Source organism: Bufo bufo, chromosome 2 (assembly GCF_905171765.1).
Source record: "Bufo bufo chromosome 2, aBufBuf1.1, whole genome shotgun sequence".
NCBI lineage: Eukaryota > Metazoa > Chordata > Amphibia > Anura > Bufonidae > Bufo > Bufo bufo.
Window position 1 is genome coordinate 738,822,558 of NC_053390.1, and position 288,358 is coordinate 739,110,915.

The following is a 288,358-nucleotide window of genomic DNA, read 5'->3' on the forward strand; positions in this document are numbered from 1 at the left end:
CATTATATATATATATTGGCACTATGGGGAAGAGCATTATATATTGGAACAAGTGGGGGGCACTGGGAGCATTATGGTTATATTATTACTACTAAAGTACTGTAGGGGCGTTATTATTATTTTACACAATGTGGAGGGCATTGCTACTAATGGGGGCTATCTTGGGGAGTATTATGACTATTGAGGGCACCATTACTAATGAGGGCAGTCTGGGTGTATAGTTTAGTGTTTGTGGACATGGGGAGCACAACAGGCACAGTATTGGGGGTAGCTTCAAGAGGTTCTCCGGGTTTTTTCATATTGATGACCTATCCTTAGGATAGGTAATCAATATTAGATTGGCGGCACTCCTGACGAGGAGACGGCGTGCGCTGTGCGCATGTGCCATATCCCTTCTCTTTTCCTGCTCTGCTGCTGTATGTCTATGGGACAACAACAGTGAACAGCACGCGCCTTCTCCTCAAACAGCTGATCGGCGGGGGTTTCGGACATCGGAATGTGTTTTTAGCACATTATTACAAGATGTGGGCCCCCTCTTGATTTTGCCCAGGGCCACATTTTGTCTAAAACCGGCCCTGTGTACATGGAAAGCCCCAGGCTGCACACACCTATGGATCAGTAGCCAGGTAATCTAGGCACTTCATGCTCTGCTATACTGTGCCTTTATGGGCTGAGTTCTCATCAGTGTTCAGCCTTTCCATTCTTCCACTCCGTTATAGGAGCAGAAGGACAGAAGGGACTGATTCGGCACATAACTGAGACGAGCTGAGCCTACGTGCCGCATAGACTATAATGGGGTGCGTTAGGTTTCCGCTCAGAGGAAGATTTTTGAAGCAGAGACAAAAGTCGTGCATGTAGGCCCTTTCTATCCTTTTGAAATGATAGGGAACCTGAAGCTTATTTGCTCCCACCACATGCAGAGAAGCCGATAGCCAGATTGTAGGTATTTACCTTCTCTGATATGTATGGCCGCTGAACTTTCTACTGCATTCAGTAAACTTTTTTTCCCTCAAGGGCTAGCACATATGCTGATGCTTTGGCTGCTTATGATGCAGAGGACAACAGATATCCCTGTGTAATTGTGCTCTTCACTGCCCATAGATGTTTTCAAATCCACACCTCGCACTAGACTGAAGCAACTTCTTCCTAGAGAGTAAGAAGTGGAACCAGCAACAGTATCTGGGGACTTTCCACTCCATATACAGCCTAAGGGCTCATGCACATGAACGTATTTTCTTTCCGTGTCCGTTCCGGACTGTATGCAGAACCATTCATTTTAGTGGGTCCTCAAAAAAAAAAAGAAAGTTACTCTGTGTGCATTCTGTTTCCGTATGTCCGTATTAGGACTGTTCTATTAGGGGCCGGCTGTTCCATTCCGCAAAATACGGAATGCACACGGACGTCATCCGTGTTTTTTGCAGACCGCAAAATACATACGGTGGTGTGCAAAACCATTTATGTCAATGGGTCCACAAAAAAAAAAGGAAATTAATATGTGTGCATTCCGTTTCCATATGTCCGTTCCGCTAAATAGTGGAACATGTCCTAGTATTGTCTGCATTACGGACAAGGATAGGACTGTTCTATTAGGGGCCAGCAGTTCCATTCCACAAAATACGGAATGCACACGGACGTCATCTGTATTTTTTGCGGATCGCAAAATGCATATGGCATATGATTGTGTGCATGAGCTCTAAGGGACATACACAGTGCATAAAATGCAGCCTTCCAGGACACTGCACATGTACATATCAGACTTCTCCTGCCTGATAGTGGTTTGGGATGCCCTAGGTGGTGGTAGTTTTCCAGGTCTAACTTAGGGTTCCTTGAAACTTTTGATAATGATGCTCTGTGATAATGCACAAAATGATGAGGCAGGTTTTATGCAAGAAGTCCACTGTACTTTACTGAGTCCATTCAATAGGTTGTTTACACAAGCTCTGTGTGGAGAGCTATCCTCAATCAGTCCTGAGGTCCTATGAAGAGCACGCTAGTGTTGACCTAACAGCAGCCTGTGTCACAGTGGCAGAGAGCATAATAAAGAAAAGTAATACATCATAAGTATGAAATAAAGTCATAAAATGTTATAAATAATGTAAAAAATGTTGCACTCCCCCAATAAAAAATGGTCATTATCTAATGTAAAATACATTTTGTTTTGCACACATTAAATAAAAATACACATATTAGGTATCCACACGACCGTAATAACCCGAAAAAAATTATTATTGGTCTATTTCACATGAAACATGAGGGGCGTAAAAAAATTAACAACGCCAAAAATCTAATTTTTCTTTATTTCCACAGCAAAAAATGATATAAATTACACTGTAATCTCTAGGTACTCCCCAACAACGCCATAAAAAATAACATTACTCCCTTCCACCTAACTTACAGGCTACTGCCTGTTGTCAGGCAAGATCCGTCTCTGATAACAGAGACTCAGAAGATAGCTGAGAGGAAGTGGGGGCGTGTCAGAGATAGCTGAGCTCCTGAGCATGATAAAACAACTGCTTCTAAACATCACACAAGCCTCCTGCCTTGCGTAATGTATCCCTTCTTATTAACTTTCTGAGCTGCCTAGAAGAAAACAAACATAGTGGTAAGTAAGGAAAGTGAAGTCGCTGCATACAGTACTGGCAGATTTAACAGAAGGTAGACACCCACTGCTTCTGAGTGAAATGCATCTAGCTGTGCATCTGAAACAGGGAATAATAAGGCTGAAAGAGACCTTAGGGAAACCCAAACATACTGTTCCCTCACAGTTATGATTGCAGAAAGAAGCACAGCCATTATGCAACCTTTTTTTTGAAAAATCAGGTACAGTTTAAGGTCGGGTTCACACACAACTTAAAAATGATGCTGTTGAACCAGACTGAAAATCTGTATCAGTAATGAATTCTGCTTGCAGTGCATACAGATTTTGGTGCAGATGTAACAGCAGCTTTCACAAATGCCATTGCAATGGATCACCTCTGTAGCTTAAATATAGCAATAAATTATGGTGTGTGAACCCAGCCTTAGAATATGTGTATTTTATTTTAATTAAATATAGATTTAACTTTTTTTTTTGTGCTAAATTACTTGTTACACTAACAGTATGAGCCCATTATTAAATGCAACCATTTGTTTTCATACTGCTGCAAAGTAATCTTTACCATGCACATAATGTCCCCACATTATCATAACAGTCACTTCATGTTGCAGTGCCAATGTAACTGAATACCGCAGGAGGAACAACAAAGTTCTTCAGGCTCACACAAAGAGAGACAGCGTCACATTCTTAGGTCAATAATTTGTCATGCCTCTCCTTGTGAGATAAGAAAGTTCATCAACGGAAAAAATCCCCCGTGATATTTGATTTACCTCCTCTTGCATCGTCTAGATTGATATGTTTCACTAACAATTACACAGAGAAAAGACAGTTATAGGGTTTCAAAACACATGTATGTGTAATGTGTATGCTGACAACATAATCCGCTATCAATCTATAGCCAAAAAGTGTTGGGAACGTGCCCACCTATAACGTGTCACCTATAAAAAAAAATTCTGACAGTTAAAACCAGATAGCAACACATATACTTTTTCTAATCTGTTTTATTTTCTGATTGTAGATTTTTTTTTTATTGTAATTGCTGAACATGATTATGGGGGCGGCCATCTTGCCTGAGCTGTTCTTAACAGTATTTAGAGATATGCTTTACAGCAGCCACCATGGGCCATAGACACAATGGACAGGAGGGGACCTCATTGACTTCTCTAGAAGAGTTTTATAAGCATGCTGTTTGACTTGTGGAGAGGTCAGGAGGGAGCAGATAAGCTGTGATATCACCTGTTGTGATGGTTGATCATATGTTATCCAAATATAGGTGATATATGTTCATTTTATCCAGCCTGTGATGGTAAGGTCACTGCAAAAAAAGTGATCCGTACAGACCAAGAAGTGACATATTTTATTAGGCATAGCGTCCAGTGCAATAATTGTAGGATTTTAGGATTTTTAAATATACACAGTGATGTGTAAATTTAAAAATGTCATCATCAAAATTTCTTTAAAAATATGTTTAACATAAAATCTTGATTTAAACAATAGGGCATGTTCTGATGGCATGTTCCCTTTAAAGTGTACCTGTCTTTTCAGACCACTTTTCAGAATAAGCTGCCCTATGTGTATAGACGAGTGATAGCACTACAAGGTATCTGACCATTTTATGACTTGTACAGTATATGTTATTTTTTTGCAGTTTTCTCCTCTACATGCTCCATCTATGATTCTCAGTTGCCTTTGATCTGGTGGGTGGAGACTAGCTGTAATGAAGTCTACCCATAGACTACACATAGAGATAGCAGATTCTGCTACATCTTACTCAGAATTGCTCAGAAGCACCATATAGGACATTATAGAAAAGTACTGAGCAGTAATGATGTGACTACAACACTTGGGTGAAATATAACACCTATTATTGCTGTTGAATCATGCCTGTTCTCTCTATCTCACTCTAGTGCTCATTATTGATTCCCTTGCCCCCTCCATAGACTTCTATGGGATTATGCAATCTGATCCTTCAGTGAGCTAACAGTCTGTCTTGGTCTAACAACACAGATTTATCTCAGAATTCAGGGTGAATGTTAGTTTGGAAAATGGGGGAAACACTTGATAACTCAAAACTAAGACAGTATTCTCAGATAAGTTATTATTTATTTTATTTGCATGTACTATTAATTCATGGGTCTGATTACTTATGTCAATGTAATGTTTCAGTTTTTCCTTTTCAATAAATTAACAAAGATTTCTAACATTCTGTTTTAATTTTGTCATTATAGGGTATTGAGTGCAGAATGATGGAGAAGTCTGAAGACTTTAGTTTGACATGACAGATCCCTCATATAAAGAAGTCAAACTAATTTAATCAGTTTCTATGGGGAGGTAAGTTCTAGACTTGACCATGGCAAATCAATGGATGTCGTATATCTTGACTTCTCCAAAGCATTTGATACAGTACTACATAAAAGGTTAGTATATAAAAGGAGAATGCTTGGACTAGAGCAAAATGTCTGTATATGGGTAAGTAACTGGCTCAGTGATAGAAAACAGAGGGTGGTTATTAATGATACACACTCAGATTGGGTCACCGTCACTAGTGGAGTACCTCGGGGGTTAGTTGGGCCCTATTCTCTTCAATATATTTATTAATGATCTTGTAGAAGGCTTGCACAGTAAAATATAAATTTTTGCAGATGACACTAAACCGTGTCCGCATCCGCATTTCCGGTCCGCGGCCACGAAATTCCTGTCCGCGGCTCCGCAAAAAAATACAGCATGTCCTATTCTTGTCTGCAGCTGTGGACAAGAAAGGGAATCCTCTATTAAGTGCCGGCGATGTACGGCGTCAGTGTTTTGCGGTCCGCAATATGCGGACCGCAAAACACTACGGACGTCTGAATGGACCCTAAGTTTGCTGATCACTAAAAATCCCAGGTCCTTTTGCGTGCCAGTGTTACCCAGTGTTTTACCATTTAGTATGTACGGGTGACTTGTATTATTCCTTCCCATGTGCATAACCTTACATTTGTCAGTGTTAAACCTCATCTGCCACTTATCTGCCCAAGCCTCCAATCTATCCAGATCCCTCTGTAGCAGTATACGGTCCTCTTCCGTATTAATTACTTTGCACAGTTTAGTGTCATCTGCAAAAATTTATATTTTACTGTGCAAGCCTTCTACAAGAACATTAATAAATATATTAAAGAAAATAGGGCCCAATACTGACCCCTGAGGTACTCCACTAGTGACAGTGACCCCTCCAATACTGACTCCTGAGGTACTCCATGTCACGGATGAGAGTGGGGGAAACCCTCATCTGTGCGATGTAAAAGGGAAAGGGAATATCAACAGCATATGGATATGGCAGGCGAGTGAAACCACTTCCACACCTACCTGCCACAGACACACTGACTGGAACCCGTGCTCAATAGCTGTTGTCCACACCAAACACAAAAGGACACTGCACACAACATAACTCACACAGGAAACCAGATCCATAACTGCAATAAGGTGAGACTCCACACAAACATAAGCATAATATCAATACATTAGTTTTATGACCACAAGGGTGGCCCTCACTGGACAGATGGTATAAGACCAGGAGGATGACTCCAGCATAAGGCATGGCTGGAGTACCCCTCAGCTACAGGGATGCAGCAGAGGCTAAATAGCCCAAGTAGCCACACCCACACACACAAACTAGGAAAGGAATTAACCCTTCCAACACCAAAGAAGGTAAGTGTCACTTAAAGGGGAAATGCACACATAACTAAAATCCCGTGCACACCAAACATACAAAGGGCACACCTACAAAGAGAGGTCGCCAGGTGCAACCGCATGCACTTGACAGCAAGCTGCCTAGCAACCAGCTCAGGCTGCTATACTGCTAAATAACATCATGTTGCCAGCGGCAACCACACGTGAAGCATAATACTAACAGGCCTCAGTGGTGATTGACAACAAGACCAGACCGCGGGCCACTGCATGCGGCTCAAGGAGTCACGACCATGACCATGGTCGTGACACTCACACCTCTCAAAGCCCCCCATCAAAAAAAAAAGGGAAAACTAGTGAGGGACCTAAAAACAGGGATAGGAGAAGGGGAAAAGAATCAGAATGCGTATCAGTGCCAGCGAGTCTCCCCAGGACTGCTGCCAGCCCCTGGAGCAACACACAGGAACCAGAGACCAGCAAACAAACAGCCCGGAGAGACCGCACTGAACACTCGTCCACTCTCAGCTACGGTTCCCACCAAGTCGCTGCCAGCATGCATCCTCCACCAGCAAACACCTAAGCCAGTCTAACAAGGACTGCAGCTAGCCACACCGACACAAGTACAAGAACCACTGAGACGTGGACGAGGAGAGACCCAACCACAAATGCTAGTTCACACACACTGCAACCACTGCTACAGAGAACTGCATTGTATCAGGGTTCCCCTTTCACCCTCCCTCCGGAGGATAAGCATGCGTGCCAGAAAACGGCAGGCGCCACATGCTGCGCCCTCTTCCGAAGGCTGTGACACTCCCACCCCTCAAAGCCCCCCCAACCACAAAAAGGGGAAAGTTGGTGGGGCACAACAAACAATGGGATGGGGGAAGGGGAGTGACAAAGTAAGGGGGCACCAATACAGACAACGGTGAGAATCGAATAGCGGGGAAAAGCCACTCACCGCGCCGTTAACGGTGAAACCCCCATAACGCTCTCCCTCCGGAGAACGCGCATGCACCCCATCAACAGATGGCGATACATGCTGCACCCTCTTTCGAAGGTATCCACACAAGGAGCCTTTGTGGTCATACTGTCACGGATGAGAGTGGGGGAAACCCTCATCCGTGCGATGTAAAAGGGAAAAGGAACATCAACAGCATATGGATATGGCAGGCGAGTGAAACCACTTCCACACCTACCTGCCACAGACACACTGACTGGAACCCGTGCTCAATAGCTGTTGTCCACACCAAACAGAAAAGGAATGATTCAGCAGATATTTCCCGAGCGATATTGTGGGATGCCCATAAATCTGTTATAAGGGGTCACCTAATTGCCTTGGGAGCCCAAGTGAAAAAACAAAAACTTAAGAGAATACAGGAACTCACCGTGGCTATCTCCAGATTGGAGTCGCAACATAGGCGTACACTAAAAGAAGACACTTTGACACACCTGGACACCCTAAGAACAGAATTAAAAAATATTTTAAATGCTAAGACTGCAAAGCTGTTCCTATCCACTCAATATAAATACTATGTGCATGGTAATAAGGCCACAAAAGTCCTTATGTCTGAAATTAAAAAACGTAAAATGAAGTCATACATTTCCCATATAAAATCCCAGAACTTGCAGGAAGTCTATAAAACGGAATTGATTGCGGAAAAGTTCTGCAAATACTATAGTGAGTTATATAACTTACAAGCTAATCCAACCACGTCCCAAACTAGTGAGAAAAAAATACTCATTCAAAATTGGTTGGATACTCTTAAACTCCCTACTTTAACTAAAGAACAAACTGTTAAATTATCCTTCCCCTTCACGTTAGCTGAATTGAACATAGCCCTTAAGAATTCTCCATTGAACAAGAGTCCTGGGCCAGATGGCCTATCGGTTTTTTACTACTCCTCTTTTAAGGAAGTCCTATTGCCGTGGCTATTGGCTGTTTGCAATGAAGCAGGGGAGGGGAAACCATTCACCAGAGATATGTTGTCTGCGCAAATTTCCATCATATCTAAACCTAACAAGGACCACTCTCTTTGCTCCAATTACAGGCCTATCTCGCTCCTTAATAATGATCTGAAATTGTATGCAAAAATGCTGGCCAACAGATTAAAACTCTATTTACCGAACCTTATTTCGGCTGAGCAAGTAGGTTTTATACCTGGGAGGGAGGGGAAAAACAACATAGTCAGGGTCATAAATCTTATACAACTAGCTACCAAATCCAATTCGCCATTAGTTATTTTAAGTATGGACGCTGAGAAAGCGTTTGATAGAGTGGATTGGCTTTTTATGACCCAAGCGTTATTAAAATACGGTATCCCAGACACATTCATACGGGGAGTTATGGCAATGTACTATAATCCCACAGCGCGCATCCTGGTGAATGGTACCCTATCTCCTGTATTCGCGATCTCCAACGGCACACGCCAAGGATGCCCCCTTTCTCCCTTACTGTTTGTATTGGTCATAGAAACGCTTCTTCAATCATTTAGACAAAATGCTGAGATAGAAGGAATGAAAGTGGGGTCGGTTATCCACCATTCAGCTGCCTTTGCAGATGATGTACTTTTACTCATCACCAACCCAATCCGAGCCTTTCCAGCAATTATGTCTACTCTTCAAACCTACCACTTGTTATCCAATTTTTCTGTGAACTTATCTAAATCCACAGTCCTTAATGTGACCCTGAGGTCGAATACTATGGCCTCTTTACAAAAAACCACCCCATTTCAGTGGACTAAGGAATCCATAGTATTTCTAGGAATAACCTTGACCCCGGACTTCTCAAAGCTGTTTAAAGACAACTTCCAGCCACTGCCAAAGCGTTTGGAAGATCTGTTGGGTTCTTGGGACATCCCATTTATTTCATGGTTCGGACGAAGAACATTGATTAAAACAATACTGCTGCCCACTGTTCTTTATTATCTACAGGCATTGCCAATCCCAATCCCAAAAGCTTACTTTATAAAACTGCAGGGAATTTTGTCTAAATTCCTCTGGGGTGGGAAGAGATCTAGGTTACCTCTTACTCTTATGGTGCAACACCCTAGGAATGGGGGACTAAGTATTCCTGATCTGTACACATACCATAAAGCGGTAATCGCATTAAGATGCCTAGAATGGTTAAGACCCTACTCTGAACGGTTAGACCTACTTACATAAGATAATATGTTAAACCTCCCACTCCACTCCATCATTTTCTTGGACCAATCCCTAAAACACGCTAAGGTTCAGACATGCAACATCATGACTAAATATGCTTTGGAAATGTGGAAGAATTCCAAATGGAAAGAGCATCTACTAACTAATTATGTCGCCCTAATGCAGGTTTGAGATGTACTTTGCCACTCCTCACCCCAGTTCTGGGAAACCATATCAGACAGAGCCAAAGCAATTACCACTCCAGTTTTAGCGTTATGCCCAGATAATGATGTTCCAACCTTCGAGGTTCTGGGAAAACACCCTACGGTAGCTTGCCTTTCAAACTTCCAAAAAGCACATTTTATTCATTCTATGAAGTCCCACCTTAAATGTCTTAGTGCATCTTTAGAAAAATCCGCATTTGAAAAAATGGCTTTGCAAGTAAAGGAACCAAAGGGTAAGATATCTAAATTATATAGTCTGCTATTAGCCCTATCGCGCCCAGACAAGTTTCCGTTTATTTCAAAATGGGAGAGCGAGTTGAGTATTCAGTTTTCAGCGAAGGAAATACTTAGTGTTTTGAAGGCTCCCCATGGAGTGTCCAGGTGTGTCAAATTACAAGAGAATAGCTATAAAATACTTACTCAATGGTACTATACACCACAGAGAATTAACCGCATGTTCCCTGAATGTAGCTCAAACTGTTGGAGATGTGAACAAGAAGTAGGCACTCACAGCCATATATGGTGGAGTTACACTAAGATTACTCCCTACTGGCGGATGATATGTAAGGTCTTATCTGAGATTTGTAAGATGACATTTCCAACCTCTCCGAAGGTGTGTCTCTTTGGGGTGTTCGGGGAGCTCAAGTGCCCTAGTGATACGCAAAAGTTGAGTAAAATTTTACTGGCGGCTTCCAGAATACTCATTGCAGTTTACTGGAAAAAGAAGGAGATACCCCCAATAAAACAATGGATCATTAAATGCGATCAATTATACCGCCTTGAACAGATAGCCCACTGGGAAGCCCGAACGCCACACAGATTTGAGGCGATCTGGCAACCTTGGAAGAATTATAGAGGTTTTTCAAACTGAAGGCACTGCTTTAAGGTTATAGTGAATACCAAAGATAGCAATATATTAATTCTCAGGAACAAGCCCTACCACTTGACAACATAATGGAAGAGTCCCCCCCCCCCCCCCATCCCTATTCCCTTTCTTCCCTCGGACCTTCCTAGTCCCTCCTCCCTTTCCCTGTTTTGTTTATTATTCTGAAATCTGTAATCTGATTTTTCTCATTTGACTGTATTATATCAGATGCATTCTTATATTGGCGCCCTTGTAGGGCAAGTAAAAATTGTATGTCCTTACTGTTGTAAAATCAATAAAAACAATTTTAAAACAAACAGAAAAGGACACAGCACACAAGATAACTCACATAGGAAACCAGATCCATAACTGCAATAAGGTGAGACTCCACACAAACATAAGCATAACATCAATACATTAGTTTTATGACCAATGTGTGAGAGAGAATCTAAATCGCACATCCTCATTACTATGCTTTTGATATAACAACTGTTTTAAATTTCAGCAAGATAAAAAATGGCTATACAGCACTATTATCATTAATTTGCTATGCACTATTAGGAGGCATTTAGTATACAGTTTGATCAAAGAGCATAGGCCCACTTACCACGACAAGGTCGCCTCCTTTCAAGTGGGGACCTACTCTAACTATGGCGCGGCGTAGTGCGGCGACCATCGCGCCCCCACACCGCTCCAGCAGGCAATGGGACCCAGTAGCCACACATGCGGTGCTGGGCAGTGGCCGTCGCTGCTTTTGTGCCGTGCTGGTGGAGTAATGGGACCCAGGGCCTAGGTGGCTTTTCTGCACAGCGGGTGCTGTGTGGCTACTGGGTCCCATTGCCTGCTGGAGCGGTGTGGGGGCGCGATGGTCGCCGCACTGCGCCGCGCCATAGTTAGAGTAGGTCCCCACTTGAAAGGAGGCGACCTTGTCGTGGTAAGTGGGCCTATGCTCTTTGATCAAACTGTATACTAAATGCCTCCTAATAGTGCATAGCAAATTAATGATAATAGTGCTGTATAGCCATTTTTTATCTTGCTGAAATTTAAAACAGTTGTTATATCAAAAGCATAGTAATGAGGATGTGCGATTTAGATTCTCTCTCACACATTGGATTAGTTTTATGACCACTGGTATAAGACCAGGAGGATGACTCCAGCATAAGGCATGGCTGAAGTACCCTTCAGCTACAGGGATGCAGCAGAGGCTAAATAGCCCAAGTAGCCACACCCACACCCACAAACTAGGAAAGGAATTAACCCTTCCAACACCAAAGAAGGTAAGTGTCACTTAAAGGGGAAATGCACACATAACTAAAATCCCGTGCACACCTACAAAGAGAGGTCGCCAGGTGCAACCGCATGCACTTGACAGCAAGCTGCCTAGCAACCAGCTCAGGCTGCTATACTGCCAAATAACATCATGTTGCCAGCGGCAACCACACGTGAAGCATAATACTAACAGGCCTCACCTGTGATTGACAACAAGACCAGACCGCGGGCCACTCCACTAGTGACAGTGACCCAATCTGAGTGTGCACCATTAATAACCACCCTCTGTTTTCTATCACTGAGCCAGTTACTTACCCACATACAGACGTTTTCTCCCAGTCCGAGCATTCTCATTTTATATACTAACCTTTCATGCGGTACAGTGTCAAATGCTTTGGAGAAGTCCAGATATACGACATCCATTGATTCGCCGCTGTCAAGTCTAGAACTTACCTCCTCGTAGAAACTGATTAAATTAGTTTGACATGACTGATCCCTCATAAAGCCATGCTGATATGGCGTTATTTGCTTATTTTCATTGAGGTACTCCAAGATAGCATTTCTTAGAAAGCCTTCAAACAGTTTACCCACGACAGATGTTAAACTTACCGGCCTATAGTTTCCGGGCTCTGTTTTTGGACCCTTTTTGAATATTGGCACCACTTTTGCTATGCGCCAATCCTGTGGAACACTCCCTGTCAGTATAGAGTCCTTAAATACGGGGGTGTATGCCATCTGGTCCTGGTGATTTGTCTATTTTAATCTTTTCAAGACGCCGCTGTACTTTTTTCTGGGTCAGACAGGGCACTTTTAATGGGGAATTAATTTTTTTCATTTTGCATTTCATCTGACAATTTATTTTCCTCAGTGAATACAGTGGAGAAAAAAAATATTTAATAGCCTTGGTTTCTCCTCATTGCTGTCTGCAACTTCCCCCTCATTACTCTGTAAAGGGCTGACACCTTCAGATTTATACTTTTTACCATTTATATAATTGAAGAACATTTTAGGGTTAGTTTTGGCAATTAGTTAGTTTTGGCAATTAATATCTCGGTCTCTATTTTGGCTGCTTTTATTAGTTTTTTACATATGTTTTTCAGTGCTTCCGTGCTACCCTCCTGTTTTTCTGATTTAAATGCTTTCTTTTTGTCATTTATTGCTTTCTTTACAATTCTATTTGTCCACATTGGTTTTTTTCTTGTTCCTTAACCTTTTATTCCCATAAGGTATGTACCTCTCACAATTAGATTTTAGGATGATTTTAAAAATATCCCATTCTGTGCCTGTATTTTTATTTTTGAGGACTTTGTCCAGGTTAGTTAGGCCTATGGCCTCTCTTAGTTGGCTAAATTTAGCTTTTTTGAAGTTTGGTATTTTTGTTCCTCCCTGAAGAAACACTCTTTTGAATGACAATTGGAAGTTTATAACTTTATGGTCACTATTTCCCAAGTGTCCCCCAACATGCACGTCTGTTGTTCTGTCAGGTCTATTGGTTAATACTAAGTCCACTATGGCTGTCCCTCTAGTCGGGTCCTGAACCAGTTGGGAAATGTAATTGTCTTTTGAGTACCCAAAGTACAGTACCCAGAAAGATTATCAAAATTAGGATTTTTCAGTTTTGAAAAAAGACGACTAAGGGGAGATCTAATTACTATGTATAAATATATTAGGGGTCAGTACAGAGATCTATCCCATCATCTATTTATCCCCAGGACTGACTGTGACGAGGGGACATCCTCTGTGTCTGGAAGAAAGAAGGTTTCTACACAAACATAGAACAGGATTCTTTACAGTTGGAGCAGTGAGACTATGGAACTCTCTGCCTGAGGAGGTGGTAATGGGAATTCACTGAAATAATTCAAGAGGGGTCTGGATGTATTTCTGGAGTTTAATAATATTACAGGTTATAGTTACTAGAGATGGGTCGTTGATCCAGGGAGTTATTCTGATTGCCTGAATGGAGTTGGGAAGAATTTTTTTTCCCCTAATATGAGGAAAATTGTCTTCTACCTCACAGGTATTTTTTGCCTTGCTCTGGATCAACTTGCAGGATAACAGGCTGAACTGGATGGATGGATAGGCTCAGGTGAGGGGTCTGACACCCCACAGCCCTGTCAATCAGATGTTGTGGAGTAGCTACCGTAGCTGATCTATGGGGATGTAGGGTGTTGGACCCCCAACAATTATATATGATTGGTCTATTTTGAGTGGCCATCAGTATAAAAGTACTGGAAAACCCCGGTAGTTGCCAAAGTTGCCTGTTAATTTGGTTCTATGAAATATTAATATTTGTACAGATTTCTACATTTTCTAGATTTCACATGCTGCATTTTAATGATAAACCACATGTCATACTGTAAGGTTCAGTAGGTGGCAGACCGCTGCTTCATGGTCCAACTTTTTCTGTATGACAGCCTGTCTCACATAAATAGGTTCATCACATGATGTCTAGAGCTGACACTGACCAGTTCTCCACTCAGAGTTTCAGTGACCACATTGCATGAGAAATTTGAAGTATGGTTTTGTACACTTCATGTGATTGAAAGACACATTTCCTATTTACAGTAACAAACTTTTAGTAAGTTGTAATGTTATATCAGAGTATATAAATATTCCAAAAGATAAGGGGATTAAAGCTGTTGGGAATTTCATACACAAGAAAAGTAACTTGCCTGATGACTGAAATTTCATTTATATTGTGATAGGTATGTAAGCTTGCAGGCAATGGTAATTGGAGAGCAACAGGGTACAAGCCGGTCACACAGTCACCCGGATCAAGCTAGCTCTCCTCGACTGCGTTCTACTATATAAGAAGGGTAGAAATGCTACCAGGGCTGTGGAGACAGCAAGTCAAGCTGACTCCAACTCTGACTCCTGCATTTTATCACACTTTGACTGCCACTTTAATTCCGACTCCAAAAAAACTTATAACAAATAACAAACTGTACATTGGTCTTCTTCTCACCATCGTGTAAGTAATCAGCTTATTGATTGAAATACAGTTTCTGAAATTCCTGACATTATCTAAATTCCTGTAGGTTAATATGCAATGTGCAGTGAGCCTATGAGAAGCCAAAGTCACAGGATGGGAGTGGTAGCGGCTTCTGTTATAACAAAGTCTATCAGAGTAGCTGTCCTCTGAGAGTTGCTCCCTAGGACCAGTGCATCAGAAGGAGGGGGGCACCCTTTCTTCTCTCAGGGCACACCCTGATTATGGGGCTCCTGCCCAATGCTAGCTGTGGTGCCCGTTATGTTATTTGTTTGAATGGATGCAAGGCAGGGCATGTAGAGTGCAATGGCCGGTGTATAGGTCAAGAGTCAGTAACCAGGCTGAGTGCAAAATAGTGGTTGTAGTGCATCCAAAAACAATCTTAAAACAGTGAAATGCTTTCCTCAGTTAGCAATAAATGGAGGCAGGCAAAGTGGCAAATAATAGCACTCTTGGTATGCATCTTGCTAAAGTCTGTCTCACTAGAATCACTGGCTAGCGACTGTAATCTGGCAGCGATGGCTGTATTGCCCACTGTGGGATACATGTTTTATAAGCATGTCTGGCCAGGACATGGTTAACTGTGATGGTGTCTTAACTGTAACCCCTCACAAACAGCAAAGACTGGTTAGCTGTAGTCACAGGTTACCTTGCTATGCTTGGCCATGCAGATCCTAAGTTATTTTTTCCTTCTTTCTCTCTATCTTGCAGAAGCAGTAACTTTAACAGAGATTGCTTAGTCTCTGAATCCTCAGACCTAAGGAGAAGGAGCACATGGACTTCCTTCCTCCCTCCTCACACACTCACTCTAGTCTCCTCTCTAGTCAGGAAATAGGACCAGCCCACACCTGCCCCTCCTGAGATGGGTGGAGCAGGTTCATTAATCCTTTCCCTGTCAGCCATACCAGACCATGCTGAGGGTACATTACATAACATTAAATAACATTTGCAGATACCCCCTGTACTGGGGTACTGAACATACATTTAGTAACTGGAAAACAGGAGGAGAGGGGTCAGGAGGGGTGGGGATCAGCCTGTCAGTGCTCAGACCATACATAGCACACTGCATCAAATTGGTCTGCATGTGTCATGAACGTACAGAGACATACGGACGTTCTCACGACAGGTGGCAGGAGATCTGTGAGACTGGCAACACGTGGTTTGATCTGACATGTTTTCCTTTTGGATCAAATGACGTCTGTGTTGTTTCTGGTGCTTGCCACACCTTCTTTCCCCAGGTGTGGCTATTGTGGTCATTTAGCCTTCTCTATTTATTGTTGTTTCTCCCACTATGCTATGCGGTTTATAGCTTCTGTTGGACTTGTGGTTAGCTTGTGTTTGGTTCTTGGCTGAGTTCCTGGTGCTACCAAAGCTTCATTGAAGATAAGTGTTTCCTTTCCCTTCTGTATTTTGTTTATTATATGTGTGTGTTGCCTTTCCCTGTTGTTTGTGATTAGGCCTGAGGGAGACTCCTGTTCGTCCTTCCCTTTGGAGGAACAGGTAGACTCAGTCCTGATATTAGTTCCAGGATCCTATAGGGTGAGATAGGATTCTAGGTATCTGGTGTATGAACTTCAGATAGTGGACAGATGGCTCTCTTTGGTTCACCACGCCTGGTGCTCAGGTTCAAAAGAAACACCCCTAATTCTGAGTAATACATTTTGAAATGATGGAATCGGCACTCAAAACAGTTGGAAATCACTTGGAAATAGAATGACTAAAATTTATTACACTACATAAACATGTATACATATAGGTAAATCAGATATGTTAAAAATACATAAAAAGCAACAATAAAAAACAATGTGCAGAAGACGTATGGATATCGCTATATTCACATAGATGTAAATGTATCACATTTGGGATTCGCTGTATCAAACAAACTGCATCCGTATCCTCCCTGTGGGGATGACTCTTTGGATCACAGTTGTTGTGGTAGAGCGATTTCTCCCAAATAGCTTGTACAATTGCACTCAAATTGTAGCCATCATAGACTATGCCGTCAGTACAGCATGGGAATGTATGTGGGCCTCTTCATACTGGTAGTCTGTCAGGACTGGAGTTAGGGTTTTCTCTAGGAGGTGTCCATCTTTCTTCCCTAGTTTCCAGGCCTTATTCTGGTATCCCCTTTCCCTCCTATGCTCAGTGTGGTGTTTTCCTTCGACACACGAGCATGACAGCATGGCTGTCATCCCAGATGGAAGCCTCTTCTAAAGATGATGCTCAAGAAACCACTCAGACATTTTGTTGAAGACAAGCAGACTAAGGACATGGATTACTGGAACCACTTCTTGTGGTCTGATTAGACCAAGATAAACTTATTTGGTTCAGATGGTGCCAAGCGTGTGTGGTGGCAACCAAGTGAGGAGTACAAAGCTAACTATTTCTTGCCTACAGTCAAGCATGGTGGTGGGAGTGTCATGGTTTGGAGCTGCATGAGTGCTGCCGGCTGTGGGGAGCTACAGTTCATTGAGGGAACCATGAATGCCAACAAGTACTGTGACATACTGAAGCAGAGCATGATCCCCTCCCTTCAGAAACTGGGCCACAGGGAAGTATTCCAACATGATAACGACTCCAAACACACCTTCAAGATGACCACTGCCTTGTTAATTATACTGATGTAAAGGTGCTGGACTGGCCAAGCATGTCTCCAGACCTAAGCCCTATTGAGCATCTATGGGGCATCCTCAAAGGAGTTGTCTGGCCTTTGAGTGAACAGCCCCTGCACCCCTCCCCTGTCTCCTTAAACATAAAAAAGTCACTCATCTCTCCACAGTCCCACTGCTTCTCTGTTCTCTGACACTTCTGGTCACTGCTGTGGCCACACACAGGCCTCTGTGGTCACAGCAGCTTGAATGCTACATCTGACCGCTGAGGCCTGTGATTAAGAGATTAAGCCACTTACTGGTCCTATGGGGACCAGAAGTGTCTGGGAACAGAGATATGATGAGATGGCGGACAGGTGAGTAGGTTTTTTATGTTCATGGAACAGAGAAGTACCCCAGGGGTTGTTGGCTCCAAGACCGGACAACCCCTATTTAAGAGGGTTTCCATAGGGTGTATAATGATGGCAATATTATAGTAAATCAGAAGCTAGTGCATCCATGTTAGCTGTTACTTTTGAAGTGGATTATCAGAAAAAAATAAGCTATAATTTTTTCAATATTCAGTTAATGAAATAGTTTACAATTAGTTGCTGATAAAATAATTAAAAAGTGAAACCCAATATGACTGCACTACCACGTTTGCAAAAAAGCCCTAAATACAGAGAAATAAAAAAGAAAAGACATAGGTTGGCTACTGTTTTAAAGCCATCCATACATCATGAGTAGTTGTCACCAACCAATATTTCGGCTGACAGCGATGTCTTCCAACTTTCTCCTGACTCCCCAAACACATACACATTTGGTCCAGCTGAGCATGTATCTATTCAATGGGGAGAGAGGAGAAAGCAGCTGCAGACACCTCTGGCACCAAATTATTTCCTGGGAGAATAAAAGAATCTGCTGAAAATATTCACCTTCTCTCTCCTGACATAATCTGTCGGGGGAAAGTCAGGAGCTTGTTCTTGGTGGGTTTGACAGACAATACACTAATATTTATGGGAGCCTTTTCTTCTGATTTACTAATTTTAGGCGCAACGCTTTAATTGATATTGTTCACTAAAGCTTAAAATGCTTCAGAGCACTACCAAATGTGTTGTTTTTCCTTTAATAATCTCATCCTTTGTGGAAATCATCTGCAGTCCTTGCTCTGCATTAGTCATTTTCGCTTCCTATAATGTCACTGGCGTTAGACCAAACTTTCGACCTCAGTCTTCATTATAATCTTCTTTCTCAATAACATGTATTTTGCAATGAAGCTGAGATGGCAAATTTAGTATTTTCCACAAAGCGATTATTATTTTGTAACAATTCTAGCTTATGTGGCCGATGTAGTGTCCTTGAAGAAATGGGACCTATTCCAGGTTGGCCTTGTCCCCATTTTAATTGGTGGTGAAAACTTGGACAAAGATATGATCGCCAAATATACTGTAGAACAAGCAAACAAGAAAGTGGAAAACATACTCAAATGGCATGGAAGTGCCAGGGCCTCTTGTGTAAGGTAGTTTGGAGAAAAGTAGTTTCTAATTCCCTGGTAGGGGTCTAATCTTTGATGTGCCACCCCATTTCTTTGAAAACACCAAACTCATCAGGCATGTTCTCAATATGTTTTTTAATCTTCCTAACTTAATATATACTTTCTCAATCTCTTATAGAAACTGTCTTCCTTCATCTCCACTCGATGATCCATTACTGTTTAGTTTTTTTGGGCCCAAAAGCAGATAAGTATGAACAAGGCCTTAATAGTCATACGTATACTGTTGCAGGTTAGACCCCATGATATATTTACTATTACAGTTCTTTTGGAATGGTGAAAGAGGCACATAAATACTCTGCCCAACATAAAACTTTCTACTGTACGTAAATATACATGCAAACAAAAATTTGATATAGGAAGGTCACCAGTGTGTAAGCTTAAATGGGTTGTCTGAATGTTTAATATGGATGAACTATCCTCAGGATAGGTCATCAATATCTGCTCGGTAGGGGTCCAACTCCTGCCACTGGAGATGATAAGAAGAGACCCCGGTGCTCCAGTGAGCGCTGAGGTCAAAATCCACCTCCTATCCACAGTAGACCACCACCATGGTTTCTGCCCCAGTAGTTAGCCTGAATGCCGCTGACCCATTTACTGCTTAGCTCCAATTCAATGGAGCTAAGCCCGAGCGTACAGTCAACTTGACTGCAAAAAAAATGCTGTGTGAACAGGCCCTTTCTTCTGGACATTCACCTGTTGTTTTAGGGCCAGTTTGCACAACAGATTTTGAAAAACATGCTTAAAAAAAATCTGCAAGGAATCCACATATTTTTCGCGTGTTTTTTTATGCATTTTTTTATGCGTCTTTTTTAAACCAATGGGTGTTTACTTCACTACAAAGCTGAATTTCTGCTTAAGGTTTTTGATGCGGATCTGCGCCAAAAAAAAAGAACACATGGACTTGGCTGTTTTTTATGCTTCCAATTCATTTCAATGGGAGATTCAGAGCTGATTCTGCCACAAGATAGAGCATGCTGCTTCTTTTTTCCATGCTTGGGAGGCTGTTTTGAGGCATTTTTTGGAGCTGATTTTGAGGCAGAAATACTCCAAAATCAGCGCCAAAAAACTCTGTGTGAACTGGCCCCATTCAGACGACTGTATGGCCACCGTGCCCGTGTTGCCGACCCAGTGGGAACCCAATACATGGGCACCGGCCGTGTGAACTCGATGCTGTGTTGTGGACCCAATGACTTGAATGGATCCGTGATCTGCAACATACAGCAAAAGACAGGACATGTCCTATCTTTCTCGGGGCAGAGGCATGGAATTGGAAGCCCACGGAAGTGCTTCCGAGTGTTTCCATGGGCTTCCGATCCATGCCTCTGCACCGCAAAAGATAGGACATGTCCTATCTTTTGCTGTATGTTGCAGATCGCGGACCCATTCAAGTCAAAGGGTCTGCATCGCATCATCGAGTTCACATGACCGGTGCCTGTGTATTGTGGACCTGCTGTTTGCGGTCTGCAACACAGGCACGGCAGCTAGAGATGAGCGAATCGAAGCTGACGAAGTGGAATTCGATCCGAATTTCAGGAAAAATTTGATTCGCAACGAATGCGAATTTTCTTACACTTCGTGTTAACGGATCACTATTTTTCCTAAAATGGCGGCTAAAATAGCAGCTACACGTGTGAGGACATGGGGCAAGGAACTCTGGTAATGCGGGATGACCCAGAATGCCATGCATGCAGCCAATTAGCAGTCAGCCAGCCCTGTGATGTCACAGCCCTAGAAAACGGCGGTCATCTTGGATTCAGACATTTTCCAGCGTTCGGAGTGTAGGGACAGCAATAGGAAAAACCTCATTGTGACAAAAAAAACGGAATAAATGATTTATAAGTGCAGGGAAAGAATAGGGAGAAATCATTTCACAGCATCTTAGTGCAGGGAGAGATGTCAGAAAGCACTAGGGACAGTGCTAGAAAAGCGATTTACAAGTGCAGGGAAAGATTATTTGGGGATCCAAATAGCCATTATACAGCCCTGTCATTCCAGCAATTTGTTCTTGGGGTGCAAGTGCTATGTTGAAAAGCCTCTAGTGGCTAATATCTTTTCAAACAAGAAAAATATATACGCAGTACACTTCTGCAGTTACAGTTGCAAGAAAAAGTATGTGAACCCTTTGTAATTATATGGATTTCTGCACAAATTGGTCATAAAGTGTGATCTGATCTTCATCTAAGTCACAACAATAGACAATCACAGTCTGCTTAAACTAATAACACACAAAGAATTAAATGTTACCATGTTTTTATTGAACACACCACGTAAACATTCACAGTGCAGGTGGAAAAAGTATGTGAACCCCAAGACTAATGACATCTCAAAGAGCTAATTGGAGTGAGGTGTCAGCCAACTGGAGTCCAATCAATGAGATGAGATTGGAGGTGTTGGTTACAGCTGCCCTGCCCTATAAAACACACACACCAGTTCTGGGTTTGCTTTTCACAAGAAGCATTGCCTGATGTGAATGATGCCTTGCACAAAATTTCAGAAGACCTACGATTAAGAATTGTTGACTTGCATAAAGCTGGAAAGGGTTATAAAAGTATCTCCAAAAGCCTTGCTGTTCATCAGTCCTTGGTAAGACAAATTGTCTATAAATGGAGAAATTTCAGCACTGCCGCTACTCTCCCTAGGAGTGGCCGTCCTGTAAAGATGACTGCAAGAGCACAGCGCAGACTGCTCAATGAGGTGAAGAAGAATCCTAGAGTGTCAGCTGAAGACTTACAAAAGTATCTGTCATATGCTAACATCCCTGTTACCGAATCTACGATACGTAAAACACTAATCAAGAATGGATTTCATGGGAGGATACCACAGAGGAAGCCACTGCTGTCCAAAAAGAACATTGCTGCACGTTTACAGTTTGCATAAGAGCACCTGGATGTTCCACAGCAGTACTGGCAAAATATTCTGTGGACAGATGAAACCAAAGTTGAGTTGTTTGGAAGAAACACACAACACTATGTGTGGAGAAAAAGAGGCACAGCACACCAACATCAAAACCTCATCCCAACTGTGAAGTATAGTGCTGGGGGCATTATGGTTTGGGGCTGCTTTGCTGCGTCAGGGCCTGGACGGATTGCTATCATCAAAGGAAAAATGAATTCCCAAGTTTATCAAGACATTTTGCAGGAGAACTTAAGGCCATCTGTCCACCAGCTGAAGCTCAACAGAAGATGGGTGTTGTAACAGGACAACGACCCAAAGCATAGAAGTAAATCAACAACAGAATGGCTTAAACAGAAGAAAATACACCTTCTGGAGCGGCCGAGTCAGAGTCCTGACCTAAACCCGATTGAGATGCTGTGGCATGACCTCAAGAAAGCTATTCACACCAGACATCCCAAGAATATTGCTGAACTGAAAGAGTTCTGTAAAGAGGAATGGTCAAGAATTACTCCTGACCGTTGTGCACGTCTGATCTGCAACTACAGGAAACGTTTGGTTGTAGTTATTGCTGCCAAAGGAGGTTCAACCAGTTATTAAATCCAAGGGTTCACATACTTTTCCACCTGCACTGTGAATGTTTACATGGTGTGTTCAATAAAAACATGGTAACATTTAATTCTTTGTGTGTTATTAGTTTAAGCAGACTGTGATCTATTGTTGTGACCTAGATGAAGATCAGATCACATTTTATGACCAATTTGTGCAGAAATCCATATTATTCCAAAGGGTTCACATACTTTTTCTTGCAACTGTATATGTGGTGAAAGCGTTTAGTGGCGTATTTCAGTACAAAAATAAAAATATATACGCAGTTCACTTCTGCAGCTATATGTAGTGAAAGCGTTTAGTGGCATATTTCATTACAAAAAGAAAAATCTATACGCAGTTTACTACTGCAGTTATATGTGGAGAAAGCTTTAGTGACGTATTTCAGTACAAAAAGAAAAATATATACGCAGTTCACTGTTACAGTTTTTTGTGGTAAAAGCGTTTAGTGGCCTATTTCAGTACAAAAATAAAAATATATTCTCAGTTCACTTCTGCAGTTATATGTGTTGAAAGCGTTTAGTGGCCTATTTCAGTACACAAAGAAAAATATATGCGCACTTCACTGTTGCAGTTATTTGTGGCGAAAGTGTTTAGTGGCCTATTTCAGTACAGAAAGAAAAATATATATGCACTTCACTGTTGCAGTTATTTGTGACGAAAGTGTTTAGTGGCCTATTTCAGTACAGAAAGAAAAATATATACGCACTTCACTGTTGCAGTTAAATGTGGTGAAAGTGTTTAGTGACCTATTTCAATACAAAAAGAAAAATATACGTATTTCACTGTTGCAGTTATTTGTTGTGAAAGTGTTTAGTGGCCTATTTCAGTACAGAAAGAAAAATATATACGCACCTCACTGTTGCAGTTATTTGTGGTGAAAGCGTTTAGTGGCCTATTTCAGTACAGAAAGGAAAATATATACGCACTTCACTGTTACAGTTATTTGTGGTGAAAGCATTTAGTGGCTTATTTCAGTACAGAAAGAAAAATATATATGCAATTCACTGTTGCAGTTATTTGTGGTGAAAGCGTTTAGTGGCTTATTTCAGTACAGAAAGAAAAATATATACGCACTTCACTGTTGTAGTTATTTGTGGTGAAAGCATTTAGTGGCATATTTCAGTACAGAAAGAAAAATATATATGCAATTCACTGTTGCAGTTATTTGTGGTGAAAGCGTTTAGTGGCCTATTTCAGTACAGAGAAAAATATATACGCACTTCACTGTTGCAGTTATTTGTGGTGAAAGCGTTTAGTGGCCTATTTCAGTACAAAAATAATATATTCTCAGTTGACTTCTGCAGTTAAATGTGGTGAAAGTGTTTAGTGGCCTATTTCAATACAAAAAGAAAAATATGTACGCATTTCACTGTTGCAGTTATTTGTGGTGAAAGCGTTTAGTGGCCTATTTCAGTACAGAAAGAAAAATATATACGCACTTCACTGTTGCAGTTATTTGTGGTGAAAGCGTTTAGTGGCCTATTTCAGTACAGAAAGAAAAATATATACGCACTTCACTGTTGCAGTTATTTGTGGTGAAAGTGTTGAGTGGCCTATTTCAGTACAGAAAGAAAAATATATACGCACTTCACTGTTGCAGTTATTTGTGGTGAAAGCGTTTAGTTGCCTATTTCAGTACAGAAATAAAAATATATTTGTCGCTTTAGGGGTGTTTTAATTTGCTTTTAATTTATTTAGTTCAGCTAAAAGTATGTCAGACAGAGAAGTGCCAGGCCATGCACAGAGGATTTGCAGAGGCCTAAATGTGCGAGCATAGGGGTGCAAACGGTCAGAGACCATTGAGGAGGACATCAGTGACGTGCAGACACTACTCAATGATGATGAAGCCGATCGCAATTGGGAGCCGGGTACAGAAGGAGCTTTATCATCATCAGGAGAAGTGGGTGGCAGCTTGCCCGTGAGGCAGTGGCTGAACCAGCAAGGTGGTAGCATGGCTGGGAGTCAGCAGGGTGTCAGCAGTGGGAGGTCGGGAGCCAAATGTGCCCGGGGTAGACCACCTGCTTCGCAGCAGCCTACCTGCCCGGGAAGTAGTGGTGCAGGGGTTCACGGAGGCAGCGACGGTAGCAGTCAGATAGTGCGGACTGTTGGGGGAAAATCACCTACTCGGCGGTGTGGCAGTTTTTTGTTAAGCCGCTGGAGGAGGTTAACATGGCCATATGTAGAATATATGGGCAGAAGGTGAAGCGTGGCCAGGGTGCCAATGTTGGCACCAGGGCTCTGCGTCAACATGTGCAGTGTAAAGTGGCCCGGGAGAACCGTGGCTCCGATGTAGTGGTCCAGTCTGCTGCAGCAACCCCTGCCTCACCCAGTGGCATGCACCCGGTTTCAGCCAGTCAAGGCTCCACCACCTCAGCCGACGGCAGCAGTCTGTCATTTCCATCTTCTGCTGGTCCAGATGCTCCTGCTCATCCTCCTCCTACTCCTCAGTCATTCAGTCAGCAATTGATCACCGAAGCAATTGCCAAGAGACAGCAGTATGCGTGCACTCATCCAATGGCGCAGAAGCTGAATGTGCTCCTGTCCAAGTTGCTGGTGCTGCAGTCCCTCCCTTTCCAAGTGGTGGACTCTGCACCTTGCACCTTTCAGAGAACTGATGGCTTGTGCTAAGCCGATGTGGAGAGTCCCAAGCCGTCATTTCTTTGTGAAAAAGGCAGTACCAGCCCTGCACAAATATGTAGAACAGAAGGTGGGCCAGTCCTTGAGCCTGTCGGTGTCTGCCAAAGTGCACGGCAGCGCCGATGTGTGGAGCTGTAACTACGGTCAGGGACAGTAGATGTCCTTTACGGCCCACTGGGTGAATGTGGTTCCTGCACAGCCACACCAGCAACTTGACCAGGTGATGCCGCTTCTGCCTCCACGTTGTCACGCCGTTGGTCCTGCGACAATGTCCGCCTCTGCCTCCTCATCCTCCACCATGTCCTCAGCCTCCACTCCAGGGACAAGTCACAGTGCCCCTCCAGCATACCACATGTGCAGGGCACAGCGGTGTCACGCTGTTCTGCACCTCGTTTCCCTGGGCGAACGGAGTCACACAATCGAATCCTGGCTTTCTCAAAATGGGAACCATGGTGACCGACAATGTGAAGAACATTGTGTCGGCGCTGCATCAAGGAGGGCTGAGCCATGCGCCCTGCATGGCACATGCGTTCAATCTGGTTGTCAAGCTGTTCCTGAAGTCTTCGACCCATCTGCAAGACATCCTAAAAATGGCCAGGAAACTTTGCATGCACTTCAGGCACTCGTACACCGCAAAGCACACCCTCCTTGAGCTACCGCAGCAAAACGACATCCCCCAACATAGGCTGATATGCACCGTTTCCACCCGTTGGAATTCCACCCTCCATATGTTGGACCGCCTATACGAACAGAGAAAGGCCATCAACGATTTCCTGATGATCCAAGCGGATAGGAGTACTCCCCTGTGTAACTTCGATGTCAACCAGTGGCAGCTCATGCGTGACAACCGGCCGTTTTCTCAGACCCTTTGAGGACGCCACGTTATTTGTCAGTTGCCAGGACTACAGGATGAACAACATCATTCCACTGCTTCATGTCATGGAACAGATGGTGGTAACAATGGCTGGTCAGGGGACAGGAGACGTGGTGCCTAGATCTCACGGCCACATAAACCCTGTAGGGGCTGAATTGGAAGAGGAGGAGGAGGGGGAGGAGGACATTGGAGCACAGGCAATGTGTAGCGAAATGGGTGGTTTTTGTACTCAGTTGACACGAGAGGAGGAGCAGGAGCAGCCAGAGGAGCTACAGGGTGATGAGGAAGACGAGACAAAGGACCCAGACACACCGTGGCAGTATGCAGTGGAGATGGAGACAGGGAGTCCCTCCGAGTCACTTGCACAAGCAAAGTAGTGACAGCAAGCTCACTTGCTTGCGTAGTGACAGCCGAATTGTCACCATTCGGCAAAGGGATGACTTCTGGCTCTGCACCTTGTTGGACCCTCGCTACCGGTCCAAAATGGGGGCCTTTTTTACACCCACTGAGAGGGAGGACAAACTGAACTACTACAGAGACATCCTATGTAGTCAGTTGGTCGTTGGCTATCTGCGCCATCGTCCATTCTTTCGCAGGTTTGACCAGGGGGGCCCTCTGCGCTCATGTTCCACTGCCATGGCTGCTGGGAGGGGTGGGGTGGCAGGAACAGTACCAGCTCCATCAGCAGCAGCCTGAGTTTACAGTCGCTGATGAGTAGCTTTCTTCACCAGCATAGTGAAGAAACTACCTACCAGCAGCAGCAGGTAGACCTGGAGTAGGACCTGAAGCAGCAGGTGGTGGCATACTTGAACAGCACCCTGCCAACCCACATTGAAGATCCGCTGGACGACTGGGCAGCTGGGCAGCCAAACTGGATTTGTGGCCGCAACTAGCAGAGTTTGCCCTGGAAAAGTTGTCCTGCCCGGCCAGTAGTGTGGCATCAGAGCGGGTGTTTAGTGCGGCGGGGGCCATAGTTACCCCAAGGAGAACTCGCCTGTCCACCCAAAATGTGTAGAGACTGACCTTTGTCAAGATGAATCAGGCGTGGATCAACCAGGATTTACACCCACCAATGCCAGATGTATCTGATTAGATCATCCATGCCGCCTTACCCAAACCTTGAAAAAAGAGACCGGTTTCTTCTGGCTACCTGCCTAAGATACTACTCTGATGCTGCCACCCACCTGATGCCACACATCTGATGCCAAGTGCTCCTTCTTTCACCCACCTTCGTTAGCCGGTACTGGTATTGCCACTCACCGCCCTACTCTGTCACCGGGTCACTTTGTGGTCTCCTTATGAAGCTGCTGCCATCTCCACACTATGTCACCTTCACACTCTGTGGTCTCCTGATGCTGCTGCTGCCATCTCCATACTATGTCACCTTGCCACTCTGTGGTATCCTGATGCTGCTGCCATCTCCACACTATGTCACCTTGCCACTCTGTGGTATCCTGATGCAGCTGCTGCCATATCCACACTATGTCACCTTGCCACTCTGTGGTATCCTGATGCTGCTGCCATCTCCACACTATGTCACCTTGCCACTCTGTGGTATCCTCCTGATGCTGCTGCTGTCACCACCTCCAGACTCGGTCATTGTGCCACTCTGTGGCCACCTCCTGATGCTGCTGCTGCCGCCACCTCCACACTCTGTCATTGGGCCACTCTGTGGTCTCCTCATGCTGCTGCCACCTCCAGACTTGGTCATTGTGCCACTCGTCATTTTGCCACTCGGTGGCCTTCTCCTGATGCTGCCAACTCCAGACTGTGTCATTGTGCCACTCGGTGGCCTCCTCATACTGCTGCCAACTCCATACTTGGTCATTGTGCCACTTGGTGGCCTCCTTATACTGTTGCCACCTCCAGACTCTGTCATTGTGCCACTCTGTGGTCTCCTCATACTGCTGCCACCTCCAGACTCTCATTGTGCCACTCTGTGGTCTCCTCATACTGCTGCCAACTCCAGACTCTGTCATTGTGCCACTCGGTGGCCTCCTCATACTGCTGCCGCCACCTCCAAACTCTGTCATTGTGCTACTCAGTGGCCTCCTGATGCTGCCATCTCCAGACACTCATTGTGCCATTCGGTGGCCTCCTCATACTGCTGCGAACTGCAGACGTGGTCATTGTGCCACTCAGTGGCCTCCTCATACTGCTGCCAACTCCAGACTGTGTCATTGTGCCACTCGGTGGCCTTCTCCTGATGCTGCTGCTGTTGTTGTTGCCGCCACCTCCAGACTCTGTCATTGTGCCACTCAGTGGCCTCCTCACACTGCTGCCAACTCCAGACTCTGTCATTGTGCCACTCGGTGGCCTTCTCCTGATGCTGCCAACTCCAGATTCTGTCATTGTTACACTCGGTGGCCTTGTCCTGCTGCAGCTGCCGCCACCTCCAGACTGTCATTGTGCCATTTGGTGGCCTTCTCCCGATGCTGCTGCTGCCGCCACCTCCAAACTCTGTCATTGTCCCAGGGGCGTAACGATTGCGGTAGCAGAGAGTGCGGCTGCGACCGGGCCCGGCAGGGGGAGGGGGCCCACTGCACTCACGTGTAATGGGATAATGGGAGTACTCTGACAGGGCCCGGCATGAAGTACAGTGAGAATGCCAGGCCCCGTCAGAGCCCTCTTTAAACATGAGGGGGCACAGAAGCAAGGAGGGGAGGGTCGCACTCACCCGGCCCGGAAGTTCTTGTCACTGCCGGGCCGTTTGTTTTCAGAGTGAAGCAGGGAGACCTCTCCGCATCCTGCTTCACTGTTCTTCAGAGATCAGGCACTCCCCCTGCAGGCTGCACATCGCGCTGCTAGCTGTGGGAGGAGCGCTGAAAGCCCGGGAATCGGCTTCCAGCTCAGCCAGCAGCGCGATGTGAGTGTGGGAGGGCGTCATCAGGGAAGAGGGTAAGTATGTGTTTTTTTGTTTTGTTTTTTCCATAAAGCTGCAAAAAGGGTACAACAACTAGAGTGAGGGCATAAAAGAGCATAACCACTGTGAGAGGGCACATATCTGGCTATAACTACTGTGCGGGGGCACATATCTGGCTATAACTACTGTGAGGGGGCACATATTTGGGCATAACTACTGTGAGGGGGACATAGCTGGTCATAACTACTGTGAGGAAGGCACATATCTGGGCATAATGACTGTGAGGCAACACATATCTGGCTATAACTATGTGAGGGGGCACATATCTGGGCATAACTACAGTAAGGGGACACAAAAGTAGGCATAACTACTGTGACAGTAACAAAGGTGGGCTTAACTGCTGTGAGGGGCCACAAGGTGGGCATTAGTACTGTGAGGGGCCACAATGTGGGCATTAGTACTTAGTGATGAGTGGGAGGTGCCATATTCGATTTTGCTTGAATATTCGTCTCATATTCGTCGAAATCGAATATTCGTCATTATTCTAGTTATTGCGATTAATATGCGATTTAAATAATCGCGTATTGCGATTTTAACTTAAGTCTACTTTCCTATTGGTTTGATATCTAGAATTAGCGAAGATGACGAATATGACGAATGTATTCGTCATATTCCTCAAAACGAAGATAACGAAGTATTCTCCATCTTCGTTTTAGCTCCATATTCGTCAACTTCGCTAATTCTAGCAATCAAATAGGAAAGTTGACTAGAGACAGCTAAGTTTTGAATTCGCTATGCGATTATATTACTTAACTTTTTTTTAAAATAAATAAAATAATTATAATACTTGATAATTATTATAATTATTCTATTTATTAAAAAAAAGCAAAGTAATATAATCGCATAGCGAATTAAACACAGCTGTCTCTATAGTCAACTTTCCTATTTGATTGCTAGAATTAGCGAAGTTGAAGAATATGGAGCTAAAACGAAGATGGAGAATACTTTGTTATCTTCGTTTTCAGGAATATGACGAATATATTCGTCATATTCGTCATCTTCGCTAATTATACCAAGCCAACCATAATAAACCAGGTCTAAGTTGAAATCGCAATGCGATTACTTCAAGTTATATTAATCGCATTGCGATCTTAACTTAATTCTCACATCCGACAGTACATTCTAGTATGGAGGCGTTCCCATGGTGATGGGGACGCTCCATGAGCACGGAAGTCGGCAGAAGCGGCAACGGGCACTGACTGGAGCAGCCAGGAAGCCAGGAATCCTCAGGACAGGTAAAAACTACTTTTGGGAAGTGGAAAAGAAAAAAATATAACAATAAAAAAGAAAAAAAAAGAATATTCTAAATAGCGAATTTATAGTGCTATATTCTAAATATTTGCGAATTAGCAAAATTCGCTATTCGAATATTCGCGCTCAACACTATTAGTACTGTGTAGCAGCATTTAGGGGAAATGTCCTATATTAACCTGCTATACATTGGCATGGCTCAGTCTTACAGGCCAGAACAGCTCCCCTGCCAGTGATTTCACAGGGGCAGTCACCATCCCTTCCTTATGTGAGTATTCTTTTTTTCTCTATGACCACAGGGGCCTTGTTCTGGATCCAGTGGACATCACGCCAACGCCAGCGGCAATCTGGATGAGGTAGGACCAGATTTTATTAGGACTGGTTAAGTGTAGCCATGCATTGGGCTTAGGGCTCTTTAACACGAGCGGATCCTGTGCGAGTAATCCACTGCGTGAAAGAGAGCTAAGCCCCTTTCCGGACAGCAGAGACACGGAGCATTAACATGACTGATAATGCTCTTTGCCTCCCTGTGATCTTTTTACTACAAAATCACGGTGAAAACTTTATCTCACTGTGATTTTGTAGTAAAAAGATCACAGAGAGGCACGGAGCATTATCAATCATGTTAATGCTCTGTGTCTCTGCTGTCCATAATGGGGCTTGGCTCTCATTCAAGCAGCGGATTACCCGCACGTCATCCGCTCGTGTGAAAGAGCCCTTAGTGTAAAGAAAATCTGCCGCCTCTTTGTAAAAATGGGGGTGGGGGCCCATAACACTCTAGTAACGCCACTGCATTGTGCCACTCGTGGCCTCCTCATACTGCTGCCACCTCAAGACTCTGTCATTGTGCCACTCGGTGGCCTCCTCATACTGCTTCCACCTCCAGACCCTGTCATTGGGCCACTCTGTGGTCTCCTCATGCTGCTTCCACCCACCCCACTTCATGACTGGTCCACTATTGTCACGACTGTGACTGATCCAGACAGGTCTGGGAGGAGAAGGTCGCAGCGACTTGCTACTCGCAATAGCTTGTGAGTTTGCTCCGTGGTTCAGGGTATGTCATCTGGGTTTTGCCTTGTGAACCTTTTTGTCCTGACTGGGAGTTTGTAGGCATCCTTCTCAGGTGAGTCCTGTCTGCCACTCCCAGCTACTATATTAGTTTCACTTTCACTTGCAGTCATTGCCAGATATAGTCCTTACTTCCAGTTCTATTCTGACCTTTGAAGGAGATCGTTTGATGGTGTTGCTGTGGAGCTCTTGTCCGGCGTGGACTGTCGTGATTGGGATCGCCTTCTCTGCTCGTGACTGGATAAGTCTATCTCTGATATAGTTTGTTTGTTGCTGTCTTCCCCTGCTGTTCTCCTAGACATGAGTGATGGTGACTAGTGCTCCCATCGGCCTTTCCCCACTCTAGGCTTTTTAGGGTGACTGAGGGTTTAGGCATCCTGCTCGCTGCACGGGTTCACACCCCGTCTAGGGTATCAGGGCAGACAGGTGCCAGCTTAGGGTTAGTCAGGGGTGGCCATACTATTCCCATCCGTAGATAAGGGTCCCCCTTCCCCTCCGTCTGGTGCGACACGACTGCTGCTGGGGTAGCGGTCGTGACAACTATTTTGTCTTTTGGCCTGGCTGACATCATCATTTATTTGACCTTTCTTCTGATCTGTCAGAAGGAAGGAAAAATGAGACGCACAACGGATCCTGTCTGTGTAGCAGCTGTAAGGCCTGTATGGTCCCATCAGAAATGGCTTATGATTTGGTAGCCAAAAGCAGGAGTGGGTACAAAACACAGAAGACATGTAAATATTCCATCCACGTGTCATTTCTGTTTTAGATCCACTCCTGTTTTTTTTTGGCATTAGCAATACTGATGGATTACTGACCAAATGCTGACCGAGTGAAGGCGTATGCTCCACAGACAGGATCCGTTTTTTGTGGGTTATTGTTCTGACGGATCAGAGGAAGGGAAAATGAATCTGTGACGTCAACACAAACTTACTGCTGACACCCTCTCCACTCTGTCAGGGGGGCTCTACTTGTATAAGCGTTTAATAGAACAGGTTCTGCAGACATCTAGGTGGAATCAGCTGACAACCGCGTAAAAGGAGTGCGCTTCTTCTTGGTGCTAACATCGACCTATAAGGCTGAGTTCATACTTGAGTTATTTGGTCAGTTTTGGCCCCGTAACTGCCCAAATAAGTGAAGTGTGCAGTGATTCTAAGAGCGACGCCTGTCATCTGCATGTCATACGGACTCATAGTATTATTTCACTACCACAGCAGACTCCCTATGCGTGTTATTGCAAGGCACAGTGTTCTACACCACTATACAGGCTCTCTGCTGCCAGGAAATAGCCGTTTTTTTAATGTAATTTGCTGCCAATAAATTCGGATCGAACCGAATTTTTCTAAAAGAATTCAGGAAACGGCGAATCAAATTTTTAAAAAATTCGCTCATCTCTAACGGCAGCCAAATGGTCGTCTGAATGGGACCTTAGACTGATGATCTGCTGAAACTGCAGATACCAGTGCTTTGCATCTGCAGCAAGGCACTAGAAGCTGAAACAGCACCTATATAGAAGGTAGCGGTGGCGGTACCTGCGGTATAGCTAGCACTGCTTTGGACATGGAGGGAAAGTGGAAGGGCCCACATTCCGACATCAGAAAGCTGTAATAACTATCTCTCCTGTTTTAGAGGAGAGAAAATTATTGTGACCAGTAGGTGGCAGTGTTGTGCTCAGTATGATTAGTCTATGCTCCTGGGAAATGAAGGAAGGAGGAGAGAGAAAGGAAGTCCTCAGCATTCCTCCACCCTTCTCTCAACCAGGAAAAGTGGCTGCTATAATTAGGAGAATTTGCAGGCCAGTGGCTGGATATCTGCTTAGTTAGTGACTGCAGCAGAGAGGGAGCTTCTGAAGGTGTTGCCTGTCTATGTTCTGTACAGGCAGGAGTTTCAGTAGAATGACTTTTGCTATGGGACCTGATGATTTCTGTGTATGCCCCTGCCATGGTCAGTTGTCACAGTAGCATCTGAGAACTTCATATGGCTATGGCTTTTGAAATGTGGAGATGAAAAAAAAGAAAGCAAAAGAAATGTTGGAGCCTTAAAGGTGTTTTTCTGAGATTTTTTTTTTTTTTTACTGATGACCTATCCTTAGGATAGGTCATCAGTATCTGATGGTGGGGGTCCAACAACCGGGACCCCCACCGATTAACTGTTCGAGAAGGCTGTGGCTCCTGTGAGCGCCGCGGCCTTCTCTCTGCTTTCCCTAGGACAGTGATGACACGTTCATAGGTCACATGGCCTAGGAGCAACTCAGCCCCATAGAAGTGAATAAAGCTTAGCTGCGATACCAAGCACATTCGCTATACTACGATATATGTGATGCTGTTCGTGGTTAGCTGTGAGAAGGCTGTGGGGCTCACAGGAGCGGCACTGCCTTCTCAAACAGCCGATCTGCAGGGGTTCTAGGTGTCAGACCCCCACCGGTCAGATACTGATGACCTATCCAGAGGGAAACCATTTTAAATACCAAACAGGGCTGTGTTCTTAAAGGGAGTCTGTCACCTCCATATGGCCATACACAGTGCTTACATGGCTCTGTAGCACACCTATGCAGGATTGTAATGGTACCTTTGTTCTTTTCTTTAGACTTGCACTAGCAGGAAAAACGAAGTTTAATTCATATGCAAATGAGCACTCGCAAGTGCCCAGGGGCGGCGTTCAGTGTGTAGGTGCCCAGGGGCGGCGTTCAGTGTGTGAGTGCCCAGGCTGCTCTGCCTTCTTTTCACTTTACTCCTCCCCAGTCTCTGCCTTTGCCCGCCCTCCAAGTCTCTTGCCTCATTGATAGGTCCGGACTTGGAGGGCGGGCAAAGGCAGAGACTGGGGAGGAGTAAAGTGAAAAGAAGGCAGAGCAGCCTGGGCACCTACACACTGAACGCCGCCCCTGGGCACTTGCGAATGCTCATTTGCATATGAATTAAACTTCGTTTTTCCTGCTGGTGCAAGTCTAAAGAAAAGAACAAAGGTACCATTACAATCCTGTATAGGTGTGCTACAGAGCCATGTAAGCACTGTGTATGGCCATATGGAGGTGACAGACTCCCTTTAAAGAGGACCTGTCACCACTCCTGATATACCTGTTGTAGTCACTACCTGCTTTTCCCATGTAATAACAATTCTGGAGCATGTATTCTTTTGCCTCCATGTTGTTACCAGTTAGGGGGTTACCCTGCAAAGTCTGACTTATCCAATCAGTGCTACCAGTGTCAGACTGTACTGGGACACCCCCCAACTGGTAACACCCTTCAGGACCAGGGGTGTAGCTATAGGAGAAGCAGGAGAAGCGGCTGCTTTGGGGCCCTGACCCAGAAGGGGTCCATCCAGGAGGAGGAGGACTAAAAGATTTTGTCAGGGCCCCCTCAACAGTATTACACAATGAAATTATATACGGTGACAGTGTAGACGGATGGAACAGCTGCCGGGCCTGGTCTGAGAGAGTGATCTTTACTAGCCAGAGGAATGGGGGCAACATGAAAGGAAGGGGTTGCGAACAAATTACTGGGGGAGGGGCGCCCCATTCAAAAATTTGCTGTGGGGCCCAGTCATTTCTAGCTACGCCACTGTTCAGGGCCTTCATTGCAAACTGCTAGTAATTCATTCATAACTTCTAGAAGCACATTTGCTCAGGTTCTATTTCATTTCTGATTTGTGATGACATTACAGAACAGAACATTGTAACCCTTTATAGGTAGTCTGTCATCTTCTCCAAGGACATTCTTTGTGGGGTAAAATTCCTCAAGGTTTTTACAGCATCTACTGTGCACTAAAAATGACATGACAACATTAGTCTTTCAACCCCTCCGATGCAGCACTCAATAGCGACCACAGTATCAGTGGGGTTAGACAGAGGGAGCAGGAAGGAGAGATTGGTGGCGAGCCCCAGAAGCTTTGAAATGGGAACAGTGGGGATGTGTGAGGTGAGTATTTCTTCTTTCATTTTTGTCACCCATTCTTAAACGTTTGTAAGAAATGTTTTACCACTAGACAACCCCTGTAAATAAGGCTTCATTCACATGTCCGTATTTTCGGGTCGATCTGCATTTTTTGTGGATCGCACACCCACCCATTCATTACGATGAGTCATCCATGTGCTGTCCGCTTCTGGGCCGCAAATGATAGAACCTGTCCTATTCTGTTATTGTTTTTTCACATTTTGTCTCACGATTTGCGGGATGCACACGGACCACATCCGTATTTTGAGAATCTGCAATTTGCAGACTGCAAAATAGATATGGTCGTGTGCAGGAGGCCTAATACAGAGCATTAAAAATTAATATATTGCACACAATGGGGGAGATATATCAAGACTGGCGCATCCATATGCCAATCTTGATCTCTTTGCACTGGCGCAAGATGCACCTCATTTTTTAAGAGGCGGATGCCTTCTTCATAAATCAGGCTTATCTCTGCCCTGCCATGTGCCAGAAACTGAAGTCTATGACAGCTACTGCCTGGCGTAGACTTCAGCTATAACTTCCGCCACTTTCTGGTGAAAGTTATAGTAAATGACGTAGATGGCACAAAATCAATGCCCCCTCCTTTTAAGCTACTCCGTTTTTTTCCTTGGCACTTCGGAAAAGTGCAAAGAAGCTCAAAAAGTCGCAAATTATGGTGGACACATGGCTTGCACCATAATCTGCAACTTTTTCACCCCACAATAGTGGTGTAAAGAGATTAATAAATGTCCCTCATAATGTCAGAAAGCATTAGTATTTGCAGCGCTTAGTCCACACAGCGTTGAGATAAATATCAAATATGTTTCCTAGATTAGGCCATACAGCACATGGAACAACAGAACAAATTGGATTATTAATGTGCGCTGCCAAGATAAATAGCAGATTCTCTGCACAGATATGTTCCTGTAGTTCAATAGACTCAGTAATCAGTAATACAATTAATGCTTTGCCATGCATAATGAAACAGTGCCCAGGTACCTATTTCATGCTCAGATAAGTAGTGCTATACAACCTGGAGATAAATTGTACAAGTATTGCCCACCAGTGTCCGTACAGTGTTAGGCCTCCTTCACACGTCCGTGATGACATATTATCAATGGATACATGTGAAAGAGGCCTTATTGTTCAAAAAGCCATGGTTTCAGTAATGTATGTGGTTTGAGGGACAAACAGAAACATTTCTTATGATTACTAAAGTAAAGTTATATCGTCTGTGCTCAATATGTATGGAGACCCACCTAGCCTTTCTGCTGCCTGAGCTCTAAATTGAAATGGCTCCCCAGCTTTACTGTTAAAGATATATGTGGATAGACATATGTAACACCCCAGAGTGGTGTTACCACTCCTACACCCTGCTACTATCTCTAATGGGCTAACCTTTATGTCATCTTATGTATTTTGGTCCAGGTCCTCTCCATAATGTGCATCTGTAATATTGTTATGTAACTGTTTATGACATGTAATGTGCCTGGTTCACCAGCAGGTGGCAGCAAACATGGCAGAGCTGTACTTAGGTAGAATGGAGCTATCCATTCCATTCTAACCCCCCACTAGAGTGACGTGGGCTAGCCCTACTTCCTGCAGGAAGGGTGGGGACCAGTTAGAGTCAGTTTAGTTTACCCCCAGCAAGGGGAAGGGTGTACAGGGGCATGTCTCTGCTGAAATTGCCCATGCCAGCCAGAGCACTTTAAGCTCTGCTGGCCATGGAGGTGGAAGCCTAAAGCCTCAGGAGCCAGGAAAAAAGTTCCTTGGCTGAACAAAAGTCTGACTACAGAGTGAAGTGCATCATTAAGTAGAAGCCAAATTATTCAGTCAGCTTGTCATTACAGCAGAGAGAAAGAGATAAAGCAGAGTTGAGTTTGCCTGCCAGTTTATGCTAAAGCCTGCTGGAACCAAGACAAAGCCTGAAAACTGTTGGACAAGTAAAGCTGCCATTGAACTTCATCTCAAGGTCTGGACTCAAGTTATTCTTTCAAATCCCTCAATTATTCCGCCTATTTATTGCTTCGGAGCCAAAGCCTGGGGCCCAGCTGTATCCAGGTAGGAGCACCGTGACACACTTAAAGAGACATTTAGGCCGCACTACACCACTCAGCATTTCTACTACACCTGGGATGCGATAGAGGGTCCTGGGGGGCGGCACCAGTTGCACATACAGCGCTACAAAACATACAGGAAAATACAGCTCTACATACCTCTTACATCCAGTGATGTCTCCTCTGATGGAGACGTTTTCTTTCCTCTTCTTCTCCATTCAGAGATCAGACCTAATATTTTACTTATTTCAGCCGCATCCCGTCTTTGCACAGTTTGCCACAGAGACATCTTTGTTTCCTCTTTTTTCCATCATCCTCCCTTCCTAGTGCCCCAACAGTGTTATCCTGCTGCTATCCCCAATGCTGTGCCCGCTGTGCTCACCAATGGCCCCAAATACTATTCTGAAGAATTAACAGTACCAAACAGGTTGTCCCCCCATACTAATAGTGTTCCCAAACTGCCATCCATAGTAATAGTACCCCCTACAGTACTCCCAATAGCAGTGCCCTCCAAATTGTGCCCAATAATAATGCCCCCTGGTAGAACTAAGGCCCCTCCTATAGTGCCTCCAGCAGTAATAAAGCCCCTCTATAAGGCACCCCTATAGTGTCTCCAGCAGGAAGAAGGCACTTCTATATGACACCCCTTCAGAGCACACAGTAGGAATAAGGCCATTCTAAAAGGCACCCCCACAGTATTTATAATGCCTCCTTTAGTAGCCCCAGTATTTATAAAGCCCCACTGCAATGCCCCCTGTAGTTATAATGCCCCTGTAGTGTCACCTGTATTATAATGCCCCCTGTAGTGCCAGTACATATAATACCCCCCCCCTGAAGTTCCTGTAAATACAATGCCCCCTGTAGTGCTCTGGCCTGTATTATAATGCTCCCCTGTAGTGGACACTGTATGTTCCCACCATCTGTAATGGTAGTATATATAATGCTCTCCCCACCTGTAGCCCCCCTGTAGTATAATGCCCCCCTGTAGTGGTAATATATATAATGCCCCCCCCCCATAGTCCCCATGTAGTATAATGCCCCCCCTCCCTGTATATATACTGTATATATAATGCTCTCCCTCTGTAGTCCCCTGTAGTATAAGTTCGCATTGAGTGCACATAAATCTGCAATTTGGCATATCTGGGGACATTATATGTGTGTAGCCGTAGTTAGGGGGCATGGTCTGGGATGCAATACAATTGTGGTGTGAAATTCTGTCTCAGAATTGAAGTGTCTAACCCTGCACCACATTTATCATCCAGCCTGTGCTAATTTTTTGGCAAATTTTTCTTTTTTTTTGGTTAAAAAAGAAGAAAAAAGTAGTTAGGGCTTTATATGAATATATATAGAGTTCTATATTTCTATATATATATATATATATATATATATATATATATAGATCTAAGGCCTCTTTCACACTTGCGTTGTCCGGATCCGGCGTGTACTCCACTTGCCGGAATTACACGCCGGATCCGGAAAAACGCAAGTGTACTGAAAGCATTTGAAGACGGAACCGTCTTCCAAATGCGTTCAGTGTTACTATGGCACCCAGGACGCTATTAAAGTCCTGGTTGCCATAGTAGGAGCGGGGAGCAGGGGAGCGGTATACTTACAGTCCGTGCGGCTCCCGGGGCGCTCCAGAATGACGTCAGAGCGCCCCGTGCGCATGGATGACGTGATCCATGTGATCACATGATCCATGCGCTTGGGGCGCCCTGACGTCACTCTGGAGCGCCCGGGGAGCCGCACGGACGGTAAGTATGCTGCTCCCCCGCTCCCCGCTACACTTTACCAGGGCTGCCAGGACTTTAGCGTCCCGGCAGCCATGGTAACCACTCTGAAAAAGCTAAATGTCGGCTCCGGCAATGCGCCGAAACGACGTTTAGCTTAAGGCCGGATCCGGATCAATGCCTTTCAATGGGCATTAATTCCGGATCCGGCCTTGCGGCAAGTGTTCCGGATTTTTGGCCGGAGCAAAAAGCGCAGCATGCTGCGGTATTTTCTCCGGCCAAAAAACGTTCCGTTCCGGAACTGAAGACATCCTGATGCATCCTGAACGGATTTCTCTCCATTCAGAATGCATTAGGATAATCCTGATCAGGATTCTTCCGGCATAGAGCCCCGACGACGGAACTCTATGCCGGAAGACAAGAACGCAAGTGTGAAAGAGCCCTTAGTTAAATTTGTAGCCAGTGTTCACTGTAGTGAATTTTTATACTACAGTGTGCTCCGTAGCATCTGCATATTTTTTTGTTTTTTTAATTTATTTTTGACATTTTTTTGGTGTGAAAAAAGAACTGCAGTTGATGGTAGAAACAAAGAAAACGGAGCTCATAATACCAAAAAGATATATAATTTATTGAAGCATGATTAAAAAATGACATGAGTGAAACACATGAATAAATGATGCCATAGACATGATTAGGAGCGGAGGACAGAAAAAGAGACACCACCCTGGGAGCAAAAGCACACGGATCAAAAGAACATGGTACAATAAAGGTATATGGCACATGGGAAACAATGTGGAGTCAATGCTCAAATCCATGTACATAGTGCCGCTGAAATAAAGTACCAGGTGAGACACCTGTCAAACGCATAGACACCTCTGTATATAGTCATTGGTGTGCAGACAAACAGTGCGCTGTAAAATTATGCTGCAGACCAATGAGATGTAGAAAATAGATGACAATGATAATGAGAACCAGCGGGAGACAGCAGGAGACAGGGACTCACCAAAAGAAGAACCGTGTGCCAGAACGACCAGGGTGGCGCTACCCCAACGCGCGTTTCGGCGTACCTTCGTCAGGGGGACGGCGTACCTTCGTCATTTTTGGCCTGTATAAGTAAAAGCGTTTTAAAGTTATTACCACATAAATTGACACATGTCAGATTTGCAAAAAATGGCCTGGGCAGAAAGTTGAAAACTGGCCCGTGGTTGAAAGGGTTAACTCACATTTCAGCTTACTATACGCCATATACTGTGTGATGGAGAATTTTATCAGCATTTGGGTCTTTCTTTCTCTTTGTCTAAACCCCTTTGAGTCTGGGAACAGTATTCTAAGATCCTGACAAACTGGTCTGGGCACATTTAGAGAACATGAGAATAATGTTGTTTTACTTCTGGTTTGGTGTGTTGGATTATTTGTTACTTGCTTAAAGGGGTTATCCGAGTTATGGGAAAAAAAAATTAAAACCTCATAAAATTCATCAGGACATACATATACATTGGTTAAGCTTGATTTCTTAAGAGAGAAACCCATATGTCCACCTTCTCATGGTTCTGTTATTGCTGTGTTTACATGCTGAGGAGGCGTATAACAACAATGCCTGAGTTCTCCCTCATGAATATTTGTGGGCGTGAACAATCTGACCTTCCCCTCACCCTGCTCTGCACATCCTAAGTTTGCATTTTTAAAAACAGTCACATGATCATCTCCTAGCTCACACAGGCAGATCTTCCTGTCACATTGCAGATACAGCTACGGCTCAGATACAGCTACGGCTCAGATACAGCTACGGCTAGGATGCAGCTACGGCTAGGATGCAGCTACGGCTCTATCTATAAGATGGACATATAGCTGTATCTAAGCTATTGCTGTATCTAAGCTATCACTGATTCTAAGCCACCGCTGTATCTAAGCTACAGCTGTATCTAAGCTACAGCTGTATCTAAGCTACAGCTGTATCTAAGCTATCGCTGTATCTAAGCTACAGCTGTATCTAAGCTACAGCTGTATCTAAGCTACCGCTGTATCTAAGCTATCGCTGTTTCTAAGCTACCCCTGTATCTAAGCTATCGCTGTATCTAAGCCACAGCTGTATCTAAGCTATCGCTGATTCTAAGCTACAGCTGTATCAAAGTTACCGCTGTATCAAAGCTACAGCTGTATCTAAGCTACAGCTGTATCTAAGCTACCGCTGTATCTAAGCTACAGCTGTATCTAAGCTACAGCTGTATCTAAGCTATCGCTGTATCTAAGCCATCGCTGTATCTAAGCTACCGCTGTATCTAAGCTATCGCTGTAGCTAAGCTACAGCTGTATCTAAGCTATCAATGTATCTAAGCTATCGCTGTATCTAAGCTGTCGCTGTATCTAAGCTATCGCTGTAGATAAGCTACAGCTGTATCTAAGCTATCAATGTATCTAAGCTATCGCTGTATCTAAGCTGTCGCTGTATCTAAGCTACCGCTGAGTCTAAGCTATCGCTGTATCTCAGCTACCGCTGTATCTAAGCTATAGCTGTATCTAAGCTACCTCTGTATCTAAGCTATCGCTGTATCTAAGCTACAGCTGTATCTAAGCTATTACTGTATCTAAGCTACAGCTGTATCTAAGCTACAGCTGTATCTAAGCTATTGCTGTATCTAAGCTATCGCTGATTCTAAGCCCGAGCCGGGCCACTCCCTCAAGCAGGGAGACGGCTGTAAACGAAACGTCATCAGCAGAGCAGCGCCGAGGCAGTGTGAGGAGAGCTGGAGGGGGGAGGGCACCAGAGGCTCTGACGTTTCGTTTACAGAGCCTGGACACTCCCTCAAGCAGGGAGACGGCTGTAAACGAAACGTCATCAGCAGAGCAGAGCCGAGGCAGTGTGAGGAGAGCTGGAGGGGGGAGGGCACCAGAGGCTCTGACGTTTCGTTTACAGAGCCTGGACACTCCCTCAAGCAGGGAGAAGCTTGTAAACGAGACGTCAGTGCCTGAGCAGGGTTGATGACGTCGGGGGTCACATGACCCAAATGTGAACTGGCTAAACAGAGCAAAATAGCTAATGTAAGTGATTTACAAAATAGTTTCATATAATACTATAAGAGTTATTAGCATAAATGTATTTAACTCGGATAACCCCTTTAAGCAAAATGGTAACGCAGTATTGGTGCTATGTTTAGAAATGATGGGAAAATGAAGTTTCACTGTGCATGCCTTCAGCTTTGGAAATAATGGAAATCTCTCAAAGTGGAAGAGTTACCCATAGGAACCAGTTTGATGCTTATATTTCCTAATTCCGGCTGTAATCTGGTTACTAGAGACTAAACATGTTTTTATGGTTGAATTTGTTATTAATTAATCCAGTTTTCTGACAAAACATGATATCTGTTTGGTAAAATTGTTTTGGAAGAACTGCTTCATGTTGGTTTTGTGGTGGCTTTTGACAGGTCAGGTTGATCCAATTGCTCTTCCCCTGGGTAATATTATTTAAGCAGTGCTCACTATCTTTACATAGTCTATAGCACATGTAAGATAAAATATACTGAATATGCATTAAAGGGTCACTGAGTTTTCAGAAAACTTTTGATATATTATAGAGAAAAAGAAAGTTTTAACCAGTGGGAGTCCGAGTTCTGTCGCCCCACCGATCAATTGAATGAGAAAAGAGAAGCACTCACATATCACACTCTCGTTCCTTACTGCAGGGGACAGAATTAAGATGAGCCTATATACTTTCTATAGAATCTGTTTCGCTTGCTCTATTTTACTTCTCTCTCCTTTTTCTAGTGATCGGTGATGGTCTCAGCACTCGGAGCCCCACTGATCAAAACCTTTGAAATGTCTCTATGACATATCAAACTCACAGAGCCCTATCTGCTTCTATCATGGTCAGCTCGAGAAATGGTGATGCCACTGATAATATAAGCACCAGATCAAAAAGTACAAGACATGCCAAGCTTGCCCATCTGGCAGTTTTCTTCACAGTGTCGGTAGACAGAAGTATTGCCTTTTGCAAGATCTGCACAATGAAAATAAGTCATGGGCATTCAAACACAAACGTAGGCACCATTGCTTTATTGCAGCACATGAGGCGACATCACCAAATCCTATGGGAAAATAGAACTGGCCGCCAGCTATCAGAGCAAGAGTGTCCTTCTTTTTCCTGTCTGCGTCCACATGCAGTAGAGTATCCTTGTCATTGTCGTCACCAGGTACTGCTTCTCCCTGTCAGAGTTCTCCTTCCACTCTGTGTCGACAGCCCTCAATAACAGAATGTGTGTCCAGGAAACAGTTCTACATGCCCAGCAATGTGATGGTGTGCAGGCTTAACTATCACCTGGCCAATTTGCTGGTGGTGCAGTCACTGCTATACCACTTAGTGGATTCTGCTGCTTTTACAGAACTGATGACATGTACTTAGCCTTGCTGGAAGATACCTGCAGTGTTCCCACAACAAGTGTTAATTTTACTGTATTTCATGTATTACACGCCCCATAGGTTGTGTATGGAGTGGGAGATTCCTTAGTGGCCTGGTAGGGCTATCTAGGAGGATGTTACTTTAGTTTAGAGTAAGCTGCGGACAAGTACACAGCAAGAGAGCAGTGCTGCACAGGGAGGCTTCCCCCATGGGATACAAAAGCAAAAGTGACAATTGATGTGCCAGCCATTGAAAGAAAGAGATCTTACAAAATATATAGTGGCTATCAAAGAGGATTGCAGAACAGTTTTGTCAGAGAAAGGTTATGCACTTATATTGAGGCTACAGGCTTCTCTGCATGTAGTGGGAGTAATACGCTTCAGGCTTCCCATTATATCAAAAGAACAGATAGGATCCGCTGTTCAGAGACTGCATTCTATTGAGGATATCGGGGTATATAAAAATATCTAGAGATAGAGGCAGTGCACCTCTCAGGCCGGGAAAGGAAAGATTGCAGAAGGGAGAGAAACCAGCCTTCCATACATAGCATTGGGAATTAAATATGCCAACTGCGAACATTGCATTTGTTGTGTACAGTGCTCGTGTAATTCATCTGTTAACAAAGGGAACCATTATAATGAATTAAAGATAATATCTCACAGCTGCAGCATTTTTGTAACAAAAATAAATTACAAAAGTAACTATTTTTATGCTAAATTATATTAAAACAACATTTACCCCTTTAAGAGCCAGGGCAGGAAGTTAAATAAATTATATCCAGAAAATCATCCACCAGTTTTTTGTAAAAAAAAACTAAACAAAAAATAAATAAAAAATGCTGACAAAGGAGCTAGGCAGAACAGCTGACAAGCTTGGGTATGGGGTGCTATATACTTGCTGATCAGCTAGTGATAATATATACTGAGCATAGGCCATCACTTAAAAAAGGCTGGACAACTCCTTTCGGCTACTTTCACACTCGCGTAATGCTTTTCAGGCAGGCTATTCCCTGCCGGATCTGTGCTACCATTTGCACACATGTGCTGCCGGAAGTCCGCCTGGCCCCATTCACAATTCAGGGGACCAGCCAGAGCTCCAGCCTCAGCACGGCAAACATGCTAAGAGGCGACCAGACAAAAAACGCTGCATGCTGGGGTTTTTGGTCTGGCCGTCTCTCAGCATATTAGCCATGCTGCGGGACCGCAATATATAGGCTCTGGCCGTTTTTGCACCGCATCAAGGATGTGAACTTGAATGGGTCTGCGATCCGGACGATCCGGTGTGGGTTTCTCTCCGTGCCTCCACACCACAAAAAATAGAACATGTTTTTACAAAATTAAAGCATTGTGTCAGAGTTTGGGCCCACTGGAAGATTCTCTGGTTCTCTGGTAGGTCAGTCCGACCCTGATTGCCCTGTGTAAGCAGCATGTTGTGTTCTCATTTTATTAACCAGTGTAAGTCCACCTACACCCGTTTTGGACTACGCACAGATTTTCGTGAGGAATAATACACTTTGCTTTTTTTCCATGCAGATTTTCAAATCAGCAGCATGTCAATTCTCTGTACGTATTTTTGTGCTGATTTCACCGTTTTCAATGCAAGGGTAACATATGTGGCAAGACCACATCAAATTCCACTTCAAAATTCCATACCGTTTTTTACATGGTTTATGATCCTATCCATTTAAAATGGGAAGATTGGATGTGGAATCTGCACCAAGAATGAACTTCACACTTCTTTTTTATCACTGTGATATCTGTGGTGTTACATAGGACTGCAGATAACATCTACTACATTATCTGTACTCAGAGAGTTATCACTGTGTTATCTCTGGTGTTACATAGGACTGCAGGTGACATCTACTACATTATCTGTACTTAGAGAATTATCACTGTGTTATCTGTGGTGTTACATAGGACTGCAGGTGACATTCACTACATTATCTATACTGAGATGGTGGTGTTACATAGGACTGCAGGTGAAATCTACTACATTATCTGTACTCAGAAAGTTATCACTGTGTTACCTCTGGTGTTATTCAGGACTGCAGGTGACATCTACTACATTAACTCTATGCAGAAAGTTATCACTGTGTTATTCGTGGTATTACATAGGGCTGCAGGTAACATCTAATGCATTATCTGTACTCAGAGAGTTAACACTGTGCTATCTGTGGTGTTACATAGGACTGCAGGTTACAGTTACTACATTATCTACACTGAGAGGTCACTCTGTTATCTGTACTCATATAGTTGTTACTGTGTTATCTCTGGTGTTACATAGGACTGCAAGTAACATCTACTACATTATCTGTACTCAGAGTTATCACTGTGTTATATGTGGTGTTACATAGGATTGATCATAGCACAATTAATATCAACTACATTATCTGTATTGATAGAGATATCACTGTGCTATCTGTGTGCAGTACCACAGACCCGGGGTTATCTGCAAATGTATTGTATATAGTTGTGTATCATAATGTTATGTTCTTTCTTTCTGTATTGGCTGTGCATCCCAGCAGAGAAGATATGGATGGCAAACGTTGGCACGAACAGGGCCACCCACCCTGTTCCTCTCCTCTTGGTGGGAGTGGGCTGGTCCAGTTTCCTGCCAGGAGGGGGAGTTCCTGAGTAGCCTTGGAAGGGAGAGGAAGCACCCTGCTGAGCTCCTGCTCCTTGGAGCGACTCTCCAGAGAGACCAACTAATCCTACCTTAAAAACCTATCAAGAATTATAGCCAGACCGCACTGATTAATAATCAATAATCCTTATTAAATCACATGTAAAAGGTGTTTAAAAACAATACAGGGAAAAGGCGTCATCACTAGTATTGAGGCACAGAGGGCATTGCATAACAACTGTAGTACAAATTACCATAGCAAATATAAAGTACATGTGCAATTAAAGAAAAACATTTAATGGCAAGGAAACAGTATAAATAACACATTATCCATTGTGTTCTACGCAAACCAGGATGGCACCAGCCCTGACTCGCGTTACGGCGTTGCCTTTGTCGCGGATGACATGAGATTTACATGTGATTTAATAAAGGACTATTGATTATTAATCAGTGCAGTCTGGCTATAATTCTTAATAGGTTTTTGTAGTGTTTGTGTAGCCATAGGCATTAGGATGGTTGTTATATATGATTTATACCTGTGACAGATATTAGACAGGTTACATGGTTTCTAATGGGGATACTGTATATATGAGCTGGTGGCTTTTTTCGTAATCATACTGTAAGAAAACATTTGAGAGACAAGACAGCAGAGTGAACAGCAAAACCATATGTTACAGACACTGCTGCAGTGAGGGATTACAGCTCAGACACCCATCATCAAGTTCAAATCTGAACCTTACAGTAGACACCTATACCCACTAGTGCTACGTTGCCTCCATATCTCCTCAGTTGGTGCCAGAAATTGCACTTTAAATCTGCTGCTATCGAATGTACCAGAAGTTATTTTTTGCACTTCGTAAAAACTACATTTCCACTGCACGGATCCCCAGGGAGCAACGGCCTAAGGGAGTAAACCTTGACACAACAACTCACCCGGGCCACTACCACTCCCATCCTCTGCACCAGCCCTTCTGGTAAATTTCCACTGCACGGATCCCCAGGGAGCAACGGCCTAAGGGAGTACACCATGACACAACATCTCACCCGGGCCACTACCCCTTTCATCCTCTGCATCGACCCCTCTGTTGCTTGTTGCATGTGGTCTTACATAGGACTGCAGGTAACATCAACTACATTATATGCACAGAGAATGATCACTGTATTATGTGTGTCATTACAAAGGACTGCACATAACATCAGCTACATTATCTGAGCTCAGAGAGTTATTATTGTGTTATCTGTGGTGTTACATATAATTTCACTATTATATGTGGTGTTACATAGGACTGCAGGTACAGATAATGCAGATAATGTAATATCATTTATGTACTTGCTGTCCTATGTAAAGACACAGATAGTGATCATTCCCTGTACAGAATATGTAGCTGATGTTGCCTGCAGTGCTATTTAACACCAGAAGTAACACAGGTTCCAGGGATAGCAGGGGCAAGGTGCCACTGCATGAGGGCCAAAGGCAAGAGGAGGCCCACAGCAGCAGTGTGATTACTCAGAGCAGTCTACTCTTTGAGCCATAATAAACTATTCCAGATAATGGGGCAAGCAGGGCACAACAGGGACAGCTGTAGGCACAGATTAGTACTTGGCTGTAGTCTATTTACTTAAGTTAATTTCCATCAATTTATGGGGTTATGTCAGATTTTGGTATTAAAAAAATCTCAAGGCTAACGTGATATTTAAAAAAAACACTTTTTTTATATTTCTGTAGATGGGTATAAATAAAAAAATGTCCAAAAATAATTTTCCAAAAAGAAAAAAACTTTAAAAAAAATATTATCTCAGTATCAGGAAGAGGATGGTAGGGTGAAAAATATATAGAATTAAAGAAAACATAAAATAAAGTGATCCCAACGCGTTTCACCTCCACCTTGAGGTTCATCAGGTGTAATATAGAATAACTCAGCCAAGGATGACCTAAAGAACAGATATAAATAAGATCACGAATAACCATATATTCAAGAAAGATGAACACAGATGTCAGTAAGTCCAACACAGGTTACTTACTGGCTGAGGAACCCACACGGCGTGTCCGAAGATGTAGAGCTGATGCGGCTAATGGTTGAGCTTCAGTGCTCCAGCTTTAAAGGGCTGGCTCCACATGGAGCTTCCGCAAGGTCATCCTTGGCTGAGTTATTCTATATTGGGATGTATACCTTCCCCCACTACCTGTTCGGGAGGTAAGTATTATCCATATATATCTTGTTGCTCATAAAGTTTTTTTTCACCTCTACATGTCTTTTTCTACTTTTTTCATAACCCCCTGATGAACCTCAAGGTGGAGGTGAAACGCGTTGGTATCACTTTGTTTACATTTTGTTTAATTCTATATATTTTCTTAAATCTAATAAGAGACTATAATTATCTCATTGTACATGGATGTTCTATGACTACTGGATATATTATGGTAGGGTCCGGATAGGGAATTTCCAGGTTCTAGGAACGAGGACAGGGAACCTCCATCATCAGGGGGTGACCCTGGGCTGAGAAATATTTAGGGTAAAACAGGGAAAGTTCACCCTACCATCCTCTTCCTGATACTGAGATCCTATTTTTTAATAGTTTTTTCTTTTTGGAAAATTATTTTTGGACATTTTCGTATTTATACCCATCTATGGAAATATAATAAAGGTATTTTTTTTAAATTGGCACGTTAGCCTTGAGATATTTAACTTAATTTTTCACGTGATTGATAATTTAATTGTTGGAACATCTAATTTTTGTTCGTTACTTTGGTATTAAAAAGTTGCAAGACCTCAATATTTTGTCATACAAGTGTTTATTCGTGGTGACTCGCGTTAAAAAACTGCTATTTCCTGGCTGCAGAGAGCCTTTATAGTGGTGTAGAACACTGTGCCTTGCAGTAACACACATAGGAGTCTGCTGTGGTAGTGAAACAATACTGTGAGTCAGTATGACATGTAGATGACAGGTGTCGCTCTTCGAATCACTGCACACTTCACTTATTTGGGCAGTTACAGGGCCAAAACTGACCAAATAACTCAAGTGTCAATGTTAGTGCCAGGTATAAAGATCCGTGCAGAGGCCCAAGATTCTACTATAGCGTGAATGAGCGAGCGCACTCCTTTTACACAAATTCACTGATTCCACATAGATTTCTACAGAACCTGTTCTATTAAACGCTTATACAAGTAGAGCCCCCCGATAGAGTGGAGAGGGTGTCAGCAGTAAGTTTGTGTTGACGTCACTGATTATTTTGCCCTTCCTCTGATCCGTCAGAACAATAACCCCAAAAAAATGGATCCTGTCTGTGGAGCATCCGCCTTTACTCGGTCAGCATTTGGTCAGTAATCCATCAGTATTGCTAAAGCCCAAAAAACAGGAGTGGATCCAAAACAGAGATGACACGTGAATGGAATATTTGCATGTCTGCTGTGTTTTGTACCAACTCCTGCTTTTGGCTACCAAATCATAAGCCAATTCTGATGCAAAATAGGGACTATGTCATGCAGGCCTTACAGCTGTTACATAGACCGGATCCATTTTGCGTCTAATTTTTCCTTCCTTCTGACAGATCAGAAGAAGGGTTAAATAAATGATGATGCCAGCCAGGCCAAAAGGCAAAATAGTGGCCCAGTCATGAAGTGGGGAGGGTGGGAACAGCATGATAAGTCCACAAAGTGACCCTATGACACAGTGGTGAGGTGGAAGCAGCATCAGGAGGCCACAGAGTGGCACAATGACAGTGTGGAGGTGGCGGCAGCAGCATCAGGAGGAGGCCACAGGGTGGCACAATGACAGTGTGGAGGTGGCAGCAGCATCAGGAGGAGGCCACAGAGTGGCACAATGACAGTGTGGAGGTGGCAACAGCAGCATCAGGAGGCCACAGAGTGGCACAATGACAGAGTGTGGAGGTGGCAGCAGCAGCATCAGGAGGAGGCCACAGAGTGGCACAATGACAGTGTGGAGGTGGCAGCAGCAGCATCAGGAGGCCGCAGAGTGGCACAATGACAGAGTGTGGAGGTGGTGGCAGCAGCAGCATCAGAAGGAGGCCACAGGGTGGCACAATGACAGTGTGGAGGTGGCAGCAGCAGCAGGAGGAGGCTACAAGGTGGCACAATGACAGTGTGGAGGTGGCAGCAGCAGCATCAGGAGACCTGAGTGGTGAGGTGGCAGCAGCATCAGTAGACCACAGAGTGACCCGTTGACAGAGTGGGGAGGTGGGTGGCAATACCAACACCAGCTGAAGATGGTGGGTGAAAGAAGGAGCACTTGACATCAGATGTGTCGCATCAGGCGGGTGGCAGCATCAGAATTGTAGCTGAGGCAGGTAGCCAGAAGAAACAGTTGGTGTGGATGATCTAGTCTGATGCATCAGACATTGGTGGGTGGAAATCCTGGCTGATCCATGCCTGATTCATCTTGACAAATGTCAGTATCTCCACATTTTGGGTGGACAGGCAAGTTTTTCTTGGGGTACCTATGGTACCCGCCGCACTAAACACCCACTCTGATGCCACACTACTGGCCGGGCAGGACAGCTTTTCCAGGGCAAACTCTGCCAGTTGCGGCCACAAATCCAGTTTGGCTGCCCAGTAGTCCAGAGGATCTTCAGGTCCTGATCTAGGTCTAGCTGCTGCTGCTGCTGGTGAGTAGTTTCTTCACTAGGCGGGTGAAGAAAGCTACTTATTAGCGACTCTATACTCAAGTTGCTGCTGATGGAGCTGGTACTGCACCTACCCCTCCACCCTGCAACATCAGCCATGGCAGAGGAACGTGAGCGCAGAGGGCCTCCCCGGTCAGACCTGCGAGAGGATGGACGATGGCGCAGATAGGCAGCGGCCAACTGACTTCATAGGATGTCTCTATAGTAGTTCAGTTAATCCTCCCTCTCAGCGGGCGTAAAAAAGGCCCCCATTTTGGACCGGTAGCGAGGGTCCAATCAGGTGGAGAGCCAGAAGTCATCCCTCTGCCGAATGCTGACAATTCGGCTGTCACTACGCAAGCAAGTGAGCATGCATCAGGCCATTTGTGCAAGTGACTCGGAGGGACTCCCTGCCTCAATCTCCACTGCATACTGCCACGGTGTGTCTGGGTCCTCTGCCTTATCTTCCTCATGGCCTTGTAGCTCCTCTGGCTGCTCCTGCTCCTCATCTCCTGTCACCTGTGTATAAAAACCACCTATTTCGCTACACATTGCTTGTGCTCCAATGTCCTCCTCCTCCAGTTCAGCCCCCACAGGGCTCATGTGGCCGTGAGATCTAGGCGCCACGTCTCCTGTCCTCTGACCAGCCAGATTTACCAGCATCTGCTCCAGGACATGAAGCAGTGGAATGACGTTGTTCATCCCGTAGTCCTGGCGACTGACAAATAATGTGGCCTCCTCAAAGGGCCTGAGCAAACAGCAGGTGTCACGCATGAGCTGCCACTGGCTGACATCAAAGTTACACAGGGGAGTACTCCTGTCCGCTTGGATCATCAAGAAATCGTTTATGGCCTTTCTTTGTTCGTAAAGTCGGTCCAACACATGGAGGGTGGAATTCCAACGGGTCGAAACGTCGCATATCAGCCTATGTTGGGGGATGCCGTTCTGCCGCTGCAGCTCAAGGAGGGTGTGCTTTGCGGTGTGCGAGTGGCTGAAGTGCAAAGTTTCCTGGCCATTTTTAGGATGTCTTTCAGATGGGTGGAAGACTTCAGGAACCGCTTGACAACCAGATTGAACACGTGTGCCATGCAGGGTGCATGGCTCAGCCCTCCTGGAGGCAGCGCCGACACCATGTTCTTCCCGTTGTCTGTCACCATGGTTCTGATTTCAACTGTCTTTGGGTCAGGAGCCTGACTGCTCGCAACACCAGCTCTCATGCCACACTCCAAATCACTACTTGCCTGCCTACCGGAGGAAGCGGCGGATGTCTCCTCCACATCTTGGCTGGCCAGTAGCTGCTGACTGTCCTCTAGTAGCTCATCCTCGCTGTATAGTGGAGCTGAGCCCACAGCATATAATACTTGTCTGGCTGAGGGAACAGAAAAGGACAGAGGCAGGTTGAGGACAGGTGAGGGCACAGGGCCTGCTCCCGGGCCATGCCAACTAAGGGTTGTGTCTGACGAACTCACCGACTCTTGGCTGGGGGTGTCTGATTTCTGATTACCGAGTCAACCATTCAAGAACCGCTGGGTTGCTGGTCAAGACACGACCGCTAGATGACCCAGGGAGCTCAGGCCTCTCGCTGCAACTCCTGCTGCCACGCCCCCTTACTCTGTCGCGACCTGTTCCTGAGCCAGAAAAATTTAGGCCTCTGCCACTCCCCTGTGCAGTACCTGGCACTTCTCTGTCTGACATACTGTTAGATCAAATAAATAAATAAAAAGGAAATTAAAACACCCCAAAAAAGTCTGTAATTTTCTCACTTCATCACACAACGGCTAATAAGCCCTTTTTTTCCCACTAATACACGCCAAAGAAGGCTTTGTAACATATAACTGCACCGCTGAATGGCAAATAGGCCCTTATTTTTTTCCACTTATACACGCCACAAAAGGCTTTAGAACATATAACCTCACCGCTGAACGGCAAATAGGCCCTTGCATTTTTCCACTTATACACACCACAAAAGGCTTTAAAACATATAACTGCACCGCAGAACGTGAAATAATATATATTTTTTTGCCACTATTACACGCCAAAGAGGGCTTTAGAACATATAACTGCACCGCTGAACGGCAAATAGGCCCTTACTTTTTTCCACTTATACACGCCACAAAAGGCCTTAGAACATGTAACTGCACCGCAGAACTGCAAATAATATATATTTTTTGCCACTAATACATACCAAAAAGGGCTTTATAACATATAACTGCACCGCTGAACGACAAATATATATTTTTTTGCCACTAATACATGCAAAAAAGGGCTGTAATTTTCTCACTTTACCACACAACGGCAAATCCTTTTTTTTTTTGCGCCACTAAGGGCCCTTGCACACGACCGTATGCCCTCCGAGACATACGGTCCGTGAGCTGGCCTTATGTCCCGGAGCGGCAAAAATGAAAGCTGAGCTCTGATTGGTTGCTATGGACAACTAAGACAGTTTTACTCTTAGGCTACTTTCACACTCGCGTTTGGTGCGGATCGTCATGGATATGCACAGACGGATCCGTTCAGATAATATAAACGTCTGCATTCATTCAGAACGGATCAGTTTGTATTATCTTTAACATAGCCAAGACTGATCCGTCTTGAACACCATTGAAAGTCAATGGAGGACGGATCCATTTTCTATTGAGCCAGATTGTGTCATAGAAAACGGATCCGTCCCCATTGACTTACATTGTGTGTCAGAAAGGATCCGTTTGGCTCAGTTTCATCAGACGCAAGACGCTGCAAGCAGCGTTTTGGTGTCCGCCTACAAAGCGGAATGGAGATGGAACGGATGCAAACTGATGAATTCTAAGAATGCATTAGGGCAAAACTGATCCGTTTTAGACCACTTGTGAGAGCCCTGAACGGATCTCACAAATGGAAACCAAAACACCAGTGTGAAAGTAGCCTTAGGCAGTTTTAATAAATGAGGCCCACTAAGTGCTGGAGTTTTTCTTGTCTTTACAGGGGTACATCTATCAAAAAGTTTTTATTACATATTACCAGTTAGTTTTTTTTTTTTTTTTTTAAATGAGTGAATGGTTTTCTGGATTTTTTTTTTGAAGTTACTCTACGTATTTTACTTCCTGTCTTTTCTTCTTAACTTCCTTCTGTTTTGCTTGGCTTTCTCAGTCAGACCATTCACTCTGACCAGAGAGGGAAGAGGGTGTGTTAGGCTCCATTCACACGTCCGCAAAATGGGTCCGCATCCTTTCTGCAATTTTGCGGAATGGGTGCGGACCCATTCATTCTGTATGGGGACGGAATGGATGCGGACAGCACACAGTGTGCTGTCTGCAGCCGCAATTGCGGAGCGCGGCCCCGATTTTGGGTCCGCAGCTCTGCAAAAAGATAGAGCATGTCCTATTCTTGTCTGCAGTTTGCGGACAAGAATAGGCATTTCTATGGGGGTGACGGGCTGGTGTGTTGCGGACCCGCAATTTGCGGGTCCGCAACACACCACGGACGTGTGAATGTAGCCTTACTCAGTTAGAGGACTGCATATTACATTAAAGGGGTTGTGGTGTGTCAGGATATTAATGACCAATCCTCAAGATAGGTCCTCAGGTCAGCGGGGTTTAAACTTCTGAGGATTCCCCTTCAGATAACATCTTCCGCTCACAGCGAAGTGCTGCCTGTTATAGTACGACAATATTTTATATTTAATTTTCAATGGCCTAATCCTGCCAAAATGAAAAAACGCTAAAAATGTAAAAAAAAGTCCTATGAATTTGGTATTTAAAGGGGTTTTCCAAGTGTTTTTTACTGATGACCTATCTTCTGGATAGGTCATCAGTATCTGATCGGTGGGGGTCTGACACCCAGGATCCCCTGAGATCAACTGTTTGAGAAGGCATCGGTGCTTGCAGTAGCACTGCGGCCTTCTCTCTACTTATCAAGCACAGCGCTGTACATTGTGTAGTGGTTGTGCTTGGCATGGCAGCTCAGCACCATTCACTTCAATGGCTGAGCTGATCCTAGGTCATGTGACTGATGAACGTGAAGTCACATGGCCTAGGAGAAGTTGGAGAAGGCTGCGGCGCCTTGGCGGGGTGTCGGACCCCTACTGATCAGATACTGACGATCTATCCATAGCATAGGGCATCAGTAAAAAAAAAAAAAACACTTGGAAAACCCCTTTAAAAATGTATCCCTTTCTGATGGATGTGCCCTTTTAAGTTAATATTTTATATTATTTGCATTCTTTTACTCTGTCTTTATTATGTCTATATTGGCCCCGTTTATCATTCTGTGAATTAAAACACAGACAGTGGAGTGATCTAAGGTCAGGGTTAGGCCTGTAATCAGAAATTCTGATTATTATTTTTTTTGCCTTCTTATCTGTTCCCTTACTGTTAACTGACTGTTTACTATAAACCGAGTCTGTGTGTTTTAGCCAAGCAGGCGATGAGATTTGTCACTCGCTTAACCGTTCATATGTATCTTGTGCCCCTATTGTGTTGGGGGAAGTAAAAACAGCATTTCACTCGGTAGATCTGGGCACGGTTAAAAGTAGGCTTGGCAGTGGTAGAACAGGTTTGGCCTCCTGTTTTCTCTACCTTCTTTTCATTTTTGAATGCAATCTATAAATCGCTGCATCTGTGACGGAGAGGGCACAGAGCGGAGTGGGTGACAGGGCGTTACACCCCATGGTATTGTCAGTGGTTGCCCTCCCCCCCCCCCCCATCCATCCACATGGCTGGAGCTTCTGTTGTGTAAGCATGATACTGCTCCACAGATTGGGATCAGATAAATGCTAAGAAAGGAGAAATGAAACAGGTGCCTTAAAAAAAAAAACATAGCAAAGCTGAACAAAACTGTCTTTCGTGTGAAACGTAGACCGTGCCTCCTCACAGATAGGGAAAGGTGGAACTCCCTCACCATTCGTGGAACCTACATGAACACATTGAAAGCAGTTCTTCCTTTGTAGTAAAGGTATCTGTAGAGGAATGCTGTACTGGCCCATGGCCAGTAAGGGCTCACTGAACAGGATAAAATTTCAGTTTGGATGTGCGGGAAGTTGCTTGTGTTAGTTGGGAGTAAGATTCTGGTTTGGTGAGTTTAAGGGCAGGGAGTATACCAGCAAGAGACAGGCTTTTCACAGAGTGAAACTGATAAGACTGCTCCAGCCAAGCTCCAGCGCTTGACTCCGAATACAACTTTATCCGCTTTTCCTTAAGTAAAGCAGAGTGGGCATTCGGCATGCCTCAGGAGGGATCACATACCTCTAATGATTTCCGTCTAGTCAGGCTTTTTTTGTATTAAAATGTCCTTCTGAGACCCTTTTTAAATTATTGGAATGTGCAGCATTTGGGCAGCGAGGATTTGAGATTAGTGGCAACCTGCTAATTGAGATTTTTTTTTTTTTTTGCTGTGCATTTTTTTTTCTCCAGCTCTCAGAAGGGAAAAGAAAAAAAGTAAGAGAAGGTGAAGACTGAGCGTTCAGGCTAGAGGGTTTGGTTGCTATCAACAACAGGAGGTGCTCAGAGATCCTGCTCAGGAAAGCAGGAGATGCAGTAGTTTTTTGAGTCACACAGAGACGTCTCCAGAGCGCAGGTTTACAGCACAGGACAGGGGAGCCACTTGGCCTCTGCAGAAGCCCATAAAACCAGGTGAGTGTTAAACATCAGCAAAACGTGTTTATTACAGATCATCAGGGAACATGCAGGCAGCGCTTGACCCGCCACGCTATGCTCAGGGAGTTAACTATTACTTTTTAGCTATTGATTTGTGAATGGTGAAAAAAAATACAGGATGTTTTGCAAGAGTTTTATATCATCCATTGGAAATATTTTATTGCTTTTATAACCCCTTCCTCATACCATGCACCAGTATATAGCACGGGACACTGGTGCCATATGTTTACACAGTACTATGCTGACAGCTAGCAACACGTCATCTTCACATTCGGATCCTTGATGTTATAGTATGAGTGCACTTAATAATTTTGGACAGAAATCTCTGGACACTAAGAGGAAAGTTTATAAAGACTTGGGCTTTGTGCGCCAGTCTTTGATATCCCCTGCGCTGCTAATATATAATGAGGTGCACCCCTCGCCATGTATTAGGTGCATCCTCCGGCAGTCTGTGCACCAGATTTGTCTTCATTTGCTTCAGAAAACGGGTGAAAATGGAGATGAATTTGTGGCAGCTGCTGGTAAAATCTCCTAGCTGCCCTCGCCATACCTAAGCGCTGAGGTGGCACGCATTTTTCCGTCATGACTGACAATTTTCAGGTTGAAGGCTTTGTTAAATTTGCGGGCACCATTTTTACAGCACCCAAAAGCTGTCAGATAACCTGTCCCAGGTCAGTCTAGGAATACACAACAAACAGCTTGTACAGGCTCAGACTAGCCCACAGGGGTACAGGTGAATCCCCCTGGTGTGACCCTGAGCAAGGTGGGCCCTTAGTCTCCCACCGCCTGCACAAGTGGTACATCACGCAGTATAATAGGCAGCATACAGCTTCTCAACAAGCCTATATTCATATAAAGACTGGGGAGGTTATTTAACAAAATACCCGATTTATTATTCTAGACACATCAGGAGGCTGAGATGACTTCTAGGCAGGCCAGACGGTATCTTCTTTCCCTCCGGGACTTGCTTTCTCATAGTCGCTGAAGGGACCACCATAAGCAATCACCTTATAGCATCTTCTTGCTGCCTGCCACTATGTGAGCAGATAATATTTGCATGTAGCTGAATTTTACTGGTGGGCCATGGGCACCCCAGTCCGACGCTGACATTTATCTGTATTGTAGGCTTTAGTGCGAATGCATCAAATCTACATAGAAGCGCATGACAGTTTAATGAACTTTGTCAAACATATGTTCTACCATTTGTAATCTCAGACACGTTTAGCATATGTGACCCATTGTCTTCAAATGCAGAACTTATGTTGTGGAGGACTTTTTAAATAATGGGGCATTCTTTAATTTTCATAATTTTCATACAAGCTAGTAGGTGGTCATTACATACTTTATAGTTCAAGATGCCCTTGACATTGCTTCAAAGTGGCCTTATTGCCCTCTTTGGTTGTTATGTCACATGCTGACATCTAAAGTGGTCTGAGGTCCCTCAAAAACGTCCACTCAATTCACCTGTTAACATGGATGTGGTATGAATAACCCATCCAGGTGTAGCAGGTTTCAAGGGAATTTTCCACCCATTCTTCTGCCCTGTACCATCCGTACTTCCTGGAGTTTATATGTAAATGACTTGTATGCCACATCACCATCTTATTGTACCCGCTGAAAGGGAAAGTACTTGACATGCTATGAGTTAAATTATTCGGTCCAGAGCAGGAAGCTTACATTTCTAATACTTAATTTGACAGACTTGTACCTTATAGCACTTGATGTATTAAAGAATATCATAGAATGTATATACGAATGATTACCAGAAATACTGTCAGTCTACTTTCCTGAGCAGAGGTTACCCCGAGAGCCATAAGAGCCATCTAGAGTCAAAGCTCAGTTCTCTGTGCCCTCTTTTTGTATAGTGCATGATTTTAGTTTGGGTTATTATCAGTCAACTTGGAAAGTATTGGAAGTAGGGAAGTAGCTAGAGCAAAGATAACAGTTGAACCTGGGCTCTAGTGCCTAAAGGGGCGCAAAGTCCGTTCAAGCACTTAAGAATAGATGGAGGGCCCTCTTACTGATTTAGTATTGTGGCCCAACCGCGTCATTTAGATTTGGGATATGTTCAATGAGGGATATTGATAAAAAGCAAAACTGATTTCTCCTGATGTTCGTTGAGCTATATATATGACATATTATAATATATATATCACAATATGTACTCTGCAATAGATCAAATAATTATCAATCCAACAAATAAGTCATTGTTTTATATATCCCATGATCTGACACCTCATGCAGTCAGGTGCTTCATATGACTTCAAATGTCAACTCTGGGTAAATGGAAGATTCCAGAATATATTTAATTCATTCTGCATTAAAGGGGCTATGAAACTCCAGTAGCAGGCAGGCCGGAGAGCATAACGTCACAAACTACGTCACGCGCCTGCTCCTCCCACTTTATGAACGAAGCAGGTGGAGCAGGCGCGTGACGTAGTGAGTGACATTACGCTCCCGGCCTGCCTGCTACTGGAGTTTCATAGTGAGTACAAGTGCATAGGATTGCGCTACTACTGAAGAGGATTGCCATAGTTTAATAAACCTCCCATGTCTACACTTTACATATAAAGACTGCAGTGAGCGGGGCCCGGTGTAATAGAGTACAGTGACTGCATCGGGCCCCGCCGCCATTCCAACATCAGTTGCCTGCCTCCACCCTCTGTATTGGGGGTCAGCATTTACACAGGGACACTGTTATGAGGGGGATCTGTGGATGATGCTATATATGTGTCATTCACAGACCCCCCCCCCATAACAGTGTCATCCACATATCACACCGTAACAGGGTCATCCACAAATCCCACCATAACAGTGTCATCCACAAATCCCGACATAACAGTGTCATCCACAGATCCCCCATAACAGTGTCATCCACAGATCCCCATAACAGTGTCATCCACAGATCCCCCATAACAGTGTCATCCACAGATCCCCCATAACAGCATAACATCCACAGATCCCCCATAACAGCACGACATCCACACGTCCCCTAACAGTGCAACATCCACAAATCCCCCATAACAGTGTCATTCACAGATCCCCCATAACAGTGCATTATCCACAGATCCCCCATAACAGAGCATTATCCACAGATCCCCCATAACAGAGTGTCATCCACAGATCCCCTCCATAACAGTGTCATCCACAGATCCTCCATAATAGTGTCATCCGCAGACCACACATAATAGTGCGTAATCCACAGATCCCCATAACAGTGCGTCATCCACAGATCCCCCATAACAGTATCATCCACAGATCCCCCATAACAGTGTCATCCACAGATCCCCCATAACAGTGCATTATCCACAGATCCCCATAACAGAGTGTCATCCACAGATCCCCTCCATAACAGAGTCATCCACAGATCCTCCATAATAGTGTCATCTGCAGACCACCATGGGTTCAAAACCCACCAAAAGCACACCTTTTGGTTCAAAATATTTTTTCCTATTTTCACCCTCTAAAACCTAGGTGCGTCTTATGGGCAGGTGCGTCTTATAGGGCGAAAAATACAGTACATGAGACCGGTCTCCCCCATACAGATTTAATGAATGCGGGCAGTTCTTCCCTGTTTACAATGGCCGATGTGCTGCCGCTGAACAATGAATTTAGGTGCAGGATGAAAAACACAAGTGTGACAGATGAGTGCTTGCTTCTTCATTAGGTGTTCGCCAGCATTGGGGCAATTTTTGCCCTGATCCTGGGCCCGTTTAAGAAGGCCTTGTGTCATAGCACTGTCATGAGAACAGATAATGTTTTAAAGTTGTTGTTTTTTTAAGTTGTATACTGATGACCGATCCTCTGTGTAGGTCATTAGTATCTGATCGATGGAGGTCCTACACCCGGGACCCCCACTGATCAGCTGTTTTTGAGAAGGCACCGGCTCTTATAGTTGTGCTGTGGCCTTCTCTCTGCTTACCAAGCACAGCTCCGGACATTGTATAGCGGCTTTGCTTGGTATCGTGCTCAACTCCATTCACCTCAATAGAGCTGAGCTGCGCCTAAGCCACTGACCAATGAACATGCCGTCAAGGCTCATGGGGCCCTGGTGCAAGAGTTCAACTTGGGTCCTCCTTCCCTCAGTACTTTGCAGCCAGGGGCAGGGAAGCACATAGCCTTCGTGCTGCCTGAGGCAAAAATTGAAACAGCATCCCCCCATGCCAGATTCTTGACCTAACCCCTTCCCTCCAGCCAGAGGTATAATTTGACCAGCATGCACTTTCTATACTACCAGTGTCTTCTTATGCGGCACAAGGGTCTTTGGGCCACCTCAGGCTCCCTAGCCAGGTAGCGACTGCTATCTCTACACCCCCTATTGCTGCATCCCTGTCAGTAGGGGTCCCTGGTGACCCTCACCGATCAGATACTGTTGAGCTATTCAGAGGACAGGTCATCCGTCTTTAATTTCTTTGCTTTATTTTTTAATTGTAGCAAGGTCATGTTACCGCAGAAATAATTATTTCTTATGGTGACGTGGGTGTATTTATTAGTTCCCTCATTCATGCTGTTAGTCTCTCTATTACCCAGTTATTGATTACTCAGTTATGATGTTGGTGCTATATAAATAAGAGAAATAAATTGATAGCATTTTAAACATTTGTGATTGTGCTATGACGAAAGGCTATAGTAGCCCAAAATGTGTCAGCTGTTCTTGTGCGTTTCATCACTGATAGAATAATGCTCTATTTTTTGGACCCATGCAGTGCTGGATGATTCCTGTAGCATGTGGCATCTTTGAGATTTATTTGAGACTTTCATTTGGGTACAGGGTACAGGGTTATAGCCCAGAGAGCGCACTCAGCTATTGGAAGTCCCATAGCGCTGAATGGAGGGTGGCCGCACTTGTGCAGTGCGCTCTACTTCACTTTGGGAGGCCCATTCTGGAGATAGGAGTGGGACCCACTCCTATCTGACATTGGTGACATACCCTAGAAATATTCCACTAATATCTGAGATGGGAATACTCCTTATATGATATGTTTTTATGAATTTATTAATGATATAATTTATGAATCTCTTTCTGTCCACCCCATATCTATTTATCGATGTAAGACAAAAGTTTGGGATTAAAACATGTACCTGCTTATTCATATCTTCCCATCCACTTTCTACTGTCCCTCCATCTAAATACCAAAAAGTTTCCAGTTAAATTCCCAGTTGTTCCAGTTTATGCTTGTCTGAAAGGCTCAATAGTACAAAAGGGAACTGGTGCCCTGAAAGGTATGTTTCACAGTGTGATTTAAAGAAATCTCATCCACTTTGTTGGTCCTGTGTAAAGCACTGTAGATTTGCTGAATGCATATCTGCAGCGTATCCTCTGAACATACCCAAACTGGTAACCAGGCTTGGACTGGCCCACAGGGGAACAGCTGAATCTCCCGGTGGGCCCCTGAGCAAGCTGGGCCCCTAGTCCTCCACCCCCTGCACAAGTGGCACATGACACAGTATACTGCACTACATATAGATAGGCAACGTACAGCACCTGAACCAGTCTAGGTTTATATAAAAACTGGGTAGATAACTGAGCAATCTACCCGGTTTATATTGTAGATGTATCAGGTGCCTGAAAGGACTTCTAGGTATAGTGGAAGGCCAGTCAGTATCCTCTTTATTCCGGGACTTGCCTTCTCGAAGTTGCTGCAGACACCCACCATATTCAGTCATTTTGTAGCATCTTGCTACTGCCTGCTACTCTGTGAGCAGGTAATGTTTCCATGTAGCTGTATAGTGGGCCCCCAGAATGAATTTTACTTGTGGGCCCTAGGCACCCCAGTCCGTCACTGCTGGTAGAGTCAAGTTGGCTGTGTATGGCAGCATGGGTTCAGGAATCAAACACCAGTTTCAGGCCACAAGCCTTTGGAAGCCAAAATCAGGAGTGGATCATAAAGGGAGAGAAAGTATAAAGGACGGATACAATTTTTTTGAATTCACTCCTAGTTTTGGCTTCAAAACTGTTTCAAACACATGAATATGTGGCTGCACCCTTATGGGAGTTATTAAAAGTCATTACATTTAGAAATATGTTCCACTTCCATAATTATTTATGTGCTAGTTTATTCTTAATCACACTTAGGAATTTGAGTAAAGGCTCAGTTACTGTGCACAGTAGATCTAAGGGCTGTAGGCACTCCATAGGTGGATGTGTGGGCCTCTGTATGGCACTGTATTACAGAGGTATAGCTTCTAGGGGTAATATGCCATTGGATACCCATGTATGAAATCAAAGCCATACAGAGGTACGATATGATTCTATAGACTCTTGTGGGTGACAGAATATGTTTTTTGACAACTTGGAGCTCGTTTTGTGTCCTGATAAAGCTAGTACATGCATTGGTGCTAAATTATAAAGCTGTGTCTCTACAAGTGGGCATGGGGCGGTAGTGTGCCACATGAAGAAATCACATTGGTTTGCTGTGAGTAGTGGTTTCTCAGCAAGTACAGGTGAAGCACATAAAAAAATGTATACAGTACAGACCAAAAGTTTGGACACACCTTCTCATTCAAAGAGTTTTCTTTATTTTCATGACTATGAAGGCATCAAAACTATGAATTAACACATGTGGAATTATATACATAACAAACAAGTGTGAAACAACTGAAAATATGTCATATTCTAGGTTCTTCAAAGTAGCCACCTTTTGCTTTGATTACTGCTTTGCACACTCTTGGCATTCTCTTGATGAGCTTCAAGAGGTAGTCCCCTGAAATGGTCTTCCAACAGTCTTGAAGGAGTTCCCAGAGATGCTTAGCACTTGTTGGCCCTTTTGCCTTCACTCTGCGGTCCAGCTCACCCCAAACCATCTCGATTGGGTTCAGGTCCAGTGACTGTGGAGTCCAGGTCATCTGGCGCAGCACCCCATCACTCTCCTTCATGGTCAAATAGCCCTTACTTTTTAAAGTTTTCCCAATTTTTCGGCTGACTGACTGACCTTCATTTCTTAAAGTAATGATGGCCACTCGTTTTTCTTTACTTAGCTGCTTTTTTCTTGCCATAATACAAATTCTAACAGTCTATTCAGTAGGACTATCAGCTGTCTATCCACCTGACTTCTCCTCAACGCCACTGATGGTCCCAACCCCATTTATAAGGCAAGAAATCCTACTTATTAAACCTGACAGGGAACACCTGTGAAGTGAAAACCATTTCAGGGGACTACCTCTTGAAGCTCATCAAGAGAATGCCAAGAGTGTGCAAAGCAGTAATCAAAGCAAAAGGTGGCTACTTTAAAGAACCTAGAATATGACATATTTTCAGTTGTTTCACACTTGTTTGTTATGTATATAATTCCACATGTGTTAATTCATAGTTTTGATGCCTTCAGTGTGAATCTACAATTTTCATAGTCATGAAAATAAAGAAAACTCTTTGAATGAGAAGGTGTGTCCAAACTTTTGGTCTGTACTGTATGTCACCTGTACTTGTGGGGAAACTGCAGAGATTCATGGCACATTTGCGCTCACCATGGCCTATTGCCACTACATAGAGACTCAGCCTTATTATTCTTGTGCTTACTGCCATGACTTGATTTGCTATCATGCACTGTGTCTTCTGACTTGGACTTCAGGAAAGCTTAGGAAACATAAACAGCAGGGGCGTATTGGGAACCTAAAGTGGCCCTGGAAAAAATGCCTAAAAGTGTCCCCATATTGTAGGGGGGTCTAAAATAACAGGAGGCAGGGCAACAAAAGTAGGGGTGTCAGCAATACCACAGAGCAAAATACCACATACCACAGTGCGGCACAATATATTACCCCAAAAGCTGTCCCTCCGAGTTGGCCATCAATAGCGGCCATTTTTCTGTCCTCCTCCAGTTGTCTCTGATTAAGATATGGAGCAGGGGGCTTAGGAGGTGAGATGTGGGACATAGTTGAATTCAGGATGGGGCATGTCACTGGCAGGGTATATTAGTACCTGATTCTCACAGAGTTAATTACCACTGATCGCTCATTCTGTACGGTAGCCAGTGGCAAAGATGGGAGCTTGAGTGGCCCCCTTGGAAATTTGTAAGACCTGTAAGGTCTATGGCCAATCCAGCCCTGATGTACAGTATAACACGTACAGTCCACTGCATAGTTCAGAAGTGTTAATTACTAGTGTTAGGCGAGCATGCTTGGCCGAACACTAGTTCGGCTCAAGCATCACGATGCTCGGCACATCGCGGTGTTCGGCCGAATACCGCATGTGCTCGAGTGCGACGCTCGAGTCTCCACCCCACACTTTTGTTGGCTGCTACGCAGCCAATAAACATGCAGGTAAGTACTGCCATTCAATGTAATGCCGTAGCCATGTTGGCTGTTGGCATTACAGTGATTGGCTGGCCGTAACGCGCCATCGGGTGCTATATAGCACCCGATGACACGTGTTCGGCTCAGTATTAGTCAGGGAGAGCAGAAGGGACAGATAGTGTAGGGATTGAAATAGCAATTTTTTTGTTTTTATACTTGTTATAGACCCAAAAGTCCTTTTAAGGACTATAGTTGTATCTGGCAGCAATATATATTTTTAGCGCAACCTGCGCTAAAAAGCTTGCAATTGTTTGGCAGCTGCAGACAGCGACATTATGTGCGCTACATCTCCTGTCTATCATGTGCGCAGCCTAAAAATATCTGTGACATCCAGTGTACTTTTTCCCGTAGACGGTGTCCGCTGCGGACAGTTACATCACCTGCGCTACATCTCCTGTATAACGTTAGCGCATCCGAAATATCAGTGACATTTAGTGTAATTTTTTGCGCCGCTGGTGACAGCGACATTATCTGCGCTACATCTTCTGTGTAACGTTTGCGCAGCCTAAAAATATCTGTGACATCCAGTGTACTTTTTCTGTAGACTGTGTCCGCTGCGGACAGTTACATTACCTGCGCTACATCTCCCGTTAGCCGCTGGTGACAGCTACATTACTTGCGCTATACCTCCTGTTTAACGTGTGCGCATCCTAAATATCAGTGACATTAATTCAGTGTCATTTTTTATTAGCCGCTGGTGACAGAGACATTACTTGCGCTCTACCTCCTGTATAACATGTGCGCATCCTAAATATCAGTGACATTTATTCAGTGTAATTTTTTATTAGGCGGTGGTGACAGCGACATTACTTGCGCTATACCTCCTGTTTAATATGTGCGCATCCTAAAAATATCTGTGACATTCTGTGTATTTTATTTGCGCATACACTTACAAAACCTGCGCTACTGTACGTGTGACATACTTGCAAGCATATATACCATTTAATATGCGCAAGGCGAGCAGTAAGTGACGGGGAATTGGCCGTGCTGCTGATGGTGCATGCAGAGGCCGCGGTGAAACTGTGCCTGCTGCCAGAGCACAAGAAACACACTCATCCACGATACCTAGCTTCATGTCCCAGTTTGCAGGGCGGTGCAGGACACCACTCTCTAAGTCAGACCAGTGCGACCAAGTGGTTGGTTGGATTGCAGCAGATAATGCTTCCAGTCAGTTAAGCACCACCCTGTCTTCCACAAAGTCCAGTCTCAGTAGCCAAGAGTCTGGTCAACAGAATCCTTACCCTGATACTCCTTCCACCCACCATGGAGAGTCTTGGCAAACAAGTGATCCCACTCTCGGCTGTTCTGAGGAGCTGTCTTCATCGCCATTCCTTAATTTGGGCCTCTCACCATGGCTACTTGAAGAGGGACATGAGGAAATCCTGTGCCCTGTTTCCCAAACTCTGGAGCATCCACAGTCAGAAGAAGATGATGGTGGGGAACGGCAATTAGTGTTTCACAAGGTGGATGATGATAATGAAACACAGTTGCCAATAAGTCAACCGCAATTAGTGTCTCAAGAGGTTCATGATGAGGATGAGACACAGTTGTCAATAAGTGAGGTTGTTGTTAGGTCAACAAGTCAGGAGGATCATCAGAGTGAGGAAGTGGAAGTGCTTGACGATTAAGTCACTGACCTAACCTGGGAAGGTGGCAAGCTGAGCGAAGACAGCAATACTGGAAGAGGCAGTGGGATGGCAAAAGGGAGAAGGTGGGTCACACCAAACAGGCCCGCAACTGTTCCCCGGAGCACCACCTTGCAGCAATCTCCCTTGCCAAGGGGTAGGTGTTCCGCAGTCTGGCGCTTTTTTGAGGAAAGTGCGGACAATAAAAGAATTGTCATTTGCAACCTGTGCCGTACCAAAATGAGCAGGGGCGTGAACATTAGCAACCTCACCACCACCAGCATGATCCGCCACATGGCATCAAAGCACCCTAATAGGTGGGCCGAACGCCTGGGTCCACAACCAGTGTCTGCGGGTCACACCACTGCCTCCTCTTCCCCTGTGTTACATGCTATTCCAATCCCCTGTCCAAGACGCAGGCAAGGATGTCTCCCGCCATGCACCTGGACCTTCGCAAGCACCATCAGCTAGCACATCCACTTCTGTGTCCCAGTGCAGCGTACAGATGTCTATACCCCAGGCCTTTGAACGAAAGCGCAAATACCCAGCCACCCATCCCATAGCACTAAATGTGCATCTTTCCATATTGCTGCCCCTGGAAATGTTGCCATTTAGGCTTGTGGACACTGAGGCTTTCCACAGCCTGATGGCGGCAGCTGTCCCGCGGTACTCTGTCCCCAGCCGCCAATATTTTTCCCATTGTGCAGTCTTACACCAGCATGTGTCCCGTAACATCACCCGTGCCCTGACCAACGCAGTTATTGGGAAGGTCCACTTAACTACTGACACATGGACAAGTGCTTTTGGCCAGGGGCACTATATTTTTCTGAAGGCACACGGGGTAAACAATGTGGAGGCCCGGAGCGAGTTTTACCCTGGGATGGCACAAGTGCTACCGCACCAAGGATTGCGGGCCCTACTGCCATCAGGGTTTCCGCTACCACCTATGTTAGTGACTGCAACCCCCCCTTCTCCTCCTCCGCTTCCTCCTCCACTTCCACCTCTGAATTATGATCTTGCAGCACCAGTCAGACATCAGTCAGTAGCTGGAAGCAGTGTAGCAGTGGAGTGGGGAAGCGGAAACAGGCTGTGCTTAAACTGATTTGCTTAAGGTGACAAACAGGACACCGCTACAGAGCTGTGGCAGGGGATAAGGGACCAGACTGAGCTGTGGCTCTCGCCACTCAACCTAGAACCAGGCATGGTTGTGTCTAATAATGGCCGTAACTTGGTGGTGGCTTTGGAGCTCGGCAAGCTCATACTAGCCCACGTAGTCAACCTAGTGGTTCAGCGGTTTCTCAAAACCTACAACAATTTGCCTTAGCTACTGGTGAAGGTGTACCGTGTGTGTGGCCATTTCCGCAAGTCATTGACAGCTTCCGCCAGTCTGGCAATGCTGCAGCAGTGCTTGCAATTGCCAGCTCACTGACTGTTGTGCGATGTGAGCACGCGTTGGAACTCCACGTTGCACATGTTGGCCAGGCTTTGTGAGCAGCAGAGGGCAGTAGTGGAATACCAGCTGCAACATGGTCGTCGCCTTTCCAGTCATCTTCTGCTCTTCACAAGTGACAAGTGGGCATTGATGTCTGACCTCTGTGAGGTTTTACGCAACTTTGAGGAATCAACACAGATGGTGAGCGGCGATAACTCTATTATCAGCGTAACCATCCCACTTCTGTGTCTACTCAAACGCTCGGTGCTCAGAATTAAGGTGGACGCTTTGCATGTGGAAGAGGTGGAAATGGGGGAAGACAGTACACACTGTAATAGCCAGACCAGCTCGAATTGGATGAGGAGGAGGAGGAGCAGGAGACGGTTGCCTCCGCTACAGAGGGTTATACCCATGGAAGTTTTATTCCATCTGTTCAGCGTGGATGGGTAGAAGAGGTGGAAGAGGATGAAGAGATTAAGAGTCATCCTCCTGATGAGGACAGCGAAATCCTGTCTGTTGGGACTCTGGGACACATGGCTGACTTTATGTTAGGCTGCTTTTCCCGTGACCCTTGCGTTGTATGCATTTTGGCCAACACCGATAACTGGTTGTTCACCCCTCTCGACCCCCGCTACAAAGATAACTTCTCATCTCTCATTACTGTGGTGGAGAGGACGAGCAAAATGGTGCAATACCAGAAGGTCCTTGTGGAAAAATTGCTCCAATGTTTTAGAGGGTCACCAGCAGGCCCTTGCTCCTAATGTTTTTATGGGTCACCAGCAGGCCAGCAATCATACTTTTTCAAGGGTGTGTGTGATGCCCTCCTTTATGTGTAATAAAGGGTGTATTGTAGTACCGTTTCCTTGTAATTTTTGCCAGCACTTTTTATACAAGTAAATATACAGGAAAGAATGTTTCCTAACAATTTTTCCTCTAAAATCGATTTTATCTTTGGTTTTGTGCGTATTATTGTCGGTCTGTAAAAGTGGCGTACTACTCGGACAACATTGTTCCCAGCAGCAACCTGGGAGTCCAAGATGCATCCAGACATCCTCCCCATGCTGTCCCCGAACCATTTCAGTGGTGTTTCCATCAATTTCTGACCTTTTACTATGAACCAGACACCCTCCCCTCTTCAGTGCAGGGGGTGCCTGGTTCAATGCTCGGGTTCTTCCATTGACTTCCATTGTGCTCAACCCGAGCATCCCGAGGTGTTCTACTCGAGCACCCAAGCACTTTGGTGCTCAACCAACACTATTAATTACCTGTCATGTCATATACACGTGGATAGAGATTTTTTTTTACAAGATCCTCCTAAATCAACATGGCTAAATGTAAACGTTCTTCCATTCGACATCAGTGCCCTGGTGTATGTGTATATAGTATATAACTTGGTTACATGGTGGTTGTGCAACCTGTTGTTCTTTAGTTACTGTGGTGCAATACGTCCCAGCATACCTGAGGCTGGCAGGGCATGTTCAGTCATGAAGGTCTATGGTAGACATAGGGTCGGCATTAGCTATGAGTGGGTAAATAATCAGCTATACATTATTCTCATAGACATCCCCCAGAGGGACCAAAAAAAGGAAACAAAAAAATGTAATGTTCAAACAAATTAAAGAAAAACACACACAAAAACAACCACTGCTCATCTGAGTGAACTCACTGCATAGTAGTCATTTGTAATACTGTGAGTTCCTGCCCTACCATGAGTCTACTGTCCTGTACCCACATGATGTGGTGAGTAATGGAGAGTAGGCTCCAGCAAGAACTCCCAGTATCGCGACTAAATGATGCAGCAAATTTGGGCCATGCAAGCAGCAGCCATCAAATGTTCCTGGACTGAACACGCTCATGTGAAACTGGTCTAAATGCCCTGTTTTCACAGGCATAGACATAGGATGATCTGGAGACCAGGAATGAAGATTTTTGTGTCTGCATCAACAATTCTTTCACCCAGTGAATGAGCGTTCGCTCGTCCATCGGTTGATTGACGGCAACTTTACACGGGCCGTTTGTTCCCGATAATCAGCATGATAATTGGTCTTCTTAAGACCGAATGCACACGGCCGTGTTCCGTGGCCGAGAGCGGTCCGTGGTATGCCGGGCTGGATTCCTGTTCATAGCAGGAGCGCACGGCGTCATTGGTTGCTATGACGCCGTGCGCTTCATGTCGCCGCTGCACTATATGAGTGTATTACCGTAGTGCAGCGGCAGCATAAAGCGCACGGCGTCATAGCAACCAATGACGCTGTGCGCTCCTGCTCTGAACAGGAATCCAGCCCGGCATACCACGGACCGCTCTCGGCCGCGTAACACGGCCATGTGAATTCGGCCTAAAAGGACCTTACATTATATGTTCATCAATATTGTAGCACTGAAAATTACAACCCATTCCGCAAAAATACAAGCCTTCTATGTCGACATACACTGCGTGCAGAATTATTAGGCAAATGAGTATTTTGACCACATCATCCTCTTTATGCATGTTGTCTTACTCCAAGCTGTATAGGCTCGAAAGCCTACTACCAATTAAGCATATTAGGTGATGTGCATCTCTGTAATGAGAAGGGGTGTGGTCTAATGACATCAACACCCTATATCAGGTGTGCATAATTATTAGGCAACTTCCTTTCCGTTGGCAAAATGGGTCAAAAGAAGGACTTGACAGGCTCAGAAAAGTCAAAAATAGTGAGATATCTTGCAGAGGGATGCAGCACTCTTAAAATTGCAAAGCTTCTGAAGCGTGATCATCGAACAATCAGCGTTTCATTCAAAATAGTCAACAGGGTCGCAAGAAGCGTGTGGAAAAACCAAGGCGCAAAATAACTGCCCATGAACTGAGAAAAGTCAAGGGCGTGCAGCTGCCAAGATGCCACTTGCCACCAGTTTGGCCATATTTCAGAGCTGCAACATCACTGGAGTGCCCAAAAGCACAAGGTGTGCAATACTCAGAGACATGGCCAAGGTAAGAAAGGCTGAAAGACGACCACCACTGAACAAGACACACAAGCTGAAACGTCAAGACTGGGCCAAGAAATATCTCAAGACTGATTTTTCTAAGGTTTTATGGACTGATGAAATGAGAGTGAGTCTTGATGGGCCAGATGGATGGGCCCGTGGCTGTATTGGTAAAGGGCAGAGAGCTCCAGTCCGACTCAGACGCCAGCAAGGTGGAGGTGGAGTACTGGTTTGGGCTGGTATCATCAAAGATGAGCTTGTGGGGCCTTTTCGGGTTGAGGATGGAGTCAAGCTCAACTCCCAGTCCTACTGCCAGTTTCTGGAAGACACCTTCTTCAAGCAGTGGTACAGGAAGAAGTCTGCATCCTTCAAGAAAAACATGATTTTCATGCAGGACAATGCTCCATCACACGCGTCCAAGTACTCCACAGTGTGGCTGGCAAGAAAGGGTATAAAAGAAGAAAATCTAATGACATGGCCTCCTTGTTCACCTGATCTGAACCCCATTGAGAACCTGTGGTCCATCATCAAATGTGAGATTTACAAGGAGGGAAAACAGTACACCTCTCTGAACAGTGTCTGGGAGGCTGTGGTTGCTGCTGCACGCAATGTTGATGGTGAACAGATCAAAACACTGACAGAATCCATGGATGGCAGGCTTTTGAGTGTCCTTGCAAAGAAAGGTGGCTATATTGGTCACTGATTTGTTTTTGTTTTGTTTTTGAATGTCAGAAATGTATATTTGTGAATGTTGAGATGTTATATTGGTTTCACTGGTAAAAATAAATAATTTAAATGGGTATATATTTGTTTTTTGTTAAGTTGCCTAATAATTATGCACAGTAATAGTCACCTGCACACACAGATATCCCCCTAAAATAGCTAAAACTAAAAACAAACTAAAAACTACTTCCAAAAATATTCAGCTTTGATATTAATGAGTTTTTTGGGTTCATTGAGAACATGGTTGTTGTTCAATAATAAAATTAATCCTCAAAAATACAACTTGCCTAATAATTCTGCACTCCCTGTAGAAATAAAAGCCATGGCTTCCTGAATGATAAAAAAGGGTAAAAAACACAGAAAATAAATTTCTGCAACTTTATGGCCCCAAATAGCCACATCCTTAAAAGGGATTAATTGTGTCTCTTTTCCAATCACCCCTGAACAGCCTCTTTATTTTTTATTTTATTGCTCCAATGCTGCATTAGTGTCAATTATAAATATCCAGCTCTGTAATATGTATACAGCTCCAATGTGTCTTTGGCTCTGAATGATAATATTCCACATATTTCTCTCTTTTGTACTGTTCAGGCATCTGTTACATTTTGTAAATATTTTTGGGCCCAAAAAAAAAGCTATTCATGGAAAGTTATTGGTGGTGCCATGCACAGCCTGGTACGAGGGGAAAAAAGTAAAAACTGTGCAGTGGAGACATGACAGATAAGGTCTGCTGTGGATGACGTCCAAAAAGAAATAATTGTTCAGGTGTTTTCTCTCACTAAACAAATAAAGCCGTGCCATCATTGTGTACATTGTAAACTCCTCTCCTATGTATAGGCTTACATGGCATTCATATGTACTTCAGTTTTTAAATATTAATGTTAAACTTAATGACAGTGGAGGAGATTTACTAAGCTGAATGCAGCAGTAACTCCCCAGTCTGCTATCAGCGAGAACAGTAATGATGGAAATGCCCATAATACAATAGATTATGTTTCAACCCCCATCTATCAACCCATCCTGTGAGTTTGGCTTGTCGACCAGCTACTATCACAATAGTAAACTGTGGCCAGTCAGACACTGCCATGGTGGCCATCGGCTAGTGAGGCCACCTGCAGCCCCAGAACATCCTCAGGAAACCCCTGCCTATCAGCTGTTTGAAGAGGCCTTTGCCTCAAATGGCCAAGCTACAGCTCAATCCCAGTGAATGGACCTGGACTGTAATACCAAGGACAGCCACTATACAATGTATGGCGCTGTGCTTGGTATGTGCTTTGAGGAGGCTGCAGACCTCACTGAAGTACCGCAGCCTCTTCAAACAGCTGCTCGGCAGGTGTGCCGGGTGTCAGACCGCCACCGATCAGCTATTGAAGACCTAGTCTAAGGACAGGCCATCAATTCCAAACACCCAGAAAACATCTTTAATAAAACTACCCATATGCCTTTTTTTTTTTTTTTTAAGTCCATCAGACATTGGGGGAGATTTGTGAAACTGTCTTTGTTGTCCATAGCAACCAATCACAGCACAGATTGCATTTCTTACAGTGCTCTTGAAAAATGAAAGCTGTGCTGTGATTGGTTGCTGGAGGGGTGCAACCAATAAACTTGCCCCCTTGTGTCTGAGCAGTTAAAAAATGCTGTGTGACAACACCATACATACCGTACATACATAGCTGGATGTTAGGCCATGTTGACTGACACTTTCCGCCACGTTGGACACATGGACTGGTTAAGCTCCATTTACCTTACAGATGCTTTCTTTTGGCATTTGCTGTGCAGAGATGCAAGAGTTTACCTTTCTTTCTATACTTACCTATCTATGCCATATGCTTATACAGTGGCATACATCAGAGGCTTCCAGCGGAGGTATACGTCTAGAATATTCCTCAACATATACCTGCGATGCACACTTCTGTGTGAATAGCGCGGCGTTCACACTGACATAATTAACGTGCACGTGTTTCCTCTTTTTCCCAGATAATATGCCCGTAATGTATCAGTCCTTGAAAACTGAAACTATGATAAGAAAAAAGGCGCAAAGAGTAATAGCATGGTGAAAAAGTGATTGATGTGACAGCAATATTAGTTCTGGAGGTGCGGCTGCCCTAATGCTAAGGCATTTCTAGGCTATATTTACAAATGATCAATTTTCACTCTTAAAGGGGAATGTGTCACCAATCTGTTTTTATTTTATCTGTTATTGTGATCCTGCCTCTGATGATAATGAGATGACTGCTGAAAATGTGTACAGAATGAGACGTGGCGCCTATTGTTAGGCTTAGTGGCCAGTGTGAAAACTGCAGGATTTTAGGATTTAAAAAATAATAATATACTGTAGATAATGACATTGAAAATTAATTTAAAAAATAGCATCACTAGCAATTCTTTAAAAAATGTTTATCATAAAAACTTGAATGAAATAATAGGTCATGTTAAATATGCAATATGCTGAATGCTCAGAGGTCGCTCAAGATGTGTACATTTATCAAAGGTCAGGAACCATACCTTGAATGCTACATTTAATTCTGTTAACACCAATGTCATGTGTCTTCTTACAAGTCATCCAAGATCACTCATTCTCTATTCATACAGAAGACAGCCCTTATGTGTGATGTTAGTGACATTTTTGAGTTTTGTCTGTTTTCATTCAACACTATTTATTAAGAAGAAAATTCCAAAATGCAGAGAAATATCTAATCTAGTGTTTACCACATTAATCAAGCTATTGCACCTTCATAGCTTGATTAGCTAAGAGAGTCAGGGTGGAATATTTGGGGCCACTCTAAAGCTTTCTATAGACACAAAATACACTGTCTGTCCAAAAAAAAAAGTCGCCAGCAAAAAAAAAAGGTCACACACTCTATAATTTAGTTGGACCGCCTTTAGCTTTGATTACAGCACGCATTCGCTGTGGCATTATTTCGATGAGCTTCTGCAATGTCACAAGATTTATTTCCATCCAGTGTTGCCTTAATTTTTCACCAAGATCTTGCATTGATGATGGTAGAGTCTGACTGCTGAGCAAAGCCTTCTCCAGCACATCCCAAAGATTCTCAATGGGGTTAAGGTCTGGACTCTGTGGTGGCCAATCCATGTGTGAAAATGATGTCTCGTGCTCCCTGAACCACTCTTTCACAATTTGAGCCCGATGAATCCTGGCATTGTCATCTTGGAATATGCCCGTGCCATCAGGGAAGAAAAAATCCATTGATGGAATAACCTGGTCATTCAGTATGTTCAGGTAGTCAGCTGACCTCATTCTTGGAGCACATTACTGTTGCTGAACCTAGACCTGACCAACTGCAGCAATCCCAAATCATAGCACTGCCCCCACAGACTTGTACAGTAGGCACTAGGCATGATGGGTTCATCACTTCATCTGCCTCTCTTCTTACCCTGATGCACCCATCACTCTGGAACAGGGTAAATCTGGACTCATCAGACTACATGACCTTTCGCCATTGCTCCAGAGTCCAATCTTTATGCTCCCTAGCAAATTGAAGCCTTTTTTCTGGTTTGCCTCACTGATTAGTGGTTTTCTTACGGCTACACAGCTGTTCAGTCCCAATCCCTTGAGTTCCCTTCGCATTGTGTGTGTGGACATGCTCTTACTTTCACTATTAAACATAGCCCTGAGTTCTACTGTTGTTTTTCTTCGATTTGATTTCACCAAACGTTCAAGTGATCGCCGATCACGATCATTCAGGATTTTTTTCCTGCCACATTTCTTCCTCGAATATGATGCCCCCCCCATCCTTCCAGTTTTTAATAATGCTTTAGACAATTCTTAACCCAATTTTAGTAGTTTCTGCAATCTCCTTAGATGTTTTCTCTGCTTGAAGCATGCCAATGATTTGACCCTTCTCAAACAGACTAACATCTTTTCCACGACCACAAAATGTATCTTTCGACATGTTTGTTTAAGAAATGAGAAGCAACTCATTGCACCAGTTGGGGTTAAATAACTTGTTGCCAGCTGAAAGATAATCGCCCATGCAGTAATTATCCAATAGGAAGCTCATAACTATTTACTTAGTTAAATCCAGGTGCCGACTTTTTTTTTGGACAGGCAGTGTATTTTGAATTGGTGAGATCAGCCATAAACCTAGCCCAATGGTCCAAAAAAAAAAAAAAAAGATCAGATTAAATTTAGTAATGACCCAGTATTGCAGAAGAAAGGTCCTTTGTTTCTCAGGGAGATGTGCAGCCACCTGTCCTCCTGTCCATCTTGAATGAACATACATGCTTTTCCTAGGCCAATGCAGTTGTTCATGGTTTTGGCAGAATCAGGCAGCATAGCTGAGAGTCAGTTATCTTATGTCTATGGCCACCTTAAATGACATAATAAGGCTCAGAGCAGTGCTTACAGAGACACTCAGTCTAAACAATTTACACCATAGAGGTTCATTAAAGTCTATGATGCTCCTTTCTACAAACGGTTCTTTAAGCACAAAAAGCAAAAGTGTTAGGGTCCTTCTGCTTCTTGTCTGGTTTCCTAGAACAGTGTCAATTATAATACATAGATCATTTTAGACAACTAGTTCATGGTGGCCCATGGTGGTTCAGTCCCTGGTTAAAAACTGTCAGTGTGCAGCACCTGAAGGTATGTTCTTTGTCTGTTGAGCAGATTTTCTCCACATAACCCAGTTTCTTCCCGAATGCCACACAAAAAGAGGTTTTCTATGAAATAGGGTCCGCAGCGACCCCGGGAGGATGGGGTATTCATGGTGGCAGTCCTCCTTATGTCGTTCCTGCGGGCCGTGCAGCTGTGACACTTTTTCCTCCATTCGAGGCGTAAACTGGTTTTGGGGCTCCTGCCTATGTTAAGTGAGGTGCTCTTAGTGTAGATGAACTTTGAGGTGCAAGGCAGGGTCCCTGAATGATGTGACAGCAATACAGATGTTGGTGCACGCAATGATGAGGCCAGGTTTTATGCAACAAGTCCACGGTACTTTACTGAGGAAGTCAAATAGATGGTTCACAAAGGCACTGATCGCACTAAATGCAGTCCTTACATTGAGCATATGCAACTACCCAAGGCTGTATATGGGGCTAGTCTCTCTCTCTTTTCAATCATGCTGTGCAACCTCTCCTTTCCCAGCCCAAGCGGTGCAACTTTCTCTCTCTCTTTCTCTCTCTATTCATTCCCCAGTATCCTCAGTGGAATACAGTCTCTGGACAGAGGGCCTTTTTTTTGTGCTTTTGATACGATGAGGAACCTGAAGCTTATAGCTCCCACCAGTATGCAGAGAACTCTATATCCACAAAGTAGGTGTGTTACCTTTTTTCTGAAAAAAGCACATTAATCTTGTATGGCTGCTGAACTTTCAGTCACTCTTTCCCTCAAGGGCTGTCACATATGCTGTCACTCGGTTGCTTTTGTAATCCACAGGAGAAGGAAGTTTCCCTGTTAGGCTCTGGTATTTGCTGCATACACATCCACAGTTCACACCAGACTGACTTACTTCCTCCTAGAGAGGAAGGGGTGGTGTCCCCTAGCAGTAATAGCTAGGAACATCTTGCTCTCTCCATATACAGTCTTTGGTACTAACAGTTCACAGGATACAGTGACATTAACAGGTTTGTGACAGAGAAACTATCTTGTCCATTGAGGACAGTGAATGTTGTGAGTACAATTTGTAGGTAGTGCTGGACAATATGTTGGGGTATGTAAGCAATAGGATCCAATGGATACATGATAATACATTTCATATTTTCCTGTTGGTAGCTGCCTTGTATTCAGAGACATATTGCATAAGATTGTATTCATTTTCACAGTTTTCTTACTACACTTCTGTGTAATACGTATTTCTTCACTGGCAGTAGATTTGTTAAGGCCTCAGTGTCAAGGTCACCTTGGGTGGAACTAGCTGGCAGTGCAGTTTATTAGATTTAGTTTTGCAACATTTGTCCTCCATCCCACTTTTTTTTTAAACCTACAAAAATATATGTGTCACAGTCATACACATTGTCTGTTTTTCAGGGTCAGACGTAGACTCTTAGTTTTATACTGCAAATTATACAAAAACTCATTCATACAAAATGCTATTAATCAAACTGTGTGGACTTGCACTTTATGCTCCCTTACACCAATAGAGGAAATACTACATGGTTAAAGGGGGCACTTTGTTTTTTTATATTTAAACGGGAAATAAAAAATAATCTCCCGATATTCAGAAATCTCTGTGTAGTGCCAAAGGGGTTGAGTCCTGTGTAAAGGCCGAGCTTTTTTATAATAGAAATCATAGGTGGTCCAAGATCCCAGTGCTCACCGGTGTAATCTCACTATTGATGGTATATCAGGAGATCTGCCTTTCAAATACACACTGTACATTCAACAAACTTTGCATAGGTCATCAGTATCTGATCCTGGGAGTCCGACACCCGGGACCTCCACCAATCAACACCATTGTGTAGCGGCTGTGCTTGTTACCGCAGCTCTGCCGACATTTAATTCAATGGGGCTGAGCTGCGCCTAGGCCATGTGACCAATGAACGTGACATCACATGGTTTAGGGAAAGCTGCGAGAACATTGCAACGCTACTGCGAACGTCAGTGCCTTCTCAAACAGCTGATCGGCGGAGTCCCAGGTGTCGGACCCCCCACCGATCAAATACTGATGACCTATCCAGAGGATTAGGGATCTTTCACACTTGCGTTCTTTTCTTCCGGCATAGAGTTCCGTCGTCGGGGCTCTATGCCGGAAGAATCCTGATCAGTTTTATCCTAATGCATTCTGAATGGAGTGAAATCCGTTCAGGATGCATCAGGATGTCTTCAGTTCCGGACCAAGACGTTTTTTGCCCGGAGAAAATACCGCAGCATGCTGCGCTTTTTGCTCCGGCCAAAAATCCTGAACACTTGCCGCAAGGCCGGATCCGGAATTAATGCCCATTGAAAGGCATTAATCCGGATCCGGCCTTAAGCTAAACGTCGTTTCGGCGCATTGCCGGATCCGACGTTTAGCTTTTTCTGAATGGTTACCATGGCTGCAAGGACGCTAAAGTCCTGGCAGCCATGGTAAAGTGTAGTGGGGAGCGGGGGAGCAGCATACTTACCGTCCGTGCGGCTCCCCGGGCGCTCCAGAGTGATGTCAGGGCGCCCCACGTGCATGAGGCGCTCTGACGTCATTCTGGAGCGCCCCGGGACCCACACGGACGGTAAGTATACTGCTCCCCCGCTCCCCACTACTACTATGGCAACCAGGACTTTAATAGCGGCCTGGCTGCCATAGTAACACTGAACGCATTTTGAAGACGGATCCGTCTTCAAATGCTTTCAGTTCACTTGTGTTTTTCCGGATCCGGCGGGCACCTCCGGCAAATGGAGTGCACGACGGATCCGGACAACGCAAGTGTGAAAGAGGCCTAAGCCGTAAGTTAAAAAATCTTGAAATAGTACAAGGTAATATAAGAAACTTTGTAATACACCTTATTAGAGAAAATACACATTCGGTTCAGCGTAATGTGTACAGTATGTGTATTCACATACATAATGGAGAAAGAGAAGAAAACCACTGCCAGACACTTCTGCCACTGGCTTATCTCATAGGCGGGCAAAAGGATCAGGCGAAAAAATTCATTTTGTCCGATCCTTCTTTTCCTCACATCATCTGTCGTTCTTGGTGTTTTCCCCAACAATACACTTGTATGGGGGCTTTAAAACATAAAGACACATGAATATATGGTGCAGAGGTTGAACATGAAATTTCTTTTTGTTCACAGCGAGTAAAGAATTTAGGTCACTTTCACACTGGCGGTAGCCTTTCCCGGCAGGCTGTTCCAGCGGAACATGTCCTATTATTGCCCGCAAATCACGTTCCGTGGCTCCATTCAAGTCAATGGGTCCGCAAAAAAAAAAAAAAACTGAGCACATACGGAAATGCATGCGTATGTCTTCCGTATCCGTTCTGTTTTTGTGGAACCATCTATTGAAAATTTTATGCCCAGCCCAATTTTTTCTATGTAATTACTGTATACTTTATATGGCATACGGGAAAACGGAATGGAAAAATGGAACAGAAACGGAAACGGAACAACGGATCCGTGAAAAACAGACCGCAAAACACTTTGCTATTTTCACAATGGATCCTTGCTGGTTCCCATTATTGTCAACAGGGTCCGGCAGGCAAACAGTACTATCTGACTATTCCAGATCCATATGTGAAAATAGCCTAAGTGACACACCACCATTAGGGTCCATTCACACGTCCGTTATAACACTCCGTTTCCGTTCCGATTTAAATCGGAACGTTTTTTCGGATCCATTAATTTCAATTGCCTCTGCAAAAATGTGGACACCAATCATCGTGCTGTCCGAATCACGGAATCTGCTCCGTTTTCCTATTTTCGAGTATGCGGATCCTGAAAAAAAATTAAGCTTGTCCTACTTTCTGTCCGTTTTTTTTCGGGTCCGTTGTCCATTCAAGTCAATGGATCCGCATAAATGCGGATGACATGCACAAAACCATCCGAATGTCATCCGATTTTGCATGTCCGTTGACAGGAAAATGGATGGAAAAAAATAAAATAAAAACGGAATAACGGAAACACGGAACGGATTCGGAAGCACTTTAGTAAAAAAAAAACGGAAGGTTGTACTGAAAAACAGATCCGCAAAAAAAAGGAACGGTTATCTGGAATGGTAAAAATACTGACGTGTGAATGGACCCTTATTAGGGTGTCTGTCGTTTACTTTATGCTGCCCTCAGAAAGGGTATCCTAAGCTTGGTGAGATATTTCTTCTCTAAAACAACCTACTCTTTGAAATAAAATGTATTTCTTTCTTTCTGCTGATATAGTGACAACATATCATTTTAGTTCAAATTTCCATATGTCAAAACTAGGACCAATTTCATTCTATGTCAATTAACATCATTGTGTAGCATTGCTAGGACATGAGGCTGACTCAGAACTTGAGAATGCTCTGTGGCTCAGTCATTCAGCTCTATTCTTTAAGGCATATTGTCCCTTTAAATTGGTGAGGGACCAGTAATGGCCTCTGCAGGAGTGAAATGTTTGCTGTGGGAAAGCCCACTTGACGATTACCAGGTAGGATGAATATCTTTTTGTTTTGGTATTTCTTTAATAGCTAGGTTCTGAGTACACCTAGACCTTGCCAAGATCAGGGGCATCTTCTCAGTATCCTACTGCACACAATGTGAGCTTTGTGTTCTTAAGACAGGAGGTTTCAGTGACACAGAGAAGTCAATAGAGCACTAAGATCTCCTGTTTAACCCTTCCGTGACTAACCTGAAGCGCGCATGATTTCCGAGAAGCCGGTCAATGTCTTTCATTACTCATCTCATACCAGCCAACTGACCCCATTTAGAGTCAATCTAAGGAATGTGCTGTCAGAAGTTGTTCTTGAGTTATAAATACCTCAAAATAAAGTAATGTTTCAGCATTAGGATATTTCATTTAGACATGAGCTAAGAAGAAATAAAACATTGACCGGATTCATGGTTAGTAGCAACATTAATTATGACAAAAACTCCTTAGGTGTAAGTAGGTTTGCTATGGGTCCAGAACATTTCTTATCCCATAGAACAAGTAGAATATATCCACCCACCTACATAAAGGACCACAGGTGACTGCACACCATGTAGTCTGTTCTCTCTCATAACAGAACATCCCCTAATGAATCAACTTTGGAGGAAACAGAGAAAATGTAGACTAGTATCACACTAGCGCTAAAATCTTCCAGAAGCCTACAAGAGTTTATCACATCGGGCAAAGTCGGAAACTGCTGGAGCACTGCCAGGCTCCATTGACTATAATGGGACCCGCCAGGGATTCGGCCTGTTTCTGGCATTAATGCTATGATTTGGCCGGACAAAAAAAGACTGCAGTAAAATTTTAGCGCTAGTGTGAAAATAGTCTTCTAGCATATTGGGCCATCCTTCTAAGGACTCGGCATACTCCATGGGGCATAACTGGGGACAGAAGTACTGGAGTTTGATAATGATCACAGATAGGAGGTGATTGTCTGTTAGCCCCAGTCTGTTAGCCCCAGATTAACCTCCCAACAGTCACATTAGAATTAGAAAACCCCTCCTGAAAATGTCACTTTATTAATTGTAGATTTTGAATTTATGTCTGAAGTAAATATATTTGGCACACAACTGCCTGAAGTGTATTAGTGATGTAACAAATTTTAGCCTTAAAGGGGTTGTCCGATTTATATATATTTATTTATGTTGATCACCTCATTCTCACCGCAGCGCTCGCTCGTACATTCACTTCAATGGAACGGCTTCTTCCTATTCAACTGAATAGGAGGGAGCCGTTCCATTTACTTCAATGGGCTGTAATAAGCTGTAATTACACCTGCTCATTGTTGCAGTTGCAACAGCGAGGAGGTAAACAGTAAAGAGAAGGCAGCGCTCATATGAGAGCTGCATTCTCTTCATAAGGCTGATTGGCAGGGGTGTCCGGAGTCCCCCCCCCCCCCACACCGATCTGATATTGATGACCTATCCTGGGGATAGGTCAAGCGGACAACCCCTTTAAGGACCAGTAACAATTTTTTCCCTTTGTGGTGCAGTGGTCAAAACTATTACATTTCTTCAATTTTATTTTAGCTATATGAGACCTTGAATTTTGTGGATGAGCTGTAGTTTTTCTAACCATTTTGGGATACATACTGTATAGTGTATTCAATAACTTGTATTTTATTTTTAGGGGGATTTTGTGGGATTTATTTTTACGGCATTCTCTGGTGGTATAGAAAACACAATAACTTTATTCAGTGGGTGAGTACCATTATGATGATGTCAAATGTATGTTTTATTATGTTATATATAAATATATAAATAATTGTTTTTACAAAATAACCAGTTTTTATGCCGCTGGATTCCAAGACCCAGAATTTTCTGATGACATAACCATGTGAGGGCTAATATATTAGATTCCTCTGTAGTCATAATCGTTATCATGAGAGAAAAAGATTTTTCTCTCCCACACTGCCGACTGGCAGCTCCTGCACCTCCTCCTTCCTCCAGGCTGGCTGAGATTACAGCCAGCTAAAAGAGAGACTGCTTTAAGCCTTCATGTCTCTGACTCTTTAGAAGCTGTGGTCCTGGTCTTATTTGAAAGGTGGCAATTTAACCTTTAAATTAAGACCAGAATCACAGCATTAGCTCTTCTACACCAGGAGATTTAGCCTATAGAAATTGGGTCCGAAGTGAAAGCAGGTTTCAGCTACTTTCACTCCCAGCAGTGAGGGTGCCTGACCCTGTCAGTTTAATTGGGAGGCAGATTGTCATTCAGGAGGTGAGTAGGGTGGCCAGACGTTGGGTTTTAGGCCGGACAGTCCGGTTTTCTGGCTCCCTGTCCTCCGTCCGGCACAGGACCTGGACAGATGCAGGGATGTCCACCTTTTCAGTAGCTCACGCTTAGACAGCAGCACTGCGCTGTCTGAGCATGAGCTGCAGCAACTGACTGAGGCTTCTCTCACCCCCAGTCAGTCACTAGAGCTGCAGACATGGCTCCCTGTGGCTGACTGAGGGGGAGAGAAGCACCCCGGCTTCCCCCAGCTCACCTTCCCCTCAAAGTTCTTCCCTCTTCTTCCATTCGTTTTTTTTCCAGCCAATGGTGGGGACGTGGCTTCATGGAGCCGGGGGCATGGTTTATCTGTTGGGGGAGGGGGCGGTGAGATCTGGCTTTCTGGGGTGATGCCAGTAGCCACCCTAGAGTTAAGGGGCTAGGCCAGCCCCGTAGTGCCTTGAGCACCTCATTTGCATATAGCTAAAAGTAAGAATTTCCCTGCAACGGGATCACCAATTGCAGAGAGGAAATGCTCATTTTAGTCATTGTGATCAACCCTACCAGGGTAGTATGCCTGCTTTAGTAGGGTTGATTTTGGTGACAGATGCTCTTAAGGGTCCGGCTACACGGCGACACTGGTCGCATGACATTTGTTGCGGCCAGGATAGCAGAGTAGTGGTGATCTCATAGAAGTGAATTGGATCGCCAGTGTTGGATTTCTTGCGATTTGTGTGGCGATCACATTCATTTCTACGGGATCACCACCACTCTGCTATCCTGGCCGTGACACATGTCATGCCAGGACCAGTGTCGCCGTGTAGCCGGACCCTTAAACGTGCACTTAAAATGATATTCCAGAATTTGCAATTTACTGGAGGCTGAATAGCCAAGACTGATAGCCACCATGTTGCCTATGTTTAAATATGTCTAATGCACTTTTTTGTAATATGTATTGTGTATACTTAAGTGTTATGCATGTTTATTGCAGCTGATTTTACATGTTATGCTGATTTCACATATTATAATGTATCCTTAGGGTGTTTCTTTGCCACGTGTTCTCTCCTATAAAGAGGACATTTATAGCATATTAATAGGATATGCGATTAATGTCTGATAGGTGCGGGCCCAACTCTAAAGAACCCTGATGTAAATGAAGAGCATTCATAGCGTCTTCTCGATTTACTGCCAGAAGTAGCCAAGTGAGCAAGTTTGGTGCAGATTTTAGCAAAGCCCAGTCCAGTGACCAAGGTCTTGGGTTTTTATTAATAAAAACTGCAACCATGTATAGACAGTGCTTAGGGTTTCCATTCATTTCATTGGGGGCAACAGCCTGTGAACAAGATGCCATTTTTCATTAAAAGTTATAACATTTCAAAGGTGCCCCCTGAGGCACCAAGTACAAGAAATTGTGAACTACAACTATTACGCTTTTTCTTGCAATTCATCGTCATACACTTCTTTTACTCATGGTGGGCCGATGGGGGTAGTAGTTGTTTGTACTCACGGTTAGCAGAGCCTCCCTGGGCCGGCAGTGCAGTGGATGGGAAGACAGCACTAAATCCTCAAGGGCACTCTCTATTGCACGGAACGCCAGCCAGATGGAAGTTGAGGTGCCCTTGATGGTGTAGGTGTTTAAGGTGCTTTGGTGGCTGGGCCCCTGTGTTCGTGATGCCAGCACCGTAAGGTGCAAATGTTGAGAGTGGTAGTAATGAGGAGTCAGTTGTTGTAAAGCAATTCCAACATTTACTTGAATCCATAGTCTCAAGGCAGATGTTACAGTCCATCAATAAAGTGTGTTCATATGCATAAGTGATGACTCAGAAATAAGTTCAATTGTATTCCACTTATCAGGTTTAGGCAATTGTCAGTTGAGGAGTTCTCTTTAAGGTTGACACTTTACAGGCAAGACTTCTGTAATTATTCTAAGTCCAAACTATAGCACCCTGGTACTAAATATGCTGTTTTCTACTTATCTTGAGCTATCCAATAAGGGCGTTCTCCCTCGTGGCAGGCATCAGTCTTCTGCTACATTATTTGCAGGATGCTCTCCTAAAAAGGTTTAGGTTTTCCACTATATCCCGGAAGGCTTCTAAGGACAATTCTGCGCACTAATTATACATACGTGTCCCCCCACTTGGAAAGTTACTCTCAGGCACTCGCTAGGCTTGCTTCATATTTAGACATAGACTTACTGTCTGGTGCTTGGTTGCTGTTTTTGTCTTCTCCAGGCTTGATCAGGGCCCAGAGGAAATGAAAACAGCTACATGTTGATTTAGGCCTGTTTCTCTCCTCTATACATTTGATTTCCTCCTTTCACTACTCTCTCTCTCCTTCTACATTCTCCTCTGTCTCTCTCTCTCTCTCTCTCTCTCTCTCTCTCTCTGAGCTAGACACACCCAAGCTATATATATTATGTGGTGCCAGCACCACCTAGGGACAAATGGGTGAAATGACAATGCCAGACTGATAATGTGAAATACCATAAAATTCAAATAAATATATAAATAGGCAGATGTTTAACCCTTTCAGTACTTAGACACTTTTCACCTTATATCCCAGGCCGATTTTTGCAAATCTGACATGCGTCACTTTATGTGCTAATAACTTTGGAACGCATTTACTTTTCCAAGCCGTTCTGAGATTGTTTTCTCGTGACACATTGTCACATTCATGACAGTCATAAATTTAAATCAATATATTACACCTTTATTTATGAAAAAATCCCACATTTACCAAACATTTTGAAAAATTCACAATTTTCAAAATGCTAATTTCTCTACTTTTAGGACAGATATTAATACCTCATTAAATAGTTATCAATCAACATTCCCCATTTGTCTACTTTATGTTGCCATCATTTTGTAAATGTCATTTTATTTTTTTAGGACGTTAGAAAGCTTCAAATTTTAGAAGCAATTTTTTACATTTTCACCAAAATTTCCAAAACCATTTTCTTAAGCACCAATTCAGTTATAAAGTGATTTTGAGGGGCTTATGTAATGGAAACCCCCCATAGTTTACCCCATTTTAGAATCTACACCCCTCAAATTATTCAAAACTGATGTTACAAACGTTGTTAACCCTTGATGTGTTCCACAAGAATGAAATGAAAATGGAGGTTAAATTTCAAAATTTCACTTTTTTGGTCGATTTTTTTATGTTAATAAATTTTTTCTTGCAACACAGCAAGGGTTAACAGCAAAATAAACCTCAATATGCATTACACTGATTCTGCAGTTTACAGAAATACCCCATATGTGGCGGTAAACTGCTCTATGGGCATGTGCCAGTAGTCAGAAGGAAAGCAGCGCCATATGGATTTTGCTAGAATAGTTTTTAGGCAGACCCCAATTTTTACTAGCAGACCCCAATTTTTTCTTTCACAAAGGGTTAAAGGAGAAAATGCACCACAGTATGTGCTCCCCATTTTATCCCCATTCAGGAAACACCTCATATGTGCTTGTAGCATGTTGTATGGGGGCACACCAGGCAAATAGCTAAATATGGATTTTGCTGGCAGGACAGACATTGATTTTAGGTGACATGTCGCATTTAAATAATTCCTGAGGTCCCCAGAAATTAAAAACCCCAAGAAGTGACCCAATTTTGGAAAGAGCAATCCCGTATGAACATTTTAAGTGGTGAAAAGGATACTTTTCAGCAAACAGGTGTCTCACAGAAGGCAGAAACACTTGTTAAACTATTTCAAAGCACACATTTGTGAAAATGAAAAATTACTAGCAGACCCCAATTTTTCCCTTTCACAAGGGGTTAAAGGAGAAAATGCACCACAGTATGTGTTCCCCATTTTCTCCCCATTAAGGAAACACCCCATATGTGCTTGTAGCCTGCTGTATGGGCGTACAGCAGGGCTCTAGAGGCAAACTGCTAAATATGGATTTGGCAGGCTTGAATGAACAGACATGGATTTTAGGTGCCATGTCGCATGTTAAAAAATTCCTGAGGTCCCCAGAAATTGAAAACCCCAAGAAGTGACCCATTTGGAAAGAGCACCCCCGTACGAACATTTTAAGTGGTGAAAAGAGCACCTTTGACTAAACAGGTATTACAGAAATTAATATGTAGTGGTTTGTAAAAAGTGGATATGTAAGCTATGTGGACAAAATCAGATATAAGGTGGTAAAATTACAGGGTACATCAAGGATTTAAATTATTCCATGGATGAGTGATAGATTCTAAAACAATCCTTGATACATAGGCCAGGTTTTTCATTGCAGGTTTCACAATGGTGAATGGTGTCTTTCCTTATCCCCCTTTTGGAACACACCCTGCATCTTTTTTGGGTCCTTCCCGTTCTCGCTGTTTGGGGGACTTCACCAGGGAAATGTTGCCCTGGTACAACTCGGGCACGGTAACTTACAGAAGTACTGGGACCCTCCATTGCCTGGTTTGAAAAATTTAGGGCCTTTATCAACCCCTCTTGAAATTGTAGGAATGTTCTTGGATGACCTCTAGATCTAAATAGCACGAACGCATTGTACAGCGCCATCTGTACAATATGTACGGCTAGCTTTTTGTACCACACTTTTGTTTTTCGTGTGGCATTGTAGCGCTTCAGAACTTGATCTGAAAGATCAACCCCCCCATGTGTTTATTGTAGTCCAGGATGCAGTATGGCTTGGGGGTAGTGGTTGTGGTTACTGTGAATGGTGGTCAGTAAAAGGACATCCCTCTTGTCCTTGTACTTAACCGCCAACGTGTTCTGATTGAGGAGAGCACGGCTTTCTCCTTTTCTTAGTAGTTGCCCTACCAGGGATCTAGGGAGGCCTCTCTGATTTTTGCGTACTGTGCCGCATGCCACAGTACCTCTGGAATCTAGGGACTGGAACAGTGGTAGACTGGTGTAGTAATTATCCACCACGTAGAGATGGTAACCCTTATCCAGCAGTGGGTGCAGTAAGTCCCACACTATCTTCCCACTAACTCCTAGGACGGGGGGGCATTCTGGGGGTTCAATCCAGGTGTCCCTCCCTTTGTAACAGCGGAACTTGTCATTGTACCCAGAGCTACTCTGACAGACTTTATACATTTTTATGCCATACCTAGGATTCGTCTATGCAGACATTTTGTTCTGGGGTGTACACTTCTGAGAACTTTTCGTTGAAGTGCTCAAGGATGGGCTTAATTTTGAACAGACGGTCAAATGTGGGATCATTCTGGGGTGGGCACTGTAAATTATCGTTGAAAAAATTATTTCAGTATTGCTTGGAATCGATTATGAGCCATGATATTACTGTAAATTGGAGTGTGGTACAAGACATCCGCACTCCAATACTGATTAATCGTATTTTTTTTTACTAAGCCCATATGCAGAAAGAGCCCGCAAAAGGTCATCATCTCTGCTGCATTTACTGGGGTCCAACCTTGGGGTCTAGCGTATGGTGTGGTAGGGTTTCTGAAATAAATTGCCGGGCGTATAAATTTGTTTGGGAGATTTTAAAAAATTTAATTTCTGTGAAGCCCGAACCATCTATCTGAATTCCTGAGCTGCCCACAAACTCAGGAATTTAGGGCTAATAATCCTCAGGGGGTGGGGTCCATATGGGGTCACTCTGGGGGGCTGCCTCAGCTGCTACCCTGGGGCGCCTTCTAGAGGGTCCCTCATCACTGGATGATGATGATGATGATGAGGGGGTAGAGAAGTAGAGGAAAGTGGCATCCTTTTCTCCCTCACTGGCATACTCAGTATCGGAGGCAAGCATGGCGTATGCCTCTTCAGCTGAGTATACTCGCTGGGATGGATGGGCCATTTTTATTTTATTGGGCTGTAACGTGTGAAATATGTAAAACTTTATTTAGTGTGGGGTGTGTATGAGGTGCTTTTACACGTGAAAGGACTTGTAATAAATTGTAAATTAAATTTAGGAGAAAAAAGGGAGAAGGAGAAAAGGAGAAAAAAAATTAGCAAAAAATAAAAGTTTCTTCTGCACACAAAAAAGAGGTGAAAAATGAGCAGACGCAATCAGTAATGGACACTACTGATCAGTGCTCAGTGGTTTCAAAATGCACGCACGCAGATGGTGCGTTCGTGCAAAATGCTTAACTGACACTAAACTAACAGTAACTGAAATTTATATATATATATATATATATATATATATACTGTATATATATATATATATATATATATATATATAACTACCTACCACTAACTGCAGGTCTTTTTTCACAGAAAAAAATGTTAAAAAAACAAATGTTGAAATGTAAATGAGCACACTAGTTATCGGTGCTCTGCAGCACGCACGCACACAGATTGTGCGTGCAAAAACTGTAGTATAAAAATTTACTACAGTGGTTAAAAAGTGAACATTGGCTAAAAATGTAACTTATATCTATATATAGAGAAATATAAAGCTCTATATATATTTGTGGTCGCGGCCACGGTCAGTAAGGTGACAGGAAGGGGCCCTAACAGTGGCTGGTGTGTTCCTGGAGCCACGGGACGTGGGCCTGCCTAAAAGAGGGCCAACCCTAGGAAGAGTAGAGAAAAAGGGTGGGAAAAAAGGGGGGGGGAAGTACGTGTAGCCGAGCGCGGTGTAATGAACTGGCCGAGGGGGTTTAAGAAGGGAGACCTGGCCCCTCCCACAATTACAGGCTGCATGCAGCCTTAACTATTTATATAAACCCCTAACTACACTTTATTCTTTTTTAACCCCCCAAAAAAATTGCAAAAAAAACTGATGTGGAAAAAAAAGCGCAAAAAATAATCACCTGGTGCTGATCAGGCAGGTATGTACTGAACAGCACTTGGCGGTCACAGCTCACACGCAGAAAAAGTTGTGCAGAGCTGGAAAATTGTAAAAAAAAGAATTAAAAAAACAAGAAAAGCGCACGGACCAAATGGCGTCCGTAAAAAATGGATGGGCGGGATGGAGGGCGGAGCAGGAAGGGACAGGGACGGAGGGTGGTTTAGGAATCTGGAATTGCTGCAAATGGAAAAAAAAAATCCAGATGTTCTTCTTATTTTCTTCTTCTTTCAGCAGGTAGAATTGCAGGAAAAGCGCAGTGGTGTGGAACCACAAATCCCAGCAGGCCAGATACAGCACAGAGGGGCACAGGTCCACTGCATGCAGGGAGGATCTGCCCTTTCCTGTGCAGCTGTAGCGCTGCCATTGGCTGGAGCGTTGTTCCAGCCAATAGCAGCGCTGGCAGGGGACGCCAAACACTGGTGTCCCCTGCCTGACCCAGGGGGGACAGGTGCTGACAAGTTCAGCACCAGTCACCCCTGTACAAACCCTGTTCCACCCCCCTGCAGCTTCCTGGATCATCTGGAGCTGCGATTGGCCAGTCTGCAGAAATTGGCCAATCGCAGCGATCGATGTTGCAGTGGGGGGGGGGGCGGAAAAACCTCCATCTGCCCCTTGGAAAGATGGCTGCCTGCTGTCCTGAGCAGCCATCATCACCCGGTCACCGAGCGATTTCGCTCAGGGAACGGGTGAACACAGCGCCGTAGCTCTACGACGCTAGTATTTTGAACCCGGTTCCCAGCGCCGTTCAGGTACAGGGTAAAGTGTCCCATTTACACACATATGTGGGACGCTGCACATGAAACTGCTTTTCCCAAGCAATCAGATTCCAGGATAGATTCCCTTTAAAGAATGTGAGGCTTGATGTCACACTTTGGTATCAGATCACACCCATCCCTCAGAGCTCTCACTGCCTTTTATACAGAATGTATGAAATATAGGTGTTTCCCTGCATTGTCCCCTTTGTCGAGATGAAATGTATATTTTAATGCCCTGTGAGAAAGTAAACAAATAAAGGATTTTTTTTTTGGTTCTCTATCACTTTACAGTCCCTACCACCTTCAAAATAAGAACCTAAGGGTTTGAGCACTTGTGCACAAAAAGTTAATCTAATGCTATTTTTTGTTAAGGTATTATGGATCACAATAGATGATAATCAATATTTGTCTTGCAACCCCCCCTTCCCCTTTTCGATTAATCCCTCCCAATCCTCTGACAATGTAAGGCATCATACACTGGGCAGCTGTACTATGAAGTCATAGGCACTCAGTTTGCTACACGATCTTTTTACACGATCCAATGATTTAGGCAATTATCAGGAATGAACCCCAATAATTGCCTGATTGATAGCAAAGATGAAGCTGCATTAACATGAGGATGGGAGAACACCAAAAAGGGAAGAGGCTGGCACAAGTGAATGAATAAATATAAACTTTATTGAGGTCTCAACACGAGACAATATATGATAAAATATTTTATCATATATTGTCTTGTGTTGAGACCTCAATAAAGTTTATATTTATTCATTCACTTGTGCCAGCCTCTTCCCTTTTTGGTGTTCTACTTTGCGTGCAGGTTCGGCACAGGGACTCACCTTTGTGAGTCATTTATTGGTGTTGATTAACATGAGGATGTGTCCCTGCCTTGCCTGACATTGCCCAATCAGTGTGCAGGGACACACGCCCAATTGGTAACACCTATCTGGACCTTCAGAGTAAACTGCTGGTAATTCTATCATAACTTTTACCAGGAATAATAAAAAAAAATGGTACAACGCAGAGTCATAAAAATAGATGCTTCAGAATTTTTATTACATAAGGGATGAAAGTATAATGTCAGGAGAGGTGACAGGTCCACTTTAAATAGTGATCATAATCAGAAAGCAATCTATAGTTGCATCCTAAGGGGGTGTCCTGGGTCAGCTCTTCATACATGATAATAGATGGAGAAACTTACCTCATGTTTTAGCTATAGTGGCACTACCACATTGTCTGTGCTAGGGATTTATGGCAGCAGCAGGACCCCTGGTACAGAAAGTGAAATCTCTTGGGAAGAGATTGACAAAGAGAGTTAAATGAAATGATTTTTAATCTTTTGATCCTTGTCACACCACCATAGTGCTATGCGGTAATACACTAAGGAATTTCCAGAAAGTAATGTTTAGGGACTTAACTTTTTCGCTGCCTGGGTGGTCTGCAGCTGAAGTTTTCATTATAGTCATACATATCTAATCAATTAAACAGGTTGTACGAGTTACACACAGGTATACAGCGGGACCGTCATTGGAGGCAGCGGTCACATGCCATATACCTGCCTCGTATACAGGAGGACTGGAGCTGAGGTGCAGAGCGGAGGAGTGGAGGATGTTTTTTATTCTAAATTTAAAAGGATTGTCCTGGATTTTACTATAGATGGTCTGTCCTCTGAATAGGTCATCAATATCTGATCAGCGAGGGTCTGACACTCTGCACCCCCACCCATCAGCTGTTTTGCAGTAGCACCAGTGCCGGAGGTCCAGTGTGCAGTGTATGGAGCTGGTTACTGCACCACTGCTCTCAGTGAACTGAAACAGACGATCAGTGGAGGCTTGGGTGTTGGATAATGATTTCCTGAGAATAGTCCATTCTGGACAACCTCTTTAAGCCATTTAGTGGTATTGGACAGATTTTCAGATAACTTAGACAACCCCTTTAAGCAGTCTTGCTTAACTGGATCAGTCGGAGGGCAGCCATAGATAGGCCAATATCCTACTCACATAACAATCGGTAGGATGTCTCCCTATCCTCAGACTCAATGAAATGGTAAACTACATCCTACTATTATGCAAAGAGATGGCAGACATAGTACTATCTATAGCAGGGATGGCCAACCTGAGGCTCTCCTGCTGTTGCAAAACTACAACTCCCAGCATGCCCAAACTGCCTACAGCTATCATCTTACAGCATGGCATGGTGGGAGTTGTAGTTTTACAACAGCTGGAGACCCGCAGGTTGGTCATCCCTGATCTATAGTAACAGAATAATAATGCTTTTCTTTCTGCCCCCTCTTATTAATAATGCCATCTACACAGTAATGGACCTCTTTGTGCCCCTACAGTAATAATGTTCCCTCTTTGTGCCCCACACAGTATTTTTGCCCCCTACTCTGAAATAATGTGTCCTTTGTTCCCCCATTCAATTATATCTCCTTGTGTCCCCATTCAGTAATAATGCCCCCTTTGTGACACTTCTCAGTAATAATGCCCCCTTTGTGCCCTGCCCAATAATAATGCCCCCTTTTTGCCCCTGCGCAGCAATAATGCCTCTTTTTATGCCCCATACCCAGTAACTCCTCTTTTTGTGCACCACTTGTCCCTATGTTCTAACAATTAGTGGCATGAATTTGCAATACCAGAGAAGAGACCTCTCTGCCTCTCCCAGGCCTGCTAGTGTTCTCTTACTGTCTTCCATCTTTCCGTGTGTCTTCGTGCCACCATGTATGCTCCGGAGGTGGTCCTGCACTGTGTAGTTCATGGACTGGTTGTTGAACTGTGCATTGTCCATGGCCATCTTCTGATATATCACATAGATAATGGTCATCTCAAGGTTACTTCTTGTAATTGGCTTTTCTCCAGCTTGTTATTTCAGTGCCCCCCAGCAATGTGACTCTTGGCACACTTCTATGCTTCTGTTAGAAAGCAAACTAACCTTCATCCATCTTGATTATCTGAACTTGATTTTACAAAATGACAACGTTAGTACCTTGAATTTTAGGAAGCATGGATAGGCTTATATTAATGCACTTCTTTCCTGCTCTGGGTACAGTATGACAGTATTTTCTCTGTATAATGAATATGAATGAGGTTTTATATGTAAGAATTAGAAGTAATCGCTCACACAGATGATGGTATTTTTGTATTTGTATGTGGTACTTAAGATAAAAGAAAATACTAAAGACCTCTTTAAAGGGGTTGTCCACCTTCGGGGGACTCTCAGCCAAACCTCCCCACTGGGACACATGGGGGACACGTCACTGCTGCAGCCAGACATTTGGCTGCAGCAGCCGCGTGACCCTGTCAAACATAAGTTTACCAGTGGGGACCGGAGGACAGCAGTGAAGGCAGAAAACTGAAGGAGCCAGAACATAGTGGCGGGGAGCAGGTAAGCATACTTTCCTCCTAGGGTCTAGCGACTAGGGGGGTCTGGCTGAGAAGCCCCCGAAGGTGGACAACCACTTTAAAGTACATCTGGTTGTACCAAACAACAAGGTTTTCTCTACCTAATAGTGTACAAAAGTTTAAAAATTTGGTGCCAACTCCAGTTGTATATGGACTCTGGAGGAACAGAGTCATGCAAGACCCTCTACCAACCATCTACCTTATTCTGGACTTCAAGGATGAGCATAGGACATGTTTACCTACATTAACTTAGCCCCCAAACCCAGCTGGACTGGCATCTGCTCGGTCAGTCCTGGTTCTGTTGTCTGCTCTGTCTTAAAGCCTATAAATGTTTTTATCTTATACAGTACTCCTTTGAGGCCTGCAGTCTATGGATATATGGTGAAATCTTTTCATGAAAATAGTTTTCATGGTCCATGTAATGTCAGCCAGTTAAAGCCAGCTTAATGTCAGCGTACATGGCTTTGGCTGGCCTAGAGTTCAAGGAAAACCAGACTGACAACTATAGACTAGAAGTTTCCTCATGTTGTCACATGGCAGCACTCTCACAGCATGAGTTCAAGTTCCATGACTTAGGCCGAATGCACAGACGTTTTTTTCACTGTTTGTGAATGTAGACTAAGGCCGAATGCACACGGCCGTGGAACACGTGCGCTTCATGCCGCCGCTGCACTACAGTAATACACTGGTATGATCTATACGAGTGTATTACTGTAGTGCAGCGGCGGCATGATGCGCACGGCGTCATAGCAACCAATGACGCCGTGCGCTCCTGCTCTCAGCAGAATGCCAGGCTGGGATACCACGGACCGCTCACGGCCGTGTGCATTCGGCCTTAGTCTACATTCACAAAACAGTGAAAAAAACGTCCGTTAAAAATGGATAAACACACATCTGTCGTGTGAATATAGCCTGACTGTGTAAAGTCCCATTGAGCAGGAAGGAGAGGTATATGCTATACTAAGGGTCCACATGACACGTCTACAAATACAAAAATGTGAACTTATTGACTTCTTACATGCATACGTGTAGTTTATTATATTGATTTTATGGACGGAACTCGTGAATTTCATAGCTCACGATTCCGTGTGGATTGTAAGGCTACTTTCACATCTGCGGTTTCCTTTCCGGTATTGGGATCCATTATAGGTTCTCAAAACTGGAGGAAAACGCTTCAGTTTTGTCCACATTCATTGTCAATGGGGACAAAACTGAACTGAAAGGAACGGAATGCACCAGAATGCATTCCATTCCGTATACCGGAGAGAAAACCGCTCCAAGCACCGTTTTTTTGTATGTCTAAGAGAAACAGAGCAAGACGGATCCTGCATAAAACACAATGTAAGTCAATGGTGACGGATCAGTTTTCTCTGACACAAAAGAAAACGGATCCAGCACCCATTGACTTACAATGGTTTTAGTGCCGGATCCATCTTGGTCATTTAAGAGATGATAAAACCGAATCCGTTCATAACGGATGCAGCCGGTTGTATTATCCTAATGGAAGCGTTTTTACTGATCCATGACGGATCCAGCAAAAATGCAGATGTGAAAGTAGCCTAGAGAGGCATAATGGGTACTCTGTGATGAGCTATTTGAGATCAATGGGGCCCATATACTATTCTTGCATGCAGACCCCCTGTTTTTGTCAAACCCTTCATCCATGCAATTTCTCCACATTGAATTAGGGGTGGTGGACCATTTCACTTTTTGCCTTAAAAAGCTAGAAGTGGATGATTCATTGAAATAAAATGGCATCAGTTGCATGTACCCTTGGCTCTTTTTTCCTATTTGATGTTTTACCATGGTTGTCTGAGCGTGCTGGAAATTGTAGTTTCATAACATCTGGAGAGCCACATATTGGAGACCACTTTTGCATTAAAGAGGACCTGTCACCGCTCCTGACATGCCTGTTTAATAGCTTCATGCATTCCCCATGTAATAACAGGAGAACATGGAGAAGTTATTCTTATAGCTCTATGTTGTACCATTCCTTTATTATTTCTACTAGAAGTTATGAATGAATTGCTAGCAGTCTACAGTAAGGGTACAGAGGGGTGGTAACCAGTTGGGGGTGTGTCCCTGCACAGTCTCACTCTATCCAATCAGTGCTGCCATCAGACTGTGCAGGGACACCCCCCCAACTGGTTACCTCCCCTCTGTACCCTTACTGCAGACTGCTAGCAATTCATTCATAACTTCTAGTAGAAATAATAAAGGATTGGTACAACATAGAGCCATAAGAATAGATGTTACAGAATTGTTATTACATAGGGAATGCATGAAGCTATTAAAACAGGCATGTCAGGAGCGGTGACAGGTCCTCTTTAAGCATTTTATTTAAAGGGTTTTTCCAGTCCATATTTATTGAAGGCCCATGCTCAGGATAGGTCATCAATTTCTGATTGTCAGGGGACCGACATCTTGCACCCCTGTAATCAGCCATTCTGCAGTAACTCCAGCGCTCAAAGTCAACACTGGAACTACAGATCTGTCCATTGTGTGTAGCGGACAGAGCTGGTAACTGTCCATTGTGTGTAGCGGACAGAGCTGGTAACTGTGCATTGTGTGTAGCGGACAGAGCTGGTAACTGTGCATTGTGTGTAGCGGACAGAGCTGGTAACTGTCCATTGTGTGTAGCGGACAGAGCTGGTAACTGTCCATTGTGTGTAGCGGACAGAGCTGGTAACTGTCCATTGTGTGTAGCGGACAGAGCTGGTAACTGTGCATTGTGTGTAGCGGACAGAGCTGGTAACTGTGCATTGTGTGTAGCGGACAGAGCTGGTAACTGTCCATTGTGTGTAGCGGACAGAGCTGGTAACTGTCCATTGTGTGTAGCGGACAGAGCTGGTAACTGTCCATTGTGTGTAGCGGACAGAGCTGGTAACTGTCCATTGTGTGTAGCGGACAGAGCTGGTAACTGTCCATTGTGTGTAGCGGACAGAGCTGGTAACTGTCCATTGTGTGTAGCGGACAGAGCTGGTAACTGTGCATTGTGTGTAGCGGACAGAGCTGGTAACTGTGCATTGTGTGTAGCGGACAGAGCTGGTAACTGTCCATTGTGTGTAGCGGACAGAGCTGGTAACTGTCCATTGTGTGTAGCGGACAGAGCTGGTAACTGTGCATTGTGTGTAGCGGACAGAGCTGGTAACTGTCCATTGTGTGTAGCGGACAGAGCTGGTAACTGTGCATTGTGTGTACCGGACAGAGCTGGTAACTGTCCATTGTGTGTAGCGGACAGAGCTGGTAACTGTCCATTGTGTGTAGCGGACAGAGCTGGTAACTGTGCATTGTGTGTAGCGGACAGAGCTGGTAACTGTGCATTGTGTGTAGCGGACAGAGCTGGTAACTGTCCATTGTGTGTACCGGACAGAGCTGGTAACTGTCCATTGTGTGTAGCGGACAGAGCTGGTAACTGTCCATTGTGTGTAGCGGACAGAGCTGGTAACTGTGCATTGTGTGTAGCGGACAGAGCTGGTAACTGTGCATTGTGTGTAGCGGACAGAGCTGGTAACTGTGCATTGTGTGTAGCGGACAGAGCTGGTAACTGTCCATTGTGTGTAGCGGACAGAGCTGGTAACTGTGCATTGTGTGTAGCGGACAGAGCTGGTAACTGTGCATTGTGTGTAGCGGACAGAGCTGGTAACTGTGCATTGTGTGTAGCGGACAGAGCTGGTAACTGTCCATTGTGTGTAGCGGACAGAGCTGGTAACTGTCCATTGTGTGTAGGGGACAGAGCTGGTAACTGTCCATTGTGTGTAGCGGACAGAGCTGGTAACTGTCCATTGTGTGTAGCGGACAGAGCTGGTAACTGTCCATTGTGTGTAGCGGACAGAGCTGGTAACTGTCCATTGTGTGTAGCGGACAGAGCTGGTAACTGTCCATTGTGTGTAGCGGACAGAGCTGGTAACTACAGTTTTACTCCTGTTTACTTTAGTGGTAGCAGCGCTGCAATAACCAGCTTTTTCCACTACACTCAATGGACGGAGTTATGTAGTTCCATCCCCGAAATTACCACAGAGCGGGTGCAGGGTGTTGATTATCAATGATCAGATATTGATGGGCTAACCTGTGGACAGGCTCTCAATATAAAAGAACTGGAAACCCCCCTTTAATAAGGCAGCAGATATGGAAACAGCCCTAGGTGGGTCTGCTATTGACATAGTTACATATCTAACATTTGTTCATCTGTCCATTCCTATAAGCCATACAGTAATTACATTTTGTTAGCCTTGCCAACAATGAAAACTTCATAACATTTATTATAAATATAGGCCGTTCTTATTGGTCAGAACCAAGTTGATAGCCAAAAGTAAATCATGTACTATACGCAAGGTTATTACTTGGACAGCTCTTTAAAGACACGCACACGTAGGCTCGGCTCAGCAAGTTTTCTAACAAACATTACAGCATACTAATACAAATATTATACCGTCCACAAATTGCACAACCAATATAAGATACTCCCATTAAACGATGATGTCCTCTGTTCCTTTAACAATCCAAAAAAAGAAGGTAAGCACACCAGAAAAAATGACTAGTTCGGGGGTAACACAGCAACATCTAACATGCAGGAATAGTGTAAGCACTGCACTACAAAAGTGAGCACACCTGAAAATGCACAAATAATAAACTTTATTACATAAAAGTCATATACCATAAAAAACAGCCCATTAAAATCATTTAAAGACACAGAAACCATAGACCATAAACTAGAGTGCCCTGATGAGAACGCTCTATACAATCCCCTAGGGAATTGGTATGAAGAGTGCTTATCAGGACACTCCCCTAGTCTGCTTCTTATGGTTTCTGTGTTTTAAGTGATTTTAATGGGTCGTTTTGGTGTGGTATAGGACTTCGATATAATAATGTTTATTATTTGTCCATTTTGAAGTGTGCTCACTTTTTGTAGCCAGTCATCTGTTCCTTCGTAAAGGGTTATAGAGATGTTAGGTGTCGTAAAGTGGTTCACCAGAATTAAAAAAAAAAGAGTCTGTATTATTCCCTGGAACAACATCAATGTTGTCAATAGTGACTGCCTGGCATTGTAGATCGACATGATTGACAACTGCTTTAAGGGTACGGCCATACGTTCAGGTTTCCTGATGCAGTTTTGGAAGCCAAAACCAGGAAAGAAGAGACGTTGTATCTGTCCTTTATATTTTCTCTCCTTTTATGATCCACGCCTCCACTTCCAAAACTGTATCAAGAGACCTGAACGCGTGGCACTAACCCTTAAGGGCCCTTTACACAGTCCGAGAATCGCACAGATTATCACTAATGAGGGTTCATAGTAACGCTTGTTAGAGATGATCGGGCAGTGTAAATGTACCGCCGACAAAGCGAAACGATTGTTCGTCGGGTAATACAATTGAGTTTGCTTGCACACAAAAAGTATTGTTTACTGGCAGCAGATCGTGCCATGTAAACACAATCTCCTGCCGGCAAACAACGAGTCCTTATGGGGAAGGGTGATGGCATTAGCGATCGCTCCTGCCCATCTATGGAGGAGATCAATGTATGTAAATGCAGCGGTCTCCTCCGCTAGCGATCAGCAGATTGTCAGGAAGGAACGCTTCCTTCCCGCCAATCTGCTGTAATATCGTCCACCGTAAAGGGACCTTAAGTGATGACCCTAACCCTACTGGGTTAATCAGCTGAATACTATGGCCCCCAAAGTAGTAGCCACCACTGTTTGAATGGCAGGTATACTTTAACTACACCTTCACTTCTCCCTTGTTAATCTTAATTAAATAATATTTTTATGCTAGTAGATTTACATTGCAGGTGGAACATTTTTTGCTCTCATGTTTGCACATAATCTTTGTCATTATCTGTTAGGAGAATGCCATAAAAATAGTTTTAACCGGTGCAAAGTTGAAGCTGTTGTATAAAAGTAGAAGGAGGGAGTGTATTTCAGTGTAAATTAATACATGCTTACAAAAGAAACAGGTTTCACAGAATGTTGGTAAGTGTTATGTGTTTGCCAAGTGTATTATGTATTGCACAATAACCATGCGCTCCTAAGGACACGTTGCATTGGAACAGCTTGCTTTTTTTGTTCAGTGTTGCTGCATAAAATAAAATAAAAAAATTATTCATATAATGCTGGCACGTTAACAGGAAAGCGAATGAAACCTCCTACCATCGTTAAACAGACCGATCATGCTATAGATGGCACTGTATCTCTAGGCTTGTCTGTTTAAATAAACCGCCTAAGGGCTCACGCACACGAATGTATTTTCTTTCCGTGTCCGTTCCGTTATTTTTTGCCGACCGTATGCGGAACCATTTCCTTTCAATGGGTCCGAAAAAATAAACGGAAGTTACTCCGTGTGCATTCCGATTCCGTATATGTCCATATTTCCGTTCCGCAAAAAAATAGAACATGTCCTGTTATTGTCCGCATTACGGACAAGGATAGTACTGATCTCTGAAGGGCCAGCTGTTCCGTTCCGCAAAATACGGAGGGCACACGGATGTCATCCGTATTTTTTGTGGATCCGTATTTTGCAGACCGCTAAATACATACAGTCGTATGCATGAGCCCTTATTCTGATACCATTTCCGTAAAGGGGTTTTCCACTATGGACAGTCCCTTTTTAGACAATTCCTTTAGTGGCCACCCATTGCTCAGCAAATTCATTTAAAATATTAGTGACATTCAGGGCCGCCCTCAACCTGTCCCCTTCATACATTTCTGACCTAATCTCCTGACACCTGCCCACACATAATCTCCGATCTTCTCAAGACCTCCTTCTTCTTTGCCCTTCTCTTGTCTTCTCCCACAATCATCTCCAAGATTTCTCCACCAATGTATCCACCGTGCTCTGGAAATTACTATCCCAACTGATCAGGCTCTGCACCACCTTTGAAACCTTCAAAAGCAATCTGAAAACCCACCTCCTTAGGAAAGACTGCAACCTACAATAACCCTCCTGCCACCACACTACCACCTCAGCAGCTTCTACCCTTCACCTATTGCCTTCTTCACCCTTCCATGTAGATTGTAAGGGACCCACGGGCAGAGATCTCTCACTGTACCAGTCTATCAATCTTTATGTTTATGGGTTTTGCCATATGTTATGTACTGGAGCCCTTTTTCATATGTTCAGTGCCCTGGAATTAATAGAACTCTTATATAAATAATAACTGTTAGGCCCCTTTCACACGGGCGAGAATTCCGTGTGGGTGCAATGCTTGAGGTGAACGCATTGCACCCGCACTGAATCCGGAACCATTCACTTCAATGGGGCTATGCACATGAGCGGTGATTTCCACGCATCACTTGTGCGTTGCGTGAAAATCGCAGCATGCTCTATGTTGTTTTTCACGCAACGCAGGCCCCATAGAAGTGAATGGGGCTGCATGAAAATCGCAAGCATCCGCATAACATGGTTATAAGGCAAAATAATAGCATTCTTAATACAGAATGCTAAGTAAAGTAGGGATGGAGGGGTTAAAGAATAATATTTTTTTTTTTATGTGATGGACCATGTGACGGACCATGTGATGAGCGCAGTGACGTCACCAAAGGTCCTTTTTTTGTTTCCGTTGTGTTTCCATTTCCGTTTTTACGTTCCATTTTTCTATATGGTATATACAGTATACAGTAATTACATAGAAGAAATTGGGCTGGGCATAACATTTTCAATAGATGGTTCAGCAAAATCGGAACGGATACGGAAGACATACGGAGTACATTCCATATGTGTTCAGTTTTTTTTGCGGATCAATTGACTTGAATGGAGCCACGAAAAGTGATTTACGGGCAATAATAGGGCATGTCCTATCTTTCAACGGAACAGAAAAACGGAAATACGGAATGCATACGGAGTACATTCCGTTTTTTTGCGGAACCATTGAAATGAATGGTTCCGTATACGGACCGTAAACGGAAAAAAAAACGTTTGTGTGCAGGAGGCCTTGTAGAGATTGTCATTACACTGCAGGGGAGCATGGCAACATGTTGCCCATTGAAATCAAGGAGCTATTTTAGTATTGCATGGATGTGCTGGGTCCTCCAGAGCGAGAGGACCTATCACAGAAAAATGGTCCTGAATGAGAACTCCCCTCTATCTACACAGATTGCCCTAATAGGGTATGTAAAAATTATTTACATATATTATACATATCTATATAAATAAGTTTTTATGCTATTTCTTACCTACAAAACATCCATGTTTTTTTAAAGGTCCCATACACATTAGTGCCAACTGTTTAATGTGTATGGGAGCTCCCGACTCTTGCCAAACAGAAGATATCGGGGAAGAGAAGGTTAGGCAAAATGCAGATCAGGCAAAATGAATGTTTTCGCCTGATCCTTTTGTTTCCCCAGGAGTGTCTGTTTTTTGTCGTCCCCCCTCCATTAAATACACATAGGCCCCTTTCAGACGAGCGAGTGTCACTGTCACACATTGTACTTGCATTGTACAGCGTAATAATGATTTATGATGCTATGTAACCCTTACAATTCTGGAATGTATTGGATAACACTGACTGACTGTAAGGCCTCCTGCACACGGACGTTTTTTTTTCCCGTTTACTGGCCGTTTTTTGCGTTCCGTATACGGTCCGTATACGGAACCATTCATTTCAATGGTTCCGCAAAAAAAACGGAATGTACTCCGTATGCATTCCGTTTCCGTATTTCCGTTTTTTTCCGTTCCGTTTTAACATAGAACATGTCCTATTATTGCCCGCAAATCACGTTCCGTGGCTTCATTCAAGTCAATGGGTCCACAAAAAAAACGGAACACATACGGAAATGCATCCGTATGTCTTCCGTTTCCGTTCCGTTTTTTGCTGAACCATCTATTGAAAATGTTATGCCCAGCCCAATTTTATCTATGTAATTACTGTATACTGTATATGCCATACGGAAAAACGGAACAGAAAAACGGAACAAAAACGGAAACACAACAGCAACAAAAAACGGAACAACGGATCCGTGAAAAACGGACCGCAAAACACTGAAAAAGCCATACGGTCGTGTGCAATAGGTAAGGGTAAGTGCTGAGCCGAGTGCTGCGCTCGGAGTAAAATGTGCGACACTCGTATATGGTTCTCAAATACTCCTAAATTAGGCATATTTTAGTCGCAGAGTGCGGCGCAGCAGCTAAATGTGCCGCAATCTGCGACTTTGCCCCCGTTCACGAGAGGTCTAAATAAGTGAGCGTAGCATGGGTGGGGGAGGGGCTGGGCCAGCAGGCCTGTCTCATTATTTACCATTTTCTACGCTTGTTTTAGGAGTATAAAAAGGTCTAAATGTAAGACAGCTAGGAAGTTCTCTTGGGGCTCATGCACCCAAAGTAATTTCTTTCCGTGTCCGTTCCGTTTTTTTTGCGGACCGTATGCAGAACCATTCATTTCAACGGGTCTGTAAAAAAAAACGGAAGTTACTCCGTGTGCATTCCGTTTCCGTATGTCCATATTTCTGTTCCTGCAAAAAAATAGAACTTGTCCTATTATTGTCCACATTACGGACAAGGATAGTACTGCTCTATTAAGGGCCGGCTGTTCCGTTCTGCAAAATACGGAATGCACACGGATGTCATCCATATTTTTTTGCGGATCCGTTTTTTGCGGACAGCAAAATACATACGGTCATGTGCATGAGGCCTTACATTTAGAACTGGTGCTGGATGCCACGAACTTATGGAGAGGCCTGACCTCTTCATAGCTTCCGCGGAAACACCGCCGGTGTATTCTAAAACGCCGGTCCTAATAAATGTGCCCCTAAGGACCCTTTCACACGAGCGAGTTTTCCGCGCGGATGCGTTGTGGGAGGTGAACGCTTTGCATCCGCACTGAATCCGGACCCATTCATTTCTATGGGGCTGTTCACATGAGCGGTGATTTTCACGCATCACTTGTGCATTGCGTGAAAATCGCAGCATGCTCCTCTTTGTGCGTTTTTCACGTAACGCAAGCCCCATAGAAATGAATGGGGTTGCGTGAAAATCGCAAGCATCCGCAAGCAAGTGCGGATGCGGTGCGATTTTCACGCATGGTTGCTAGGAGACGATCGGGATGGAGACCAGATCATTATTATTTTCCTTATAACATGGTTATAAGGGAAAATAATAGCATTCTGAATACAGAATGCATAGTAAAACAGCGCTGGAGGGGTTAAAAAAAATAAAAAATCATTTAACTCACCTTAATCCACTTGATCGCGTAGCCCGGCATCTGCTTCTGTCCCCTTTACTGAATAGGACCTGTGGTGAGCATTAATTTTAGGTCAAGGACCTTTGATGACATCACTCCGGTCATCACATGGTACGTCACATGATCTTTTACCATGGTTATGGATCATGTGATGACCGGAGTGACGTCATCAAAGGTCCTTGACCTATAATTAATGCTCACCACAGGTCCTATTCCGTAAAGGGGACACAAGCAGATGCCGGGCTACGCGATCAAGTGGATTAAGGTGAGTTAAATGATTTTTTATTTTTTTTTAACCCCTCCATCGCTGTTTTACTATGCATTCTGTATTCAGAATGCTATTATTTTCCCTTATAACCATGTTATAAGGGAAAATAATACAATCTACAGAACACCGATCCCAAGCCCAAACTTCTGTGAAGAAGTTCGGGTTTGGGTACCAAACATGTGCGATTTTTCTCACGCGAGTGCAAAACGCATTACAATGTTTATCACTCGCGCGGAAAAATCACGGGTGTTCCCGCAACGCACCCGCACATTTTCCCGCAACGCCCGTGTGAAAGGGGCCTAAGTATACGGCTGTTGGGGCACTGCTTCTCACTCTGGTACAAGCTCTACCTAAAGCTAATGATCACCCTTGGTAATAGCAAAGCGAAAAAGTCACAAAAAAATCAGTATTTTCTTGAGGTGTCCTCTTCAATGATTCTCTGTAATTACTATGGGCAGCACATGTAGGGAGACGAGAGGCAGACTGAAATACAGAGGAAATGAGAGGCAGAGTGAGAAGCAGTGCCCCAGCAGCCATATACTTAGGGGCCCATAGCTGGCGGTGGTTCTGCTGAAGTTATGAAGAGGCACCGTCCTCTCCATAACTTCGGGGCATCCAGCACCAGTTCTAAATGTAAGACCACTTACTTGCTGTCTTACATTTACACCTTTTTCTACGCCTAAAGAAAGTGTAGAAAAAGGTAAATGAGACGTGCCTGCTGGCCCAGCCCCTTCCCCACCCACGCCACGGCCACTTATTTAGACCTGGCGTGAGCGCGGCGAAGTCACAGATTGCGGAGCAACTAAGGCCTCTTTCACATGGGCAGTTTTGACTGCGATTGCGTTCCGATGTTCAGTTTTTACTGCGCGAGTGCAATGCATTTTGCGCGCGCGTGAGAAAAAACTGAATGCGGTACCCAGACCCTAACCCGGACTTTTTCACAATAATCGGGTTTGGGTTAGGTGTTCTATTCATTTTATTATTTTCCCTTTTAACATGGTTATAAAGGAAAATAATAGCATTCTTAATACAGAATGCTTACTAAAATGTGGATTGAGGGGTTAAAAAAAAAAATAAATTATCTCACCTTATTCAATTGATTGCGCAGCCGGCATAGTCTTCTTGCTTCTTCTTTGAGGACCTGCAAAAGGACCTTTGACGTAATCGCGCTCACCACATGGTGAGCGCGATTACCTCATTGAAGTGAATGGGTCCGCATCCGAGCCGCCAAAACTGTGGCTCGGATGCGGACCAAAACAACGGGCGTGTGCATGAGGCCTAATACAGTACCAGCGAAGTGAAGTGCTCATCAGTAAATTTCCACAAAACACACAGACAAGGATTGGCATCAGGTTGGTGTCGGTGAGTTATCAGGTCATGTGAGGCCAGTTTAACAGATTAATTATATACTTTGCTCACTAGCTCGGTTTGCCTTACAAGCTCTACCTAAAGCTAATGATCACCTTTGGTTTTAGCAAAGCAAAAAATTCACGAAAAATTCAGTATCCTCTTGAGGTGCCTTCTTCATTGATCCTCTGTAGTTACTATGGGCAGACCATAGGCCATAAATGGCAACCTATAGAGGAATGACAGGTTTTGCTCTGCAGTTGGATTGCGTCCACATAATAGAGTGATGACAGTGGTATATTTAGAAGGGAGGGGACTTAATAAAAAAGATCAAAATAGATGACCCGGTTACAGTGCTGGGTCCTGCCACCCAATATCGAAGCTCTTTGTGTTTGTTTTCCACTCTATGCCCTTTCCATGTATTTGTTAAGAGTTAGGGCTCATGCACCCGGCCATGGCTGTATTGTGGCCCGCATACTGGGGGTCCGCAGTACACGGGCATCAGTCGTGTGCACCCAGCACCACAGATCGTGGACCTATTCACTTCAATCGGTCCGCAATCACGGAGATGCGGAATGGAGGCACGGATTGTTTCTGACCGTGCCTCTGCACCGCAAAAAAGTAGTGTATGCACTACTTTTTTGCGGTGCGGACCGTCGAAAGCGGATCGTGGATCCGCATGCGGCTGCCCCACGGTCGTGCCCTTACTCAGGAGAAGGAGTCCTGCACAGATTCTCATCACTCCGTAGCAAAGAGTCACGGGCCCCATGATCTGCCTCTATTGTATGCATGCCCTTGAGCAATTGCAATTAAAGAAGTGCATCGAAAAGTTGTAGGTTCACTTGATGCAGTTTCCTTGCATGAAACAACTTCTCGTTATAGATGACAACCTAAATATAAAAATGAAATAATGGAGAGGAATGTGTGACATTCTCTGCTGTCAAGCGCTAAAACTCTAGCCTGGCAATTACAGAGCGGATATTGAATTAGTCATTGATTATGCCTTCGGTTGCATAGGATTTTAATTAAGCTAGTTAACATTTTCAATGCTACATAATTGGTTTGTTATTTTATTCTACGCACTTTTTAATTTTAGAACACACATAAAAGGTGTGCTTCATTGCAAAGTACTGATCTGAAATGCTTAGCAAGACATAGATCTGGAAAGGTATTGACGCGTTCCTTCCTTTATTAGACTCCTCAAGGATTATGAACACTGTTATCATTTCCAATTTACCAAGGACGGTCTGGCTATGCAGGAGCACAGAGGTTTCATCTGAACATTAGGTTGGAGTTTCTGTGTTCTCCTTGAGTTTACATGAATTATTTCATGGGTTCCATCCAAAGGCAAACAATATTAGGGTGTACCAAGCCTCTGCTCGGTGGACAAGATCCACTGAATGGGGATGAGCCGTGCAGGTTAAAACTTTGAAGGAGCCATATGGCACTTAACCAACACTGTCGCAAATTCACTTTTAGAAATGTTGGGGTCCTAGGAGATGGACCATGATTGATCAGAAAGTGATAGCATACCCTGCTGATGTGCCATCACTTTATAAGAAATTCAATTTAAGTACAAATATTTAAAAATATTATGCAGTCCTGATTTGGTTAGGCTTCATTCACTTCTCAGTTGGTAAATCCGGTAGTCTGTGCCAGCAGTGATTCCCATTCACTATATGGATACGGTGAGTTTCTGGCATAAATGTTGATGCACTGATATTTCTCAGACTGAAAGATGCCATTTATGCCAAAAACCTGCTATATCCTTCCTGGATTACCTTGGGGATCCAGAGGTGCCTGGCAGTGTCCGGCTATGCCGGGTACGGTAACTCTGGTAGTCTGTTCTGCTGGAACATGACTATTGGATCTACAAAACAGAGTTGTGAACCCAGTCTTAGTAGTATAGTGTTTACCCCAGTATATGTTATTACTTAGTTGTATAGTGTAGTAGTAGTAGTAGTATAGCGTAGTAGTAGTAATATAACCTTAATAGTATAGTGTTTACCCCAGTATATGTTATTACTTAGTTGTATAGTGTAGTAGTAGTAGTAGTAGTATAGCGTAGTAGTAGTAATATAACCTTAATAGTATAGTGTTTACCCCAGTATATGTTATTACTTAGTTGTATAGTGTAGTAGTAGTAGTAGTATAGCGTAGTAGTAGTAATATAACCTTAATAGTATAGTGTTTACCCCAGTATATGTTATTACTTAGTTGTATAGTGTAGTAGTAGTAGTAGTAGTATAGCGTAGTAGTAGTAATATAACCTTAGTAGTATAGTGTTTACCCCAGTATATGTTATTACTTAGTTGTATAGTGTAGTAGTAGTAGTATAGCGTAGTAGTAGTAATATAACCTTAATAGTATAGTGTTTACCCCAGTATATGTTATTACTTAGTTGTATAGTGTAGTAGTAGTAGTAGTATAGCGTAGTAGTAGTAATATAACCTTAATAGTATAGTGTTTACCCCAGTATATGTTATTACTTAGTTGTATAGTGTAGTAGTAGTAGTAGTAGTATAGCGTAGTAGTAGTAATATAACCTTAGTAGTATAGTGTTTACCCCAGTATATGTTATTACTTAGTTGTATAGTGTAGTAGTAGTAGTATAGCGTAGTAGTAGTAATATAACCTTAATAGTATAGTGTTTACCCCAGTATATGTTATTACTTAGTTGTATAGTGTAGTAGTAGTAGTATAGCGTAGTAGTAGTAATATAACCTTAGTAGTATAGTGTTTACCCCAGTATATGTTATTACTTAGTTGTATAGTGTAGTAGTATAGCGTAGTAGTAGTAATATAACCTTAGTAGTATAGTGTTTACCCCAGTATATGTTATTACTTAGTTGTATAGTGTAGTAGTATAGCGTAGTAGTAGTAATATAACCTTAGTAGTATAGTGTTTACCCCAGTATATGTTATTACTTAGTTGTATAGTGTAGTAGTATAGCGTAGTAGTAGTAATATAACCTTAGTAGTATAGTGTTTACCCCAGTATATGTTATTACTTAGTTGTATAGTGTAGTAGTAGTAGTAGTATAGCGTAGAGATGTCCCGAACTATTTGCCGGCGAACCAAGCTTGTTCGCGTTGGCCGCGGCGGGCGAATATATGCGATATTCGGTCATACATCATCATTGAGCAAACTTTGACCCTGTACCTCACAGTCAGCAGACACATTCCAGCCAATCAGCATACCCTCCCTCCCAGACCCTCCTACCTCCTATCAAAAAGCAAGGACAGCATCCATCTTAGATTCATTCTGAAGCTGCAGTGTCACAAATTTGACTAAATTGTAATCGCAATGCGATTAATACAGGTTATATTAATCGCATTGCGAATTCAACTTAGAGCTGGGTTCCTAATGGTTGTATTGCTAGAATATAAAGAAGATTGAGAATATAGTGCTATATTCGTTATATTAGTCAATTCTAGCAATACAGCCATTAGGATCTCAGATGTAATCGCAATGCGATTAATGCAGGTTATATTAATCACATTGCGAATTCAACTTACCACACTCTGCGTCAACTACGTAATTTTCCATGTGAGTTTTGCCATGGATCCCCCTCCGGCATGCCACAGTCCAGGTGTTAGTCCCCTTGAAACAACTTTTCCATCACTACTGTGGCTAGAAAGAGTCCCTGTGGGTTTTAAAATTCGCCTGCCTATTGAAGTCTATGGCTGTTCGCCCGGTTCGCCCGTTCGCGAACATTCGCGGAAGTTCGCGTTCGCCGTTCGCGAACGGAAAATTTTATGTTCGCGACATCTCTACGTAGTAGTAGTAATATAACCTTAGTAGTATAGTGTTTACCCCAGTATATGTTATTACTTAGTTGTATAGTGTAGTAGTAGTAGTAGTAGTAGTAGTATAGCATAGTAGTAGTAGTGTAGTAGTTGTAGTAGTAATATAACCTTAGTAGTATAGTGTTTACCCCAGTATATGTTATTACTTAGTTGTATAGTGTAGTAGTAGTAGTAATAGTAGTATAGCATAGTACTAATATACTATAGTAGTAGTAATATAACCTTAGTAGTATAGTTTTTACCCCAGTATATGTTATTACTTAGTTGTATAGTGTAGTAGTAGTACTAGTAGTAGTAGTAGTAGTATAGCATAGTAGGAGTAGTGTAGTAGTATACTATAGTAGTAGTATAGTGTAGTAGTTGTAGGAGTAATATAACCTTAGTAGTATAGAGTTTACCCTAGTATATGTTATTACTTTGTTGTATAGTGTAGTAGTAGTAGTAGTAGTAGTAATAGTAGTATAGCATAGTAGTAATATACTATAGTAGTAGTAATATAACCTTAGTAGTATAGTGTTTACCCCAGTATATGTTATTACTTACTTGTATAGTGTAGTAGTAGTAGTAGTAGCAGTAGTAGTAGGATAGCATAGTAGTAGTAGTGTAGTAGTTGTAGTAACATAGTAACATAGTAACATAGTACATAAGGCCGAAAAAAGACATTTGTCCATCCAGTTCGGCCTGTTATCCTGCAAGTTGATCCAGAGGAAGGCAAAAAACCCTGTGAGGTAGAAGCCAATTTTCTCCACGTTAGGGAAATAAAAAATTTCTTCCCGACTCCAATCAGGCAATCAGAATAACTCCCTGGATCAACGACCCCTCTCTTGTAGCTATAGCCTGTAATATTATTACGCTCCAGAAATACATCCAGGCCCCTCTTGAATTCCTTTATTGTACTCACCATCACCACCTCCTCAGGCAGAGAGTTCCATAGTCTCACTGCTCTTACCGTAAAGAATCCTCTTCTATGTTTGTGTACAAACCTTCTTTCCTCCAGACGCAGAGGATGTTCCCTCGTCACAGTCACAGTCCTGGGGATAAATAGATGATGGGAGAGATCTCTGTACTGACCCCTGATATATTTATACATAGTAATTAGATCTCCCCTCAGTCGTCTTTTTTCTAAAGTGAATAACCCTAATTTTGATAATCTTTCAGGGTACTGTAGTAGTCCCCATTTCAGTTATTACTTTAGTTGCCCTCCTCTGAACCCTCTCCAGCTCTGCTATGTCTGCCTTGTTTACAGGAGCCCAGAACTGTACACAGTACTCCATGTGTGGTCTGACTAGCGATTTGTAAAGTGGTAGGACTATGTTCATATCACGGGAATCTATGCCCCTTTTGATGCAACCCATTATCTTATTGGCCTTGGCAGCAGCTGCCTGACACTGGTTTTTGCTGCTTAGTTTGCTGTTTATTAAAATTCCTAGATCCTTTTACATGTCAGTGTTACCGAGTGTTTTATCATTTAGTATGTACGGGTGACTTGCATTATTCCTTCCCATGTGCATAACTTTACATTTGTCAGTGTTAAACCTCATCTGCCACTTATCTGCCCAAGCCTCCAATCTATCCAGATCCCTCTGTAGTAGTATATTGTCCTCTTCGGTGTTAATTACTTTACACAGTTTAGTGTCATCTGCGAAAATTGATACTTTACTATGCAAGCCTTCTACAAGATCATTAATAAATATATTGAAGAGAATAGGGCCCAATACTGACCCCTGTGGTTCCCCACTAGTGACAGTGACCCAATCTGAGTGTGTACCATTAATAACCACCCTCTGTTTTCTATCATTGAGCCAGTTACTTACCCACATACAGACGTTTTCTCCCAGTCCGAGCATTCTCATTTTATATACTAACCTTTTATGCGGTACAGTGTCAAATGCTTTGGAGAAGTCCAGATATACGACATCCATTGATTCGCCGCTGTCAAGTCTAGAACTTACCTCCTCATAGAAACTGATTAAATTAGTTTGACATGACCGATCCCTCACGAAGCCATGCTGATATGGCGTTATTTGCTTATTTCCGTTGAGATGCTCTAATATAGCATCTCTCAGAAAACCTTCAAACAGTTTACCCACAACAGATGTTAAACTTACCGGCCTATAGTTTCCAGGCTCTGTTTTTGGCCCCTTTTTGAATATTGGCACCACATATGCCACGCGCCAATCCTGTGGGACATTCCCTGTCAGTATAGAGTCTGCAAATTCAGTATAGAGTCTGCAAATTCAGTATAGAGTCTGCAAATTAGTAGTAATATAACCTTAGTAGTATAGTGTTTACCCCAGTATATGTTATTACTTAGTTGTATAGTGTAGTAGTAGTAGTAGTAGTAGTAGTAGTATAGCATAGTACTAATATACTATAGTAGTAGTAATATAACCTTAGTAGTATAGTTTTTACCCCAGTATATGTTATTACTTAGTTGTATAGTGTAGTAGTAGTAGTAGTAGTAGTAGTAGTAGTATAGCATAGTAGTAGTAGTGTAGTAGTATACTATAGTAGTAGTATAGTGTAGTAGTTGTCGGAGTAATATAACCTTAGTAGTATAGAGTTTACCCCAGTATATGTTATTACTTTGTTGTATAGTGTAGTAGTAGTAGTAGTAGTAATAGTAGTATAGCATAGTAGTAATATACTATAGTAGTAGTAATATAACCTTAGTAGTATAGTGTTTACCCCAGTATATGTTATTACTTACTTGTATAGTGTAGTAGTAGTAGTAGTATTAGTATAGCATAGTAGTAGTATAGGAGTATACTATAGTAGTAGTAATATAACCTTAGAAGTATAGTGTTTACCCCAGTATATGTTATCAGACTCAATGGACTTCTAAATTAAAAGGGCATCTGTCAGCAGATTTGTCCCTATGACACTGGCTGACCTGTTTCATGTGCACTTGGCAGCTGAAGGCATCTGTGTTGGTCCCATGTTCATATGTGACCGCACTGCTGAGAAAGATGAAGTTTTAATACATGCAAATGAGTCTCTAGGAGCAACGGGGGCGTTACCATTACACCTAGCGGCTCTGCTCTCTGCAACTGTCTGCATCACACCTGGCCCTGACTTCCCCTAAACTCAATCAAAGTGCCGAGGATTTGGCAGTTGCAGCGAGAGCTGAGCCTCTAGGAGTAATGGCCACGCCCCCATTGCTCCTAAAGGGCTCATGCTTCTAGAGGCTTAAGGATGTTAATGCAAACCGGAAAACCCCTTTAACGGTGCTCAATACTTATAGATGGTGTAAACCTGCTCCAACTTTTCACTATATCAAACATATATCAAAGGAGGAAAATATGGAAGTCTAAGGCACTAGAGTTGTTTCGGCAGAGGAAAAGCTTTTTATCTGGCATAGCTAGATGCTGCCTGCATCACTGGAGCCCATTGACTATAGTGGGACCTGATAGGGATCCGGCCTGTTTCCAGCATTAGTGCAAGCACCGTTTTTTGTCTGGCCAAATCCTGGCACTAATGTTGGAAATAGCCTGAATCCCCACCGGATCCCATTATAGTCTATGGAGCCTGGCGGTGCTCCGACCCTTTCTGGCTATACTGGATACGATGATTTTAACGCTAGTGTGAAACTAGCCTAAGCACACACATTTAGAGCGGTCTACCTAGCAGAGTAACACTGAGGTATTGTTATATTGTTTAATTAATGTTACCCCAACAACCTGGAACCCCAGTGTGCCCATGCAGCGTGGTGTGAAGCATCTTATTTTCCATATGTTCTCACTAAGAGCTGACAGGTTATGCAAGCTGTGATTTGTAATCCTCTTACTTTCATGCTTTTACAAACAATGGTTTGTTTGGGGAAGAACTTAATACAGTCACATGCAATGAGACTTTAAAAAATCTTATTTAACCACATGATGGCACATTGTGTTCATATTCGCAATAAAATTTCACACCAGGTTAGTCCCTTGATGTGGAAAGCAGGAAGTACACCAAGTAAAAAGTCATCCATAACCTATGTGTCAATCTGTTAAAGAAGTTCTATATATTGTTTTTTGAAGTCATTGAACTTTTACTGACATATCTACTTTATTTTTCAAAACTGTTTCCTTCGCTCTTTTTCAGCAGAAATCTTGCAATCCAGGAAGCTCCACGTCCGCATTTGTTCCACTTCTTCTAACACCAGCAGTGAGCTGAGCTTCCCCAACCTCCCTTTGTGGGTGACGTGCTTGAAGGGATTGGCAGTCAGGTCATTATCTAGGCCAGCCTCCTTTTCTATCTCTGCATCAGCCATGATGGAGAAGTGGGCTGACTTAGCTAATGACCTGAGCCGGACAGCCACCCTCCTTAAGCAGGTCACAGGAAAGTTGAGGGGTGCTCAGTGCACTGCTTGTGTCGGTATGAATCCTGGACCTATCTGGGCTGTGAGACGGGTACTAAATAAAGTAAATTAGAAGGTTCCATTATTTGGGAGGGAACTAACTGAACCGTTTGTAGCTGAAAGAACCAAAATCTTATATAGCACATCGTTTTTGGCCACATAGGAGACAAATACACGTGGTTCCTTGGCAATGTGAACTTACCTCGATAAATAAATGAAGATGATAGACTATCAGTGTAAAACCCTCAAAAGCTCCTTTAGACTATATAACATATACAGTGCTCCTATTTTCAGACTTTTATCATGTGGTTGTGTCACTTCCAATAATATATGCTGAAACTATGTGTGTCCAAGAAGTGGTTGTCTTCCCCCTGAAAATTGCCCTGTGTGTGCTTTCCTCCCTATCTACAGTCTAGGTGAGCTACCCTCCTTGTAGCCTCTGCCCCCTCTCCATACATCTGCCATGTACAACCTCCTCCCCCTCCCTTCTGCTATCTACCACTGACAGAAGAGCAGATAGAGATGTCAGAAGCAGGTGCTGTGAAGGATTTATGTCCGATTCAGCTGCAGCAACAGCTAGGTGAAGGACTTATACACCCTCTGCAGAAGCTGAATTTACAAATTTCAGTGTAAACAGTAAAGGTGTCCATAACCAGGAGCTTCATGTGAACCACCAGGTTGCATTCATAATGGTTCCTATGGGGCCCAGCAGCCAGTGGGGTTCCACTTTCGTGTAGAGGTGCCTTAACTTATTTGCTGCTAAAAGTGACTGCAATGGAATAGAGCCCCATTCCAAGTTTTTCTATGGAATTCTATGGTGATTTGTTATGTTACAGGCCAGGCTTTCAACTGAAACTTGACCTAAGTAAGACACATATAGTTGTGTTCAAAATAATAGCAGTGTGTTTAAAGTGAATAAAGCTCAAAATCCTTCTAATAGCTTTTATTTCCATACACACAAATGCATTGGGAACACTACACATTCTATTCCAGATCAAAAAATGAAGAAAAATATATCAAATTTGTTTTGTTCCTCTAAAACAATTGAAGAAAAGTGAATATTAGACTGTTCAAAAAAAATAGCAGTGTTTGTATTCTTCTTTACAAACTCAAACATTCACTATATAAACTGAAAAATGTTTGAAGATTTTGCTTTCCTTTGAATCGCTTAACTAATATTTAGTTGTATAACGGCTGTTTCTGAGAACTGCTGTACATCTGGGTTGCATGGAGTCAACCAACCTGTGAACAGGTATTCCAGCCCAGGATGATTGGACGACATTCCACAGTTCTTCTCTATTTCTTGGTTTTGCCTCAGAAACTGCATTTTTGATGTCATACCACAAGTTTTCTATTGGATTAGGATCCGGTGATTGGGCTGACCACTCCATAACGTCAATCTTGTTGGTCTGGAACCAAGATGTTGCACGTTTACTGGTGTGTTTGGGGTCGTTGTCTTGTTGGAACACCCATTTCAAGGGCATTTCCTCTTCAGCATAAGGCAGCATGACCTCTTCAAGTATTCTGATGTATTCAAACTGATCCATGATCCCTGGTATGCGATAAATAGGCCCAACACCGTAGTATGAGAAACATCCCCATATCATGATGCTTGTGCCACCATGCTTCTCTGTCTTCACAGTGTACTGTGGCTTGGATTCAGTGTTTGGGGGTCGTCTGACAAACTGTCTCCGGCCACTAGACCCAAAAAGAACAATCTTCCTTTCATCAGTCCACAAAATGTCTCTTTAGGCCGGTCAATGTGCTCTTTGGCAAATTGTAACCTCTTCAGAACATGTCTTTTTTTCCAACAGTGGGACTTTGTGGGGGCTTCTTGCAGATAGCTTGGCTTCACATAGGCGTCTTCTAATTGTAACAGTACTCACAGGTAACTTTAGACCTTCTTTGATCTTCCTGGAGCTGATTGTTGGCTGAGTCCTTGCCATTGGCTATTCTTCTATCCATTCGAATGGTAGTTTTTCGCTTTCTTCTACGTCTTTCAGGTTTTGGTTGCCATTATAAAGTATTTGCGTTCATTTTAGCTGAGCAGCCTATCATTTTCTGCACTTCTCTATATGTTTTAAAGGGATTCTGTCATCAAGATTTTCGATATGGAGCTGTTCATATCATCCTCTCAGTCTCCATTATCTAATTAAAAATATACTAGTTTTACCCCCACCTGTCCTTTCATTTTGGATAAAAATCGGTTTTATTAATATGCTAATTACCTTACTAGCGTGCCCAAGGGGCTGTTCCTCCGGGTGGGGGTAAAACTAGTATATTTTGAATTAGATAATGGAGACTGAGAGGATGATATGAACAGTTCCATATCGAAAATCTTGATGACAGAATCCCTTTAACCTCTCCAATGAACTTTTTAATCAAGGTACGCTGTTCTTCTAAACAATTTCTGGAATGACCCATTTTCCTCAGAATTTCAGAGAGAAATGCACTGTAACCAGCTTGTTCAACATTTGCTGCCTTCCTTCCTTAAATAAGGGCAATAATTGCCACCTGTTTTTTCAAAGAATGAATGACCTCACTCATTGAACACTGCTATTATTTTGAACATGCCCCTTTCAATTAGTGATTCAATTACACAGAATCAGCAGCATGCATGTCATGACTGTTAGGTCTGTTGGATTTCTATTACTCTACTACACCTGCTAGAAAATTATTTGCCATGTAGAAATATCATTTCTACCAAAAACAGTGATTGATCAGGTTAGTGATTTCTGACTGCTATTATTTTGAACACAACTGTAAGTAAATACTTTATCTCTTTGACATTATTTTATTATCATAAGATTCCATTATCTAAAGCACAGATCTTTTATTAATTATGGATAGAGATAAGTGAAGTTTTGAAAAATTTTATTCGGCAGCTTTGCTGAATTTTGACAAGAAATTCAATTAGTTACAAATTACTTTGACTCAAGTCGTTTTCCATTGTACAGTGATTGCGTAGCCCCCAAATCATTTAACCCCTCAGATGCCACGTTCAACGCTGATTGCTGCATCTGTGGCTCACATGCAGCCTTTCAGGGGTTAATTCATCCACTTGATCACTGAGAGACTGTCTGCTCCAGTCTTTATTGAAGAAAACCCACGGTGAGCATGATGACGTCACCAGGTCAGTGATGAGGACTTTGTTTCCGAATGATCATTTTCTACTGGAAAAAACAGGGCACAGTATAATAAACTAGAATCTATATAATATAAAGATATTATCCCTACCCCCGAATAATAATACATTTAGATGGTCATTTATTATATAGAAATACATCTATGTTAGGCCTATTTCTGACACAGATTGTGGCGCCAAGGTCCTTGGCACCGCAATCTGCATATTTTTCCCACTCATGCCAGGTATAAAAAAAATGGCGCGGGTAGGGAAAGGGATACAGTTAAGGCCATCCAGTTATTGGATACCACCATCATACATTGACCAGATAACACCTCTGTAAAGTGACCGGATAACACCGTCATACCGTGAACGGATAAAAGGGTATAAGAGGGCACAGTACAGGGAATGACTAGGGGCACTGCACAGGGTGTGGTAAGAGGGCACAATGCAGGGTATAAGGGGACACAGTATGGGGTGAGGGGCACAGTATGGGGTGGGGGGCACAGTCACATGACCCTGTAACATTAAAAGGTCCTGGTGAATGTGATTCATACGCCACCATAATGAGAGGCAGGGGAGTGAGACAGGAGTGTGATTATGTAGCTAGAGATAAAAAATATAACTGTCGGCCAGTACAGGCCCCAAAAATTAGGCAATAGGCATTCACCTGACAGCAAAGAACTTTGGATTCTGTGGCTGGAGGTACATTAGGCGGTCACAGGATAAATATGTAACTGTCGGCCAGTGCAGGCCCCAAAAATTAGGCATTCACCTTTTATGCCGCTGTATATACATAAGGCAAGGACCATTCTTTGTTCTGTGTGGTGGCGGATATGTGTGGGCTGGCATGAGGAAATTCAATTACACGTGGTCATCACATTTAAAAAAATGTGAGGTAGTCCACACTGTCGTGAGCTAGGTGAGTGCGCTTATCGGTCATGATCCCCCCTGCTGCGCTGAACGTCCTTTCAGACAGGACACTGGACGAGGGGCAAGCCAAGAGTTCCATGGCAAATTGTGCCAGCTCTGGCCATAGGTCAAGCCTGCACACCCAGTAGTCAAGGGGTTCCTCTCTTCTCAGAGCAGTTAACCCGATGTAGTCGGACACCTGTCGGTCTAGGCGTTCCCTGAGGCTGGATCCGGAGGGCGGCTGTCGATGGGTTGGCTGCAAGAATGATCTCAAATCCAAAGTGACCAACACATCTTCAAACTGTCCTCTTTTTGCATGCTCGGTAGGATTGGTACCTGCACCTGTTTCGCTGTGGGTGGAAATTCCTCTGCCAGTGCCTGCAACAGCAGAATGCAGTATCTCTTGTAGCAAGGCCTGGAAATGCTGCATTCTGACAGCCCTCTGTGATGCTAATAACATGTCCTCCATTTTGTGTTTGTACTGCGGGTCTAAGTACATTGCCACCGAGTACAGGTCCTTGACTATTATGCTTTTTATAAGGGGGTCCCTCTTCAAAAACTGGAGCATGAAAGCCCCCATTTGCACTAAATTGTCCGTTTGCACTAAGTAGTGGAGCTCCTGCTCATCGCCCAGGAGAATGTCATCCTCGGTCTCCTCCCCCAGCCACGGACAACACCAGGGATCCCAGAAAAGTTTAAAGCCTGCTCTTCTTGCTCCTCCTCCTCCCCCCATCCACCATCCTCCTCTGACTCCTCTTCAGACTCCTGCTGACTTGCCTCAGATGGAGTAGCCCCCCCCAGGAATTCATCCAGCATTGCGATTTCCTCATCTTCCACCTCCTGCTCCTCGACGGCTTGATCAATGACACGATGCAATGCACGCTCCAGAAAGAAGGCGTAAAGGTATGATGTCACTGATGGCGCCCTGGCTGCGACTGATCAGTTTGGTGATCTCATCAAATGGCTGCAGAAGTCTGCATGTGTCGCGCATGAGCAGCCACTGGCATGGTGAAAAGAAACCAAGTTCCCCAGAACCTGTCCTGCCGCAGAGTTCGCACAGGTAGTCATTAACTGCACATTTCTGCTGGAGCAGCCTATCAAGCATATACAAGGTGGAGTTCCAGCACGTCGGGCAGTCACAAATCAGACGTCTGACGGGCAAGTGGTGTCGCCGCTGAACGTCAGCAAGACGGGCCATGGCCATGTAAGATCTTCTAAAATGGCTGGAGATTTTCCTGGCCTGCCGCAAGACGTCCTGGATCCCGGGGTATTTGGCAACGAATCGCTGCATGACTAAGTTCAGGATGTGTGCCATGCATGGCACGTGTCATTTTGCCCTCTTTCAACGCGCTCAGCATATTGACACCGTTGTTGCACACCACTTTACCAACTGTCAAATTGAGCGGGGTTAGACACTGATCGGCCTGGGACCGCAGAGCTGAAAGTAGTGCAGGACCGGTGTGGCTCTTGGCTTCCAGGCACAACAGCTGCAGCACAGCATGGCAACGTCTTACCTGGGATGTCGAATAGGTTCTGGGGAGCTTGGGGGGTGTAGCAGAAGAGGCAGTAGCAGTGGAAAAGGAGGAGTCAGCAGAGGAAGAGACGGAGGATAGAGTAGGTGGAGGAGAAGAAGAGGCAGGCCTGCATGCAATCCGTGGCGGTAACACCAAATCCACACGGGTGCCATGGGTTACATGCTTAATGGTTATGTTATGTACCTTCCCTGCCCGTGTTTGCTAGACCACGTGTCTGTGGTCAGATGTATCTTGGCACCTACACTGTGTGCCTGAGATATATTAACTTTGCCGCTGAATGTGGCCATATAGTTCAGGGATGCTATTCTGGGAGAAATATTTCCTTCCGGGGACCTTCCATTGCGGTATGCCAATGGCCTCCGAGTCCACAATTTATATGGCAGTAGTTGGCGGGCTAGCAGTTCCGACAAGCCAGCGGTCAGCCGTTGGGCAAGAGGATTATCCGGCGTAATCTTTTTTTTCACGCTCGAACATTTGGGCCACGGAAGCCTGCCTTGTGCCAGATGAACGCAATGACGGCACGGTGGAAGGTGGAGTGGAGGACAAATGGGAGGAGAGAAAACAAGGAGAAGAGGCAGGACGTGGAGTGCAGGGAGTGTGGCTTTGTGGGTTCTGACGGTGTTGCTCCCACTGGGCTCGGTGATGGGAGGCCAGGTGCCTTCTTAAGGTGGTCGTCCCTAGGTGAGTGTTGGGCTTACTGCGACTTATGCGTTGACACCACAGGCTGCAGATGGCAACACCATTGTCAGCAGCTGACACGTTAAAAAAGCCCACACTGTGGAGCCATGTGCCGGCGTCCTGGGAGCGCAAGATGTGACCGTGAATGGTGGATGGATCGCACCAGATACATTTGCAGTCTGTTATTTGCCTCCTGTGCACTGCGAGTTCTGCCTGCTTCTCCTCCTTCTCCCCCCTATCTGCTGCTCCGTCTCGCCCTCTGAACTCCCCTCCTCTTTCTCTTTTTTGGGCACCCATGTGCTGTCCATCGACACGTCATCATCGTCATCAGCGGGAACCACCCTCCTCGGGCTGATCTAGGTACTGTTGTCAGACCGCTGGGTGGTGGCCGTTGCTACCTCCTCTTCTTCATCCGATTCCAAGAATGGATGCGCATCGGTAAGGTCTGGGAATGGATGGGAAAATAATTCCTTTGAAGCGAGTGGAGGGGCTATGGTGGCGGTAGTGGTGGTGTCTTTGGTGGTGCACACAGCAGAGAGTGAGGAGGGTGCAGATACAGAGGACGAGGAGGGTGCAGAAGCGGAAGGCTGAGTGAGCCACTCAACCAACTCTGGTGCGTCCTTTGTCATAATCGCACGCACCTTCTCCAACTTCCCACTTAGGCTCCGGCCTGGTGCACCTGCCCAACCCCTACTACCCCTGCAGAACGGCCTGCCTCTTCCTCTGCCTGTCATTTTCCAAATGACCCTGTGCCAAAGTCCCTAGAGAAGAGCAGTATTTGTGGAAGCTGATATATGGCAGGCCTCAATCAGTTGTTAATTGAAGCAGGTATATCTCCCTCAAGCAGTAATTTTGTGGACGCAGGTATATGGAAAACCTCTACCACTATTTTGTGGAAGCTGATATATGAAAGGCTTCAATCAGTTGTTAGTTGAAGCTGGTATATCATCCTCAAGCATTAATGTTGTGGACGCAGGTATATGGAAACCCTCAATCACTATTTTATGGAAGCTGATATATGACAGGCCTCAATCAGTTGTTAGTTGAAGCTGGTATATCAAAACCCGCAATCTGTATTTTGTGGTTGCAGGTATATGGAAAACCTCTATCACTATTTTGTGGAAGCTGATAGATCGCAGCCCTCAATCAGTATTTTCTGGAAGAATACACTATAATATACTTTCTATGTTAGAAAGTATAAGTATATCACACCCTCTGTGTATCACACCTATCGATAGCACAATGTTACAAGTCCTTAAAAGGACTTTTATGGCCCTATTAGCTAGCGTTTGGTGTCCCTAAGTTCTTAACAGCCTGTCCCTGCTCCAAAATGCAACCCCTCCCTACACTGGCAAAACACATCATGTAAAATGGCTGCCAGATTGGGTTCTATTATAGGGTAGGGGGTGTGTCCATGTGCTGAAATGTCTCAATTGGCTGACCTGCCCCACATGATGTATATGTCATGGGTCAAAGTTCAAGACACCAAACAGACAGCTCACGATCCTCCAACTGTTGCACGGGAAGGGGCAGTCCCCATCAATCAATTCAACAGGAAATTCCAGCAACTGTTGCTGGGATTTCCTGTTGAATAGGTCAAAGTTCGGCGCAATGCAAAAGAATATGGCGCGCGCTGACTTTGCCATATGTTCGCATGTTAGGCGGATCGCGAACTCGCAAAGTTCGTCTCGAACCGACCACTGGGCGAACCGCATGGCCATCACTATTTTCCAGTACACATGCATCAATCACTCCTAGGCAATGCAGAATGCAGAGCCCAACGCCCCAGATTTCTGATGAATTTACATTTTTTAAATTAAGCACACAATTTTATTTAAAAAAATTATAATAAATAAGTGACTTATTTATTATAATTTTTTTTTAATTACTCACCCACTTTATTCTACTTCTATATAAGTAAAATGGAACAGGTGCTTCAGAAATATAGCACTGATTCTGAAAGTATTTCTCAAAGTATTTACACACGACAACTGGTATAAATACAATGATGATTTTTCTGATTGCCATCTATTACAAAACTCGCTGTCTGCAGTCACCTCTAGGGGAGCTCAGTGCATAGGAATTTATGCAGTTACAGTTGAGTGAAATGGAAGCTGTAGTAATCTGCTTGCATTGAACTCACCCTAGAGGTGGCTGCATGAAAATGCAATGTTTTTACATTGGAAAGAGGAGAAAGAGTTCAGGAGTTGACTCTCTGGGCAAAAGTCTCATTTAACAACCTGGTAATAGTCCATGTCTTGATGTCACACAACCTATATCTTACTAAAAGAAAATGTCAGGTAAACAACCAGACTGCCTTCTTATCAGGATCTGGGATAGGGTATTATAAAGATCAGTATAACATTACGCCAATGAATCTTTTTGAAAGAATTATTGCATCACCTGTATAGTCTGCACATAGTGTCAAAAGCCCAGGGTCATGGTAAAAGCCCAGGGTCATGGTAAAAGCCCAGGAAATGAAATCTTTGGAAGTTTTATTAATCCTTGTGGGGATGGATGGGGTACAGTGCTTTCCCATTGGTAAAGGGGTTGTCCCATGAAACATATTGTGCAGTTTTCAAACCAGCACCTGGATCTGAATACTTTTGGAAATGCATGTAATTAAACATTTAGTATAGCCTCATCTACTTATTTACTTCTCCTCATTAAAATACACATGAATGTTCTGCCAAGCAAAATGTGCACATTAATGGAGAGTAGGGGGACATGGTTGTCAGCCGAAAAAGTGTTAAGCCAACATCTGTCTAATGTGTATGGGCTGCTTTAGTATTGTAATAGATTTTAATTAGAAACATAGCATCATCATTCGTAAATGTTCCTCTTCCGTTCGTCTTTGAGCCAAAAGTTGGGCATGTAACAATAAGACAGTCATTGGCTGAATACACACAAAAAGGCACAAACAGGATCAGGCAAACTGAAATCCAATTGGTGTGTCAGGCAGCTTACGATACTACTGTAATATGATAATTCCACGGGCAAAGCTATAAGAAGTCGAAGGTAGTAGCCACTCCTGAGTACCGGTGCTTGACGGGGCACAAAGAAAATGCCAGTAATATAAAGGACACATGCAGGGGAGACTGGAAACGTAAAGGGCATCTGTTAGCAGATTTGTCCCTATGACACTGGCTGACCTGTTACATGTGCACTTGGCAGCTGAAGGCATCTGTGTTGGTCCCATGTTCATATGTGCCCGCATTGCTGAGAAAAATGATGTTTTAATATATGCAAATGAGCCTCTAGGAGCAACGGGGGCGTAGTCGTTACACCAGTGGCGTACACACAATCCATGGGGCCCCTGTGCGAAACTCATCCATGGGCCCCCCCCCGCCGCCGCCCCCCCCCCAGTGGCGGATCCAGAGCCTGGTCTCGGGAGGGGCACTTCCCCGGGCAATAGGAGATTATGAGGCCCCTGTGTCCCCACCCAGTCGCCCACCCTCAAGCCACACCCATGCACAGCCCTACCTATATATCGCGCCCATACCTCTTACATCCAGTGACGTCTCCTTTGATGTACAGTAGATGTTCTCTTTCTTCATCTTCTCCATTCAGACAAGACCACCATGATGATTTCTTTCAGCCATCTCTCATCTCTGCAGAGTTTGACAGACAGACAGACATCTTAGTTTCATACCCCCATCAGACCCCCAGTCAGCCCCCATCAGACCTCAGATCAGCCCAAAGACCCCCATCAGACACCCAGTCAGCCCCCAGATCAACCCAAAGACGCCCAGTCAGCCCCCATCAGACACCCAGTCAGCCCCCAGATCAGCCCAAAGACGCCCAGTCAGTCCCCATCAGACCTTAGATCAGCCAAAAGACCCCCATCCTACCCCCAGCCAGGCCCCATCAGACCTCAGATCACCCCAAAGACCCCCAGTCAGCCCCCATCAGACCTCAGATCAGCCCAAAGACCCCCAGTCATCCCCATCAGACCTCAGATCAGCCCAAAGACCCCCAGTCAGCCCCCATCAGACCTCAGATCAGCCCAAAGACCCCCATCAGACCCCCAGTCAACCCCCATCAGACCTCAGATCCGCCCAAAGACCCCCACTCAGCCCCCCATGCCCATCAGACCTCAGATCAGCCTAAAGACCCCCCAACTCAGCCACCAGATCATCAGCCCAAAGACCCCCCCATCAGCCACCAGATCAATCATTAGCCGAAAGACCCCTCAGATCAGCATCAGCCCAGGCCCCAAAAGACCCCAATCCCATCAATAAATTCAGCCCCCCCCTCGCCAACCGGGCTGGCCATCGCAGGCCAGGGCCCCCACTACTCGGCCAGCTCAAACACCTTCCCCCCCGGTCATCTGCCAGGGCCAGGGGGGCCCCCTCACTACTCCAGTCAGTGCAGCCTAGGGGAAGTGAACTGTGCTGTCTCCTCGGCTCGGCGGTCCTCGCTCTCCGTCTCTCTCCCGTCCGGGTCCCGTCTGCTGCGTGAGTTCAGGCAGGCGCGCGAGACCTGCCGCGACGCCGACGCCGTGCTCTCTCCTGCCCGGGCCAGGCGCTGACGGCTGACCGCAAGACAGATTAGCGCAGGGGCCTGGGGTGCCGGGCCCAGTCGCAACTGCGACCCCTGCGACCGCTATATGTACGCCACTGCGTTACACCTAGAGGCACTTTGACAGGGCCAGACATGATGATGATCTCACAGCCTGGTCCTGTCAATTAAAGCAGAGAAGACACTGCAGTTGCAGAGAGAGCAGAGCCTTCAGGAATAATCGCAACGCCCCGTTGCTCCTAGAGGTTCATTTGTATATATTAAAACTTAGGTGAACATTTATTTACTAAGACTGGTGATTTAGACGCTGGTCTTAGTCCATATCTGCTGCCGCTTGATGCGCCTAAGTTATGTAGAAGCGCCAGCCTCTGCATAACTTGAGCGCTTTAACGGCGGCCGTGATCCCTTGCTGGTCTACATTTAAGTCATTTTCTATGCCAAAAACAGACATAGAAAGTAATGAATCAGACGGCTTGCCAGCCCTCCCCGCCCACGCCAGGCTCACTTTTCTCTGAACTGACGAAAAAAGGAGTAAGTGGGCATACACAGGGCAAAAGGCACCAATTTTGCTGCAAGATATCTTTGCGACAAAATCTGAGCCTTAAATACGCCCCAAACGTGGCATCTATTTTATAATAAATGACCCCCCTAATTTTTCTCAGCAATGCGGGCACATATGACAATGGGACCAACACAGATGCCTTCAGCTGCCAAGTGCACATGTAACAGGTCAGCCAGTGTCATAGGGACAAATCTGCTGATGTCCTTTAAAGTGGCCCCGAAAAAATGAAAAGTGGCATTGTTATGTAAATGAGTCTAAACTGGCAAAAATCAGGGGCAAGACAAGTAGGCAGAGTCAGGAAACCATTAGAAGAAGCCACTTTGGTGGTAGGCAGGGGCGTTGCAAGGGTCCCAAAAGATCAGGGGCCCAAGCACCAATGCATATTGCCCAATTCTCTTAGTTGAACAACCACATCCCAAAGCAATAGAACTGTAGGTGGAGCAAGCACAGAGGTAGGTGCACCACTAAAAGTCCTGTTTTGGATGTTGCTTTGGGTTCAGGAACTTAAAGCTATGTCCCCTGATAAGATCATGCATGACCTTTCAGATTTATTTGAAGCTCAGTTAGGCTACATGCACACGAACGTATTTTGTTTTTGTGTCCGTTCCGTTTTTTTTGCGGATAGGATGCAGACCTATTCATTTGAATGGGTCTGCAAAAAATGCGGACAGCACACCGTGTGCTGTCCGCATCAGTATGTCCGTTCCGTAGCCCCGCCAAAAAAATAGAACATGACCTATTCTTGTCCGTTTTAGGCATTGTTACAATGGATCCGCAAAAAAAACGGATGGCATACGGATTTCATTTGTTTTTATTTCGCGGATCCGCAATTTGCGGACCGCAAAACACATACGGTCGGGTGCATGTAGCCTTATCCTATATGTTTTTGCATTTGCAGTGAGACAATTTTTTTTAAAATAGCTTTTCCCACAGTATTAGGCCTCTTGCACATGACCGTATGGCTTTTTAAGTATTTTGCGGTCCACAAAAAGCAGATCCGCAAAAAATACGGATGACGTCCGTGTGCATTCCGTTTTTTGCGGAACGGAACAGCTGGCCCCTGATAGAACAGTACTATCCTTGTCCGTTATGCGGACAATAATAGGACATGTTCTATCTTTGAACAGAACGGAAATGCGGAAACAGAAGGCATACGGAGTACCTTCCGTTTTTTTTTTTTGCGGATCCATTGAAATGAATGGTTCTGTAAACGGTCCGTATACGGAACGCAAAAAACGGAATGTAAACAGAAAAGAAATACCGTTCATGTGCAAGAGACCTTAAGTGATGAACATCTCTAGTATGTGGCATCACTATCTGATTGGTGGAAGTTGAAAAAGTTGTTCCAATCTCACCGATCCACCGAATGACTGTTTCCTTACTGTGTAGGAACTACAGAGCCATAGGTCACCATGCATTGTGTGTAAATCATGTATTATTCTTCAGTGATTTGACTGAAGAGGTTATCCGCATAATGGAGAAAAGTAAAATCTTCATTTAGGAATTGCTTTAAACAACCTTTATTGGCTTTAAAGGGGTTGTCCAAGATTAGAATAAGATGGCTGCTTTCTTCCAAAAACATTCCCACACCTGTGTATTGCAGCTCAGCTACACTGAAGTGAAGGGGGCTGAGCTGTAATACCACACACAACCTGTGGACAGGTGTGGGACTGTTTTGGACTAAATCAGCCATCTTTTTTCAGTCCTAGACAACTCCTTTATGCCCCAGATATTAAATGGGTTGGCCCGTCTGGGAACTGCCATCAATGTCAGATCGGTGTAGGTCCCACCTCTGCTCCTATCTAGAGAACCTGAAGTGAAGGAGAGCATAATAGAGGTCTGAAAATATGTGCTCTTTGGAAGTCCCATAGCATGGAAAGGCCACCACGCAAGTGCGGACACTACTCCATTCACCGCTATGGTTCTGCTGGAAATAGTTGAGCCAGCACTTGGCTATTTTGGGAACTCCCATAGCGGTGAATTTAGGGTGGCTCTCTGTTTACTTCGGATGTCCCATTCTAGAGATAGGACCAGGCCCCAGATGTGGGACCCACAGCTATCTGACACTAATGGCATATCCGAGCGATATGCCATCAATGTCTCAGATGGGAATACCCCTTTAAGTAATAGGACATTGAAAACATTACACTTGTTATTCCTCAATCTTTACAAAATGTAATCAATAAAAGGAAAGCACACGACACTATACTGATAAAAGGCAGGAACATAAAGTGAAGAATCAGCACACATGTTATCAAAAAGCTATTTTTGCAACAAAAAAAAACCCTGTTGGCCTCAGCTGACTCATATCCATGAGTTTTACTTAGCGCCACACAATGTGACAAAGAAAAGTATGATGAGATATTTCCTAACTTTAAATCAACAACTAGAGACAATGGAGACGTCAGCAAAATCTCAGTGAGAGTTCACGAGAGTCTGACCAACACTGCATCAGAAGAGTTAAATGGTTGTGTAGACAATTGGATTTTTTAGTTTTTTATATAAATTAAATCAGTATTTTTGGGAGGCTTGAGAGGGATATGATGGCTAAGTGTAACTTTGATTTGATTTCCTATTGTATAATGAATAAATGGCATATGCCCTAACATTATACCCCATGGGGGTGAGACAATGCTTTAAAGGAGTTTCCAGATTTTTGGACTTTTTTTTAAATGTCCATTTCGAGCCTGCTGTACCTGTTGAAAAAAATCCTATTGACCTGCTCCCCTCCACTTCGTTCTGTCTCCTTGGCTCCCTTCTGCAGTCTTCCAGTCCCCATCCCGCAAACTTGTGGATAGACAGGGTCACGTGTACCTCTGCAACCAATGACTGGCCCCAGCAGTGACATGTCTCTGCATGTGATCTAGCGGCGATGTGCCACTTAGGGCCAGTCATTGGCTGCAGCAGCGCATTTGACCCCATCCATCTGGAAGTTTCCAGGAAGGGAACCGGAAGGCAGTCTAAGGGAGTTAAGAAGCCAGAAGGGAGCGTCAGGGAGCAGGTGACTAGGATTTTTTTTCAAAAGGTACAGCAGGCTTGGGTTGACTAGCCCTTTAAGCAGATCTTTCAGCGTGATTTGCTTGCCCATATAAGGACAGAATTATTATAATTACAAGTCTGTATGAACAGTAGCCTAAATGGTACAAAAAAAAAGTGCTGTTTGGCTACTATGTACCCTAAAGACATCCTACATATACTTATAGATGACTGGCTGCTATATATGCAGGTATGCACAGCAGCCTGTCAATCATCACCATGAGGGGTGAGGGGAGCTCTCTGCTCATCAGTACACAAGACAAATGGCTACCATACACATTAGTGTATTGTCTGCTTAAGCCACTTTGTTTGGCTGAAACTCTAATGTGTATGAGGAGGTCCCGAATATTTTTGCCCAATCTTTTTGTTCTCCTGGTAGATAAACCGCCGCTAGAAGTGTCTTCCCATAGAATGCACATGCTTGTTTGGCTGAACCGAACATGTATGTGTATGGGGGAGCCAGACGGGCATCAGTAGAGATGGCTGTCAGCTATTGAATATGAGTATATATTGAATGTGTATGGGTCTTGTGCACTGCATGTCCCAAAAGCTGTATATGAAGAGAGTGGGAGTTTCCTAGTTACTGTTGTAAGGCAGGGCTGGCACGACCCCTTCCTCTCTAATGAGAGCTGTGGTCATGTGTGCAGCAAAGAGAGGAGCTTAACAGGGAAATCTCTTACCCTGTGGATTACAAGCAGCAAAGTGACAGCATACTGTATGTGCCAGCCCTTGAGGGAAAAAGCTACTGGATTCAGCAGAATGCTATACAGCAACATGGAACAGGAACAGTGCAGAGCATTCGTCCGAGAAAGGAAACACACCTTCATTGAGGCTACAGACTTCTCTGCATACTGGTGGAAGTAATAAACTTCAGGTTCCCCAACATAACAAAAGAGACTATACTCCACTGAGGATACTGCAGAGATACTATATAGATAGAGTGAGAGAGATCAGTTGCTTGGTAGATTTGGGAAGATCGTACAGATTCTTAGAGGGAACTATCACTGGGCATACTTCCTCCCAAACACAGCCTTGGAAAAGTGCATATGCCAACTGAACCATCTATTGAACTACTTCAGTAATGTACAGTTGCATTAAGCCCAGCCTCATCATTGCCTCACTGCTGCACCACTTATCACCACCAATGGCACCCAAACTGACAGCAGAACCCCCAAAACTAGGATGTTGCCTGTAGGGAAAAACAGGTGCGTCCTTCCCATCAATACGTGGCTTGGAGAGTTAGTAAAAGCTACAACCTACATTATTGCTCCTCCTATCCTCTCCTAGGCTCACAGCACTCATAATAGGCTGAAACTATAGAGGTTGATTCTCAGTGGTCATCTCATTATCCTAGGAGGGATTACAGTGAAAGGTAACACACCTACTATAAAAATGGTGGCAGATAACCACAGGATCCACCACTGACAATAGGTTATGGTCACAGTTACTCCCTTTCCCTGCACAGTGACCTCTGCACACCCTACAGAGCGCCCGCTATAGATGTCAATGAACATCCCTCAGTCTTCAGATTCTTATGGTTCATGTGGCTGCTGTAAAGTATATATTTTAGTCTTAGTATGGTTAACAGCAGCTCAAGCCAGTGCAGATGCGTGTACAGAAAATAGAATAAAAAAAATCTACAACCAAAAATAAAAACTGTAGAAAAAAAAATGTTTCATTATCTTGTTTAACTTGGTAAAAAATAGAGGAGAAACATTCCCTTTGATGAGAATGAACAAGCATCTATCACGTAGTGTTTGCATTGAAAGTGTGCTCTTTGTGCTCCCTGTTACAGTAGTTTGTATGTGTTCTATGTGTCAGCTATCTTTTCCAGTGTAGGTGCCAGTTGACAGGTGCATACAGTAATGTGTCAGGTGAGCTCCTCCCAGGTCACAAAGATGAAAAAGTTAGAAACAAAGAATCATGTGACCTGAGATTTACATTCTACATCTAGAATGACTGGTGTCCTATAGAGGTATCTGCTGTACCATCATAAAATTTGGCATGCGAAGCAAGATAAACATATCTTGGCAAAGGGCCCAGAGAAGGCAGTTTTGGCCGACAACGTTTGAAAGTTTCCACTGTGGCTCATTACATTTTTGGCAGAAAAGAGTCTGCCATCGACCATCATGGATGATCGTTTACGCCAACTTTTGTCTCATGTATTTGGCCAGCTTAAACAAGGTAGTTGACCCAATGTTTCTCTTCTTTGCTACAGAATGGAGAGAATATAGTAACAAGGTTTGTAAGGAAGGAAAATACATCTGTTCATTCAGTTCGGCCTGTTATCCTGCAAGTTGATCCAGAGGAAGGCAATAAATATGGTAAGGTAGAAGCCAATTTTACTTATTATAGGGGGAAAATATTCCTTCCCGACTCCAATCAGGCAATCAGAATACCTCCCTGGATCAACGACCCCTCTCTAGTAGCTATAGCCTGTAATAATATTACACTCCAGAAATACATCCAGGCCCCTCTTGAACTCTTTTAGTGAACTCACCAACTTACAAGTGAACTTACATGAAAGCAGTGTTCCTCAACTCCAGTCCTCAGGACCCACCTGCCGGTCATGTTTTCTAGATTACTTTAGTATTGAGCAAGTGATGCAATTAGTGTCAATGCATCAGGACCTACCACAGGTATTCATTCTGTGGGATATTCTCAAATCATGACTGTCAGGTAGACCCTGAGGACTGGAGTTGAGGAACACTGCAGTAAATCCTCTTCTAAGCTTTATAGACCCTCTCTAGAAAACTAGCAAATAAGGTTGGATAATTGACCCAAGAGTCATGGAAAGGAGTTAGAGGTGAAGTCAAACACTAGTCTCTTCTGTCCTGTCAAAATTTGTACCATCCCACGGACCCATTTAGATTTTTGTATGCCACTCACATTGGCTATGCAGTCTGATATAATGTATTGTCTGTAGAGAGGCTGACGGTAGTGGGATTACTAGTTAAATCCTGATCTCTACTTTAAGAAACATTTAATACATGTGTGAAATGTCTATTAGCAGGTAATTGTGTTTCAGGCAGCCTGTACTGCAAGCATGCCCATCTGTTCCTTTCTCATTAATCTGAAGACGGTATTGTTCTTCTAAGGTTTTTATTTTTTATATTCCAGGTATCACAGATGAACAGGCAGTGTAAAGGTCTGTCAGGTAGAGCGGTGTGGTAACAGCACCTCCTCAACCGGTATTAAGTAAACACTGGAGTCCTCTGATGCCCTTGAGCTGTTTGAGCACTGAAACTCAGTAGACTTGAGAAAATCATTCAGAAAGCACACAACCCCACTGCAGCCCTCTCCCGTCCTCCGCCAGCTAACAGGTATGCCGAACATGCAGAAATCTTTCTATAATTTGGCACACTAGACCTCTGAACTTTGCTTCCTTTTATTACTCATGAACTGCCTCCTTGCAGAGAGGGATTAACAATTTACCAACTTCACAAGTTAGCTTGCTGGAAAAGCAGATCATTTGTTAGGTCTTTTAGTGGATTTGCCAATATGCATCTAGGGGCATAGTAGAATGGTTTAACCTTTAGATGCTGTATGTGTTGCTTCTAGGTAATCTGAGTTACATTCTGTTCATTTCATCCTGGAAAGTTTGTCCTGAACTTTGATAGATTTAGTAAAGTATTTGGAGAGGGACGGCCACCTGTTTGTGCTATTTAACTACTTGCGGTGTGTGTAGGTGTATGATCTTTACTGACTCGTCATTCTAGGTGTAGATGCCTTGCCTTTGACAGAGTAAAATGTGGCATTACTGCTTTAGTTTTCTTTACTGCCAGACACACCTTTTCTTTATCGTCTAACAATAGTACCAAAGGTTAACGTGATAACTCAGTTTCTAAAAATTCCTGTATACTTTTTGCTGTGGTAAAGGTACAAAGAAATAACATGATCAGACCACACACAGGTTGAACCACTAATAAAAGTGACATAGTAACATAATTGTAAGGCTGAAAAAAGAATAACTTCCTGGATCATCGACTCTTCTCCAGAATTCCTGTAACTATATAACCTGTGATATTATTACACTCCACAAATACATCCAGGCCCCTCTTGAACTCTTTGTTAGTGAATTCACAATCACCACCTCCTCAGACAGAGAAATCCATAATCTCATTGCTCTTACTGTGAAGAACCCTCTTCTATGTTTGTGTAGGAACCTTCTTTCCTCTAGACACAAAGGATGACCCCTTGTCACAGTCCTGGGAATAAAAAAATGATGTCAGTGTGACCCAGTGGTTTACCATTTAGAATGTACAGGTGACTTGCATTATTCCTTCCTATGTGCATAACCTTACATTTGTCAGTGTTAAACCTCACCTGCCACTTATGTGCCCAAGCCTCCAATCTATCCAGATCCCTCTGTAGTAGTATACTGTCCTCTTCAGTGTTAATTACTTTACACAGTTTAGTGTCATCTGCAAAAAATGATATTTTACTATGCAAGCCTAATACAAGATCATTATTAAATATATTGAAGAGAATAGGGCCCAATACTTACCCCTGTGGTACCTCACTAGTGACAGTGACCCCTCCAATACCAACCCCTGTGGTACCCCACTAGTGACAGTGGCCCCTATAATACTGACCCCTGTGGTACGCCACTAGTGAAGATGACCCATTCTGAGTATGTACTACTAATAACTACCCTCTGTTTTGTATCATGGAGCCAGTTACTTACCCACATACACACATTTTTCCCCAGTCAAAGCATTCTCATTTTATATACTAACCTTTTATTCGGCACAGTAACAAATGCTTTGAAGTAAAGATATATGACATCCATTGACTCACCCCGATTCAGTCTAGAACTTACCTTTTCATAGAAACTGATTTGATTACTTTGACAGGACTGATCCCTTATAAACCCATGCTGATATGGCTTTATACACTTATTTTCATTGAGATTCTCTAGAATAGCATCTCTTAGAAACCCTTCAGTTTACCAAAAATAGATGTTAAACTTATAGGTTTATACAGTTTGGACTTTTTGACTCTTATTTGATTATTGGTACCACATTAACTATGTGCCAGTCTTGTGGAACAGACCCTATCAGTCCTTAAATATTAGAAATAATTGTCTATTACATTACTCAATTCCCTTAGGATACATGGGTGTATGGCAACTGGACCAGGTGATTTGCCTATTTTTTTTAAAGATGTCTCTGCACGTCTTTCTGGGTCAGACAGGCCACATTTACTTTGTCACTCTACATTTCAGTGAATACAGTAGAGAAAATATATATTTAATAAATTCTCTTTCTCCTCATCGCCCTCTACAACTCCTCAATGATCACCTTTGAAAAGGCCAACTCTTTCAGTTTTAAACTTTTTACCATGTATATGAAATTCGCCCGGCGACGTCCACATGGTGCACATGTATCAAATGCAAGACTTCAGAGTCAGGTGTGAGTACATCTTCACTGCCTAGCCCTGTCAGTCAAAGTAGTGGGGACACGGCCTTCAAGAGAATGAGCAGAGCCTTTGGACGCAACGAGGTGCAAAGGCAACTTGGAGCTAATTTGCATATTATTAGAAGGCTGTTTTCATCCAATTGGGAAAAGATGGGATTAGGATGGGAGCAAGAGCATTAGAATGTGTTGACAATGGCACATCTACCATGTGAGACTGATTTATTTATTGCTAGATTTACATTTTTTTTTCTAGGCATTGTTTTTTTTTTTCCTGTCCTTAATGCTTTCACTTCCTTAAGAATGTAACAATGAGAATTTAGGATGTTTTTAAAAATATCCTATTTAGTGTCCACACTCATTTTTGAGAACATTGTCCCAGTTAAAGAGGTTAATTTAAAGGCTATGAAAACCTTAGCTTGTTTTGTTTGCAAAATTTAGCAACTTTTCTAAATTGCCTTTATTCAAAATTTCCCACTGTTTTGCTTCTGAAGAGAGTGCGTAAGTTCTTTACCTAGGTGCTGTTGCCTTTGAATGTGATGTAAGTCCATCAGAGCTCCTGCCTCTGACAGTTCTTTCTGCTCTTTCCCTCCCTTCTGTTACTGTTAGGCCCCCTTCACACGGGCGTCGCGGGTGAGGGCCGGATGCGATGCAGGTGCGTTCAGGGAAAATTGTGCGAGTAGGCACGCAATTTCAGTCAGTGTTGTCTGCGATTGCGTTCCGTTGTTCAGTTTTTTCCGCGCGAGTGCAATGCGTTTTGCACGCGCGTGAGAAAAAACTGAATGTGGTACCCAGACCCGAACCCGGACTTCTTCACTGAAGTTCGGGTTTGGGTTTGGTGTTCTGTAGATTTTATTATTTTCCATTATAACATGGTTATAATGGAAAATAATAGCATTCTTTAATACAGAATGCACAGTGAAATGTCAATTGAGGGTTAAAAAATAGTAAAAACATAACTCACCTCATCCACTTGATCGCGCAGCCGGGATCCTCTTCTTTGTTTTTCTTGAAGGACCTGCAAAAGGACCTTCGCTGACGTTGGTGAGGGCGGTGACGTCAGCGCAAGTCCTGCTGAATGAAGATAGAAGAACCTTCTATCTTCATTCAGCAGGACCTGCGCTGATGTCACCAGGCTTAACACATATAGAATATGCTGAGATTTTCACGCAACACACAAGTGATGCATGAAAAACATCGCTCATGTACACAGCCCCATTGAAATTAATGGGTCAGGATTCAGTGCGGGTGCAATGCGTTCACCTCACGCATTACACCCGCGCGGAATACTCACCCTTGTGAAAGGGGACTTAGAGATAGCAGTAGGAGGTGGTATAGGTATACGTGTGGGAAGAGAGAGGTTCCAAGGAGGGCTGCTCACGCAGGCTGTAGAGAGGGAGGAAAATCACAAACAAGGCAGTTTGCAAGGAAAAGGCAGCAGCATCCTGGACACACAGATCCAGCATGTATTACTGGGAGGGACATGAGAAAACTAGGAGTAGGATGCATCTGAAAATTAATGAAGGAATGCAGATTGCAGACTATGACTTAGTGCAACTTTTTTTAAATTGGCGGTAACCACTGACACTTGTGAAAAAAACATGTTTTCCATGTCAAAGGTGTCCATGGACTTTAGTGTAATGTTCCAGTATTTTAAAGGGTCAATGAAATTTGGTAAAACTTAATATATCAAAAAGACATATTAAAAGTTTTGATTGGTGGGTGTCTTCCTAGAGCGAGGATAGACAAGAGCGCGCACATCGCACTCTCCCGTCTCCCTGCAGAAGTCCCAATTGAGATGGACTCTCCCTTCTCCCTGCAGAAGTCCGAATTGAGATGGAATAGAATTCTAATGAGCCAATCTCCTACAGTGAGGAACGAGAGCGTGATATGTGTTCACTTCTCTCTCTTTGGTGGGTGTCTCCGCACTTAGACCCCACTGATCAAAAATTTTGATATGTCTCTATGACATACTACGTTTTTCCAAAACTTATTGACCCTTTAATGTCAGGTAGTATACCATAATATACAGTCCATATATCAACTTCAAATAATACATCCATATAGTCAATATTTACAGCTACAGTCAAGGGTAGAAGAGGAAATCCAAAGGAGAAGTAGTAAGAGAACATTTCCAGGGATGGAAATATCTTGGTTGATCGGCTGACAAACTACTTAAGGCCTCCAGCACACGACCGTAGGTGTCCTGTTGCCGTATTGCGGACCGCATTTGCGGATCCGCAATACACGGGCACAGTTCCGTGTGCATTCCGCATCACGGATGCGGACCCATTCACTTTAATGGGTCCGCAAATCCGGAGGTGCGGAACGGAAGCAAGGAACGGAACCCTACGGAATCACTACAAAGTCCTTTCCGTGGGGTTTCGTCCCATACTTCCGTTCCGCAAAAAGATAGAACACGTCTTATCTTTTTGCGGAATGGCCGGATCGCGGACCCATTAAAGTGAATGGGTCCGCGATCCGCTGCAACTGCCCCACGGTCGGTGTCCGTGCGTTGCAGCCCGCATTTTGCGGGCCACAGCACAGCCACAGTGCGCACACGTTCGTGTACAGGAGGCCTTACGAATCAGCAATGGAACAACCAATAGCATTTCCAATAGCTTCTTTTAAGGTAGCTCTTGGATAACATCGAAAAATATATCTATTCTAGCTTTTGTATTTGTGTTGGCCTGTTTTTATGAATTCTTTTTTAACCCCTTTATAACCAGGCCTGAAAAGGCCTTAATGACCAGCAAAATTTTTTAGTTTTTTCCTCTCTGCATTTCAGCAGCCATAACTTTTTTTTATTTTTTCATTGATGTGGCAGTCTGAAGCCTTGTTTTATGCTGTAAAAATGTTATTATTCTTTGGCGTTGTTCGGGAGTGCATTAAATTGCAGTGTCATTTATATCTTTTTTTTGCTGCAGAAATATAGATTACAAAAATTATTTTTGTCGCTTTTTGAATTGATGTTTTACGCCATTCATGTTTTACACGAAATAAACGGATAATTTAATTTTTTAAGTTATTATGGTTGTGTGGACACCTACCTAAATGTAATTTTTTTTAAATTTCTATTTATTCTGTGCAGAATGAAATGTATTTTACACTAAATAATGGGAATATTTTTTGGGGCAGAGTGAGATTTTTTTAAATTTATTTTTTATTTTTTATTACATTATTTATATAAATATATATATATATATATATATATATATATATATATATAAAAAAGTTAAATCCCATTAAGGGACTACTATGTTAGAACTTTATTTCAGACTTCTAATGTATGCTCCTGTATGCTAATACATCGTGCTCTGTGTCAGTATGACACAGGTTGCTGTTAGGGCAACCACAGCGTGCCCTAACAGCAGGATTGCTGCACAAACAGCCCTGGGGTCCTTAATAGGCCCTCAGGGCTGACTGTAGATTGCTCCCCCAGTCTCTGGGTTGCTCAGATTTTCACAGTGAGCCAATTGCAGACTACTTTAATCATGAAACGGTATGGACCACAGAATGATTAAAGGGTTAACAGCCGGTATTGGAGCCTCTCCCATCCCCGGCTTATGAAGCGGAGCCTGTGCTAAGAACCCAGGCGGTTACTAACAGCTGGTTCTTAGCACTGGAGCTTTGGCCTTTAACCTCCCTCAGCTGCAGCGATGCCAAAAGATGTCGCTGTAGACTGAGGACCTGCACCGCTTGCTGTCAAACGACACTGGGCAGTCATTAAAGGGTTAATGAATAATTTAGCCATTCTTTATTCACATTACACAATCTGCATGCTCCCATGTCTAAGGATGCATTAGAGGAGAACAAAGTGGAAAATACAGATGATGTTGAAGAGCAATTCCTCACTACAGTCTGTACTATGATTGTGGAAGGAAAGGACACTGTGTTCCAAAAAGAAGGACATTTGATCTGGTCACCATTTTGTCATTTATCTTCCTCCATACAAGGCAAAGCCACAAGGCTTCATCAACTGCACCTTACAAATCAGAGTGCGCTAAATACAGCCGTGTGGTTCCACTAGGTCAGACAGCCAAGAAATACCAAATTAAGATAAAGGGATCAAAAAGTTGGGGAGCCATGGCACCTACTGAGCTGTCCCTAAGGAATTCTGTTCTTAAAACCAGCTAGTGATATTCTTAGTTTTGGTAATCTTTTTATGACTGTAGATTTTTATATTCTATTATTTTTACATGATTATGGGGGCCTCCATTTTGCCTGGGCTGAGATTGATTTAGACCTATGGTTTACACCAGACTGGTTATGCTCATAAATTCTTATGAGAAAGTGTGGAGAGCATGCTCTGTGACCTGTGCAAAGGTCATTGTGCAAGGAGGGAAGGAGGTAAGCTGTGACAGGGGAGGTGACATCTCCTCTTTAAAAGAGTCTGTCCCAAGGCCCATTGTTGAATCCATTCCCTGTAGAGTCCTCTTTGACCAGTTATGTTTGTTTTTTGGCTTGGTTTGGCAGTCCTCTTGGAATTTTTTGGCTTGGTTAATCAATACGTAAGACAATCTATATATATATGATGTCCAAGCGAGACCCAGGTCTGTCGAAGACATGGAGTAAGGAAGAGAGCAGAGAAAGAATGCATTGAGCCAAGCCATGTTAGGGTCCATTCACACGTCCGCAAAATGGGTCCGCAAGATGGGTTTGCGGAACTGGTGCAGACCCATTCATTTTCAATGGGGCTGGAATGTGCTGTCCGCATCCGCATTTGCGGATCCACACTTCCGTTCTGCAAAAAAATAGAACATGTCCTATTCTTGTCCGCAATTGCGGACAAGAAAAGGCATTGTCTATGAGACTGCCGGCGATGTGCGGTCCGCAAAATGCGGAACGCACATTGCCGGTGTCCGTATTTTGCGGATCCGCAAAACACATACGGACGTGTGAATGGACCCTTAAAGGGGTTTCCTGTGTAGAAAACCCATCTTCAAATCTATTTTCAAATCTATGTAGAGTAGACAGAAAGAACATTTCTTGCTCTGGAGGACGCGGTATGTCTGTACATTACATGGACAGGTGATTGATTTTAATGGAAACTGCATAATACTTAATTCTCCTTGTGGTGGCGCTGCAGGGTACGTGAACACTTACAGCATTCCTAATATACTGCAGCTGATAGCTGCGAGTCCTAGCAGCATAACCCCCTGTAGTCACTTTACCACTGTAGGAGCCTTTTAAAGGGTTTCTGTCACCCCACAAAACTCATATTTTTTTTTGGGATAGTTAGATTCCTTATAGGGCGATATAGGAGAATATAATGCTCTTACTTACTTTCATGCGGCCGATTCTTTATAAAACGAAGTTTTATAATATGTAAATGAGGGCTCTACCAGCAAGTAGGGCGTCTACTTGCTGGTAGCCGCAGCAGCAATCTGCCCCCTCGCCGTGTTGATTGACAGGGCCAGCCGGGATCTCCTCCTCCGGCCGGCCCTGTCAGTAATTCAAAAATCGCGCGCCTCTGGTCATTCGGCGCAGGCGCTCTGAGATGAGGAGGCTCGTCTCCTCAGCACTCCCTCAGTGCGCCTGCGCCGATGACGTCTTCTCTTTCGGTGATGTCATCGGCGCAGGCGCACTGAGGAGACGAGCCTCCTCATCTCAGAGCGCCTGCGCCAAAAAAAGATGGTGCAAACCAGACAACATCCTCCATATCCAGCCAGCCTCCATAATAAATACAGGTGTCATGCTAACTTCTGCATAAAACTCACTTAAAGGGGCTCCCCACATTGGGCAATCCCCACTTGTTAGAAGGATCCTTTAATAATAAGATAATCTCAAAGTGTCTCCCTGATAAGACCCTCAACTGTAATCTGTAGATTAACCTGGAAGTAAGTGTTCAATTCCCGTGCAGCGCCACCAGAAGGGAACTGAAGCATTACAGAGTGTCCATTCAAATCAAGGGGTCGTATGTGTAATGAAGGACAGGACAGGTCCTCCAAAGCAGGAGACACTGTTGTAAACACTCTTCTGAACAGAGGACCCCCCTGATAACTTGGAATTAATTAATAAGATATGTGAAAATAGCTTTTCTACACTGGACAACCCCTTCAAGCTCATATGTTGGTGAAGGCCTTGTAGAGTATGTACTGTAAGGTCATAGATACTATGAATATTTAGGGTGCCTTCAGACTACATTAAAGGCGTACAAATTCGCTATTCTTTACAGGAAAAAAGGCCAAATGGAGACCAAAAGGACACTATTTGAAACCTTATTTGGCAAGGACTCGTTTCCATTAAATGACAAATGTTTTTAAAAAAGTAAAAATAACAAAAAACTAAACAATTGTTTCTTTCTTCTGTAATGTCTGTAATACAAGAATGAACTCAATAAGAGAAAAATGCTCTGAAGGTTCTCACAGGCTGAATCCTTACCACCTTCAAGGTTCTGTGTGACGGTTCCCGAATATTATTTTTCATCCTTCATACAATGTTTGCACTGAGGGTGGAACACAGGGGTTGTTTAGTGTCTGGTGAAACATTTACTAGAAGCAATCGACCGTGAGTTTGAAGGGCATTCCATTAACAGACGTGTTCTCTGAAGTAACAGGGTTAGAGGGACAATCATGTTAGAAAAAAACAGACCAAGGAAAGACACGTAGCTGGTGCAACACGTTTCATTACGTTATCGAGTGGCTGTTCTGGTGACATATCGTTTGCGTCCTCTAACTTGGTGCCAGTGTATATAACATTGGCGCTGTGTCCTGAGAGCTTATTGCTAATAGTATATTATGATAGCTCATCTTCAGAGCAGAACATCTTGGAGAAGTTTCCTGGTCTATGTAGCACTCAGTCCTCAATCTACAAGAACTGCGCCAATGTTTTATGCCGTGACTCCACACTTGACGCTGTCAAAATGTATTTTTTATTTAGTATACTCACAGTATATACGTTATCTTGCAGATTAGCTAAATTTGCACACAGATTAAATGATATATACCCAACTTTTATAAAGTCTAAGGAGGGTATGAAATATACCCAACTTTCATAAAGCCTCCTTAGTGTCCCCACACAGTAGTTATGCCGCCTTAGTTCCCTCACACAGTAGAAAACTCTTTTAGTGCCCCCCTTCTAGTATTGCTGCCCCCTTAATGTCCCTCTTCCAGTAGTGGAGCCTCTTAAAAGGGTTTTCTGAAATTTTAATACAAATGACCTATACTCTGACCTAGCCTTCTGACAATCGCCTGCTCATCAGTGAATGATGTCGCCAGTACTGCTGTGGAACATCCAGGTGCTCTTGTGCAAACTGTAAACGTGCAGAAATGTATTTTTGGACAGCAGTGGCTTCCTCTGTGGTATCCTCCCATGAAATCCATTCTTGTTTAGGTATCGTAGATTCGCTAACAGGGATGTTAGCATATGCCAGAGACTTTTGTAAGTCTTTAGCTGACACTCTAGGATTCTTCTTCACCTCATTGAGCATTCTGCGCTGTGCTCTTGCAGTCATCCTTACAGGACGGCCACTCCTAGGGAGAGTAGCAGCAGTGCTGAACTTTCTCCATTTATAGACAATTTGTCTTACCGTGGACTGATGAACAGCAAGGCTTTTGGAGATACTCTTTCCAGCTTTATGCAAGTCAACAATTCTTAATCGTAGGTCTTCTGAGAGCTCTTTTGTGCGAGGCATCATTCACATCAGGCAATGCTTTATGTGAAAAGCAAACCCAGAACTGGTGTGTTTTTTTATAGGGCAGAGCAGCTGTAACCAACACCTCCAATCTCATCTGATTGATTGGACTCCAGTTGGCTGACACCTCACTCCAATTAGCTCTTGGAGATGTCATTAGTCTTGGGGTTCACATACTTTTTCCACCTGCACTGTGAATGTTTACATGGTGTGTTCAATAAAAACATGGTAACATTTAATTCTTTGTGTGTTATTAGTTTAAGCAGACTATGATTGTCTATTGTTGTGACTTAGATGAAGATCAGATCACATTTTATGACCAATTTGTGCAGAAATCCATATCATTCCAAAGGGTTCACATACTTTTTCTTGCAACTGTATACAGGCCAACATATATCTCTCCTGACCCCCCCATATACAGACCAACATATATTCGTCCTGCCCCTCTTTTATACAGGCCAACATATATTTCTCCCAACCAGCCCATATACAGACCAAGATATCTTCCTCCCAACCCCCCCCCCCCCCCATATACAGACCAACATATGTTTCTCCCCCCTCACTGCTGTCATGTAACTTTCACACTGCCGTTCAGAGCGGGTCCGTCTGATGTCTGCTCAGACGGATCCGCTCCTATAATGCAGACGTTTGTATCCGTTCAGAACGGATCCGTCTGCATTATAACTTAGAAAAAATTCTAAGTGTGAAAGTAGCCTGAACGGATCCATCCAGACTTTACATTGAAAGTCAATGGGGGACGGATCCGTTTGAAGATTGAGCCATATTGTGTCATCTTCAAACGGATCCGCTTGCCTCCGCGTTCAGGTGTCCGCCTACTGAGCGGAGCGGAGGCTGAACGCTGCCAGACTGATGCATTCTGAGCAGATCCGTGTCCACTCAGAATGCATTAGGGCAGTACGGATGCATTCGGGGCCGCTTGTGAGCTCCGTTTGAAGGACACCCGAACGCTAGTGTGAAAGTAGCAGTTGGTTGGTCGGTCCTGACAAAATCAAAGTTATTTTCCCAACCTCTCAAATCACTGAACACATTCCTCTATTTGTCCTGGCTCTGCTGACTGTTCATTATGTAGGTTTCCAAGCATACAGTTTTTAGATCTTATCTTGACTTTTGTGCTCAGCTCCATAGTGAAAGAGGCTTCAGTGACTCGGCTGGCTGCCGTTTACATGCAGTCCACAGGCTCTCAATATGTCTTCAACCGATTGAGACGCAAAGCTGCCAATACACATAACTTAAAAGTCAGTCGGGGTCATTTACTAAGACTAGTGTTTTAGACAGCGGTCCTAATAAACCCTTTAGCTGGACCTAACTTTGGCGTATCCACCGCCTGTCTAAATGTAAGCCAGCATAATGACCTCCCAATATGCAAAGGATGGTCTCCTATGGACTGTGTCTGCCAAAAAGTTGATCTGTCAGGGCGGATTATTTTGGCCATTGTCAGCTGAAACCACGTTTAAAGTATAATCGGCCTAATAGGGTCAATCATATTTTTAAAAACTGTCTCCGTGATCTGCCAGTATAGTTTGACATTTTGGTGGTCAGATCGTTCATACGGATTATCAGCCACATTCTGATAAATACTTATTCTCTTTCTATGACCAGCTTAAAGGGGTTTTCAGGAGTTCAATATTGCTGGCCTAGCTTCAGGTTAGGTCATCAATATCTGATCGTTGGGGGGTCAGACATCGGCCACCCCTAATGATCAGCTTTTTGAAGAGGCCTTAGTGCTCCAGCACTGTGGTCTTCTTGCAGCTCACCATGCACAGCAATACATACAGTGTATAGTGGCTGTGCTTGGTATTGCAGCCAAGGACCATTCACTTGAGTGGGACTGAGCTGCACATAGGCCAAGTGACTGATGAAGGTGATGTCACTGGCCTAGGAAGAGGAGGCAGCACTGACCAGAAAGCCGAGCTGATCAGCAGGAGTCGGACCCCCACTGATCGGATATTGATGAGCCATACTGAGGATATGCCATCTAATCGAACTCCTGGGAAACTCCTTTAAGTACTGGAAATAACTTCATTGCCTGATAACAGTACAATATCTGTTAACTGGGTCAATGTAAAAAAAAAATTGTACATGGCCACATGTGTCCATTGTGGGACGAGTGCCCATCGATTCTGAAGATGGGGCTATTTCGTTAATTCTCATATTGGTCTAAATCTTACCCACTTTGGTCAGCGAATTCATACCTAAAGTTGGTTATCATTAGTGTTGAGCGAAGTAAAGTAATCGTAGCGGAATTCGTTCCGAAGTTTAGGAAAACCTCGATTCACAATGAATCTAAATTTCCTCAAGCTTCGAGGTAACAAATTAGGTTTTCCTAAAATGGCAACTGCGCGTGTTACAAAACTAAACTAAGTGTAAAGGTGACAAGCCCCGGAACGCAAGATCACAGATAAAACAATGCAGCAAGCCAATCCACAGGTAGCCAGGTAGCTATGTCACAGCCCTATAAAACCCTCATCCCGCACGGTCTCTTCCATAGTCCTGTGAGCCGAGCTTAGGGAGATACGTGCAAGCGCCACGGGACAGTGTTGCTGAAAACGATTAATAGAAGAAGAATTCATTACCAATAAGATGGATGCCAGTGCCCAGCGTGCCAACCAATACCATCCAGTCTGCACCCCTTTAGGGGGGTCAGATCTTAAAGGGGTTATCTAATAGTAGAAATACCCCCCACAATGCCCGGACCCCTCCTATAGATGATACTGCTGCATCTCCCCGTATCGCAGATCAAAACATCCGGCGATGGGGGGAGCAGCCAATAGCAGGCCGCAACTGTGACCAGTCTCCCTAGCATCACCTGTGATGTTAGGGAGGCTGGTCACCATCGCAGCCTGTTGTTGGCTGCACCACCCGTCGCCAGATGTTTTGATCTGCGCTACGGGGAGATGCAGCAGTGGCCGTACAGCGATCCAGAGGAACGCGGTTGCCGGGGACTGGGTAAGTATTGTCTATAGGAGGGGCCTGGGCCAGTGGCGTACACACAATCCATGGGACCCCGGTGCAAAACTGATCCATGGGGCCCCCCTCCCTGTCGCCCCCCCCCCCCCCCAACCTCCCTCCACCCCCAAACCGCCTAAATTTGTACTTCCAGCAGGTCTAGAGAGCCACAGGCTGAAGACTAATGCAAGAACAAGAAGGTATACCCCAATGTGCGCAGTCTGTTCATCCCTTTATAAGCAGATGTAGCAGAGTTAACAAATGACCTCAACCATAACTATGTACTTTTACCCAGAACTGCAGGTGTCAGCATCAGGTACCAGCAATGCATTTCCCACGTAAAACCAGCTACATTATGTAGCAGAGCTGGTTTTGTCATGCATTTCTTTTGCCTTCATATGGTAAAATACTTAATTGGCCTATCAATGGCTTTATAACTAAGGCTACTTTCACACCTGCGTTTGGTGCGGATCAGTCTGGTATCTGCACAGACGGATCTGCACCTATAATGCAAACGCTTGTATCCGTTCAGACTGGATCCGTTTGCATTATTCTTTAAAAAAAAAGTCTAAGTCAAAACGGATCCGTCCTGACTTACATTGAAAGTCAATGTGGGACGGATCCGTTTTCAATTGCACCATATTGTGTCAGTGAAAACGGATCCATCCCCATTGACTTACATTGTAAGTCAGGACGGATCAGTTTGGCTAAGCATCGTCAGGCGGACACTAAAACGCTGCAAGCAGCATATTGGTGTCCGCATCCAGAGCGGAATGGAGGCGGAACGGAGCCAAACTGATGCATTCTGAGAGGATCCTTATCCATTCAGAATGCATTGGGGCTGAACTGATCCGTTTTGAACCGTTTGTAACATCCCTGAAACGGATCTCACAAACGGAATTCAAAACGCCAGTGTGAAAGTAGCCTTAGGCTACTTTCACACTGGGGTTTCTTGGTCCACTTGTGAGATCCGTTTCAGGGATCTCACAAACGGTTCAAAACGGATCAGTTCAGCCCCAATGCATTCTGAATGGATAAGGATCCTCTCAGAATGCATCAGTTTGGCTCCGTTCCGCCTCCATTCCGCTCTGGATGCGGACACCAATATGCTGCTTGCAGCGTTTTAGTGTCCGCCTGACGATGCTTAGCCAAACTGATCCGTCCTGACTTACAATGTAAGTCAATGGGGATGGATCCGTTTTCACTGACACAATATGGTGCAATTGAAAACGGATCCGTCCCACATTGACTTTCAATGTAAGTCAGGACGGATCCGTTTTGACTTAGACTTTTTTTTTAAAGAATAATGCAAACGGATCCATTCTGAATGGATACAAGCGTTTGCATTATAGGTGCGAATCCGTCTGTGCCGATACCAGAAAGATCTGCACCTAACGCAAGTGTGAAAGTAGCCTAACTCTGCTATATTTCTGTAGCCTGCAACCTCTGACTGCCCAGTTGGGCTGAAACTACTACACCCAACATGTTCTGGCAGTAATAGTAAATGGATATTGGTGCATTTCTGAGCTACTAGTCTATATAATACATATGCAGCCTACATGTATTATATAGACTAGTAGCTCAGAATTGCACCAATATCCATTTACTATTACTGCCAGAACATGTTGGGTGTAGTAGTTTCAGCCCAACTGGGCAGTCAGAGATTGCAGGCTACAGAAATATAGCAGAGTTAAAAGCCATTTATAGGCCAATGAAGTATTTTACCATACCATATGAAGGCAATACAGACAGTAACATTGCCCAGTCAGCCCCCACTCTGAGTCTGAACTCAGTGACCAATTAATATTTTTTTACAAATCTTATCTAGTTCCAATCCGGACAGTCGGCACCGACTTCTTAGCGCGCTCCCTTCTGCATCTCGGCGTCGTTGTGCGCCTGCGCAGCCTAGGGAAACGTCATGTCCGGTGCCTAACAGGAAATGACGAGGCACGCCGCACCGCCGCACCCGCACGGGGAGGAGACTGACGGGGGGAGGAGACTCAAGGGACGGTAGGCCTGGCACTGCAGCACAGAAACGCAACACTGGGCGGCGGGCCCCGGGCCGGCCGCCCGGGTTATTATACAGGCAGGCGCAGCACACACAGTACTGGTGCAGGGCGGGGCCAGGGGTCCACAGGCAACTGCGACCCCTGTACGTACGCCCCTGGCCTGGGCATTGTGGGTGGGTATTTCTACTATTGGATAACCCCTTTAATGATGACCATCCTCATCTTTTGCAGGCTTTACTTGCTAGAAAAGTTAGCAAGATGCAGAGAGAGAAGGAGCTGGACGTTCCTGATGACATATTCTCATCGATATTAGATGATGTGGAGAAGGAGGAAAAGCAGATGGCAGAAGAAGGGCTCCCACCTGTAGGGCAGGAGAGCGCTGGGGTTGGAGAAGTGGGTATGCCAGTTTATTGTGCCCCACCTAACCATCCAAACCCCATACCAGCAACAGCCCCTATTTAAAGGTGCCTTAAAAGTGCTGCGTGGCCATTAACAATGAAGACTGACTATACAGTGCGGTCTTCATTATTAAATGCGGGCTAATTGGCCACATCCTAAGGCAGAGTGGCCTGGGTATACCTGATTTATAGTGATTCGGATTGATTTGAATTTCTTGGGGAACTTTGGCAAATCAGATTTTTCAAAACTTTGCTCATCTCTAGTTATCATACTACAGTTCCAACTTAAAATTCGAGCTTGTGACCTAGATCCACCCATATTGAATATCAGGGCTGATAGAAGGTCCAGACAGGTTGTGTTGTATGATGAGGACATCAACCAGATTTTTCATCTACAGTACAATCAGATACAATCCTATCTTAATTGTGGACTCTCCCATACATGCCACAGGCTGGTGGAAAACACATTCATATGTGCAGCCCCCTTACATGCAGATGTTCAGAAATCATCAAGTTATTTGCTGACTGTTTCCTGCATTCCTGTTATTGTACATACTGTAACTGCGAAGGGTTAAAGATGTGATGTTGTGAAAGCGCCCAACTCCATACTTTTTTATTTTCCGTCTGTATCTCCCACTAAGTAAAATCTTCTTTTCAAGGCCATGTACAAAACATACTTGCCCTATTGGCCTCAGGACTAGTTTCAATTCAACAATTCCTGATTTTGGTAACAATGCAGAGACCTGACTGCTTCCCCTTTCTCCAACTGCAGACACATTGTCCTCGTGTTTGCATGAGAACAATCTAAATGAAGACCTACTGTAAGCAGGGAGCAGATACAGGTACGTTCAGTAAAATCCTCCGATACCCCCCCCCCCCCCCATCTTTTCGGGATCTGGTAACAGCACCTGGAATGAGACATTTTGTTTTCACTTGTTACATGGTGAATCTCCCAGGGGTTGTGCACAGAAGACTGGAGATCCATATCTCTCATACATGACTGTAATAAAGAACTGTCTCCTCACACGGCATGGACTACAGTGTAGTGTAAGTAGCTTGAACGGGGACTGTTATTAAGAGGACTGTATATGGACTGCTTTTCTAGTTTATCACCTGTTCAGTTTCTGTATGAGAACATATAGCATTAACCATTGTATTTTTTTATCATAGAAGGTGATATATTCGGTTGAGAGACCGTTCTTATACTTGTCACCCAGGGTGCGTTGCAACACATTCTGTAATCTCATGAGACATCCCCAGGGGGGAAATACACTTTAGCAATTGAAGCCAATAGCTTTTACATGCTCCCCAACTTAAGACGCTCTGTCTGACACCCCCACACTGTTTTTTACTCCCCCTCCAATGTGATTAATACCTGTATTCATTCTCTTTAAACCAGGAAATAGACACACGAACATACAGTATATACATGCACACACATACTGTACATACACCTACACACATATACACATATAGTTACACAAACATATACACACATATACATGTACACACATATAGACATACATACAGTGCATGTATACACAAACATATACACATATATACATGTGCACACATACATGTACATGCATATATATTCACACACATATACCTACACACATACGCAAATGCACTCAGATACACATGCCTGCACATACACACATCTACAGTAGATATATACACATACATAAATACACACACATATATACACGCACCTGCAGGCCCATACATTATACACACATACAGTATGCACACACACTGAGAAGCTAGGAGGTCAATGTACAATGAGAGGTATGTCTGTCATATGACATTTATTGCTTGTACCATAAACAACATTCACTGTACAAATGACTGTAATAACAAGCACTATCATGTGGCGCTGACGCATGCGATCATGGGCTGATTTTGTCATTTTGTGCTTTAAAGTAAATTTTTGTTTTATATGTTTTCCTTCTTCTATGTTTTCTATAGTATTTAATTACCTACTAAGGACCCATCAGCTCTCCTGACATGTCTGCTTTAATCAGTTCCTCGTGGTATTCCCCATGAAATAACTACTCTGCTTTGTGCCTTTACTGGCAATATATGAATACATTCACAATTAAAATGTACTATTCCACTATTGCCTCTTTGATATTGAAAATGTTGTACATAGGCTGTGTGCCTAGAGTACTATCCCCCTTGTACATAGGCTGTGTGCCTAGAGTACTGTTCCCCTTGTACATAGGCTGTGTGCCTAGAGTACTGTTCCCCTTGTACATAGGCTGTGTGCCTAGAGTACTATTCTCCTTGTACATAGGCTGTGTGCCTAGAGTACTATTCCCCTTGTACATAGACTGGGTGCCTAGAGTACTGTTCGCCCTGTACATAGACTGGGTGCCTAGAGTACTATCCCCCTTGTACATAGGCTGTGTGTCTAGAGTACTATCCCCCCTGTACATAGGCTGTGTGCCTAGAGTACTATCCCCCTTGTACATAGGCTGTGTGCCTAGAGTACTATTCCCCTTGTACATAGGCTCTGTGCCTAGAGTACTATTCCCCTTGTACATGGGCTCTGTGCCTAGAGTACTATCCCCCTTGTACATAGGCTCTGTGCCTAGAGTACTATTCCCCTTGTACATAGACTGTGTGCCTAGAGTACTATCCCCCTTGTACATAGGCTCTGTGCCTAGAGTACTATTCCCCTTGTACATAGGCTCTGTGCCTAGAGTACTATTCCCCTTGTACATAGACTGTGTGCCTAGAGTACTATCCCCCTTGTACATAGGCTCTGTGTCTAGAGTACTATCCCCCCTGTACATAGGCTGTGTGCCTAGAGTACTAGCCCCCTTGTACATAGGCTGTGTGCCTAAAGTACTATTCCCCTTGTACATGGGCTCTGTGCCTAGAGTACTATTCCCCTTGTACATAGGCTCTGTGCCTAGAGTACTATCCCCCTTGTACATAGGCTCTGTGCCTAGAGTACTATTCCCCTTGTACATAGGCTCTGTGCCTAGAGTACTATTCCCCCTGTACATAGGCTGTGTGCCTAGAGTACTATTCCCCCTGTACATAGGCTGTGTGCCTAGAGTACTATTCCCCCTGTACATAGGCTGTGTGCCTAGAATACTGTTCCCCCTGTACATAGGCTGTGTGCCTAGAGTACTGTTCCCCCTGTACATAGACTGTGTGCCTAGAGTACTATTCCCCCTGTACATAGGCTGTGTGCCTAGAGTACTATCCCCCTTGTACATAGGCTCTGTGCCTAGAGTACTGTTCACCCTGTACATAGGCTGTGTGCCTAGAGTACTATCCCCCTTGTACATAGACTGTGTGCCTAGAGTACTATCCCCCTGTACATAGGCTGTGTGCCTAGAGTACTGTTCCCCCTGTACATAGGCTCTGTGCCTAGAGTACTATTCCCCTTGTACATAGACTGTGTGCCTAGAGTACTATCCCCCTTGTACATAGACTGTGTGCCTAGAGTACTATTCCCCCTGTACATAGGCTCTGTGCCTAGAGTACTATTCCCCTTGTACATAGACTGTGTGCCTAGAGTACTATCCCCCTTGTACATGGGCTCTGTGCCTAGAGTACTATTCCCCTTGTACATAGGCTCTGTGCCTAGAGTACTATTCCCCTTGTACATAGGCTCTGTGCCTAGAGTACTATTCCCCTTGTACATAGACTGTGTGCCTAGAGTACTATCCCCCTTGTACATAGGCTCTGTGTCTAGAGTACTATCCCCCCTGTACATAGGCTGTGTGCCTAGAGTACTAGCCCCCTTGTACATAGGCTGTGTGCCTAAAGTACTATTCCCCTTGTACATGGGCTCTGTGCCTAGAGTACTATTCCCCTTGTACATAGGCTCTGTGCCTAGAGTACTATCCCCCTTGTACATAGGCTCTGTGCCTAGAGTACTATTCCCCTTGTACATAGGCTCTGTGCCTAGAGTACTATTCCCCCTGTACATAGGCTGTGTGCCTAGAGTACTGTTCCCCCTGTACATAGACTGTGTGCCTAGAGTACTATTCCCCCTGTACATAGGCTGTGTGCCTAGAGTACTGTTCCCCCTGTACATAGGCTGTGTGCCTAGAGTACTATCCCCCTTGTACATAGGCTCTGTGCCTAGAGTACTATTCTCCTTGTACATAGGCTGGGTGCCTAGAGTACTATCCCCCTTGTACATAGACTGTGTGCCTAGAGTACTATCCCCCTGTACATAGGCTGTGTGCCTAGAGTACTGTTCCCCCTGTACATAGGCTGTGTGCCTAGAGTACTATTCCCCCTGTACATAGGCTGTGTGCCTAGAGTACTATTCCCCCTGTACATAGGCTGTGTGCCTAGAGTACTATTCCCCCTGTACATAGGCTGTGTGCCTAGAGTACTATCCCCCTGTACATAGGCTGTGTGCCTAGAGTACTGTTCCCCTTGTACATAGGCTGTGTGCCTAGAGTACTATTCCCCCTGTACATAGGCTGTGTGCCTAGAGTACTATTCCTCCTGTACATAGGCTGTGTGCCTAGAGTACTATTCTCCTTGTACATAGGCTGGGTGCCTAGAGTACTATCCCCCTGTACATAGGCTGTGTGCCTAGAGTACTATCCCCCTTGTACATAGACTGTGTGCCTAGAGTACTATTCCCCCTGTACATAGGCTGTGTGCCTAGAGTACTATCCCCCTTGTACATAGACTGTGTGCCTAGAGTACTATCCCCCTTGTACATAGACTGTGTGCCTAGAGTGCGTAAGAAACGCCACTTTGACAAGGTAAATTTTAACACCTACAGTAGTTGTCAACTTATTTATATATTTCCTAGAAGTATAATAGATGAACAAATCAAAAAATTATTATTTTATGGGAAATGCAAATTTGGGCTAAAGCAGACACGTCAGGAGTGGTGACAGGTACTCTTTGACTTGACTCTTTAGGGCACATCAGCTCAGACATCCTTCCCTTTTCTAAGCGAAGACCTCCCTGTGGAGCTGTTGAGCCCCCTGATATCTCCCCAGCTCTAGGCCTGATTATATAGGACTGCAGCAGTTAGGTAGATTTGTAATGACAGTATTTGGCTTCACCTCTGTTTCTGAATGGTCTGGGGCTTGGAGGATAAAGTTTACTCCAAAGAGGAAGATGTGTGAAACTGCTTGTTTTTTATACAGAAGCGAATCCGAAAATGAGGAAGTATCATCCTACATCTGTGCTAGTAAGCTGGGGGGTTTTATCTGTCCTTGGAAGAGACTGAATTTGGGGCCCTCTTACATGGACTGCTGGTCAGGAAAGAACAAGACTCATTCTTAATCAATGCCCCAGGAAAACTGGCCATCGCTCACATCTCAAAAGTCATATGCCACAATACAAATGCTTGTTTGTCCTCAGCACATTGTGCCGTGTACACAGGGGATGTGCTGCTGACAAAGGAGAACTTTATGGGGATGACTGATCGTATTAGTGATCATTCATCCCCTTACTTTCGATGATTTCTAAATAGCACCTACTGAATATTGATCGACATGCTGTATCATTGATAAAAGCCCCCTTAGCATAGTCTCCTCCTTTCAGAAATCAGTGTAAAGCGTCATGCACACGGCCATATTGTTTTTGTGGATACCGGCCGTGTGCATGCCACATTTTTCTACTAGAAGTGGCACAGTTTCAGACAGAAAACGGATGATATTCGTGTGTGCTGTCCGCAGTTTGCGGACCCATAGAAATGAATGGGTCTGAGTGCAATCTGCGATCAGACGCAGACCACAACTATTGTCGTGTGCATGAGGTCTACGCATTTAGCATCCTTCTTGTCTTCAGCAGTGAGTTTTAGATTCAGAGTAAATGTTTCTTTTACTATATTCCTGTGGATTACGGTGTAAATATGTGACATTATTGTACGCTATTCGGTATAGTACTGTAAGCGACGCGATCATCAGCAGGTTGGTGTTTCCCATGCATAAAAGTAAAAAGGCTGTTAAGGATCAGATTACTTTAAAAAGGGGTTTTCCATGGTAAAGCCGGCCAAACACGATGTATACTCTGCACCTGGGGTCAGCAACGTCCGTCCGTCACTCCAGCTGCTGTGAAACGACAACTCCTAACATGCAAACTTGCTTGACTCTTGGTGTAACTCCCACAGAAGGGAATGGAGCATGCTGGGGGTCGTAGATTCAGAGAGGTTGCTGACCCCAGCTCTAGAATGAGCCTTGGCCAACAGCTTTTCATCTCAACAACTGTATTTTTTTTTTCAGTGAGAAAAGGAATCTCCCACAGAGACAAAATATATAGTCAGGAAATCCCCATACGCCTTAAGCCATCCAGACACGTTCAGTAGCTGCCGGCCGAACAATCGACCAAGAGCTATCTCCCCTGACTTCCCCATACACATACATGTTCGGCTTGGCCAAACACTTCCAGGAGGACAAAGGGAATGGCGAAGATATTCATCTCTCCCTACCCTTGTCTCCCCTGACATCATCTGTTGGGGGGAGATCGGGATCTTCCTACACACATTAACGTGTCCGCTGAACCCCCTGTTCTTGGCGGGTTCAGCCAACAAAAGACTAATGTGTATGGCCACCTTTAGACAGTCAGGCAGTCTTGCAGAAACTGGCAAATTAAAGTGTACCCATACTTTCAAAAAACTTTTGATATGTCATAGTGACATATCATAGGTTGTCTGCAGCAGACAGCGCTCTATGTGAGAGCTTCACTCTTTTCATTTTAGTGATTGCTGGACCCCCACCAATCAAAAGCACTTGGACCCCCACCAATCAAAAGCACTTGGACCCCCACCAATCAAAAGCACTTGGACCCCCACCAATCAAAAGCATTTGGACCCCCACCAATCAAAAGCACTTGGACTCCCACCAATCAAAAGCACTTGGACTCCCACCAATCAAAAGCATTTGGACTCCCACCAATCAAAAGCACTTGGACTCCCACCAATCAAAAGCATTTGGACCCCCACCAATCAAAAGCACTTGGACTCCCACCAATCAAAAGCACTTGGACTCCCACCAATCAAAAGCATTTGGACTCCCACCAATCAAAAGCACTTGGACTCCCACCAATCAAAAGCATTTGGACCCCCACCAATCAAAAGCATTTGGACTCCCACCAATCAAAAGCATTTGGACCCCCACCAATCAAAAGCATTTGGACCCCCACCAATCAAAAACCTATCACTATGAAATATTAAAATATTTTTGAACGTTCGGGTACACCTTAAGGGTACGTTCACAGAGCACGTAGTGGTTGTTCACATTGGAGGCTGCAGACCCACACGCAGCTCTATTGAATGGAGATAGACCACAAGCGGACACCCGCTGCAGCATCCTTCCATACACAGCACCCATAAGGGTGGCGAATAAAACTCTGCAATTATTCTGAAGACACTATGTGCCGCGGTCTTTTCTACATTATACAGGATAGGTCATCAGTATTAAATTACTGCACAACCCCTTTAAAAATAAAATCTGGACAACCCCTTTAAACAATCAATTTGGAAATTGCAGCAATACTAATCCCTTAATGAGACGCTGGTGTCAGAAGTAGTGAAGGTGAAACAAATCCAGGAAGTGATCTCTGAGAACTCCGAATACCTGTCAGTAATACTTAAAGCGGTTGAACAGTGTCAGCTTATTGACACCCCCCCCCCCCCCCCCCCCCCCAATTTGATACTGATGACCTACCTATACTGAGGATAGTTATCAAAATCACGACACTGCCCAACCCCTGTAAAAGCTTAAAATATTGGGGAAATGTATACATGAAATGTAAATATTATTATAAAATATTGTTGTCAAATGATTGCCACACTATTAGCGCATAGATCACTAGACTTTGTAGTATCCCATCCGTTAAAATGTGGTTTAAGAGCAGCGCTACATAACAGCGGGGTACAGAATGGAGTATGCAGCAGAATTTCATCCCCTTTAAAGAAGAATCTGAATCAATAGAAATCAATGCACTGGCTCCATTCGGCAGTGCATGCCCTGGGCAAAAATTTCCTAAAGTTGAGTCTGTGCCACATGCTAAATAGCCCAAAATCTGTAACTGTATAACATACGGAAGGGCCATAAGCAAACTACAGATGGATGGTTGATGCTCCAGCTTCTCACACTAAAATCTAATGTCTTTGTGCAGTGCAGCTGAAGAAAGGATGGATCAGACACAGCGATGGCCACTTCTCAGTGTTCGCCGACCAACACATGCAATCTGCCATCTTTATTCCCCGATGAAGGCCCCCGGCGGCTGTTCTCGGAACTGTCTGCTCCCGGTGACCGCATGTGTTTCAGAGCGGCTTGCGGCGCAGGCACAGGTAAGGACTTACCTCTGCATCGCCGGACTTGGGAATAAAGATGGCAGATTGAATGTGTTCGTCGGCGAACACTGCGAACTGGCCATCACTATCAGACAAGCATTTCTACTGCGTGGAAGGTTAGGCTGGTTCCCTAGCTTTACAAATCTGTTAGGCCGCATGCTTACGGCCGTTCCGTGCATTGGGGACCGCAATTGCGGTCCCCAATGCACGGGCAACATCCGTGCAGCGGGCCGGACCGACTCAACTTGAATGGGTCCGTGGTCTGTCCGCACCGTAAAAAAATATGACTTATCATATTTATTTGCGGTGCGGAACAACGGAAAGAAACACCACGGAAGCACTCCATAGTGCTTCCGGTGTTCCGTTCCATGACTCCATTCCGCATCTCCGGAATTGCGGACCCATTCAAGTGAATGGGTTCGCAACTGTGATGCGTGGTGCACACGGCCAGCGGCTGTGAATTGGCGACCTGCCCTTTGCGGGCTGCAATACGGCCACGGCCACCCAACGGCCGTGTGCATGAGGCCTAACATGAAGTTTTTGGTGCAATTTTGATGCAGTTTTGCGCAGATCTCACCCTTGCATTGAAAATGGTAAAATCCGCACAAGGAATTGACGTGCTCCAGATTTCTAATTCCAGATAGCCGATCAGTTTCCACACTGAAAAAAAAGCAGACTGTACACGAGATTTGTGTAATGTCATTCACTTTTCTGGCACTCTGGTCTTTTCTGGTCCATTCAGACGAACTTAAGTGCTCCGTACCCATGCTGCGGGCACCAGCCGTGTGCACTCCATTTGCGATCCGCAAGATACTGCAAAAGATGGGACATGTTCTATATTTTGCGGTGCGGAGGCATGGACCCAAAAGCCCATGGAAGCGCGTCCATGGGCTTCCGATCCGTGCCACCGTTCTGGAAGAGATAGGGCATGTCAGATCTGTTTCTATATCTTCGGATCGCTGACCTATTCAAGTCAATGGGTATATTGCGGACACCACTGTTTGTGGCCTGTGAGCCCTTACGTTCATATGAATGGACCCTAAAGCTGTGTTTTTCTTCCGCACGAGAATCTGCACGGAAGAACCACACGTAATCCACAACATGTGCGGGTAGCCTTAGGGTGATGTGTGGCAATTTTGTAAACCAAAGCCAGAAGTGGGTGGGAAAGGAACGAGAAATATAAAGGAAGGACTTATAGATTGACTTCTGACTGTGGCTCGAGTAACTGCATCAGAAACTGCCACATAAAGCGGCGTGTGACACCAGCCATTGATGGAACCGGTCTGGTTTCTTATCTCAACCAGATTTCTGAGTAAAAGTAATTGCTCTTTCAATTGATCCCTTCACTGATCAAAGTCTATGATTGAGACAAGCTAGGATCCAAACTGTAGTGCAAACACATCTCCTGGAAGGGCTGGCTGCTCATGGAGAGCCGTCCATTACCTGCACAACGCAGAAGAAGGAGGAGGAGGTCTCTTTCACAAGAGCGAGATTTCCATCCAGATGCCATACGTATAGCGAACGCTTAGCATCCGGACTGAATTCCAATTCATTTCAATGGGTCTACGCACACGTTTGTCACGCGTCATCTTTGCGTTCAGGAAAGATCGCAGCCTGTTCTATAAAATGATGCGTTTTACACACAGCTCTGGCTCCATAGATGTGAATGGGACTTGCTTGAAAAACGGAAGGCATCCGCATGCAATGCGTTTTTCACAGTTGGTTGCTAGGAGATGTAGAGTGTTCGTCTTCGTTTTTTTTTCATGCACATGAAAAATGCATCAAAAACTGATTGCATCTGCGTGGAAAAAAACCGCAAACACTGAGGCCCCTTTCACACGGGCGAGTTTTCCCACGTGGGTGCAATGCGTGAGGTGAACGCATTGCACCCGCACTGAATCCGGACCCATTCATTTCTATGGGGCGGTGCACATGAGCGGTGATTTTCACGCATCACTTGTGCGTTGCGTGAAAATCGCAGCAAGCTCTATTTTGTGCGTTTTTCACGCAACGCAGGCCCCATAGAAGTGAATGGGACTGCGTGAAAATCGCAAGCATCCGCAAGCAAGTGCGGATGCGGTGCGATTTTCACGGGTTATAAGGGAAAATGATAGCATTCTTAATACAGAATGCATAGTACAATAGGGCTGGAGGGGTTAAAAAAATAAATAAAAAATTAAACTCACATTAATCCACTTGATCGCGCAGCCGGCATCTCTTCTGTCTTCTTTCTTCAGGACCTGGGTAAAGGACCTGTGGTGACGTCACTGCGCTCATCACATGGTCCGTCACATGATCCATCCCCATGGTAAAAGATCATGTGATGGACCATGTGATGATCGCAGTGACATCATCACAGGTCCTTTACCCAGGTCCTGAAGAAAGAAGACAGAAGAGAAGCCGACTGCGCGATCAAGTGGATTAAGGTGAGTTAAATTTATTTTATTTTTTTTAACCCCTCCAGCGCTATTGTACTAAGCATTCTGTATTAAGAATGCTATTATTTTCCCTTATAACCATGTTAGGAGGGAAAATAATACAATTTACAGAACACCTAACTCAAACCCGAACTTCTGTGAAGAAGTTCGGGTTTGGGTACCAAACATGCCGATTTTTCTCACGCACGTGCAAAACGCATTACAATGTTTTGCACTCGCGCGGAAAAATCGCGCATTTTCCCGCAACGCACCCGCATCTTATTCGGGCAATAAACATGACGCCCGTGTGAAAGAGGCCTGAACGCAGTCACAGACAAAACTGACGTGCAAACCATCATTTTTTTCCTGAACAGATCCTGACTCATTCCGTATGGCTTGGCTTTCTAAGTTTATAGAGGGGGGTACACTGTCCTGGACCCTCATGGAGAGCAACAACAGAGAGCATGCCCATTGATTTCAGGGCATACTGTGTCATTCTGCATTTTCCCTGTGTTGGTGCTGCAGGGGAATTGAACACTTGCAGGCGAGTTTTCCTACCGATTAGGGTACAGCTACAGGGCAAAATTGGGGAATGGGTTATTACTGTGGGGGCTTCAATGGGACTGGAGCCCTAAAAGTTTAGGCTTCTTTCGCACACAGGGTGCAGCAAAAACGCTTCCGTTACTGATAATACAATCGCCTGCATCCATTGTGAACGGATCCGGTTGTATTATGTCTTCTATAGCCATGACGGATCCGGCATGAACACCATTTTCTATTGTGTCCGAGAAAACCGATCCGTCCCCATTGACTTACATTGAGGGTCATGCCGGATCCGTTTTGCTCCGCATCCCAAAATGAGAACGCCACCAAATGGAACGGAACGCATTTTGGAGCATTCCGTTCTGTTCAATTACGTTTTGTCCCCATTGACAATGAATGGGGACAAAACGGAAGCGTTTTTCTCTGGTATTGAGATCCTCTGCCGGATCTCAATACCAGAAAAGTTGAATGCAAATGTGAAAGTAGCCTATGAGGGCCGTACTTGGCTTGTCCCAGGTGTTGGCAACCTAGACAGTGCCTCTGGCCTGGACTAGCCTCTAACACCTACCCTGGTGAATACTTGGCTAAGCTGTATATTGTATCACAATCTTCCCTGCTTAGTTTCTTTTTTATTAGCGGGTGGATCATTTCTGGCATTAAGTGCAGTATAACTTTGCTGGATAGAAGCTTTGCTCCAGAAACCGGTCATGTAATGCAAGAGTGCACATTCAGCTCCCCTGACAGCTACAAATGACAGTGTTCTCCACAAGTGACTTCAGAGGTCATGAGAAGAAGTTTTGGGTTGTGTCTTGCAATTATTTGTCAGCTGATAGTTCACCTGACACATATTTCCTGGAATACAGAACTGCAGCCAACAGGTCCCATCATGTGTTTCTCTAAAGTGACCCAAACTATTACCGTATATATATTGTCTACATATACAGGGATGTAGCAGAAGTAGCAGCTGCACCGTGGCCATGGGGGCTTGAGCGCTCAAAAAGCCCTTCTTCCTCCAAGACTCTGAGGGCATAGCAATAGGGGGTAGCAGTAAAACCCAAATCTTAGTGCCTGGGGGAGCCAGAATCTCATCAGGATAGGTCATCAATATCAGATCGGCAGGCAGGCTAGGACTGGCCCACAGGGGTACAGGGAAATCCCCGGTGGGCGCCTGAGCAAGGTGGGCCCCTAGTCTCCCACCCCTTGCACAAGTGGCACATAACACAGTAGACTTACTGCACTACATACATATATTCAATGTACAGGACCTCAACCATCATATGTTAATATAAAAAACCTAAGAAACTCCTCATTCATTATTATAGACACGATCAGAGCTGAGATGACTTCTAGGTATAGAGGAAAGCTGCCAGTGTCCTCTTCTCCCCAGGACCTAGCTTCTCAAAGTCGCTGCAGGGACCCCCATATTCAATCATCTGGTAGCATCTTTCTGCGGTATGAGCAGGTGATATTTGAATGTATCCGTATGGTGGGCCCCCAAAATAAATTTTACTGGTGGGCCCTAGGAACCCCAGTCTGACACTGTCGGCACGGGTCTGACTCCCAGCACCCACCGTCGTTTGAAGAGAAGGCTGCGTGCCAGCGCCGCGTTCCCTTCATTGTTTACCTGCTCTCCGTCGTAACCGCATCGATGAGCAGGTAGAATTACAACTATGGCGTCCCATTCACTTTTATGGGACGGCTCAGGAGCCATAGAAGTAAATGGGACGGCGTAATTACACCTGCTAACCGCTCCGGTTGCGACTGCAAAATGTTATCAAAAAGTCACTCACATTCCAGAATGGTATCAATAAAAACTACAGATCGTCCCACAAAAAGTGAGCGCCCCACACAGCTCATTAGACATAACTATAAAAAAAAAGTGCACAGGTCAGTTTTGCTGCTAAGAGACAAAACCAGTAAAACACTCCCTTTGTGTTTTTTTTTCTCGCTTTCCATTACATTGTATGCAATATTAAAGGGTGGAATTAGAAAGCACAACTTGTCCCACAAAAATCAAGCTCTCATATGGATATGTGAATGGAAAAATAAAAAAAAGTTATGGCTCCAGGAAGACAGGGAAGAAAAATAAAAACGCAAAAGTGAAAAAAAAACTCCAGTAGCCTAAGGCTGGGTTCAGACCTGAGCGTATTTGATATGCGCGTTTAACGCGCGTTTTTGTCGCGCGTTTTTGTCGCGCATTTTTGTCCATAGTCAACGCGCGTATTACGCGCGTTTGTGTGATTAACAGCAGTGTCCTATGGCTGCAAACGCGCGACAAAACGCCCCAAAGAAGCTCAAGAACTTGTTTGAGCGTAGGGCGTTTTTCAGCGCGTTCAAACGCGCTGTAAAACGCTCAAGTGAGAACCAGGGCCATAGGGAAGCATTGGTTTTCATGTGTTGAGCGTTTTACAGCGCGTTTGAACGCGCTGTAAAACGCTCAAGTGTGAACCCAGCCTAAGGGTTAAGCCCTGGGTCATTGTTGTAGATCTACCCTTTTTTATATTTTAATATTGATGTAAATATTGGAAATTTATAGAGATTATTCAGTATTTTCTTAGCTTCACATGGTAAAAGCACTTCTACAGTACATTCACCACTATCCATTCAGTGTAGCAGTGTCAGACTCTGCAGGGACACCCCCCCAACTGGTAACACCCAGTTGGACCTTCACTGCAAACTGACAACAATTCATCCATAACTTCTAGCAGGAATAATAAAAGACTGGTACAACATGGAGTCATAAGAATAGATGCTTCAGAATTGCTATTACATGGGGGATACATGTAGTTGTTAGACATGTCAAGAGGGTGACAGGTCCTCGTTTAAGAGGTTGTCTCATAGTGAACTTAGAAGGGAAAGCCACCCCAGGTCCACGTTTGACCACTCATTTGAATGGTTGAATGCTGTTTCTCCACGTGACAACAGTTAATCGCTGTGGGTTGCAAAAGCAGGATTCAGTTTTGCCGAATACAACCCGGAAAACACCGGAGATAATTGTCTCCAGTGGTCGCCTGCGCTGTGTCTTAGGTGGACATATGGACCTCACCGCCATATTAAAACCTGTGCGTACATTACAGACGATTATTGTGGAGGTCAGAGTCAGGCCTAGAGATAGAAATCCTCTTAAACCTCCGCCATTGTCCTCATTCACATTTACAGTACTATTAATATTCTGCTGCTTCATGGTTCTCGCTCTCTACTTCCCATTCATGTTCCTGTTTTTCCAGTGCCCCGGCTTCATGTCCCCCACCCCCAGCGCTGACGTCCTACTTGTCACCTGGCACTTTCCAGAGCACTGATTCTCTGTTTGTCCAGGGAGCAGGTACACAGAAAGGGCCCATTGTGATCCATGATTTGTGCATACAGCCTAAGTGGTGTAATATAAACAGATGCAATCATCTACAACATTTTCTGTTTCCAGACGGCACTGAAATGGAAAGAGATCTTCACAATATGCCAGCCATTATTAACTGCCATTGGTAGATTTTCATTTTTGCTTCCCCTGACACAGGTGCGTTTTGTACTTCTGAGGCTCGGTAACCTAATGTGGCTTCCATATTCTTTGCTTAAAGGGGTTTTCTGGGAATAACTACTTTTTATCTAATGCCTGCAGCCTGCCTTCTGAAACAGTAGATTCATACTTACCTGCTCCCCGCCGCTCTGGTCCCTGCAGTGTTTATATCCAGCATTACATGGGCATGGTCACATACTCCACTGCAGCCAATGACTGGCTTCAGAGGTGATGTGCCTCTTCCTCCACTCTGGTCCTTCGCCCTGCCTCTTCTGTGTCCATGTGTTTACATCCAGCACTGCATGGGCATAGTCACATGCTCTGCTGCAGCCAATGTTTACTGGCTTCAGCAGTGATATACCACTTGTGGCCAGTTATTGGCTGCAGCGTAACATGTGACCATGCCCATGCAGCACCCCATGGAGGAGGACCGACGTGGAAGGGAGGAGATAAGTATGAATTTTCTTTTTCAGGGCACAGGCTGCATTAGATAAAAATCAGTTATTACCAGAGAACCCTTTTAGTAGTGATGGGCACTTTTTTGGATAGTTATATTTGAATGTTTCTGGACTATTGGAAGGCAGTAAAATAAAATGTATTTCGAGCCACCTCCAATACTGTTCTGTGACATGGCTCTGGCAATCAGTCAATATTTTGATGTGTTGCAAGCTGTCATACAGTATTATCTCCTGCCGGGACTGACTGACAGAATAAATTATTAATCTGGTCAGGTACTATAAAAATGACAAATATTTTAATTTGTCGACTGTTTGAATCCTTAAAGGGAACCTGTCATGTTGAACATAGTTCCTGAGTGCAGCAGGTTATTGAGCAGTAGTTGCTGAGCAGATTGATGTATAGTTGTATGGGAAAAGGCTCAGTATAACTTAAGATTTATTCATTTATATCCATGCTTATTCTGGGATTTGGTCCAGCAGGGGATGTAATGTTTGGCAATGGTTGGCAGGAAAAGGGCTACCCACCCTGTTCATACCTTCCAGGAGAGGAAAGTCCAGAGTAAGGAGTCAGTGTTAGGGGGATAGAGGACAAGTGCGGTCCTGTTATGACAGTGGGGAAGTTGGAAAGCAGCTCATAGAGCACCAACTCCCATGAACTGTATCTTTTCCTCTGTGAGGGAAGCTCAGGAGCCACACCCCCTTCTCCTGACAAAATGATAGCTAGGTACAGCCTCAAGTGAAGCCCTTAGATTCCAGACAGTAGAGTGATTGGCGAGATACAACTTTACAGACACTGTTGCAAGGTGCGGGACAACAGCTCAGACACCATCACCTACCAAAGAACTCCTAGGCCAGCATCATCTAATTGCAAAATTGCAGCCATCCAACCAGCCACCATACCTCATTCATCTGGTGCCAGAGACTGCACTTTGTATTTACATTATAAGTAAAGATAGACTGTAATACATTTACTTCTGGCCTGATTCTTCAATCAACACTGCACCAAACCCTGGGGAGAGATGGCCTGAGGGAAAACACCATGACACAACATCTCATCAGGGCCACTACCACTACTATCTTCTACACCGGTTCCCACAGGGGGCTTGCTGCAGAGGTGGTCCTATTAAGTGACTAACAGCCTTCCCTCTATAACTGTACATGCAGAGATAGCTGCCAATCACTGATAGGACTACCTCCTTGACTTCAAAGCCCAGAATGAGCACAAATTTAAATGAATGAATAAAATACATGTTATAATGAATATTTTCTCCTGCTCCATAACATGCTATTTATGGATTATTTAGCATTTTCATGGTGACAGGTTCCCTTTAAAGGGGTTTTCCAGGAGTTTAATGTTGATGACCTATCCCAAGCACAGCATCAAGCATTGTATAGTGGCTGTGCGAGGTATAACAGCTCAGTCCCATTCCCTTGAATGTGACTGAGTTGCGCCTAGTCCATGTGACCGATAAACTTGATGTCACTGGCCTCAGCTCTCACAGAAGCACTTCTTCTTCTGCAAACAGCTTATGAGCGGATATGCCAGGAGCCAGACCCCCACCAATCAGATATTGATGACCTATCCTGAGAATAGGCTATCAATATTAAACTCCCGGCAAACCCTTTAAATGTGACCCAATCAAGACTTCAAACAAAATAAATGTTCATCGGTTGAAAATTAACAACGAGCGATTGTTTTAGCCAAATGATGTCGGACTATTGAATCAGCCAACTTAAATATTTTTGTCCAATGTTCAAACTAAAGATATTTAGTTCAAAGAAAGATTGTTTGTAGGTGAAAAACCTTGAGTTGAAAGAACGTTCCCAGAAAGATCTTTCGTCCATAGACCGGTTTCATTGAACATGTATGGCAAAACTGAACCACTGTAACGGCTAATATAGGTGAAAATGTGTATGACTGTGGCACGTTCACCAGATGTTTGTTCAACTGCTGTTCAACTATCAACCAACTTCTATCTAATGTGTGCGGCCACCATTAGACTGAGGATCCTAGAAAAAAGATTCTGAGGAACCGCCATCTATATAGAGCTTTAATGGTCACCATTAGGGCTCATTCAGGTGACCATATGAATGGGTCCGCATCCATTCAGCGATTTTGCGGAGTGGTTGCGGACCTTTTCATTTCAATGGGGCGACAAAAGATACAGACAGCACATTGTGTGCTGACCGCACCTGTAGTTCCATTCCACAGTCTTAAAAGATAAAGCATGTCCTATTATTTCCCGCAAATTGCAGAACGCACACGGTCCGGTATCCATGTTTTGCGGATCCGCAATTTGCAGACAGCAAAGCATTACGGCCGTCTGAATGAGCCCTTGGACTGAGGATCCTAGAAAAATAATTCTGAGGTCCCTCCATCTATGCAGAGCCTGTGTACTTTCAGATGCATTATGAACTTTGCAGCTACCGTCAGGACGCAAACATGATGGGATTGGTGGGTTCCCAGAAGTTGGACTCCCACCAGTCAGTTGTCCCCTATCCTACGGCTAGAAGATAACTTGGCACAACCCCTTTAAGGGAATGGCTGTTAAATACATTATTGCCATGTGTTATTTTGACATGAAGTATATGACATAACTAGTAGTTAGTAACCAAATAGTCATAAAATGAGTAGAACACAAAACTAATGTAATCCAGCCACATAGATTACTGTAAAAAATAAAAGAAGCTACACTGAGGTCTTGTCTGCTCTACAGCAATCTCCACGTACTCACTACATACAGTAATTCCCTCCGTCACTTTCCAGTAAATCATATTATATGGTGAGTTAGTGGTCACACTGAGGAAACAGATTCGTCAATTGCACAAGTTCTTTCTTCCAGTTAGGCCTCATGCACACGGCCGTTGTTCTTGTCCGCATCCGAGCCACAGTTTTTGCAGCTCGGGTGCGGACCCATTCACTTCAATAGGGCCGCAAAAGATGCGGACAGCACTCCGTGTGCTGTCCGCATCCGTTGCTCCGTTCCGTGGCCCCGCAAAAAAAATATAACATGTCCTATTCTTGTCCGTTTTGCGGACAAGAATAGGCATTTCTACAATGGGCCGCCTGTTCCGTTCCGCAAATTGCGGAAGGCACACGGGGGGCTTCCGTGTTTTGCGGATCCTCAATTTGCGGACCGCAAAAAAAAAACGGAACGGTCGTGTGCATGAGGCCCTATCCTGTGATGTCGGTGATGACAGTGTTACTCATGTCACTCACCTATGTTTATAAAGAATATGCTTAGAAAGCTCTGGCTAAGGGCATGTTCACATCTGCGTTGGAGGCTCCATTTGAGGCCTCTGTAGCAGAATCCGTGAAAAAGGCCAAAAAAAAACAGCATCTTATAGGAAAATTGAACAGACCCTATTTTGGTAAATGGAGTCTTTTCAGCTCCTTCCAGTCAGTTAAGTGAGGAATCCGACACCTACTTTATTTTCGTTGTTCTGCTTCTCTACCTGAGCAAAGCAATGGAAAGTGATAATGCTGGTTTGAACCCAGCCTAACCTGCTTCTAGAATAGATGTTCCTCCACTGCTTACACCGTCCTGTTTTCAAGTTCTACAGTAGCTGTGACAGGAATTTGGTTTGTAAGACATCCTGCCAACTAGATGGGGTGTATGCCAGCCATGCCCATTAAGCCTCTGGTATCAGTGCTGCATCCAAGCTAATATATGGCATAGAAATATGCTGACGATGGATAAGCAGATATATACAGTAGATAGATATGATAGATAGATAGTAATGGGGTCCTCCGGGAATTATTTAACATGGCCAGATAGATAGATATGTTAAATAGATAGATAATGGATGGATGGAAACCTACAGTACATTAAAGGGAGTCCGTCATGTAAAGTTCACCAATATAACTACCAGCGATGGCCATAAGAATGTTGTAGAAGCATTATAACCAAACCTGTTGTGCTGCCATATCTAGTACTGGCACATGCATTAGTTCCCGTATTGAGATTTATAATCTTTTTGAATGTTGTGTCCTCAGTGACCTTTCTATTAGATATAGATTAACATAAAAGAAGAAGATTGATGGCAGAAAATAACTACAGTAATTATAGATTAGTCCTGTCCTGTCAAGAACTCCAGCAGTTATGTCTCCCTGTATTTGGTATAGGTATGTATCAATTTAGAGTCCACCCAAATTGTATACTGTATACATTACTCAGGCTATACTATAAGCACCCCCTTTTGTCCACCGTTAGCTCCCACATTAACCTAGGCAAGAGTAAGTAAAATGTGTTGTAGATAATATTAATGAAATAGATGTCCTGAGACGTAGGTCATTGAAATGATCAATAATTATGACTAAGTAAATTAATGCTAATGTGCTTTCCCTTGAGGACTGAAATAGCATTCACGTGTAGCTCCCATTTAATGAAGTTCGATGTCCTCTCCACCCTTGTAGAGGAATCAGGAAGTTAGTTTATACTTAAGGTAATTAAAGTCATTGGCTTGAGGGACTCAACGCAGATGGAACTATGTTTTTGTCCTTATATTGTTCTTTGATACATTTTTTTATTATAAAATGGCTCCATATTACGCGGGTATTCTCTCCATTATAGGGCATTGCTTCAGAGCGAGAGCACCTCTGTCACAAAGGCACCAAACAGTACCTAGAAGCATGCCAATGGCTCTGTAATAGTAGCCGATAGGGAATCCTTGTGCTGCCATATTGCTTCTTATCACAACGCTGTACTGTATGCGTGAGCCCTTACCTTACTACAGAATGCGTAACTTTTCTCATTCTACATCTACGGTATATTGTCTCTGAGCATTCCCACTGATTTATGTGTGCCTCATAGTGTGTTTCTTCTAAACGTCTATAAACTGTAGTTGCCCCTTCTCACCATTGTATTACAATCTTTGTACCAAACCACAAGGCCATAGGCCAGCCATAATTATGGGAAAGTACCTTACAGTTGGGTGAATCTAACCATGAAACTAATATTTCAATGTGTCCTAGGGCTAGTTCTGCTAAACCATCCATGCGATTTGATTGCACGTTGATGATGCCTCTCTTCACTGACAGGGTCACCTGGAGAGTAGTTCTCTGCACGCTGTCCATTTCCTACAAGGTGTGACCATTTTAAGCACATTATGCATCTTATATGAAGGCTCTTCTTCATGAAAAATAGAGAATTATTAATTGGAATTATCCATAGAATCCAACCAAACCTTGGAGAATATTTAACAATGCAATTGCACCCCCTGGGGAGTGTATGGATGATGGTAGTGGTACTTGTGGCTCTGAAGGTGATGGTAGTACTCACAGATCATGGTGGCAATCTCCACTCCTGCACTACCTAGGGCCGTGCAGTGATTGGAGGATGCACCCTTTCGTCCCTTGGGGCACACCATGGTAGTAGGGCCCCTGCCTAATTTTGATTGGGGTGCCGTTGATGTTGGATGATTTGCTGGGTGCAAGGCAGGACCAGTAAACGACGGAGATTAGGCCCCTTGTTTGCAATTAATAAAGTCTCTCTTTACTAAGCTAATGATAGGGGTTGTAGTACAAATAGCAGCTAAACTCAGAGTTCCACAGTATGCCACAGTGCAATTTTCTCTCAGTAGCAGCTTGTGGACAGCAACAATGATGGTTATAGTACTCCCCCTCTCTCTAAAGACACTTTGCAGTCTTTTAGCAGAACCACAGGCATGCGATAAGGTTACTGTTAAGTCCTTCTTCAATTCCTGCGGGGTGCAGAGCTGAAATATCCATCTCAAAGCACAGCAAATGCCATAAAAGGCACCCCCTGCTTTGAAGAGGGGAGGGTGTCTGGTTCATAGGAGAAGGTCAGAAATTGATAGAAACACCACCGAAATGGTTCAGGAACAGCATGGGGAGGATGTCTGGATGCATCTTGGACTCCCAGGTCGCTGCTGGGAACGATGTTGTCCGAGTAGTACGCCACTTTTACAGACTGACAATAATACGCCCAAAACTGAAGATAAAATTGATTTAGCGAAAAAAAAACATTCTTTCCTGTATATTTACGTGTATATAAAGTGCAAGTGCTGCCAAAAATTACAAGCAAGAGGCACTCCGATACACCCTTTGTTACACATAATGGAGGGCATCATAAACACCCTTGAAAAATTATGATTGATGGTCTGCTGGTGACCCTCAAAAACATTTGGTGCAAGGGCCTGCTGATCTGACCATCTAATACATTAGGGGCGAAGGCCTGCTGCTGAGCTGACCCTCTAAAACATTATGAGCGAGTGCCTGCTGCTGAGCAGACTATTAAAAAAATTATGGGAGAGTGCCTGCTGCTGAGCTGACCCTCTAAAAGATTGTAGGTGAGGACCTGCAGGTGAACTGACCCTGTAAAACATTATATGTGAGGACCTGCAGGTGAGCTGACCCTGTAAAACATTATATGCAAGAGCCTGCAGGTGAGCTGACCCTGTAAATAAGGATTGTAAGTGAGGGCCTGCAGGTGATCTGACCCTGTAAAACATTATATGTGAAGGCCTGCAGGTGAGCTTACCCTGTAAAAGATTGTAGGTGAGGGCCTGCAGGTGAGCTGACCCTGTAAAACATTATATGTAAGGGCCTGCAGGTGAGCTTACCCTGTAAAAGATTGTAGGTGAGGGCCTGCAGGTGAGCTGACCCTGTAAAACATTATATGTAAGGGCCTGCAGGTGAGCTGACCCTGTAAAAGATTGTAGGTGAGGGCCTGCAGGTGAGATGACCCTGTAAAACATTATATGCGAGGGTCTGAAGGTGAGCTGACCCTGTAAAACATTATATGCGAGGGCCTGCAGGTGAGCTGACCCTGTAAAACATTATATGCGAGGGCATATATGCGAGGGCATTATATGCGACGAATAAGCATGTTGATATGATGGAAGAGGAGGAGGAGGATGAGAAAAGGAAGATTCAACCATGTACCCTTTTTGGTGGTGGAAGGGGTGCATAGGAATACAGTGTATTCAGTACATTATAAACAACACATTTAAAATGCCTTTATCAGCTTTCCTCTGGTGGAGTCGAGAAGTCGGGGTCAATCCAGGCCTTGTTAATTTTTATAGAGTCAACCTGTCAGCATTTTCAGTTGACAGGCAGATAAGCTTATCTGTTATAATGCCACCAGCAGCACTAAATACCCGCTCAGAGAAAACGCTGGCTGCAGGGCAGGCCAGCACCTCCATGTCGTAGAGCGCCAGTTCATGCCACGTGTCCAGCTTGGACACCCAGTAGTTGTAAGGCACTGAGGGATCATTAAGGATGCTGACACGGTCTGCTATGTACTCCTTCACCATCTTCCAAAATTTTTCCCTCCTTGTGACAGTAGGCATCAGGGTGAGGGTGCTGGCGGTGTATCATGAAACTTTCCCAGACTTTGGAGAGTGTTGCCCTGCCTCTGTTGGAACTGCTGTGTGTTCCCCTTGTCTCCCCTCCTCGGTTGCCCAAGGAACTACAGACTCTGCCGCCAGTGTTGTCAGAAGGAAATTTTGTGAGCATTTTTTCAACACGGACCTTTTGGTATTGCACCGTTTTGCTCGTCCTCTCCACCAGAGGAATGAGAGATGAGAAGTTCTCTTTGTAGCGGGGGTCGAGAATAGTGAACAACCAGTAATCTGTGTTGTCTAAAATGCAGATTCCTCCCCCTCTGTACTGCTGTTCTCGCTCATCTTGCCACCTTCTTAGGTTGGGTCAGTGACTTCATTTGTCCAGCACCTCCTCTTCCACTTCCTCACTCTGTTCGTCCTCGTGACTTGTTGACCTAACAACAACCTCAGTGATTGACAACTATGTCTCATCCTCTTCATCAACCTCTTGAGACAGTAATTGCCGTTGACTTATTGGCAACTGTGTCTCATCATTATTCACCTCATTAAACATTAATTGCCATTCCCCACTGTCATCTTCTTGTGACTGTGGATGCTCAAGAGTTTGGGAATCAGGGCACAAGATCTGTCGCTTTTAAAGTGTGCTTGGCGAGAGGGCCAAATCAAGGAATGGCTATGAAAAGAGGTCCTCGGAATATCCGAGTGTGGGATCACTTGTTTGCCCAGACTCTCCATGGTGGGAGGAAGGAGGATCAGGGTAATGATTGTGTTGCGCAGACTTTTGGCTACTGAGACTGGACTTGGTGGAAGACAGGGTGGTGCTTAACCTACTTGAAGCATTATCTGCTGCAATCCAACCGACCACCTGGTCGCACTGGTCTGACTTCAAGAGTGGTGTCCTGCACCACCCTGCAAACTGGGACATGAAGCTAGGTATCGTGGATGATTGTTTTTCTTGTGCTCTGGCAGCAGGCACAGTTTTAACGCGCCCAGGGCCACGGCCTCTGCGTGCACCATCAGCATCACAGCCACTTCCCCGTCCCTTATTGCTCGCCTTCTTCATATTAAATGTTATATATGCTCGAAAGTATGTCACACGTACAGTAGCGTAGGATTTGGAAGTGTATGTGCAAACAAATTAAAAAAGTTATTTGGGATGTGGAAACGTCACACAGGAGATATCCCGCAGATAATGTCAATGCTGTCACTAGTGGCTAATAAAAAATTACAGGGAATGTCACAGGTATTTGGGATGAAGAAACGTTATACAGGAGAGGTACCACCGGTAATTTCACTGTCCGCAGCGTCTACGGAAAAAGTACACTGTATGTCACAGATAAAAATGTTAAGCGCACACGTTACACTGCAGATGTTGCACTGGTAATGTCATTGTCATAAGCGGACACCGTCTACGGAAAAAGTACACTGGATGTCACAGATATTTTTTGGATGTGTACACATTACACATGAGATGTGGCGCAGCTAATGTCACTGTTCGCAGCGGACACCATCTACGGAAAAACTACACTGGATGTCACAGATATTTTTCGGATGCGCACACTTTACACTGGAGATGTTGCGCAGCTAATGTCACTGTCTGAAGTGGCCTAACTATTGTACGCTATTTAGCGCAGGATGCGCAAAAAATAGATATTCCTGCCACACACAATTGTCCTTAAAAGGACTTTTGGGTCTGTAAAGTTTTAGCAATTTTGCTCAGGTAACGCTAAAAATATATATTGCTGCTGCCAGACACAACAATAGTCCTTGAAAGGACTTTTGGGTCTCTGAAAAGTTTTTCTTATAAATATATTCCTATATCACTGCCTACACTGTCTGTCCCTTCCTCATCACAGCTCTCCCTGACTAAGACTGAGCCGAACACGCGTCATCGGGTGCTATATAGCACCCGATGACGCGTTCCGGCGAGCCAATCACTGTAATGTCAGTAACCAACATGGCTACGGCATTACAGTGAGGGCAGCACTCACCTGCACATTTGTTGGCTGCGTAGGAGCCAAGAAACGTGCGGGGGGGAGATTCGAGCATTGCGCTCGAGCACATGCGGTATTCGGCCAAATACCGCCATGTGCTAAGCATCGAGATGCTCGAGCTGAACTGGTGTTCGGCCGAGAATGCTCGATCAACACTAGTGAAATTTAACAATGTATTTATGTCAGTTTTATGGTGGTGCTCAGAATGAGTGCCATATTGATGAAGCACCTATTCCACTTTTAATGACACAGAAGTCCGGTAAAGTGGGTGAGACTGAGCACAACTTTTAATTAAAAAATAAAATCCTGCAGGTAATAATATAAAAGTTCAACAGAAATCTCGCTTGGGGGTGATTTATATTATGATTTCCTATGGGGCCCTATGTGATCTGTGTATGCCCCTGGACGCATGCTATATAGTAATTGGTAACTGTTCAGCAGTACTCCAATATTAAAAGCAATAAGTAATTATTATAAGTATTGTAACATGCCTTTTTTCTGGAATGTAGTGAATAGTATTACTATAAAATATATACAGTACTTGAAAAGCAATTAAAGTGATGCGACAGGCATATTAGTTAAAATGTTTGTATGGGTTTAGAAAAACAGGGCTGCTTTCTTCCAAAATGGCCGCCACGCCACCACCCTTGTCCATGGGCATGGGCTGTTTCTGGTATTACAGCTCTTTACTTGAAGATCTGAGCACTTTCCAGATTGTGCTGCATTTTTGAAGACTTGCGCCTGTAGCTTTATTTTCATGAAATTAAATTTTTAAAAAAATCAGGAAAATCACATTTATTACAATCATATATATATTTATAGGCTGCAGTTTTGCCAAACTATGAAGATTTCATTTAAACTAAAATACTTTTCTAATAGTTATTTTTCCAGATTTTATTGTTTGTACCTTTTTTTTTTTTTGTACCATAGATATCACTTATAGTTGTATTTTGTGCAGATATTTCAATCGGCGGTGAGTCATAGGGTCATGCCTTCTACATGAGATGCAACAATCAACTAAAAAGTACAGTAATAAACTGTATAACAATCCTTGCCATCTGTCTGGCTTTCCTGCTGTCATCCATGTTTATTTATGTGTGCTCTCAGTGGGGCGCCCACCTATTAATCATTGGGCAGATCACACCCGATCCCTGTCTCGCCCTGGATGGTTGCTGTGCCCACTGAAGTGACACATTGTAGGTTCTCAGGGACACTTTCAGTTGGAGCTCCTTTATGTTGTATCTCGTATAGTCTTGTATAGCTGTGGTGTTTACTTTGCTTAAGTGCGTCCATAGACCTCTTGGTTGTTATGTACCAATTAGCGTTTACTATGGAAGAACCTTTCCAGCAAAAGTAGTGATCTGGTCATATACGACATGTACAGAAAGTGTGTGAGTGCTCCCTTAATGAAGACTGGGAGTATATAGCACAAGTGTACAGCACACATGTTAATACAGCATACGGGGAAAAAATTCCTAAGAGCTAGTTAGATGATTATGTACAATGATATGTTGCTGAGTAAGATTTATGAATTAATTATCCTATTCAAAGAATAAGGTCATGCAAGCATTCAACAGCTGATATATACAGTTAAGCCAGGTTCACACCCACAATGTAAGTTGTAGTCCGTCACAGATTCCATCAAAAAAATAAATAAATGAAATGTCGCTGCATGCAGTATTTTCTCTGTCAAAATAGAAGTATTCATGCTCGAATCCAGGTGGACCCCATAATAGTGAATAGGACCCATTGGGCGCCAGTGATGTCCAGCATATGCCATATCATGGTATTCTCTTCCTCTGATTTGAACCTAGCCTTAGGAAGTTATGATACTGATAATTATCGGTGTAAACAAAGTTAGCAGTTCTGGAGAAAATGGTGACATTACTACAATAAAGGAGGAGGCCATATACAGTACAGACCAAAAGTTTGGACACACCTCTTTCAAGGAGTTTTCATTATTTTCATGACTATGAAAATTGTAGATTCACACTGAAGGCATCAAAACTATGAATTAACACATGTGGAATTATATACATGACAAACAAGTGTGAAACAACTGAAAATATGTCATATTCTAGGTTCTTCAAAGTAGCCACCTTTTGCTTTGATTACTGCTTTGCACACTCTTGGCATTCTCTTGATGAGCTTCAAGAGGTAGTCCCCTGAAATGGTTTTCACTTCACAGGTGTGCCCTGTCAGTTTTAATAAGTGGGATTTATTGCCTTATAAATGGGGTTGGGACCATCAGTTGCGTTGAGGAGAAGTCAGGTGGATACACAGCTGATAGTCCTACTGAATAGACTGTTAGAATTTGTATTATGGCAAGAAAAAAGCAGCTAAGTAAAGAAGAACGAGTGGCCATCATTACTTTAAGAGATGAAGGTCAGTCAGTCAGCCGAAAAATTGGGAAAACTTTGAAAGTAAGGGCTATTTGAACCTGAACCCAATCGAGATGGTTTTGGGTGAGCTGGACCGCAGAGTGAAGGCAAAAGGGCCAACAAGTGCTAAGCATCTCTGGGAACTATTTCAAGACTGTTGGAAGACCATTTCAGGGGACTACCTCTTGAAGCTCATCAAGAGAATGCCAAGAGTGTGCAAAGCAGTAATCAAAGCAAAAGGTGGCTACTTTGAAGAACCTAGAATATGACATATTTTCAGTTGTTTCACACTTGTTTGTTATGTATATAATTCCACATGTGTTAATTCATAGTTTTGATGCCTTCATAGTCATGAAAATAAAGAAAACTCTTTGAATGAGAAGGTGTGTCCAAACTTTTGGTCTGTACTGTACATAAGATTAGTATTGGCCAGAATGTGGCTGATCATATGTCCGATCGCTCGTTTGAAGGATCTGCCCATCAAGAGTAAATTAAGCAGATAAGGGAGATAAAAAAATGTAGCCCAACAGAATGAGTTTTTCCAGCCATTACTAGCTGATCATGCCTTAGACGAGTGGTATGGCCAATAAGAATGGAACCTGACTAATCACATTTTTGGCAGATAGGAGTCTGCCGTTGGGCATTGGAAACCACTGCTGGAGTACAATTTTTAAAAGATGGCCATCTAAAATGGTCAAAATACGGCTTTTATGTGTCTGGCCAGCTTCCGAGCTATGAAGTGAAACATGAGGAAATGACATCAATGATAGTAGCACAGCTAGATAATGTATATAAGTTAACAAGTGCCTTCTAACTAACTCATTTGGCTGTGTATGTTCTTGTCTTCTCATAGCATACATCTTGCCTGCAGTAAACCAGCCGGCTGACTAAATTAATGTGAAATACGTTTCTGGGGAACCTGTTACTAGGACAGGCCTCTTTAGAGTAGACCTTTTGTGTATGCCCGTCAGTCATCCTCTTTTATAAAGTCCTCTTGGTGTCTCTCAAAAACCAAAACAGCTCATGTCTTATATGTCCATCCTCTTAGAACAAAGGCTGATCACATACTAGATTATGAGGTTATAAGTTATATGGCTGGTATGGTTGTATTTATCTCAACTTTTCTAAAAATCTGAAGATGAACAAGTCCTACGTGTCAATATGACATTGAAGTGAGGGTTCATAGACGGCTCTTTGCTCCATGAGGCTCATGTGCAGATCTTGGGTTTGTGTCCAGTATCTTAGATCTGTGCTGCCAACTCATTGGCTGCTTTATCTTATCTGCTAGGTTACACTGTTTGCACAACGCCTTGTGCTAGGGTAAAGTTGTTTGTACTTAAATCACTTCCCTGCTGATAGTCGTTATACCTTGAAAGGGTATATTTATACAAAATTCTGAGCTCTTTGGGAAATTTTATGGTCGGGTCTCCATTTTTTTTTTTTTTGTTATGACAAAAATAACCAAAGAAAATGAATGTGAGCCGTACGTTCATTGTGAAGGTGCTTTCAAGCTGTCCAGCATCTGGGAGATGTAAGTTACGCCCTTCTTCTAGTCAACCACACCTACCTCAACTCATTTCAGGTGCCCTTAGCAAATACCTTCCAAGGAATGTAAATGGCCCTTTGCTGCTGACCAATAAACATAGGCATGAGCTAAAAATCCTGTGACTGAGAGTGACTCCTCCAGCAGAGGCGTTCTGTGCTACTGACCTGTCAGCAAGGCTTGAGAGGTATGGAAAAGCTTGTATACTGTAAGTTTGGTTATATTCTTTTAAACTACATTTGATATGGAATAGAATGGGAATATGTGCAATGTCATAGTCGCCAGTTCTATCATGGCTGAAATTGGCTCTTACCCAGTTGAAGGTTGACTGTGAATAATAAATCTGTATTCCTGATGTAGTTTTATGGAGATTTAATGACATTTTATGCAAGACGTATAGATTTTTCTTTGGAAATTTGGAATCAGATCATTTGTACCATAGCGTTCGATAAGAATCCTGAGTCTGGTGACTACCTGCTAAGCTTATGTGACCTGTAGGACATTCATTGTGAGTAATTATAATGGCAATGAAGTATATCGAGGACAAACATGATGTCTAACTGCTGTAGTTTTTGTATATACATTGCTGCAGAAGTAGATTGTTCAGCCTTCTATCAGAATTCGTAACGTGAACTTTTAGTTTTAGGATGACCTTTAACGCCTTTGAAAATGTCATAACTTTTTTCAGAGAGCCTGTGTGCTGAAATACAGTCATTTCTTGCCCTACTTAAACTCGTTTGGCAGGTGAGATGCCGCTGCAATAGGGAACAAAGGTGGGCAGAATTAGCAGACTATGAATAGAGACTATTTACCCTTGAATTGTATGTGTGCAAATACTTTGAGAATTTGATTTTTGGCAGATTTTTATGTTGGTTACTATGGTCATACTAAGGCTTACCTGGGGAGATATACATGGTGAAAGGTGATGAAGGCAACACAGTTTGATCCCTACCAGATGAACAATATGATATTATCTGAAAAATATTCAAGATCGAAACGATTGCATAGTACTACAATTTTGAATAGCAGTAATTTGTATTTGGGCCCAATTATCGACACCTCTGTGACCACTATTACTACAAGCCCATAGGGAACAAATCCTAGAAATATGTCTTGAACGTATGACTGTATGCTTAGTACTAAAATAAGTGACCTTATTGAACTTTATTAATGATGGTCATATGCTTTGTACACAAATGGGAAGTGCCTTCAGACTCCTGTCATGGCTGCCATACTACTGATGTAAAATCAGAAAGCAGTTTGATACAAGACGTTGAGTAGGTAACAAGTCCTGGGGAGTGACCGCTACGTGTTTGTCTATGGCGTTGTTTTTACATGGTGTAGCACTTAACAACAGATAAGATAATGTGACTGATAGGAGGTTAGTCTAATCTGAGGTGGAGTAAACTTTCTAATCTAGTCATTAGTTTCAATTCCCCCTTCATTTGGCTAAATCCATTCAGTGGTAAATAGTTTAGGTTTTCTTTTCAGTGGAGTCCATTGAAAGTATGAACAATGGTTTGTGCCGCACTGAGTTTCCTTACCTGTCTTTTCATTAACAATGTATGCATTGTTCACCGGTCTAATCCCATTATATGGCTCCCCTGACTCTGTCATTTCAGACTGTTAGTCGTTTGCCGTCTGCCTCCCTGTCTTTGAACCTCACAGTAGGTTGTAGGCGCTTGTTCTCATGGCCGCTCTACGGTCAAGCTGTACCTTATGACCATGAAAACCTTACATGACCAAGAAAATAGTATATTACAGGGGCTGTCAAGGGCATCTTATATTATGTGGACAGCCCATTGATTTAAATGGGAGCTGTGTAATGCCTCATTCCCCCTATGGAGGCACTGTAGTGGAACTGAACGCTTACTGCAGTTTTCTCTCAAAGATGGCAGCTGATTGCTGGTGGTCCCAGCAGCAGGACACCCTATAATATGCTTATCACTGCAAGACCCTAATAACGAAAAGGAATTGTCCAAAGCAAAGAACCCCTTGATTTTCATATGCTAATCCGCTTTTTGCCTTTCTGTGATTTTTTTATTACTATTACTAAAGGTGTCCTCACACCCTCAATGCTCATTCAGCAGAGAGAGGAGAAAGCAGCTGCCCCAGCAAATGGAGGTGTCTGCCAACGGCTTATTCCCCTTCCCTGTTGATAACACACGCATGCTCTACCAAGCCAAGCATGCATATGTATGGAGTGGTAAGGAAGGAATAGCTGTCAACCGAACAAACATTTGGCCAAAACCGATTTATTTTATTTTTTTAGCTAGTGCCCCCACCGTGTCCCCTTAAACTGAAGATTCATATTTATCTGCTCCACACTGCTCTGGTCCTCCAAGCTGCCCCCGCTGCCTCAATTTTCCAGTCCCTGCTCCGTTTTTTTCAGGCAGTGCATGAACATGGTCACGTGCTCCCTTCAGCAGTGATGTGGCCACAAGCAGAAGCCAGTCATTGGCTGGAGCGGTGCATGTGACCATGTGTAGGGACCAGAAGATGGGGGCAGCTTGAAGGACCAGAGCAACGTGGAACAGATAAAAATGAATCTTCTATTTCAGAGAGCAGGGTGCAGGCACTTGTTAAAAAATCGGTATTACCAGAAAACCGCTTTAAATGTAGGTTGGTCACAGCCTTAACAACAGGATCTCTATCTATACGTTGGGCCTTATTCACACGTCAGTGATTCACGGACATGTGCTGTCTGTGTTCTCCATGGGCAGCTCATGTATCCATTCATTTTAATGTGCGCATCCACATATCCATGATTTAGTATGGCCCGTGGGCTGGTACTTTTAGCACAGAAACATTCCCTATTTTTTGTCCATGCTTATGCGTCCATCACGCCCACTGTAGTCTATGGGTCCATGAAAAACACGGACCCAACACGGACACCATGGGTGTTTTATCCATGATTCACAGATAATTTATAGGACATTCTCTGAAAATTAATTTTCCACTGTTCTGTGTCTATGGAACACGGAGAACGAAAAACGGACACATGGACCAAACACGGATTCCTAACAAAAATCTTCACAGATTAATCAATGACCATCTTATCACAGACTTCACCACGGACACGGACGTGTGAATGAGGCCTTGGCGATTCACATGGACATGATACTATGTACATGGCTACCAGACCCCTCGTGGTTCTACCGAACTGAACATAGAACTCTATGGTGAGCGCGGTTTAGTAGATCTGTGGCGGGTCTGGGTATTGCAGTCATATACAGGTGATAAACCGCACGAGGAAATGAAATGATTAAACCTGCAGCTGAAACAAACCCTACTGCTGTCACCTTAGCTATCATTATACCCTTTAGAGATGTAAGATTGCATGTTGTAAATTGCCCCAAATCATGCAAGGTGCAAAGATCTCATGGCTTCTCCCTTAACCCTAGTTAAACATTTGAATATTTTTATTACATTAACCCTGTGCAGAAGTGGGTGACGGTTCATGTAATCCTTTACAATCACTGTAAACCTTCATTTCACAATTCCTATAAAAAGGGTTAGACAAACATTTCAGATCAGAGGTCGCTCTCAAATTGCTGCACTTTGCAGCTTCGTTCTGCCGATCTGACAGAAATACAGATATAAAGATTGGGCCTCCACCCCACCCCCTACCCTGAAATCAGCAGCCGGTGAAATGCTTGATTTGTACAAGTCAGTCATTGGTACCTGGGATTAATAAGTAACTAGAAATGCAGCCGAGCTTTCTGCAGAGCAGCACATATGTAGAAAAGGTCAGATCCGAGAGCGTTTACTGCTCGGGACAAGGCAGTGCCAAGAAAACCACACTAAGGCCTATTTCACACGTCCGTGAATGACGGACATGTTTGCTTCATTTGGGGAGATTTATCAAAGGTGGTGCAGAGGAAAACTGCCTTAGTTGCCCATAACAACCAATCAGATTCCACCTTTCATTTTTCAGAGCTCCTTCGGAAAAGAAAAGGATCAATCTGATTGGTTGCCATGGGCAACTAAGCCAGTTCTCCTCTGCACCACCTTTGATAAATCTCCCCCCATTGAAGTGCATGTGTGTATTCACCCTTCAGTGGTTTTCCACGGATCATAGGTCCTATATATGGTGGCATATAAGTGTAACATGACCTTATCCAACCAATTTAGATAAATACCCGCTATATTTATTAACATGAACAGTTTTCCATGATGTTCACATACTATAGTACATGCTGTACAGTGTATGCCGTGAACGAAGGAGAAAAAGCTGTTGCCATGATATTTGTGGTTGATTATATTCACAGAAACGTTCTTGTTTTGGGTATTTTGTATTAAATATATGTGAATTTGGAAAATATTGGAACCCCTGATTATGCTCAGTGTAGAATATATGTTACCGTAGCAGAAGTTGCATTTGAAACCATATAAGCAACCAGGATGTAGTCATTGGGGGAGATTTATCAAAACTGGTATAAAGTAGAACTGACTTAGTTGCCCATAGCAACCAATCAGATTCCACCTTTCATTTTTCACAGCTCCTTTGGAAAATGAAAGGTGGAAGTCGAGTGGTTGCTATGGGCAACTAAGCCAGTTTTCCTTTACACCAGTTGATACATGTGCCCCATTGGGTGTCCAGAGTCAGTAGTTAAGGGCTATGGTGAAAGGTAGGTCAAAAGTGAAATCTTTGACCCCATACAAAGTACTGGGACCCATTTGTCCATGGATCTGTTTTGCACTTTCATCAGAACCACTTTAATCTTTCTATGTAGACCATTATAGCACCACATATGTTCATTAGATATTAAAGGGGTTCTCTGGGATTTTCTGAAAATCCTGGAGTCTTCAAACCCAGTGAAGGAAAGACTGTCTGTGGGTTCTCACAGCAAATCCGCAGCAATATCCACGTATGTAACACATTTAAGGTTTGCTGTAGAAATCCCATCAAATGTGGCAGTTCCCTTAGGGCTCACCCACACGTACGTGTGCCGGCCGTGACCATAGTGAGCGCACCGTATCACAGATGCGGACCCGTTCACTTGAATGAGTCCGCAATCCGGAAGATACGGAATGGAGGCATGGGGCGGAAGTCCACGGAAGCACTATGGAACGCTACTATGGCTTTTCGGTTCGTGCCTCCATACCGCAAAAAGAGAGAACATGCTTTATTTTTGTGGGGTGATCGCAGAGCCATTCAAGCGCAGGCAACACGGACGGTGCCTGTACACTGGGGACTGCAATTTTGGTTCGTATGCATGAGCCCTTGAAGGGTAAATTAACAATCAGATGTGTATTTGCTGTCACAATATGAACACCACCGAGTGGGGGCTAATCCACGTGCAGTCACCTGCTTGACTAGTGGACACGCTCATTTATTTTTTTCCGTGATGTGAATTTCAAATCCGCGCATGAAAAAGTCTTCTATGTTAGTGGGCAGATAAGGAGCTGCCAGCAGCCTTCCCCCTATGCCCACTCACTACATATGCATGCTCGGCTCTACCCATGTCTGGGAGGATTGGCAATCGTTTTTCCACATTCCTGTTTGTTTTTAAACAAGGCTTATTTCTGAAATGGATTCGTGGTAGAGCCCCATTATGTAAATATGTTCTATAATTCTACTTTAATTATTATATTTCCTGGAAAACAAGTGTCACATTATTAGACTCTCTGGATTATTGGATTAAAAGAGTTCCGCCCTATTTATGTGCATCTAATTTGTCCTTGTAGTACAACGGGAAAATCTCCAGTGTGTCCCTGTAATTAGAAAATGTGCATTACCATGAGAAGGCCCCATAATGCTAGATTTCAATCAGGGTAAATTAGGAAAATCCAGTCTGACCTGGTACATTTTGCCTCAGGGTGAAAGGGTTGAGAAATTTGCCTCTTAATAGTGAACGTGATTGTGGGCCTCTGGTTTTAAACTAAATGAGGTCATTTTATGGGCAAGAAAACAGCAAGAAAACAGGAGTAAAGGCCATAAATAGATTTCCCTTATGGACCATGCAGAAGGCTGTGTACATATACAACAGGTAAAAACAAGCCAGGGCCACATTCACACTTCTGTTGTTCTGCTCTCTTATAGGAGCAGAAGACTTAAAAAAAAAAAATGATCTGCCACATGAGGGATGCAAATGGCGTCCAACAGACCTGATTGGCCTATAAAGTCCCGACCTGCCATGTTACCAGACAAAATAGTTCAGCATGTTGCGCTATTCTGCCCCGCAATTTTGATGGAATCTGTGATGGAGTTCCCTAACGGAGCCTTCAATGCAGATGTGAACATGGCCAAAGATGCTGATCTGATAACACCTTAGAAAGAATTCAGAGAGTATATGTGGATTCGATTTTTTATTAATGTGCAGTTTTCATATATACTGTAATATATGTAAAAGGGACGCAATGTTTTATACAAACAGGTGCTTACATGGAGCAAGAAGCTGCCAAGCACCAACCTGACTATAAAAACGTTGAACATCCCTAAAGTTTCTTTAAGGTGCCCTCTGCAAAAAAAACTTACCAGCACTCTGAGCGTTTTTTTGTGGGGCTTAGAGTGATTGTCACTTCCGCCTCTTTGGCCATTGGATGAACAAAAAGTTGTCCTTGTTGAAATCCAGCATACTCCATCCTTCTTTCCCCCATTGGTGGACAGTCACTGGAGACCACACACTTTAGAAATCAGTGGTTCATACAGCTTTCCGCTAAGGCTACTTTCACACTAGCGTTTTCATTTCCATCATAGGATCTCAGTAGCGGAAATAAACGCTTCAGTTTTGTCCCCATTCATTGTCAATAGGTACAAAACTGAACTGAACGAAATGGAGTGCTCCAGAATGCATTCCGTTCCGTTTGGTTGCGTTCCCATCGCGGACAGAATAACTGTCCGATGTGGTGTGGAGCAAGACGGATCCGTCCTGACGCAATAGAAAATGGATCCGTCCCCCATTGACTTGGGGGTATTTAGAGTTGCCTTGTCAGAACACAGCAGTTAAGAAATCTAAATGGAAAGTGGTCAACTCCTTTAAAGGGGTTATCCAATATTATAAACAGCCCCCCCCCATGTGTCGGGCCCCTCACAGGGAATATACTTACCCTGCGCTGCTCTTGGTCCCCGCACCGCCGCTACTGCTTCTCCCTGTACATGGATGAAAACTTCTGGTGTCGGGGGGAGCAGCCAATGGCAGACGGGGATGAGCCTCCCTAGCGTCACCCCCCGATGCTAGGGAGGCTTGTCTCCGTCCCCGCCTGCCATTTGCTGCTCCCCTCCCGACACCAGATGTTTTCATCGGCACACGGAGAGAAGCAGCGGCGGTGCAGGGACCAAGAACGGCGCAGGGAGCAGGGTAAGTATATTCCCTGTGAGGGGCCCGAGACATGGGGGGCTGTTTATGATATTGGATAACCCCTTTAAGGTTGTCAGCCAAGCGTGCATGTGTTTCCAATAGGTTTTCTGGGATATAAAATCTAATGACTAGGTTATCGGCACAGTGTTTAATGGCTGAAACCATGGCCTTATATTTGAGCAAGAGCAAACACTGCAATTCACTTTATACTGTAATTAAGGGTCACAAAGTTTAGGGCTTAATGAGTTTTTCCGCTGACACTTAGATGATGTGGCGCTCACCATGACAATTGCATTCGAATAAACAAATTAAAGTATAATTGCGCCTTCAAGCTTGTAGAACCAGTAAGTCAACCAACTGCTTGTGATCCAAATCAGCTACGTACATTTGTTTAGGAATCTAGATCAAGGAGATTAGAGAGATTCTCCTAGAAGAGCGAATTCCTAGGATGAAGAACCATAGTGGTCAAAACAGAGACTCCAGGCAGAATCCTAAAACGAGGCTGTGTTCACACTGCTTATCTCCCGGGACTGGAGGGCCTGATTTCCTATTTTCCACTTCCTAGTGTCGGGCTGTAATAATTCAATTAAGAATTATTTTATGACCATAATGAATAATTCTTAATTGAATTATTACCGCCCGACATAAGGGAACCAACACTAGCATGCAGACGACATTAATGTGCAGGATTTAACTAGGGTCAAGGCGTGTGCTGCCTCTACGGTACGTTACGTATGCCCTTGGCCACAGATGTGATCAGAATTCGGTCTGTCTGGCCGACCAGTGGTTAGAACTGTAATGTCTGGAGGGATCTGTAATATGTAAAAATGTTATTTCCAAGACTTCTCACTAACAGTATGCATGTAACATATACATAATTGTTTTTTTTTATTAGTTTTACGCATGATCATCCATTTTCTTCAGTATTTTTGACATGTATCATTTGCTAGTTTTGCTCACTTCCAGAGGTCAACTGTCATTATAATTCATCATAACAGATAGAAATTATCCATCCAGGCCAAAAGATTTTTATTATCATTCAAACAACTAAGATCTTGGCAAAAATTACAATTATAAAATTTTAAAGAGAACCTGTCACCGCTCCGGACATGTCTATTTTAGTAATTACTTGCATTCCCCATGTAATAACAATTCTGGATCATCTATTCTTATGACTATTCCTTTATTATTCCCGCTGGAGTTTATAAATGAATTGCCATCAATTTAAAATCAAGGTCCAAATGGGAGGGGGGGGGGGGTGTTCCTGCACAGTCTGATACTATCTAATCAGTGCTGCCAGTGTCAGACTGTGCAGGAACACCCCCTCAACTAGTAACACCCAGTTGGACCTTCACTGCAAACTGCTAGTAATTTATTCATAACTTCTGGCAGGAATAATAAAGGAGTGGTACCACATAGAATCACAAGAATAGGTGCTCCAGAATTGTTATGACCAGAGGGATGCAAGTAGTTACTACAACAGACATGTCAGGAGAGGTGATATTGGAAAGCTGGTCTGATCTTGGCCACGTTTCTCTTCTCATGGCCATCCTGATGCCATCTCCTCAACAATTGCCCCACGGTATTTACATATAGTCATGTCATTTTGTAATGCAGACATAAAAAATAGAAGAAGAATATTCTGCTAGCATTTCCCATTCATGTTTCTGTATTAGTAAGAATGATCCCAGCTGTGTATTTCCTTCCTAACAGTTGGGTGAAGGGTTTCTGCCTTGGCTTGTGCAAGTTGCTGCACGATAAGGAGTGCCTCTCTCCACCAAAGTAGTTGCTGTTTCTTCATAGATTTTTCCAGTGGTTCTATTTTAGCCAAGTTTTTTTTCATGACTAATTTGCTCTGGGAAGCAGTTTTAGACAAAGGAAGAGGAAAGATTTATTTTAAATGCTATTATTATTATTATTTTTTTCTCCCTATCAGTGGCTCATATATTCATTCTCAGCCATTCTTCTTCTTCATTAGGTTTCAGCAAGTACTGCATGACTTTGGCATAATGACAGCAGAGGATTCCATTGCCATAATGAGTAACGATTCTATGTCAACATCAAAGATCACAGAAGGAGTTGTGGGTGCACCAAACGAAGCTGCTCTCATTGCCCTCATGGAACGTACAGGTTATGTAATGGTCCAAGAGAATGGGCAGAGGAAATATGGAGGTCCACCACCAGGTTGGGAAGGGCTCCATCCACCACGTGGTTGTGAAGTGTTTGTGGGAAAAATACCGCGTGATGTGTATGAGGATGAGCTTGTTCCAGTCTTCGAAAGTGTAGGTAGGATCTATGAAATGCGCCTAATGATGGACTTTGATGGGAAGAACAGAGGCTATGCCTTTGTCATGTATACTCAGAAGCACGAGGCCAAGAGGGCAGTCAGAGAACTGAACAACTATGAAATAAGACCGGGAAGGCTCTTAGGTGTTTGCTGCAGCGTAGATAACTGTCGACTTTTTATTGGGGGCATTCCCAAGATGAAGAAGAGAGAGGAGATCTTGGAAGAAATCTCTAAAGTCACAGAAGGGGTTCTAGATGTCATTGTCTATGCTAGTGCTGCTGATAAGATGAAAAATAGAGGCTTTGCATTTGTTGAATACGAAAGCCACAGGGCTGCTGCCATGGCCAGACGAAAACTGATGCCCGGAAGAATCCAGCTTTGGGGCCACCAGATTGCTGTCGACTGGGCAGAACCAGAGATTGATGTTGATGAAGATGTGATGGAGACTGTAAAAATTCTTTATGTTAGGAACCTGATGATTGAAACTTCTGAGGATACAATTAAAAAGATTTTTGGCCAGTACAATCTAGGGTGCGTAGAGCGCGTTAAGAAAATTCGTGATTATGCCTTTGTGCATTTTACTAGTCGAGATGATGCAGTCCAGGCCATGAGAAACCTCAATGGGACAGAACTAGAAGGATCTTGTATAGAGGTTACTTTGGCCAAACCTGTTGATAAAGAACAGTACACACGTTACCAGAAAGCTGCTAAAGGAGGAGCTCCGGCCACGACCACCCCCACCGAGGTCACTCAGCCTAATTATGTTTACTCATGTGACCCCTACACACTTGCCTATTATGGATACCCATATAATGCATTGATTGGTCCAAACAGAGATTACTTCGTGAAAGGTTGGTAATGTAATCTAGGCATTTCTGTGTGTTTATCTGAATAGACGCTAATACTTTTTTGTAAGTGTGTTTATACTAAGGCCCTGTTCACATCACACTCTTGTCTCTCTTTAACGTATATGCCAGAAAAAGCTCCCAGCATCTACATTAAGTAGAGAACATGACAGATTGCTGATACTAGCATCACCCATGGGTTATACCCATACCCATAGGCATCCCTTTAACATACACATCATAAGCTTTTGAATAGCTTTTCATGCCATATCTATTAAAACAGTTGCCATTGCAGCCTATGGGTGATGGATAGCATTGTTAGGACCTGTCACCACTCCTGACACGTCAGCTTTATTAACCACTTGCATTCCCTAAGTAATAACAATTCTGGAGCATCTATTTTTATGGCTCTATGTTGTACCATTCCTTCATTATTCCGACTAGAAGTTATGAACGAATTGCTATCAGTTTGCTATGAAGGTCCAGATGGGTGTTACCAGTTAGGGGTGTGTCCCTGCACAATCTGAATGTGCAGGGACACCCCCCAACTGGTAACACCCATCTGGAACTTCATTGTAAACTGTTAGCAATCCCTTCACAACTTCTATCAGGAATAATAGAGCAATGACACAACATAGAGTCAGAACACTAGATGCTCCAGAATTTTTATTACATGAGGAATGCAACTAGTTACTAAGACAGATGTGACAGGAGAGGTGCATGTGTCACCCATAGGCTATAATGGCATTTGTTGGAAATAAGCTCATGATGTATATGTTGGACGCCCATAAGCTACCATGTAAACAAAAAGGATTTGTTTAATGCAGGGATGCTCAACCTGCGGCCCTTCAGTTTTGCAACAGCTGGAGGGCGGCATGATGAGCATATGTTTTCTTACTTGATTTAAGAAGTATAGCGATGTATACCAGCTAAACGGAGACCAGAAGGACACCCATTTGGCCTCCGTCTGGTGATGGAAGGGTAAGGACATGTTTAGCGTGTACATCAGGTGCCTTCTCCCTGAACACGCTAAGCATTGTGAGAAAAAAACATGATGTGAACAGGTTATTATAGGGACATTTATGGAAACTAGTGGAAAGTAGTGATTGAATTGCCCATAGCAGCCATAAAACACACGCTAAATAGTTTAAAATCTGAATTTTTATTTCATGCATGTTCATTACTTATCTTAATGCTGAATACAGTCAGATTTATTTTAGATGTGTCAGATTTTAACTCTCCTCAACACGAGTATCTTTGGTGTTGATGGCTTCTGGGAAATAACATGTCACAGTGGTTGATTTCTGGGACTTTTAGGCAATGCTAAATGCAGAGATTGTATCCTTTATCTAACAAATCCTTCTGTCTTTCTTTCTGCAAATTTGCAAAGATCATCTCAAATTATTATGAAGAGCAAAATTCTCGGAAATGTTTGTATAGTCTTCAATACCTTTAGCGAGCACTTTATAATGTGATGTTTCATTGTTCTGCCATTTCCATGATTGCTGACTTTAGCTATGTGGTGCACTGTGACCTAGTGGACGGTAAAACAATCCAAAAATGATTGGAACGGCTGTGATTGTAACCAGTAAGTTAACAGCAAGCGTAATTGAGATAAAAATTTGATGAATTTACTCAACATGTAAAATCTTGTACATTAAAATGCAAAACACATTCCGGTATGTTCTCTAGAGAACAATTATGAGGCCGGTTGTCTTCTGCCATTTTACTTCTCCTACTGTGACTGAGGATATGAGATGTGGGTGCCTTTTATTGGCGAGTTATCTGCCCGTCAAGGAGGACCCATATTATACCCATATCTTAAAATGGGGAAATTCATGACCTATCTTTAGGATAGGTCAACAGGTTCAACTTGGTGGAGGTCCGACTCTTGACACCACCACCGAAGCTGCGGCGCTAGTGCGAGAGATATCTATATTGTAGTGTAGGTGGAGCTTGATTACAACTGTTCTTCCCATTCAAGTGAATGGGAAAAGAAAAAATAATTGCACTGCGCAACCAGTACGATGTAGACGGCAAGCAGGGATAGAAGCAGCTCTCCCCCCTCTGCCACAGATCCTTCAAACAGATGATCAGCTGGGGTGCCGGATCCCCACCGATCTGATACTGGATCCCCACCGACCCTCAGGATAGGTCGTCAATATCGCAAAACGAGAATACCCCTTTAGAGCTGCCATCAACATTCAATAGCTACAAGCATGAAAGATTGTTCAGCTGACAGATCTCTCCCGAGTCGAGAGCTCACCACACACGTTCAACTGTCGGCCAAGCCTGCCATTCTCGGCGGTTCGATGGGCAGTTCACTAATGAGTATGGTGGCCCTATGGCTCTGTTCACACTACTGTTGTGGCTTCTATATATTTAAAGGGGTTGTCTGGTATGGCAAGATGAGACACAGTCCCAACTACCAGCCGGCTGGGAAACAGTGGAGCGTGCCAGCGCTCGATGTTTCAGTAGCCCTCTTTCAGGTGCATGGGAGTTACGGAAACACCGTAGCAAAACGGAAAAAGATGTAGCCATGATGGCCATATTCTTGCGTATCCGAACTGTCCCCCAACAATGATTCCTGCTAGATGTTGTGTTCGAATTACCAGCAGATGGGTGTTACCATTTGGGGGCAGGGGTGTCCCTGCACAGTCTGACACTGATTGGATAATGTCAGACTGTGAAGGGACTCGCCCACTGGTAACACCCAGAAGGACCTTTATTCATGAAGTTCTAGCAGGAATAACATCATAGGGATAGATGCACCAGAACTGTTATTACATTAGGAATGCAATCATTTAATAAAACAGACGTCAGGATAGGGGAGAGGTCCTCTTTAGGTGTCATTTTTGGGTTCGAGTGACTTCATAGGCCAGTAAACTACTTGATCTGCTCAGATCTGGTGACATTGAAGTCTTGAGCTTCTATGCTGAACAGGTATGAAGCTCTTCCTGTAGACTGTGGTATGATTTGCCCGGGCGGGGAGCACATATAAAGGTACTGTACCCTTTATAATGTGTGAGCAGGTAGATAAGAGAACATTACAAGGTCACATGGACACTTTATATCTGGCTCTTGGTCACAGTGCACCTCATTTCTCCGTTATCAGTAAACTCTTGTTTGTCACCTGATTACCTGGGCGTTCTGCCTCTGAAATGTCATTATGCAACCATGATTTGTCCTCTCATGTCTGGCATGCATTGTACATCCCACTTTCATACTAAAGCCATGTATCCCTTCTCAGCTAAAATACAAGATTTCCCTATATACCTTGCTACATCGACACATACACTGGTAATGGTGACCCTTTCTGGTCCGAATGCAAAATATCTCACTTACATATAATAATAATTCACCATACTGCTTGCACATTGGTAGTGTCAACCTAATCTAGGTCCCTGCTCACTTTAAAGAGGACCTGTCACCTCTCCTATCTGATTTATAACTGATTCCCCATGCAATCATAATTCTGGAGCATCTTGTCATTTTCCTTTTATCTTATGCCAAGTACTCACTTAATCCTACTATAAATTTAATAACTTGCCAACTAGGTATTACCATTGCCACCTTGTCAAAGGCGTGTGTATCTGCACAGTCTGCCACTGACGATACTGATTGTGCAGGGGTAACCCCCAACTGGTAACACCCAGCTGGCAATGTATTCATAAACTTCTAGCAGGATTAATAGAGGAGAAGCACAATGTAGAGTCATAAGAAGGGATGTTCCAGAATTGTAATTTCATATGAAATATAATTATTTAGTAAAACAGACAGGTCAGGAGAGGTGACAGGTCAAAGTTTAAGGGATTAGAAAAAGATGCCAGCTTAAAAAAACTGTCCACTGAGGTGAATGGGTCTGAGCTGCAATATCACACACAACCGATGGACAGGCGTGGTGCTGTTTTTGGAAGAAAGCCAATTCCTGTTTTTATTTATGGGTGACCCTTTAAGGTAGTCATACACATAAGATAGTTGTCAATAAAACAGTGAACACTAGTGGTATTCAAAGATGGTCTGCAGACCTGGTGTGAAGAACAAATTATTTTGATGTAGCCCCAGTTAGATTTTTTTCATATACTTGATTTGAACACTTTTTTTCATTTGTTAGATCAATGGGAACACACACATATGCACACAGACACACAGACACGTAGATATATACAGGGGCAAAGCTAAAGGGTTGTCCTCTTTTTACTACTGATGACCTATCCTCAGGATAGGTCATCAATATTAGATCGGCAGGGTCCCCCAGCACCCCCGCCGATCAGCTGTTTGAAGAGAAGGCAGCGCTCATATGAGAGCTGCTTTCTCTGTTCTGTTCACCTGCTCGCCGTGGCATTTGCAGTGATGAGCAGGTAAACAGAGCAGAGAAGGCAGCGCTCATACAAAAAGAAAAGCGGACAACCCCTTTAAAAACATACTTGGAAAACATTACATACAGCGCTATAGAACATACAGGGTCATACAGCGCCACATATGTACCTCTTACATCCAGTGACTTCTCTTCTCTGATGTAGATATTCTCTTTCCTCTTCCTCTTGTCAGACCAGACCGCCATGATGACTTCTTTCAGCCGCACCTCGTCTTTGCAGTTTAACAAACAGACATCTCCCTTTCCTACTTTTCCATCATCCTCCTCACCTTCTCAACACCCCATCCTGCCACCCCCAATACTGTGTCCACTGTGCTCCCCAATGTTATCCTGCAGAAACAGTCCCCCTGAAAATACTGGTACCACACAGAGCGTCAGTACAAAAACACCCCTTTATATTGTGCGCCAGTACAAAAAATCCTCCGTTCCTTTCAGATCAGACCCCCATATAAAACTCTGAATGAGATCCCCCCATCTCAGGCCAAACCCCCTATAGACCTGTATGTCAGACCCCATATAAGACCCCAGTTTTAGACCTTAAATCAGACCCCCATTAGACCTCCATGTAAGACCCCAACCCAATATCAGACCTCAGATAAGACCCCCATTAGACCTCCAGACCCCCATATAAGATCCCTATTAGACCTCCAGACCCCCTAATATCAGACCTCCAGACCCCCATATTAGACCTCTAGACGCCCATTAGACCTCCAGACTCCCACTAGACCTCCAGACCCCCATATCTGACCCCCATTAGACCTCCAGACCCTCAATCAGACCTCCAGACCCCTGTTAGACCTCTAGACCCCAATCAGACCCCTATTAGACCTCCAGACCCCCAGTCAGACCTCTCCAGACCCCCAATTAGACCTCTCCAGACCCCCAGTCAGACATCTCCAGACCCCCCAGTCAGACCTCCAGACCCCCCATTAGACCACTTCAGACCCCCAGTCAGACCTCCAGACCCCCCCATTAGACCACTTCAGACCCCCAGTCAGACCTTCAGACCCCCAGTCAGACCTCTAGACCCCCTAGTCAGACCTCCAGACCCCCCCATAGACCACTCCAGACCCCCATTAGAACTCTCCAGACCCCCAGTGAGACCTCTCCAGATCCCCCATTAGACCTCCATATCAGACCTCAGATCAGACTGTAAAATAATAAAGTAACTTACCTCTCCTGCCACCACTCTACTTGTCCTTGCTGTCTTTTTTTCTCAGGGCCCGTGCTGCGGTCACCTGACCTCCTGCAGCGTCAGGTCAGAGTTCGCTCTATACATCCTGACGCTGCAGGCAGCCAGGACACAGCAGCGCGGGCCCCGGGAAGAGTAAGCAGGAGGAGGGGTAAGTACTGTACAGCACTCAGCGCTTCTCTCCCCCTCCTTCTGCAGACTAGTGAGCGCTTACATTATGCTCGCTAGTATTCCCTTTATAAGATGCACTGCATCTTATAAAGGGAAAAGTACTGTACCACCCTCTGGGCCCCCCTGGCTTAGGGGCCCTGTCGAAACCGCTGCGACCCCTATAGTTATGCCAGTGGATATATACATATATAACAGGGATCAGCATGGCAGCTGGAGTTCCGAAGGTTGCTAATTTGTGTGTACATATATATACACACAAACACACACATAGAGATATATATATATATATATATATATATATACACACACACATAGATATATACACTCACACATACATAGATATACACACACACATATATACACACACACACACAAACACACACATAGATATATACACACACACACATATATACACACACACACAAACACACACACATAGATATACACACACACACACACACACACATAGATATATACAGGGGCAGACTGGCCATAGACCCTACAGCCAAATTTGGCAAACTTCCCATTGGGCTGATGGCCAGGGGGCCGCCCAAGGCCTTCTCATGGTCGCTGTGTAGGTACATAATGATCTGATGCTTATATATATATATACACACACACACACATATATATATATTTACACAATACTAGTGTCTCTGAATAAAACCAAGCATTTTGCATTCTGACCAGATCAGTCATACATATAAATGCCTCCAGTATGTATACTTTTGCTTGTATTTTAGCTTCTCTTTCCACAAAGCTGCATTTTGCTTAACTTGGGTTTCCATTTTGAAGATGACATTGCACCATAATCTTTCTGACGCCAAGAAATCTTGGGAGGAGTTAGAACCTAGAAGAATAGTTTTACAAACCTCATTGGCAAGTTTGACTTTACAAAGCATGGAGGAACTGTTTTGCCAGGCTAGCCTAGAACGAGGGGGCGTGAAACCTCTAGTGTTTGCTCCTCAGTGCGTGTCATTGCCCAAAATAGAAACCCCTACTCATTGCTCAGCATATGCTCATGGAGGCTTTAGTTGTGATCTCCTGTGATTTCTGACTGTGTTATGTTGGTATTACAAGCAGGCAGCATAAGAGGCAGAGAGCGAGGTGCAGCTGGCAACAGAGCCCCTGGTCCCAGGGGGACGTACCTGGGGGGATATTCGGCTGGCCGTGGCATTTATAGCAGATATCATGAAGGGAAGGGTAAACAGCAAGAAAAAACCTTTGAACTTGTACCCAACCTGGAGTTACCAGCGGTCAATCCAGTTGCTCTTAAACCCGGTGCAGGTTAGTCTTAACATCTCACATTTTACACTGGTCCCTAATAATTCAATTCATTCTCCAGTGGAGAAAAATAGATGGTGTTTATTGAAGCAGAGCATAGAAAACCGTAATGAAAAAGTGGAGCTCAAATCACCTACCACATATAGAACTCAAAGGGTACAGACTGATGAACACTCCTCAGGATAGGTCATCAATATTAGATTGGTGGGGGTCTGACTCCCAGCACCCCCACTGATCAGCGCAAGCACTGCACCCTCTTCACTATTTGCCTGGGTGCCATTTCCCTTGTAGTGGTGTTGCAGTGTAATTACAACCATTTTTCCCATTCCAGTGAACGTGAGAGGCAGCTGTAGTTACACTGCACAGCCACTACAAGAGGTAGATGGTGCCCAGGCAAGTAGTGAAGAGGATGCAGTGCTTGAATGAGCCCCATAGTCTCTCCAAACAGCTGATCAGTGGGGGTGCAGGGATTCGTTCCACTAACAATTTAATATTGATGACCTATCCTGAGGATAGGTCAACAATATCTGTAGCCCAGACAATCCCTTTAAAAGGGACACTAAACCTAAAGTCTAATTTATCTTCATTCCCTATTGCTCCCTGTAAGCAGACATTTCAGGCTGGGGAGGGGCTGACTGTGGTGTTACTAACAGGAAGTCCAGGAAAATCCCTGCCCCCCATGAGCACTACCTTGTCTTGCATAGCTTCATCTGTCCTATAAACTCTTGTTTTTCTAAACTTTGTGCTCTAGGTTTAGTGCCCCTATGAAGGCGTCGTATGAGATCAGAAAACCACAGCTGCTCTACACAGGCATTTTCTAGTATTGCAGCCTAAGCCCTATCTACTTGAATGGGACTGAGATTTAATACCGCACTATAGGAAGAGTGGCACTTTTTCTGAAAGTAACCAATTTTTTTTCTAATCTCATACAGCCCCTTTAATATGATCCATAATGTGTCTATAGAGACTCAGCCCATCACCCTGATATATATTCTAGAGAAAAAAAGGGACTGGCTACAAGTAGATGTGTTTGTCACAAATTACTCCACAATCCATACTTCCTAACACAAATGTTCTGCTAATGAATCAGCCTTCATTACTAGGATCTATTCCTGGTATCTGTAATTGATCAATCATTTTGTGCTCCTTGTTGATCATTATTTCCCAAATCACTCATTCATGCCTTCTCATCTGCTAGACTAACATATACTGTGACCATGGCGAATACAGCTCTGACCAGTCATAGAGTACTTGTTCAATGTAAAGCTGCTGAGATATGTTTTCCATACCTTCTTATCTGCCCTATCAGCAGGGAAATGTGTATTCTTATTAATTACTTGATGGTGACCTGTACTTGTTAATTATTACAAACAGCAGAGGAACCTAGAAGAGCACAGAGAGTGCAAGTGATAGCAGAGTGCCCTACCCATGTGCCCTGTTACACCCTTTTAGGGTATATGGATGTTGTAGACCAGTGTTCCTCAAGGCCCACCTGCCTGTCAAGTTTTCAGGATTTCCTTAATATTGAGCAGGTGATATAATTAAGGTCAATGCATCAGGACTTTCTGACATTCTGTAGGATATTCTCAAATCATGACCTGAGGTGGGTCCTGAGGACTGGGGTTGAGGAGCACTGTTGTAGAGAGGTCCATTTATTATATGGACACTTGGACAGCCATTCATCTGAGTGCCATTAGGTAATACAACATGGTCAGACAAGGCAAGGCTACTTGTTTCCCAGGGTGCTGGAAGCTCTAATGAGATAACCCCCTTAAATGGCCTTATAACACACATGCATTTTAGTATCAAGGCCCACATCTCCCATGGTTTTGCTGAAAGCTACATAGATAACTTTAGTCCTACTGTGTAAAATGCAGTGCCAGATCTGTTGCATGACAGACACTGGTTTGTTGGGTTTCCATGATGATGGCCATCATTTTACCATACAAAATAGTACAGCATGATGCACTATTTTGCCTGGCATTTCTTATGGAGTCTATAACAGAAGCTCCTAACAGAGCCTCCAACGCAGATGTGGAAGAAGCCCTAGCCCGGTTTAGTAGAACCATGGGAGGTTCAAACGAGGCTGCAGTACTGAGATTCTTGCTTTGTTGGGCAGAGCTAGGAAATGTTATGTGACTACCATGGCGTCGGCTGACTAAAGGCTACCATATTCTGCAACCTGTAATTTGCTGACATCTGTTAGGCAACCATGGATCTAAATGGAGCATTTCTAATTATAACATACTAGAGAATTGCTTCTTACACTATTACCTAACATATCCTTTAAGGAAATTGTAAGGGTGGTACTTCTTTTTGACAAGGTTACAAATATCTCAAAGTGTATTCTTATGAATCGTAGTCAGGTTTAGTTAATATTGCTCCCTCCAGCTAGCTGGATAAGTAGGCTGAGGACTGTGTTACTCACTCATTTATATATGTTTTAGTGGCCATTCCCGGCATCGGCGCCCAGTACTCCGTATTTCAGGCTGCATCTGCTGCCAAGCTGATTGAAGAGGGCAAAATCCATGGGATGGAGCACATGATCAATCCAATCACTGTGCAGGCCGATCATGCTGCTGCGGTTCTGCCATCAGTGTCCACTCCTCCACCATTTCAGGTTGGTAACATATGAAATATATGGAAAAGTATGAGTAGTGATGATGTGTATATGGGACTACTTCATCCAAACGAACAGAGCGTTGCCATTCCAACACGAATAATGTAACAGAACTTTTTTTCTGATAACACACAAAGTAAAGTCATGAGGATGGAGCACACACAGCATGTGCCACAATTCTGGAGGTGAAAAGTTGTAATTTATGGCATGGGCTACATTTTTATGCAATAATTTTCCATTTTATTTGCTGTTTTATACTTCTTTCACCAGACAGGGTCTTTGTGGGCTAACACATTTACTATATTTCTGCCACAGCTTGCAGAAATGTATGCCAGCTCATACCAGGCATAGATTTCAATTTTTAGGGCATGGACAACCCTCGCCGATTAGCTGTGACTCTCCTGTGAGCACTGCAGCCTCCTCGTAGCTTACCAAGCACAGGGTCTACTTGGTATTGCAGCTCAGCCCCACTCACTTGAATGGGAATGAGCTGCGTCTAGGCCATGTGACCAATAAATGTGACGTCGCTGGCCTAGGAAGATTAGAAAGGAATGAGATCTGCCCACCCTCTAGTGGTTGGTGCTCATAGAGGACAAGAGTCAATCCGTTACAAAAAGGGAGATCTATGGCACACCAGAAGATTCTTTTTCAAGCGATGCTTTAATACATATTTGTGCAATTGCACAAATATGTATTAAAGCATGGCCTAGGAAGAGGCAGCAGCGCTCACAGAGCGCTGACGTCTCTTCAGCCTGGAGTCTAAACCCCATGATCAGATACCGATGTCCTGTCATGAGGATAGGTCATCAGTATTACACACTCCGATAACCACTTTAAGAGGCATGTCTCAGGCATTACACCAATCTACTTTAGTTTAAGGCTACTTTCACACTCGCGTTTGGTGCGGATCAGTCATGGATCTGCACAAACACTTCCGTTCAGATAATACACCCGATGCATTCGTTCAGAACGGATCCGTTTGTATTATCTGTAACATAGCCATGACGGATCCGTCTTGAACACCATTGAAAGTCAATGGGGGACGGATCCGTTTTCTATTGTGCGATATTGTGTCAGTGAAAACGGATCCGTCCCCATTGACTTACATTGTGTGTCCGGACAGATCCGTTTGCCTCCGTATCGTCAGGCGGACACCAAAACGCTGCAAGCAGCGTTTTGGTGTCCGCCTTCAGAGCGGAATGGAGGCGGAACGGAGGCAAACTGATGCATTCTGAGCGGATCCTTATCCATTCAGAATGCATTAGGGCAATACTTATCCGTTTTGGACCGCTTGTGAGAACCCTGAACGGATCTCACAAACGGAAACCAAAACGCCAGTGTGAAAGTAGCCTTAGGCCTTTCACACGGGCGAGATTTCCGCGCGGGTGCAATGTGTGAGGTGAACGCATTGCACCCGCACTGAATCCGGACCCATTCATTTTTATGGGGCTGTGCACATGAGCAGTGATTTTCACGCATCACTTGTGCGTTGCGTGAAAATGGCAGCATGCTCTATTTTGTGCGTTTTTCATGTAACACAGGCCCCATAGAAGTGAATGGGGCTGCGTGAAAATCTCAAGCATCCGCAAGCAAGTGCGGATGCGGTGCGATTTTCACGCATGGTTGCTAGGAGATGATAGGGATGGGGACCCGATCATTATTATTTTCCCTTATAACATGGTTATAAGGGAAAATAATAGCATTATTAATACAGAATGCATAGTAAAATAGGGCTGGAGGGGTTAAAAAAAATATATAATAATTTAACTCACCTCATCCACTTGTTCGCGCAGCCCGGCTTCTATTCTGTCTTCTTCTTTGCTGTGCAGGAGGAAAAGGACCTGTGGTGACGTCACTGCACTCATCACACGGTCCATCACATGGTCCATCACCATGGTGATAGATCATGTGATGGACCATGTGATGAGCGCAGTGACGTCATCACATGTCCCTTTCCTCAAAGAAGAAGACAGAAGAGAAGCCGGGCTGCGCGAACAAGTGGATTAAGGTGAGTTAAATTATTTTTTATTTTTTTTCTAACCCCTTCAGCCCTATTTTACTATGCATTCTGTATGAAGAATGCTATTATTTACCCTTATAACCATGTTATAAGGGAAAATAATAAAATCTACACAACACCTAACCCAAACCCGAACTTCTGTGAAGAAGTTCGGGTTTGGGTACCAAACATGCCGATTTTTCTCACGCGCATGCAAACGCATTAAAATGTTTTGCACTCGCGCGGAAAAATCGTGCATTTTCCCGCAACGCACCCGCATCTTATCCGGCCCAAATCCATGACGCCCTTGTGAAAGTAGCCTTAGACTGGCGTGAATCAAAATAAATCATGACTATCTCGATGGTTCTGTATTTTGACCCATAGTGCACTCCTTCTCTCGCCATATAGTGCCTCCATATCACCATATTCACTTAGAATACAAAGTTGGTAATAAAACATAAGATGAAATGTGTCAAAATTGTTTTTCCCCAATTTCATGTTCCTTTATATGAAAAAAATCTTGAAAAAAGGTGTCACATAGAGAATCAGAAACCTATGACCAGGGGCGAAGCTAAAGGCTCATGGGCCCTGGTGCAAGAGTTCAGCTTGGGTCCCCCTTCCCTCAGGGCTGCTAGGAGATGATAGGGATGGGGACCCGATCATTATTATTTTCCCTTATAACATGGTTATAAGGGAAAATAATAGCATTATTAATACAGAATGCATAGTAAAATAGGGCTGGAGGGGTTAAAAAAAATATATAATAATTTAACTCACCTCATCCACTTGTTCGCGCAGCCCGGCTTCTATTCTGTCTTCTTCTTTGCTGTGCAGGAGGAAAAGGACCTGTGGTGACGTCACTGCACTCATCACACGGTCCATCACATGGTCCATCACCATGGTGATAGATCATGTGATGGACCATGTGATGAGCGCAGTGACGTCATCACATGTCCCTTTCCTCAAAGAAGAAGACAGAAGAGAAGCCGGGCTGCGCGAACAAGTGGATTAAGGTGAGTTAAATTATTTTTTATTTTTTTTCTAACCCCTTCAGCCCTATTTTACTATGCATTCTGTATGAAGAATGCTATTATTTACCCTTATAACCATGTTATAAGGGAAAATAATAAAATCTACACAACACCTAACCCAAACCCGAACTTCTGTGAAGAAGTTCGGGTTTGGGTACCAAACATGCCGATTTTTCTCACGCGCATGCAAACGCATTAAAATGTTTTGCACTCGCGCGGAAAAATCGTGCATTTTCCCGCAACGCACCCGCATCTTATCCGGCCCAAATCCATGACGCCCTTGTGAAAGTAGCCTTAGACTGGCGTGAATCAAAATAAATCATGACTATCTCGATGGTTCTGTATTTTGACCCATAGTGCACTCCTTCTCTCGCCATATAGTGCCTCCATATCACCATATTCACTTAGAATACAAAGTTGGTAATAAAACATAAGATGAAATGTGTCAAAATTGTTTTTCCCCAATTTCATGTTCCTTTATATGAAAAAAATCTTGAAAAAAGGTGTCACATAGAGAATCAGAAACCTATGACCAGGGGCGAAGCTAAAGGCTCATGGGCCCTGGTGCAAGAGTTCAGCTTGGGTCCCCCTTCCCTCAGGGCTTTGTGGCCAGGGGCAGGAAAGCACATAGCCTTCATGCTGCCTGAGGCAAAAATTGAAACCGCAAAATTCTTGACCTAACCCCTTCCCTCCAGCCAGAGGTCTTTTTATGCTGCACAAGGGTCTTTGGTCCACCTCAGGCCCGGTAGCGACTGCTAGCTCTGCACCCCCTATATCTACACCCCTGCCTATGACGTAATCATTACTGCCCTATTACATATCCAAACCACACAGAACTGGTAGGGATCGGTAATATGGTTGTGCGCATGAGGATGTACAGGTAGTTTTCTATTCTCCATTCCTTCCTGCAGATACATTTGGATTTTGTTTGATGAATCCACCATATAAACAATATCATTTAGCAGATTTTCAATCTGTTTCCTCCTGCTTCACCTGCAGCATAGTCCAGCACCTGCTAGAACCTGATTATTACTGTGATTATACATTGCCATGGTATTTCATATGACTCCAGTCTTGCTAAATAAAATGTTACCACCATCATCATCACAGCCTCGATATCAAGAAGCAGCATAGTCATGGATTTTACAAGTTTCGCCCCTTTTGAATAATTTTGGGAACTGACGTAAATCATTCCTGGTAACCATACGCCAAGAACACAAATAGCTTAATAAAAGTATCAGTGAGAAGTGATAAGAGTCATTAATCATAGCATAGAGCAGGGCTGGCCAACCTGCGGCTCTCCAGCTGTTGTAAAACTACAATTCCCACCATGCCCTGCTGTAGGCTGAAAGCTGTAAGCAGTCTAGGCATGCTGGGAGTTGTAGTTTTGCAACAGCTGGAGAGCCGCAGGTTGGCCAGCCCTGCCATAGAGTGTAATGGAAATTATTAAGAACAAAGGGAAAGGTGGAAAAATAACTGGTGTAGGAAAACAGGACTGGATCCAGCTGTGATTGTGTGCAAAACGGCTTTAGACAGAAAACAATTGTTAAAACTACCAGTGTCTGCTTCTATGCTACGGGTGAGATGAGAGGCTGCCGGGCCCATCAGGCACCGTTTCTCCAGGAACAATAGACTTGAAGGTGGAAAATCCAACCTGTCAGATAAATTCTTGTCCCCTTTATCCCTAATATGTTTATAATAACTGTATAGTTATAACATAATTGTATTATAATTGGGAGTGTCAGTGCTTCCAGTCATCTCTATAGAGATGGCCTGGGCATACACCCTTTGACCCCAGCTGAGAACGGATTTGGAGAGCCACCTAACTCATTTTCATGACAGACCCTTTTTCACTAGATGGGTCAGAGAAGAAAAAAATAAGTTATCTTGGGACCACAATACACTACATCTTGGGTGGCTTTTGGGGGAAACCAGAAAAATGAAGGGGGCACAAACAACTATGAAGCCCTTCTGATGGCACAAACCAGAGCACATGGGAGTCCCTACTATTCAAGATTACTTTCTCAGGTTGCATTATCCATTTTGTGCGACCTTTTTCTTGTGCTGTGACATCATACGTGTATTATACTTGCATGTGACGTCACGGTGTATAATTCAAGTGTTGTATCGCAACACGGCGATGTCACTGTATGTGTTATCTCTATACTGTGACATCACTATGTGCATTATGCCAATATTATGACACTCGTGTGCACTACACCTATTCTGTGATTCACTGTCAACATTATGCCTGTACTGTCACATTGCTAACTGCATTATCCCCTTACTAGGAAATCAGCCTTGTGCATTAAGGAGACCAATCATAAGCTTTTCTGAACATGTTGTTGAAAGTGGTCATGGTGGGGCCCCATTTCAGATTTTGCTGTGGGGCCCCATGGTTGCTTGTTAGGTCCCTGCCAGAGCACCTTTCTATAGGGCGGTCCCCCTTTATATATACCCTTGTAAACTGGATGCCTGTTTCTTTCTGTTTTCCAATGGAATTGTGCATAAAGTATGTGTATCATTTATATTTCAGGGCCGTCCATTAACTCCGGTGTATACCATGGCTCCAAATATGCAAAGGATCCCTGCCGCAGGCATTTATGGTGCAAGCTATCTCCCCATCGCAGCCCCTACCACAGCCACATTAGCCACACTACAGAAGAATGCTGCTGCCGCGGCAGCGATCTATGGGGGATATGCTGGATATATACCTCAAGCTTTTCCTGCAACCTTCCAGGTTCCATTACATGACATCTACCAAACCTACTAAAACTGTCATCTCAAGGAAGGGGGCAGGGGACTGAAGGAACTCTAACATATTTATGAAGAAAAAAAAAAAAAAACTAAAAAATATATCCTTAGAAGAATATTTTATATATGTGAATTTTTTTGTCATTTTTGTTTTCTGCAAAAGTCAGTTTTTAAGATACATTTGTTCATACATTTCTCTTTGCATTTTTATGCTTTAGCCATATAGTTTCATATTATGTGGTTTCGGTTGCTTAGGTTTTTAACAGTATATGCATAGACAATATATCTGGTATGAAGGTTTGTTTTTTATCTATATATATATATAATATTATAGTACATTGTGCACTAGAGATATAAATATATAAATATATCAGTATCATGTAGTACATTAACTAATGTTGGCAGTGTATATGTCTGTAAAAGTACATGAGCAGCTATAGCGTACAGAGTGAATATTCCATATTTAAGAAATATATATTGAGAGAAAGAATATATAGATTTTTGGAAGGTACTTAATTTATAAAGTTATACTGGAGGATCTTGGGAACTACTAGGAACTGATGGTGTCTGCCATGATTCGTAAACTATTCATCTCATGTAATATTTTAAATGTTTGTGCCAATGGATCTGAGGCCACCAGGATTTTAAGGACTCCGGTAACAGGTTGTATATGTTAGCATATAGGGTAGAACATTCGGGCATTAGGGTATTGCCCAGGGCCCTTGGCCAGGGGGAACTCACAGGTCTTTAGTCAGTTGCGAAATTCCTTAAAGGAGTTCTCCAGGAATTAAGAAAATAAAAATACTTAAATATTACTTTATTATAAATATATTCTCAAATACCTTTCATTATTTATAATGGCTCATTTTGTCTGGGGAGCAATCATCAGGGGAAGCAAAATGGCCGCTGTCCCATTAGTTCACACAAAACCTGTCCTGATCACAACATGAGGACAAGTTACTTTACAACACTGAGGTAAAGAGCTTCCTCATCCTCCTCTCTACTTCTCAGGGACTATGATCCTGAATACAGCTGATAAGAACTTTAGCTGAATCTCTGGGGAATTTAGTTCATGAGGAGACATGAAGTACAGAGAGGAAGGACAGGACAGGCTGTGGTAATGGAGACTGTGGTAATGTGGGGCTGTGGTAATGGAGACTGTATACAAGTGCTGCTGCTCATTAGCCCCACCTCACCTCCTCTCATGTCTCCTCATCTTCTCCATTCCCCCAGAGATTCACCTGTATTCAGGATCATGATTCCTGACAAGCAGAGCAGAGAGGAGGATGAGGCAGCACTATGGCTCATTGTGGTGAAGTAATTTGTCCTCCTGTGTGATTAGGACAGGTTTTGTGAGTACTGATAGGACGGCATCCATTTTTTCTCTCCTAATGATTGCCCCCTAGACAAAACAAGCCATTCTAAGTAATGAAAGGTATTTGTGAATATATTTATTATAAAATAATATTTAAGCATTTTAATTTTTTTAATTCCTGGAGAACACCTTTAAAAGCGCAGGGCCTGCAAAAAATACAATAGCGCTTTAATGTCTGGTTCCTGAGATTTCTCAGTGTGTCCCTGGTCTATTAAGCACAAAATGACATACCAGCTGGGCTACTGTAAAAGGCATGTGATGTCCCCGCCAGTGTACCCCTAAAAACATTTTTGAAGATTAACTCCAACTCTTGCTATGTTTGGCCACAGATAATAATCAGATGGAATATACAAGCATGGTGCAGGCAGTGAAACATGTCATTGTGAAATATGTGCTACTAAGACTGCCACACAAGCAGGCACAGCTCATGATAGACCAAGCCACATTCATCCTCTCCCACCCAATTAGAATCCATCACTTTTTGTATTTTTTCACGCTGTGGTCAAGACTCAAAGTCCTGTTCCTAAAAATATAAAATTGCCTTATATTTATATGTACCTGTGAGCTGCCTAGAAGGCAAATTAAAGTAAATGTCCACCCTTAACACAACATCATTATCTCAATAGGTCCACAATTCTGCATTGATTACTTTCTTAATGCATCATTACTGCAGTTCTGATACAAAGCTCCAAACCCCAAGTATAGACATACAATGCAATTCATTTTATATAACATCTTGCAGCCACAAGGGGGAGCTTACGAGCATAATGTAAATATATTAAATGCAACAATAAAGCAGTATGCAGGAAGGATCTACGCTTCCCCTATTGGTAGCTGCAGGTAGACACAATGTTTCCATATCTATGTTGGAGATTTGGAGCCCTGTATAAAGACATATGAAGACAGGAATCAGTACAGGCTGTTTGACCTAACAATAAGATGGAGATTCGCTTAAAACAACGAATTTGGAAGAAGTGGAAGAAAATATATTTATTGAATTGGACCTTGGAGGTCTTTGACATTTTTTTAAAATAATTTGAAGATTTTCCATTTTCCAGACCCCTGTCTGTTTTCCAGTATCTGCTGGCATTGTACCTGTAACTGATTGCAGATAATAGGCACCAGGCACATGTGTTCTTGGGAAGAGGCCACATGGTGCTATCTGTATTTTTTGTGTAAATGAGTTATACGTGCCTGGTATATAGTATTTGCAAGACATTTAGCTGCATTTACTATAAAGCATACAACTCAGGAATTGCTGACATTTTTAGGCACATGGCCAGCTTACCAGACTATATTGTATTAGGTGTAGCATACATACAGTAAGATGCATTTTGTATTTGAGCCTCTATCTGCTGTGCTGCCAGCAGTTATGTCCTGGGAGCTCAAAAAAACTGGATTTTTGGGATTATCTACTCACTTTATTATATCATGTTTCTTATTTGCATGCTTGCATTCTATAGGTGTACTATTGGTGACTTTTAGATTAACTATAAACTTTTTGCCTACCTTTTAAGTTTTTTTTTATATATATATTTTTTTTTTTTACTAAAGTGCTGGGAGCCCAGTAAAATAATAATAAAAAAAATTCCCGTCTTGTACCCACTCCGATCCAGCATTGCTGCGCTGTCTTCTTCCGTGGTCTTCTTCAGCCAGTGACGTATTGTTTGGCTGCAGCTGTGATGTTCCATATAGCACTGCAGCCAATCGCTGGCCTCAGTGGTCTCACGCTGTACATGCTGAGGCCAGCGATTGGCTGCATCTATATATGGAACGTTATCGCTGCAGCCAAACCGCAGTCACTGGCTGGAACCCAGGGAAAGCTGCGGTAGGGGATCAGAGCACGGCAGAAAGAGAACTTAAGTTTTTTTAAATATTATTTTACCAAATTCCTGACACTAAAGTAAGAAAAAATTGTTCAACACCTTTAAGGGATGGCATTGGCGCCTGATTGCTGAGCATTAGGCTTGCTGTCTTCTTCATGGTGGCGACAGATTAGTATGTATTTCAGATAGCATGATGCAGTTTTTGCTGTTTTTTGGAGATAGAAGCATTTTATTTCATGAATGTGCTAAGGCGAGTCCTGTTCTGTTAGTAAATATATTGTTGCAGTGTTTTTTTTTTGTTTTGGGGGATTTTTTTTACAGCCTGTTTAAAGGCTTTTAGAACAATATTTAAGTTGGATGCAGCATTTTCTTGTGTTTAGGTGTTTCACTTTAGTAACACATCATATTGTGCCATAATGCTGCTTTGAATTTGAAGATGGAATATATGAAATATTCTTTTTTTATGTCTATTTATTTGTTCTCCACCATTAGCTCTTTGCTGAATGCTTGTGCTGCTGCAGCACGTGGCCATACATGTCACATTTTAAAACCTGTAAATTCATTCACCCCAACTAGTATGCAGTCACAGGAATTTGGAATGATTACAGAGCAGTAGCTTTCCCCTGACAATTCAAGACTGGGTTTTAAACCCCATTATCCTTCAGAAAGACAAGTGAAAACCATAAACTTTCTTTGAATGCCCTCATTTTAACATCATGTAAATTTATAGCAGTTGGCATTCTGATACATAGACACAAAATGAACTGATAAAATTCTGGCTGCCAGCAGTCACCATTAGGGGGAGCTGAATGAATACTGTTTTATTATTGAGTTCAATGTAATTATGTGGGTATGGTTTTGAAGAGACACATTATTGGAAAGTTTTTTTTCAGGCAATGCTCTATGGGAAAAACTATGCAAATTAACAGTATGCAGTTAGCTCTTAAGCTCCATCTAGTGGTGACTGCAGATTTAACCCTGACTATTTTAGTACATACTTGTGTTCCCTGTGACATTTCTGTATGTGTCTTTCCTCTGTTTTTCCTCCTAGAAATATATGAATACATTGATAACTGGGTGTTACCAGTTGCGGATAAAGCCCTACACTCGCACACTGCCAAATCACTGCTGCCGGTGTCAGGAGTAGTGCAAAGTCTTCAATTTCTTCATAAATTACCAGGAGGATTTACATAGGAACAGCATGATGCAGAGGTCTAACAAAACTTGCTCCAGCATTGTTATTTACGATTAGTACAAGTATTTCCAAGAAAAGATATGTCAGAGGAGCTGACCCTACAGCTATAGGACGCCTTCTGAATCATTCTGTGTATTATAAGTCACAATCCAGTAGTTGTAATGAGAATGAAGATGTAACTGAGGATAGAACCTTTCCAGGGACAAAGCTAGGTGGGACATACATCCTAGGCATTGGGTGCCAGTGGAGCATTACCACGCTAGTCAGAGGTATACAAGGTATTTAGATGCAGAACTAGGGCAGCAAACTGAATCTTTCCACAGTAAAAGGAAGGCTTGCTACTGCACAATCTAACAAGAAGCAATCAGCATCATTGTGTCTTAAAGGGACTGTCCAGAATTATTTTTTGTAATCCCCCCCACCCAGCGGTACCTGTGAAGAGATCTACTTACCTGCTTCTTGCCACTCTGTTCAGGCTGTGTGGCCCCCACTGGACTTCCGGTTCCCACCAGACTACATCTGCATGGACGGGGTCATATGTGCCACTGACTGGCCTCAGCGGTGACGTGTCCCCATCCATGTCAAAGTTGACAGAATGGAACTAGAAGTCAAGTAAAGACATTCAGAGAGCCAGGGAGTCAGAACTGATTGGCAGGGATTTAAAAAAAATCCTATAGTGAGTGCACCAGACTAGGTATAATAGTTTTACATCTTGGGCACAGATTCTCTGGAGCTTTAGTCTCCACCCATCAAGTAGGTCAGTCCCTAATTCTGTCAGGTGCGTCCTCTCATTCTGACATATAATTACTGTTCAGCGCATTTATATATAAGTGAGTAAAGGTGCACTACCCCTTGGACCGCCTATAGGCACCGGCCTACTCAGTCCTTGAATATAAACTAGCGTACACAGCCTGGGACTGAACACAGTAGGCTCTCCATATTAGTCATGTGTTTGGAAAAAGATGATTTGACATGATTCTCCCCAATGAACACAAGTGAATGTGCTACCATACCATACACTGTAAGCGTCGTAATTCGGATGCTTCAATGAATTAGGTTCAAGACGTTCTTTCGTGTGCTCTGAAACCATTTCATAAACACTACTGATGAGAATTTTATTTTTATACATAAACTTGAAATGTGAGCTTATATCTTTAGAACAAAAGGCACACAAGAAATGGGGAAATATAATACGCCTTATTTTTCTTCCTAGTGTTGACTGTTTGGAGTTTTAGCTCGCTCCCTTGCAGATACTGGTATTTGTGTTTCTAAAAGCCCTTATGTTTATTGTGAGTTTGTTTCTAGGTTTGCTTTGTATTTTTAGAGTGTAGAAAATAAAGAATTCCTAAAAACTGCATTGGCTTATGGTCCTTTACTTCTAAGAGAACCTACATAGACTACAAAGTTTAGTTATTTGAGGTAGATACAGTATACAGAGGTAAAGAGAAATATATTTATTTTTATATTTACATTTTTTATGTACCGGAATTTTTTATTTATATTTTGTATCCTTTTTAAAAAATAAAAAAAAACTTCCCTGTGGGTGGCCATATTGGAGACATATATACAGTACTTACTTCATTTTCCATATAGAAAATTCAGAAGGGTGTATGTGAATGGTCCCCAGTTATAAGTGGTGTACCCCAAGGTTCTGTGCTGGGGCAACTATTATTTAACTTATTCATTAATGACATAGAGGATGGGATTAATAGTGCTGTTTCTATTTTTGCAGATGACACTAAACTTTGTAATACAGTACAGTCTATGGAAGATGTTAATAAGTTACAAGCTCACTTGGACAAACTTACTGTTTGGGCCTCCACTTGGCAAATGAGGTTCAATATAAATAAATGTAAAGTTATGCATCTGGGGGCTAATAATCTGCATGCAATATATTTTCTAGGGGAAGTAAAACTGGGAGAGTCACTTGTTGAGAAGGATCTGGGTGTATTAGTAGATCACAGACTAAATAACAGAATGCAATGCCAGTCAGCTGCCTCTAAGGCCAACAGAATTTTGTCTTGTATTAAAAGAGGTATGGACTCGCGGGACAGGGATGTAATATTGCCACTATATAAAGCATTGGTACGGCCTCACCTGGAATACGTGGTTTAGTTCTAGGCACCAGTCCATAAAAAGGATGCCCTGGGGTTAGAAAAAGTACAGAGGAGAGCGACTAAACTGATAAAGGGCCTGGAAGATCTTAGCTATGAGCAACGATTAAAAGAACTGAAATTGTTTAGCCTTGAAAAAAGAGGGGGGGGGGGGGCATGATTAACCTGTACAAATATATAAACGGACCATTCAAAAAATATCAAGGGAAACTATTCTGTGTTAAATACCCAGTCCCTACACCTGGAGAAAAAAAGATTCAGTCATAAGAGGCGACAAGCATTCTTTACAGTAAGGGCTGTGAATCTCTGAAATAAACTGCCGCAGGAGCTGGTCACAGCGAATACAGTAGATGGCTTCAAAAAAGGTTTAGATGACTTTACTTCAAAATAACATTGAGGCTTATGACAATGTATAGAAATCATGTTCTACGCACCCTTTCCCTTTGGCGCAACGCCTTTTTAAAAAGAGGATGGACATTGATCCAGGGATTTGTTCCATGGATCAATATAGCAGGATTACAGGTTGGACTTGATGGACTTTTGTCTTTTTCCAGCCTTAACAACTAGGTAACAATGCGTAATACAATGAGGAAGCAATGCAGGTATTGATGCAAACAGTTCACTGTACTTTACTGAGGGAATTTAGTGGTTAACAAAGGCACTTTTAAACATGGGCACAGTCTTTACAAGTGTGTGTATGGGAAGGTAGGCAGTTCACTAGTCCCCTCTGAGTCTCTCTTTCATCAGACTATTTAATTTCTCCAGTTTGCCCTAAGGGGTGGACTTTCTCTATCTTTAGATCTATCTATCCACCCCTCATCAGGTGTCTCTTCCAACAGATGGCCAGTCTGTACTTTCAATGGGGTAAGGGCCCTGAGGTTTGTCGTCCCAATCACAATGCAGGGAAGTCAATAGCCAAGGTGCAGGTGTTAACTTCTTTCACAAATGCCCAACACTCCCCTAGTATGGCCGCTAAACATTCTGTTGTCTCCAAGTAATTACTACATCAGACATGTTTTAGTTGTAAAACACCTCCTGAAAATGTCACTTTTCTATTGTGGATTTTGAATTTATGTCTGAAGTATCTAGTTGCCACATAACTTACATACTCCTTAGTGATATAACAAATTTTAGCCTTAAAGAGGTTATACCACAAAACATATTCAACATTTTTCATACCAGCACTTAGATTTTGTAATTGCATGTAATTAAAAAATTTGTATAGCCACAGAGTTATTCCATAACATGTATCTGTATAGTACCTCCTGCAGTTTGTTCTTTTCCTTAGTTTTTCCTTAGCTCAGTTTAAATCTTCAACTACCACTAGCCATATCTTTTGTTAGAAGCTGTGGCAGTTAAAGGGAAAGAGCTACAGCAAAAAGGACATGCCTCATGAGAAAGGACCCGTCCTCCTAAGCTGCCAGCCTGAAGAGAATTTAGCAGAGTAGTTGGAGCAATAAATAGGGAGATCTCTGGTTCCATGTGAGGTACAGGACAGGTTCTAACTTCGTTAGAAAGAGATTGTTATTAACTAAATGATGTCTGATTTTCATTTTTTAAATTAATCATGGCATAACCTCTTTAAGGGCCAGTAACATTTCGAGCTTTTTTATTTTTCGATTTTTAGACGAGTTGTAGTTTTTATAGGAACCGTTTTTCAAGTGTGTAAATATGTGGTGCAACTTATATGACACATTTGACATTTGATCTGGACATTGGTAAATGCATCAATAAAAGGCGTAATTAGGTGTAGAGGAATGATTAGATGGGCAAACACTTGTCACTCATTTCAGTATGCTCTCTGATTGATTAGGAAGATGGATTGATAAAACATACACAGAAGTCCATGTTACCCTCCCTCTGAGGTCACGTACAGTTATACAGGGAGAAAAGATTTATGTCTCTCCTCCCTGTAGTCTGGTAGTATGTCTCCCACTGGCCTCTCTTGTCCTCGTTGAGATTGGCTGAGATCACAGCTAGCTAAAGGTGGAGGGGGGAGGGCTTTAACCTTTAATATCTCTGGCTACAATTGAGCTAGAGCTGCGATCTTGTGAAGACCAAGATGGCAGGTCCAAATAAAATGTAGCTTAAGTAAGATCCCTCAAAAGCACCCTTCACTGGAGCCACACAGCTTGAACACAGTTCATTCAAAACAGGTTATCCTTTTTTTTTTGCCTGAACGAACAGTATTCAGGCTGATCAGTAGGAAGGTTAAGTTGTGTGCTCTGGAAAGGAAAGAGTTAAAACTACATTCTAATTAGCGTAGGGAGCCGAATAGCAGATGTATATGCAGGAATAGTGGCCATCACATACCGTACATAATGATATCCAATCTGCGGCTAGTAATCGCCTGCAGCAGTCGCATATCAAAATGGCATGCTGCGATATAAACATTTGAAAAATTTCAGGAAAACTTTTTGGGAAAATTTTGACTAAATTTTTTTTGACTAAATCAAAGACATCATGTGTTAATATATCTTTAATTTTAGAACTTAGTCCACCGAAAAGTAATCGACAGTGAAAATCGTGAAACTAACTAGTTTAGTTCATTTTTATTAGGCAAAAAAACAAACAAAAAAAAAAATCACGTTTAAAGGTCTGGTAATTTTCCATTCCTTTGAAGAGGAAAGAAATCTGTATTGTGGACTCTGTGCCAGTGTGTGACAAGCTAAAAGGTTTACACCACAGCATGACAAATACTCCAGTAATAGAGCAGACTACAAGATTATTCTGCACTTGTGGGAAAACAAAGTCCTTTTTAGATAGCAGTAAACTAAGGAAAAAAGCAAAACACAGCGCTATGCTGATTATACTCGGGGCTAGAAATCTGTAGTGGATCATTTAGCACTGGCTCAATTAGGAAAGATGTGCATTAATGACATTGGTGGACACTAGTACCAGGGTCCATTGAGGATTGTAAGGTGTGCTGGAGTTCAGCCCAGAAAAGCCGACATCTTGATCCTGTATACGGTACACTGTGTGCTATAAGATTGTGGTGCTCATCCAGAAAAAATCAATCATAACTACCACTGACAATCATCCTGCAGTAAGTAAGGAGCCAAGGTGGCCCTGACTGGCCAGTTTCTTAAATACATAGATGTTAACCCCTTAAGGACCGGGCTCATTTTCACCTTAAGGACCAGGCCATTTTTTGGAAATCTGACCAGTGTCACTTTAAGTGCTAATAACTTTAAAACGCTTTGACTTATCCAGGCCATTCTGAGATTGTTTTTTCGTCACATATTGTACTTCATGACACTGGTAAAATGAAGTCAAAAAAATTATTTTTTTTGCACAAAAAAATACCTAATTTACCAAAAATTTTGAAAAATTTGCAAATTTCAAAGTTTCAGTTTCTCTACTTCTGTAATACATAGTAATACCCCAAAAAATTGTGATGACTTTACATTCCCCATATGTCTACTTCATGTGTGAATTGTTTTGGGAATGATATTTTATTTTTTGGGGATGTTATAAGGCTTAGAAGTTTAGAAGCAAATCTTGAAATTTTTCAGAAATTTACAAAAACTACATTTTTAGGGACCAGTTCAGGTCTGAAGTCGATTTGCGAGGCTTACATAATAGAAACCACCCAAAAATTACCCCATCTAAGAAACTACACCCCTCAAGGTATTCAAAACTGATTTTGCATACATTATTAACCCTTTAGGTGTTGCACAAGAGTTATTGGCAAATGGGGAGGAAATTTGAGAATTTAATTTTTTTGTCTAATTTTTCATTTTAACCCATTTTTTCCACTAACAAAGCAAGGGTTAACAGCCAAACAAGATTGTATCTTTATTGCCCTGACTCTGCCGTTTACAGAAACACCCAATATGTGGCCGTAAACTACTGTACGGCCACACAGCGGGGCGTAGAGGGAAAGGTGCGCCGTATGGTTTTTGGAAGGCTGATTTTTATGGACTGGTTTTTTGACACCATGTCCTATTTGAAGCCCCCTGATGCACCCCTAGAGGAGAAACTCCCTAAAAGTGACCCCATCTAAGAAACTACACCCCTCAAGGTATTCAAAACTGATTTTACATACGTCGTTAACCCTTTAGGTTTTGCACAAGAGTTATTGGCAAATGGGGATGAAATTTGAGAATTTCATTTTTTTGCCTAATTTTCAATTTTAACCCATTTTTTCCACTAACAAAGCAAGGGTTAACAGCCAAACAAGACTGTATCTTTATTGCCCTGACTCTGCTGTTTACAGAAACACCCCATATGTGGCCGTAAACTACTGTACGGGCACGCAGTAGGGCGTAGAGTGAAAGGTGCGCCGTTTGGTTTTTGGAAGGCTGATTTTGCTGGACTGTTTTTTTGACACCGTGTCCCATTTGAAGCCCCCTGATGCACCCCTAGAGTAGAAACTCCATAAAAGTTACCCCATCTAAGAAACTACACCCCTCAAGGTATTCAAAACTGATTTTACAAACGTTGTTAACCCTTTAGGTGTTGCACAAGATTTAATGGAAAATAGAGACACAATTTAAAAATTTCAAATTTTTGGCAGATTTTCCATTTTAATATTTTTTTTCCAGTTACAAAGCAAGGGTTAACAGCCAAACAAAACTCATTATTTATGGCCCTGATTCTGTAGTTTACAGAAACACCCCATATGTGGTCGTAAACAGCTGTATGGGCACACGGCAGGGCGCAGAAGGAAAGGAACGCCATAAGGTTTTTGGAAGGCAGATTTTGCTGGACTGGTTTTTTTGACACCATGTCCCATTTGAAGCCCCCCTGATGCACCCCTAGAGTAGAAAATCCAAAAAAGTGACTCCATTTTAGAAACTACGGGATAGGGTGGCAGTTTTGTTGGTACTAGTTTAGGGTACATATGATTTTTGGTTGCTCTATATTACACTTTTTGTGCAGCAAGGTAACAAGAAATAGCTTTTTTGGCACGTTTTTTTTTTTTGTTATTTACAACATTCATCTGACAGGTTAGATCATGGGGTAATTTTATAGAGCAGGTTGTCACGGACGCGGCGATACCTAATATGTATACATTTTTTTTTATTTATGTAAGTTTTATACAATAACTTCATTTTTAAAACCAAAAAAATGTTTTAGTGTCTCCATAGTCTAAGAGCCATAGTTTTTTTAGTTTTTGGGCGATTATCTTGAGTAGGGTCTCATTTTTTGCGGGATGAGATGACGGTTTGATTGGCACTATTTTGGGGTGCATATGACTTTTTGATCGCTTGCTATTACACTTTTTGTGACATAAGATGGCAAAAAATGGCTTTTTTTACACTGTTTTTATTTTTATTTTTTTACGGTGGTCATCTGAGGGGTTAGGTCATGTGATATTTTTATAGAGCCGGTCGATACGGACGCGGCGATACCTAATATGTATACTTTTTTTTTATTTATGTAAGTTTTACACAATGATTTCATTTTTGAAACAAAAAAAAATCATGTTTTAGTGTTTCCATAGTCTAAGAGCCATAGTTTTTTCAGCTTTTGGGCGATTATCTTGAGTAGGGTCTCATTTTTTGCGGGATGAGATGACGGTTTGATTGGTACTATTTTGGCGTACATGCGACTTTGTTGATCACTTTTATTACCTTTTTTGGGAAGTAAGGTGGGCAAAATTTCAATTTTCTCATAGTTTTTATTTTTTTATTTTTATGGCGTTCACCGTGCGGGGAAAGTAACATGACCATTTTATAGATCAGGTCGTTACGGACGCGGCGATACCTAATATGTGTAGTTTATTTTATTTTTTTAATTTTTATTTAGTGATAAATGTTTTTTTTTTATCTTAACTTTTTTCACTTTTTTTTTACATTTTTTTGACCCAGACCCGCTTGGTTCTTGAAGATCCAGTGGGTCTGATGTCTGTATAATACAGTACAGTACAATATATATTGTTCTGTACTGTATTTTACTTACACTGAACAGATCTATGCTTTCAGCACAGATCTGTTCAGCACCATGGACAGCAGGACGCCTGAGCAGGCGTCCTGTTGCCATGGGAACCCTCCCCGTCTGCTCAGAACTTCGCAGACGGGGAAGGGTAAGCACGGGGCTAAGGGGGGCTCTCTGGGGGCTCTCTCCCTCTCCATCGGGGGGCTGCAAAGGCACAGCAGCCCCCCGATTGAGAGGGAGGGAGCTCCCTGACCGATGACAGATAACTTTTTCCATACAGCGGTCCGTACGGACCGCGGTATGGAAAGGGTTAAACGGCTGACATCTGCACAGATGTCAGCCGTTTATACCAGGGTGCCAGCAATGTGCTGGCACCCTGGTATAACCACTAGAAGCCAACGATCATTCATGGGGAGGCGGGCGGGGGATCGCGATCCCGCCTGCCGCACCGCCCGCCTCCCGCAACGCCCCCACCGCCTGCGACACCCCCCCCCGCACCACCCGCCGGCATCAAATCATGCAGGGGTGCAGGGGGGGGGGGTGAAAAATATAGATTATAGGCACTCAAAAGTTTCTGATCCCCGCGGTCAGGGACCGCGGGCATCAAAAACTGCAAAAAGGGCAGCAAACCGCAGGTCTGAATTGACCTGCGGTTTGCTGCGTTCGCCGACACGGGGGGGTCACATCACCCCCCCTGGCGTTGTCACAGGATGCCGGCTGAAGGATTTCAGCCGAAATCCCGTTCCGTTTAACCCCTCGGGCGCCGGAATCCCGATTTAAAAGTTAGGACGTACCGGTACGTCCTTGGTCCTTAAGGACTCGGGAAATAGGGCGTACCGGTACGTCCTATGTCCTTAAGGGGTTAAGGTACAAATACACATAACAGCAAAGTCTCTTTATGTGTATGGCGATGTCTGTGCTGTATGTCTCCCATACACAGCACACGCATAAGAGGAGATAGTGCTCCCCTATCTCTCTCTGTGGCACACAGCATGGAGGACATTGTACTGAGCAGTGTAGCTGTGACTATAGAAGCAGATGCATCTGTGTGTATCCCTTTCTCTCTTTCTCTGCAGCTTCTCCCATCTCTTTCCTCACGTCTTAATAGAGATATGTGGGTAGCAGCTGTAAGCTGATGCCTCAGTGAAGTTGGAAAGTTGACGTAAGGCTCTGTTCTCATCACATTTATGTCCTCCATTTTATGTATACTTCATGATGTATACATTAAATTAATTGCATACAATGACATCCATAGCAGGCCTGGACTGGTAGCCTGCCATATCTGCCAGATTCCAAGTGGGTGAATTCAAAACGAAAAATCTCCAGTGCTCTGCAAAAACTTCACTTCTTTATAGGAGAATGCTTAAATACACCTTGTACAACGATTTAAAACCATATCTACGCGTTTTGCACATAGTGTGACTTGTCCTTAATCATGGTATATTGGTCTTAACCCTATGTTGTTCTCACATGATGTTCACTGCAGTAACATCCTGTTCACATTATGTGTGTTTTTTGCAAACAGAACCACGTGGAATTCATTCTCTAGTTCCACCTTGCTGAACATCAGTGAGGTTTAGAGACACTATAAAAAAAATTGTTAGTGCATAAGACATAGAAACATAGAAACATAAAAACATAGAATGTGTCGGCAGATAAGAACCATTTGCCCAATATATCTGAATCCTATGAATAGTCCCTGGCCCTATCTTATATGAAGGATGGCCTTATGCCTATCCCATGCATGCTTAAACCCCTTCACTGTATTTGCAGCTACCACTTCTGCAGGAAGGCTATTCCATGCATCCACTATTCTCTCAGTAAAGTAGTACTTCCTGATATTACTTTTAAACCTTTGCCCCTCTAATTTAAAACTATGTCCTCTTGTAGCAGTTTTTCTTCCTTTAAATATTCTCTCCTCTTTTACCTTGTTGATTCCCTTTATGTATTTAAAAGTTTCTATCATATCCCCTCTGTCTTGTCTTTCTTCCAAGCTATACATGTTAAGGTCCTTTAATCTTTCCTGGTAAGTTTTATCCTGCAATCCATGTATTAGTTTAGTAGCTCTTCTCTGAACTCTCTCCAAAGTATCAATATCCTTCTGGAGATATGGTCTCCGGCAGTAGCGGATTATAATAGGGTCGTTCGGGTCGGTAGCCCTGGGCCCGGCATCCCTGGGGGGCTCAATGCCGACACGAACGCCCACATACTGCGGCGGGGCACGGGAGCAAATAGTTCCCTGCCCCGCCGCTGATCACCGCCATAGGCTTCAGGCCTAGCAGGCCTGAGGCCTATGCGGTAGTGAAATCCCGGCGTAGGCGTGCGTGATGACGTCATCGCGCGCCTGTGCCGGGAGGGACGTAGAACAATGAAGAATGCCGCCTACCTCACCATACCGGACACAGGTAAGTATAGCTTTTAATAATTTTTTGTTTGTTTCTGTGTGTGCCAACTTTGGGGGGGGTGGGGGCAGAGGAGGAGGACATGGGGCATTGTGGTAGCAAATCAGTTCGGGGGGCAGATTATTAAATGGGGGAAAATCACTTCATGTGGGGCAGATTATTACTTGGGAGCAAATTACTTCATGGGGGGAAATGTGTGGGGGAAAATTCTTTATGGTAGGCAGAGTGGGGGCAAATTACTTCAGGGGGTGCAGTGTGGGGGCAAATTACTTCAGGGGGTGCAGTGTGGGGCAAAATACTTCAGGGGGTGCAGTGTGGGGGCAAATTACTTCATGGGGGCAGTGTGGGGGCAAATTACTTCATGGGGACAGTGTGGGGGTAAATTACTTCAGGGGGTGCAGCGTGGGGGCAAATTACTTTATGGGCGCCAGTATGGGGGCAAATTACTTTATGGTTGCCAGAGCAGGGGCAAATTATTTCATGGGAGTGCAGTGTGGGGGAAATTACTATATGGGGGCAGTGAGGGGGAAATTACTATATGGGGGCAGTGTGAGGGAAATTACTGTATGGGGCAGTGTGGGGGAAATTACTATATGGAGCAGTGTGGGGGAAATTACTATATGGGGGTAGTGTGGGGGAAATTACTATATGGGGGTAGTGTGGGGGAAATTACTATATGGGGGCAGTGTGGGGGAAATTACTATATGGAGCAGTGTGGGGGAAATTACTATATGGAGCAGTGTGGGGGAAATTACTATATGGAGCAGTGTGGGGGAAATTACTATATGGGGGCAGTGTGGGGGAAATTACTATATGGGGGCAGTGTGGGGGAAATTACTATATGGAGCAGTGTGGGGGAAATTACTATATGGAGCAGTGTGGGGGAAATTACTATATGGGGGTAGTGTGAGGGAAATTACTATATGGGGTAGTGTGGGGGAAATTACTATATGGGGGTAGTGTGGGGGCGTTTCTATTAGGGGACACTATACAGGCATTATTACCTGGAGCACAATATAGGGTGTTATTATTACTGGGGGCACTCTAGGGGACATTATAATTGCTGTGACCTGCATCTCATCTTCTCCTCCAAGTCTTTTTTTTATCATAATCGTATGTATTTTAAATTTGGCAACTAAAATTAAAATGTGTCACCTGCAGTCCTATGTAACAGCCCAGATAACAGTGATAACTTTCTGTGTGCAGATAATGTAGTAGATGTTCCATGTAGTCCTATGTAACACCCCACATAACACAATAGTTCACTGTGTTATGTGGGGTGTTACATAGGACTGCAGGTAACATCTATGAAATGTGTACTCAGAGAGTTATGAGATGGTGGGGGTCCGACTCCTGGCACCCCCACCAATCAACTGTTTGAGGAGACCGCGATGTTAAAGTGAGCGCCACAGCACCTTTGCTCCTTACCAAGCACAGCTCTGTCCATTTGATAGCACTGCGCTTGGTATTACAGATCAGAGCCAATCACTCAGATGAGACAGAGCTGCACCTAGACCATGTGAACGATGTCATATGGCCTAGGAAGAGACTTTGCCGCTTACGAAGCACCGCAGCCTCTTTATACAGAAAAAAAACTAAAACTAAAATGGAGGGGGGGGGGGGGGGGGGCCCGAGTTGGGTAGACAGCCCCGGGCCTATCATACACTTAATCTGCCCCTGGTCTCCGGTACTGCGCACAATACTCCAAATGAGGTTTCACTAGTGCTCTGTAGAGCGGCATGAGCATCTCCCTCTTTCTACAGGTAATTCCTCTCCCTATACACCCAAGCATTCTGCTAGCATTTCCTGCTGCTCTATGACATTGTCTGCCTACCTTTAAGTCTTCTGAAATAATGACCCCTAAATCCCTTTCCTCAGATACTGAGGTTAGGACTGTATCATAGATTTTATATTCTGCTCTTGGGTTTTTACGCCCCAGGTGCATTATCTTGCACTTATCAACATTAAATTTTAGTTGCCAGATTTTTGACCATTCCTCTAGTTTTCCTAAATCCTTTTCCATTTGGTGTATCCATCCAGGAACATCAACCCTGTTACAAATCTTTGTGTCATCAGCAAAAAGACACACCTTACCATCGAGGCCTTCTGCAATTTCGCTGATAAAGATATTAAACAATATGGGTCCCAGAACAGATCCCTGAGGTACCCCACTGGTAACAAGACCTTGGTCTGAATATACTCTATTGACTACAACCCTCTGTTGCCTGTCCCTCAGCCACTGCCTAATCCATTCAACAATATGGGAGTCCAAGCCCAAAGACTGCAATTTATTGATAAGCTTTATATGTGGGACAGTATCAAAGACCAGCATACCATGATTAAGGACAAGTCATACTATGTCTGAAATGCGTTGGTAAGTTTTTTAATCATTGTACAAGATGTTTTTAGGATTCTCCGATAAAGAAATGAAGTTTTTACACAGTGCTTGTGATTCTTCATTTTGAATTTGTTTATTGTGGATACACCTGTTGCCAGCTCAGGACATCTCCTAGCACCTGTTATATGGACATCCAACAGAGACAAGGAGGTGAGCATATTCAATTTTTTTCAGTGTATCTTACTAGATTCCCAGTGGGCCAGGCAGTTAGTGTGCGACCTACAACGGGTGCAGGCATGCAGAGTTGGACTGGACCCAAGCACAAACTAGTGGCGCTGGTTTCCCCCTTCTCCCCTTTGTATCATAGACCTTATTGTAACAGTGGTTGGAAATCGACTGATTCCCTGACTGCTGACAATCTAACACTGGCGGTGACTTGAAGTGCGATGGGCACACGTCATCTGGAGATGGGAAGAGAGAGGTGCTGAAGACTGTGGGAGACTGTGGGAACTCTGGCAATGTTGCTTACATTGAAGGGGACACTGGTCATGACAGCTGACACCTAGCGGCACTGGGGTTGACACTTTAGGGTGACATTTTAGGGGGAGAGTGAAAGAGAAGTAGAGAGAGAGATAACACCAGAATGTCATTCACACATTCTCATACTGAATTCAATTTTCTAGAAAGTCATGCGTTACTAGTGACCACCACTAAATATACACTGTTATATTTGTTAAGCACTCTTGGGGAACTATTTTGTACTGTACTGTCTTATTTGTTTAGCGCTGCTGTAGAGGTACTTTGTGCTGCACTGTGGTATTTGTTTTATGCTGCTGGAGAAGTATTTTGTGCTGCACTATGGTATTTGTTTGGCTCTAATGGGGAGGTATTTTGTGCTGCATTGTGGTATCTGTTTGTGCAACCAGGAGGTAGGATTTTGTGAGGCATGGAGGTTGGCATTATTTTCGACAATTTTAGCCTTGCAATGATGTCATTATGCCGCCTGAGACCAGATTCAAGCAGTCGAAATGGCCAGCCAGCGGCTGTGAGGAGGGCTTGAGAGGCCGTCTGAGCAATCAGCCCACTGGAAATCTACCCAGTAGGTTCTATGGCCAGTCTGCCTATATTTCCCAGTGTCACAGGCCATGAAAATTTTTGCTGCAGACTTTGTGCAATTGCACCTTTTTTCCCCGAAAAAGCCAGAGAGAACAAAAGTTGTAATTTTTTTAAAAAAAAGACAGAACGACAAGACATTCATTTATACCTGAATCGAATCTCTGACTGATTCATTAGAATCAGACCTGAAACGAATTTCAAGAAATGTACTCATCTGTGGTAGATCACTAAATGAGTTCTACACTAAAGGGCACTTACAGACAGCATGTGTATTTTTTATGCAGTGCTGTGAAAAAGTATTTGCCCCCTTACAGATAAATTTTGTTTTTGCACATTTGTCACAATTAAATGTTTAAGTTTTTCTAACAAATTTGAATATTAGACATAGATAACCTGAGTAAATACAAAAGCAGTTAAATGATGATTTCATTTATTAAAGGAAATCAGCTATCCCAAACATCCTGGCCCTCATGAATTAACTGTGATTTCACTAGCCACAACTAGGCCTGATTATTGCCAGACCTGTAGAATCAAGAAATAACTTAAATAAAACCTGTCTGATAACATGAAGTAGGCTAAAAGATCTCAAAAAGCAACACATCACACCCCGATCTGAAGAAATTCAAGAGATGAGAAAGAAAGTCATTGACATCTATCAGTCTGGAAAATGTTACAAAGCCATTTGTAAGGCTTTGGGACTCCAACGAACCACAGTGACAGCCATTATCTACAAATGGAGAAAACATGGAACAGTGGTGAGCCTTCCCAGAAGTGGCTGGCCTACCAGAATTTCTCCAAGAGCGCATCAACGACTCATTCAGAAGGTGACAAAAGTACACAGAACACCATCTAAAGCACTGTAGGCCTCACTTGCCTCTTTTATGGTCAGTGTTCACGATTCAACAATAAGAAAGAGACCGGGTAAAAATGGTATCTATGAGAGAGTTCCAAGGCAAAAACCACTGACCAAAAAGAACACAAAGGCCTGTCTCACATTTGCCAAAAACATCTTGATAATTCCCAAGCCTTTTGGGAAAATATTCTGTGGACTGACGAGATAAAAGTGGAAATTTTTGGAAAGTGTGTGTCCCGTTAAATCTATCGTAAAACTAACACAGCTTTTCAGAAAGAGAACTTCATAGCAACAGTCAAACGTGGTGGTTGTATTGTGTGGTTCTGGGGCTGTTTTGTTTCTTCAGGACCTGGACCACTTGCTGTAATTGATGGAACCATGAATTCTGCTCTCTACCAGAAAATCCTGAAGGAGAATGTCTGGCCATTAGTTTGTGACCTTAACTTCACGCGTACTTGTGTTATGCAGCAGGACAATGATCACATACCAGTACCACCTCTGAATGGCTGGGGGAAAAAATGAAGGTTTTGGAGTGGCCTAGTCAAAGTCCGGACTTAAATCCGAGATTGAGATGCTGTGGCAAGACCTTAAACAGGCCGTTCATGCTCCAAAACCATCCAATGCGGCTAAATTAAAACAATTTTGCAAAGAAGAGCGAGCTAAAATTCCTCCAAAGAGATGTGAAAGACTCATTGGCAGTTATCGCAAACGCTTGATTGCAGTTGTTGCCACCAAGGATGGCACAACCGGTTATTAGGTTTAGGGGGCAATTACTTTTTCACATAGGGCTAGGTTGGTTTGGATAACTTTTTTCTCTTAATAAATGAAATCATGATTTAAAAACTGCATGTTTGTATTTACTCACGTCTTTGTCTGATATTTAAATTTGTTTGTCAATCTGAAAAATATTTAAGTGTGACAAATGTGCAAAAACTAAAGAAATCTGTAAGGGGGCAAATACTTTTTTAAAGCACTGTACTTACACTTACCCATATAGCTTTAATCCTCGCCTTTCCATACCCTTTGTTCATAAGGGATACAGCTGGATACGATGAGCCTGTGGTTAAAGGGGTTATCCAGGAAAATATATTTATGACTTATCTTGAGAATAGGTCATCAGTATAAGATCTGTGGGGGGACCTTCGCTGATCAGCTGTTAGAAGAGGCCTTGAGCGCTGCAGCCTCTACCTAGGCCAGTGACATCACTGTACATCAATCACATTGCCTAGTTGCAGCTCAGCCCTATTCCGGTCAATGGACCTGAGCTGCAATACCAAGAACTGCCACTATACAATGTATGGCACTGTCTTGGGAAAGCTGCCGGGAGCCTGCATTTCTCACCTGAGCTTTGCTGAGCGTAGTGGCTCCCTGAAACAGCTGATCTGCTGGGATGCCAGGACATGGACCCTCGCTGATGTGATAATGATGACCTATCCTGAGGATGCGTTATCATTATCTTTTCCAGGATAACCCCTTTAAAGAAATGGCTGTCCAGATTGTTTCCTACGAGTAGGCTGGGATAACAGAAGAGTAGCTTATGCATTCACCAGAAGGAAGTAGTTGCAAAAAATTCTTCATAGTACTTGTCATGTGACCAGGGGAAAGAGTAGTGTAAGTATGCAACAATAAAAACTGACTTCTATGGGTGAGTTGCTGCAAAATCCTGTACATTGAATTTTTTTTATTTCTTGTTGAGCAGAAATACTTTACAATGTAGAGCACCTCAAACTAGAGTGGTGCTATATAAATAAATTAAAAGTGAATACTCTTAATAAGAATGACTCATTTCTAGATGAGTATCACTGATGACTTCACTGAGCTACAGTATCGTTTCATGCTGAAAATTCTCCACATTTGTTGTGTTGACATAGCAGATGATGCGGAACTTGGCAGAACAGACAGGAACCATTTTAAAATGTGGCACTAACATGTGATTAGTAGAGTTCCCATTTGCTGTCAATAGCTTTCTAAAGGATCTTTACACCTAAGAAAAATCAGAAAAGAGGGTACTTTACGTAAAAGGGCTGCAGACAGCCTTGCTCCCTTTTACAAAGGATATGTGTTAGAGATGAGCAAATCGATTCTAAACAAATTGGATTTGTTAGTTACGACCTTCACAAAGAATTATCCACCAAATGAATCTTTGAAGTTCTTGCTATTCGCTTCGTATGAATCATGTCAAAATGGAACCCATTGCCATTTTACAAAAATTGCATTCTTAGTTCAAAGACATTTTACTGCAAAAATTGCATTCTTATACCCGTGTTAGTGTATGCATTACTGCATTATACCATGCAGTTCACAGACATTTTACAGCTAAAAATGCATTCTTGTGTACGTGTTAATGAATGCATTACTGCAAGATGCTGCGTAGTTCAAAGACATTTTACTGCATAAATAGTGGTAGGTTGTGGTGGCTCACTAGTAAGTAGTTAAGGTATGGTTCTACAAGCTCATATAGAGGGAATCACCCCACCCTCTCTTAAAGGCAAATGTAGTAATAGAATAATGAGCGAGCACTCATAAACTTGGCAACCAGATTGACATATGCAGAAAATATTTATTAAATCCCCATAAAATACAAGTAATAAAATTTATAAGATCAATGTAGCAATAATATACAACATTACAGTCACATATATTGTGGTAGATATGATCGACACTATATTCATATGACTCAATAGTGTCGATAAATTCAATAATATATATCACACCAAAAAACTTCAAGTATATGCCGTTATTTGGGAAAGAGGGGGTATTATCTTCTAGAGCTATATCCCAATTTGGGAAACTGAATGTCACTGAAAACGTTGTAGGTGTATTCACTGGGAGTGCAATATGTTCATAAAGTGTCCACAGGAATCCTGATAATGTGAAAAGTCTCTTATAGCATATCCTTTTAAGGTCGATATGAGCTTTGAATTGAAGAAAACTTTAAATCGATGTTTGGCTTACCGTCTAGCGTCTGCTGTCTCCCTATTGCTTCAATGGAGCTTTAAATGTTTGCCGGCTTATTCAGTCGCTCCATACAGCAAGCTGGTTTAAATTTCGCGGTAGTTCCAAAGATCGCAGGAGTTTTCACTCTGTTCCGCAATTTCCTTTGGTGCAGCTTTCGACGATAAGAATAGTTAATCCTTTACTGTAGAGATTTTCTTCTGTATGGCCATACAGTATTATCGGAGGCTTTTCAATGCAGGTACATCACTTGTTTCACCATTCAGTTTCCCAAATTGGGATAGAGTGCTAGAAGATAATACCCCCTCTTCCCAAATAACAGCATATACTTGAAGTTTCTTGGTGTGATATATATTATAGAATTTATCGACACTATTGAGTCATATGAATATAGTATCGATCATATCTACCACAATATATGTGACTGTAATGTTGTATATTATTGCTACATTGTTCTTATAAATTTTATTACTTGTATTTTATGGGGATTTAATAAATATTTTCTGCATATGTCAATCTGGTTGCCAAGTGTATGAGTGCTCGCTCATTATTCTATTACTACCTTTTACTGCATACATTTCATTGCTATACCTGTGTCAGTGAATACATTACTGCATCATACTATGCAGTGCAAAGACATTTTACAGCAAAAAACTGCATTCTCATGCCAGTGTCAGTGAACGCACTACTGCAAGATATAGTGTAGTTCCAAGACATTTTTGAGCAAATATTGCATCGTTCTACCCATGCAAGTGAATGGATTAATGCATCATACCATGTAGTTCAAAGGCATTTTACTACAAAAATTGCATTGTTATAACCATGTTAGTGAATGCATTACAGCACCATACCATGTAGTTCAAAAACATGTTACTTCAAATAATTGGGTTTTTATAGTCATGTTAGTGGACACATTGCTCCAAGATACAGGGTGGTTACAGCAAAGGCAGTACTGCAATAATGCCATTTTTAAATGTGTGTTATTAAACACATTGTATACTACTAAAGGGTAGTTATTGCAAAACTACAATAATGCCATTTTATACCTGTGTTAGTAAACATGTTGCATATTAGTGCAAGATAACGAGTAGTTAGAGCAAAAGCAATACTGCAATAATGCTATCTTTATAACTATTTACTGCAAAAATTGCATTTACCCATGTCAGTGAATGCACTACTGCAGTTCAAAGACATTTTATAGCAAAAATTGCATTCTTGTATCCATGTTATTGAACTCATCAGTGCAAGATACAGTGTAGTTCAAAGACATATTGATGTAAAAATTGCATTGTTATATCCATGTAAGTGCATGCAGAACTGCAACAGAAAGTGTCGTTCAAATGCATTTTACTGCAGATATTACATTGTTCACCACCGTAAGTAAATGGATTACTGCAACAGACCGTGTAGTTCAAATATTAATGCAAAAATTGTTTTCTTATACCAGTGTCAGTGAACGCTTCACTGCAAAATACTGTGTAGTTCAAAGACATTTTACTGCAAAAATTGCATTCTTATATCCATGTTAGGGAACAGATTACTGCATCATATTGTGTAGTACAAAGGTTTTACTGCAAAAATTGCATTCTTATACCTGTGTTAGTGAACACATTACTGCAACAGACCATGTAGTCCAAACACATTTTAATGCAAAAACTGCAGTCACCAAAGTAAATAGTGAATGCTCCTCCTCCTTGCAGCCCCAAAAAAGCATTTCAATTGCATCCTCTCTGTCTTCCCTGCCTCCTTCTAGTAAGGTGCCTTCTTTTTTCCTTTGAAGAGGCAACAAAACTCCATGTGCTATGGAAGGTACTCAATATAGTCTCCTTGTTGATGACTTGTGTGAGAACAGCCAGCATTTGGACTGTCAAGGAGAGGATGTTCAGGCAGAGGCAGGGGACTCTATGCCTAGCTGTGTTGGTGGTGGTAGTTGCACTTATAGCTGAGGTAGTGGGGGCAGTGATAGTGACAGTGGCAATCTGGGCAAATACAAATGTCAATGAGGATCTACCACTGGAGGAGGAGCAGCAGGATAAATCGCTTGTGCAGGAGGACAAGCCTGATGATGATGACGACAAAAACATCGGCCATGATGACCAAACATCTCAGTGGGGAGTGCTTTCTTGCTTACATAATGACAAGCATATCCTTGATATCGAGAAATCTAATGGTTACTGCTAAGCCATGCTTTTAGACCTTTGCTGTCAAAGCACAATGAGCAATGTTTTTGCGGTTGCCGGAAGGGAGGCTAAATTGCGTTATTATCAGGATACATTTTGTACGCAGCTTGCAACAGCTTTCAGTGAGCAGAAGCTTGCCACACCCTTATCTGACTGGAAGACCCCTCTCCGCCCCCCACAAACCACCCACTGTCTCTGCTACCACAAGAAGCAGTAGCCACAGGAGCAACCAGTTCAGTATCATCAACATGATGGAGTAATTTTTTCATGTGCTGACGCAAATCAGCAAGCAGAGATGTACCACCTGAACACCCAGGTCCAGTCCTACCTGGACTCTGGCCTTTCTCCGGTGCATACCGCATTTCCTGACCACATAGACTTTAGGGCAGCCAGATTTAAACGGTGGGCAGAACTGGCCAAGTATGCTCTCTCTGTAGTGTCTTGTCCAGCCTCCAGTGTCATATCAGAGAGGGTTTTCAGTGCAGCAGATGGCTTCATCACACCCACCCACCACCAGTGTGAAAAACATCAGTTTTGTCAAAATGAACGAGGCAAGGATCCATACAGATTTTCAAACATCTCTGGCTGAGGCCAATGAATAGATCTGCCAGTGCAGATGTTGCCACTGCAGCTGTCTGCCTGCCTACCATCATGTTCTCTACCGTATGGCTGCTGCTGCCACCATTATGCCACTGCCGCTGTCTTCCTGTCTACCATCATGATCTGTACCGTATCACTACTGCTGCCATCATGCCACAGTTGCTGTCTGCCTGGCTATCATCATATTCTGTGCCAAATAGTTGCTGCTTCCGCCATCATGCCACTGCTGCTGTCTGCCTGCCTACCATCATGTTCTGTACCATATGGCTGCTGTTGCTGCCCCTGCTCTCCCTGCAAATCCCCCTACTGCCATTTCCATTACAACCACCTTTAGCACTGCGCAGCCACCCCTACTACTACTAATACTACCAACACAGCCACGCACACATCTACTTGCTGCCAAGTCTGTTCCATGCTGTGCTGCTACTGCTGGCTCTAGTATTGCTGCCATTATTAGAGATGGCCTTGCGGTTCGCCCGGCAGTCGTTTCGAAATGAACTTTGCCCATTCGCGATTCGCCGAACATGCGAACATATGGCGATATTAGCGCCCGCCATATTCTTTTACATTGTGAAGAACTTTGACCCATGACACATCCATCAGGTGGTACAGGACAGCCAATTGAGACATTGCAGCACATGGACACACCCCCTACCTTATAAATAAACCTGATCTGGCCGCCATTTTACATTCAGTGTTTTGCCAGTGTAGGGAGAGGTTGCTGTGTGGAGCAGGGACAGACTGTTAGGGACACAAATCACTAGCTAATAGGGCCACAAAAGTCCTTTTAAGGACTGATAGGTGTGCTATCGATAGGTGTGACTTACTGAGGGGTGTGATATACTTATAATATACTTTTTTAACATAGAAGCTGCATTTGTATTGTGCAGCAGTTGTGTGCGCTTTTGCTGCAATACTGCAGCTACACAGAGTGACAAACACTATTTGAATAAATAATTTCTACTGGTGTGATTTACCAGTTGCCCCACAAAAAAACTGATTGAATAATATACGTTCTATATAGTGCATTTAGGTAGTGCAGCATTTGTCTGCGGTTTTGCTGCGTCACCGCATCTACACAGAGTGACAAACACTATTTGAGGAAATAATTTCTACTGGTGTGATTTACCAGCAGTGATGGACGCGATCAAATGTTCGCGAACCGCAAGTTCGCGGCGGGTCCTATTCATTTTGATGGCAGGCGAACCTGAAAAACCTTCAGCTCATATTTGCAGCCATGAAATAATTACTAGAAGTGCACAAATAGTCCCACAACATGGACAGTGACATACCAGATGCATTATTCTAATTTGCGATCTCCATTTATTATTTTTTTAAATGCAAAATATCGGCAATATAATTGTTGCGTACGCGCATGCGCAAATGCACTATACAGTACCCAAATGCACTATAAAGAAAGTATATTGGTATATAACACCCCGCTTCAATCATTTTTTTTGGGGGGGGGGGGGGGCGACTGGTATATCACACCAGTAGAAATTATTTGTTCCAATAACGCTTGTCCCTCTATATACCTGCAGTATCGCAGTAGAACCGCACACAACTGCCGCACAATACAAATGCACTATAATATACTTTCTAACATAGAAAGTATATTATAACATTTCGCAAGAAAGGCAATCCATTAGAATATACATAAAGATAAAACGTAACCTTTAATAATTTTACTATGAGGGTCCATTCACACGTCCGTAAGTGTTTTGCGGATCCGCAAAACACGGACACCGGCAATGTGCATTCCGCAATTTGTGGACCGCACATTGCCGGCACTATAATAGAAAATGCCTATTCTTGTCTGCAATTGCGGACAAGAATAGGACATGTTCTATTTTTTTGCGGAAACGGAAGCACAGATGCGGAAGTGCGGATACGCAAATGCGGATGCGGATGCGCAAATGCGGACAGCACATTCCGGCTCCATTGAGCATGAATGGGTCTGCACCCGTTCCGCAAAATTGCGGAACGGATGCGGACCCATTTTGCGGACGTGTGAATGGAAAAGATATCCCTCAAAATGAAAATAAATTAAATTATTAAAGTTAAAGGGGTTCTGCACTTTGTTTTAACTGATGATCTATCCTCTGGATAGATCATCAGCATCTGATCGGCGGGGGTCCGACACCCGAGACCCGCGCCGATCAGATGCTGATGATATATCCAGAGGATAGATCATCAGTTAAAACAAATTGCAGAACCCCTTTAAGCAAAAAGCATAGATGTGGTAGGCAATAACAAGTGCTCGGTGGCACTAAATCAGGTGCTCGCCGGCACCAAATCAGAAACCATATGTCCTACCAAAATCCGGGGGGTTCCAGTGCACATCCATGAATCCCGGAGGGAAAGCAAAAAACATCTATCCCTGGGCTAGATGATGATGTGGTATTGAAGGACACGGTGGGCAAAGAACTGTCCCTGATATTGCCCTACAGGGGGGTGCTATTCTGGCCCTGATAGCCTAACCACAGACCACCCGCCCTGATAAGAGCGACCCCGTCCGGAACCTTACCCTATATAAAAATGGCCCTAGTAAGCCCCTAGCCCCTAGGCCCCTGATTTCCAGGTGATCACTATATAGATCGATGTGTTTTTGACTCATTATAAAAGTATAAGTATATCGCACCCCTCTGTGTATCACACATATAGATAGCACACCTATACTAGTCCTTAAAATGACTTTTGTGGCCCTAATAGCTAGCGTTTGGTGTCCCTAACAGTCTGTCCCTGCTCCACAAAGCAACCTCTCCCTACACTGGCAAAACACTGAATGTAAAATGGCGGCCAGATCAGGTTTATTTATAAGGTAGGGGTGTGTCCATGTGCTGAAACGTCTCAATTGGCTGTCCTGTACCATCTGATGGATGTGTCATGGGTCAAAGTTCTTCATAATGTAAAAGAATATGGCGGGCGCGAATTTCTCCATATGTTCGCATGTTTGGCAAATCGCGAACACGCAAATTTCAACGCGAAACGACAGCCGGGCGAACCGCAAGGCCATCTCTATTTACCAGTTGCCCCCCAAAAAAACTGATTGAAGCAGGGGTGTAATATACCTTCTTCCACAAATACTGCTCTTCTATAGGGACTTTTGTCATAGGGTCATTTTGAAAATGACAGGCAGAGGAAGAGGCAGGCCATTCCGCAGGGGTGGTAGGGGCCGGGCAGTTGCACCAGGCCGGAGCCTAAGTGGGAAGTTGCAGAAGGTGCGTGCGATTACATCAAAGGACGCACCAGACTTGATTGAGCGGCTCACTCAGCCTTCCGCTTCTGCACCCTCCTCATCCTCTCTATCTGGACCCTCTTCACTCTCTGTTGTGTCCACCCCTAAAGACACCACCACCACCATATCCCCTCTCCTCGAGTCAGAGGAATTATTTTCCCATACATTCCAAGACCTTACCGATGCGCAGCCATTCTTGGCATTGGATCAGGAAGAGGAGGTATCAACGGTCGCCATCCAGCAGTCTGACGACAGTACCCAGATAAGCCCAAGGAGGGTGGTCCCCGCTGTTGCTGCCTACTCCGAGATCTCTAATGTCAGTGGTGGTGAAGGTGACGAATCCGATGATGACGTGTCGATGGACGTCACGTGGGTGCCCACAAGAGAGGAAGAGGAGGGGAGTTCAGAGGGAGAGACGGAGGAGAAGGAGGAGAAGCAGGCAGAACTTTGCACAGGAGGCAAAAAGCAGACTGCTAATGTATCTGGAACTAAACATCCACCATGCACAGTCACATCTGGCGCTCCCAGGACACCAGCACATAGCTCCGCAGTGTGGACTTTTTTATGTGTCTGCTGCTGACAATAGTGTTACCATCTGCAGCCTGTGCTGTCAACGCATAAGTCGCGGTAAACCCAACACTCACCTAGGGACGACTGCCTTAAGAAGGCACCTGGCATCCCATCACCGAGCCCAGTGGGAGCAACACCGTCAGAACCCACAAAGCCACACTCCCGGCGCTCTTCCCAGTTATCCTCCACTCCACCTTCCACCGTGCCGTCGTCACGTTCATCTGGCAAAAGGCAGGCTTCCTTGCCCCAAATGTCCGAGCGAAAAAAGATGATGATGCCGGATAACCCTCTTGCCCAACGGCTGACCGCTGGCTTTTCAGAACTGCTAGCATGCCAACTACTGTGATATAAACTGGTGCACTCGGAGGCCTTTAGAAAATTTGTGGCCATTGAAACAACGCAATGGAAGGTCCCCGGAAGGAAATATTTCTTCCAGAAGGGCATCCCAGAGCTATATGGCCACGTTCAGCGGCAAGTGAAAGTATCTCTGGCACACAGTGTCGGTGCCAAGATACATCTGACCACAGACACGTGGTCTAGCAAACACGGGCAGGGAAGGTACATAACTTTTACTGCCCACTGGGTGAGCCTTCTGATGGCCGTCAAGCATGCAACCAGTGGCACCCGTGTAGATTTGGTGTTACCGCCACGGATTGCATGCAGGCCTGCCTCTTTTTCTCCTCCTCCTACTCCATCCTCCCTCTCCTCCTCGGCTGATTCCTCCTTTTCCACTGCTACCGTCTCTTCCGCTGCGCCCCCCAAGATCCCCAGAACCTATTCGACGTGCCAGGTGAGACGTTGCCATGCTGTGCTGCGTCTGTTGTGCCTGGAAGCCAAGAGCCACACCGGTCCTGCACTACTTTCAGGTTTGCGGTCACAGGCAGATCTGTGGCCAACCCCGCTCAATTTGACAGTTGGTAAACAGGTGTGCGACAACGGCGTCAATCTGCTGAGCGTGCAGAAACAAGCCAAAATGACACACGTGCCGTGCATGGCACACATCCTGAACTTAGTCGTGCAGCGATTTGTTGCCAAATACCCAGGGGTCCAGGACTTCTTGCGGCAGGCCAGGAAAATCTCTGTCCATTTTAGAAGATCTTACATGGCCATGGCTCGCCTTGCTGACATTCACTGGTGACACCACCTGCCCGTCAGACGTCTGATTTGTGACTCTCCGACGCGATGGAACTCTACCTTGTATATGCTTGAAAGGCCTTTTATGTCTGTTAAATGCCTAATTTTGGGGGCCTGTACTTGCCGACAGTTACATATTTATTCTGTGAATGCCTAATGTACCTCCAGCCACAGAATCCCAAGTGTTTTGCTGTCAGGTGAACGCCTATTGGCTAATTTTTGGGGCCTGTACTGTCCGACAGTTACATATTTATCCTGTGACCGCCTAATGTACCTCCAGCCACAGAATCCAAAGTTCTTTGTTGTCAGGTGAACGCCTACTGGCTAATTTTTGGGGCCTGTACTGGCCGACAGTTACATATTTATCCTGTGACCGCCTAATGTACCTCCAGCCACAGAATCCCAAATTCTTTGCTGTCAGGTGAACGCCTATTGTTAAATTTTTGGGGCCTGTACTGGCCGACAGTTACATATTTAGTGTCCATTCACACGTCTGTAATTTGGGGTCCGCATTCGTTGCGCAATTTGCGGATCCATTCACTTTCAATGGGGCTGGAACAGATGCAAAACCGCATTTCCAGGATTCGCATCAGCATTTTCGGGATCCGCATCCGTTTTTTTGGGATCCGCAATTCTGTTCCTGAAAAAAATAGAACATGTCATATTCTTGTCCGCAATTGCGGACCAGAAGAGGCATTTTCTATTATAGTGTCTGTGATGTGCGGTCCACAAATTGCGGATCGCACATTGCAGGTGTCCGTGTTTTGCGGATCCGCAAAACACTTACGGACGTGTGAATGGACTCTTATCCTGTGACCGCCTGATGTACCTCCAGCAACAGAATCCAAAGTTCTTTGCTGTCAGGTAATGCCTATTGCCTAATTTCTGGGGCCTGTACTGGAGTGGCAAGTTCTCACAACAATACTTAGTGCACCAATTTCTAACGATAATTTGTTTTCCCTTAGTCCTAACAGCAGCACAGATGGGGGTTAACTGCCCCCTGTGGACTGGTAGGACCGGCAGAATTTCTAATGAGCCCAAGAACCAATAACAAGAGTTCCCACTCCCTCAAAAGGAGGGAACTACCCCCCAACCACCGTGTTTTCAGCAAGCATACGTACTTAGGGTGGGAAATTTGTGTGCTGCTGTTAGGACTAAGGGAAAACAAATTATCGTTAGAAATTAATGATTCCCTTACGTCCTACCAGCAGCACAGATGGGGAGATAACAATAAGAACCCCTAGGGAGGGCCTTCCTGCCTGGCAGAATCAAGAATAGTCTGCCCAAAGGCCGAAAACTCTGCAAACTTAGCACTGACTCTGTAGTGCGAGATAAAGGTTGATTCGGAGCTCCAGGAAGTCGACTTGCAGATTAGCTCTAAGGGAAGTTGATTTCTTTCTGCCACTGAGGTTGAAACGGCCCTAGTAGAATGGGCCTTAACGAACTCTGGAGGGTCCAGAGTTTGAGACAGAAAAGACTCCCTAATGGCTTCCCTGATCCAGCGACTAATGGAAACCTTAGACGCTTTACGGCCGTTAGATTTACCGGCAAACAGGATGAAGAGATTCTCATCAATCCTGAACTCCCTGGACCTATCCACATAGGTCTGGAGGCATCTTGAAATGTCCAGAGGATGTCTGACAGGAACATCGGAGGAGGCGGAAGAAAATAAGACTGGTAAAGAAATTACCTGATTGACATTCTGAAAGGATAACACCTTAGGTCTGAAGTAGGGTAAGAATTTTAGGAGAAACCGGTCCTGCAAAAAGGTTATATATGGATGCAGAGCCGAAAAGGCTTGTAACTCCGAAACCCTCTTAGCTGAAGTCACAGCTAGCAGAAAGACTGTCTTTAAGGTGACAAACTTGAACCCGACCTCCTCCAATGGCTCAAAGGGGGGAGATGCTGACTCATTGAGCACTACTGAAAGATCCCCCTGAGGAATGGGTCTCAGTATTGTAGGCCTCAATCTCTCGGCTCCTTTAAGGAAGCGTTTGATGAGCGGGTCCCAAGAATATGGCCTGTTTAAACAGGCCGAGATGGCAAAAACTTGTACCTTCAAAGTGGCCAGAGCAAGGCCCTTGTCTAGTCTATCCTGAAGGAACTGTAATATGGCGGAAAGGGGCGGATCTGCAGACGCCACCTGGTTAGAATCACACCATAAGGTGAAGATTCTCATCACTCTGGAGTAGGCCTTCTTAGTGGATTCCGCTACTCTGGGAAGGGACTGATCAACCTCCAGGCTGTCAGGTTGAATCTGTGCAGATCTGGGCAGAGATGTGTGTCCCACGACACCAGGGTCTGCTCCGGGGGGAGTCTCCAGTATTGTCCCCGACTCATCTGAATGAGCTGGGTAAACCAGGATCTCTTGGGCCAGAACGGAATGATGGCTATTACCGAGGCCTGATCCTGATGAATCTTCATCAATACCCTCGGTATCATGGAAAAGGGAGGGAAGATGTAAGCCAGCCTGAACCTCCACGGTATCGACAGAGCATCTATCGCCAGGGGGTTGTCCTCCCTGTATAGAGAGCAGAACCTTTGTACCTTGGCGTTGAACCTGGTTGCCATGAGATCCACCTCCGGTTATCCCCATCTCAGGACTATCTGCTTGAAGATCTCCGGACGCAGAGACCACTCCATGGTCGGTAATCCGCGGCTTAAACGATCTGCAATCATGTTGAGGGACCCCCGAATGTGGGTGGCAGATAGATGGGATAGGTTCAACTCTGCCCATCGTAGAATTACCCCGATCTCTGCAAGAAGGGGTAGGGATCTCGTGCCTCCCTGTTTGTTTATGTAAAGAACAGCAGTCATATTGTCTGACTGTACTTTCACCGCTTTGCCCCGGATTTGAGGGGCGAAGTGAAGGAGGGCTAGCCGGATAGCTCGCATCTCTCGGAGATTGGAGGAGAGACGCTGCTCCATGAGAGACCAAGTTCCCCGAACTGTGGAACTGTCTAGATGAGCGCCCCAGCCTACTAGGGACGCATCTGTAGTCAATATGAGCCAAACTGGTTGTGTAGTGTACGGGGACTGTAATGCCCGTCACTACAAAAGTGTCACTTGGTGTGCTGTCGTCCCCCCTTAATTATGGGGAAGTTGGTATATGTCATCTTTATAAATTGTCATGTAATGTAATGCTATGTATTTCCCTGTTACTGTGAAACTTGCATGTACAGGCCTGCTAGGGGTGTCATTCCAGCTCTTAGTCACTAGAGGGAGCTAGGGAGCCCTAGTTTATATAAGGCCCAGACAGGGAAAGGAAGGGCAGTTGAGTCAAAAGTTGAGTCTAAAGTTGAGTCTAGAGTTGTGGTTGGAGACTAGACCATGTCAGAGACAAGTCCAGGCCTGAAGCCTGCGGTCCAGGAGAGGGTTTTGCAGTCCCTGTAACCGGGTTCCAGATTCGAGGAGAAGGTTGCCCTCCTGAATTCCCATATGCCGAAACAGGAATACCTCAGTTAAAGAGCCTGAGGAAGCTGAGAGGGAGACAGAGGCAAAGCGCAGAAAAGCAAGAGGTACTCAAGATAACAGAGGAGGTACTTTATAAAGAGAGAACCAAGGATATACGCCAGAGTTAAGGTATTGGGCCTTGGAGAAGATTTTCTATGTCCCAGGATCAGTCAGGAATAGAGTGCAAGCTCCTGTACTGCAAGTCCTGTGTTTCACACTCTGAAGTCACCTTGCTTAATCTGTATTGCCTGCATCGACCGTATTGAAAAATCAACTGTATGCAAAGGAACTGTGCTTCCGTTAATGTCTCTATATGAAAACTACTAAAGTTGGAGTTCTGTTTTAACATCACATGGTTCCTCATTTATTCCTGTTATCAGCAAACGGCGTGCCACCGTTTAATTGGCACTGGCGTCACGAACATTTTCCTACCATCACCTGCCTATGCAGAGAGTCAGCCGTCTCAGGTTAGTGTCTATTGCACTACTACACCCAGGAACACATTTTTACACACAACTTGAGTACGCTGCAGTTGGGTCATAGACTTCCGTGAAGGGAGATGGAACCACCATCTCAGGGAATTTCGAGTTTGGGAGGATAGAGAGTATAGGGAATCTAGCCCCGTAGGGCTGCCGTTCCAATTGTTCAAAACTTCTGTTTGAAGAGGGCGAACCTGCCATAATGCCCAAGGGACTGCATCTGCAGCCGCTGACATGAGACCCAACATCTTCATGAGAGTCCGAATGGATACTCGTCGTGGTACCGATAAGAACCTTGCCAGGTCTTCTACCCGGGACTTCCTTTCCGATGTCAACTGAAGAGACATCTCCACAGAGTCGATTATGAAACCTAGATATTGTATTGAAGTCGAAGGGCTCACATTCGATTTCTGCAAGTTGATGATCCACCCTAGGCGGAGCAGAAAGGAAATTGCCAAATGAAGATGGTGGGTGAGAACTGGAACGGTGGCTGCCAAAAGGAGCCAGTCGTCCAGGTAAGGGACAATGGTCAGTCCTTGAAGTCTCAGAGCTGCCACCACCGCTACCACCACCTTGGTGAAGATAATGGGAGAGCAGCAAACTGGAAATGCCTGAGAAGCCCGGAAAACTGGACCGCGATCCTGAGATATTTCCGAGATGCGGGATGGATCGGAGTATGGAGATAAGCATCATTGAGATCCAGTGTGGCCATCACATCTCCGAGTTTGACAATGTGGCTGACTGACCTTATGGTTTCCATACGAAACCTTGGTCTCTTTATGAATCGATTGAGATGTCTTAAATCGATTATCATCCGGAGATCGCCTGTCTTTTTGGGAACCAGAAATACTGGTGAATAGATCCCTAGGCCCTGCTCCCCTGCCGCAACCTCCTCTAGAGCCCCCTTTGAAATATAGTCCTGGATGTAGGATTCTAAAATCCTTTGTTTGGCAGGCTGAAAGCCCTGATTGATGAGGAATCTTTCTTGGTGGAGAGAGGCGAGATCTATCAGGTACCCGGAGGAGATGATGCTTAGAACCCAAGGGTCTGCAATCTCCTGGGACCAAATCTCTTTGAAATGGGCAAGGCGTCCTCCCACGGGGATCTGGGGAGAAGGTACGGGGAAACCCAGAGGCGTAATGGCGGGGACAGCAGGGGGAAACCAAGAGCCTCTGAGAGGCCCGCAGTCAGAAGGGATTGGCCTCCTTAGTTGGTCTGCGGGGGCACCTCGAAAGTCTTCGCTGCCCCCCCCCCAGTTTCTACGGGAAGTAGCCTGTTGGCCCTGTCTGCTGCCTCGATGCTGACTGGGGCGTCCTCGAAAGGGCTGCTGAGGAAGACTCTTGCCCTTCTTGTCAGAGAGGCCCTCCATGATCTTATCCAGCTCGGACCCAAAAAGCCGATCGGGCTCGAACGGAAGCCCACATAAATTATACTTTGAGGCATTATCTGCCTTCCATGGTTTTAGCCATAAGGGTCTATGGGCCGCAGAGACTAGGCCCATGGTCTTGGCCGCTAGCTTTAGCTGCACCTGCGAAGTATCGCATAGAAAGTCCATGGCCAGATTCACCGTTTTGAGGGCTGCCAGGATATCATCATGGGAAACACTCTGGTCCACGTCGGTCTGAATTTGGTTTAACTTACTCCTCAGGAAGGACGACACCTCAGATGCTGCTATAGCAGTAGAAGCTGAAGCTGCAGCAGCTGAATAGCCTCTTCTTAAAGTGCACTCCGCCCTCCTATCAAGAGGGTCTTGCAGACTCGACCCATCATCTGCGGGCACCAGAGTGCGTCTAGACAACTTGGCTATGGCCATGTCAACCCTGGGAATGGAACCCCACGATTCCAGTCAGGACTGGTCCTTTCTCCGGTTTCTTCCATTCAGTACGCATGACTGAACGGAGGGTCTCATCCGCTTTGAAGACACGCTGTGCCCGACCAGCGGGATCGGAGGACTCCCCAACGTTAACATCCTGGTCCCCCGACCGGATGGACTTTAGAAGCTTTTGAGTTTTTTCTGGCGGAAAAAAACATGAGGTTAACTCTTCCTCGTCCAAGGAAGATGAGCCCACTGAAACAACAGTGGGTCTCTCGCTTGGTGCGGTGACCTCCATAGGAGTCTGGGAGGGTCCCGGCAACCTCTCATTTAAAAGCTTGACCACCCCCTTGATAGAATCATCCACATAGTATCTAGCCCACTGATACATCTCCTGCATCGTGGGTTCAGCAGTGGTACAGGAATGGCAGCTGTCACATCTTGAGTATTGGCAGTCGTCATCTAAGGGGGTATCACAGTTGAAGCAGGCCAAATGTTTGCGTTTGGCGGTGGCCTTCCGCTGGTCAGCGTCTCGTGGAGAAGACATGACTGCGAAAAAAGGAAGAGGAGGATTAAACCCCTATTAAGCAATAAGAAGACAAAATAAAAATAAAAATTTTGAGAATAAGCCCACCAACAGAAACAAAGTTTCAGTCTCAATATCACCAGAAATGATAGAGAAAATCTCTCTCAGCACAATAGGACTCTGGAGGCTTGCTAAAAAAGCTGCACAACCAGAGACTGAGTGAGGGTAACTGAGGGCTTATAAGGAGGTGTGAGGGACCGCCCAAAGGCAGAGCCCTTGCAGCCAATTAATCAAACTTGATGTTGCCGCCCACTACACTCCTACTTTCTGTCACTCTTCCCTTTCCTCCTTTTTTTTTTTTTTTTTTTTTTTAAACTTGGGGAAGATATTCCCCCCAGAGATCAGGGAATTAATCATTCCCTGCAGGAAAAAGAAAAAACGAACAGAATGTACCCTCAAACGGGTCATTGACTTCCTCCCTCCCCCCTCCCCTCTCCTGTAGGGATGCAAGCGCTGCAGCGACAGCTGCCGGTGAGGGAGCCGCAGAGCGGTGACGTCACTGGTGACGTCATCCAGGGAGACCGCGGCGCGAGTCTCGGAAGCGGCGCCGTCAGCACACAGCCCTGAACAGCATGAGGAGGACCGAAAAACCTGAGGTAAGATCAAGGTTAGAGGGGGAGGAAGGGACATAAGAAAGAAAAAGGCAAATAGCCCTAAAGATACTGGAAAATATAAAGGGAAGACAAATGTCATATCCCCTCCTATGCTCCCCCCAAGGAAAAAAAGGAGGGGGGAGCTGCACGCCAGTCCACCTGTCCAAAGGACAGAAAAAAACATGGTGGTTGGGGGATAGTTCCCTCCTTTTGAGGGAGTGGGATCTCTTGTTATTGGTTCTTGGGCTCATTAAAAATTCCGCCGGTCCTACCAGTCCACAGGGGGCAGTTAACCCCCATCTGTGCTGCTGGTAGGACGTAAGGGAATCACTAATATCTCATGAGACCTTATAAAATGTGAAGTTGTGTGTACCGCGAAAAAATAAATCGCATCATTAGGGATTTTCGCAATGGCGCTTTTTTTTAAACACTCAATCTGCATATACAGCGATTGTTCTAACATGCATGTGAAATGTAATCAAATACACCTCTTTAATGTCAAATTACTTACAGTGATAAGAAATTCTTCCTCAACGTCACAAAAATTGTTGCCAACCATCTTTTCTGATCGCATCCAACTTCGGTCTGGTGGAAACCCAGTTACTGTAGTAGGCCGCGCATAGGCGAAAATTACATTGCCGATATTTTGCATTGAAAAAAATTATTGAAGGAGATCGCAAATTCAAATAATACATCTGGTATGTCACTGTCCATGTTGTGGGACTATTTGTGCACTTCTAGTAAGTATTTGGTGGCTGGAAATATGACCTGAAGGTATTCCAGGTTCACCTGCCTTTAAAGTGAATGGGGCCCGCCGCGAACTTGCGGTTCGCGAACATTTGATCGCGTTCGCGAACCGTCCCGGCCGATGTTCGGCCATCACTAACCATTATTACCCCGACACACCTTACTCTTTCTACATTAACAATGTACAGTCGTGGCCAAAAGTTTTAAGAATTACATAAATATTGGAAATTGGAAAAGTTGCTGCTTAAGTTTTTATAATAGCAATTTGCATATACTCCAGAATGTTATGAAAAGTGATCAGATGAATTGCATAGTCCTTCTTTGCCATGAAAATTAACTTAATCCCAAAAAAAACTTTCTACTGCATTTCATTGCTGTCATTAAAGGACCTGCTGAGATGATTTCAGTAATCGTCTTGTTAACTCAGGTGAGAATGTTGACGAGCACAAGGCTGGAGATCATTATGTCAGGCTGATTGGGTTAAAATGGCAGACTTGACATGTTAAAAGGAGCGTGATGCTTGAAATCATTGTTCTTCCATTGTTAACCATGGTGACCTGCAAAGAAACGCGTGCAGCCATCATTGCGTTGCATATAAATGGCTTCACAAGCAAGGATATTGTTGCTACTAAGATTGCACCTCAATCAACAATTTATAGGATCATCAAGAACTTCAAGGAAAGAGGTTAAATTCTTGTTAAGAAGGCTTCAGGGCGTCCAAGAAAGTCCAGCAAGCGCCAGGATCGTCTCCTAAAGAGGATTCAGCTGCGGGATCGGAGTGCCACCAGTGCAGAGCTTGCTCAGGAATGGCAGCAGGCAGGTGTGAGCGCATCTGCACGCAGAGTGATGCGAAGACTTTTGGAAGATGGCCTGGTGTCAAGAAGGGCAGCAAAGAAGCCACTTCTCTCCAAAAAAAACATCAGGGACAGATTGATCTTCTGCAGAAAGTATGGTGAATGGACTGCTGAGGACTATGAATATGAAAAGTCATATTCTCCGATGAAGCCTCTTTCCGATTGTTTGGGGCATCTGGAAAAAGGCTTGTCCGGAGAAGAAAAGGTGAGCGCTACCATCAGTCCTGTGTCATGCCAACAGTAAAGCATCCTGAGACCATTCATGTGTGGGGTTGCTTCTCATCCAAGGGAGTGGGCTCACTCACAATTTTGCCCCAAAACACAGCCATGAATAAAGAATGGTACCAAAACACCCTCCAACAGCAACTTTTTCCAACAATCCAACAACAGTTTGGTGAAGAACAATGCATTTTCCAGCACGATGGAGCACCGTGCCATAAGGCAAAAGTGATAACTAAGTGGCTCGGGGACCAAAATGTTGACACTTTGGGTCCATGGCCTGGAAACTCCCCAGATCTTAATCCCATTGAGAACTTGTGGTCAATCCTCAAGAGGCGGGTGGACAAACAAAAACCCACTAATTCTGACAAACTCCAAGAAGTGATTATGAAAGAATGGGTTGCTATCAGTCAGGAATTGGCCCAGAAGTTGATTGAGCGCATGCCCAGTCGAATTGCAGAAGTCCTGAAAAAGAAGGGCCAACACTGCAAATACTGACTCTTTGCATAAATTTCATGTAATTGTCGATAAAAGCCTTTGAAACGTATGAAGTGCGTGTAATTATATTTCACTACATCACAGAAACAACTGAAACAAAGATCTAAAAGCAGTTTAGCAGCAAACTTTGTGAAAACTAATATTTGTGTCATTCTCAAAACTTTTGGCCAAGACTGTACTAATGGTGCTGTTTCCAAATAAAAGGGAGACTTTTTCCAAGCTTGCTCAACTTCAGAACAAGCAACTGTTTAATCTCACAACTAGGCCTCATGCACACAGCCGTTGTTTGGGTCCGCATCCGAGCCGCCATTTTTTTTTGGCGGCTCGGATGCGGACCCATTCAGTTCAATGGGGCCGCAAAAGTTGCGGACAGCACTCCGCGTGCTGTCCGCATCCTTTGCTCCGTTCCGAGGCCTCGCAAAAAGAAAATAGAACATGTCCTATTCTTGTCCGTTTTGCGGACAAGAATAGGCATTTCTACAATGGGCTTGCGGTTTGCGGACCGCAAAAAAACAACACGGTCGTGTGCATGTAGTCTTAAACTTATGTGTGTATAAATATGGGCAGTTAACAGATAATTTTTGGACATTTATGCAGAACAAGCCACTTTTTCTTATGACATTAACATAAGACAGGGGCAGGGGCAGGGATCTCCCCTCGTTAAGGGGGTTATCCGAAACTATAAACTGCTCCCCCATATGCCAGGCCCCTCACACGGAATATACTTACCCGGGTCCCTGCTCCCCTTCCCACTCCTGGTCCATGCACCGCTGCTGCTGCTTCTCCCCATGCACGGATGAAAACATACGGTGTTGGGGGGGGGGGGGACCCTCCCTAGCATCACCCGCAATGCTAGGGAGGCTGCTCCTCCCCGACACCGGATGTTTTCATTGGTGCACGGGGAGAAGCAGCAGTGGCGGTGTGGGGACCTGGAGAGGCGCAGGGAGCAGGGACCCGGTTAAGTACATTCCATGAGAGGGGCCCGGCATATGGGGGAGCAGTTTATAGTTTCAGATAACCCCTTTAAGGTATTATTTTTGGATGCTTGGTTTCCAATAACATCTGCATCCCCATCAACACCATCAAATAGGGGCAATATTTGGAAGGCTTCCAATATGAAAAAGCATAACACATGTGATGGTGTAGTGTGTTTTTAAACATGCTGTTTGTTAACACCATCAACCATGTCAGTGTCACTCTGTCATTTTTTGCTATTGCTGTCATTGCATTCAAGAGCTTAAAAGGAGGGAGGGGAGAGAAAGAGCAAAAATTCACAGAATTTTTTTAAAAAGAGATAATGAAAAAATGTTAAAAAAATATGAGCCCTTGTAGACCTCAGAGTGTTATATAAGAATTTTCAGCCCAATTGGAGCATATTTAATTTGTGTGGAATCGATTTGTACTAAAATCAAAATAAAAAATAAAAATTGCTAAATCAGACAAAAAAAAACAATTTCATAAAATTAGCTTTTCTGTAATATTATGTATCATTTATAGTTATTAGGAGCTATTGGCTACCACTGACCCTGTTGCGGTGGCAATACTATCCAAGTTGAATTGTTGAACTATAATGTAACTGTTATATCACTGAAAAATAGCCCCTAAAATTTAACTTTTACTGGATACATTTAAAAACGGAATACATAGAACCCCAAACAGAAACACATTTGTGTACACAATACATCAACAACAAATATATCCTGTGCCCACACAAATGTATAATGATATAGTGTACGCACAATTACTCAGAACTCAGCAAGGGCAATAGGATGAAACTCATCTGCATAAGATATATAACATTATAATGCAGAAAACCATGGTTGTGACCATAACTCATGGTTAGTTGATACCAGTCACTAGGTGCCAGGCAGTCTTCAGGAGAGCAACCAACAGATAGGGTGGGGAAGATGTTAAATCCCTAGGGTGACCCTACAAGTATCCCCGCCTAAAAGCGGAGCACCCGCCCCGAAAGGGGCGACCCCACTTATCAGTGGCTAAACCCTGAAAAGCTCTGGATGTCCCTGCTGAAATCTTCTCTTCCTGCTGCATTTCCCCAGGTGGCGGTATCCACGTGGTTTATCAGGGGAAAGAACTGGCAGCAAACAGGAGATGAGTAGATGCTGCCAGTTTCTAAACCAGAGGGTTTGATGGTAGATACACAATATATGTGGGCACCAGGATAAAAAGAGCGCCCAATTTGACTGTTGGTGAGGACACACCAGCATTATAAATGAATTATGCTTCTGTATGTTATTATATGCCATGTTTGATATGCCATTAAATGTGCCCTTCAGGCTGCTGTGAGACACCAGCAAGGCGACATATTATAATGTACACTGTGGGTAAAACGCTCTGCATGTATTGTGGCCATGGCGGGATGTAAGTGACTGACAACTATCTCTGTATGCACATAGAGGGCTTCCAATCAACTGATAAGACCACCTACTTAACTCCAAAGCCCTGAATCAGCAGAAAGTTTCATTAATAAATTACGAGTTTTGCTGAATCCTTTCCCATATATAAATCCCTATATATAAATCTGCTCAGCTCCTGCTCTATAACATTCTGCCTGCAGATTATACAGAATTTTCATGGTGACAGCTTCCTTTTAAAGCTGGCCTAGTTTATATCCTCTGCAGCAGCCCGCAAGGAAAGCAAGAGGATAGGATTGGTGACAGTGGTGAGGATGGATGCTGTGGTCCTGCTCCAGCCCTATCTGGGCCATGCTGAATAAAGAGGGGGTTCACCAATTTCCCCAGGGCACACCACAGTTGTGGTCCCCTGCCTGATGGAAGGTGGGGTGTCCTTGTTGTTGAATGTTGGTTTTGGTGGGGTGCAAAGCAGGGGACAGTTAGGTTTCAGACAAAATGAGTGCAGTGGTAGTGAAGTTGAAAAAATAAACAAGTTTTTACTGAAACTTTAGCAACTTTCACATACATCCAGAAGAAGGGCAGGCACAATACTTGAATGTTACCAAACAATGCGCCCTGAGCTGCGCTTATGGGGAACAGTGCAGGGGCTCCCTGAGTCACTTTCCAACACATGGTGATAAGGGTGCACTGGGAACTTAAAGTGGCCATAAAAAAAGCTAAAAGTTGCCCCAGGTTTTAGGCAGGTCCAAATTTACATAACTATGGACAACACGAGTAGGCAGGATCAACATAAGTAGGTGGAGCCAGCAATACCACATTACAGCATAAATACTGCAGTGCACAAATACCACAGTGCACAAAATACCTCCTCAGAAGCTCCCCTCTGTGGTGGCCAGGGCCTACTGCCACATTCTGTCCTACTTCAGCTGCCTCAGGATGGAAATACAGTTAAATTCAGGAGTCAGGAGGGTACCTGCGGATGTTGTGCCTGTACTTAAGTACTTGACGCTCCCAGCATTAATTAACTCTGGGACCAACAAATCTAGCTGATGGCCATGAGGAAGGCTCAGGCAGCCCCCTGGACATCAGCCCACAGGAAAGTTTCTCTATAGGATCTATGGCCAGTCTGCCCCTGCATTGTGAGATCTTCCTAATCCACCCGAGTGGTGCCAACTTTATAACAGACCTGTATCTAATCCTTAAGTATGACTGGGAGCCTAGACTTTTAAACCCAGCCAACACTAGGGAGTCCATTAGATGAGCGTTACCTCCACAGACTTGGTGTTTCATGCACAACCCCTCTTTTAGTGGCTGCTCTACCCTCTATATAGTTCTATCCTTCTTCCTCTCAGTGGATGACACCTGGTCTGTTTTCTCTGGATTTCCTTTGGCTGTCTGCTCCCTGCTATTCACAGAGCTATTTTAGCTACTAGCTTCAGCTTAGCACACCCCATTACATATTGACTTGCTAAACAGGAAAGGACCAAGCCCAAGGTGTTGACCCCACTCCTTCCCTAGCAACCACATCTAGGGAGGAAATATTAACTCCAAATACCCACCCTTCAGAACTATAACCAATGAAATAGTCCACAATAAAACATGATCATAAAACAGAAATACTGCATCCTACATCTTTAACCCTCTTTAGCAGTGGCATTTTGTAGTTAAGCTAGTCCATTCATCAGGATACCACAATGTCCTTGAAGTACAGAAATATATGGACCCATCCTGTAACCTCCAAATGCTTTTAATTTTATAAACATTGCTTCTTGGGGAAATTACACTGCAGTATTCAGAGGCATGCAAAGTGTCTACAGCTCCATAATGTGGAGTTGTAGGTGGCGACAAACTATGCGGTTCTAGCACCCATGCCAGATAGTACACTTTATCAAACACATGATACAATTTGTTTAGGTCGGATAACAAATCAAATTCAAGGAGCATGTATCACTTATTATTGGGTCTTCTGCACTCCTAATTTTATGTATACTGTAACAGACATTTTCCCTTCAGGGACCCTTTGGACCCGGGATTTAAATTATTAAGGTTCAGATAGCCATGCGGCTAATGGATTCCCGTTTACGGTCTAATTTAAAATATAACGTTTATTTCATATTCTCTAAAAATATACGGGAAGACAAAAAAGAAAAAAAGTGTCTTAAAATTAAAGTGCTCTTGTGCTTTGCAGCAATGAGATGTGTTCATTTATTAGTGATTACTGCTTTTGTTTGCAGTCTCTTTCCTTAGTATATCTATCACTCTATCCTGAGGGATTGATTCCTTGTCTATTTCCCTGCTTCGGTTTAATAAGGGTATGGACGAGATGACTACTCTCTATCAGCCCTATACCAGAGTGACTGGAATATATATAACTCTATCCCTTTATTCCTCTTAATGGATTGAGTGTTGCTGTTTGTATCGGCTTGCCTAGTGTCTGCAGCGCACCGGGAGCCGAACACTAAGCACGAGCGCACTGTTTAAAACCTAACTTGCAGCTCCCCCCGACATGTTTCACCACGGATGTGGCGTCTTCAGGGGCAATGGAGCTACTATCAACAAGATCGCCATGTGAGTTGGTATTTAAATATCGTATGGGTGGATCTTTCCCTTCCCATTTACCAATGAATTTCCGGCGATCACATGATAGTCACATAGTTAGACCAATAGATTCCATTTTTGTGTTTGGTCTGGTGAAGGACTTACCAATGTTTGCAGCGAGTATGCGCCTGCGTAGCAGCTTATGCCTTTGTTCCATCTACCTTTTTCAGATTTCAGCTCATGTCTTCCGAGGATAGATTCTTCGTACAGACACTAAGTCTGGGCACATGCGCACCACACTCCATATCGTTTCCTCATGGTCTATCCCTACTGCGCATGACCACTGACTTAGTTCATGAGCTTCTGAAGTATTCCACGATCAAGGCACCTATGCGCATGCGTCCGTACTTAGTAATTTCCGAGATTTTATTCTTACTCTTCACATCTTCTACAAATTCAAAGTCCGGGCGCATGCGTCTGCACTCTGATTCAGCCTCGTAAGTTGTTACTCCTGCGCATGTCCCCCTACTTAGTCCCTGGATCTCCAGAGTTCTCCCAGATCAATGCACCCATGCACTTCATGTCCCCACTCCTGGAGATTACCAATGTGTGATTTCCACCACATGTATTCTTTTCAATTTTATCATCTTATATTTGTCTCCATATTACACCTTGGGGATACCAGGTAGATTACACTTATTCTCCCATTTCTTATCACAAGAGATTACGAGAACTCCATCATATAGGTGGAAAATTATATAATTTTCCTGGATAGAGAGGGGAGGGAGAGGGGGGAGAGAAAAAGGGTAGAAGAGCTAGAAGGAATTTTTTTAATATTTTGTGTTCCATAGGTGATTCAATCCTGTTTTAAGAGGATATTTTTTCTGTTATATCTGATGTTATATTTTATATTCCACAGGAAATAAGAATCCATCCTATTTAAGAATCCATATCTGTAACAGACATAGCACTTGTTGGCCCCCTTTGGCGATAGGTCCTGTAGCTCTTCCCAAAAGTACAGCCCGCGCCACCCTCCTGCATGAGGCCAAATAATAGCCTCGAAGATGGATCAGCCCTAGAAAGCAAGATGACAAGAAAAGTGGAGTCTAAATGAGCAATCTTCTAGGACCAGACAACTGCAGAGCGCTTTGGACCAGGAGAGGGTAAGCAACAAAGACTGTGGGATCGTAGTTACTGCAGATTGAACAGGTGCAGTATTTAACAATTTAATGTGAAAGACGTGCAAACACAGGTGTGGTGCATTTCCTCAATCGTCCTATCAGTTCTGACAACTCCACAATGTCCAAATATAATAGAGCATTTAAAAAAAAAAAACAGTAACCACAATATGACCTCATTCCAAATCAAACCCATAAAACTATGCACACCCTGAAACAAAAATATATATGATATGCCTCACATACACATCTAGGAGACTACCAGAAGAAATGTAGAACATTGATGTACAATGAAAGTAGGAAAGCCATAATTGAAGGAGCTTTCCAGTAGTAGAATATGGGTGACATATCCAGGATACATGGGTGTAACTATATCTATAGTTGCCATAACACTTGCTATGGGGCCCAGAGGTTGGGGGTCCCTATCAGGTGCAAGAACATTGTACCTTTTGTGAGAAATAACTATATGGTAGCTTTTCATGTGACCTGATTGACCAGTCCGGACCTGACCTCATCCAGCAGCGTCACCAGTCCAGACCCAGTCCAGCACTGTGAAGATCTGCTCCAAGTCCTGACTGTACTCTGTCACAGGGACAGGCGGCTACAGCAGCACAAGCAGTAAGTCAGCATGGGCGTGGGGGGAGCTAAAACAGCAGCAGGCACAGTTCATGGGGGGGGGGGGGGGGGTGGCACACTATATAATAAACAGCAGGAAGCACAGTTCATGGGGGGGGTTGGCACACTATATAATAAACAGCAGCAAGCACAGTTCATAGGGGGGGTATGGCACACTATATAATAAACAGCAGATGGCACAGTTCATAGAGTAAGGATGCCACACTACTTAAAAGGCAACGGGCACGGTTCATCAGGTAAGGCTAGGCGCACACTAGATTCTCGTATGCTGTTCCAGCGTAACCAGGGCAGGTAGTGGGAGTGGCTAGGGGTGGATAGTCGTAGGGGGCAGGCCATGGAGGCCCAATTTACATTCTTGCTATGGGGCCCCAATAATTTCTATGTACACCCCTGTTCATCGGTCACATAGCCTAGGAGCAGCTCAATCCCAGGCATCTTCTGCCAGCCTGGTCTAGCTGATGCCTGAACTGCAGGCAGCATGTTATAGAGCAGGAGGAGCCGAGCAGATTGATATATAGTTTTATAGGAAAAGATTCAGTAAAACTTGTATTTTATACATTTAAATTCCTGCTCATTCTGGGCTTTGAAGTCCAGAAGTCGGTCCTATCAGGGATTCATAGCCTGCCCTCTATGACTGTGTATACACAGATAGCTGTCATGCACTGATAGAGTCGCGTCCTTGACTTCAAAACATTCCCACAAAACTATACAGTATATCAATCTGCTCAGTTCCTCCTGCTCTGTAATATGCATCCTTTAGCTTGCATGGTGACAGGTTCCCTTTAAGTGGTTTATATTCTAGACACTAATAATCAATATGCCCTAATGAAAAATTCTCTGCACCATCTTCAGCTTTCCATAAGATTATGTTTGTATTGAGGACGTATGCCTTTGCCCTAGGAGTAGAAGTGCATTCCAACAGTTCAATTTATTATACATCCTAATGGCTGATTTTATTCAAATGTCAATGCAAAGTGATTGAATGCTTGCATCTCTTACTATGACACACTTACAATTATCACTGGCAGAGCCAGTTGATTTTGGAAGTCATGATTAGTCAGGTAGGGATTACCTGTGTGCAGTCAGGTATATCAGGTTATTGTACGAGACACATATCTGCAGGATGGTGGTTCAGTGGTTAGTATTGCTGTGTTGCAATAACCTGGCCAAGGACAACTTCTGCATGGAGTTTGTAGGTTTCCTCCGGTTTTTTCCTAAGGGTAGGTCCCACGTTCAGGTTTCCTGATGCCGTTTTGGAAGCCAAATCATGTGTGGATCATAAAAGAAGAGAAAGTATTAGGGCTCATGCACATGACCATATGTATTGTACAGTCCACAAAACAAAGATCTGCAAAAAAACTGATGACTTCCCCCCGACATCCGTGTTGCATATTTAAATTTTTTGGGCGGATCCATCGTAACAACACCTGTCCTTGCCCACAAAATGGACAAGAATATGACACGGTCTATTTTTTTGCGGAACGGACATGTGGACATACGGACATATTTTTTCCAAGCCCCATTGGAGTGAACGGTTCCGCATACGGACCTGTAACAAAAAGGGGGAAAAAATACATTCGTGTGTATGAGCCCTAAAAGAGAGCTACAACAGGCCTAAAGGAGGGCTACAACAGCCCTAAAGGAGAGGTACAACAGCCCTAAAGGAGAGCTACAACAGGCCTAAAGGAGAGCTACAACAGGCCTAAAGGAGAGCTACAACAGGCCTAAAGTAGAGCTACAACAGCCCTAAAGGAGAGCTACAACAGGCCTAAAGGAGAGCTACAACAGCCCTAAAGGAGAGCTACAACAGGCCTAAAGGAGAGCTACAACAGCCCTAAAGGAGAGCTACAACTACTCTTTTTTATTAAATCACTCCTGTTTTATGCTTCAAAAACAGCATCAAGAAACCTGAATGTGTTACCGTACCCTTAGGGCTCATCCACACCAACGTATTTTCTTTCTGTGTCTGTTTTTTTTGTGGACCGTATGCGGCACCATTCTTTTCAATGGATCCTCAAAAAAAAACTGAAGTTACTCCGTGTGCATTCCGTTTCCTTATGTCCGTTCTGCAAAAAAATAGAACATGTCCTATTATTGTCCGAATTATGGACATGGATAGGCTTGTTCTATTAGGGCCGCAAAATACATATGGTCGTGTGCATGAGCCCCTAGGGGTTAGTTGAATTCCTGTAAATATGGATTTTAGTAGAAATTGGGAAATGAGCAACCACCTGCTCTGAAAAAAACAAGATTTTCCAAGCTGTTCTCAGTCCCTTGGGTAAGAAAAGCACAATAGAAATGTTTGTTGATAGGGTCTACAAGGTCCAAATGCTGATGAGAAAATGAATGGATTCAAAATGCTGCGAAATTAAAACAAAATCGTTTCAATCTACTCGCGTATAAATACTTCACCATTTCAGAGCCACATTTAGATTTTCTGCTGTTTACCATCTTGGTGGCAGATCAGATCGGCCTCCAGTCAGGTAAAATGTCATTGCAGCGTACTCAAGTTAGGTTTAGAAATGTTCCTGGGTGTTGTAGTGCAATAGACACTAACCTGAGACGGCTGACTCTCTGCAAGGGCAGGTGATGATGAGAAATGTTCGTGACGCCAGTGCCAATTAAACGGTGGCACGCCGTTTGCTGATAGCAGGAATAACTGAGGAACCACGTGATGTTAAAACAGAACTCAAACTTTAGTAGTCATCATACAGGGACATCGATGGAAGCGCAGTTCCTTTGAAGACAGTTGATTTTCAATACAGTTGATGCAGGCAATATATAGCAAGGTGACTTCAGAGTGTTAAACACAGGATTTGTAGTACAGGCGGCTTGCACTCTATTCCTGACTGATCCTGGAACATAGAAACTCTTCTCCAAGGCCCAATGCCCTGACTCTGGCGTATATCCTTGGGTCTATCTTTATCAAGTACCTCCTCTGTTGTCTTTAGTACCTCTTGCTTTTCTGAGCTTGCCTCTGTCTCTCTCAGTTTCCTCAGGCTGGTTAACTGTGGTGTTCCTGCTTCTGCATATATGAACTCAGGAGGGGAACCTTCTCCTTGGATCTGGAACCCGGTTACAGGGACCGCAATACCCTCTCCTGGTCTACAGGCTTCAGGCCTGGACTTGACTCTGACTCTAATCCCCAACTTGGTTCTCACTCTGGTTAGACTAGACTACAGACTTTAGACTGACTTTTCCTTCCCTGACTGGGCCTTATATAAACTAGGGCTCCCTAGCTCCCTCTACTGACTAAGAGCTGGAATGACACCCCTAGCAGGCCTGTACATGCACATTTCACAGTAACAGGGAAATACATAGCATTACATTACATTACATTTTATAAAGATGACTTATACCAACTTCCCCATAGATAAGGGGGACGACAGCACACAAGTGACCCTTCTGTAGTGACGGGCATTACAGTCCCCGTACACTACATACCCCACTGCTTTAAGCTGAGTACGACCTCGTACTCCATCAGGGCTCGCCCAACTGGAATCTCTACCTGAAACAGAAAAGACACATGCAGGCATACATATATGTAGTTCATCTGCATTTACATTCCTAGCAGGTCCAATTGATAAAGGTGAAGGGTGGTGACAAGGGGCGTCGTTCTCTTCTCTCAGGATAGTGAATGGAACTGGGGCGCTGACCTGGCACAGCGTAACATTATTACCAGGATAGTCCATATGTGCAAATTGTCCTTAATAGAACAGCAAGAAACGGTAAAACAGTATAAAAGTTCTTGGAGGCTCAGAGAACAAATATGAGTCCGTACCCAGGTTACTTTCCTATAAATCACAGAGGCTCTCATGCGGTGGAGTCCATCTCTGGGCACATTTCTTTTAAAAGAGCAAAAATCTCAGAGGCTCAGGTTCTTTTGAGTCTATCTCCGGGCACGGTTCCTTAGTATCAAGTTGCACAATATAAAACAAGTGCTGTAATACCCCTGATCAACCTGAAAAGGGGGTTAAGGGTAAAAGGTGCAACAAAGGAACAGGCACAACTTGGCGTGGGGTAGCAAAAGCAGGCAGGAGGTCCTGGAAACAAACTTGGCTTCGTTGACTTTAATACTTCAGTGGTTAACACCTACCACTGAGCCGTGGATAAACTGGCAGCAGCAACAAACGACCAGGAAACATAGGACTCCTGTCCTGGAAGGGTTAAGTTCTCAACATAATTCTTTGGAAACATAAATCAAAGGCCTAGCAGGCTGATTTACAGAGGCATGTCATAATCACCCGGCCCTGCTGGCAAATATGGCCTGTAGTAGTCCTCTACAGGAGGATGCGCCCACATCACAGTGTCAGGGGGCAGCTGCAAAGTGAAGGGACCCCTGATAGGTATTGGCCCCATAGGCCTAGGGGTAAACACTCTTGTGGACCGTACCGGTCCCGGCATAATGATTGTGGGTTGTGCTGCATTGGGTACCGCCGCCGCAAGCGGTCCGGTGGGCTCTGTGCAGCAATTCACAGGAAGAATGGGTCTTCCCTGGGGCCTTGACGGAGCAACATTAGCAGACGGTGGGTTACGGGTGGTGACAGGCACCCTTACCTCGTCCTTCTTCGGCGGCGTCCGGATCCTGGCGGTCGCGATCTTGCGCAGCTCCCGCAACTTTTCCTCCAGCCGGACAATCTGGTCACCGATGCTTTCTGTGTCGGAGTCGCTGTCATCTGCTGGCGCCGCCGGCGCAGGTACAGTCAACGATACCTCGGACGCGGCCTCTGCAGGTTCCGGTGGTGCATCGGGTCTCCTACCCTTCCGGATATTCTCTAAGGTAACGCTAAGTCCTTTTAAGTTCTCCATGTCCTGGATGGTTTTCTCCCGGCGAGGCAGCTCGGGGGAAGGATAGGGGCTCACCCATTTTTCCAACACGGTTGGCTGCCAGAAGACATTAGGCCCAATGAAGGAGCTCCGCTCCTGGAAGGCGTGATGGGCCGGTTCTGGAGAGCGTTCAGGTTCCCGCTCGCAGCCAGAGTAGTCTTCTTCTGCCTCCCAGTCCTCAGGTTCTCGCTTGGGACGGGTCACGGCAGTTGCATATGGGCCTCTCAGGCTCTCGGCAGGGGTGAACTCCACTTCCTCTCCCTCGCGGAGGCTATGTTGATACGAAGGGAGGTAGTCTCGCTTGACAGATCTCCTGTTGACGTATAAGTCTCTGCCAGTTAGGTAATCTTGTATGAACCCGTAGCCACGGGTTTTGTCAAAGGACACCACCAGCCCCTTTCTCCTTTCCAGGCGGGGTTGGGTGTTGGTGTGTCGTTCATGAATAGTCTTGGTCAATTCCTCATAATATATTTTAGTCTTTGTATTCCGCTTTATAGCGGCCTCCCGGATCTCTGCCATTAATGAAGACCACTTGAAAGAGGGCTGAAAGAAGTCTCTCCAAGAGCCATAATGATGCTCTGGTTCTTTCCCCCGTGGCAGGCAGGCGGGTTTCTCCGGTCCCGGAGAGTAGGCCGGTGGAGCCTCTTCTGGCTCTACACCAATATCCATGTTCGGTATTTCAGGCGCGGACGTGGCAGCAAAGCAGTGCTCACTCTCCAACATGCTCGATCCTTCTCTGGAGAGCGACAGGGTGGCGCCAATAAGTTCAGCCAGATCCTCCCATTGCACTGGGAGGCCGCCCCCCAGGTATTCCAGTATATGGAAGGCGGAGTCCATGCTGGCAGACATGCAAATGTCCAGGCAGGCAGTGGCGCCTGACCTTGAACCCTTTCCCGCTTTTTCATCAAAAGGGCGACAATTTTTCCCGCTTTTTCGGGATGAAGATGACGCAGCAGTAAATTCAGCAAGCTCAGCGGCCATCTTTAGCAAAAACCGCTGTATATTCACTGACAGCAAGCAGGATGATAAAAAGTCCACAAAACCACACTCCAATGCGGCGATTTCCTTCCTCCTGATAGCGCAACACTGCACAGTGCGTTTTGGAGATTTTAGGAACACTTTTAGTATGTTTTTCAGTCCACAAAGTCCACTTTAATAAAACAGGCAATTTGTCACTTTGGTCACAGGGCAACTGTATAAGGCACAAAGTTCACGCTTCTTGCACTATAAAGCGTGCGTATCCTGTTCGTGACGCCAAAAGAGAGGTGCAGCGTACTCAAGTTAGGTTTAGAAATGTTCCTGGGTGTTGTAGTGCAATAGACACTAACCTGAGACGGCTGACTCTCTGCAAGGGCAGGTGATGTTGAGAAATGTTCGTGACGCCAGTGCCAATTAAACGGTGGCACGCCGTTTGCTGATAGCAGGAATAACTGAGGAACCACGTGATGTTAAAACAGAACTCAAACTTTAGTAGTCATCATACAGGGACATCGATGGAAGCGCAGTTCCTTTGAAGACAGTTGATTTTCAATACAGTTGATGCAGGCAATATATAGCAAGGTGACTTCAGAGTGTTAAACACAGGATTTGTAGTACAGGCGGCTTGCACTCTATTCCTGACTGATCCTGGAACATAGAAACTCTTCTCCAAGGCCCAATGCCCTGACTCTGGCGTATATCCTTGGGTCTATCTTTATCAAGTACCTCCTCTGTTGTCTTTAGTACCTCTTGCTTTTCTGAGCTTGCCTCTGTCTCTCTCAGTTTCCTCAGGCTGGTTAACTGTGGTGTTCCTGCTTCTGCATATATGAACTCAGGAGGGGAACCTTCTCCTTGGATCTGGAACCCGGTTACAGGGACCGCAATACCCTCTCCTGGTCTACAGGCTTCAGGCCTGGACTTGACTCTGACATAGTCTAATCCCCAACTTGGTTCTCACTCTGGTTAGACTAGACTACAGACTTTAAACTGACTTTTCCTTCTCTGACTGGGCCTTATATAAACTAGGGCTCCCTTGCTCCCTCTACTGACTAAGAGCTGGAATGACACCCCTAGCAGGCCTGTACATGCACATTTCACAGTAACAGGGAAATACATAGCATTACATTACATTACATTTTATAAAGATGACTTATACCAAATACCAATAGATAAGGGGGACGACAGCACACAAGTGACCCTTCTGTAGTGACGGGCATTACAGTCCCCGTACACTACATCATCCCCATGGAAAATAAATCATTACAAAAAGCAGGGGTTCACGGAAAGGTTAGTTTGTTGACCTTTTTTAGGGCAACGCTACAGGGCGAAGTAAGACTTGGAAAAGACGCATGACACAAAAATAAGTCTGCAACTTGCTGTGACTATTTTATAACTGTGATTTGCCAAGTCTCAGGCAAGTTGTAGATGAGTGGCATGTTGTGTGTGACTTCCATTAACCAAGCTAGTTTTTACCTTCAGGACCAGGCCATTTTTAGCAAATCTGACATGTGTCACTTTATGTGGTAATAACTAGTGATGAGCGGCAGGGGCAATATTCAAATTCATGATATTTTGTGAATATTTTGTAGAATATTTGTCGAATATTCACAAATTCGAATATCCCTTATATTCTACATTCTTTTTTTTTTACTCAACAATCGGCAAGGTAATGATCGCGTAATATGCGAATATTACGCTATCAATACAGGCGTTGGTCAAAAACGAATATATAGCACTATAGAATATAGTGCTATATATTCATTTTTAGAATATTGGTCATTTTTTCCATCTGAACACACGATTCCTCCCTCCTTCTTGCTTGTGGGCCAATGACTCATTGGCCCAAAAGCAATTTAAGCAGGGAGGGATCATGACTTCAGATGGAAAAAAATTACGAATATTCTTAAAAACAAATATATAGCACTATATTCAATATAGTGCTACATATTTGTTTTTTTCAGAATATTCGTCATTTTTTTTCCATCTGAAGTCATGATTCCTCCCTGCTTAAAGGGGTTGTCCGGGACCAAATAAAAAAAAAAAAAACACATTTACTCACAATGTACATCTAAGCAAAGGCCTCCATACATTTTCAGCTATTTTTGCCACTTCTATGTGGCTCCAACGGTCCCCCACTCATTGTTTATATATCTGTTTATCTTTACCTGACTTCCGGCTGCACTGCCCTGTGGGTCCTGGGACAGCGCAGCATCAGGTGGTTACAGCTGTCTCTCTGCTCCGCTGTAACTCCACCCCCTCATCAATATTCACCTCAATTCATTCAGAAGCTCACCGGACTGGAGGGGCGGGGCTTAACGGGTTAAGGGGCAAGGCTTAGCGGGATGTCGGCCAGCCGCTGTAACTCCGCCCCTTATCAATATTCACCTCAATTCATTCTGAAGCTCATCGGACTGGATGGGCGGGGCTGAGTGGGTTGTCAAGGGGCAGGGCTGAGCTGGTTGTTAAGGGGCGGGGCTTAGCAGGATGTCGGCCAGCCGCTGTAACTCCGCCCCTCATCAATATTCACCTCGATTCATTTGCTGCCAGTGACGTCACCGGGCTCCCTGAGCAGCGGAGGAGGAAGCATTGCTTGCCTGCAAGGGACCCGGTACGTCACTGAGGAGAAGAAAACAGTAACTTCCGGCCATGAATTTCAAAGATGAAAACAGGGCTGCAGAAATCTGTGACAAAGGTACTACCTGCTTGTATGTAATGTGTATGCCACACTTGTACTATTAGAGCAATGTCCCCAATCCCGGACAACCCCTTTAAGTTGCTTGTGGGCCAATGACTCATTGGCCCACAAGCAAGAAGCAGGGAGGAATCTTGTGTTCAGATGGAGAAAATTACGAATATTCGAAAAACTAATATATAGCACTATATTCTAAATATTCGTGAATTCTCGAAGTTGCTATATTCGAGATTAAAATTTGCTTTTCGAATATTCGCGCTCAACACTAGTAATAACTTTAAAATGCTTTTACTTATCCAGGCCATTCTGAGATTGTTTTCTCGTCACATATTGTATTTCATGACAGTGGTAAAATTGAGTCAAATAATTTTATTTTTATTCATAAAAAAATACCAAGCTTACCAAAAATTTCTATTTGTCTACTTTTAGAATAGACACTAATACCTCCAAAAATAGTTATTACTTCACATTCCCCATATTTCTACTTAATGTTTGGATCATTTTGTGAATGCCATTTTATTTTTTGGGGACGTTAGAAGGCTTAGAAGTTTAGAAGCAAATCTTGAAATTTTTCAGAAAATTTCCAAAGCCCACGTTGTGAGGCTTACATAATAGAAACCACCCAAAAATTACCCCAGTTTAGAAACTACACCCCTTAAGGTATTAAAAAATGATTTTACAAAGTTTGTTAACCCTTTAGGTGTTCCACAAGAATCAAAGGAAAATGGAGATGAATTTTTAGAATTTTACTTTTTTGGCAGATTTCACATTTTAATCCATTTTTTCCAGTAACAAAGCAAGGGTTAACAGCCAAACAAAACTCAATATTTAATATTAGCGAAAACAATTATATTTTTTCCATCATTTATCCACATTTTTCCTATAAACGGTCCCTTATAACATATAACATTTAATATGAAGAAGGTGAGCATTAAGGGACGGGGATGTGGCTATGATGCTGATGGTGCACGCAGAGGCCGTGGCCCTGGGCATGGTAAAACTGTGTCTGCTGCCAGAGCACAAGAAAAACAATCATCCAAGATACCTAGCTTCATGACCACTCTTGAAGTCAGCCCAGTGCGAGCAGGTGGTCGGTTGGATTGCAGCATATAGTGCTTCCAGTTGGTTAAGCATCACCCTGTCTTCCACCAAGTCCAGTCTCAGTAGCCAGGAGTCTGGTCCGCACAATCCTCACCCTTATCCTCCTTCCTCCCACCATTTACAGACTGGCCAAACAAGTGATCCCACACTCGGATATTCCGAGGACCTCTTTGCATCGCCATTAATTGATTTGGCCCTCTCGCCAAGCACGCTTGAAGAGGGACCTGAGATCTTGTGCCCCGATTCCTAACCTCTTGAGTCACAAGAACATGACGCTGGGGAACGGCATGTAGTGTTTAATGAGGTGGATGATGATGAGACACAGTTGCCAATGAGTCAACCGCAATTACTGTCTCAAGAGGTTGAGGAAGAGGATGACACACAGTTGTCAATCACTGAGGCTGTGGTTAGGTCAACAAATCAGGAGGATAATCGCAGTGAGGAAGTGTAAGAGGAGGTGCTGGACAACGAGGTCACTGACCCAACCTGGGAAGGTGGCAACAAGCCGAGCGAGGAGAGCAGTACAGAGGGGGAGGGATCTGCAGCATTGCAACAGGCTGGAAGAGGCAGTGGGGTGGCAAAAGGTAGAAGTCAGGCACCACCGAACAAGCCTACAACTGTTCCACAGAGCACCCCCTTGCGTAAATCTCCCTTGCCAAGGGGTAGGTGTTCGGCACTATGGCACTTTTTTGAGGAAATTGCAGACAACAAAAGAATAGTAGTTTGCAACCTGTGCCACACCAAAATGAGCCGGGGTGTGAACACACTAGCAACCTCACCACCACCACCAGCATGATCCGCCACATGTCTTCAAAGCACCCTAATAGGTGGGCAGAACGCCTGGGTTCACAATCTGTGTCTGCGGGTCACACCACTGCCTCCTCTTCCTCTGTGTTATGTGCTGGCCAATACCCTGTCCAAGACGCAGGCCCGGATGCCTCCCGCCCTGCACCTTCGCAAGCACCATCAGCGACCACATCCACTTCCCTGTCCCAGTGCAGCATCCAAATGTCATTACCCCAGGCATTTGAACGCAAGCGCAAATACCCAGCCCCCTACCCACAGGCCTTAGCACTAAATGTGCAGCTTTCCAAATTACTGGCCCTGGAAATGTTGCTTTTTAGGCTTGTGGACACTGAGGACTTCCGTCCCTGATTACGCAGTCCCCAGCCGCCACTATTTTTCAAGGTGTGCTGTGCCAGCCTTACACCAACATGTGTCCTTTAACATCACACGTGCCCTGACCAACGCAGTTACTGGGAAGGTCCATTTAACCACGGACACATGACAAGTGCTTTTAGCCAGGGACACTACAATTCCCTGACAGCACACTGGCTGAATGTTGTGAAGGCCGGGAGCAACTAGTACCCTGGGATGGCACAGGTGCTACCAACGCCAAGGATTGCGGGCCCAAATTCCTTCAGGGTTTCCGCCACCACCTAGGTTAGTGGCTTCAACCCCCACTTCTCCTCCTCCGCCTCCTCCTCCACTTCTACCTCAGAATTATCCTCTTACAGCACCAGTCAGCCATCAGTCAGTAGCTGGAAGCAGTGTAGCACTGCAGTGGGGAAGCGACAACAGGCCGTGCTGAAGATGATCTGCCTAGGTGACAAACAGCACACCGCCGCAGATCTGTGGCAGGGGATAAGAGACCAGACTGAGTTGTGGCTCTCGCCACTCAACCTAGAACCAGGCATGGTTGTGTCTGATAATGGCCGTAACTTGGTGGATCACGTATTCAACCTTGTGGTTCAGCGGTTTAGAAAAATATACCCCAATTTGCCTGAGCTACTGGTGAAGGTGCGCTGCGAGTGTGCACATTTCCGCAAGTCACCGACAGCTTCAGCCAGTCTGTCAACGCTGCAGCAGCGCTTGAAATTGCCAGCTCACCGGCTGTTGTGCGACGTGAGTGCGTGCTGGAACTTCACGTTCCACATGTTGGCCAGGGTTTGTTAACAGCAGAGGGCAGTTGTGGAATACCAGCTGCAACATGGTCGTTGCCTTTCCAGTCAACTTCCGCTATTCATAAGCGAGGAGTGGGCATGGATGTCTGACCTCTGTGAGGTTTTACGCAACTTTGAGGAATCAACACAGATGGTGAGCAGCGATAACGCTATTATCAGCGTCACCATCCTACTTCTGTGTCTACGCAAACGCTCGCTCACAATTAAGGACTACGCTTTGCATATGGAAGAGGTGGAAATGGGGGAAGACATTACACAGATTGAAGATAGCCAGACCACCCTCAGTTTGTCTACTCAGAGCGAATTGGAGGCTGAAGAGGAGGAGCAGGAGATTGGGAGTGATCCTCCTGATGACGACAGCGAAGTCTCGCCTGTTGGTATTCTGGCACACATGGCTGACTTCATGTTAGGCTGCCTTTCCTGCAACCCGCGCGTTATGCGCATTTTAAACAACACGGATTACTGGTTGTTCATCCTTCTTAACCCCCGCTACAAAGAGAACTTCTCATCTCTCATTCCTCTGGTGGAGAGGACGACCAAAATGGTGCAATACCAGAAGATCCTTGTTGAAAAATTGCACCAAAATTTTCCATCTGACAACGCTGGCGGCAGAGTCCGTACTTCCTTGGCCAACCAAGAAGGGGAGACAAGGGGAACACACAGCAGTTCCAACAGAGGCAGGGCAACACTCTCTAAAGCCTGGGACAGTTTCATGACACCCCGCCAGCACCCTCATCCTGATGTGCGGCCTACTGCCACAAGGAAAGAAAAGTTTTGGAAGATGGTGAAGGAGTACATAGCAGGCTGTGTCAGCGTCCTCAATGATCCCTCAGTGCCTTACAACTACTGGGTGTCCAAGCTGGACATGTGGCACGAAATGGCGCTCTACGCTTTGGAGGTGCTGGCCTGCCTTACCGCCAGCGTTTTGTCTGAGAGTGTATTTAGTGCTGCTGGTGGCATTATAACAGATAAGCTTATCCGCCTATCAACTGAAAATGCTGACAGGTTGACTCATATAAAAATGAACAAGGCCTGGATTGACCATGACTTCCCGACTCCACCAGAGGAAAGCTGATGAACATAAAGGCACTTTACATGTGTTGGTTTTAATGTAGTTAATAGACTGTATTCCCATGCACCCCTTCCACCACAAACAAGGGTATATGGTTGAATCTTCCTTTTCTCATTCTCCTCCTCTTCCATCAAATCAACATGCATTGCTTATTCGTCACATATAATGCCCTCGCATATATGGCCTTTGAATATAATTTTTTAGAGGGTCCACTTACCAGCAGGCCCTCACATATAATTTTTTAGAGAGTCCACTCACCAGCAGGCCCTTACATATAATTTTTTAGAGGGTCTGCTCACCAGCAGGCCCTCAAATATAATTTTTTAGAGGGTCCACTCACCAGCAGGCCCTCACATATAATTATTTAGAGGGTCTGCTCACCAGCAGGCCCTCACATCTAATTTTTTACAGGGTCCGATCACCAGCAGGCCCTCACATATATTTTTTTAGAGGGTCTGCTCACCTGCAGGCCCGCAACTCAAATCTTTTACCAGGTTCGCTCACCAGCAGGCCCTCACATATAATTTTTTAGAGGGTCCACTCACCAGCAGGCCATCACATAAAATTTTTAACAGGGTCAGCTCACCAGCAGGCCCTCACATATAATTTTTTACAGGGTCCACTCACCTGCAGGCCCACAACTCAAATCTTTTATAGGGTCAGCTCACCTGCAAGCCCAAACCTAAAATCTTTTACAGGGTCCGCTCACCTGCAGGCCCAAACCTCAAATCTTTTACAGGGTCAGCTCACCTGCAGGTCCGCAAATCAAATCTTTTACAGGGTCAGCTCACCTGCAGGCCCACAACTCAAATCTTTTACAGGGTCAGCTCACCTGCAGGCCCGCAACTCAATGTGAATGAGGCCCTCCTTTATGTGATATACAGGTTGTATCGGAGTGCCTCTTCCTTGTAATTTTTGGCAGCACTTGCACTTTATATACAAGTAAATATACAGGAAAGAATGTTTTCAATCAATTTTTCCTATAAAATCGATTTTTTTACTTTGGTTTTGAGCGTAAAACCTTAATTAGATTGTGGGCCTGGTGATCAGTTTAAGGCCTTTTAAGCAGCATCAGCAGCAGCATGGTGATAAAAATAAGTGGCAAGGTGACATACTGTGGAGATGGCAGCATGAGGAGGCCACATAGTGGCACAATGACTGAGTCTGGATAAAACACTAAGGCCACAGATTGTTGAGAAAGATGCAGATGGAAACAAATCTGTAGAGCTGTATGATGGTAACCTGCAGATTAATGCAGCCATCAAAATCAAGTTGGGTTTGTCGGTTCCATCTCAGCTCACCAGCATGCCCGCACCTAAAATCTTTTACTGGGTCAGCTCACATGCAGGCCCTCGCATAGAATTTTTTAGATGGTCAGCTCACACCAGGGACTCGCATATAATGTTTTACAGGGTCAGCTCACCAGCAGGCCCGCACCTAAAATCTTTTACAGGGTCAGCTCACCTGCAGGCCCGCAACTCAAATCTTTTACAGGTTCAGCTCACATGCAGGCCCTCGCATAGAATATTTTAGAGGGTCAGCTCACACGCAGGCACTCGCTTATAATATTTTACAGGGTCAGCTCACCAGCAGGCCCGCACCTAAAATCTTTTACAGGGTCAGCTAACCTTCAGGCCCGCAACTCAAATCTTTTACAGGGTCAGCTCAGCTACAGGCCCGCACCTAAAATCTTTTACAGGGTCAGCTAACCTTCAGGCCCGCAACTCAAATCTTTTACAGGGTCAGCTCAGCTACAGGCCCGCAACTCAAATCTTTTACTGGGTCAGCTCACATGCAGGCCCGCAACTCAAATCTTTTACAGGTTCAGCTCGCATGCAGGCCCTCGCATATAATGTTTTACAGAGTCAGCTCACACGCAGTCACTCGCATATAATGTTTTACAGGGTCAGCTCACCAGCAGACCCGCAACTAAAATCTTTTACAGGGTCAGCTCACCTGCAGGCCCGCAACTCAAATCTTTTACAGGGTCAGCTCACCTGCAGCCCCGCAACTCATGCTTCCTTGCTTAGAAGTAGTAGCCATAGCCGTTTATCAGGCTTTCTCTCCGGCCCCATTACCGGTGGTCACCATGTTAGGCGCATAAAAGAACATCAAAAATTGATAGGGAAGATATCCAAATGGATCGTGGACGTCATGGGGACGTGCGATCAGGCAGAAGTTATCTAGAGTAAACAAAGTAGGCACATAAAGGACTGATTGACATACATCCGCTCTGTGTACAGTATTTCATCTATAATACATGCAGTTTCATTGCTGTAAGCGCCGTGCAAAATGCCACAAGGGGCCCCCTGAGACTTTATTGCCCAAGGGCCCACACGAACCTGCAGCCAGTCCTGTATGCAGTGTATATGTATGTGACAGCTCTGTAGTATTCACTTGAACAGACAGATCCGTCCCATAGAAGTGAATGGGGACGCCATACTTGTAATTACACTGCTCTCTACTGCGATTGCTGCAGCGAGCAGGTAAACAGCATAATGTGATGGATTAATCAACCCTCATCTAAACTGTTTCCTTTTTGCTGAAGGGGAACCTGTCATGCTGAATGTATTGTGATATGATCCGGAGGAGCTGAGCAGACTGATATATAGTTACATGGGAAAAGATTTAGTAAAACTTATATTTCATTTATTTCAATTCCTGCTCATTCTGGGCTTTGAAGTCCAGGAGTCGGTCCTATCAGTGATTGACAGCCTTCCCTCATAAAACAATATATTGGACTGCTTGCATTTTCATGGTAACAGGTTACCTTTAAGGAAACTGGAAAATCATAATATATATATACAGGTGAAACTCGAAAAATTAGAATATCATGCAAAGTTCATTTATTTCAGTAATGCACCTTAAAAGGTGAAGCTAATATATGAGATAGACTCATTACATGCAAAGTGAGATATTTCAAGCCTTTAGGCCTCATGTACACGACCGTTGTGTGCATCCGTGGCCGTTGTTCCATTTTCCGTGATTTTCTGCAGACCCATTGACTTTCAATGGGTCCGTTGAAAACTCGGAAAATGCACCGTTGTTCATCCGCGGCCGTGATCCGTGTTTCCTGTCCGTCAAAAAAATATGACCTGTCCTATTTTTTTGACGGACAACGGTTCACGGACCCATTCAAGTCAATGGGTCTGTGAAAAAACACGGATGCACACAAGATTGGCATCCGCGTCCGTGATCCGTGGCCGTTGGCAACTTTCACACAGACGGATCGCAGATCCGTCTGCATAAAAGCATTTTCAGATATGAGTTTTCACTTTGTGAAAACTCATATCCGACAGTATATTCTAACACAGAGGCGTTCCCATGGTGATGGGGACGCTTCAAGTTAGAATATACTGAGAACTGTGTACATGACTGCCCCCTGCTGCCTGGCAGCACCCGATCTTTCACAGGGGGCTGTGATCCGCACAATTAACCCCTCAGGTGCCGCACCTAAAGGGTTAATTGTGCGTATCATAGCCCCCTGTAAGAGATCAGGTGCTGCCAGGCAGGAGGGGGCAGACCCCCTCCCTCCCCAATATTATATTCATTGGTGGCCAGTGCAGCCTCCCCTCTCCCCCCCCCGCAGTTAAAATCACGTTTCGAATCCCCCATCATTGGTGGCCAGTGCGGCCTCCCCTCTCCCCCCCCCCGCAGTTAAAATCACGTTCCGAATCCCCCATCATTGGTGGCCAGTGCGGCCTCACATCTCCCCCCCCCAGTTAAAATCACGTTCCGAATCCCCCATCATTGGTGGCCAGTGCGGCCTCACATCTCCCCTCCCTCCCCCCCTAGTTAAAATCACGTTCCCCCATCATTGGTGGCAGTGGAGAGTTCCGATCGGAGTCCCAGTTTAATCGCTGGTGCTCCGATCGGTAACCATGGCAACCAGGACGCTACTGCAGTCCTGGCTGCCATGGTTACTTAGCAATTTTAGAAGCATTATACTTACCTGCGCTGTCTGTGACCGGCCGGGCGCTCCTCCTACTGGTAAGTGACAGGTCTGTGCTATAAGCAATGCGCCGCACAGACCTTTCACTTACCAGTAAAAGGAGCGCCCGGCCGGTCACAGACATCGCAGCTCGCAGGTAAGTATAATGCTTCTAAAAATTGCTAAGTAACCATGGCAACCAGGACTGCAGTAGCGTCCTGGTTGCCATGGTTACCGATCGGAGCCCCAGCGATTAAACTGGGACTCCAATCGGAACTCTCCACTGCCACCAATGATGGGGGAACGTGATTTTAACTAAGGGGAGGGGGGGAGATGTGAGGCCGCACTGGCCACCAATGATGAGGAATTTGGAACGTGGTTTTAACTAGTGGGGGGGGGGGGGATGTGAGGCCGCATTGGCCACCAATGAATGTAATACAGGGGAGGGAGGGGGGGTCTGCCCCCTCCTGCCTGGCAGCACCTGATCTCTTACAGGGGGCTATGATACGCACAATTAACCTTTTAGGTGCGGCACCTGAGGGGTTAATTGTGCGGATCACAGCCCCCTGTAAGAGATCGGGTGCTGCCAGCAGGGGGCAGTCATGTACACAGTTCATAGGATATTCTAACTTGAAGCGTCCCCATCACTATGGGAACGCCTCTGTGTTAGAATATACTGTCGGATATGAGTTTCACGATATAACTCAAATCCGATGGTATATTCTAACATAGAGGCGTTCCCATGGTGATGGGGACGCTTCAAGTTAAAATATACCATCGGATTGGAGAAAACTCCGATCCTATGGTATATTAACTCCTGACTTTACATTGAAAGTCAATGGGGGACGGATCCGTTTGCAATTGCACCATATTGTGTCAACGTCAAACGGATCCGTCCACATTGACTTGCATTGTAAGTCAGGACGGATCCGTTTGGCTTTTTTCATGTCCGTGGATCCTCCAAAAATCAAGGAAGACCCACGGAAAAAAAACGGTCACGGATCACGGACCAACGGAACCCCGTTTTGCGGACCGTGAAAAAATACTGTCGTGTGCATGAGGCCTTATTTGGTATAATTTGGATGATTATGGTTTACAGCTTATGAAACCCCAAAGTCACAATTTTGAGGTACCCTTTGCTCAGGGGGTATGGATTAATAAGCTGACTAGAGTGTGACACTTTAATCCTAGAATATTGAATCTTTTCACAAAATTCAAATTTTAAGCTGCATTAATGCAATTCCTTTTAAGTTGCATTACTGAAATAAATGGACTTTTGCACGATATTCTAATTTTTCTAGTTTCACCTGCACAATTTCTAGTTTTCACCTGCACCACATTCTGCACAATTTCTGCACTATGTAAGTACATATCTTCATCCATTGTTTAGTGGACAGAGCTGGTAATTGCAGAGCTACTTCCACTAAAGTGAATGATAGCATGCCTCCCAACCGTCCCAGATCCGACGGGACAGTCCAGGATTTCTGGCTATCCCACAGGGATACTGTATGTCCCACTCTCAGCTGTCTCTGCATCCATTCAGCTCAGCTGCCAGCACTCCCCAGCAGGATGCAGTCTCTTGGGCTGTGTAGGAGGAGTGGTGATGGGGGCATTACTACTGTGAAGGGGGCCCAATGTTGGTATTGCTATTGTGAGGGGCACAATGTGGTATTTCTACTGTGAGGGGGCACAATGTGGGTATTGCTACTGTGAGAGGCACAATGTGGGTATTTCTACTGTGAGGCGGCACAATGTGGGTATTGCTACTCTGAAGGGCACAATGTGGGTTTGCTACTGTGAGGGGCACAATGTGGGCATTACTACTGTGTGGTGACAAAAAGGGGGAATAATTACTATGTGGGGACATTAAGAGGACTTGGTGGGATTGGGTCTGTATAGATATGTTTTGGACGGAGTGAGAGGCGAGGCCTAGTATGAAAAAATTTACCATGGTGCACTATGCCTATATTGTCCCTCTTTCTGCTTTTGAAAAAGTTGGGAGGTATGTGAGAGCAGTGCTGCAGTTATCGGCTCTGTCCATTGCACAAGGAAACAGCTGATTGGTGGGGTTTCTGGGTGTGGGACCCCCGCTGATCTGATATTGATGACCTATCCTGAGGATATGCAATCAATATTGAAGGCTGGAAAAACCCTTTTAACATGCTGCTATGTCTGCCATAGTGGGAACCAGTGACCTCTACTGGTTGCCAGTGATAATTGCACTGTAGAAAGTACTTGTTGCGAAATGCAAATGCTATATTATAAACAGCAGGAAACTATGTTGTATCTTTGTTTTATTTTAGGACATACAAGTATTTAACATTGACATCACGTCCTTACTCACCAAACCTGCTCAACAGATCTCTCTAGAATGGTGACATCGTTTTTAAGAGCAATATGTTAGATATTTTCAAATAACTTCCAGTTACACCTCTATATATGATACTTATTTAGGCCTCATGCACACGACCATAGTTCTGGTCGGTATCCGAGCCGCAGTTTTTGCGGCTCGGGTGCGGACCCATTCACTTCAATAGGGCCGCAAAAGATGCAGACAGCACTCTGTGTGCTGTCCGTATCCGTTGCTCTGTTCCGTGGCCCCGCAAAAAAAATATAACATGTCCTATTCTTGCCCGTTCCGCAAATTGCGGACGGCTTCCGTTTTTTGCGGATCCACAATTTGCCGACCGCAAAAAATGGAACGGTCGTGTGCATGAGTCCTTATAATAAGCATTTTCATTCATTTTATGTACGCAGGAGTCTTTATCGTTTTCAAGGCCATTAAGCCAAGAATATGACATGATCTTTATTATTAAAGGGGTTTTCCTAGATTTTTTAACTGATGACCTATCCTCTGGATAGTACCTGAGTATCTGATTGGTGGGGGTCCAACACCCAGGACCCCCGCCGATCAGCTGTATGAGAAGACACCAGAGCTCGCAGTAGCTCTGCGGCCTTCTCACAGCTTTCCCTAGACCATGTGACATCACACTCATCAGACACATGGTCTAGGTAACTCAGTCCGACTGTGAAAGGGGCTGAGCTGCGATACCAAGAACAGCCGCTATACAATGTACGGTCCTGTTTGGTGAGCTGAGAAAAGCCAGCATCACTACTGCAAGCACCTTCTGAAACAGCTGATTGGCGGGGGTCCCGGGTGTCAGACCCCACCGATCTGACACTGATGATCTATCCAGAGGATAGGTTATCAGTATAAAACTCCCAGAAAGCCTCTTTAAAGTTCTATGTATATATATAAAAAAAAATTATAATAATGCTGAGCTGCCTTAGTTATAATGTATTCACCATCTCTGTGGTCCAATTTACTTGTATATATAAAATATATGTTTTTGTAGATCAAAATATATGCACAAGAAAATATAAGTAATATTAATAGGGTATTTAGAGTATTCACTAGTCTCCTCATGTTCACCATCCCCTGTGCATACGCCATGTGTGTTGGACAGGTAGACAAACCTTTTTCTGTATCAGCCACCTTTACAGCATATAAAATAACAGCTAAGGAAGAAATGGCCTGAACAGGGGCGTAGCTAGAATTGACTGGGCCCCACAGCAAATTTTTGTACGCGCCCCCTCCCATGACCATCCTGGCATCGCTTGTGTGCATATGTAAGAGTGGGTTCACATCAGGTTTTTGCCATCCATTTGATGTATACGTCGGAGAAAAGGGATACAAAAGCGCAGCCTGCCACACTTTTGTATCCTGCAGAGTCCGGTAAAAAAAAATGTACGTTAATGTTTTTTTTTTGTTTTTTTTACAATGGAACTCTATGGTGAACGGATGGCACTATATGGTATCAGTCTGAAGCATCCATTAACGTATACATTTTTTGTATACACTAAATAGATGGCAAAAGCATGATGTGATCACAGCCTTAGAGTGCCAAAAAAAGCACCATTAAACAGCAGAGCAACGGGCCGGGAGGCTGCCATATACTATATGCTATAGTAGCCCTACCCTCAAATAATAATAGCTTTAGTGACTATATATTACCAACATACAGAGACTAAATAATATTACCATACTGGATAACAAACACTGTAACATTATAGCCCCACACCATGACTGAATAACTGCCATACAGTGACTGCAAAAACCTCCATACAGTGACTGGATAACATCTTTGCACAGTGACTGGATAACACCGCCATACAGTGACAAAATAACTGCCATACAGTTACTGGATTTGAAGGTAGACAAATGTAGAGATTGCTGCAGCTCTCACCTCACACTAAGCAGAGCACGGATGTACAGACCTGGACTCAGTCTGGAGCAAAATGAAAAAAGAAAACGAATTCCAGCTCTTCACAATAAAAGGCTTCTTTATTCCACTTCTTTAAAAACAGACATCAAAAGCAGAGTAGTATGCTGTGACGCGTTTCGGGCTGTTATATCTTAGCCCTTCATCAAGACTTACTGGATTTGGACTCCATACAGTTACTGGATAACACCTCCATACAGTGACTGGATAAAAGCTCCATACAGTGACTGGATAACACCTCCATATAGTGACTAGATAACACCATCATACAGTGACTGGATAACACCACCATATAGTGACTGGATAACACCTCCATACAGTGACTGGATAACACCACCATATAGTGACTGGATAACACCACCATACTGTGACTGGATAACACCACCATATAGTGACTGGATAACACCACCATACTGTGACTGGATAACACCACCATATAGTGACTGGATAACACCACCATACAGTGACTAGATAACACCTCCATACAGTGACTGGATAACACCACCATACAGTGACTGGATAACACCACCATACTGTGACTGGATAACACCACCATACAGTGACTAGATAACACCTCCATACAGTGACTGGATAACACCACCATACAGTGACTGGATAACACCACCATACAGTGACTGGATAACACCACCATACAGTGACTGGATAACACTACCATATAGTGACTAGATAACACCTCTATACAGTGACTGGATAACACCATCATACTGTGACTGGATAACACCACTATAAAGTGACTGGATAACACCTCTATACAGTGACTGGATAACACCTCCATACAGTGACTGGATAACACCTCCATACAGTGACTGGATAACACCTCCATACAGTGACTGGATAACACCACCATACAGTGAATGGATAACACCTCCATACAGTGACTGGATAACACCACCATACTGTGACTGGATAACACCACCATATAGTGACTGGATAACACCACCATACTGTGACTGGATAACACCACCATACAGTGACTAGATAACACCTCCATACAGTGACTGGATAACACCACCATACAGTGACTAGATAACACCTCCATACAGTGACTGGATGACACCACCATACAGTGACTGGATAACACTACCATATAGTGACTAGATAACACCTCTATACAGTGACTGGATAACACCATCATACTGTGACTGGATAACACCACTATAAAGTGACTGGATAACACCTCTATACAGTGACTGGATAACACCTCAATACAGTGACTGGATAACACCACCATACAGTGAATGGATAACACCTCCATACATTGACTGGATAACACCTCCATACATTGACTGGATTAAGACTCCATATAGTGACTGCTTAACACCCCCATACAATAACTGAATAGCACCCCCATACAGTGACTGGGTAATGCCACCATTCAGTGACAGAATAACTGCCATAAGATGACTGAATAACACCACCATATAGTGACTGCATAACACCTCCATACAGTAACTGAATAGCACGCCTATACAGTGATGGATAGCACCACCATACAGTTACTTGATAGCACCCTCATACAGTAACTGAATAGCACCCCCATACAGTGACTGGATAGCACCCCCATACAGTTACTTGATAGCACCCCCCATACAGTGACTGGATAGCAGGGCATAAGGGGGCACAGTATTGGGTATAAGTGGGCACATTACAGGGTATGGTAAGGGGCACAATGCAGGGTATAAGAAGACATAGTACAGTGTATTATAACGAGGCACAGTACATGGAAGGTCGTACAGTACAGGGTAGGGGGCAAACTCAGCAATGTTGGTCAAGCCGGCAGGGAGTCTGAAGCAGGAGGTTGGCATTGGATGGCAGGTAGGAAGCAGCGGTGCTTAGAGGCGGGCGAGGGCTGAGACACAGCACTACTTCTTCTTGGCTGTCACAGCCAGAGCAGGAGAGAGGCGGCACTACATGTCAGGCGGACGGGTAAGCGACAGAGGCGGGTGTGCATTCAAGCGGGTGGTGGGCAAGCGACAGAGGAGGGTGGGTAGTCAGGAACATCCAGGGTCCACTTTAACGATTGGTAGAGCAGAAGCTTTCACCAACTGCTGCTCCACCAATCACATAAGAGCAGCAGTGCAGAGAAGAGGTAGGCAAATCCCTCTCTCCCTCTCTCCACTCCCTCTCTCCACTCTCCTCCCCACCCACAGGGACAGAGGGGAACACCCTCGCTCCCGAACCCTTCTGAGCTCGGGCCCTGAAACAGTGGCTTCTCCTGCTTCTCCGATAGCTACACTACTGGGTCTAAATTTAGGCGAACTGCAGCCGACTCCTGTTATCATCACCTAGAGCAGTGGTTAGTAATCCATTCTGATGGCCAGTGGGCCCCGAGCTGATTATGAGCCAAGCATCCCTTACAACTGCCTCAGTGTCTTCAGATCACAGATAAAATTAAAAAACAGCAGCACTCAAGAGTAGCCGGCTCCATTCTCTACTGCATCACCACACCTCCTCTCATCGGGTTTGTAAAGGGTGTCAGACCTTGCCAAAGGATCTTTTTGGCCCATGAATGGTATATGTGATTCTCCACCCAAGGATGGCAGATTTAATCAGGCTGATACAGTGATATCTTTGCACAGCGGTTTTTACTGAAGTCACATGAGGCATTAAACTTGATAGTTATAGACTTACAGGAGGCAACAAACACATGGCTACAAGAGTCTGTCAGAGAGGGTACAATCAAAGTCAAAAGAGATGGCTAGTAAACAGTGTCTTCAGTCCCTTCCTCTGTGATTGTACACCGCAGTGGTAAAGTAGTTAAAGGGGTTGTCTGAGTTAAATAAAAACTTAAGCAACCCCTGTACATGTGGTAAAGTAATAAAAGTGATACTCACCTCTTTTATCACCTGCTCTTTTCTGCGCTGAGCTCTGGTCCTCCTTACTGCTGTTTATTTTCCTGTCTGCAGCAGTGACGTTCCATGCACACAGGTCACCACTGCAGCCAATCACTGGCCTCAGCAGTGTCATCCTGTGATTTGATGAAACCCTGTGTTCCTTAGGGTTCACTTCTAGGTCCCTTCCCATTTTATCTATACACAGCTCCTACTGGACAGACTATCAGCAGATTTGGTTTTCAGTACCATCTCTATGCTGATGACACCCAACTATATACTTCTTCCCGCGAAGTGCTACAGAACACCAGTGACTGTCTGTCTCGAACATGATGTCCTCTATCTATCTGAAACTGAATCACCCGCTGTCTTGGTGTTATGTTTGACACTGATTTCTTCACCCACCTATATTCTATCTCTTGCCCACTCATGCCGCCTACACCTCAAAAACATTTGTAGAATCCACCCCTCTCATTGTTGCCCTGATCCATTCCCACCTTGATTACTGTATCTCATTACCATTGGTCTCCCCCCTCACCAGACTCCATCCTCTTCAATCTATGCTGAACACAGCATCCTCTATCTGTCTAACCGCCACTCTGATGTCTCCGTCCTGTGCCAGTTACACTGGTTGCCTATACAGCATAGGATATAGTTCAAACCTCTCATACTCACCCACAAAGCTCTCCACAGTGCTGCCCCCTACATCTCCTTCCTCATTTCTGTCTACCATCCTATCCGTGCTCTACGCTCTACAAATGATTTAAGACTAACATCCACCATAATCTAATTCTATTTTCGAGACTTCTCCGGAGCTGCACCAGTTCTCTGGAATGCCTCAAACAATCTTGCGGCAGGTAGGCATTTCTTCACCTGCGAGGACAGCCCACCACAGCTGAAGAAGCCCAGCTGATAGGGATGAATCAATTCATTAGAATGCATTAATCATTAATGTATGAACATCAACATGCATGAAAAATAAGATTCAATGAAATGTAATACTTCTTAGAAAGAATGGCAGACTCAGAGGAAAAAATTGCATCTGGAGCTGTTAATATCCAAGACCATCGACTGTGTACAACAGTTAATTTCAGACTTGATCATAGATGATGTAAGAGGAGTATATGGCGGATTCCTCCTCCTGTGTGCAGTAAATAACAGGTATATGTCATGCTGTATGTGATTGGTGTGCTTGAGCATCGTTAGAGGTCGAGTGTGACTTAAAAAACTTGTATGCCACCTAAAATACAGCGATAATGTCACTATCTCTGCAGAACTTCATTTGGGACAGTTATGGAAAACAGAACAAAAAATTGTCTGAAGAGGCAAATATAAAGAGACCCCCTTTAGTAGATGGTTAAATGGTGTCAGTTAGCAATGGAATCTAACAGGACAGTTACAATAGGATGACTGATAAAAACATAATACAAAAAAGGGAAAAGAAAAATAATATTAAACAAGACCAGCTGACGGTAGGCTGTCACCGCAAATAAGACCAATTCTCTGGTACACCATTCGAGGGGGCGAACAAGCTCAGCACATGTATACCACTTCCTGGATAATTCTTTATTGAGAATCTACACGTTTCCGGGAAGATCTCCCCTTCATCAAGAGTAAGAAGCATAACATCGAAGATGCATCCTAAAAACATTGGCTTAAATAAACATCTTACAAAAGTATGTAATTGGCCCATTTCCTGTCCACCAGATTCCAAAATGGAAGTGGTGTCACTTCCGGAATTTGTCTGGTGATAATCATGGATAAAAATATTCTAATTGGTTTTTGATTTGTTTATGCCCCTGCTTTTATAAATGAGTAGGGTATATTGCAAAATATTTAAATGCAGAACATTTTAAACCAATACAGCATACGTTGACATCAAATCCGGTCTTAGGAGGAAATTACAAAAGAGTTCCACTGTGGAACACATGACAAGATACTGGAGACCTGTACTAAAAACTAACTAAGGTTTTCCTTAAAGGAGCTCTAGATTATACCGGGCTGGGGGTCTTCTTGGAGAAAAAAATAAATAAAAACACTGAAATGTTAATTGTGAGTAAGTCACTCCAGTTTAAAACCAGAAGCAACATCTGCATCCCACGTTGGAGCCCATGCTGCCCTTATCCAACTCCAACTGAAGAAGCAGAAGTGACGAGTGCGTTTCATCGGGGAATGCATTAGTGCCTGCATAGTTTTTAGTATTACTGCAATACTAAAAAAAGATGCAGGTGCTGATGAGAGAGACATAGCAGACAGGAATACAACAGTCCTGTGGACTGAGAACAGCTAAAAAGAGTCATTCTAATACAAGTCAGTCTCTGAAGGAAGGAAACATTGGACTTTGCAGAAGGTTGAGGGCCATTATAAAGGGTCAGTGCATGTGAAAAGTGTCAGTGAAGATAACGCATATTTTGAGGCTGTGGACTAGACTGCATTTGGTTTGGTAAGCCTATACCCCCATATACAGGCTTGGGAAAGCTGTGCATGTAACCTGGAGAGACTGAACTTCTTTTGCAAGAGCCTGTGCTGTGACACATGCTTAAATTGCTTCACTAAAGTACAGTGGACTGGTTACCCCGAGATCCAACCTCATCTTTGCCTTGCACTACCATCTTGCCCAATCACATCATTGTTCCTCTCCAGTACTCCGAGGGAGCCCTGCGTTGTGCCTCAAATTTCACTGGCACCAAGGGCACATCACCTACCACCAGACAGAGGACCCTGAACCAGGGTATGCCAAAGAAAGAGCTCTCCCATCAGTGCACTGCCCAGGAAGCGCCAGAGTGAGGACTGCTACCATGACTACTACCACTCTTATCCTCATTATTACCACCACCACCACTGTCCTTCAGCCCGCTCCCTTCCCAGGCATGTTGCATTAGGACCCCAATGCAACTGCAACCTGTGTTACCTTTCTGTTTCATGCCTTAGAGATATAGCCCACATTTACTAAAATGAATGCACAAAGATTCTGGCATAAATTGCACCAAAATGTGGTGCAATTTGGCACATCTAAGTTTAGAGAATTTATTGGTGTTTAGCCTACTAAGGGACATGGCTTGCTGAAAAGGTGGAGTGGCCTAATTTGTGCCCTACATACATACAGCTCACCACTAAACCACTTTGCAAGGTCCAAATGCCAGGAAAATGTGACGGTGCATGGAGAAGCCACTCCGGAAACGGTCCAATACTGATAAGAGAAATCCAGCACTGCGTCTCGATAAAACGTTTTTTTATTGGTCACTTCTTAAAAAGATCCATAAAGTGCAAATTCACATTCTATGCATTTCAAACGCATGCCGTGCTTCTTCATGCCATGATGAAAGACGACATTCGTTCATCTGAAACGCGTAGCATGTGAATTTGCACTTTAAGGATCTTTTTAAGTAACCAATAAAGAATAACCACTTCCCATCTGGGCCATTTGCCCCCTTCCTGACCAGGCCTAATTTTGCAAAACTGACATATCTCACTTTATGTGGTAATAACTTTTGAACGCCTTTATTTATCCAAGTCATTCAGAGATTGTTTTCTCGTGACACATTGTACTTCATGATAGTCATAAATTTGAGTCAAAATATTTCACCTTTATTTATGAAAAAATCCCAAATTTACCCAAAAATTTGAAAAATTCGCAATTTTCTAAATTTCTATTTCTCTGCTTTTAAAAAAGAAAGTGATACCTCATAAAATATTTATTACGTAACATTCCCCATATGTCTACTTTATGTTGGCATCATTTTGGAAATGTCATTTTATTTTTTTAGGACGTTAGAAGGCTTAAAAGTTTAGAAGCAATTCTTCTAATTTTTAAGAAAATTGCCAAAACCCACTTTTTAAGGACCAGTTCAGGTCTGAAGTCACTTTGTGGGGCCTACATAGTGGATACCCCCATAAATGACCCCATTGTAGAAACTACACCCCTCAAGGTATTCAAAACCGATTTTACTAACTTTTTTTTAACCCTTTATGCGTTCCACAAGAATTAAAGGAAAATGGAGATCAAATTTTTAAATTTCACTTTTTTGGCAGATTTTCCATTTTAATCCAATTTTTTCTTTAACACATCGATGGTTAACAGCCAAACAAAACTCTATATTTATTACCCAGATTCTGCGGTTTACAGAAACACCCCACATGTGGTCATAAACTGCTGTATGGGCACACGGCAGGGCGCAGAAGAAAAGGAACTCCACATGGTTTTTAGATGCCATGTCCCATTTGAAGCCCCCTGATGCACCCTTACAGTAGAAACTCCCAAGAAGTGACCCCATTTTGGAAACTAGGGGATAAGGTGCCAGTTTTATTAGTACTATTTTTGGGTACATATGATTTTTTGATCATTCATTATAACACTTTATGGGGCAAGGTGACCAAAAAATTGGTTGTTTTAGCACAGTTTCTATTTATTTATTTTTACAGCGTTCATCTGAGGGGTTCAGTCAAGTGACATTTTTATAGAGCAGATTGTTACGGATGTGGCGATACCTAATATGTATACTTTTTCTGATTTATTAAAGTTTTACACAATAATAGCATTTTTGAGAGATTTTCTTATGTAGGGGCTAATTTTTTGCGGGATGAGGTGACGGTTTTATTGGTACCATTTTGTGGGACATACGCCTTTTTGATCACTTGGTGTTGCACCTTTTGTGATGCAAGGTGACAAAAATTGCTTGTTTTGACACAGGTTTTTTTTGTTTTTTTTTACGGTGTTCACCCGAGGGGTTAGGTCATGTGATATTTTTATAGAGCTGGTTTTTACGGACGCGGCAATACCAAATATGTCTATTTTATTTTATTTTTTCTATTTTTTTTTTTTTTTTTTATTCCTTACTTGGAGACTTTTTTTTTTTACATGTGAAACTTTTTTTTATTTTATTTTTTCAACCCTTTATTTTTTTTTATTTTATTTTACACTTTTCGCCCCCCATAAGGTCATACAAGACCTCTGGGGGACATTTGCTTCACTTTTTCTTTTTTTTTTCACTGTTGATTTCTCCTGTAACTGGGGCTGACATAGTAGCCCCAGTTACAGTGGAAATACACCCCTAGAGAGGCTGTACAGCAGCAATCCAGCGCTGTACAGCCTCAGAGCAGGGCTGATCGAGGTCTGTGAAAGACCTCACACAGCTCCTGCACTCTCCGGTCCCGGCGGTCACATGACCGCCGGGCCGGAACAGGAAGCGCATAGCGCTTCCTGCTCTGCACACACAGCGCTCGGTGAGCGCTGTGTCTGCAGCGATCCAGAAGGCAGGGACACCTGGGAACTGTCCCTGCCTTCTCTCTGGGTTGCCCTGCTGTCATTGACAGCGGGCAACCCGATCAGCAGCTGCACGATTAGCGTGCAGCTGCGATTTCTGAAAGGACGTTTTAAAACGTGCTTTCAGAAATAGAGGTCCACCCATAGGACGTTTATATCCTATGGGCGGACGTAAAGTGGATAATGTTATTGAGACATTATGCAGTATTCTCTTATCACCACATCTCTTATCATCCAGTCTGTGTCATTGTGATACATTTGGAGCAAGTCTAGATTAGTGAATGTGCAGTTCTTCGCAAATGAACTAATCTAGGGCAGTGTTCCTTGTGGGGTAGGGTCCTATTTTTATGACTGAACCTAGGCCCTGTGGTTCACTCTGTCAGGGCTTGATAGGAAGATAGTGATTCTCCTATAGACTGCAATGATAAATCACTAGTAATTTATGGGAAAAGCGATCAGTCAATAACATGTTAAAGTCTCTGGTGTGAGGGGGGAGGACAAAAAAATAACTGTTGAAAATGTTGTTAAAAATAAATAAAAAAAAGCACACAAAAAAATCCACCCCATTTTAAAAATAAATAATACAAAATACCGTTTGTTGCTACCGCTACATCCCAGAATGCCCGTACTATTACCCACTATTTCAATGACGTCCTTCATATATGTACAGCGGAAGTCTGTTCTTTAAACATGGTGCCAGAGTGCAGCGGGCACCATAGCTGTCGGGTTTCTGCTGTTTTAAACAGTAATCAACTAGGGTTAATGTCTGTGATTGGCGATAATGCCTATCACAGATATTTTACCCCTCAGATACCATGGTTAATTGTAACCATGGCATCTGAGAGGCTATTCCCTGCGAGTGCTGTGCTTCCATTGCCTGAACAGCTCCCCCACATAGCAGAGCTCCTTAGGCATGCATTTAATGTCCCATAGACTGCAGTGGTAATTCATTGCAATCTATGGTACAAACGATCTAACGATCGCATAATCAAGTCCCCTAGTAAAAAAAAAAAAATTTTTTAAGGGAATCACGCACATAACAAAACAGATATAATGTCCCCCCAGTAGTGGCCTCTGTACATGTAGTGCATTCCCAGTAGTGCCCTCTTTAAATATAGTGCCCCCTAGTGGTGGCCTCATTACAATTAATACCCTCTGTATATATAATGCACCAACCTCTTCCCCAAAGTACCCCAAGTAGTGTCCACAAACCAAAAAATAAATAAACTCACTCCCGATGTCAGGTCTCTTCCAGCCTACTGCCTAGGCTGCCTGCATCATGGCACAGGCGATCACAAATGTTATCGCAGCCTCCTGTGCTGGGTCTCTAGTGGAGTGATGACGTCGTCATGCTGCCGGTGACCCAGCGCAGAAGGTCACAATGATGTCATTGTGATCATCCATGCACTGTAGCATTGACTCAGGCCTAGCAGCCTTAAATCTATGAGACTGAACAGGGGGGCACAGGAGCCAATAGTTCCTGTCTTTGTCAAGTATAGGCACACAGCATTATAGTGCCATGCGCTCCTGCAAGTCCAGAACGGAGCATGACGCTCACACACAGAACGTGATTTCCGGACTGCACATGCTTGTCCGAATGAGCCCTAGAGGTATAATTGAGGAGAACACAGCTGACTGTGAGACCTGATATCCAGCATAGGCTTCGTTCACATCTCTGTTTGCTCTGTGCCGGAAGAGCCTGCCGGATCCTCTACTTCACCGGAGACCGCAGATTGCTCTGTGCCAGAAAAGTCTGCCAGATGTCCAAACAAAGACGTGAACAAGGCCTTAGGCCTCATTCAGACGGCCATAGTGTTTTGCATATGGCCGGAACCATAACAGAAAATGCCTATTCTTGTCCGTGATTGCGGACAAAAATAGGACAAACTCTATCCTTTCAGAGGAACCGGCGGAACAGAACCACGCGGTGTGCTGTCCGCATCTTTTACAACCCCATTGAAATAAAGGGGTCAGCACCCGTTCCGCAAAATTGCGAAACGGGTACGAACCCGTTCATAAGGCTGTCTGAATGGGCCCTTAGACTTGAATGTGAGAAATCTGCAGTTCCATTCACCGCCACTGCACAATGTACGGAGCTGTGCATGTTTCGGTGCCTGTTCAAGAGCGATACGATCACTTCAATCAGCTAATCGTGGTGGGTGCCTGGAGTTGGACCCCCACTGGTATGATAATGGTTACCTATCATAAGGATAACTAATTCATTTTAAATTCCCAGAAAACACCTTTAAGGCCCCTTTCACACGGGCGAGTATTCCGCACGGGTGCAATGCGTGATGTGAACGCATTGCACCCGCACTGAATCCTGACCCATTCATTTCTATGGGGCTGTGCACACGAGCGGTGATTTTCACGCATCACTTGTGCGTTGCGTGAAAATCGCAGCATGCTCTATATTCTGCGTTTTCCACGCAACGCAGGCCCCATAGAAGTGAATGGGGCTGCGTGAAAATCGCATGCATCCGCAAGCAAGTGCGGATGCGGTGCGATTTTCACACACGGTTGCTAGGAGACGATCGGGATGGAGACCCGATCATTATTATTTTCCCTTATAACATGGTTATAAGGGAAAATAATAGCATTCTGAATACAGAATGCATAGTACAATAGCGCTGGCGGGGTTAAAAAAAATAAAATAATAATTTAACTCACCTTAATCCACTTGATCGCGCAGCCCGGCTTCTCTTCTGTCTTCTTCTTTGCTGTGTGCAGGAAAAGGACCTGTGGTGACGTCACTCCGGTCATCACATGATCCATCACCATGGTAAAAGATCATGTGACGGACCATGTGATGACCGGAGTGACGTCACCACAGGTCCTTTTCCTGCACACAGCAAAGAAGAAGACAGAAGAGAAGCCGGACTGCGCGATCAAGTGGATTAAAGGGAGTTAAATGATTTTTTATTTTTTTTTAACCCCTCCAGCGCTATTGTACTATGCATTCTGTATTCAGAATGCTATTATTTTCCCTTATAACCATGTTATAAGGGAAAATAATACAATCTACAGAACACCGATCCCAAGCCCGAACTTCTGTGAAGAAGTTCGGGTTTGGGTACCAAACATGGCGATTTTTCTCACGCATGTGCAAAACGCATTACAATGTTTTGCACTCGCGTGGAAAAATCGCGCCTGTTCCTGCAACGCGCCCGTGTGAAAAGAGGCCTAACTCTAGGAAGGTTAAGCTGTCAGAGCCCTTGCTGACTGATGGTTCCTGAACACTTTGCATTGCCTTTATGACCGGTGATAACATACATTTGTGACATGTTTATGGATCCAGGTTATGATTTTGGCTGTGGTATTTTTATTGGCTCTTTGCTGTTATTCATATACCATATATCTTCAGAAGTGACTTTTATGATATCACAAGGTGCAGTTTATTAGGCAGGTCTCGTTTATGTAATTTCTTTTTTTTTTGCTATCGTTACAAAGTTTTATCTGCGTGATCGTGTTCTGCTTTCATTTAATCAGTAGATATCTGATAGCATTTCCTTTGTCTTCTGCAGAGTCTTTTCATCTAAGGCCTCATCCACACGACCGTTCAGTTTTTTGCGTTCCACAAATTTCAGATCTGCAAAACACGGAAGCCGCCCATGTGCCTTCCGCAATTTGTGGAACGGAACAGGCAACCCATTGTAGAAATGCCTATTCTTGTCCGCAAAATGGACAAGAATAGGACATGTTATATTTTTTTTGCGGGGCCACGGAATGGAGCAACGGATGCGGACAGCAGAAGTGAATGGGTCCGCACCCGAGCCGCAAAAACTGCGGCTTGGATGCGGACCAGAACAACGGTTCTGTGCATGAGGCCTAAGACTGAGACATATTACAAAGTACTAATAAGAAAGACTATAGAGATGGTAAATTCAGAACTGTGTCATACCGTGTCCTGGTTACCATGATGCTACTTTCTCTGTTCCCCTGCCATGTCTTTGTCCCAAGGGCACCATGAGTGGATCAGGAATTAAAAAAAGTATCACTAGGACATGCCATCACTGTCAGATATATGTGGGTCCCACCTCCAGGACCCGCTCCTGTCTTCACAGGACCCCCGGACTGAACAAGAGCACACTGTGGAAGAATGCTCATCTGGTTTTGGAATTACCATTGTGGTGAATGGAGCACGCAATTTCTGTAACTCCCAGAACAGTGAACAGATGGTGGCCGCCAGGGTTGGCATCATAACCTGGCAAACCCGGGCAAGTGTCGGGGCCCAATGCTCCTGGGGGGGCCCACTGAGCTGCTATGAGCACTTCCATCAATACAGATGGAAGCTCTCATTGCTGTAATTTCATTTACGCAGTACCCCTTTGGTGGGCCCTCTGAGTCACATGAGGCCGGCTGCTGCAGAGACTCAGACACGCCCCTTCTAAACAGGACGTGCTGCCTGAGGAGAGAGACCGGAAGGGCTGGAGCAGAAGTGTGAACACAGGTTGTCAGTGAGTCTGCACTGTGAAAGGCTGGAGCAGAAGTGTGAACACAGGTTGTCAGTGAGTCTGCACTCATTGTAGATAGGTCTAAACTGGCAGAAGGCGGGGACAACACATGTAGGCATATAGATGGCAGGTGGAAGCAATGCAAAAGTACAATGGAAAATCCCTTAAAGACAATAGGACAGAGCCTGCCACCTTTGCATCATTGTCACTTTATAGACAGCCCCATACTGATATGTGGAGCCTAATTATATATAGTCGAAAGTGAGAAATGGAACCAGAATTATATATTCAGCCCTATAGTGATATATGGTGCACTATTATTACAGAAACAGCCCTATACATTTAGCACTTTTGTTTTGTCTGACTTGGTAAACCACAGGATAATACCTTCATGCTGTATCTGCTGCTCAGTATACTAATATTGTCCCTACCCAGCAGACCCCCCATGGCTGCAATCCAGAGCTGCCCAAAGGCCACAACCAACCCAGGGGAGCCAACACACCAAATATTGTGTCCATTGTGGCGTACATGATCTGGATCCAGAGCTACTTGTGTAACACCCCAGAGTGGTGTTGCCACTTCTGCACCTTGCTACTGTCTTTATTGGTCTAACCTCATGTCATCGTATGCATTTATTCCAGGTCCTCCACACTGTGCATTCCTATTTTGTTATGCAACTGTTATGTTCACATATAATGTGCCTGGTTCACCAGCAGGTGGCAGCAAACATGGCAGAGCTATACTTACACTGAACAAAAATATAAACACAACACTTTCGGTTTTGCTCCCATTTTGCATGAGCTGAACTCAAAGATCTGAAACATTTTCTACATACACAAAATACCCATTACTCTCAAATATTGTTCACAAATCTGTCTAAAGCTGTGTTAGTGAGCACTTCTCCTTTGCCAAGATAATCCATCTCACCTCACAGGTGTGGCATATCAAGGTGCTGATTAGACAGTATGAATATTGCACATGTGTGCCTTAGATTGCCCACAATAAAATGAGTTCAATTCATGCAAAATGGGAGCAAAACCGAAAGTGTTGCGTTTATATTTTTGTTCAGTGTAGATAGAATGGAACCTTCTATTCCATTCTACCCCCCCCCCCCCCCTTCCCCTCTGGAGAGAGGTGGACGAGTCCTACTTCCTGCAGGAAAAGTGGGGCAGAAGTTCTAGTCAGTCTAGCTCACCCCCAGCTAGAGGAAGGGTGTGCAGCAGGTGCACGTCCCTGTTGGACGTGCCTTGCCTAAGCCAGCCAGAGCATCTTTAGCTCTGCTGGATGTGGAGGCCACAACTTGGAGCCTCTGAAGCCAGGAGGAAAAGTTCCCTGGATTAAGCTAGAGTCAGACTACAACGAAAGAAGTTGCAGCAGACAGCCAAAGCAAAGCTATTCAGTCAGCCTGTCAGCATAGCAGAGCCAGAGAGCAACAGATGTAGCAGAGTTGAGTGTGTTTGCCTGCCAGAGTTAATGCTAAAGCCTGATAGGAACCAAGACAAAGCCTGAAACTGTTGGAGAAACGTTTATTGAAAGTAAAGCTGTTATTGAACTTCATCACAAGGTTTGGACTCAATTTATTTCTCCATCCTCTAATTCAACTACCCTGTATTTGTCTACTTCAGACGACAATGCCTGGGGTTCCAGCGTATCCAGGTAGGAGCACCGTGACGCATGCACAAAACATTAAGGGACATTATAGGCCACCCTATACCACTCGGTGTCACGGATGAAGTTTTCAGATACCTGGAACTTATAAATAAACGAGCGACTGGCTTGATCCCAAACTAAGGAGCTTATAGGTGAGCCCTATAAAACCCTAAGAGCTCTCCCTGACTGCTATGCACATGCAATGGTCTCGATGGTAGACGATTGCATGCCCTCGTACCTAAGCCTTTGTGACACCTGAAAACCCTATAATAGTGAGGGGACACGACCACCGGCTCCCTGCACTTAATACGGACAGAGTCAGGGTCACCTAGAATCAAGCCAGCAAGGAAACACAATAAAGTAAAGGACTTATCTGAGCAAACAGCAGAAGCAGCCTCCAGCAGTGAACACTTCATCCAGGAAGTAGTATAAACCGCAAAGTGAGGCAGTATGGGAGGGAATATAAAGGAAGACGATTAGTCTAAATAAGTGACACCTGGCAGAAGGAAAAGAGATGAGAAAGTGAAACCAAAACAAAGAACATCATACAAGAGGTAGAGAAGAACATCTGCCAGACCTTCTCACAGAACTGGCGGTGACACTCGGCTATTCCTACATCTGGATACCATCCACCATATCACTGAAAGGGGCCCAGTGCCCTTGTTGCTTCACTGCAACTGGCGTCACAAAACACTTATCTCATCTTAAAAGGGACCCCTTGTCGCTGCTGTGCGTTGCACTTGGTGACCACCATGGAGACCCAGGGGTGGTTTCTGACTACACAGGTAGAAACCTATGTGGTGCAGAGCAGGGTGAACAAGAGCGCCCTCTTAACTCTCAGCACAGATTTGTCGGTACATATGCAAACTACTAGGAACCAATCGCTGCATCCAAAATGGGAGGGTTTACAAAGTCAGGACCAGTGAATAAACAAAACCCTAATAATCATTGAGGGATGTGCTATCCCAGCTATGGCTTTTAAACTAGAATTCATTATTGTATTTTGTTATCCAGTATGTTTAGTGTACTGTACTTTTATAAAGTTTTCTATAGTTAAAGATCATTATGTCATTAATTTTGTAACTCCTCCTCTCCTGTGAGCACATCATGTGTCCTTTAGTCCTTTCTTGTTAGACGTGCATCACAGAGCTGGAGAGAGGATTTTCCTTTGACCTTTATCATCATCATTTCTCAAGGAACATTCAATAAATTACCTAAAGGCATATCCATTGCATCTCCCTCACTGGACTTCCACATGCAACTGGTGTTGCTAGGGGAATGATTCTAGCAAGTTCACTGTCTTCCATTGATTGGAAAATGGCATTTATCATGTACAGAAAGTTAATACAAGGCGCTTACTAGTGTATTGATATTGTCCATATTGCCTCCTTTGCTGGCTTGATTTATTTTTCCATTACATTATACTCTGCCTTTTTCCAGAAGTTACGACCAACCTGCAATCCAGCAGAGGTGGTCGCGCTTGTACACTATAGGAAAAAGCGCTGGCATGTGTGCACTTCCAGGGCTGGTGCAAGGATTTTTGCCAACACAAGCAAAGCTATATTTTGGCGGCCTCCCCTCGTAGCTCACTTGGCCCTGGTCCAAGCAGCTGGCTTCTCCTCTGTGTGATCCTGGTATCTTCTCTCTGCTTCAGACAATCGCTGGTTTGAGGAGCATATTTTTCGCCCTATAAGATGCACCTGCCCATAGGATACACCTAGGTTTTAGAGGAGGATAATAAGAAAAAAATATTTTCCATTACACCTCAGGTCAGACCAGCAATCAGACCCCCAATGTTAATCATACCTCAGCTCACAGCCCCAATCAGACCCCCAATGTTATTCAGACTTCAGATCAGACCCCCAATGCCTCAGATCAGCCCTCCATGTCAACCATCAGCCCCATCCATCAGCCCCCCATGTCAGCCATCATGTCCCACTCCCCATGTCATCCATCAGCTCCCCATGTCAGCCATCAGCCCCCATTGTCAGTCATCATGCCCCCCATGTCAGCAATCAGCCCCCCATGTCAGCCATCAGCCCCCCATTGTCAGCCATCATGCCCCTATTGTCAGCCATCATGCCCCTATTGTCAGCCATCATGCCCCTATTGTCAGCCTTCATGCCCCCATTGTCAGCCATCATGCCCCCATGTCAGCCATCAGCCCCCATTGTCAGTCATCATACCCCCCATGTCAGCCATCAGCCCCCCCATTGTCAGCAATCAGCCCCTCATTGTCAGCCATCAGCCCCCCATTGTCAGCCATCATGCCCCCATTGTCAGCCATCATGCCCCCATTGTCAGCCATCATGCCCCCATGTCAGCCATCATGCCAACCATGTCAGCCATCATGCCCCCCCATGTCAGCCATCATGCCCCCCCATGTCAGCCATCAGCGCAAATAAAATAAAATAACTTACCTCTCCTGCTCCTGGACACCGCCGATCCTCACCACCAGCGCTCTCTCTCTTCTTCCTGGTTCTCAGCTGTCAGTGAGGTCACATGGTGTGTAGCCCTTTACAGCAGACAGCCGAGCGGAGGACCAGGAAGCGGTGAGTACAGATCCTTCACCGCTTCCTGGTTCTCCGGTACTAATGAAGTGCTTCCAAAATGGAAGCGCTTCATTAGTATTTGCCCCATAAGACGCAGGGCCATTCCCCCCCCCCCCTTCCCCCCACTTTGGGGTGAAAAATACGTGGTATTTAAAAAGTTTCATTTTTCCACCCCCCATCTCTGCGCCCTAAAGCAGCTGCTTGGTCTGCCTTATTATAGTGTTTGTTCACTCTCACTTTCCAAACCACTAAAGAGGCTGGCCCCTTTTTCTATAGTGTGCAAGCACATGTGGCTTCAGATTAGTGTGGCTGCAGAATAGGACATCTAAAAAGTTAATAAATGGTAACTAGTGAGTGCAGCTTTACTGTTAGCTGTGAGCAGTGTAAGTAAAAGTGTAATATGCTGTTTTATAATATTGAAAAAGATATGTGACAATGGTTTCACTTCTATAATAAGTGAATGTTAACTGACTACAGAATGCATGAAAATGTGCCATCTAGTGGCTGATCAGTGAAATGACTGACCTGTCAAATGAAAAAGTAGTAACAGCAGGCTTCCAGTGTTTACAACAAAAAATATAATATAATATGTTTTAAGGGCTTTTGTTTCAGGCTGGATGCTCCGGGGTTTTCTTCATTTTTTTATTTTTTTTTCCAGACTAGGAGATAACCCGGTACAGTTCTTCTAGGACCTGTCTGCATCACCATAGACCTACTCCTAGATGGGCTGTGCTTATCTTACTCTTTAAGCACATAATGTGAATAGTGACAATTTCTGTACAGTGCTGCAGAACATAGGAAGACATATGGTGTAACAATGTACTCACATCAACTGGGACATGAAGGCAAATTGGATGGGGAGGAAAGACCAAAGAAAATATGGATGAAATGACACAGTGAAGAAGGCTGGGAGATCATGGTTACAATCCCATGAAAATTAAAGTTTGACATAGTCACCTCTTTTTTTTTTATGAACAGACATTGATAGGTATGGAGTAAAACCATAGAGAATGACTTCACACAATAAGCCAGATGAGATGACTTTGCAGGAACCTGCTCCTATCAATCAACAAGGAGAGGCAAGAGCTGGCAGAGGAAGCATGATGAACATAGGAGCACATATGGGCTTGTGCTCATCCTTGATGCAATTACCTGTTGCTTAGGAGAGTCTGTCTTCAGTCTTTATTTTTACTGAGTGCTGAAGATGCCTGTGTGTAATAAATCAGATATGCGGGGAGATGGGCACTGAAGGTTGAGCCACATGTACATAGTCAGGAACTGGGGTAGTGACAAGAGGCAGGCTAGAAGTCGCTGTATGTTAGGTGTCTCCAGCACTCAGTAGAACTGAATGCAGCAATAGGGCCGCAGGGTCATGCATGAATGTGGGTGGCTGGATGGATATAGTAGTCATAGTACTCAAAAGCTCCCTGGGCCAGACAGCGGTTGATACACAGAATGCACTTTCACAGATGTTACAGGTTTCACAATTACATTCTTATTAACAGGCTAAAAGGTATCTCTTTAAGGTAGTTTTCCTCAATCTGCATTTCACTAGCTGACTCTACACAAGCATTCAGATGTAGGGTATATATTTTAAATAAATGCAATGCAACCAGAAGAGGGCGGTTCTCCCTCAAGGCAAGCAAACTCTTCTGCTCCATTCTTTGAACAGGTTGTGGTACTCACAGTACAGTTCACCAAAATTTATATTGGGATATGGAGTTTCTCACAGCAAGCCAAACTGTGCTTTGGTGTGCCATGACACTGGAGGAAACTACTAAACACGGATGCTGTAGAATCAACAAGTCCTTGTCAGACAAGTTATCTCTACTTGTCTTTCCCTACACCTCTTTCTCTCATCTGGCTTGCTTTTGTAGATGTAACAGCCCTATTCTGGTACTGGGTCCAGGATAAACTAAAGTGTCAACAACACACATGTGCTTTCTTCTCCTAGCTATACCTAGGCTAAACTGCACTACTCCCTTAGACTGCCTAGTTTAGACTGACTAGAATTTTCTAACTGCTCCATTTATATAGAGAGTGACAGCAGCCCTATCTAGTGGTGGCTATGAATATGGCCTGTTGTCACAATGTTCATACATTACACAGAAATATATTGGTGCACTTTATTTTGCAGTTTGCAGTATACTGCGACTCTTGCAGCAGGATGCTGAATGAAGACTCAAAGGGGTTGTGCCAAGTTTTTAAGTTATTCCCTAACCCCAGGATAAGGGATGACTAGCTGATTGCTGGGAGTCTGATCACGAGAACGAGGGTGCCATTCCCTAGTTCTCATGGAGCAGCATCATTTCATTCATTCTCTATGGGAGAACCTGTGGATAGGGGATAACTTAAAAACTTGGCACAACCCCTTTAAGACAGATTCTTCTAATCAACACTCAGTTAAAGCTTTGCCCAGAAGACTCTTTGCCCCAGGATTTTCTGAACTTGTTTCCCTCCAACGTTAAAAAAAAGGTTTTTAAAATATACCAAAAAATATCAGAATTCACATTACCCCCCTCTTTACCCAAAATTAAAGTAAAAATAAATAAACATCATAGGCATCTCTGCATCTGAAAACGTGCTATTACAGTATAAAAATATTTATCCCATACGACGAACGGCATGGCATAGTGGAGAAAAAAATCGGCATTTTTTATCACTTCACCACCCAAAAAAGATTTTATAAAAAGTGATTGAACAGTTAAACACATGCCAAAATGGTATCAATAAAAACTGCAGATCACCCTTGTAACGAGCCCCTCCTCGCTCTATTCTGCTCTCACGGCACTCCCTGATGTGACCACAATATCTGCTGGCTCCGCTGTTGATGATCCGGCCTCAAACGACCGCTCGTGTCGTTTTAATTCTCACAGAACTAACACCAGTCAGGCTGTATGTGAGTTCAAACTGACAAATTCTTTATTGAATGCATCACATATATTTATAATGACAGTTGGAACACCTCTTTCAATTGGTAAATTGTAAAACCCCCTCTGATTGGTAAATTTTAAAACCCCCTCTGATTGGCTATGCAAATGAGGTAAGCAGAGATTAGTTCAAGAGCTTGGCTAGGAGGCAGATAGGTGTGGCCATTGTCACAGAGAGAGTCAAACCATGACATTACCCCCCCTCCCGGGAAACAGTCCAACAGCCACAGTGGGACCCTCACCGGGTCAACTCGAGGATGTTGGAAAAGTAGTCTTAAGATTCCAGGTCCGTTTGCCGTGACAATCCATCCGCATTCCCGTTTTGAGGCCCTGGCCGATATTGTATGGTGAAATTGTAGGGTTGCAAAGCCAGGCTCCACCTTAGTAATCGGCCATTCTCTCCCGCCACCCGGTTTAGCCATATCAAGGGATTGTGGTCCGTCATGACGGTAAAAGAGCGTCCATAGATGTAGGGCTGCAATTTCTTTAAAGCCCAGACTAAAGCCAAACATTCTTTTTCCACGGCGGCATATCCAACTTCACGGGGTAACAACTTGCGGCTGAGATACGCCACCGGGTGCTCCTTCCCATCGTCGCCAACTTGACTTAGTACGGCTCCCAGTCCGAACATGGAGGCATCTGTATGTACGACAAAGCGTTTGTTAGGATCGGGTGCCGTCAGTATGGGAGCTTGTGTTAGGGTGGTTTTCAACTGTTGAAATGCTGTTTCGCACTCCGGGGACCACGGGACCTGTCTAGGGAGATTCTTTTTGGTCAGGTCCGTCAGTGGTTTGGCTATGTCACTAAAGTGAGGTACAAACTTTCTGTAGTACCCGGCTGTCCCTAAAAATGCAAGTACCTGGGCCTTGGTTCTGGGAACCGGCCAGTTTAGGATGGCCTCGATTTTTGCAGGCTCCGGCCTCTGCTTCCCACATCCCACTCTATGTCCCAAATATTGTACCTCAGACATCCCGATATTACACTTGTCTGGCTTCAGGGTTAGGCCTGCAACTCTGATTCTGTCTAGCACTATACCCAGGTGTCTGAGATGCTCCTCCCATGTCTGGCTATAGATTGCGATGTCATCAAGATATGCGCATGCAAAATCCTGCAGACCACCGAGGAGTTGATCTATCATTCGTTGGAAAGTAGCTGGAGCATTTTTCATCCCGAATGGCATTACCTGGAACTGGTAAAGGCCAAACGGGGTGATGAAGGCCGACTTTGGAATGGCGGCCGCCTCCAGGGGAATCTGCCAGTAACCCTTACACAGGTCAATAGTCGTCAGATAATGTCCCTGAGCTATTTTGTCCAACAATTCATCCACTCGGGGCATGGGGTAGGCATCTGTCACAGTACAGTCATTCAGTCGCCTATAGTCCACACAAAATCGGGTCGTGCCATCCCGTTTTGGGACTAATACTACAGGGGAAGCCCAGGGGCTTGCTGATGGTTCGATCACCCCTAACTTAAGCATCTCCCTAATCTCTGCTCTCATCCCTTCTTGCACAGCTCCAGGAATCCTATAGGCTGATTGTCTCAGGGGCTTCTGCCCGAGGGTCTCCACCTTGTGCACTGCCAAGTGAGTGTATCCAGGGAGTGTTGAGAACATCTCTTTCCGGTCCTGGAGTAATTCCCTGACCTGTTCTCGTTCCTGGGGTCCTAACCCA

The 288,358-nt window shown here is 44.0% G+C and overlaps 1 protein-coding gene and 1 long non-coding RNA gene across 9 annotated transcripts; one reads left to right on the plus strand and one right to left on the minus strand.

Annotated features, from left to right (window-relative positions):
• The first annotated feature begins 55,411 nt into the window (after positions 1-55,411).
• RBM47 (RNA binding motif protein 47) lies at positions 55,412-201,280 on the plus strand. 8 transcript variants are annotated; one of them, XM_040418945.1, is made up of 8 exons: positions 55,412-55,548; positions 55,887-56,105; positions 81,843-81,913; positions 130,775-130,977; positions 183,812-184,971; positions 191,787-191,993; positions 194,438-194,610; positions 200,177-201,280. In XM_040418945.1, exons 5-8 carry the CDS (start codon positions 183,843-183,845, stop codon positions 200,411-200,413), a joined length of 1,746 nt encoding a protein of 581 aa, XP_040274879.1. In that variant the 5' UTR covers positions 55,412-55,548; positions 55,887-56,105; positions 81,843-81,913; positions 130,775-130,977; positions 183,812-183,842; the 3' UTR covers positions 200,414-201,280. The 8 variants fall into 8 exon arrangements, with proteins under 8 accessions (XP_040274879.1, XP_040274880.1, XP_040274883.1 ...); XM_040418946.1 differs by lacking the exon at positions 81,843-81,913 and having other exon boundaries at positions 55,535-56,105; XM_040418944.1 differs by lacking the exons at positions 55,412-55,548; positions 55,887-56,105; positions 81,843-81,913; positions 130,775-130,977 and adding exons at positions 146,880-146,923; positions 147,038-147,128 and having other exon boundaries at positions 191,790-191,993.
• LOC120990256 lies at positions 175,187-176,166 on the minus strand. Its single transcript, XR_005776392.1, has 3 exons — positions 176,074-176,166; positions 175,428-175,503; positions 175,187-175,284 (listed from the first exon to the last, which is right to left on the minus strand). It is a non-coding gene; the product is annotated as an uncharacterized LOC120990256 (long non-coding RNA).
• Positions 201,281-288,358: the final 87,078 nt, after the last annotated feature.

Coding starts and splice junctions, on each gene's coding strand:
- RBM47 (XM_040418943.1), top strand. Junction 191,994..194,437: donor TGCTCTTAAACCCGGTGCAG/GTTAGTCTTAAC, acceptor TATATGTTTTAG/TGGCCATTCCCGGCATCGGC. Junction 194,611..200,176: donor CCACTCCTCCACCATTTCAG/GTTGGTAACATA, acceptor TTTATATTTCAG/GGCCGTCCATTAACTCCGGT.